Below are 272962 nucleotides of genomic sequence, written 5' to 3'. Positions count from 1 at the left end.
GTCAATTTCTACAAAAGACCTGTTGGAATTTTGCCTGAAATTGTATTGAATCTGTAGGTCAATTTGGGAATAATTGACATCTTAATAACACTCAGTCTTTCATCCCATGAATACAGTCTATTTCTGCATTTATTTTAAGTCATTCATTTCCCTCAGCAATGTCATAGTTTTCATTGTACAATCTTGCATATATTTTGTGAAATTTATCCCTCAGGATTTCATTTATAATGCTATTATGAATGACACTATTTTTATTCTTTTTTTTTAGTCAAGCTTCTGAGATGAGAGACACTATTTTTAAATTTCAGTTTCTAAGAGTTCATTGCTGGTATATAGAAATGCAATTTATATTAATTTAAATCTAATTTTACTAAAATTATTTTAATAAAATTTTGTTATTTTGTAAATTTTTGTAAATTGATTCCATCTTCTAATAGGGTGGGTACAACCAAGGGTGAACTTGAGAACTGGCTTCTATTTTTTGCCCCACCTAATCACAAGCTTTTTCTCAGGTGCCCTGGAAGCAGTTGAGGCAGAAAAGGCCCATGGATTATTTAGAAGAATTATGTTTAATTTCCAAATAGCAACCGGGCGTGGTGGCTCATGCCTGTCATCCCAGCACTTTGGGAGGCCAAGGTGGGTGGACCACAAGGTCAGGAGTTCGAGACGAGCCTGGCCAATATGGTGAAACCCCATCTCTACTAAAAATACAAAAAATTAGCAGAGCATGGTGACAGACACCTGTAATCCCAGCTACTCGGGAGGCTGAGACAGAAGAATCGCTTGAACCCAGGAGGCAGAGGTTGCAGTGAGCCCAGATCATGCCACTGCACTCCAGCCTGGGTGACAAAGCGAGACTCTGTCTCAAACAAACAAACAAACAAACAAACAAAAATAGCCTGGGTATGGTGGCTCACGCCTGTAATCCCAGCACTTTTGAGAGGCCTAGGCAAGTGAATCAGGAGGTTAGGAGTTCAAGACCTGCCTGGCCAAGATGGTGAAACCATCTCTACTAAAAATACAAACATTAGCTGAGTGTGGTGGCGGGTGCCTGTAATTCCACTACTCAGGAGGCTGAAGCAGAGAATTGCTTGAACCCGGGAGGTGGAGGTTGCAGTGAGCTGAGATCGCACCACTGCACTCCAGCCTGGTCAACAGAGCGAGAGTTGGTCTCAAAAAATAAACAGAAATTAAAAATAGAATTTTCTAGTTCTAATGTTTTACTAATATCAATAGATATTAGAATTTTCTAGTTTCTAATGTTTTACTAGTATCAATAGAATGTTTTACTAATATCTAGTTTAATTCTGTTGTGGTCAGAGAATATGCTCTGTATAATTTCAGTCCTTTTAATTATTTTGTGTATTAACTTTTTTTTTTTTTTTTTTTTTGAGACGGAGTCTTGCTCTGTCCCCCTGGCTGGAGTGCAGTGGTGTGATCTCAGCTCACTGCAAGCTCCGCCTCCAGATTCCCGCCATTCTCCTGCCTCAGCCTCCTAAGTAGCTGGGACTACAGGCGCCCGCAACCGCGCCCGGCTAATTTTTTGTATTTTTAGTAGAGACGGGGTTTCACCGTGGTCTCAATCTCCTGACCTTGTGATCCGCCCGCCTCGGCCTCCCAAAGTGCTGGGATTACAGGTGTGAGCCACCGCGCCCGGCCATGTATTAACTTCTTTATTACTGCATAACAAATTAATTACCCTGGAGCCTGGTGTGGTTTAAAACAACAGGCATTTATTATCTCACGGCTTCTGTGAGTCAGAAATTGGGGAGCATCTTAGTGCTGTGATTCTGGCTTAGGGTCTCTTATGAGGCTGTAATCAGGATGTCACCCAGGTCTGTAGGCTTGTCTGGAGCATCTACTTCCAGCCTCATTCAGATGCTGTTGGTAAGAGGTCCCCATCCCTCACTCTGTGGGCCTCGCCTTCACACCACTTGTGACATGGCAGTTGGCTGGTGTCCCGCAGAGTAAGTGCTCCTGCAAGATGGGGAGGATAGGGGAACACGATCTGTGATGTCTTTTATAATCCATCTTGGAAGGGGCATCATCACTTCCCACATTCTGTTGGTCACTTAGACCACCTCTGGTACCATGTGGGCAAGGACTACACCAGGGCATGACTACCAGGAGTTAGGGATTTGGGGGAGCCATCTCAGAGGCTGGCTATCATATTGAGACTTATTTTATTGCCCAGCATATGGTCTATCTTGACTTGAAAAGAAATTTTCATTTTGAATATATTTGTTTACTTAAGACAGAGTCTTACTCCATTGCCCAGGCTGGAGTGCAATGAAGCAATCTCAGCTCACTGCAACCTCTGCCTCCTGGGTTCAAGCAATTCTCATGCCTCAGCCTCCTAAGTAGCTGGGATTATTACAGGCATGCACCACCACGCCCAGCTATTTTTTTTTTTTTTTTTGTATTTTTAGTAAAGACAGGATTTTACCATGTTGGCCAAGCTGGTCTTGAACTCCTGACCTCAAGTGATCCACCCACCTCGGACTCCCCAAGTGCTGGGATTACAGGCATGAGCCACTGCACCTGGCCTATATTTTTAAAGATTTATTTATTTATTTTTATTTTATTTTTGAGACAGGGTCTCACTCTGTCACCCAGGCTGGAGTGGAGTGCAGTGGTGCAATCATGGCTCACTGCAGCCTTGACCTCCTGGACTCGAGAGATCCCTGGGCCTCAGCCTCCTGAGTAGCTGGGACTACAGGCGTGCACTACCATGCCCGGCTAAGTTTTTAAATTTTATTTTAGAGATAGAGTCTCATTATGCTGGTCACGCTGGTCTTGAACTCCCAGTCTCAAGCAATCCTTCCACCTCTACCTTCCAAAGTGCTGGGATTACAGGTGTGAGCCACTGCGCCACCCTCTTGCTCTTCTTTTCTTTTTTTTTTAATTGGGCAACACTTCATTCCATAAAATAGAATAAGTGTTTCCAGAATGTGTATTCTTTTGTTGTTGGGTATAATGTTTTGTAAGTGTAAAGGAGATCAAGGTAGTTGATAGTGTTATTCGAATCTCAATGGAGAGTGGCGATTTTGCCATCCAGGGGACATTTGGCAATATCTGGAGACACTTTTGGTTTTCACAACTAGGAGGGATGCCACTGACACCTATTAGGTGGTGTTATGGGTTGTGTCCTCCAAAAGGAAATGCGGAAGCCGGCCAGGCATGGTGGCTCATGCTTATAATCTCAGCACTTTGGGAAGCCGAGGCAGGAGAATTGCTTGAGGCTAGGATTTCAAGACCAGCCTGGGCAACAACAAGCAAGACCCCGATCTCTACAAAAAAATTTAAAAAGTTAGCCAGCCACAGTGATTTGTGCCTGTAGTCCCAGCTACTCAGGAGGCTGAGGCAGGAGGATGGCTTGAACCCAGGAGTTGGAGGCTGCAGTGAGCCATGATCGTGCCACTGCACTCAAGCCTGGGTGACAGAGTGAAACTGTGTGTCAAAAAAAAAAAAAAAAAAAGTTTGTAACCCTAACCCCCATCACCTGTGAAAGTGACCTTATTTGGAAACAGGGTCTTTATAGATATAATCAAGGTGAGTTCATAGGATGGGCCCTAATCCAATTTGATTGCTGTTCTTATAAGAAGCGGGAAATTTGGACACAGAGACACCTGAGGAGAAAACAGTCATTTGAGGACAGAGGTAGAGACTGGAGTTAGTCTGCACAAGCCAAGGATACCTGGGGCTCCCAGAAGCTGGAAGACGCATAGAAGGACCCTTCTCTAGAGGATTCGGAGACAGCGTGGTCCTGCCAACACTTTTATCTCAGACTTCTAGCCCAAAAACTGTGAAAGAATAAATTTCTGTTGTTTTGATCCACCCAGTTTGCAGTACTTTGATATGGCAGCCCTAGGTAACTCATACAGATAAAGACCAGGGATACTGCTAAACATTCATATATGCGTTTGTTTGTTTGTTTGTTTATTTCTTTATTTTTGTAGAGACGAGGTTTCACCATGTTGCCTAGGCTGGTCTCAAACTCCTGGACGCAAGCAATTCCCTCTCCTTGGCCTCGCAAAGTGCTAGGATTACAGGCGTGAGGCACCACACCTGGCCTGCTGCTAAACATTCCACAACGCACAAGACAGCCCCCCACAACAAAGACTGAGCTGGGACAAGTACAAATAAAATTAAAAACTTGTCAGGCACGGTGGCCCATGCCTGTAATCCCAGCACTTTGGGAGGCTGAGGTAGGCGGATCCCCTGAGGTCAGGAGTTCAAGAACAGCCTGGTCAACATGGTGAAACCCCGTCTCTACTAAAAATACAAAAATTAGCCGGGCATGGTGGCGCACCTATAGTCTCAGCTACTCAGGAAGCTGAGGCAGAAAAATCACTTGAACCCAGGAGGCAGAGGTTGCAGTGAGCCGAGATCACGCCACTGCACACCAGCCTGGGTGACAGAGTGAGACTCCATCTCAAATAAATAAATAAATAAATAAATAAATAAATAAATAAATAAAACTTAAATTATTTGGCCAAAAATGTCAGTAACACAGAGGCTGAACATCTTGTCTTATAATTTAGTGTTTGCCTACTTATCCTATCAGTAAATGAGTGTTGAAATCTAATCTAATTGTGGGTTTATTTTTTTCACCCATCAGTTGCTTCAATTTTTGCTTCATGTATTTTCAAACTGTTTTTAGGTGTTTACACATTTAGGATCGCTATATTTTGTTCATGAATAGACTCTTTTATCATTGTGAAATGCCGCTTTTTATCTCTGGTAACATTCCTTGTATTAAAGTCAGTTTGGCCAACGTCAGTATAACCTTCCCAACTTTCTTATTATTTTCACAAGGTCTATCTTATTTTTCTCCATCTTTTCACTTTTAGCCTACCTATGCCTTTGTATCTGAAGCTTAATTTTTGTAGTCATCATATCATGGTCTTGATTTTTTTCAGCTTGGTCATTTTTAGCCTTTTACTTGGCCTGTATAGACCATTTACATTTTTATAATCGCTTTATTGAAGAAAATTTACGTACCATACAATGAACTCATTTAGGTTAAAAATTCAGACTGGGCACCGTGGCTCATGGCTGTAATCCCAGCACTTTGAGAGGCCAAGGTGGGAGGATCGCTTGAGCCCAGGAGTTGGAAACCAACAGGGGCAATATAGCGAGACCTCATCTCTACAAGTAATAATACAAAAAAATTAGCCAGGCACAGTGGCGGGGCACCTGTAGTCCCAGCTACTCGGAAGGCTGAAGCAGGAGAATTGCTTGAGCCCAGGAGGGTGAGGCTGTAATGAGCCATGATCATTGTATTCATAGAGAGCACCACTGCACTCTAGCCTGGGCAACAAAGTGAAACTTCGTCTCAAAGAAAATAAATAAAGTACGAATTCAATGGCTTTGGTGTATTAATGGAGTTATGCAGCCATCACTGCAATCGACTTCAAAATATTTTCATTAACCCAAAAAGAAATCCACACTTCTTTATCATCACTCTCCAGTCCTCCCTATCTGCTTCCCCTACCCTAAGCAACCACTCATCTACTTTCTGTCTTTCTAGACTTGGACATTTATATACACAGAATGGTACAACATGTGGTCTTTTGTGACTGGCTTCTTTCGCTAAGCATAATGTCCTCAAGGTTCATCCCTATTAGAGCATGTATCAACACTCCATTGCTTTTCAGTTGTCAAATATTCCACTAAATAGATAATGCCATATTTTGTTGTTCCATTTCGGTTGATGGACACTTGGGTTGGTTCCACTTTTTGACTATTATGAACCATGCTGCCATGAACATTTGTGCACAGGTTTTTGTATGGGTGTGTATTTTCATTTCTCTTGGGGAAGTATTTGCTTTTTAATTGGGAAGGTTCCCTCATTTTTTTTTTTTTTTTTGTAATTTACTATGCTGACTATGTTTTGTTTCATTTTGTTTCATCTTCTGTAGTAATTTGTAATCAAGCCACCTTTTAGAATTTTCTAAGTTCTCTCTAGTGCTGTTAGTAAATAATATGTAAAATTACGTAATTTTACATATATATATAAGTTATATATCTAATTTCAGAATGCTTTTTATTTTAATAGAAAACATAAAGTAACTAACCAGCTCACACAACTTGAAAACCCAGAGGAACCACAGCCGGGTGCAGTGACTCACACCTGTAATCCCAGCATTTTGGGAGACTGAAGTGGGCAGATCACTTGAGGTCAGGAGTTTGAGACCAGCCTGACCAACATGGTGGAATCCCATCTCTACTAAACACACAAATTAGCTGGGCATGGTAGCATACACCTGTAGTCTCAGCTACTTGGGAGGTTAAGGCACGAGAATCACTTGAACCCAGGAGGCAGAGGTTGCAGCGAGATGAGATTGTGCCATTCCACTCCAGCCATGGTGACAGAGCAAGACTCCATCTAAGAAAACAAACAAACAAAAAAACCAAGGAGCCAGACTCCAGGCAACACTTGCACCGTGGCCCCACTCAGCCACCGTGCTAACAGCATCATCCTAAGGGAAGACCCAGCAGCTCCTGGGCTCCCTGCTCCCTCACATGCATTCCCCCTGAAGGTTTTTCATGTCATGGGCTCACCCTGAACCGATTACTGTGGAAAGGGCCTTCATGAAGTTACTCAGTGCTTTCCTTTCCCCAGGCCTTTGTTCAGATCCTCCTTGTCCCCCTAGAATGTCCTCTCCAGTCGGATCTGACAGATGGCACATTCCAGACATCACTTCTTCCATGAAGCCCTCCCTGCTCTATCCATTCACCACCTTCCTTCCTGATCTCTCTCAATGACCGAAGTTCTGTTTCTCTAAGTTTATTCCCTCCCTCTTGTGCTTTTCACAGTTCATCTTTATTATTATTATTATTTTTTAGATGAAGTTTTGCTCTTGTCGCCCAGGCTAGAGTGCAATGGCGCGATCTTGGCTCACTGCAACCTCCGCCTCCTGGGGTTCAAGTGATTCTCCTGCCTCAGTCTCCCAAGTAGCTGGGACTAAAGGCGTCTGCCACCATGCCTGGATAATTTTTGTATTTTTAACAGAGACAGGGTTTCACCATGTTGGCCAGGCTGATCTCAGACTCCTGACCTCAGGTGATCTGCCTGCGTTGGTCTACCAAATTGCTGGGATCACAAGCGTGTGCCACTATGCCCGGCCTTCATGGTCAGTCTTGTACCTTGGTTATTTCTGTGCATGTCCTGTATCAACCTGCAAATTCTCTAATATTCCTTTACGGCACTAATCCTTAGTACTTGGAAGCCTTCAGTGATTTTTGTTGAATGAATGAACGGTAGTTATCCATGCAGAGGTCAAAGATGAAGTCATCTGCAAAATGAAGCTGACTACATTATGGCTAAAGTCCCTTTCTGCTCTAAAATTTGATATATAAAATATGTTAAATGAGTCCTCCTAGTGAGAAAGGAAAGAGAGAATAGATAAGGTCTGCATATTAAGCCTCAGGCAACGTACTAGCTGGCCACAGGGCTTCATGTCTATAATCCCAGCACTTTTTTTCCTTTTTGAGACACAGTCTCACTCTGTCACCCAGGCTGGAGTGCAGTGACAGGATCTTGGCTCACTGCAATCTCTGCCTCCGGGGTTCAAGTGATTCTCCTGCCTCAGCCTCCCAAGTAGCTGGGACTACAGGCACATGCCACCACGACTAGCTAATTTTTGTATTTTTAGTAGAGACAAAGTTTCACCATATTGTCCAGGCTGGTCTCAAACTCCTGACCTCGTGATCCACCCACGTTGGCCTCCCAAAGTGCTGGAATTACAGGCGTGAGCCACCGCGCCGGGCCAAATCCCAGCACCCTGGGAGGCTGAGGCAGGCTGATTGCTTGAGCTCATGAGTTTGAGACCAGCCTGGGCAACAAAGTGAGACCCACTCCCCCGGCCTGTGCAAAAAATACAAAAATTAGCTGAGTGTGGTGGTGCGTGTCTGTGGTCCCAGCTACTTCGGAGGCTGAGATGAGAGGATGGTATGCCCCTGGGGGTTTTAGCCTGGGAGGTAGAGGTGGCAGTGAGCCTAGATCACGCCACTGCACTCTAGCCTGGGCAATAGACCCAGACCCTGACTCAAACCCCGTCCCCACCCCCGGCCCTCCCCCCGCCAAAAAAAACAAAACACAGAATCTGGAAGGAGGGAAAAAAAAGCAGAGACACAGGAGGAAAGCCAGAAAATGGTAATATCCAAGGAGGAAAAGTTCCAGAGGAAAGAACCCTCAATATACCTGAATTGAAAAGAAGCCCAGTGAGGGGGGGTGGGGGGGGGGAACAAACCCAGGAATTAGGTCCAATGGGATTTTAAAAGGGGAAGAATGTTTACGAGGTGCTTGAGAGAAGTTTCCAGAGAGTTCTGTGGAATTAAGCCAGACCTCAGGGGATTAGGACGGCCTGGCCAGTGAGGAAGTGGAGGTACTGTGAGAAATGGCCATTTCCATCTTGGTGCTGCCTTGGCCCTTTGAGAATATTAATGTACTGTAAACTGGGGACACTGGAAACTTTCTGTGGCCGCGTATAGACTTGGCACAAGTGGGTGTGAAATATAACACCCAGAGACAAGTGAACAAATAACCAGTCAGGATTAGCCTAAGCTACCCCACAGGATAGAACCTGGGAGTGCGGTGGTAAGTGACGGGTGCCAGGTAGCAGGGGAGGAGCCTTGTCTCTTAAAATTAAATAACGTCCACTACATCAGGCAAAGGTCATGGTCTTAGAGTAAAGATAAGACAAGATAATACCATAAAGCATGTAGTTGCATATTTCCAAACAGCAAACAGCCAATACACAAAAAATAAGAAATAATCACTTTTTACTCCTTATGGTATAATGTGAAAAAAAAAATAATCAGTTTTGCAACCTACGAAAGTGTGTAGTGAGTGAGATTCTGTGGTAAAGGGAAGTTCTTAGAATGAGTGTCACAATCTTTTCAAATCCAGTCATCCTAGAACAGGAAGAGCCAAAGTCCTATTTACCTAAAAACCAAAGTGCTCACGGTGAGAACAACTTTTAAAATGTCCCTTAAACTTCAGGGGAGGACTGAGATAAGAACTTAGCTTGCTATCAGAGACTCTTGATTCATTGTTGTTTGTTTGTTTTTGTTTGTTTGTTTGTTCATTTTGTTTTGAGACAGGATCTCGCTCTGCTGCCCAGGCTGGAGTGCAGTGGTGCGATCACAGCTCACTGCAGCCTCCACCTCTCAGACTCAAGTGATCCTCTCACCTCAGCTTCCAGAGTAGCTGGGACTACAGGTGTGCACCACTGCACCTGACTAATTATTTTATTTTTTTGTAGGGACAAGGTGTCACTATGTTGCCCAGACTGGTTTCAAACTCTTAGGCTCAAGATATCTGCCACCTCAGCCTTCCAAAGTGCTGGGATTATAGGTGTAAGTCACAGCGCCTGGCCCCTTTATTGTTGTATTAATATTTATCCCATAACTACTCCACACACGCTGTAAGTTCAGTTCTAGAAGCAGCAGCAGCGATATCACTAAAAAAAAAAAAAAAAAAAAAAAAAAAAAAAAAAATCTGACTTGATTTATTCTGATAAACATACCGTTCCTTTGAAATGTTACTGGAGTTTTCAACCATGACCTTTCTTTCTGGTTTTACTAGATTTTTCTTTCAAGTCTCCTCCTTCAAAGGTATCTATTCTCTCACTAGCTATCTGCAAATCAACCTCACAAGCATTTTTAAATGAGATTTTAAAGGGTTTTAAACACAAATGAGACAGGCACAAACTCCTTTTTGGGTCATAATTTATTCCACTAGAGGGCGACATTTGCTAAACTAAAAGGGATTCATGGCTGCAGGGATCAAGGCTGGACATCAAGATTGAACTGGAGCCCTGGATCTTGACTGTCTTCAGTGCACAGTGGAAACTGTAACACGCACAGGTATCTGGGCTCTGCCCCTGGACATTGTGAATCAGTCAGGGAAAGGGGTACAAGAAATTATTGGAAATAGGTTTTTTATTTCTTTTTTTTTTTTTTGAGATGCAGTCTCACTCTGTCGCCCAGGCTGCAGTGCAGTGGTGCAGTCTTGGCTCACTGCAACCTCTGCCTCCCGGGTTCAAGCGATTTTTCTGCCTCAGCCTCCCGAGCAGCTGGGACTACAGGCGCACACCGCCACGCCTGGCTAATTTTTGTATTTTTAGTTGAGACGGGGTTTCACCATGTTGCTCAGGCTGGTCTTGATCTCCTGACCTCGTGATCCACCCGCCTTGTCCTCCCAAAGTGCTGAGATTACAGGTGTGAGCCACCACGCCCAGCTTTTTATTTCTATTTTTTGGAGACAGGGTGTTGCTCTGTCGCCCAGGCTGGAGTGCCATGGCACGATCAAAGCTCACTGCAGCCTTGACCTCCCGGGCTCAAGCCATCCTCCCGCCTCAGCTTCCCAAGTCACTGGAACTACAGGTGTGAACCGCCATGCCTGACTAATTTTTTGTTTTTTTTTTTCTTTACAGAAACAGTGTCTCACTATGTTCCCCAGGCTGGTCTTGCTCTCAAGCAATCCTCCTGCCTCGGCCTTCCAAAGTGCTGGGATTACAGGCATGAGCCACCATGCCTGGCCTGGAAATCTATTATTTTTGTTTGTTTGTGTGTGTGTGGGGGGGGGGTTTTGTTTGTTTTGTTTTTGTTTTTGTTTTTGTTTGCTCTCCAAGTTTGGGAACCAGTGGTTTAAAGAGAAGTGAGGCCGGGCGCGGTGGCTCAAGCCTGTAATCCCAGCACTTTGGGAGGCCGAGACGGGCGGATCACGAGGTCAGGAGATCGAGACCATCCTGGCTAACACGGTGAAACCCCGTCTCTACTAAAAAATACAAAAAAAAACTAGCCGGGCGAGGTGGCGGGCGCCTGTAGTCCCGGCTACTCGGGAGGCTGAGGCAGGAGAATGGCGGGAACCGGGAGGCGGAGCTTGCAGTGAGCTGAGATCCGGCCACAGCACTCCAGCCTGGGTGACAGAGCGAGACTCCGTCTCAAAAAAAAAAAAAAAAAAAAAGAGAAGTGAAGTGAAAATAAGATTTTCTCCCACCTCCCCATAGTCAGGTCTTGCTGCAGTTCTTTGTTGAATCTGATGTATATATATTTTTTACACTGATGGAAAAGGGAGCTTATCTTTACACTAAGACCATGACCTTTGCTTTATTCAGTGGATGTTATTTAATGTGACTTGCAAAAAGGTCATTTACTGCCCATTTTCAGGTCTTTTATATGGGCAGGTCCACTTCAAAGGCACCCTACAAAATATTCCATTTCTGTTTGTGTTTATCAGTGCTGCCAGCTTTTACTTTATCATAAGCAAAAAGCTGCCTAAAGAAGTACTTGACTGTGGAGCAAGATTATGGGCAATGCCACCATAAATAAAACCAGTGCTTATCAGTCTGGATTGCCAATCAAGTGGAGAAGTGCATGAAGTATGTGGACGATGCATAAGAAATTCAGAGAACGGGGCTGCGTGCGGTGGCTCACGCCTGTAATCCCAGCACTTTAGGAGGCAGGGGCAGGCAGATCATGAGGTCAGGAGTTCGAGACCAGGCTGGCCAACATGGTGAAACCCTGTCTCTACTAAAAATACAAAAATTAGCCGGGCGTGGTGGTGGGCGCCTGTAATCCAGCTACTTGGGAGTCTCAGGCAGGAGAATCGCTTGAAACCGAAAGGGCAGAGGTTGCAGTGAGCCAAGATCATGCCACTGCACTCCAGCCTGGGCAAAAGAGTGAAATTCCATCTCAAAAAAAAAAGAAAAAAAAGAAAAAAAAAGAAAAAAGAAATTCAGAGAACATGTAACAGTGCAATTAAGCCCTGGGGATTTAGTCCAACTGAGTGTAAGATAAATAATACCTACCTGGCCAGGCTTCTTGGAACAGATTTTTTTTTTCTTTCTAAGATCTTTAAAACTGATTTATGAGTGAAATTGAGGTCAGCATTCCTCTTTGTGTTTCATCTGCTGATGTTACAGGGTCACAGTGACATTTTGAATTGTAAAAGGCCTGCCAGAGTTCCAGTACAGCGAATTTTTCCCTCGTAGACTTACTCTGAGAAAAAGCACCGGCGGGGGGATGTGAAAGTGACATTTTTCAGTCACGCTTCTCTTTTAAGTTAAGTATACAGGGTCTAACAGATGCTGTTGTCAGCTGGTAAACTGGACAGGTAATCATTAAAGAGGTCCTCCCAAGCCAGGTGTCATGGGGCACACCTGTAGTCCCAGCTACTGGGGAGGATCTCCTGGGGAGGAGTTCGAGAGCAGCCTGGGCAACATAGTGAGACCTCATCTCTAAAAATAAAAGATAAAAGGTCAAGAAATAAAGAGCTCCTCCCAGTTTCAGGGCTGTAGGCCTCTCTGGACACCCAGCTACACTGCTCAGGAGTGCTGGGTCTCTCAGTACATCTCTCTGCCAATCCCAAACCTCTGTTTGAACTTAGACATGCAGGTAACACTTTTCAAAATGTTTCTACTGTCTTCACAGTTGCCAAGATTCTTCCCACTCTTACAGAGATGCGTTGGAGTCTCCAGCATGCTGTAGGGATTAGTCCCTTCATTGTAATCCAGGCCTAGGGGGTTAGGAATGGGGAGCTCTATTTGCAGGATTTGGACTTATTATCATTTTGGTCTGTTTTAGTTGGATAAGACTGACCACAATGCACACAGACTGGACATTTGGCCAGTCCCCCACTACTATTGTGTTGTTTTGTCTAGAATTGCTTATTCTTTTCCTTCAAATTAGAAAAATCTTAGGCTCTCATATGAGCAAGTCAGGAAAAATTAGAGAATGTCATAGCCCTGTTTTCTTTTTCCCCTAGGATAAGTTAGATAACTTTCCTTGGGCTCCAAATCTCAGTTTACTCTCTTTCCTTGCAAAAGACGTGTCCTCCCTCCCCATGTCCCTCTCAGTGGAGGCCAGTGCCAGTGACCAAAAAGCTGCCGAGCTCTTTAACTCTAATTAGTAGTCCACACCCTCACACAGACCTTGCAGGAGGCCTCAACCCACCCACTCCCTCCAACGAGTTGTGACGCAGGCCATCTCAAACTTCACATCCACACGTGTCACATCAACGCACGTGACACAAGTGGCCGAATTGGTTTCCTCCTTATAATTTTTGGTGAGTGACTTGGCCGTGGTTCATTCCAAACGGAACTGATGGCTGTTGGATGTGACTTGAGGGGAATTCCTGAGGGCAAGGAAAAGGAAGAAAGAGGCCCTGGAGGAGACGAGGCACAGCTGGAGAACCCTAGGGCTGTGAACACTGCGACTGCCTGCCCCGCGGGGCAGCTGCGCCGTGTTTGCTGGAAGCCTCCGGTAGCTGCTGAAACCTTCGCTCCAGAGGTCGCCTCAGTAAACCTCGCCGATGAGTCCACCACGGCGGAAAGACGAAAAGGGGGCTTCTAGGCACCCTGGACCGCCCGTGTCCCGCCCTTTTCCCCGATGAAGTCTGACGCGGCAGGTCCCTTGGCAGGGTTAATGGGACCACCTGGTGGGGCAATGCCGGTCTTTCCCAGCCACAGACAAGCTTCGCGCCTCGATCACCCAGCGCCCCCAGACGCTGGATGCCGAGGCCTGGTCCTTCATAGCCGCCGCCGCCTCCTCAGGAGCAAAGCCAGCCAGATGCCAGCACCGCCTTCGGCCCCGCCCCGAGCCAGCCCCTCCCACACCCCCTCCCGGGACACGCCCCCGGCCCGCCCTCATCCCCGCCCCCATCTCCGCCCCAATCACGCCCCTGGGTTGGCCCCGCCCCGTCCCCGCCCCCAACCCCGCCCCGACCGGAAGAAGCCGAGGCACCCGGCGCTTATAGGGCCGGGAATGGGGGTGCCGCCGTCGCCTAGTCAGCTCTGCGTCCGCTGAGGCTAGGTCGCCGCCTCGCTGTCGTCGCGGCGCCCCCGCCCCGTCCTCTGTCCGTACCGCCCCCGGAGTCAGGGCCGAGTCCTCGCCATGCCGGCCCGGCGGCTGCTGCTGCTGCTGCTGACGCTGCTGCTGCCCGGCCTCGGGGTGAGTGACCCGGGAGCGTGGGGTGGAGGACAGCTCGCGACGGCCGGGTCGGGGCCGGGGCAGCGTCGCGCCGGCCGTCGGGGCTGGAGTCCGAGCTGGGAGCGTGGCGGCGGCCAGAGGCCCCGTGCGCCCCGCGGAGGGAGGCTCGGGCCGGGAGTAGGAGGCGGCGCCGGGCCGGGAGAGCTTCCCTGACTGGAGTCGCGGCCCCACCGAGGTGTCGGCCGCCCGAAGAGCCTCCCAAGCCAGCGCGGCTGTCACGGGCAGCGGCTCCCCGGACCCCGCAGGCTCGGGCGCAACTTCGTGGCGCCCTGGACGGCACCTGGGGGTCCCAGAGGGCCCCGGCCTGGGGAGGCCGCCCACCTGCGGGACCCTCCTTCTCGCGGGTGGGCGCCGGCGCTGCCTGGCGGGGGCCGCGGGAGGAGCCGAAAGGGCGCTGGGATCCAGGGGAAGGGTCTGTCCTGCGCTTCGAATCTGTGTTTGAACTTTTTAAAAATTCGAAAACTTTGGGGAACGAATGCAACAGGGAGTAAGGACTCTCACCCCAGAGCTGGCTTCTGCCACTTGCCCTGCCGGTTTCTTGGTACTGGGAGGCTCCAGGCTTCCTTCTGTGCACCGAGACTTCCTTGAGCAAGTGGAGCTGTGGGAAGTGCACTCTTGGAAGATCCCGCATGGGTTCGAGGTGAGGCTGCTTCAGAAGCTCAAATGAAAGACTGTCTCCTCGTGGGAGAGCACCTGGGGTCATCAGAAATGTCTTTTCATCTTTTTTCTGGAGGAGACGAATGATAGGGCCTGGTTTACATTCATTTAACTATTTATGACCTTCACTCAGCTGTGGATTTGGAGACATTTTGTGGGAGACTTGGCTTTTTTTTTTTTTTTTTTTTTTTTTCTGGTTGGAAGAACCTAAATTAGCGAGTGTTTTTCACAAAATGTATTGTTCAGGATGTGAGCATGGCAAATGTGTCCGTGTTTTGTTTAATGACCTCTTTAAACGTACTGTGTACTCTTTAATAGGGATATCATGTACCAAGTGTTCCAGTAGAACACTGACATGTGTGTGCCTGTGTGCCAGCCACTGCGTGAACTCTGGAGGTTTTGCATTTTAGGTAAATAACTGTCTGTACTCTTGGAGTAACAAGAATTTGGAAACAGACGAAGTAAATAAATAAGGTCACCTTTTTCAAATTGGGGTTTTTGTTTTTTTTAAATAAAGGAAAATTTGTAGACACTTTCTTTATAATAGAACTTGTGGAAGTTAAGTTTTTCTTTAAAATAAAAACCCCACTTCTACAACTAAGGTCAGGTTTTGAACCTGAGCATCTCACTTTGGATTGGTAACTACTGCCTGGCATCTGTTCACAAATGAGGGTGTAAGTAGAATGACCAAATGTTAGACATGGAATTCGATCATTTCATATCGTCAAGGGATAAGTGTATATGGTTTCCTTTGCCACATCTTTCCTTTTGCTACCTTTTCACTGGATTCTAGTGTTTGGTTATTGAATAACTTAGGCTAAAGAGCCAAAAATAACGATTTAGCTTTAGTTGGAACTATAGTTTCAGTTCGTGTAAATATTTCCAATTTGTATTTAGAAATCCAAACTTCTCAGAGTTCATGATAAAATATTCTAGACCCTTATGAAAAGGTTATAGTTTAGTGTAACTACTATTTAGGTGAAAGTTCAGGCCAGGCGTGTTGGCTCACGCCTGTAATCCCAGCACTTTGGAAGGCTGAGGTGGGTGGATCACTTGAGGTCAGGAGTTCGAGACCAGCCTGGCCAGCATGGTGAAACCTTGTCTCTACTAAAAATACAAAATAAATAAATAAGTAAAATGAAAATTAGCCAGGCTAATGCGTGGGTAGCACAGGCCAGTAATCCCAACTACTGGGGAGGCTAAGGTAGGAGAAGCACCCGCACCCGGGAGATGGAGGTTGCAGAGATCGAGCCACTGTGCTCCAGCCTGGGAGACAGAGCAAGACTGTCTCAAAAAAAAAAAAAAAAAGGTCAGAATTTCACTCCTAGAATTTTCTCCCGAGAGTTTTCATCCCCAAACATAGTAAGAATTATTATTTTAAAATTGTGAATGAAACTCATAGCAAAGTTTACAGTTAAACCAGGCAACAGTGATGTGCAGAATGCAGTGGGTATAAAATCAGACAAACCTGAGTTCTAACTGGTCACTTGCTAGCTGTGCCCTAGGCATATTCTTTTACTACTACATCTTCTTTTTCTTTCTTTTTTGATATGGAGTTTCTTCGCTCTTTTGCCCAGGCTGGAGTGCAATGGTGTGGTCTCGGCTCACTGCAACCTCCGCCTCCTGGGTTCAAGTGATTCTCCTGCCTCAGCCTCCCAAGTAGCTGAGATTACAGGTGCCTGCCACCGCACCCAGCTAATTTTTGTATTTTTAGTAGAGACGCGGTTTCACCCTGTTGGCCAGGCTGGTCTCGAACTCCTGACCTCAAGTGATCCACCCACCTTGGCCTTCCAAAGTGCTGGGATTACAGGCGTGAGCCACCGCGCCCGGCCGTGATTTTACTTCTTAGAGACTCCTTCCTGATAGGTGAAATTGGGACAGCTAACATGTAAAGAAGGCACCACCTTCACACGTGCTTAATAGATAATAAATGTAAATTCTCTTTACCCTCCAAAGATGCTTTTTACTGTACGTCATCATTTTTCGAATGTTATACTATGCCTCTGCAAGAAATAGTTTTTGATGTTTCTTTTTGATTGATGGAGTAACTGTTGCATTGGAGGCAATACTGTGATTTTCTTTCAGTGTGTGTCTATTTGAGCCAGACATTGACTCATTATGAGTTGAGACTTTAGGCTACCAGATCCAAAACGCAATAACATTGGCATTATTAAGCACTTGAGGCTGTCTTTTGTTAATCCAGAATGTGCTTATTTAGTCAGTGAGTTTCTCCTTTCTTCCTAGACCTATATCTGCTCCTAGAGTTGGTTAGTGTTACATCATCACTGTCAGCAGTCCTCATTTTATGGTGTTTAGGTGCCACATCTCTCAGTTATCAAAGAGATCAGTACAATGTGAGGCAAAGTACCTTTTTATAAAAAGCTATAATATATCAAATTTCTTTCATTTAGCCAATATTTTGGTTTTAGAGGGAGGTTTTTAAAAAGTCACCGAGAACTGAGGATCATATGTGTACAGAAACACTGTAATCTGATAGATGAGTCTTAACTAGCAATGTCTTTGCTTATCATTTATTCTGACAGTGATCACCTGCATTCATTATCCTAATAGGCGATATCAAGTGTTTATACTGAGGCCACAAGTAGAATGTTTCATTGAGTTTGTTATCAGGGCTGCTGATCATGAAATTAAGCTGTAGTTGTGCACATGTGTATTGTTTCATTAACTTGCCTGCCTACTCAGCCTTCTGCAGTAATGTAGCTTCTCAGAGCATGGGAGAAAAATGTATCTGAGAGAGAGTTCAACAATAGACCATGTTTCCGAGCATAAATCCAGTGAACCACATAAAAATTTCTTCGTGTCTGGATGGAATAGTGTCACTTGCATGGGTCTGAGGGTTTCATTTTTTGCCTGCCCCAGATTTGGACTCCATTTTTCAGGTGAAAGAATCCTTGGATAACTGTTTCATTTTCATAGGAAACCTCTTTTGTTTCGGGATCCAAAGTAATATGTAGGTTTTATAATCAAATGTTCTCCCTAAAGAGATGACATAGGGGAGAAAAGCCTAATGTACCATCTTAATGGATTCAGTTTTTATTATGCACAAACTCTGGGCTTGTAACCTAGGAATATGATTAGAGTGTGATGCTGGCTTAAAAAATAGGACTGGTGAATCACAGTTTGTGAATAATAAACATACTGGTTGGAAATATTTCCCAGAAGCAGGTTTTTTTTTTTCCATCTATCTTTACCTATATCCCATGTTTGGTTTCAGACTTCCCTGCCTTAGAGCAACACAGCTGGTTTTAGACAGTCTCTATATCACTATCTTATGATCTTTGCTCATGTACAAACATACAGCAAATACAACAGTATACAAACATGATGTGATCTATTTTTGTTCACTTTTTCCTCACAGAACGTCTTCTCTAACCCGATAGGAAATGTTCTGAGTACACCATCACATTTATCATTTTAGTAGCACCTCAGTAAACCATCATCCATGTGAAAAACATTGAGCTTGTCAGCCGGGCGTGGTGGCTTGCACCTGTAATCCCGGCACTTTAGGAGGCCAAGGCTGGCGAATCATTTGAGGTCAGGCGTTGGAGACCAGCCTGGCCAACATGGCAAAACTCCATCTCTACTAAAAATACAAAAATTAGCTGGGCACGGTGGCATGCACCTGTAATCCCAGCTACTCAGGAGGCCGAGGCAGGAGAATTGCTTGAACCTGGGAGGTAGAGGTTGCAGTGAGCTGAGATCGCACCACTGCACTGCAGCCTGGGCAACAGAGCAAGACTCTGTCTCAAAAAGAAAAAAAAACCTTGAGCTTCTGTGCTCAGCCATGGGTTGGGGACTGGGGTTGTAACTGATCAGGGTTGATGCGGTAATAAGCCGAGCTTTGCCTGCCAGTCATCTTGCTGTGGCCATAGGGATCATAAGGAAAGGGGTATTTTCATTTTTTCATTTTTTCAATTATTTTGAGTTTGGTGCTTTCTGTATGATAACAGGGTTAAGTTGTTTTTTTTTTTTTTTTTTTTTTTTTTGAGGCATTGTCTCAAAGTAATCATATTCATTGTAGAAAACTTAGAAAGGATAGATAAGCCTAAATTAAAAAATAAAAAACAAGCCTTCTATTATCTTATTTTCCAAATATTACGTCTATGTAGATTTTTAACAATTTTATTGAGATATAATTCACCTATCATCACAATTCACTCATTTAAAGTGTACAATTCAGTGGGTTTTAGTATATTCCCAGAATTCTGCAGTCATCACCACAGTCCATTTTAGAACATTTTCATCATCCCAGAAATAAATTTCATACCTATTAGCTGTTACACACCATTTCCCCCCAAACCTCCTAGTCCTTGGCAACCACAAATCTACTTTCTGTCTATAAATTTGCCTATTCTGGACATCTTTATATAATATATAAATGGAATCATACATTATGTGGTCATTTGTAACTGGCCTCTTTAACTTACCATCATGTTCTCAAGGTTCATCCATGTTGTATAGTAGCATGTGTCAGTACTTTGTTCCTTTTTATTGCTGAATAATATTCCATTATATGAATATACCACATTTTATTTATCCATTGTATTAGTCCATTTTCATGCTGCTGATAAAGACATACCCAAGACTGGGCAATTGACAAAAGAAATAGGTTTAATGGACTTACAGTCCCACGTGGCTGGGGAGGCCTCACAATCATGAAAGAAGGTAAGGAGGAGCAAGTCACATCTTACTGACATTGATGGCAGCAGGCAAAGAGAGAGCTTGTGCAGGGAGCCTCCCATTTTTATTTTTTTATTTTTTTTATTTTTATTTTTTTGAGACGGAGTCTCGCTCTGTCGCCCGGGCTGGAGTACAGTGGCCGGATCTCAGCTCACTGCAAGCTCTGCCTCCCGGGTTTACGCCATTCTCCTGCCTCAGCCTCCCAAGTAGCTGGGACTACAGGCGCCCGTCACCTCGCCCAGCTAGTTTTTTGTATTTTTTTAGTAGAGATGGGGTTTCACTGTGTTAGCCAGGATGGTCTTGATCTCCTGACCTCGTGATCCGCCCGTCTCGGCCTCCCAAAGTGTTGGGATTACAGGCTTGAGCCACCGCGCCCGGCCGAGCCTCCCATTTTTAATACCATCAAATCTCGCGAGACTTATTCACTATCACAAGAACAGCACGGGAAAGACCCACCCCCATGATTCAGTTATCTCCCACTGGCTGCCTCCAACAGCACATGGGAATAATGGGAGTTACAAAATGAGATTTGGGTGGGGACACAGAGCCAAACCATATCATCCATCCATTGAGGGACATTTAGATTGTTTCTGCTTTGGGACCATTAATAATTCTGCCATGAACATTCATGTACAAATTTTTGAGTGGGCATTTATTTTCACTCTTCTTGGGCATGTATCTAGGAATGAGATTGCTGGGTCATATGGTAACTTTTTGTTTAACCTTTCAAGGAACTGCCTGTTTTCCAAGGCAGCTGCACTGTTTCATATTCCCACCTGCAATGTGGGAGGGTTACAATGTGTCTTATTCCCTAACCGATGCTCGTTATTACCTATCTTTTTAATTTTAGCCATCCTGGTGGATGTGAAGTGGTAACTCATTATAACTTTGATTTGCATTTCTCTAATGACTAATCTACTAATATCTTGACATATGTTCTTTCAGATGCTTTTTCTGTGCACATATTTACAGGTAATACTTTTCTTCCCCACACTGGACATGTAGATCTATGTCAATACACTTAATTCTGCAACATTATTCTTAATTGACTGCATAGTGTTTCTCTGAATGGAATGGATGTACCATAATTTGACCACTCAATCATTTAGATATTGTGGCTGTTTTAATTTTATTTAAAAAAATTTTTTTCACTACACAGATGTTTTCATTTTCATTATAAAAATTGTAACAATGTAATGAACTTTCTCGTTGCTAAACGCTTGAATGAGTTTTAACTACTTAGTTATTTCCTTGAATTCAAGGAAATTCCTAGAATTGAAATTTGCTGATTGTATGTAGTATTTTAGAGTCCTCTCCCCCAGCCCCTAAGCAATATTGAATGTTTTAAAAACCACATAACTAACCTTAAATTGTTTTATGACAGGCAGTTTAAAATATGCCATTTTCTTTTATCAGTGGCCACTTTGTTTTAGGAGTGTGGACTTTAAGTTGGATAAAAACAGAATGTTTACATTTTGTTTATATTAAAGATGTAAATAAACCAGGGCAGTTCTCTGGATGACACCTTTGTACCTAAAAGCTGTTGAGAAAATGTTTTATTTGGATTTGTTAAATAACTCACTTGTGGGGTCCTTTGGTTTGCAGTGGTTTCAGATCAGCTTTCTAGCAGATGTGGCTCCCGTGAGCACCCTGAACTACCTGGGGATAATTCTCTGGTTTTGCCCGCCTCCTGCAGATAAGATTCTTTGTATGGTCAGTTGTGAGGCCATTTAAAATTTTTCCTCAAGACTGTTCGTAAATCAGTTATTGATTTCCTCAAGACTGTTCGTAAAACAGTTATTGATACATTGATTGTCCCTTTTGGAGGCAGCAGTTCTTAAAACATGTGGCTGTTCTTCTAGGAATATTAAAGTGCCACTTGATAATAAAGTAATAACTTTTGCTGAGATTATCTACCTGGAAAAAAAAATAAAAAAATAAAATGTAATATCTGTGGTGGTTTATTTTTTGTTTTGTTTTGCTTTTCCTACAAATGTACCTGAATTTATTCTTCCAAAACAATATGTCCCTTTCAAAATAATCACCCTTTGGCATGAGTTTGCATGTTATGGAAATCAGTCTTTAAAAAAGAATTTCCAGTTAAATTTAATAACTTGTCTAACCCATTTAATAATTCAACTTTAAAACAAAAAGGAACCTTTAAAAACAAATATTTACTCTTAAGCCAGTTATCCTTATACAAGTTAAAACATTCTCCAGTTCCTTCCAGTCTTTGCTTAATAGGACTTTTACATGATTCACACTGCACTTTTGATCAAAATAGTTATTAACCAGTTTGATCACACGATTTATTGAGGACATTTGGATTTGATTTTCAACTATTTATTAAAATGAAATCCATTCTAAAGTGAGCAGGATTTTTACCATTTAGGGGATTCAAAAGTATATTCTTTGAAGGGAATTTCCAAAGAATTCCAGAAATATTTTGAGCCCTAGAAGCATGTATAAATAGATGTGTAGCCTCCCAAGAAAACTGGAATCAGAGTGCATTAGACTGCTGGATGGGCTCTCGGCAATGTAGTCCAATGAGTCTCAATTTTTTCCCCCTCCAGCTGCACATAAGAAATATGATGCACATCCCTCAGTAACAGTATGAGCACATATACTAGGAGGGTGGTGTTTGGGGCACCCTCTCTCAGGCATTACCCTCCTCTCCCAAGCTGAAAAAAATTACTACCCTCCTCTGTGTCTTCCAGAACAGACAGATGGGAAAAGCCAACCAGCAAGGACTGGTGACCTGTCCAAGGTCATGTGTGAGTGGCAGAACCAAACCTTAAACTAGATCCTCCTACCTCCCTTTGAAGAGTGGCCCCTGCAGTGCTTATGTTCTGGTGTGTATGTTGGGACAAACCAGTCTGGCTGCCCTCAGTCATACCCTGAGGAGCTGACCAAGCTACGTGGCCATGAGAGAAGGATCTAGAGAAGGTCTAGGCCAGTAGGCTTTCTTGTAAGCTTCAGGAAAATACCCAGATAATGCTCTTTTTCCTCCATCAAGAATCATGGCCTTCTGTTGCAGTTGTGCGAAGATGCCGTTTTGAGATGGGCTGCCTTCACCTGAGAGTCTCCGTAAGGAAAATTGACCATTTTCAACTGTAGAGTCAAATCCAGCAATCATGGAAAGAGTAGGGATTAACAGCCTGCTAGATCGGGCATGGTGGCTCACGCCTGTAATCCCAGCACTTTCGGAAGCTGAGGCAGGCAGATCACAAGGTCAGGAGTTCAAGACCAGCCTGGCCAACATGGTGAAACCCCATCTCTACAAAAATACAAAAATTAGCCGGGCATTGTGGTGGGCACCTGTAATCCCAGCTACTTGTGAGGCTGAGGCAGAAGAATTGCTTGAACCTGGGAGGCGGAGGTTGCAGTGAGCCAAGATCCTGCCATTGCACTCCAGCCTGGGCGACAGAGCGAGACTCCATCTCAAAAAAAAAAAAAAATGCCTGCTAAGCCTAATTCACAGTTTAAGCTCATTTCTTTGCTTGGAGTCTAATAATATCCAAGCAGGTGCATGTTTTCAGTAACATCTCGCCTAGTCATATGTCTGAAAGAACAAAACTGAAAGTTCTTTCCTTAGAGGCTTTTAACCAAAGCCTCTCTTGTCTGGCTCAGTCACAGCCTTCACTAAGAAATCCTGAAACTTTTGCATTACCATGCTGGTTCTGGGTGTTTGCCTTTGCAGAGGCCCCACCTGCCAAGCAGTTCTGGCACCAGGGAGCAGGTCTGTGATGACAGGAGAGAGACAGTGGCCGTGACTGTGGCTCTTAAACCACAATGGAGGGATTCAAGTTAGCTTAGGTAGCTCTCAGAAGAGACTCATGAGGGAAGGAAGGAGCAAGGGGGCCAGGAAGGTGACCCTGTGAGTGTGTCTCACTTCCCTTGCTGGTTCATCCTAGAAGGCAGGGACCCTGGCTTGCTGATGGTTGTATCCTCTGTGGCATTTAACATGGCATGCTGGTTATAACCACTGTAGTGGGCACTCAGCAGATATTTATTGAATTCCTTTTTGAGACTGATTAAGACCAATAAAACAAGGGACTGTATTATCATCAATCAATTGGGTATGGATGGGGGTGGGAGGTGTTGCTTCAGCTGTGTTTTATATTCTTGAATGGGATTGCACCAGTTGTGTGTCTTTCTACAGAATTAGAGGAGCTTTCAGGATATTTGCTTGGGTGGACGTGACCCATGGTGTGTAGTGTTCTTTTGGTGGGCTCTTCTTATCAGTAGTGAGATTAATTTTTCCATTGCCAAACCCCATGAGGTAAATGGTTTGTGATTATTCCATGTCAGTTTCATTTTTCACTCAGCATGATGTTTCACTGTTAAAAAAATGAACCTTGGCCCAGAGTTGTCCTCTCATGTATTAAACATGACTTCCTTTGTTAGTAGACTAATTTATAATTATAATTCAAAACCATCCCATTCTCCAGTGGATCATTTCCCCCCTCTATGTCAGATGAGGGAATAATTGTTTGTCTGGACTGCAGGAGTGTCTGTCATGGAAACCGAATTTTTCTGTACATTCTCTGAACAAACAGTGCTGTCACCCCTAGAACCTGACATCATCATTGATCTCCAGTTGAGTCAGAGGAGTTTGTTGACCAAGGTAAATCAGATCTCTCTTCTCTTAAAGCAAATGGCCCATGACTCCTGAGAGGCCACTAGGAGTGAGAATCATCTGTACCGGGAGCCACAGTTGTGGCTAGGAATGTGTTATTTGAGGCAGTGCTTCCCAGCCATGACTCCGTCACCTGGGGAGCTTTTTAAAAACCCTGTGCTGAGGCCCCGTCCTAGGTGAATGAAATTGGAATCTCTGGGAGTTGGGGCCAGCATCTTTTCTTTTAAAAAAAAAAAAAAAAACTTTAAGGCCAGGTGCAGTGGCTCACACCTGTAATCCCAGCACTTTGGGAGGCCAAGACAGGAGGATCACTTGAAGTCAGGAGTTTGAGACCAGACTGGGCAACAATGAGAGACCCCATCTCTACCAAACAAACCAACAAAAAATGTTTTAAGGCCCAAGTGATTCAGATGTGCAGCCAGGATGAGGACTTCAAGTAATTTTTGTAGCTTAATCCTGGAAGGAACAAATGCATTCCGAAATTCCCAGTCATGTCACAGAGCACAGGACCAGACTAGAGACAGCATTCGGCTCATTTTACAGCGAGGTTAGGATTGATAGAGTCTGCTAGTTAGTGTTAGAACTAGAAGAAAAGTGCCGGCACGGTGGCTCATGCGTGTAATCCATGCACTTTGGGAGGCTGAGGCAGGCGATCATCTGAGGTCAGGAGTTAGAGATCAGCCTGTCCAACATGGTGAAACCCCGTCTCTACTAAAAAAAATACAAAAATTAGCCAGGCATGGTGGTGTGTGCCCATAGTCCCAACTACTTGGGAAGCTGAGGCAGGAGAATCACTTGAACCCAGGAGGCAGAGGTTGCAGTGAGCCAAGATCCCATCACTGCACTCTAGCCTGGGCAACAAGAGTGAAACTCTGTTTCAAAAAAAAAAAAAAGCTTAGAAAAAAAGGAACCTAATATTACATTTTCTTTACTGTACTATATCATTCAACTTTTAAAGAGCAGGTAATTTAAGACTAATGGATTTTTTTCTTTGAGTACAAACGGTTGAAATTGCTTTTATCAGCTTTAACTAATGGGCCTTATATTAAAACATATTTAGTTACTGAATTGTAAGATGTTTAAATGTTTATTTAAAGTTACCCGACTTATGCTTGTTTATTTATATATTTGTTTATTGCCTTTTCCATATATTACAAGGCTTAAGAAATCAAAACAATACTGTTTTCCAGGTTCCTTCACAGTACCCTGATGGGTAAAATCATCTTCATGGTTTTAAAAGAACCTTCTGTAACAAAAGTGAAGTAGCCAGTGGGAGTGAGGAGAAGGGATTTGTAGAAGGAGTGAGTTAGTTAAAGCACAAAAAGAAGCTTATGAACAAACAGGAAGTTTCCTATCAGGGTGGGAACGTATGTTTTGGAAGCAAATGGTGGGAGGGTGCAGGCTGTGACACTCCCTTCCCCTTTTCGTGTGAGAACTGGCTATTAGCCTCATTGCCTGAGTCAGGCAGAGTTCCCTGGAAGGGTTTTTATAGCAGGTGCCGAGTTGACAAGCCCAACTGTAGAACACAGGAGAGGACCAGTCAGTTGTCTCAGCCCATGGACCCATCTCAGTTGTTTCTCAGAGGATCCTTATTAGCTGGTTTAGAAACAGGACGACACTTGCTTCCAAGCATCACATTGAGTGGGCTGGACCAAATCCAAAGCTCTGCTGGAACCAGGTTGACAAATGTCAGTAGAATTGGGAGCCCGCTCTTTGAATACAACCTCGGAATGGGGCTTGGCACCTGGCCTGAAAGCGCTATGTGGACTCCAGCACCAGGGCTGTTTCCTAATTTAACTTAATGCTTAAAGGAAATCCCAAGTGGCAGACCAGTTCTGCACTCCTTGAGCAGATAGGCAGAGTTTATCATTTTACTGTTTTTAAATGTAATCACAGGGTCAGTATCTTGTTTCTATATGTGTTTCTGCTCCATGTGATGACATTGTATATATTCTTTCAATAAGGGAAGGTCCGGAGGTTCTGTACTAGCTAGCTGTGCAACTTTGGGCAAATGAGTTATTTCCCCCTCTGCTTCCTCATCTGTAAAACAAAGCAATGGAACCAGAAAATCTCTTTGGTGGGCCTGTTTCCAAATGTCTTCCCAAATTAGGATCACCATTTAGGTGAAAGCGACTAGTCCCCCAGCTGCCTCTTTTTCTGGTGCAGCCTCATACTCTCACCTGGGGAGGTAGAAGATTGGAGGGCTGCTTTGTTCTGAGCCTCCCAGCTTCCTAGCTCTTGAATGTAGTGAATTTCACCTGTTCATCTGTTCGTTTATTTATCAACTTTTTGAGTACATATTTTATGCCAAGCACTGTTCGAGATGCTTGGGACACATGAACAAAACAAAGACCCTCGCCCTAAAGGAACTTCTACCTAGTTGGTTGGGATAGACAATAGCATGGTAAATGCATTATATAGAATGTGGCAAGGTGATAAAGTTCTGCAGGCGTTGTAGGGGAAAAACAGAGCAGAGCACGGGAAATGGAGGCCTCCTAAGTTGCCACACGCTGTGGTGTGGTTTCATTGGCTATTGCTCACCTGTCTTGTATAGGGCCTAGGGCCTTCCCTGACCACTGTACTCTCCTAGACTAGATCCCTTCCTGCACTCCAAATAGCACCACCTCACTTAGTGTTGGGGTAATGTACAGGTTGGTACTCTCGTTTGTTTCTTGTCTAATCTTCTGGAGGACTGGTGTTGATAGTCCTCAGGTATGTCTGAAAATCCTGAGCAAATATGAGGGACTGAGTGTGAACATTGTTGACTTTACTTTCTTTTTCTTTTTTCTTTTGTTTTCTTTTTTTTTTTTTTTTTTTTGAGATAGAGTCTCGCTATGTCGCCCACACTGGAGTGCAGTGGCATGATTTTGGCTCACTGCAACCTCCGCCTCCCGAGTTCAAGCGATTTTCGTGCTTCAGCCTCCCGAGTAGCTGGGATTACAGCCATGTGCCAACACGCCCAGCTAATTTTTGTATTTTTAGTAGAGACAGGGTTCGCCATGTTGCCCAGGCGGGTCTCAAACTCCTGGCGTCGAGTGATCTGTCTGCTTTGGCCTCCCAAAGTGCTGGGATTACAGGCGTGAGCCACTGCGCCTGGCCACATTGTTGTTGTTGTTAATTTTTATTTTTTATTTTTTTTTTGAGATGGAGTCTCGCTCTGTTGCCCAGGCTGGAGTGTAGTGGTGCGATCTTGGCTCACTGCAAGCTCCGCCTCCCGGGTTCACACCATTCTCCTGCCTCAGCCTGGTGAGTAGCTGGGACTACAGGCACCCGCCACCTCGCCTGGCTAATTTTTTTTTTGTATTTTTAGTAGAGACGGGATTTCACTGTGTTAGCCAGGATGGTCTTGAATTCCTGACCTTGTGATCTACCCTCCTCAGCCTCCCAAAGTGCTGGTATTACAGGTGTGAGCCACCGTGCCTGGCCACACTGTTGATTTTTAAGGATGACATGATAAGACATTAAGTCCTTTCAGAGAAATCTCAGAAAGCCCCGACAACTCAGAGGGGTCAGAACCAGCCATTCTTTGATTTTTGTGATGGCTGTGCTCCCAGATACACAAATGGGTATGTGTGTGTATATTATTTTTTTTTACATTAAATAAGATTACATTGTTTTTGCCATTGTAGAAGTATTTGTAACATCTCCAGGTAAATTTAAATGCTGTAAGAAAGTTGTAAGAACAAATTTGGGGAATCTGTGACCTTTAAAGGTACTGCCTATTATGAGCAATCCAGTGACCTTATTCTAGAATTCTGTTAGGGTTCGTTTTCCACTTGCCATGAGCTGGTTTTGCAAAGAAGAAAACGGTTTCCTTTATATGTGGAGATTAAGAACAAGTTTATCTGTAGTTTTGGTGCTCAGCTAACTGGGAACCAAGCCACAGTTGCTTGTAAAACTGACCCTAAGTTATCTTGATCTTGATGGTTCAGTGCTTGGAAATCTCTGGGGCTTTCGGTGCCTGGTAAAAGTTCAATCACTTATCTGATTTGTGGTTGGGAGAAGAAAAGGCATTGCCCTTTCACTTTAGGAGATGGTTGGTTTTAGAGTCTACAATAGGTATATGTGCCTAGGAGTCAGCCACCTGGTCCCACGTAATATTAGTTGATTTTCGTGGTATTTCTTCTCCCTATCCTGAACCTTAAAATGACTCAGATTATTACTAATTTCTAATGTTGCAATATTTTGAGATAAGTGGAGACACTTAGATGTTGCAAGACCAGGATTGGAAATGACTATGTTCAAAGGCATCAGGACTTCTAAACTCTCAAATTCTTATGTGGATTTTGGGCATGTTTTGATTGGTTGGGGCTAGAAGAAGCTGCAGCAAAGCCTGAGGAGAGATGAGGGTCTGGTAAGTCATGGATCGTCATGCTTCAGAGCTGCAGCCACCATCCACACCTCAGGCTTCTTACTTTCTAAAATTGGAAACTCACGCCTAGAGAAATCTAATGACTTGCCCAGAGCTCAAACCAGAACATGCATCTGTGTGCCCACCTCATCTTCTGTCAGCTTCATTCACCCCAAAAGCATCTGTATGTTCCAGACTCATGAGGATACCTGAGGAACTTTTTTTTTTTTTTTTAAACCAAAGAGTTTTGAGAGGATAAAATAACAGGTTTTGGAGCTATATGGACACAGGCTAGGGCAAGGAGTAAGAAGACAGCCGAGCAGGGTAGAGTGGGCCCAGACTCTTGGAACTGCTCTGTGCAGGACCTGGGGATGATACCAAGTGAGCTTTTGGGAAGCTCGGCCATGGAACTTGCCGTCTTTTTTTCTGCATTACACGGCTCTCCTGCTAGACGGCAAACCCCTTGAAGGCAGGAGTTTTATAGACCTTGTGGTGGCATTGCCTTGTGTGTAACAGGACCCTTCTTTCTGTATATATGCAGGATAAGAGTCCAGCCTAGGGGCGGGGTTGGAATAAGTGAACTAGCACATAGGAGTTGAAATAGAAGAGTCAGCCAACAGGAAGAAGTATGAGGCAGGGAGTGCCTGGAAGAGATTGGCAAATCCTGAAGTCCTTGCCAGCCTACTTGAGTAATGTGAGACCATGAGCCAATTATTTACCTTGTCCTGTAAGTTTAGTACCCCCGAGATTTCTGCCTCTTATAATGAAAATAGTCCTGGCACTGACTGCAGGTACTGTGGAGATGGGGAGCCTGGAAGATTAAAAAGACAGGAAGGTACATGTTTAACTCAGCCCTTCAGAGGGAGCTTTCTGATTCCATGCGTGATGGCTAGCCAGAGAAATGGCTCTGCCTCAAATAAGGAGTCTCAGGAAGCAAGAAAACCTGCATCGGGGTTTATCCCGATGGCCACATTTCATCACAGCAACAGCCATATTTACTACACTCTCCTATGAAGTTCTGATGTGTTCTGCTAATATTCAGCTGTAAACCAGCTAGGCAACATCAGTCTAATGTTAGTATAAATGAAAACACTGGAGGAGACTCCCTGAGAGTGTGAACAGATTGTGGTTGGTGTATTACACACCTCACCTTAGGGGGAATGGGTTTTTTCCTTCCAGGTTGGCTTTACAACGATGTGAACAGCAACCTTCCTGTTCTTTCCTTCAGCTGCACAGATAACAAATAAGACATGTGAAAAAAGATTCTGACCCTTGAGGCCCACTCCGTATGAGTGCATGCTGGGACTTCTCCCCTAACCCCACTGTGTCCCATATCCCCTCTGCTTTCTCTGTCCAGCTACATTGGTCCACTGGGTCCTCAAACACAACAAATTCTCTGCAGTCTCAGAATTTTGCATAGGCTATTCCCTTTGCCCAGGAAATTCTTCTTTCCTTCTTCCGTTCCTATAGATCTTAACTCAAACATCACTTCTTCAGGAAAATCTCCTTTAACACTGTGCTTCCCCCACCATCACAAGACCAGATCCTCTTCTTCTGTTATGCTCTTGCAGTTTCCAGTATGTCCCTTTCATGGCACTTACTACAATTCGTCATTTAATGTTTGTGTCATTATCGATTCCTGGGGTCTCCTATTGGACTGTAAGCTCCATGAAGGCAGGAATCAGATCTCTTTTGTTGTGATTAGATCCTAGTGTCTCATACAGTTCTTAATGAATAATAATAACTGACACTTACATGATGCTGACTGTATATTAGGCCCGTTCTAAGAGCTTTACTTACGTTGACTCAACTCTCCTTGCAATCGTTTTTCTTTTTTGTTCTTAAGCATTTACCTTCTTATTAAAAGCTCATGGAATTATTCTAGGGACACAGAGGACTTTGTGGCATAGATTTAGGTAAAGGTCGCCGGGCGCGGTGGTTCATGGCTGTAACCCCAGCACTTTGGGAGGCCGAGACAGGCGGATCATGAGGTCAGGAGTTCAAGACCAGCTTGGCCAAGATGGTGAAACCCCATCTGTACTAAAAATACAAAAATTAGCCGGGTGGGGTGGTGGGCACCTGTAATCCCAGCTACTCAGGAGGCTGAGGCAGAGAATTGCTTGAACCCAGGAGGCAGAGGTTGCGGTGGGCCGAGATCGCACCACTGCACTCCAGCCTGGGTGACAGAATGAGACTCTGTCTCAAAAAAAAAAAAAAAAACAGTTAGCTCAGCATGGTGGCTCGTGCCTATAATCCCAGCTACTCCAGAGGCTAAGGCAGGAGAATTGCTGGAACCTGGGAGGCAGAGGTTGCAGTGAGCCGGGATCATGCCACTGCACTCCAGCCTGGGCAACAGAGCGAGACTCTGTCTCAATTAAAAAAAAAAAAAAAAAAAGCAAAAGATTTACATAAAGGTCAAAATGCTCTGGAAAAATAAAGTGTTAGATACCAGGGAGATTTGGCTGTAGCTGGAAATGTTTAACTCTGCAACTACTTGGAGCCACTAATTATGTATACTTGTTTTATTTCATAATTTGTAATGTTCCAGGATAGCAAAAGTAATTCGAATGACGGTTGAACTTAATAAAATGTTTTTAACCTCATCCTAAAATATCCACTGATCCATCTCATTCAGTGGCAATATGCAGTGGTTAAGGGAACATGAAAACAAACATCCACACAACTGCACAGTTTTCGTGAAAGTCTATCTCATTATTGGCGGGGGTAGCACATTTAACAGCTTAAACATATAGGTCACTGCATGATGCTGCACTGGTAGCTAGATAGCCAGGGAACCAACTAACCAATAACTGTTTAAATATTTAAAATACAGCTTTAGTTTAGATCATCTTTTGGATCACCTTCTTGGGAGAAAAGCCTGCTAGTCACAGTGGAAATATATTAAGGCCAGATCTTCTGATATCCATTCCCAGAGGTTTCTTTCAGCTAGATTAAGCCTCCACCTCCAGAGCACACCCAAGTTTGTGCTCTCCAGCACTCATGATCTCTTGTCTACCAGAGCAGATGGTGTGAGCCTCACACCAGGCCTCAGAGTCTGCGTGTAGCCCAATCCAATTAGACTAGAGTTGGTGACTTTTGCATTTACCGGTTTATTATCAAGGATACAGATGAAGAGACTCATAGGGCAAGGCGTGCAGGAAGGGGCATGGACAACTCATGCCCTTGGGGTATGCCCCACCCATCAGGAACCTCCATGTGTTCAGCTATCCAGAAGCTTTTCCCAACAACTTTTTAAAGTTAGTTAGCATTATCCCTATTTTATGGGTGAGAAACTCAAGGCCCAGAGAGGTAAGTGATTGCCTTAGGTGGTCTGGCTCCAGAATCTACCCTTTTAACAACCACATTATGCTGCTCAGGAACTACACTGAGCTTAACAAGTATCTATTGAATCGTTTAGTAGCAGCATCATAGGTGAGTTTCCAAATGATTGAAATACAATCCCATAACTTAAAATGTAGTAATGTTTACTGACAGTCTTCTCAGCAGTTACACTCTACTTCCTTCTTCTTCTTCTTTTTTTTTTTTTTTTTTTTTGAGACGGAGTCTCGCTCTGTCACCCAAACTGAAGTCCAGTAGTGCGATCTCAGCCCACGACACCGTCCATCTCCCGCTTCAAGTAATTCTCCTGCCTCACCCTCTCAAGGAGCTGGGATTACAAGGATGTGCCACCGTGCCCAGCTAATTTTTGAGTATTTAGTAGAGATAGGGTTTCACCATGTTGGCCAGGCTGGTCTTGAACTCCTGACCTCAAGTGATCTGCCCACTTTGGCCTCCCAAAGTGCTGGGATTATATATAGGCATGAGCTACTGCCCCTGGGCACTGCTTCCTTCTTGAACACCACAAACCAAACATATTTTAACTGTTCGTTAATTATTCCTGATTGTCTCCTAGCACCAGTTGTTACATTATTGCTGTCTGCCCATGAGGGTAAGAGATGAGAAGCAATGGAGGTTTGAGACAGAGTGGATAGTCAGGTGTTTGAGTTTTGTTTACTTCCTGATGATTTCTGTGGCTGCCACAAATTTTTTCTGTATTAAATAATCTCCCTTAATATTTGTATAACTCTTTTGAAATTCTCAATATTTATTTTGCTTTCTTAGTGTTTAGAGGGATGTTGTTATTCCTCAGTTTTTAAAAGAAAAAACAAATGTGGAAACTTCGCCACCTTGTCCCACAGTCCAGATGCCCATGTCCACTTCTGGGACCTAGAGAAGTTGTCAATAAGATTGGATGACGTGGCCCGGCACGGTGGCTCATGCCTGTAATCCCAGCACTTTGGGAGGCTAAGGTGGACAGATCACCTGAGGTCAGCAGTTTGAGACCAGCCTGGCTAACATGGTGAAACCCTGTTTCTACTAAAAATACAAAAAAATTAGCTGGACATGGTGGCGCGTGCCTATAATCCCGGCTGCTTGGGAGGCTGAGGCAGGAGAATCGCTTGAACCCGGAAAGTGAAAGTTGCTGTGAGCCGAGATCGCGCCATTGCACTCCAGCTTGGGCAACAAGAATGTCTCAAAAAAAAAAAAAAAAAGATTGGATGACTTCCAGGCTAGGCAGAACGCTGACCAGGGTGATGACTTCAGAAAGAGAGATTCCTGGGAAAACTGAGAATGACAGCAGAGAATGTCCTTTATAGGACCATTGTACATTCCACAATGTATACATGTATAGGACATTGATAGGACCATTAGCCATTCCACAATGTATACATATATCAGAACATCATGTTGTATACCATAAATATATATAAATTTTATATGTCAATGTAGAAAATAAAAAACTTTTAAAAAATATTTTGTAGTATGGTCCCTTGCCCATTCCTGCCTGGGACAGCCATTTTTCCCTTTTCACGAGGGAGTTCTTCCTTTGATGTCTGGAAAGTCCTCCTCTTTGAGCCCATAGGTTTGCTGTCTCCTCGTTGGTAATTTTTTCCTGCTTCTGTTTCCTGCCGACCACTTGATAAGCAGCAGAAAGCAGCGTTGTTCGCTCTTAGCCGGTTCCTCATGCTTTGCGCCTGTTTCTGCGTCCTGTTTTCAAACCTCAACTTGGAAGGTTTGGTTGTGCCAACACAGTCTTCCCAGCAGTTTCTTGTGCTTTCCAATCTCTATTTAAACGTGTGAGGATGCATAAAGATCGCCTGTCAGAGAAGCCTAGAAAATAGAAAACCTATGCTGAAATTACAGAAATCTGATATAATATTGACAAGAAAAAGTCAATTATCAGAATATGCTTTCTTTTGTGTGAGCATCTTATTTCTACCAAGTGAAGCAGTCATAGCTTACTGTGTGAGGCCCATCAGTTTATGGTTGGTCATTAAAATGGGCCTTACAGTTCAAAGGAGTTGTGCTGTGCTGATCAGTAATGCGCGTTTCTTTGGCACTGACATTAAAAGAATGTTGGCTTCATCACAGGAGTTGGCAGTGGCCACATTATCATCGTCTTCATCAAAGGACATTTTTTAAACCCATTAGAACTAGGCTGTTCAGGAGATCTATTATATAACATAGTGACTATAGTTAATAACAACATATTATATACTTGAAAATTGCTAAGAGAGTAGATTTTAAATGTTCTCACCACAAAAACATGATAAGTATGTGAGGTAATGGATATGTTAATTAGCTTGATGTAGCCATTCCACAACGTATACATATATCAGAACATCATGTTGTACACCATAAGTATATATAATTTTTATATGTCAATGTGAAAAATAAAAATTAACAAACTTTTTTTAAAAGACTGGTTTGGGTAAATGTGTATTGTAGGAATTTTTTTTATGGTGATTAAGGCTGTGACCTTTGACTTTTTTGTGTGTTATTCCCACCCACTTAGATGTACAGTGGGATCTCGGGAATTTTCATGCTGAACATTTTTTAAGGACCCCTCCCTGTATAATTTGCAGTGCCAGCTGGTATATTGGGTTTCTATAGAGACTCTAAAAATTACATTTTGGTCTCATCCAAAAGATCCAACCCTCATATCAAAGTGGAGTGCCGATCTTCATCTACCCTAGCAGGATTCAAAGGGGGAGCTTCAGGCCTGAAGTAATTTAGGCGTTGGCTCTCAGTGAACCATGATTTAAAGTAGTGAAATTACAGTGTGGCATAGTGGGCAAAAGGACTAGACGGGGAGGCGGAGGCCTTGGTTCCAGTCCAGTGTCTATGGTTAACTGTCTGTGGTGCCCTGGGCAAGTCACTTCACCTCTCTGAGCCTTGATTTCCTTTCCTGTGAAATGAGAGGGTTGGGTAAGGTAATCTCTTCGGTCCTTTTCATCTCAAAAATTGCACATCCCAGAAGCAGTAAACAGTCCCTACTGGTTGATCTGCGTTGTATGGAGCTGCATGGACTTAAAGGATTATCCAGCTAATTGGAGAGAGGAAGGTGGTATGGTGGCCTGGGCCAGTAGAGAAGTGTGTGATCCTCAAATCAACTTCAAACAGTGGGAATCCTGGCTGGCAGAAGTCAGTCAAGCCAGATATCTCAACTCAGGGCGTATTTCATAGTACTTCTAGCCTAAAGTTTGGCAACATCTGGCCAGTGTGGGTAGCAATTATGTCATAAATACAGTTGTTTGTAGGTAATTTTAATTTAACTATTTTTCCACTTTCTACTTGACTATGCTATCTACTCCTCTACTGTCCCCTGCAAGAAATTCCTAAATGTGAAGAGCAAAATTGATAGTTTCAGATTAGTTGCTATTACCAGGACTGAAAAACTTGGTATGTAATTAAATTCTTTTTTTTTTCCCCCTTGGAGTTTCTCCATGAGGACTTCTTTTTTTTTGATTTTTTTTGTTTTTGAGATGGAGTTTCCCTCTTGTCACCCAGGCTGGAGTGCAATGACGCAATCTCGATTCACTGCAACCTCTGCCTCCCGGGTTCAAGCAATTATTCTGCCTCAGCCTCCCAAGTAATTGAGATTACAGGTGCCTGCTACAACGCCCAGCTAATTTTTTGTATTTTTAGTAGACACGGGGTTTCACCATGTTGACCAGGCTGGTCGCGAACTCCTGATCTCAGGTGATCCACCCGTGTCTGCCTCCCAAAGTGCCGGGATTACAGGCGTGAGCCACTGTGCCCGGCCGGGACTTCTTAATAATAGGTTTAACTACACATGAGTAGACATACTCAAATGGATAAAATTTGACGTTTTGTAAGGCTGATGGTGCACATACAAATTTATAATCTGTTGGGCCTGTATTAGTTTAGTTTGTTTAGGATGTTTCTCCACTAAAGTAAATTAGCCCAATATGTTTCTTGGTTGTTGCTGTTTCCCTTTAGCAAAGACAACAAAATAGAGTAGCGACACCTGCATTCTAAAGCTCAGCCACTAAATGATCATGTAACCTGGGGTTTCAGTTTTCATGTCTGTAAAATGTGGGATTTGGCTTAGCTCCCCAGGGATCCTCAGGGACCTTAGGGATTTGATACCACCCTGAGAAAAAGGGCTTGTTTTCCTGACCATGGCAGGGAAAATGATTTCATGTAGCACCTTTCATGCCCAGATATATTTCTTCTTCCAATGATGGCAATATAAGTGGATGGCAGAGCGACCATGAACATAAACAGAACTGCAAATGGTTGAACTCAGACACTCAGCCCAGGGCCCCAAAACCAGTGTGGGGGGAACTATATTCATCTATTGTGAAATTAGCATACCTTTGCATTCAGGAATACCGTGGATTTATGACGTAATTTTTTTTTTTTTTAATCAGATCTATTAAAGGAGGATAGTAAACTGTAAAGGAGGATAGTAAACTGAAGAAGAGTCCTAACTGTCTTGGGTGGTGGTTAATTACACCATATGCCAGACTTGCCACAAACACTGAAAGTTTAACTCTCTCAGCTGCTTAGTTTGGAAACCACACAGTGCCGTTCAGTTAGGCCTTGGCCTTTAATGCATCCCAGCTAGACACTTGACTCCCATCCAAAGCAAATGTCATGGTTGCCTTTATTGACTTAATATCAGGAAACATAACAGCCGATAGACTGGTTAGAAGGAACTGTATGGTTGATGGATTATTGCTGACCTACACGCAGGTAAACGAAGTATAACAGAATTTGGAATGACTTAGTAGTGGACTGAAATCTTTAAAACAGTAAGACTTTTGTTTGTGTCTATGGCTGATGTTTTAATTCTGTTCTGAATGTCCTTCCATAGACAGGAGACTAAAAGTAGTGAAATTTCTGTTACTCACTGTTCAGGTGGCTGTATAGAAATCTTCATATTTGGGTATAAGTACTTTGCTGCTGTATGTGTAAATGAGATGAGGGTCAGGGAACAGGGTTTGATTTGAATAAAAATCTTTTGTGTAGGCTGGCCGCTCAAGTCTATAATCCCAGCACTTTGGGAGGTGAGGCGGGAAGATTGCTTGAGCCCAGGAGTTCAACACCAGCCTGGGCAACATACAAAAAAATGAAATAAAAAGCCAGGTATGGTGGTGCATGCCTGTAGTCCCAGCTACTTGGGAGGCTGAGGAGGGAGAATCGCTTGAGCCCAGGAGGTCGAGGCTGCAGTGAGCTGTGATTTGTGCTGCTGCACTCCAGTCTGGGTGACAGAGCAAGACCCTGTCTCAAACAAACAAAACAAAACAATTTTTTTTTAATCTGTCGTAATTAGGTCTTTACTTAACATAACTTCAAAGATAGTCAGTCCTTTGTGAGCTGAGAGTTGAGCCCCTCCTGATCATTGTGAGACTTTTACTCTGAGGGCTTGCTTTAATCACTGAGAGAGCTTTATGTTATGGGCCTTTGCACCTACTGGGCACTGATTTCAGCGTTCTACTGCTTTGGTGACTTTTCTTTTTGTCTTTTTGGCCATGATGGGACAGTCTCCTACCATGTGATAAAATAGTATTAGAAAGCGGTACTCTGCTGACTGCCTTTATAAAGCAGAGAATCACAAATGGCCAGGCTTTGAGTTTATAGTCTGAGATAGATAATATTGCTGCAAGTAGAAGAATTGTAGACACAGATGTCCTTGTTTTGAATATCCTTTAGTTCCTTTTCAAGGGTCTGTGTTGTAGAATACCATTTTGAGGTACTTCTTCCTGCTATATTGGTGTTACTGCACAGGTTGAGTGAGAGAGAGAGAGAGCTTGTGTGTGTGTGTAAGAAACCCTGTAGGACTGCTGTCCTGTTATGGCATGCCAGAAAGTGTCTCATTGGTATTTCTTAAAATCAGCTGATCCATCTTGTGGCTTTCAGCCGGTTATAGCCAGCAGAATAATCCAGTCTATTTGTCATTACTCATTATTAGCCCCTACTTTCTTATCCATCTAGACAGCACCCCTCACCACATCCACATGTGTGTACAGGCAACCTTATCTTGCCTTTTTTGATAGGTACTTTGGCATAGGCACATTGCCCTGTGTAGCATGCCCTTCCCACCTCCAAGCATGATTGCCAAGGTTAATAATTATAAGCTCTAATTCCTTAGCACATTCTAATCCACTTGAAATCATTATTCTACATTTAGCGACATGTACTTTTAATTGTTCTCAAGATTTCATATGTCCTAACTGGGCAGTAAAACAAAATTTCTTGGAAATCTTTGTTATATAATCCTTCTCTCACTTGCATACCTGTTTCAAGTCTTACCTTTAATACTGTAGTGTGTATTCATTAGCCAACTAAAAGGAACACTTACGCCAATTTATTGTTTTACCTCTGTGCCAACCATCCAGTAGATTTGAGTCCTGGCAAGGAACCCTGCACTGCAAAAGGCAGCCTGGCTGTTGTTGGCAGGTTGCAGGTTCCAAGAACTGAGGAACACATGGTATTGTATGATATTCTATTGTCCTTGCTCAAATTATGTAAGTATTTTTAGTTTGGAGGAATGGTTTTCTTTCTTTCTTCTTTTTTTTTTTGAGATGGAGTTTTGCTCTTGCCACCCAGGCTGGACTAGAGTGCAGTGGCGCAATCTCAGCTCACTGCAACCTTCACCTCCCGGGTTCAAGCGATTCTCCTGCCTCAGCCTCCCAAGTAGCTGGGATTACAGGCACCTGCCACCATGCCCAACTAATTTTTGTATTTTTAGTAGAGACAGGGTTTCATCACATTGGCCAGACTGGTCTTGAACTCCTGACCTCAGGTGATACGCCCACCTCAGCCTCCCAAAGTACTGGGATTACAAGTGTGAGCCACTGTGCCCGGCAGCTTTCTTAACCTTAAATAAATACAACTAATGTTGGGATTATGCAATATCACAGTAATCCAATGAACAGAGAGGACTATTAGCAAAACAAACAAAAACACCACACAGAAAAAAACCAGCCTCTGAACAAATTCTAGAGATTGGTGTGATATTCCTAAAAAAGTTTTTTTTTGTTATTAGCCAGATTATTGTATAAACTCTGTGGTCTGTTGGAGTGGAGGTGGGATGGGGAGAAGATTTGTAGAAAAGATTTTTATTTTAAGTCTTTTTTTTTTTTTAAATTATCAGGTAAGTCAGCCAGATAACTATTTATTTTATTTTATTTTATTTTATTTTATTTTATTTTAAGCTTATGCCTGTAATCTCAGCAACTCAGAAGGCTGAGGTGGGAAGATTACATGAGGTCAGGAGTTCAGGACTAGCCTGGTCAACGTAGTGAGACTCTCATCTCTACAAAACATTTAAAAATTGGCCAGGCTGGTGTCACACACCTGTAATTTCAGCTACTTGGAAGACTGAGGGGAAAGGATTGCTTGAGTCTAGGAGGTCAAGGCTGCAGTGAGCTCTGATCGCTCAACTGTGCTCCTACCTGGGTGACAAAGCAAGATCTTGTCTCAGAAAAAAGAAGAAAAAAGAGACAGGGATGTACAGTTGGGTTGGACTTGATCCATTTACATGCCATCTGAGAAGTGTGTGATTCTCTAGTTCACAATCGTAAGTTTTCTGTGTCTATGTGTGTGTGTTTGTGCGTACACGCCTTTTTTCTTTTTTTTTTTGCAGGGGTAAGATGCTCCAGTTTTGTTAATGACACAGAGATTTTAAACCTCGTTAAGTGTAGATCACTGGAAAACTGTGGGTATGGAACATGTGTGCATGACACTGTATCCTCCCACTGACTTAGAGGTGAAAAGTCTATGCCATTTTAATGATCTTATTTCTGACTCCTTTTTTTTTTTGAGACAGAGTCTCTCTCTGTCACCCAGGCTGGAGTGCAGTGGCGTTATCTTGGCTCACTGCAACCTCTGCCTCCTGGATTCAAGCGATTCTCCTGACTCGGTCTCCTGAGTGGCTGGGATTACAGATGTGCACCACCACGCCTAGCTAATTTTTGTATTTTTAGTAGAGATAGGGTTTCACTATGTTGGCCAGGCTGGTCTTGAACTCCTGACCTCAGGTGATCCACCTGCCTGGGCCTCCCAAAGTGCTGGGATTACAGGCATGAGCCACCACGCCTAGCCCTGACCCTTGTTATCAGGTTGTCAGTTAACCTGGGAATCAGTTCTTGAAATGTATGTCTGAAATTGACAAGCTGCGTTTCTTTGGCAAAAGCAGCATTTCTGAAACCCCTGATAAGGAACATTCGGCTTTCATATGTTCTGAACCTCAGAGGAGCTTGCAGGGTCTTCCGTGCTGTACTTATCATTGCAGGGGGCGACAGTGCAGTGGTAAGTGGAAACAAGCCAAAACTTCGGTGATAAGGCTGCTGAAATCAAGCCCTGGTGTTTTTTGTTTGTTTGTTTGTTTGTTTTGAGACAGGGTCTGGCTCTGTTGCTCAGGTTAGAGTGCAGTAGCACTGTCTTGGCTCACTGCAACCTTTGCCTCCTAGGCTCAAGCAGTCTTCCCTCCTTGGCCTCCTGAGTAGCTGGAACTGCATACACAAACCACCACACCTAGCAAATTATTTTTTTTTTTTGGTCAAGATGGGGTCTCCCTATATTGCACAGACTGGCCTGAAACTCCTGGGCTCAAGCAATCCTCCTGCCTGGGCCTCCCAAAGTATTGGAATTACAGGTATGAGCCACCATGTCCAGGAAGCTGTGGGTTTTTTGCTGGTTGTTCTCCAGCCACTGATGAGCTTGCCTCCCTGCCTGACCAGTCAGTCCCAAATGCTGGTTTAGAAACTGGCGGGTTTTTTGTTAGAGGCCATTTCATTTGTTTTTGTGCTGTTTGAATACCTATGTGCCCCGTGTCCATAATTCTCTTTACTGAAGACTTTTTCTAAATGAAGTTATTTCAGAAGGCATTTAAGAAAATATTTTTTTCTTACCTGAAATATATGTAAGTAGTTAATTAATGCAAGAGCATTAACAGCTGAATTCACAATATTAGGGAATGATTAAATTGTTGGTGATGTGCCTTTCAATCATCTTTGCATAAGCAGTTGATAGCCACTTCTACATCTTGTAGTAAATGCAGAGTGAGTGGTGGATTTTATGAATGGGGAAGCTGCTGGATTTTGTGTAACATTGCTCTTTTTTTTGGAGATGAGTCTAACTCTGTCACCCAGCCTGGAGTGCAGTGGCATGATCTTGTCTCACTGCAGCCTCCTGGGTTCAAGCGATTCTCCTGCCTCAGCCTCCCGAGTAGCTGGGATTACAGGCATCCGCCACCACGCCCAGCTAATTTTTGTATTTTTAGTAGAGACAGGGTTTCACCATGTTGGCCAGGCTGGTCTCAAACTCCTGACCTCAAGTGATCCGCCCAGCTCGGCCTCTCCAAGTGCTGGGATTACAGGCGTGAGTCACCACGTCCAGCCATAACATTGCTTTATAATCAGAACATTGAACATCAGGATCTAGTGCTGGTCTTGTGTTGGCTTTCATGAGAGGGAGACTCTTGTTACACTCTTAGCTGAGTACGGCTGCAGTGAGGACCCTTATACCACTGAAGCCTGCTAAGTGACACATGCTTGACAGAGTCTGATGTCTGTGAGGACCAATTAGCTAATGGATGTTTAGTTTTAGGATAGACTAGATGCCTGCCATTACCCTTCCCACCCTCCACAGTTACTATTGGTTACTTTCTACAAGTCACCATCAAAGCCAGGAGTATTTTTCCACTTTTTTTTTTAACCTCCCAACTACTAGTTTTAAAACTGAATCAAATTCCAAATAGTTGTTAACTTGACACAGATCTGCAGACTCGACATTTTCTTTCCATTTTCAGGCTCTCTGGAAACCAGTGCGTGTGCCATAGGGTATGTTGCTTGTAGAGAAAAGTGAGCACTGAGGACTGAAATGGCTGGGCAAAAACAAGGCGCAAGTTCATCTTTGTGAAGCAGCGTTTTTCATTGTTCAGGTACAAATAGTTCTCAGCTGTGCTCAGTATCACACAAGGCATCTGGAAACATGTTTAATTCATGTTAGCTATAGCAACTACATTTGAACTCAGGCATGTTTATGCTTTTAAAAATGCCAGAGGGCAAAAAGCCAGAAAATTTGTAATTTTTAGTTGCCTTATGAGAGAATAACACTGTTCCAAGTGGCTCCCAGGAGTTTTGATTTGGTACCATTGAGAGCCTTAAGAAGAGAGCAACCTGCCAGTTGTAATAGTTTGTGACATTTCTGTAGACATTGTGATTGACGGAATTCTCAGTTACCAAATTCAGCTTCTTTCTAAACCTTGTATTTTTGAGATTTTTCCAAGACTAAATTAGTCATGTGATTAGTGTTGTTGTTGTTTTTGTTTTTGAGACAGAGTCTTGCTCTGTCACCCAGACTGGAGTGCAATGGCGTGATCTTAGCTCACTGCAACCTCCGCCTCCCGGGTTCAGGCAATTCTCCTGCCTCAGCCTCCCAAGTAGCTGGGATTACAGGCATCTGCCACCAGGCCTGGCTAATGTTTTAGTATTTTTTTTTAGTACAGACAGGGTTTCACCATGTTGACCAGGCTGGTCTCAAACTCCTGACCTCAGGTGATCTGCCCACCTTGGCCTCCCAAAGTGCTGAGATTACAGGCATGAACTACCACTCCCGGCCGTGATTAGTGTTTTATTTTGATCCGTGAACCAACCGCAGACAGTTGCTCTTCCAGTGGCTTCCAAGATGCTCAGACAAGGCAGGTGGCTTTTGTTTCCACTAGTGCTCCCACTAGTAGCAAAGGAGCACTGATATCTTTTAGTAAATATTAACCCTTTTAAATATTAATACTGTGATAAGTATTAATATACTTGGGGCATTTAGTTCATTATGGTTGTACTGTTGGCTTTAATAACAGCAAACTCTTCTTATTCTTGGATGCATACAATCTTATTGGGAGACCCCTGTGTTTCTAAACTCTGATCCCTTGTTTGGTGGAGATTAATGATCAAAGGTGGTTGAGTTGCCTACTGTCCTGAGGTGGAAAGTGCTTCACATGGAACTAAGGCGCTTGCCGAAGCTGCTTTAAATTCAAGCTTCTCTGCTACCTGCTAGCTTGTCCATCTTCTTTCTACTTTGTGAAAAATTCACTACAGATTAGCAAATCATATTATTGGAAGTTTAAAAAATGAGAGAAGAAATATTGCTATAATTTTGCAGTGTTGTTTTCCCTTTCTCTCTCTCTCTCTTTTTTTTTTTTTTTTGGAGACAGAGCCTCACTGTATCCCCCAGGCTGGAGTACAGTGGCGTGATCTAGGCTCACTGCAACCTCCACCTCCTGGGTTCCAGTGATTCTTCTGCCTCAGCCTCTCGGGTAACTAGGATTATAGGCGCCCGCCACCACGCCTGGCTAATTTTTGTATTTTTAGTAGAGACGAAGTTTCACCATGTTGGCCAGGCTAGTCTCGAACCTCTGACCTCAAGTGATCTGCCTGCCTTGGCCTCCCACAGTGCTGGGATTACGGGCCTGGCCCTTTTTTTCCCTTTTTCTATCTGCATATTTCGTCATTGGGTGTGTGGTGGGGACTCTTTGGGTTGCAAGTGACAGAAACCTAATTCCAACAGGCTTAAGCAAAGAGGGGAATTTATTGTAAGGACTGAAGTGTCTCTGAGCACAAGGGCAAGAACTTAGCAAGGCCTGAGGAGCTGTGGAAACCAGGGTGGACTCTCCCAGTCTTTTCAGCCTTGTTTCTTCTCAGGCTGCTTTCTGTTTATGTGTCTTTCTCATTCAGCTTTTTCCATGTGGCAGAAAACACATTCACAGAGCTCTCTCAAGTCTTATTCCCACTTTATTCTTATTTATTTATTTATTTATTTATTCTTTGAGACAGAGTCTCACTCTGTCACCCAGGTTAGAGTGCAGTGGCGCAGCCTTGGCTCAGTGTAATCTCCCTGCAAACTCCACCTCCCAGGTTCAAGCAATTCTCCTACCTCAGCCTTCTGAATAGCTGGGACTACAGGCATATGCCGCCACGCCTGGCTAATTTTTATGTGTTTAGTAGAGATGGGTTTTCACCATGCTGGCCAGGCTAGTCTCGAACTCCTGGTCTCAGGTGATCTGCCTGCCTTGACTTCCCAAAATGTTGGGATTACAGGGGTGAGACACCATGCCCAGCCTTATTTCCATTTTAGCCACCCAGAGTTTAACTCATTTTTTGTGTGGCCCCAACAAGACCTGTTGTACAGAGTGGTTATTCCTGTGGGAACTTTGAGGGGTGGACGAGGGCTCAGCAGGGATTTCCACTTCTTGGCCCCAGGTATGCATAATTTGCCCTCTCACTTATTCATCCTCCAGACTAGCACACCTAACATAATCCAGCCATCCCACACCAAGCTGCACACCCATTCCCCCTCCTCAGTGGCAGACAGCCCCAATTCACTTAGCCAGTTTACTCATGAACTCCCGGTGACCTTGTCATAGGGCCACAGTTCTCCAGGCCCAGGTACCTTTGGTTCAGGTGGCTTATTACCATCTGGACCCTCTGGGCTGAAATAATTCTAACCACTCCCAAACAGTGACCTTTGCATCCCCGGCTAGGGCAGATACCACCCTTGAGGCTTCCGTTTTCCTAGCCGATTCATACTCTGAGATTAATTTCCTATTTCCAAAGGTAGAATTAAAAGCACTCTTCTTCCTCAGACTTGAGACTTTGCACAAAGTAGACTCGGTAGTTGGCAACACAGCTTGCTGGCTGTCCTGTCTCCCATTCCAGGGAGTGGGCCCTGGCCCTGGGCAAAGCGAAGAGGTAGCTTGTGCAAAGTTCTGGCAGCCGTTTCACTCCCTCCGCTGGTGGGTCTCCACCATGGAAAAGGAATACGGGAGCCCGGAGTATTTGTCCTGCCACCTCAGGCTGCCCCGGAGAGAGCCTGTGGGGCCGTCCCTTTGAAGGATTAATTAGGCATCCTGGCTCTTACTGAGAGTAGCCGGGCCTTCTGGGAACAGGCTCCCATGCACAAATAACCCCAATCCTTTTACATTTAATGCTCCATACTTCTGTGTTTCAAAAATAGCATTTGTGCCAGAATTCAAACTGTTGCAGTATAGGCAAGTTGCATTGGCCTGTGTTTTTTTCAATTGAAGACCCCGGGGGAAAAGCTAATTTGCAGGATAGTATAGTGACAAAGGGAGAGAAAAGCTCATTACAAGGGTGGGGTTGCTGAAGGGACCCCTACCTCAAAAGGGAAATCTTATCCAGGAAACTTTACCAGCTGTCACCTGCAAATGTGTCCATGTGTGTACATGTGTGCACACACCTGCTCCCATGGAAACCCTGTGGAATGAGGGTATAATTCCTAGCAAAGCCAGAGGACACGCAGGCCAAAAAAAAACTGTCCAGTATAATTGTAACCACAGTGGATATCAAATCTTGGATTCTATATTTACTTGATAATGTATATCAGCATTTTTCTATATTGTAGATTTTTCCAAGTGTTATTTTAGTGATAATTATTTCACTGAGCATATGTCTTCATTTATCTTAGCCGTTTAGATATTATTGGAAATTTGGTTCTTTCCAGTTTTTGTGTTTATAAATGGGATGTCATAAGTATCATTGTGCGCAGAACTTTTTCAGTCTCTGGAGTTATTTCTTTAGAGTATAGAAGTGGAATTACAGAATCAAAAACTATGAGCGCTTTTATATTTTCCAGAAAGATGATCCTAGTAATTTTCAGTGTTACTAGCGATGGATGAGAAATTTCACAGCCTTTGGCTATTTCCTTTCAAATGTTTTTTGTTTTGTTTTAAGTTTGCTGAGAAAAAAGTTACATTTTAATTTAAATTTTATTTTTATTCTAAGTGAGGACCACTTTGGGGTTATGCTTTTTATTCGTTTACTTTTATAACATGTCTTTATTGGAATCTTGGTGTTTTATTTTATAAATTCTTTGTATAATGAAAGCTGTTTTTCCTATTTTGCTTTAAGCATTTTCCCCTAATTCTTTGCTTTTTAAAATTTCATAGTGTGTGTATGCATGGGTGTTGGCATTCTTTTTTTATCATAACATCTTATGAGATGATCAGGTTTTAGAGAATAGAATAGACCCAAGAGAAGGAAGTCAGAAAGCTGAGCATACTTTGCCCCTTTATTTCAGCGGAGGCTGCCCATGGATTATTTCAGAATTCTTGTCCTTGTCATGTGAGGTCATGAGCCTGCCTGTCTGCAGGCAGGATCACTGCTTAGAATGAGGTGACCTGGGTTCTAGTCCTGAGTGAGTGGGAATTTAGGCTCTCCACCTTCCATTTCTTCATCTGTAAAATGGAGGGTTTTAGCAGGATAACCTTGGGGGTGGGGGTTCTGTGATTGTACATGCCCAAGGTGAAGAATCATATCAACATGAAGATTCTTCTACATCTCCTTGCAGATTTTTGGAAGTACCAGCACAGTGACGCTTCCTGAAACCTTGTTGTTTGTGTCAACGCTGGATGGAAGTTTACATGCTGTCAGCAAGAGGACAGGCTCAATCAAATGGACTTTAAAAGAAGGTAATTTGGATTTGGTCCTTGGGCGCCATGGACATTTGCTTAGCTGGTTCCACAGAAACATATTCGGAGAAAGAGAAAACATTACTCATTATCTAATAAAATAAATAAGAAATAAAGAAGAATGGGATCAAGAGAGGAAAAGGTGTTCTGCTCAAAGGATGTTCATAGCTTTGCTGTGGTTATCCACTAAGTGCATCAGTTAAAGAAGCACGTTTTATCTTCTTTTCTTTTTTGCTTCTGTTTAGACTTCATGTTAAAATGGCTCTAGGCTTTTCTATTAATAGCTCTGGCTGGTTGGTCTTTATGAAGACATGCTGCACTAAATTTGTTCTCATGATTAGAATCTTGTAATCATAATTACAAGAAGGTATCTTCTCAACACCTCAAATTACTCATTTGTTTTTATAGAGGCTGAAATAATAGAGGGCTGTAAGATTTGACATTCATCCAAGTTAACCATTTTATTGGGTTGTTATGGTGAAGGGAATAAAGACTGAGCTTGTTTCTTACTTAACATACCATGCGTCCATGTTATGATCTGATCTTACTGATGGTAACTAGCAGAGTCAAGCCCTATAGCTGGGAAATTGTATTTGATTTCCAAAGTAATTTTTCCAGATAAAGCCATGCAAATCCCAGGATTTGGGACTTTCAGAGTCACCTATATTATTTAATCTGTCTAGTAATAAATCTCATTTGGCCTGAGGTTCGGGTTTGAACAGCATCATTCTCTTTCGTCACTACTCTGTGACTCATTACTTTCATGAGCACAGCCAATGTTTTTCCTTCCTTAATAAAGTGTTCCAAAACAGTATGCTAGATGGAAAAATATTGGCATATGTCAGAAGGTCACACATTGTCTTGTGAATTCAGCAACAAACCTCGTTACCGTCCATAGATGATGGCAGCTGGGTTACCACAGGCCATCCTGCCCCACCTACATGGGTCCTGCTTGGATCAGCAGGGACTTAAAGCAGCCCAAAGACGAGCTCTCTCAGGAGCGTGTGACCACGGGAAGACTGTAGAGTGTTTTATGACAGCTTCCAAGAACGTCATCTGTACTGTATCTCCATCACATTTAAGCCTTTTAATGTTTTTTAAATGAAACAGAGTCCTTGAAACTTCAGGATTTCCTATTTTGTCCAAAGATGAAAATCAGCAAATCACACAAGAATTGAGAGAAACACTTTGGCTATGGAATGTTAGGGCATGTTTTTCAGTTTCATTGTTCCCAGGCAGAGCATCTTCACCCTGAGCCACTTCATTCTGCTTTGTTTTGCCCTGCACATAATGCTTGAAGTTGTTTTTTTCCAAGTCTTCGTTTCTGCAAGTAACGTCATCTATATCCAACAAAACTGTGTCCTGTTGCTTAGTCAAACATAAGTTAACCTGTTTTCTCCTCTAACTTAGAGCTGAAAGAATTTGACTCTTTTTTTTTCTCCTCTAACTTAGAGCTGAAAGAATTTGACTCTTTTTTTTTTTTTTTTTTTTTGAGTTGGAGTCTTGTGCTGTTGCCCAGCCTGGAGTGCAGTGGCACGATCTCGGCTCACTGCAAGTTCCGCCTCCCGGGTTCACGCCGTTCTCCTGCCTCAGCCTCTGGAGTAGCGGGGACTACAGGCGCCCGCCACCAGGCCCAGCTAATTTTTTTGTATTTTTAGTAGAGAAGGGGTTTCACCGCGTTAGCCAGGATGGTCTCGATCTCCTGACCTTGTGATCCGCCCGCCTCAGCCTCCCAAAGTGCTGGGATTACAGGCCTGAGCCACCGGGCCCGCCTGAATTTGACTTTTTTTAACTCAATTGAATGTGTATTTAGAGAACCTGGAATGTGAGAGATACTGTATTGCAGCAGTCCCCAACCTTTTTCACACCAAGGACCAGTTTCGTGGAAGAGAGTTTTTCCATGGACTGGGGGAGCGGGGGCAGGGAATGTTTGGGGATGACTCAAGTGCATTACATTTATTGCGCACTTTATTTCTGTTGTTATTACTGCATTGTAATGTAGAACGAAATAATTATACAACTCACCATAATGTAGAATCAGTAGGAGCCCTGAGCTTGTTTTCCTGCAACTAGACGGTCCCATCTGGGCATGATGGGAAACAGTGACAGATCATCAGGCATGAGATTCTCATAAGAAACATGCCACACGGATTGCTTGCATGCGTAGTACACAATAGGGTTCACACTCCTATGAAAATCTAACGCCACCAGTGATCTGACAGGGAGGTGGAGCTTAGGCAGTAATGCCAGTGACGAGGAGCAGCTATAAATACAGATGAAGCTTTGCTTGCTCACCCACTGCTCACCTCTTGCTGTGTGGCCCGGTTCCTAACAGGTCACGGACCCGTCCACAGACCAGTATGGGTCCACGGCCCGGGGGTTGGGGACCCCTGTTTTATAGGACACCAAAATGAAAAAGACAGACCTTGTCCTCAAGAACCCCATGGTCCAAACCCTTGGTGAAAATACAAGAACACAGGACTACAACACAGCCGAGTCCTGTAACCACTCATGAGAGGGACCAGTAATGTGCTGTGAGCCCACATCCATTTGGAGGACAGGAGGCTCTATGAAGTGGGGTGTCGGAGGTAAGCCCTGGTGGATGAATTGAGTTCAGTCGGGAGTGAGGCCTGGAGAAGAGCAAAGGAGGCAGCAGGTCTAGGGTGCAGAAGCTGGCCCCGTTTAGCAGGAGCTTAGCAACGTCTCCAGGTAGAGGGAGGGAGGGTTACAAGGGGACCTTGAGCCTTACGGGAGCACTTAGGCATTTGTATCTGACTGAACAGGAAATCAGGAGCTGTTAATGTGATTGAACAGGTGAGTGACTCAACAGGTGCTCGCTTTGGGATGAATCCAGCAGCTGTGTGTGGGATGACTAGAGACAGGAAGCAGACCTGGAAAGCGGGGAGGGATGGGAAGGGTGAGAGGCAAGCCAGAAATAGAATCAGTAGAATCCAGTGACTGATTAGGGAGGAGGAGTTACAAGACACTTAAAGGAAGAATTAGAGAAATCCAATTAAAGTCTAATAATTTATTTTCTTTTTTTTTTTGAGACAGAGTTTCCCTCTGTTGCCCAGGCTGGAGTGCAGTGGTGTGATCTTGGCTCACTGTAAGCTTTGCCTCTCAGGTTGAGTGATTCTTGTGCCTCCACCTCCTGACTAGCTGGGATTACAGGCATGCGCCACTATGCTTGGCTAATTTTTGTATTTTCAGTAGAGACAGAGTTTCACCATGTTGGTCAGGGTGGACTCAAACTCCTGGCCTCAAGTGATCTGCCTCCCAAAGTGCTGGGATTACAGATGTGAGCCACCGTGCCCAGCCTAATAATTTCCAGTAGTATTCATGATGATCTAAGTCTGTTTTTCTGAGAATAAACTGGCTTGTTTTAGTTCAGCCCTGGATACCAGTGGCCTTAACTTATATTTCTATACAAAGATTAAAGATAGTAATGTGTAGATACCCTGAGTTTTCAGTTTAATTTTAATCTTGTGGTTATAACTAAAGATTTCAACATCTTTCTAAATTGTTAAATATAGATAAATGATAAAGGTATCCAGATGCTACTCTAAGTCCTGAGGATACAGCAAGTGAGCAAAACACGCAAAAACCTTTTATCATAGAGCTTTCATTCTAGTGGGAAAACAGGAAATCAGTTACTTAGTAGTGACGAGAGGTTTGGAGAAAAAATGAAGTGGGGACATGGAATGGGCAGTGCCAGGTTGGGGTGGGAGTCTGCAGTTTTAAACAGGGAGGGCACCACTGAGGAGGTATCATTTGAACAAGAGCTCAAGGAGGCAAGGAAGTCTTGTAGACAGCAGGCATAGTGGGTCAAAGGCAGAGTGTCCTTAAAAAAAAGGGTAGGAGTATCCCTGGCATGGTAGAGGAGGAGCACAGAGTCGACGTAGTGGAAGGAGATCAACTCAGAGAGAGATGGGCCAGCCATACAGGGCAGGAGGGACCCAGCACTTCCTTTACTTAATATTTACTATAAAGATGCTTATTGAAACAAAATGTATAGTCAGTAAACTACATATACACAGTTTCAAAAAGAAATAAACATATTACCGAACAGGTAATCTAAAACAAATAATAGGAAAGTAATTTTTAATCACATAGATGTAACATGTAATTGCTCAGGCACACACTGACACTCCCCCCATGAGCAAATGCTGTGCCTGTTGATGCAGATGGAGACAAGGGCAGGACAGTTTACCACCATAGCCATGGCAACTGGATTTCCAAGATGGTGAACTGTTCTTGGTAGTGTTTCAAACAAAGGAAGTATAGCCTTACCTGCCTTACACAGTAGTTACATTAGGAGAAAATTCAGTATATTATGAAAAAGTACATTTGTGCTTATGTGTAAAACAGACTGTAGGCTCAGATAATTAGTAAAGGGTTTTGACCCGTGAGAATGTCTGGCAGGACATTAGAGTGGCATGCAGATGCAGGGCAATCCTTGGTTGTGCAGGACCACTAGCATCCCTGGTCCCCCACACTTAGTGCCTGTAAAGTCCCCTAGTCTCTGTGACCACCAGAAAATACCTTCGTCGATTTCCCAAGTGTTCCCTAGGGAGCTGTGCCCTCCCTATGGATACCACTGGTGTAGGGCCTAGCGGCTGGTGTGAGGACATTGGCTTTTTCTCAGCCATTGGAGGAACCTGAGGCAAGGAGTGACATGCCCTGTTGTTCTGGACTGAATATTTGTGTCATCCTTCCACTGCCATTCATAAGCTGAAGCCCTAGCCCTCGGTGTGATGGTACTTGGAGATGGGGCCTTTGGGAGATAATCATGAAGGTGGGGCCCTTAGGATGGATGAGTGTCCTTATGAGAAGGGAGAGACCAGAGCTTGTTCATTCTCTCTCCACCATGTGAGGACATGGTGAGAATGTGGCTGTCTGCAAGCCAAGAAGAGAGCCCTCGCCAGAAACCAATCTCAGGCTTCCAGCTTCCAGAACCATAAGAAATAAATGTCTGTTGTTCAAGCCCCCTAGTCTATGATATTTTGTTACAGTAGTCTGAGCCGAGTAAGGCACATGGCCTCCACTTTACAAGATCAACAAGTACTGTGTTGAAACTGAACAGATGGGGCCAGGAAGAAGCTGGGAGACGAGGCAGGGGTGTATTGCACTAGTCCACACAAGAGAGGATACTAGCCTGGGTCTGAGTCTCAAGGAGGGATTCAGAGTTGAATGGAATAAACTTACTGATGCAAACACGTACCTTTAACTTACTACGCTGGGGTTCTTCAGAATAGAGGCCTGCGACTTCATTCGGCTGTTTACTTTTTTCAGGAGCCAACAAACTGGACATTTTTTTTTTTTCTTTCTGTGTTGGTTTGGCAGGTGCTTTTGTTCCTCAGTCAAATGTGTTGTGGTTCCCAGAAATGGAGATTTCTTACACCATAGTGGCAAATTATACCTAACAGAGAAAATGCGTTTTATTTTCTGGAACTCATTTGGGTTGTGACGTTTTGCTTTAGGGGCCATCCTTCTAAGCAGTGATTTTGTAACTGTAGTCTGTCTTTCTCTAAAACCTCACCAGTGAATATAGTTGAATACATTTCATCTGTGTACTTTTAGACCAAATGCAAACTGAGAATGTTGCCATCACGTTTTGTTTTAGATTAGCTTGCTTTGGCCTGATGGAGTTGAGAGGACTTTCTTTAGTATTTCCAGGGCTGGTGTAGGGCTTCTTGAGCTCACCTTGAAATACTAGTTAATACTGATTTTTAACACTCAAATCCCCATCAAATTACAGGTTATTCTTTAGTAACCATGCTCCCTTATCTTCTGTCTCCTTTCCAATAATAGTAGGCATGAAGGGCTGGGTCAAATTAGAACCATTCTTTAATAATCATAAAAATCTGCTAAATATGCAGTATGACTCCTCTCCTAGCCAGCTGGGCCCAGACTCCTGAGATGTCCCTTGAGTGGACATTTAGATAAATGATAAAGCTATCCAGATACTACTCTAGGTTCTGAGTATACAGCAGGTGAACAGAACAGGACATAATACTGGAGATTTCTTTGGAGGGAAGAGTCAGAACAAAGTTATTTGAAATTTGAAGACAATTTGATTCTCACATGAGTGTCTCTTTCTAAACCTGTGCCTCTTGCCACAGTTCCTCCCTGTGCCGACAGAATCACGACCAAGCAGTCTAGAAACTAGAGAAAATAGAATGATGCTGTGCTACTTCCCCCTTGATGCCCAGTGGTCACCAAGCCCTGTCATGTAGACTGGGAAGGACCCTGCAAACCTGACTCCTCCTATCTGGCCCCATTGCTGGTGCCTTAGCCAGGCTCTTGGCATTCATTTCCTAGGTGAATGCAACAGCTTCCTGACCACCATCCATGCCCCTTCCCCACCTTAGCCCTCTCGTTCACTCATCATACTGCCCTCAGATGTACCCTCCAAAAAGACCAATTGGACCTAGCTGTACCCTGCCTGCTGAAATGCTCTTGGTGTTGTCTATAGTGGTGGCATTGCGCCTGTGCCAGTGTGTGTGGTGTGTTACCTGTGAATGATGAGGAAAGGACAAATAGGGAGCGTGAGCATCATCCATGATAGGTTGACCATTTCAACAGCTGGCCCTTCACCCCTGCTAGTTTGAGAAGTGCTGCTCCACAGGGTCAAGTCTAAGCTCCTTAGTGCATGTGCGAGGCCGTTCATGGTCTCTCACCGCCCCCTGCCCCAACTCCCTGGGCTCCCTCCCTTGCCCAGCAAGTGCCCTTCTTGCAGCCATGTAACTCCTTACCAGGCCTTGGAGAGCTCTGGCCTTTGCTCATGCTCCCTTTCCCCCAGCAGCCTGCAATGTTAGACAAGCTCCTGTTCATCTGTGAAGACCCCTTCCCAGATTGCCTCCCTGGCTTCTCAAGCAGGGTGAGCCACTTTTTTGTCTGGGTTCTGGAGGTGCTTTTCTGCACCCTCTGTTGTGGCACTTCTGGCTTGTGTTGTAAATTTTTGTTCTCATTTGCTTCCTAGTGGATTTCTACCTCCTTGCTGGGGCTTTGGGCAGCCAGGATGCTCAGTAAATGTCCGAGGCACTTGATGCTGTCTTGGGTCCCAGAACTCTTCTGCCTGGACGTCTTTTGGGAGTCCTGAGAAACAGATGGGACTTGACTGCCTTCTCAGGATGAATCATTTGTTGCTTGTATCATAGTCATGACAGTTTCCGGTTGTGGTTTCTAATCTTGAGTTTTGCATGGCTTTTGGTGGTTGGTTTTTCTGTCCTGCGCTTTAGGCAGTGTGTGTGTGACTCTGGAAGAGTTGGAGATCCGTCCTCAGAAGTGCAATGGAAACATAAGAATGGGAAATTGTGGAAAGTGATGATGTTTTGTTAACAGATCTAATCTGTTTTCTCTCAAGGACTTTTCTAGGCTTACAATATGCATCATCTACCTTTCTACCTCACTGCTTAAATATAAGAAAAGTGTTTGTTTCTTCTCCATTCTTGTGAAGGATTGAAAATTAAGTTTTATGAGAGGGACTGTGAGAGAAACCTGTTTTTGCTTTTGAGCATCTTGATAATGTGTTGGTTCTTTCTTTTTTTGTATTTTACTTTTAAACATAGAAAGTTTAAAACATACCCAAATGTAGAAGTATTATATAAAGAACCCCCATGTACTCATCACTCAGCTTCAACAGGGACTGGCTTGTAACTAGCCTTGTTCTCCTGCAGCCCCACTCACTTTCCTCCCTTATTTTTGGGACTTGCTTCAGAGTAATGCATTTCTCATTTCAGATGGCTCCTCTTAGCGGCTGCTACACACGTAGTAGTGTGGATCTCAGCTCTGATGAGTCATCTTTGCAGCATTGGTTGGTGTGTGTTGGAATATAGTTGTGATTGTTGAAGTACATGGATAAAGTGCCTTATTTTGTCTGTAACTTAGTTACCTGTCCCTTTGTTCACTTTTGAGCATCTTGTTCGATGGCACCCCATCACTCAGGAATGAATTCTGTGAAGTTATGGCATCCTGAGAGGCACTTGGACACAGGCTGTACTGTTGAATTGTCTTCAGTGCCTTCATGATTGATTATAACGTTCAGTGTGTTTTTTGGCCTGAGTTACTTCTGCCAAGGTGAAGATGAATGAGAACGCAGTAGAATTCAGCTGCCTTTAGTATGGGCAGTTTTCTGAATTACTTGGTCATTTCTACGTGATCATCTTTGTCAAATGTGACATTTAATGACTTATGGAGGTTACCTCCAAAGAAAACTTGTTACATCCTTTTCCGGTTCTGCTGAGATGAGAATTTGGGTAGCTTTTGATTAGATGTCTTAAAAAAAATACTTTCCTCATGACAGCTGAACTGTAAAGAATGTCTGAGACTTTCTATCTTACAATTTGGACCTAACAGCTTTAATGGGAGTTTATGGCTTAGGTTAATGAAGTGCTTTTTCTCTGGAGGGAAGGAATGAGCTGCCATTGGGGAGAAATACTCCCTAATTGGGCCACTTGAATGTATGAAACATATTTGGGAGACTGAAGGTTTGAGTTAAGGAAGGGTGAATGACTTTGTTTCTGCCAGTAATTTTTTTTTTTTAAATAAGAAAACAGTGTTAGAACCTGAAACACATTCTTGAGAAAATAGCTGTTGTTTACCTCATTCAGACTACGCCTTTCTAGTTTCACTGTTACCTGTCAGCCACGGTTAAAATCTCCATGTCACCTTTAACTCATTCCTTTCTCCCACTGCATTTATCTAGACAGGGCTCCGTTTTGCTGACACTCTTATCCCTCCCGTCTGTTTCTGACTCCGCTCTTCACTCGTCCCTCCTCCCCGACTCGTGTCTGTCTGTTGTAGCACCTTTGTGATTCCTTCTCCCCTTTTTCCTTCATTTTGTGCCTTGATGCCCGCCTATCTAACTAGCCTTCAGAGGCTTGTATAGGTTGAGTATCCCTTACCTGAAATGCTTGGGACCTGAAGTGTTTCTGATTTTGGATTTTTTCAGGTTTGGAATATTTGCATTATAATTACCAGTTGAACATCTCAAATCTGAAAATCTGAAATCCAAAATGTTCCAATGAGCATTTCCTTTGTGCATCACGTTGGCGCTCAGGCTTCAGATTTTGGAACATTTCAGATTTTGGATTTTCGGATTTGGGATGCTCACCCTGTGTCACTTTTCTCTTTTTTCTTTTTCTTTTTTTTTTTTTTTGAGACTGAGTCTCACTCTGTCACCCAGGCAGGAGTGCAGTGGTGCAATCTCGGCTCACTGAAAGCTCTGCCTCCCGGGTTCACGCCATTCTCCTGCCTCAGCCTCCTGAGTAGCTGGGATTACAGGCGCCCGCCACCACGCCCAGCTAATTTTTTGTATTTTTAGTAGAGATGAGGTTTCATCGTGTTAGCCAGGATGGTTTCGATCTCCTGACCTCATGATCCGCCTGCCTCAGCCTCCCAAAGTTCTGGGATTACGGGCGTGAGCCACCGCGCCCGGCCCACATTCTTCTTTTTCTTAGAGGCTTCCAGTTGGACTATTCCACATCACAAAGTTTTCAAGGCTTTCTTCCCCATGGTGTCACTACCTACAGTCCAGCCTCATTTGTGTTGTTCCTCAGGAGGAACATGTCACATTTGCTGAGCCTGCATCCTCTGTCCCGTGAACACAGTGACAGTTTTTCACTCATGTTTTCTTGTCATCCCTGTGCTCGGGGCCAGCTGCCTTTATGAGAGTTTTCTGCTCCAAGTATTCTGGTCCCCACCTAGGAAAGCCTGTGGTGCGTGCCCCATGTTCTAGCAGTTCGTTATGTATGGTTCTTGTATATTAGCTTTGTAACTCAAACCATAAGCTCCCTTCTTTATCCTGCATGGCACTTAACAGAGAACCCAGCTGAAGCAGATGTCTGACAATTGTTTCTGAGATGTGTTTGGCCCATCTCAACAGAAAGTTACTAGTAGCAGGATTGTCAGTCCTCTTCCTCCTGGGGTGGGGGGTAATGGGGGTGTGTGCGTGTAGAGGATTACACAGACTACAAAGCAGTTGAGACTTCATCTCTGCTCTTTGGGTCCTTAAATACCTTTCAAAGGGCCAACCCAGAATACTTAAAATCACTGCTAGGGGTACACTTAGAAGGGACTGGTTTGGGGACTTCCTAACTGTGTGGTGATATCTTAGCTGTATAGGAGAGAGAGCGGATTTCCAATGCTGTGTTATGGGGGTCAGAAAGGTGGTCAGATGGGGTCAGAAAGAACAAGGTGGAAGAGGGCGATAAAGCCAGAGGTCATCTAGATTCTACCGGAAAAGCAAAAGCAGTATGTTCCAGAAATATCCGTGCTCATCTGGGAGAGAGAAGAGAAGGATCTTACAAGGCTCCTTGAGCTCCAGTCAAGTGAGCAACCTGTTCTTGTGGCTTCTGTAATCAAAGGGATCTTATTTCTTCCTACATGGAAGGAAGTGTGCCCAGAGCTACCTCCAGAGAGAGGCCATCAATCTTGAAGTCTGGTTTGAAACAATTATTTAAATTTTGGTTGATTTCATCAAAGATATTTTTCTGTTCAGCTGACTTACCACCCCATGTTTTCCCCATTCCCTCATGAATTCTGCCAACCCTGCGTTTAGGGAAGCCTGGGATGGTCCTGATGGGGTCCTTCATGCTCTTAACATGGGTTTCCCTTCAGTCTCTGTGGCCCGTGCAACTGGAAGAGCAGGCTTTCCAGAATTATGCCACAGGTGAGAGCAGGAGGAACAGGCCATTCTCTCCAACCTATTGCAGATGTTTGCCTTAAATAGCTTCTGTTTTTAACTTCTTTTTTTCTTTTAACTTTTCATTTTATAAAAACTTTATACATACCCCAAATTAAGGAGAGTAGTATCATGAAACCATGTACCCAGCGCCCAGCTTCAGTAATGATCAGCACGTGGTAATCCCCGTCCCTCTCCCTTAAATACTTTTCAAAAGGGCCAACCCAGGACATTTGCAATCACTGCTAGAGGTGCACTTAAAAGGGACTGGTTTGGGGACTTTCTAACTGAGTTTCTAAATTGTGCGACTGGGTGGAAGTGGAACCCACCAGCCAATCTGGGGAATGTGAACCGAGGAGCAGGTCCTGGGGATATGGCCTTGGGTTGAGACAGCCATAGCAGTTGCAAGTGGGACTGGGTCAGGAGTCCAAGGGAGAACATCGTCAGATGCCATGTGGAGGATTTGCAAGTGTTGGTTTTGGTCACGGGAACTTGACAGTAGTAGTTCTGATCTTATTCTGAGAGTAGGGGCCAGAGGGCAGTGAGTGGAGGAAGGTAAGAAGGCAGGAAAGTGGAACAGAGGATTCGGAGCAGTGTAGTTTTCCTGCATGGCTCAGTCACCCAGCTTGGGTTATAGAGGCAAATTCCCTGTCTCTATCTACAAAGTCAGCTTCCTGGGGGAGGAACCTAGGAATCAACATTCTGAAAATTCCATAGGAAACTCTAATACATTGCTGGTGGAAATATAAAACAGTACTACCACTTTTGCAAACTGTTTGTCAGTTTCTTGCCAAATGTAAACAATATGATACAGCCAGTCCTCCTCCTTAAGTGTTTTAAGAAATGAAAATTGGGCGGGGCACAGTGGCTCACACCTGTAATCCCAGCACTCTGGGAGGCCAGGGCGGGTGAATCATGAGGTCACGAATTCAAGACGAGCCTGACCAATAGGTGAAACCCCGTCTCTATTAAAAATACAAAAATTAGCTGGGTGTGGTGGTGCACGCTGTAGTCCCAGCTACTCGGGAGGCTGAAGCAGGAGAATCACTTGAACCCAGGAGGTGGAGGTTGCGGTGAGCTGAGATTGTGCCACTGCACTCCAGCCTAGGCGACAGAGCTAGACTCCATCTCAAAAGAAAAAAAAAAAAAAAGAAAGAAAGAAAAAGAAAAGAAATGAAAATAGGTCCAAATAAAGACTCATACACAAATGTTCACAGCAGCTTTATTCACACCAGCCAAAAAAATAGAAGCAACTCAAATGTCCCTCAGCAGGTAAATAGGTAAACAGATTGTGGTAAATTCTTACAGTAGAATACTATTCAGCAATAAAAAGAGCGAACTATGATACACACAACAATATGGATGTATATCTAAGATATTATGTGAAATAAAGAGGCCAGGCACAAATGAGTATCTATGACGTGGTCATTTGTGAAATTTTAGAACAAACAAAATGAACTGGTGCTTATCTGGAGCAGGATTCGGGAGTGTTGAATCCAAAGGGATATGAAAAAATGTTTTAGGGTGATGGAAATGTTCTGTATCTTGATGGTAAAGAGAGTTACATTGGTGTGTGTGTTTTTCAAGATTCATTGAACTGTAAACTTAAAATGGATGCATTTTGGAGGAAAAGGAGAGTGTACAGAAGAGTGGGCAGAGCCAAGGGGTTTTTGTATTTACAGGCAAAGGAGGAGTTGAAGATCCTTGGAGACAGGATCTAGTGTGAGTGTGAAATACCTATGAGTGAGAAGACAAAAGCATTGTCCCTTTATAGAGATGTGAAAGGAAGGGTGGAGCTGAGCAAATGTAGAATGCAAAGGGTAGGAAGTTTCAGCGAGCTCACTCAGTTTCCCTTAATTTCCCCTATAACACAGAAGGCAGAGTCATTTGTGGAGAGACAGGGACCTTGAGGCAAGGAGTAGTTTGAAATACCAGCTACAGGGTGAGGGATCTCCTAGTGGCAGGGGCCTAGCTGGCCACACCATGGAGATAACGGTGTATGATGGTATCTCCACAAATGATCGCAGTATTTTCTACAGCCGTGCTCAGAAGCCTGGGTGGAGGAACAGGGACTGCTATGCAGATCCTGGGTTCAGGGTGAGTAGAGCTTATCTGCTGGATTATTAAAAGTGATCACCAATGGATTTCCAGGCTGGGCAAGAGTGGAAGTAGGAAAGAAACTGCTCTAGTTTGAATATTTGACCCTCCAAACCTCATGTTGAAATTTGATTCCCAGTGATGGAGGTGGAGCCTAATGGGAAGTGTTTGGGTCTTGGGGGTGGATCCCTCATGAATGCCTTGGCACTGTCCTCACTGTAGTGAGTGAGTCCTCACCCTGTTAGTTCCTGTGAGAGCTGCTTGTTAAAAAGAGCCTGGCACCTTCTCCCCTCTCTCTTGCTGCTTCTCTTGCCCTGCGATCTCTGTGCACGCCAGCTCCCCTTTGCCTTCTGCCACTAGTGGAAGCAGCCAGAAGCCTTCATCAGAGGCAGATGCTAGTGCCATGCTTCTTGCACAGCCTGCAGAACCGTGAGCCAAATAAACCTCTTTTCTTTATAAATTACCCAGCCTCAGGTATTCCTTTATAGGAACACAAACAGACTAAGACAGGAAATGACACTTAATTGCTCCATTCAACAAATACATTGGTTACCACCTGTGTGTCAGGTATTGTTTTAGATCCCTGGGAAGATGCAGATAACAAAAAAATAAATCCCAACCCTCAGTGGCCAGAGTCAGGCATTAAGTAAGCAATAAAATATACAGAACTACAGAGGTGGTAAGTGACATGGAGAAAAATTAAGCAGGGAAGAAGGGTAGGAAATCCTGGGCAGTAGGAGGTGATCATGGGAGACCTCTCTGAGATGCCAACAGTTGATCAAAGACCTAAGCAAAGGAACAGCCAGTGCAAAGGTCCCGAGGCAGGGTCAGGCCTGGCAGTGCTTGTTGAATACTTGGAGGCCGGCATGGCTGGAATGGAGTGTGTGGGAAATAGTGGGAGATTATTAGAGGGTGACAGGTTGAAAGGGAGGGACTGCTTGGGATTTACGAGCTGCTGTGTAAACACTGACCTTCACTGAGTGCGATGGGGAACCACTAAAGGATTTTGAGTGACAGAGAAGCTTAATCTGATTTATGCCTTTCAAAGGATCACTCTTCTCAGTGTCAAGGCATTGACTTACAGTCTTGACAAATATTTAATCCACATAGAGATGCCCCATGAGGTTAATGTTATCTCTATTTTTTTTTTTTCCTTATGATGAGGAAATTGAGGCTCCGCGAGCTTAAGTAACTTTGCCAAGGTCATTCAGCTGGTGATTGGCAGAGCCAGGATTTATACCTTCGTTTGTCTGATTCCAAAGACCACACAGATAAGGAGAGGAGGGAAGACAAAGGGTTCCAATGGTGTTGAAGGGAATGGAAACAGGACACAGAACTATGATTGGCATCGAAATAGACCACAGAGTTTGGCAACCGATAGCATGTGTTAGGGAGAAATAGATGTCAACAGTGTCGTCTGAGTCATGGCTATCTTCTAGGAGAATGGTGGTACTGTCAATAAAATACGGTAGTCAGGAGTAGAAGCCAGCCTGGGGCAAAAGACAGAGGGTGTGACTTGGGCAAGCAGAGGCTGAGGTGTTGGTGGGAAGTAGTGGATGTGTCCAGTTGATCCAGAGAGAGGACCCGGGAGGGAGGACCCAGGAGAGGGGAGCCTAGAACCCCACTGTGGTTAGGGTGGAAGTTTAAAGAGAGGCATGTGCTCTCTGAGTGAGAAGAAAGGCTGAAGGGAGAAGCTGGCAGTGTTCCTTCCTGTGTGGAGGAGGGAGTGGGGACAAAAATTCACTGCTTTTGGGGACAGAAATGTTTAAAACTTTACCCTTATGAACTTGGACAAAGGAAAGATGTGGACGTCTGTTTTGTCATTTGAGCTTAAAGAGGTGATTTAGATTAGCACAATAGCCTAGCAATGAGCATCTCCTGACCTCACCCAGGATGTCAGTTCCTGCAGGTATAAAGCTTGTGCCATTCCAGGCCTCAGCTGGACACACGATGGGGGCCGGGGAATGGAGTTGAGGCCAGTGACTGCTCCCAGGGGATCAGTGAGCAGGTTTGTTTCTTTCCCGTGTTAATCCTGGGAGACCAAACCTTTATTTCAGCTACATTTTCCCATATCTGTACCTTTACCAGATAACCTTACCTTTACCTTTACCTTACATAACAGCCACTTTTTATACTTGTGAAGTGACTCCCCCCAACTTTTTTTTTTCTGAAAGTAAAACAACTTGGTGACATTGGCTTTTATTCTTATCAGGCCCCATATAGATAGTGGCTTATTTTACAGCAGTATTTGTTTACATCCCTACAGCCAGGACAGTGTTTCTTTTCATATGGCTGAAAACTTTTTTTTTTAAAGCAAGAATCTTGCCTGATACCAGTTCTCATTATTAAATCAAAACCACTTTTTCATGTTGTTCTTTCATTGCACATTTTCAGATAATGCTCTTTGTTTTTATTTTTGCTGACTTTCCAAAGATTTTTCTCTTTAACCTTTTTTAATATGAAAAACTTTAAGCATATGTACAGAGAGTAGTAAAATAACACTCCAGGGTTCCCATTTATCATCTTTAACTGTTATCAACAGCTTGCCACTTTTTGTTTTATCTGTCCTCCCCACCCCCATGTAATTATTTTCTGTAGTATTTTAAAGCAAATCTTGAATTCAGATGATTCTTAAAGAAAAACATTTACAGAATTAGGTCATTGTTACATTTCAGAAGCCAAGCAGCAGTGTGTCTGTCTCTGTCAGAACTGTCGTAATAATTGCGTCTTTACCTGGCCTGCAGCTTTGAAGAGGCTTATTCCAGGTACTTATTTTACTGAGTGGATGGGAAATGCTAAGACAACCATGAGGTCCTCCTACTGGAGTTTATCTTCTCCTAAGCCTAGAAAAAAAAGATCACAGTTCTTAAACACCAATGTAGTTGTCCCAGGAATCTTCCCCTGTCTCCTGCCAACGTCCTGAATCTTAACTGGAACCTTCCTGGTACAGAGCACATCTTGGGACCTGAGGCCTCAGTGTCAGGTGACCAGTGGCTAAGCTATAGAAAACCTGGAAAATCTGCATCTGAAGACAAGTCTGTGAGACTGAGCAAACACTGTACAGCAAAGATCAGGTTATGAACAGGAATTTAAATCATATTGGTCTCCATGTCTTGTTTCTGGTGAATTGCTGGAATTTGGCTGCGTCCTCTTAATCTGCGTTTATCTGTGATACCTTTAAGTGGCTGAAACAAACAAAAAAGATGCCATTTACTGCCATGTTTTCTTCGGAATATGATATTCTTGCTCTTCTTGACTTGCGTGGCTTCAGGCCCGTGTTAAGGTAACTGGGTTATTGCACCTTGACTAGCTCGTTTGAGTAGGATGAGTGTGGTGTGCCTTTATTTCCTGTCTCTTGCATCAGTCTGTTTGTGAGAGTGTACCGAGAGGTGATTAATGGGGAAGATAAACATATGCTTACTGACTGAAAGTTCTTCCTGTTTCCTAAAGTGTTTTTGGTTTAGTGAATTGTTTGTTTGCTGCCCACAGACCACATATGGTGTGTGTACCTGTTATTGTGAACACCATATGCCTTTGTATAGGAGCTGGGCTTTTAAGCAAAGTCAACATGTGATAAGGCTTAAAAGATTTTCCTTCATCCAATAATTGGATGGATTGGACAGCTGTCTGTCACCATAAGCAGAGCCTCCAGAGTCTGGAATTCTGCATACAAAATCATATAAGAATACTTGCTGTTCTTGCCCCCAGAGCTTAAGTTGTGTATAGCAAGGCTGTGGGGTTTTGGTTGCTGGAAATACCTCATCGCTGTGAATCTCCTGCCTGCAGACGTATAGATCTCTCACTACACAGTGCTGCTGTGCCAGTGTTCATGCTCTCTCACTGCCACCACCATCTGCCCCTGGAATCAGGAGCTTCCTCATGCTTTGTGCCAAGGAAAATCTAGGGAGGGAAGAATTCTGCCATTAATTGCTGCAAATGTAAAATTGACTTAGAGAAAAAAACACATTCTCAATTTAAAAAGTAATGCCTGCTCTTGCAGAAATTTTAAGATATAGAAAAGGTTGGGGGGAGTTGCATTCCCAACAAGGATAATTTACAATTAGCATTTTTGATCTTTCCATCTAGTTAGGTACATTGAAGCCTTTCCCCATAGTTGCATTAATACTGTATGTACAATGTTATCCCTTCTCCTGAACATACTAGCGTAGGTTTGTTTATGTCTTAAAACTTTATTAGCTCTCTTAGAAGCCTTAATTTTTTGCCCAGGGGACATTCTGTAATTTAACCATATTATTGGGTAGGTCATTTGTAATGCTGCTACATACACATCTTTGAACAAAAAACCATTTTCTATACTTTATATTATCTTTAAATTAGATTTTATAGAAATGCAATGGGTGGGCCAAAGGGAATGAACACTTGGAGGCTCTAGGATTGCCGCTCCAAAGAGGTGTATCCATTTGCTATCCAATCGATGTCAGTTCTTAAACCAGTTTTACTTTTCCTAATGGGAATATATAGAGCTACTCCAGGCATCGGACAAGGTAATGATTTAGGTTTTAGAAGTCCTTGAGGTGTCAGATAGTGATGCTCTGACCCCTTGTCCACTGTGGGTGGTGGCTGGTTCTTCCTTCTGCATCCATCCCCCAAGTTATATGCAGGTTTCTTGAAAGCAGTTATGTTCTGGTCTCAGTTCTCTATCCAGCCTCGGTGACTATCCAGAGCTTACATTTGCATCACTGTGGATATGTTTTCTAAAAGATATGCATGATGATGCAAACATGCATATAACCTTCACGTACACTAGACCATGTAGGTTAACATGGGGGAGAAAGTTATTACCGGTACAACTTGACCTGGTCCTGGGAAGCCTCTGGGAATCTTGACATTTTGGGATGTTTCTGATGATGCCTTTGTTGTTCTTTTGCACAGATCCAGTCCTGCAGGTCCCAACGCATGTGGAAGAGTAAGTTTTCTGATTTGCTCAGTACTTCCCTTAAATTCAGTCTTCATTCAATCAGTGTTTATGAGGCCAATTGCTGGGAGTGCATATATGTGTAAGTTTGAGGAATAACAGTGAGTGACATATAAAGTCTTACAGGTGCTATGATGAAAGCCTGTATTGAGGAGGAGGTCGTCAGTTTCCTGGGGGAGAAGGGTAGTGGTTTTAAAAAGGCTTATTTGAGATGAAACTCAAGTTGAGCTTTGAGCTTAAACTTCCAAAGTCCTCAGGGGGACTGGACCTCTTCCTCTTTGCTGTGTCATATCATGGAGAAAAAAGGTGAATGTGACCTGCTACTGCAGAGCGTGTGTTGGAGTAAAAGATGGATAGCGCCTGTAAGAGCCTTAAATGATGGCGCAACCTAAGTAAAGGAACAATTCAGCCAAGAGTTTCTGAGGGACTGTAGTTATAGTTCAGTCTTTAGCAGATTAACTTGACAAAAGACCACTTCACATCTGCTTCGAGGGAAGCTACTGACGGAGAGACCTTGATCTGTCTCCTTGGCGGGTTCTCTCTGATGTCAAGCCATTAGAGTCTGCTTTTATTGCCTCCAGTTAAACAAAAAATATCTCTTGAAAACTAAAAGCAGATTTGTTCTACCTGTTTATGTACCATGCTATGCTATTAAATATTAATGGCTGAAGTTCTATATACAATTGATGTAGAAATTGAAAAGTGGACTTGCTGGGTCCTTTTCACATATTTTACCTTCATCCAGAGCGCTTTGACCAAATGATGATTTGTCTTCTGTGGTTTTGTATGATTTCTCCTTTCAGGCCGCTTTTCTCCAGTCGAGGATAGTGTTTACCACCATAGGGGTATTTTATTTATCTGTGGTTGAATTGAGAGAGAATAGTGGATGGAATTGTCTTATATACTCACTTATACACCCACACACAACTACCCCCCACTCTCTATTCCTCCATCATGGGTTCGCGTGGCTTTGATATGTTGTTCTGTGCCCTGGACTGTAATTTATCTTTGATATTTATTATTTAATCTCTAGGCCTGCCTTTCTCCCAGATCCTAATGATGGCAGCCTGTATACGCTTGGAAGCAAGAATAATGAAGGCCTGACGGTGAGTATATTTAGCTTCTTTTTGTACTCCAGGGGTTCTAGACCAGCAGTCCTTAAGTGTGTCTGCACAGTGTCTTACTGTGTCTCCCGCCCGGAGCTTTTAAAAACAACCCCTGGGGATTCTGATTCAAGTGATCTAGAGGGGAGCTTGGGCATCAGTCTTTTCAGAGAGCTTCCTAAATGAGCTTTTAAATGTGGTGCCAGAGTTCAGAAACACGGATGCAGACCAGCAGGTTTTCATGGCCCAGCCCATACACTGGGGGATATAGTGTTAGGAACAGGGTTTGCTCTAACTGGTGACCCTCACCTTAGGAGGGAGGGATATAGGGAAATGCTGTCTCCACCTGCCCCACCTTCCAATGACTCCTTAGGGGAGTCATGTGTTATTCCATCCTCATCTCCATTTGAGAATCTAAACCAGTGGTTTTCAGCCTTAGTTATACATTGTAATAACCTGGAATTCGAAAAAACAGCATTGGGACCTAGAACATAGAGCCCAATCCTAGAAGGTCCCGATTTAATTGATCTAAGTCATCAGGACTTTTTTTTTTTTTTTTTTGAGACGAGTCTCACTCTGTCGCCCAGGGTGGAGTGCAGTGGCACGATCTCAGCTCACTGGAAGCTCCGCCTCCCGGGTTCACACCATTCTCCTGCCTCAGCCTCCCGAGTAGCTGGGACTACAGGCACCCGCCACCTCGCCCGGCTAATTTTTGTATTTTTAGTAGAGACAGGGTTTCACTGTGTTAGCCAGGATGGTCTCGACCTCCTGACCTCATGATCCGCCTGCCTCGGCCTCCCAAAGTGCTGGGATTACGGGCGTGAGCTACCACTACCCAGCTTACAGTGTTTTTGCAATAAATGGTGTAGGTCAATTGGGATATCCATATAGGAATGAAAGTCTTGACTCCTACCCCCCACAACGCATATAAAATCAGTTCCAGATAGATCACACATCTAAATGTGAAATGCAAAATAATAAAGCTTTAAGAAAAAAAGTAATGGAACCATCTTCATGATCTCAGAGTGAGTAGAGATTTCTTAAATAGGATATTAAAGAACACTATAAATTTAGCAAAAAATCAATATATTGACTGTATTAAAATTAAGAACTTTTCCTTCTTAAGAGGTCACAAAGTATTTGTAGTATACACATCCAACAAAAGTTCATATTCAGAATACATGAAGAAATCCTATGGTACATTAAAAAAGACAGCCCAGTGGAAGAATGACAGAAGAGAATATCCAAATGGTCATAAACATATGAAAAGATGTTCCATTTTATTAGTCATTAGTAAATGCAAATTAAAGTCGCAGTGCCATACTGATACTCACCAGAATGGCCAAAACAAGGGAAGTAGAAAAAGAAAATGTGGTGGTGATATGGAGCAACCAGGATTCTCACCTACTGCTGGTGGAAGTGCAGTGTGGCACAAGTGGTTTGGCAAACTGTTTGGCAGTAAGTCCTAAAGTCCTTAGGACCCAGAAATGCCTTCCTAGGTTACAGACCCAATAGAAATGCACGTTTGTGGTTGGGCGAGGTGGCTCACACCTGTAATCCCAGCACTTTGGGAGGCCAAGGCGGGTGGATCACGTGGCCAGGGATTGAGACCACGGTGAAACCCCATCTCTACTAAAAATACAAAAAATTAGCCGGGCGAGGTGGCAGATGCCTGTAGTCCCAGCTACTCGGAAGGCTGAGGCAGGAGAATGGCGTGAACCCAGGAGGTGGAGCTTGCAGTGAGTTGAGATCGTGCCACTGCCCTCCAGCCTGGGCAACAGAGCGAGACTCCGTTTCAAAAAACAAAAGAGAAATGCACGTTTGTTCACCAATGGACACGTGCCCAAATGTACAGCAGCACCATTTATAATAAGCAGAGTGGCCAAATAACATCCACAGTGGAGTGGAAAAATCAACTCTAGAAGAGGCATGCCCAGTGATGAGGACCAACAACAGTCTGACGACACACACCACAGATGACTCGCAAGCGCCATGTTGAACAAAACAAGACAGACCAAAAAGGCCACACACTGCCGTTCACTTATATAAAGCCAAAAACAGGCAAAACGAGTCTCTGCTGTTTTGAAGTTAGGATAATAGTTACCCTGGAGAGTTATGGCTAGAAAGGGGGGCAAGAGAGAGTGGGGGGCTTCTGTTTCTTCACCTGGATACTGGTTCCGTGGGTATGTTCACTTTGTGAACATTGACTGAGCTGTGTGATGATGAGCGCTTTTCTGTTTGCATATTATGCATCAGTAGGAAGTTTTGAAAGCTTCCAAGTAATTCTCATGTGCAACCGAGGATGAGAACCACTTGTCTAGGCTGTAAGTGGATTGTGGGCTTTAACTTGGTTATTTTAAAATTATTTTGTGAATGCCTGTAACCAAAACAGAGGGGAGGAGGGCAAGCTTGTGCAGAGCTGTGTGTATTTCACCTTCAACACTACTCTCCGTCGGTTTCTCTCCACAGCTCTGTAGTCCTCATTTCTTAAGCAATTTGTTTGCCAGAAACTGGGCTGAGTGAGTTGTATAAGTTATCTCATTTGAATCTCTCAGCAGCCCTGTGGGTGATATCCCCATTTTAGAGGTGTGGAAACTGAGCCTGGAGAAGTGAAGGAATATGTCCAGGGCCGAGTCTTCTCGTGTTGGAGTTGGTTCTTAAAGAGGATGCCCTTCATCGCTCCCTTGTGCTCCTTCCTGGGTTGTGGTTTAGCAGCTCCACAAACAGTGTTTCCCAAGCTTGGGCCTTGAAGCAGAGACCACAGGACTCCAGGAGACTGGACAATCTGCAGTGCCTTTCTGATTCTCAGAAACATGTGGCAAAACCCAGTCATTGCAGCCTCTCTGAAGCATTTTTCCTCCTCTGAGGCTTGGTTTGAATGTTGGGATGATGGGAAAATCCAAGTTATTTAGTATGCAAAGCTCTGCTTATTAAAGCTAGAGAGAAATCTTTTCTTCCTTGGAGAAAAAGGTGACCATGCAGTAGAGGCATTTCTATAAAAGCAGGTATCTATAGAACAATTTCAGGAACACAGAATGTTCTAAAAATAAAGTATACTGAAACGAGCACTAACCAAAAGAGCTCGTCAGATGACAGCTGTAGACTCAGAAGAATCAGTTTTATGATGAAATGCAGTTGAAACATTTGGATTCCTTTGAGTTTCTTTTCCTGGCACCTATCTTAACTTCCTCTTTAAAACCAAAAGCCTCCATTTTTCTTGTTTTTCAATAGTGAATTTTTTACTGAAGAAAACATCAGAACTCTTTTCCACCTCAGACTCTTGTGTTGCCCCTGTAATGGCGACTTCTCCTTTCCCTCGAAGCTTGAGCTTGGCACCAAGGTTGCATCCCTTCAGCATCAATGTCGTGGCTCCCTCCCATGGGGCTCTACAAAGGACTGTCATTCTACTCAGTCTAGCCAGCTGTAGCTCTGTATTCCAAGCCAGGATAATTCTTTCTCCCACTCTTAGAATTTCAAAGAATATATAACTTTCCATATTTGTGTAAATATTTTCAGAAAAGGTTTGTGTCACCCCTGGGAAGCACCCTGGACAGGAGACCTTGAGGGGCATCGGCACATGGTGTCAAGTAAAGGAGTGGATGTTTATGGAGCTCAGGGACCTAGGAGCTTGTCAAAATAGACGTGGAAAATTAGCTGGCTGTAGTGGCAACATGCCTGTAATCCCAGCTACTTGGGAGGCTGAGGTGGGAGAATCACTTGAACTCAGGAGGCAGAGGTTGCTGTGAGCCAAGATGGCGCCACTGCACTCCAGCCTGGTCAACAGAGTGAGACCCTGTCTCAAAAAAATAAAAATGAAAACAAAGTAGATGTGGAAGCATAGGGTGCCCCCTTCTCCTTGGTATTCAGTTAGGAAAACTCCCATCTGCAAAGTGCTTCTCTCTTTTTAGCAGAATTAGGTAATAGAAACAGACTGCCTGGTAAAATTATAATAATTGCACAAGACTTGGTTAACTTTTTTCCCTTTTTTTTTTTTTTTTTTTTTGAAGAAACTTCCTTTTACCATCCCAGAATTGGTGCAGGCATCCCCGTGCCGAAGTTCAGATGGAATCCTCTACATGGGTAAGAGTTCCTGTCTCCAACCCTGAAACTTGTGTCTCTTTGATGTAAGTCCCGGAATCTGGGAAAGTGGCATGTGGAGAGAGAGGGCGCAGGCACCGCCTTGCCAACCCTTTCTTTCCTGGGTTGTGCTTCAGGTGCTGTTCTCCCCAGGATCAGCTGACCAATTAAGAAAAGGTTCCCCCAACTTGGGAGAAGAATTGACATCATTAATATGGTTACTCATTTAACAAGCTTTTAGTTGCTGTGTTGACTTAGTCCTGAGATTCCAAGATTGCAACATACCCAGTGGCAAATGGATGAAATTTAAAGTGAATACAATCATCTAAGCCAAGAAAGGAAAGCCAGGCTCTGCCTGTTAATTATAGGGCTTTCTTAGTATTTCCTGCTATCGGAATATTTGATAAAACAGCACTTAATAGCTTGCCTAGATAAACTGCCTTCATACCTATGGGGTCACAGCTTTCAAAGCATCAGATCACCTGCTTTTCTTTTACCGTGTTGCTGCCAAAATGTCAATAAAAAAGCATTTGCAACACAAAGGAGAGCTGTATTTATCTTGAAATCATAGTAGTAATAATAGCCCGTATTTATACAGCAGCTTTCTTTTTGAGGAACTGAAAGTGCTTATTGCCTATTCATGCCTCCAGAAGCTTTATGTGTATTTCTGGGTCTCAAGTGCAGGCCGGACTTTTAAGGTTTTGCTCAGGACACTGGGACGCTTGCTTCCTTCCACACCTTCAGAATGAGGAACTCCCAGCCTAGGAATTTGGAGGAAACAATCAGCACGGATTTTTCTCTCTGTGGGCCATGGCCTGGGAACATCTGACAATCTTCTGACCATCCATGTCACTGTGTCCTATCTGGTCTTTCAGCTTTTGCCAGCGATTCACTTATAGTCTGCTTAGGGTATTGTCTTCTCATCATCTTTGTGCTGTGCCCTCTTAAGCGAGTTCATTAAACATATTTAAGAGCATGGTAGTTGCCCAGTCTATCCATTAAAGTAATAGCTGAGTTATGTAAACTCTAGTGGTCCTTGAAGTAACCAGTTATGTCATGCCAGATGGAAAAGGTTCGTGGTCTTAGCTCTGTTCCCCTCTACCTTTAGATCACATTCATATTATGATTTTATCATTGAGAACAGAGTTGTGATCCACGGGTAAGTTGCACACATGTAGAGCAGGCATGTATGCAACATCTGTTAGAACTTTAGAAGTATAGCTTTAGCAAATTCTAGGCCAGGCACAGTGGCTTACAACTGTAATCCCAGTACTTTGAGAGGCTGAGGCAGGAGGTTTGCTTGAGGCCAGGAGTTTGAAACCAGCCTGGTCAACATAGTGAGACCCTGTCTTTACAGAAGAAACATTTTTTAAAAATTAGCCAGGTATAGCCCAGGAGCCTGGTGGCTCACACCTGTCATCCCAGCACTTTGGGAGGCTGAAGTGGGCAGATCACAAGGTCAGGAGATCAAGACCATCCTGGCCAACATGGTGAGACCCAGTCTCTACTAAAAATACAAAAACTAAGCTTCATGTGGTGGCGGGCGCATGTAGTCCCAGCTACTTGGGAGACTGAGGCAGAAGAATCGCTTGAACCCTGGAGGCAGAGTTACAGTGAGCCAAGATCGTGCCACTGCACTCCAACCTGGGTGACAGAGCAAGACTCCATCTCAAAAAATAAATAAATAAATAAAAATTAGCCAGGTGGCCGGGCGTGGTGGCTCACACCTGTAATCCCAGCCTGAGTCAGGCGAATCATGAAGTCAGGAGATCGAAACCATCCTGGCTAACACGTTGAAACCCTGTCTCTACTAAAAATACAGAAAATTAGCTGGGTGTGGTAGCACGTGCCTGTAGTCCCAGCTACTTGAGAGGTTGAGGCAGGAGAATCATTTGAACCTGGGAGACAGAGGTTGCAGTGAGCTGAGATCGCGCCACTGCACTCCAGCCTGGGCGACAGAGTGAGACTCCATCTCAGAAAAAAAAAAAGAGCCAGGCATAGTGGCACATGCCTGTAGTCTCAACTATGAGGAGGCTGAGGCAAAAGGATCACTTGAGTCCAGGAGTTCGAGGCTGCAGTGAGCCATGACCACACCTCTGTACTCTGTACTTGTGTGACAGAGCAAGATCCTGGTCTCAAAAAAAAAAAAAAAAATTTCAAAGGCTCTGTGACCTTCCTCAGCATCTCAATATTCTGCTTCTAAGAGTCTCCAAAATAGGAGACTTTTCCAATAAGTTAGGAAGATATGAATGACCACCAGAGATCATGCTTTACAAAACAGAAATATACACATCACAGTGACTGTGTTGACCTTCACACTGGAGGCCGGTGCTACTGACTCTCCATTGCTAGGATGCTGTTGGGTGTATACCATTGATACATATGCTTTGGATTTTCTTAATAGTGTTGTTTACCATGCTGTCTGCCTGTCATAATCAGCTGACCAAGATTAGGGGTATGGTCTGAGGCCAGGGAATAACTTACTGGCTGGGACCTGGGGCCGAGACAACTTTGACCTCCTTAGCATCAGATTGCAACCAACTCCACTGACCAGTCCCAGGTACTAGTTAATTATAGTTATAAACAGTAACTGTAGATCCTTCTCAGTGGGGGCTAGTTAGTAGGGATGTTGAGAAATGTGAATGATGGTTATTAGGGAGATAAACCCCTGGGCACATTTCTGTATTTCTATAGATCCCAGTCCATGGGAAAAGGGTTACCCTTCACAGGCAAGACTTTTCATATTTAAAGCCACTCATCAAAGCAATAAAATCTAACTTGAAAGTTTGGGGAACTTTTTGAAACTATAATTATGTTATTAGGTTTGGAGGAATTTGTATACCATGATTAGGTTATTAAATTATTATAAGACCTATGGGCCTAAGAAGTTTTATTGTCTCTGCATTACCATTTACATCATCACCTTAGAAATGATATCCTAAGAATTTCAGGTCTATCTCTCTCAATACAGAGCATCTTGGCTGCTAGTTTGGCAGTGATACTTTTTTCCATATGGTGTAAACGATGATGTGTTTTTGTGTCCTTTCAGGTAAAAAGCAGGACATCTGGTATGTTATTGACCTCCTGACTGGGGAGAAGCAGCAGACCTTGTCATCAGCCTTTGCAGATAGTCTCTGCCCATCAACCTCTCTTCTGTATCTTGGGCGAACAGGTAAGAAATGAACCTTTGTCTTCTACAACCTGCCTGTTTCCAGAAGGGATCGGAAGAAGCTCCCCAGCCTCTTTTCCTAGAAGGTGGCCAGAGCTTCCTTTTTCCAAACACAGGTCTGATCATGTCATTTTCCTTTATAAGACCCTTCAGTGTCCCCCACTGCTCAAGGGATACAGTCCAAACTGCACCACTGCCCAGAAAAACCCCTGTGATGCGACTGCCACCTCTCTCGCCTCATTTCGCTCATTTCAAAGTTTCCTAGCCGGGCGTGGTGGCTCACGCCTGTGATCCCAGTATTTTGGGAGGCTGAGGCAGGTGGATCAGCTGAGGTCAGGAGTTCGAGACCAGCCTGGCCAACATGGCAAAATGCTGTCTCTACTAAAAAAAATACAAAATTAGCCGGGTGTGGTGGCGGGTGCCTGTAATCCCAGCTACTCAGGAGGCTGAGGCAGGAGAATCACCTGAACCTGGGAGGCAGAGGTTGCAGTGAGCCAAGATCAAGCCACTGCACTCCAGTCTGGGCAACAAGAGTAAGACTCCGTCCCCCCACCCCCCCCCAAAAAAAGTTTCCCAATTAGGATGAACTGCCTGCAGCTCCCAGAATGGCAGTGCCATTTTTAAAGGCTTGTAGTGGTGTGGCCCTCTCCACCAGGTATGCCTGTTTTTGCCTATCTGGCAAATATCCTCTTTTCTTGCACAACTCTGCTCAAAAGTCACCTTCTCTGTGAAGCCTCTTCTCCAGCCTCTCGGCCTCCACCCTGCTCAGGAACACCTGGCTGTCCCGTTCTAGGGGCACACGTAGCAGTTAACAAGCCTGTTGTGACAGCCATCTCACCCCTTGTCATTGTCCCTTTACAGGCATGGCTTGCACCCTCTTTACCGCACCATTTTCTGTTTCCTCCTTTTTCAGCCTCTTTCTTCTTAACTCTTGGCACTGCATATTTATAAATTCTATGTGCCTACTTCCTGCCTCCCTCACTAGAATATCAGTTCCCTGAGGGTACGACTTTGTTTTGCTCACCTGCTGTCTCTCTACACCAGGCATATTGCCTGATGTGTAACAGGGGCTCAATGTTTGAGTGTATGAATGGGAGAGCCCCATTACTGCAGAGACCTGCCTTACTCATTATCATATGTGCAGCACCTCACACATGTCGGGGATGCCATGAAACTTGTTGAACGATACTTAAAGCTAAAAGAAGAAACAAAAAACATTTAGAAGGAAAAAATTATACCAAAAACCTAGGATGAATTCATTACAATTGAGCACTACATTTAGGTTTAAACTTTCAGACAGCCAAGGATTTGAAAAAAAGAGAACCTTCCTGAAAGTGTTGGGGAAAGCACTGCATTTCTAAAACTCAGTGAGACTAATCTTGGACCCTGCAGAAGCTGGCTGGGCTCTCCTGGGAATGGGTGGAAGGTCTTAGACTGTAAAAATCAGGTATTCCAGCTTCTAACTGTAGTGACTGCTTAGGATTTATGTGTTTACCTTTTCCATCAAGTAAATTCTTACAGTGGCCCCAGCTTCATCCAGATATAAAACTTGTGTCATTCTCAGGTGAAACTGTGGTGTTCAAAGGAGCTGGGATATGCATGAGGTGGAATGTGTGTGCATAGGTGTGTAAATCCATTGCCTCCATTGTCTATTGCTGCATGGCAAACCACCCCAACTTAATGCCTTAAAACAAGCATTTTATTGTTAATGATTCTGTAGGGAATTCAGGAAGGACTCAGCAAGGACCCATCATCTTTACTCCACATGCTTGGTTGGCCTCACTCATGTATCTGAGATTTCGGTTCACTTCCATGTGACCTTTCTCCATATAGATAGCCTGGACTCTTGACATGGCAGCCGGGCTCCCTCTTGAGTAAAAATGGGTATTACAGTGCCTCCTAAGGTCTGGGCTCAAAAGTTCTAGAACCTTCCTTCCACTGCAGTCTGTTCGTTAAAGCAAGTCTCAAGGCCAACTGAGAATCAAGGGTAGAGATACAGACTCGGCCTCTTGATGGGAAGAGTAACATGCATATTACAGAAATGGGAAGAATTGGTGGTAGTGACCTTTAGAGATGTTCTACCGCAGTCCTCCCTCAGGCTGTAGTAGTTTACAACCCTCCCACTCCCTCCAAAGACCCCCAAAATCCAATCCCAGCATCAGTCCCAAAATCTCATGTCCTGTGATCTGCATCAGGTCTGGAGGAGGATGATGTTCTTCAGGTGTAGCTCCTCTTGATTGGAGACCTGTGAATTAAAGAGACAGGGTCTTTCTCCCCTTCCCATCCCCCACCCAACATACAGTGGTGAGATGGAGACAGGATAGCTGCAATAAACATGTTCACTCAAAAAAGGGCAGGAAAGAGAAACACATATCACACATTGGACCTTAGTAATTCTGAAATCTAGCCAGGCACATGTTTTCAGGTTCCCCTCCTCCAGGGGTAGGGAATATTCCTTCATTAGGGCCCAGTTTTGCCCTCTGGGATTAGTTCCCTAATATAGTGCTCTCAGTGGCTCTTGGTTCTGCCCTCTGAGAAGTCCTTTCTTTTCCGTAACAAATGGCCAGTTTTGTATCTTTCTCAGTCTGTTCCTTGTCCATTGAAATTTAGGGATCTAGAAACCCTTTTTTTCAATTTGACTGTCTCTGATCCTTTTAGTTTATGCTAATACCACTCCTTTAAAAACTATGTGAGCTTCCCATGTGTCAAATTATAGTCTATTCCATTAGATAAAAACCATACCCACAAGTCTCTAGACTTTGGAATGTGAGTTTAGAACTCCTTTGATGCAGAGGGTGTATGAGGAGCCGCCTTAAACTCTTTTGGAGGTCTCAAAGAAGGATCTTACAGCTTAACCTTTGATTTTATTGATCTTTACCCTGAACCCATTTTTTGTTGCTGGCAGTACCCTGGATTTGATCTTTTCCCTAAAGTTATTTTTTATAATGAGAATCTTTTCCAGCAGTATTCAGTCCTGGACCCTTTATATTTCCTCTGTATTCTGATGAATAATTTCTTCCTCAGCTCATTTGTCTCACAGTATATCATAGACAGCTAAGAGAAACCAACATTCTCTGCTTTCTGTCTGGAAATCTCCTTAGTTGGATCCCTGAGTTGATTAGATATTTTTTCTGTCTTCCAAGTTACTGCAAGTAATAGTCATACTCATCATGGCACCCTCCACAAGCTGGGTCACCCCTTTTCCACTTTGAATAGCAGTGCCCCCTCTGCACTAGCAAGTCTCCACCAACCTTTTTGTCAGCCTCCCAGCCTCCACCTACCAGCTGGTCCCAAAGTCAATGCCACATGCTTTAGGTGTTTGTTATGGCGCCATCCTGCTTCAAGGTGCCAGTTTTTAACTATCAGCAATCCATTGCTATGTAATAAGGCACCCCAAACCTTAATGGCTAACAATAACAACCATTCTATTGCTCACGATTCTGTGAGCCATGAGTCCAAGGGCATAGCAGGGGTGGCTCGTCTCTGCTTCCACATGCTGTCAGCCAGGCTCACTCATGTGTCCGGGACTTCAGTTCTCCTCACATTGCCTTTCTGTATCAAAAGGGATAGTCTGGACTTTTTGGCCTACAGTTTAGGGAGGAATTGTTTGTAATTAGATAAGGACCATACCTCAGTATGTACTGTGGCCCCTCTGTGGTAATGGGCTGGCTGGTCTGTGTTCTTTAGAATACACCATCACCATGTACGACACCAAAACGCGAGAGCTCCGGTGGAATGCCACCTACTTTGACTACGCAGCCTCGCTGCCTGAGGACGACATGGACTACAGTAAGTGCTCTCTGCTGGATTTCACAAGCTTGAGCCAGTACTTTTGACCTATGTGGAAACAGTTGCTCCAGAAAGTAGGATTTTCTTTTAAGATACTGTTTGTCACCAGATTCTTTCTTTCCATGGACTTTTCATGGGCTTATCGTAAATACTTCCCACAGTCAATGTGCAGGGACCTTGGTGAAGTCTGAAGGGAAACCGAAGTAAAATGGTGACAAGCTTAGCCAGAGAGGAAGGAGGACACCCCTTGTTGAGTCTTTCTATGTCACAGAAGGAATTTACTGCAAGCCCATGGAAAGTAGAAGTAAAATCAGCATAGGACATTAGCAACCCTGTCAAGAAGGCCTCTCTGCAAATGTGACTCATCCCTAGTTATTTCTGCAGTTAACATTCACCTCGCTCAAATGAAAACTAAAAACCAATTCTGTCACCTTAACATTGGTGTCAAAGTTGGACTCTGCCTTTTCTGGTCAAGGACCTAGAATATTTTCGTTTTTCTCTGAGGACTCCTTTGTGAATCTCATGGGACAGTGTCAGTGGTTCAGGTCTGACTTTCAGGGTGTTTTTTTGTTTTTGGCGGGGGGTTTTTGAGGCAAGGTCTCCCTCTGTTGCCCAGGATGTGTGCAGGGGTGCAGTCATGGCTCACTGTAGCCTCAAACTCCTAGGCTCAAGCGATCTTCCCACCTCAGCCTCCTAAGTAGCTGGGACCACAGGCACGCACCACCACTCCCCTACCTCCCCTGGCTAATTTTTTTTTTTTTGTAGAGATGAGGGTCTAACTATGTTGCCCAGGCTTGTCTTGAACTCCTGGGCTCAAGTGATCTTCCCACCTCAGCCTCCCAAAGTCTTGGGCTTACAGACATGAGCCACCACAGCTGTCCCTGACTTTCAGTTTGATCGATGGGTTTCAAGTGACTGCTATGAAATGCCAGATTAATAGGCATCTCCATTGGCTCCTTTCTTCTCAATATTTACTCTCACTTATTGAATAGAATGGTAAAGCACATCACCAAATAAATTGCCTTTGGGAGAGTGATCCTATCCTGTGTTTGTAAGCCAGCCAGCTCCCAGTGTCTTGATATTATAGAGACTAAGTGAGTTCATTGGAAACAAGTGAAATTGCTCAGAGGAGATCTGAGAATATTCCAGAAGTCTTGTTTCCTCTGAGTGACTACAGCCTGCCACAAGAGTAGAGGATGTGGTTTCAAGATGGGGTGAGACTCAGCATGCTTTGTTTATTTGATCTGTACAGAGATGTCCCACTTTGTGTCCAATGGTGATGGGCTGGTGGTGACCGTGGACAGTGAATCTGGGGATGTCCTGTGGATCCAAAACTACGCCTCCCCTGTGGTGGCCTTTTATGTCTGGCAGCGGGAGGGTCTGAGGAAGGTGATGCACATCAATGTCGCCGTGGAGACCCTGCGCTATCTGACCTTCATGTCTGGGGAGGTGGGGCGCATCACCAAGTGGAAGTACCCGTTCCCCAAGGAGACAGAAGCCAAGAGCAAGCTGACGTGAGTTGGGAGCTCGGGGAAGGAGAGGGCGGCCATGGCCTTTGTGTTCTGGTGCTGTTGCAATGTAGCAGGCCCTGCATGGGAGGCCAAAGACAGGACGGTCTCTGAAGCCATGAGGAATATCCAGAGCCACGTCTGCTTCGTTCGGAAACCTCAGAATAGAAGAACTGAGGGGCACCCATTAAAGCTTCAGAATTCTTAAATATTACATAAAAATCATGAGTGGGAGGTGCCGGGCACCATGGCATACACCGGTAATTCCAGCTACTTGGGAGGCTGAGGTGGGAGGATTGTTTGAGCACAGGAGTTTGAGGCCTACCTGGGCAACGTGGCAAGACCCTCCCCCTGCCGCCACACACACACAAATACAGGTGGGGATAGGAAAGAGACTGCCAGTGGAAGTATAGTTTGCATCTATCTTACGTGGTAGGGATGCAAGAGATTTATTTTTTTAACTTTCTATATTTTCTAAATTTTTAGGTTATATTCATTTTAAAAATCAGAAAAAAATAGTTAACAGTGTGTGTCCAAGACTCAGCAGGCTTCTGTTCTCCATCCCTCTGTTATTAGCCTATCACTGAGTCACTTAAACTCACCAAGCCTCAGTTTCTTCATAGAGTTGTGTGGAAGATCAAATACGATAATGTGCCAGAGAGTATTTAGATTGTAAAACACCATTCAAATGTAAGATATTCGTTGAGAGAGGTTTAGATAATGTAGTGGATGACCGATCAGATGGGCTCTTGACAGTAAGCAGAAGGGCCAGGGGGTGTAGCTCTCCTCATTTTCCATCTCCCTGATGTCCCACATGGGGACAGACTATACAGCTGAGGAACCAGAAGTCTCACCGAGTCTTGAATTTCTTATGCATCCCTTTTGCTCTCAGCATCCAGAGTAGAGCACCATTTCTCAGGAGTTCTGTAGGACCTCCAGGATCCTTAGAAAGCAGGGGGCAGAATGGGGGTAGTTTTGGTGGTCACTGGAGTGAAAGTGTGTTGTACAGGGTCGTCTGAGGGGCCTCGGCAGTGGTGGTAAGCACTCAGTCTCCTGGATGGCCATTGGACGTAGTCCTTTCTGCAGGCATCATGGGCATCGTCTAGTCCAGCCCTGCAATTTTGCTGAGGCTTGCCATTAAGTGGCTTGTCCATGTTTCTGCAGTGAGTGACAGCTGGGACTAAAGTCCTGTGGCCCTGTTCCCAGGGCAGTGCCCCACCTTCACACCCCTACTGCTTTCCTCCACGTCTGGGGGGTTAATGTGGTCATCCCTGTAGGTGGTATTTGGGGTTATGATTCCTCCTTTCTGTGGGATCTGGAAATTAAATGACTCTGGAATGCATGTATCTGTTTTTCTCCTAGGCCCACTCTGTATGTTGGGAAATACTCTACCAGCCTCTATGCCTCTCCCTCAATGGTACACGAGGGAGTTGCTGTCGTGGTAAGTCCACTATGGAGGGCTCACAGCTGCCTAACTGCTTCTGTTCCATTTTAGCAAAGAATGACTTTGCTATGCACAAGCATACTGCGGGTTAAGAATGCAAAATACAAATCTTAAATTCTCAAAAACAGTTTCCACACATGCCACATTCTACTTGGAAAGAAAGATACATGACAGAAACAGCTTCTTAAAGCTGAGGAATCCCTGATTATTTCCTTTTGCTTTTGTGGTCAAATCTAAACTCCCCAGGCTGGTGTTCATGGCTCTCCTTAATCCAGTCCCACGATGCCGTTCCACCAACCTGTTAGTTTCTCTGTGTGAGTTACATGACCCAAGCAAGTGCACTTTCTCCCTGACTTCTACAAGCTTCCTGTTCATCTTTCCCCAGGGCATTTGTTCAGGCTGCTCCTCACCTCACGCTTCAAGTGCCCTTTCTTCATCCTTTTCCATACTCAAACCCTTTGCCTGCTTTTGCAATCTCTCCAAGCCTCCTTGGGCCTCACCAGCCTGCCTCGAACATTCTGTCTCTGAAAGTCCAAGGCATCATAATCCTAGCTGTTTGTCTTGATCCCTACAATGCTTGGACTGTGTGGTTGGCTCTCTTGTCTTCCCAGTGAGTTGGGCGACTGCTCCTGTGAGCAGACAGTGCCTGCCTCTGTTGTAGTTCCAGCAGCACCTGAGCCAGCACCGGGTGTGTGGGTGGACTTTATTCCACCCCGTTGGTTGCATCAGTTGTGACTAACAGATATCCATTCGTTCTCCTTCACTTATGTCTGCTTCTTGTAACAACGTCTTGGAGTTCTACACACACACTTCTTGTTCCCTAGTACCCAGACATAAGAATCTGAAAAGTCGTCCATAAAGACATCAGTGCAGCTTGTCACGTCCTGAGAGAGGAGCTTCTTTGCCCAGAGTTGGGCCTTTGTGTCCTTGTCCTTTGGGCTCTGTCCTGGACTGGCCCTGCACTAGAAATCACTCACCTTTCAGGACAGTGGCTGGGATGGTGTGCCACGGGACGTGCTCTCCCTTCAGGGCTCCTGACCCTCACTGCACCCTCTCCACAGCCCCGCGGCAGCACACTTCCTTTGCTGGAAGGGCCCCAGACTGATGGCGTCACCATTGGGGACAAGGGGGAGTGTGTGATCACGCCCAGCACAGAGCTCAAGTTTGACTCCGGACTCAAAAGCAAGAACAAGCTCAACTACTTGAGGAATTACTGGCTTCTGATAGGTAAGAGCGGGTCTCCCACAGTAGCCAGAGGTGACAGCATGCTGCCTCCTGGTGGTCAACCACCGGCCCTGGTAGTTACACTGTACTCAGCTCGGAAGGCCTTGTGCTCAGAGCCTTTCCCGGCTGGCCCCTGAGACCTTGGGACATTTTTACCCCCAAGGAAAATCAACAAGTTAACTGTGTTTCTGAGTCAGTTTTTGAAAACTGTTTAATGTTCCAAAACTCAGGTACTAAATCATGTAAACCTTGTGTGATTATCCGACATTAAGCCCTTCAGAATGCATTTCCTCATTCCTCACAGCCACCCTGTGTGAGGTAGGTACCCTTGTCATTTCCATTTTATAGTTAAGAAAACTGAGACTGTTTCTATGGAAGAATTAACTTGGGGTCCGTGTGGGCATGAGGGTGAGGGGTTTGAGAGGCAAGGGCTGAAGACCCAGGAGGGATGAATTCCCAGGATGGGTTGAGAGCAGCAGAGTCGGGCTGGTCATGGTTCTAGGGCAGTATCGTCCCAGGTGTGTGGGAAGGTCCCTTTTTTCCTCTCTCTCTTGTTTTTGCTGCCATCAGTAATGGCCAGGGGTTGAACTAGAGGCCCTGTCCCAAGAGAGATAAGAAGTTGACATGACACCCAAAGACAGCAAGTGTGACAAACGAAGGCAGAGATGAGAAGAGCTGTGTTCCTGGCGAGTGTGCCAAGTCATTAGAGCAGGAGGGAGTTTTCTTGAAATGCACCTGCCCTTCCTGTGCCCCACCCCCCACTGTTCTGCCACCTTCTAGCGCCAGTAGGGGCAGAGCAGGGCAGGAGGTCAGTCGGGTGCTGGAGCACCGAGAGGCCGATGCAGTTTCTTCTCTCTGTTCTCTTCCTCTCATGCTTGCTGCTGACAGGTACTAGGGGAGAAAGAGGTCAGGGCTGGGGCTCTGGAAAAGAGATGTGGGGCAGCCGGGAGCATGTGGGGACCAGGAAACAGTAGAATCTGCCAGGCAGTGAGGTGTAGGTGGGGATGTGTGTAACCAGGTGTTACGGGGGGAACCAGATATCCTTGAGCCTTGATCCCTTTCTTTATAGATTGTCAAGGTCCATTTCTTTTTTTATCCTGATTCCTTGTAGCCATTTTTATTTTATTTTTACCAAATAACAGGTAAAGGAGATGACAAAATAATAATATGTTTTTACTAACAGAAGTAATTGGAGGAGCATGTATGAATAGACCCATGGTGAGAAAAAAATAGCTAATGAGCAGAGGCCATTGCAATTACAAGGCTGCTCAGCATTACGGGCCAGTTAAGGGGCTCACAGACTGCCCACCAGTGATTAAGAAGATGTGTATATATGAGAATAAGGAAATGTGTATATATGAGAATACAGAAAATATGGGGGCAGAGAGTCTTCATGGTTAACTTGTAAAATGAGATCCCTTTAAAATGGAAAGGTTGTCCAAGTAAGAAAACTGCGAAAACAGCAAAGTATAAGGAATCTATTAAGTATAAGGATCCCACAATTCAAAAGCCTCTTTGGAGGAGCTCCAAAGCTCATCATCTTAAAATATGGCACTGAGACTATGGCAGTGTCTCCTGTTGACGAGGACCCTTCTGTGTCCAAATGTGTCCTTTCATTTTCTCTTTGTGGAAAACGTTAAAGATATTCCAGGTTGTCATTAATCTTGAAAATACAAGGATCCAATTAGCCTGAGAGGCATGGTCTGTGGGTTGCCCCAGAGCCATGGCCCTGACCTTGGGTGCTTTCGGCATCAGAGCTTAGTTAACTAGGCATATATAAGCCCGAGAGAGCCTGATTCAGTAGGTCTGGGGCAGGGCCTAGCCATCTGCTTTTTGCTCTAGAGTCTGGACCTAAGAGATAATGATAGATGAATACGTCAAGAAGACGAGGTAGTATTTGTACAAAATGTTTAGCGGTCTCATGAGTAAAGTTGTACAGTGGTTGATCCAGCATGTGCAGTGTGATATTAGTGAAGGTCCAGCTCCGGGAGAAGCCTGTTTACAAGAAGGTTGACAGGAGGACTAGGGGGATTCAGGCTAATGCCTTCCATAGCAGTCTCTTGGCAGGTGTCCTACCAGACAGGTAGGACTCTGAGCACTGAGTGGGTATTGTGGGAAGGGCAGAACACTGCTACACAGCGTGGCATGTGGAAGAACACCTCACTTTTCTTAGACCATAGGTCTCTTGTTAGTGAGCCTCAGAGTTACCCGCACACACTCACATTCAGATTCCTGGGCCCTACCAGCAAGTCTGATTCAGAGGTCTGAGGTGGGCAGACCACACATGGAGAAATCCTGCTCCCAAGCAAAGCATGTCTCAGAGCTCCTTGGTACACAAGAGAAAGTAGTGGTGGCTCAAAACAAAAGTAGGTTTCCCTTAAAGAACGATATTATGTTGTAGATAGAGAACTGACCTAAAGATGGGGAATCAAAGAGGAATTTTCCAGATCAAGAAATGTACATTGCTTAGACTAGTTCCTGTTTGTTGTCATCCTGGCATGTATGTCATGAAATCTTTGATAGGTTTAGGGGAACAATGGAAAGATCATAAGGTGAAAGAGATGTGAGAGTGAGATCTGCTCACAGCGAGAGAACAGAGAGGAAAGTCAGCCAAGCTGCCGGCAGCCTAATCTGAAAAAGTGACCTGGCTCTTTGGGGCAGTATGTAGACTCATTTTTAGAGATGAATGGATTATCAAGCCCTATCAAATCCCAGTTCCTTATTCTAGTCAGCTTTGTATCTCTTACAGTAATTGCACACAATAGATGCTCAATAAATGCGTAATGAATGCTCACTCAGTAGCCATGCAATAGTTGTGTAGTGAACAACGAATGAATGTGGAGCGAGCTATGGCCCCATCCATCTAGCAGGTGTGTCCTACTGCTCTCTTGCAAGTAATGTACCACTTTCCCGGATGGAAGCTCACATTTACATAATAGTAGGACTAGAACTCCACCTGAGCAATTTAAATACCAAGATGGGAATTCGGCAGCCATAGAAGAGTGACGTTATCGGGGAAAGCATTGAAAGGAGAACTCCTTGAACTTTTAATGAAGCCTCATAATACTTCACCTGTGGATTGGACCCATGCAGCCCCATGAGCCTTGTGTCTGGTGCATCCCAAATGTCCTGATCCCTGTCATGACAAGGACACTTCTTTGCTCCTCACTAGGAGACACGGAATACTGTATTCTGCCATCAAGTAGTAAAGGTCCTGCTTTGATGGAATTTTCTGGTAACTGCCACTCATTTTCTCTAACTCGCAGTCTTGCTGAGAGTTTGCACTGTGGGCCCCTCAGTGGGTAGCACCTGTTGCCTAAGTTTAGCATTGAGTGCCACCGCAGCTCGGGAAACTGTTCTCACTCAAGGTTTTGTTTCCTCTCATAGGCCACCATGAAACCCCACTGTCTGCATCTACCAAGATGCTGGAGAGATTTCCCAACAATCTGCCCAAACATCGGGAAAATGTGATTCCTGCTGATTCAGAGAAAAAGAGCTTTGAGGAAGTGAGTCGGGGTTGTTGGTGTTAGGTGTTGGGAGGGTGAGGCATTAGACTTTGACTTTGCCTTCTGATCATGCAGCCTTTTCTGGAAGGGAAGAGGAATGCACCAGAATCCAAAGCAAACAACATAAATAGTTAAGGGCTAGTGGAGAGGAATAGGAAGCAACTCGTGAAGGAAGGTGCAGGAAAGGTAGCAGGACCAAGCTGGGCCTGGACCTGGATGAATGGGTAGGATTTGGCCAAGTGGAGGGAACAAGGGGGCACAGGAGGGATGGTACAGCAAGGGCAAAGGCCTGGAGTGGGAAGAATGCTGGTGTGTCCAGCTCCCAGGCCAGACCCGAGGCTACTAAGCTGGGAGTAGTAGGAAATGGGCTCACACGGGTAAAAAGGAACCATGTTACAGGTCCTGGAACAAGCCCTGTGGAGGAGGAGCAAGCCCTATTGAAGGCTGGGTTGGGTGGCTCACATCTGTAATCCCAGTGCTTTGGGAGGCCAAGGCAGGAGGATTGCTTGAGCACAGGAGTTTGAGAGCAGCCTGGGCAACATAGCAAGACCCTACTGCTTAAAAAAAAAAAAATGTTGAAGAAGTGATGAGACCTGAAGTTTTATGAAGCAGACAGAGAGTGGCCTGAGACTATTTGCGCAGTGTTCCAGGGGCTCTCTTAGCACACCTTGGCCTAAAGCCAGAGGAGAGGGAGTAGAAAGGACTGCAGACCCGGAGCTGAAAGCATCAGTTGAGGAATTCAGCAGCCCCATAGAAGTCAACCTCATTCTCCTTCCTCTCTCTCATCTGCTGGCGCCCCCTGTTAGCTTTACCCAGTCAGAAACGACAGGGGGTTGGGGAGGCCATTGCTTTGGTCCATACAGGTCAGTGTTCTGGGGCACAGAGCCGGTGGAGGAGGTGGAAGGGTGGCTGTGCAGGAGAGAACTCAACATGGCCAGGGAAGGGGAAGAGGGGACGTCTGAGGCTTAGCGAGCTATTCAGGCTTGGCGGCTTCGGCAGCCCTGCCATGGAGGGCCCAGGAACAGAGACACACCTGGGCTACATGAGCAGGGTCAGAAGAAAAGAGAATGGCTGACTAATGCAGAGACCAAAAGCACAACAAATTCGGTTGAGATATCCAGAGACAAAGGAAATTGTGGACTTTCAAGATTCCAGGGCCCAGTATCTGTTTACCATCATCTATGGAGGTAGCCCAGTTGGAGAAATATGTTGATTCCTAAAACAGCAATCTCAAACAGCATTGTCCTATAATCTTATTAAAGTCCTGCATATTCATTATTGAACACTTAGAAAATAAACACATACAGAAGAAAATAAGACAGTGTCCTTAATTTTACACCCAGAGGTAGCCACAGGTCAGATCTTTACATTTAACCATCTAGTCTTGGATAACAGTCTTTGAAAAAGTAAGTATTAAAATACTCTGAGGTGCATCTGTATGGTGATGAGACATACAGATGTCCCTGGCCACATGCCCAGATGCCTCCTATACACTCTGCAGGCCACAAACCCCCCAAAATGTGGGAGGCACTGTGGGAGAGACGCGAACAAGAGGGGTACACCTGGAAGGGGAGAGAAGAACATTCTAGGCAGCCATCTGGGGGGAGGGGTGAAATGGTGTGAGTGTGCGGGAAATTTAGCATGTGGGAAATTCAGCACGTGCCATGGAGGCTGTGTTAGTTTTGTTGGGCAGATGATAACTGCATACCTGGAATACTAGATATTTGAGAATGAATCAATGCATTTTTCTAAATGCATGTTCCATGAAGTCTTGGAGATTCTGAGGAACTCTAGGGAAGCTCCATTTTTATCTGATTTAATTTTGGGCTTCTAAATTTTCTTTAACAAACACTTCTGATGCTTCTTAAAAACTTTGAAGAAATAGTGGACTACTGGAATAAATTATATTTTTGGGATTACACTGACGGTTTACAGGCAACACAAAACTGCTTTATTACTTTCTAGCCATGCGTCTCCATATACGTGTGAATTTCCTTTTAATGAGAAATGGTATTATTAAATCAAATACCAATTTTTCACCAGACTTCGCTACAGATGACTTCAGAATTTTCCCGGATACTGAACCTACCATCAAAGGAGGAAGTGTTTGCCTTTTTGAGGATTTTCAAAAAAAAAATATGTAGGGTCTGAAGACACCTGCCAAAAGTATTGCTCCAAAAACTATTTTTGAATAATGATAACCTCACTGCAAAGATGCATGGTCTCTCAAAGCAATTGCTTTGAAGGAGGCAACAATTATCTGCCTACATGATCTTTGGTGAGCTTAAAACAAATACAACACCCTGCAGTACAGTCATATCCTTGTAAACAGTGATTGCCTCTCTTGATTGCTGGCCTCATCTGTATCTGGCTACAAATTTTGCAGTGATGTCGCAACTCTCTCCCATGCAAGGTTATCAACCTGGTTGACCAGACTTCAGAAAACGCACCTACCACCGTGTCTCGGGATGTGGAGGAGAAGCCCGCCCATGCCCCCGCCCGGCCCGAGGCCCCCGTGGACTCCATGCTCAAGGACGTGGCCACCATCATCCTGAGCACCTTCCTGCTGATTGGCTGGGTGGCCTTCATCATCACCTACCCCCTGGTAAAGCTCAGCACTTCTCCTTTGCCCTCCACCTGTTTCTGGGGCTTCTCTGCCTGTCACCTCACGTCAGTGAGATCGAGACAAAAACAACCAGCACATTTCGTTCCCCATTTAAAAGTCAGTGTTTATCTTCAAAAACATAATTAAAGAGACACTAGCCTCCCAGAAAAGGACAATTTGGTACCTAAATCTTAGTGTTTTTCAAGAGCGAGCTGATGTATAAGCCTTGCTCAAAGATGATTTTGAGTAGTTATCTGTATTTTTAAAGAATAAGGATAATAGATGAAGACCTTTCCTCTCTTAAAAACTGCCATTAGAACGTCTGCTGGGGAGAACCAATCAAAGAAAAAAGAAGCTGCCCGTGAGATCAGCTTGTGTGAAAAAGGCAGCATGGCCATTCCGTTACTTCCTAGTTGGAAACGAGCAGGCTCCGTAGCGGAGCAGGCTGTGGCTGGGATGAAATATGTGAGGGGAGTGGTCCTTCAGCAGGTTGCTCAGAGCATGGAGATGCTGTTACCTGAGAGCTCAGGAAGCTAATGACCCGCCCAGGAATGGGAATGACAGACCCTTTACGGCACTCTCCATTGGCACGTCTGCACCTGATGGTTTCACTTTTCACCTCACTCAGTCCTATGAGGTCATTATTATTGACCTCATAGGTCAATAATGATTTTCTTTTGTCCACAAAGGAAGCAAGTAGATCCTGAGGAGCTAAGTAACTTTCCTTACGGGTACCCAGCTAAGTAGGCAGCATTTCCAGGACTCCATCCCGTGGCGGAGGGACGGAGAGATGACTCCCTGGTGGGTTGGTGGCTCACAGAAGTCCCTTCAGTCCACCTCCTGGACATGGGTAGGGATAATCACAGATGGCTACTACTTCAGGTAATTACAGAATGAATCCTCAGGTATTTGAGAGGCATGTGGCCACGGGGAAGGCAATGGGATGAAAGGGGGAAGCAGGACCTTAGCCAGGCTCACCATGTGTCAGCCCCACTGCCACCTCCTGGCAGTGTGTGTGCAGGGGAGCACAGCTTCCTCACCTGCCCCTCTGGACTACTGAGCATCTGTGCGCTAGCCTCTAGCCAACACACAGACATGGTAGATGGCAAACCTGGGGCTTGCCCCCACCCACCACTGGCTCAGCCATGCTACCTGTGCTTCCTGTTTGGTTTCACCTTTGCAACAACTCTCAGACTTTCATAAAAATCACAGAATTTTAGAACCGAATGAAACTGGCACAGCCCTCAGCCTAGGACACAGTCCTTCCCCTGGTGGCCATCCAGCCCCTCCTAGGGTTGGGGAGTGGGCTGTACGAGCAAGGATCTAACTAGTCGGCAGAAAGACCTCCAGTCGTCAAAGCGATTCTGCCTCCAGGTGCCTTCTCACTGGTCTCTTTGTGCCCTGTGGGGTCACATAAAGTACACATGCTCCCTCCACCACTGGGACCTGTCCCTTCCCAGCTGTTTGTTTCCCTGTGGGAACAGCTGCCCTTGTCTGGACATGGGTTTCTCTTCCCAGAGCATGCATCAGCAGCAGCAGCTCCAGCACCAGCAGTTCCAGAAGGAACTGGAGAAGATTCAGCTCCTGCAGCAGCAGCAGCAGCAGCTGCCCTTCCACCCACCTGGAGACACGGCTCAGGACGGCGAGCTTCTGGACACATCTGGCCCATACTCAGAGAGCTCGGGCACCAGCAGCCCCAACATGTCCCCCAGGGCCTCCAACCACTCGCTCTGCTCCGGCAGCTCTACCTCCAAGGCTGGCAGCAGCCCCTCCCTGGAGCAAGACGACGGAGGTAAAGCCAATTGCCATCTTGATGCTATTTCGTGTTTTGTTCGAGCACCTCCTGAGAAGTCCAAGGAGTCTCCATAAGATTGTAAAGTGCCATTCTCAGGGATGCATTGTGTTCTCCTCTAACTGGTACTCTGAGGGTCTCTGCAGGAAGGCTTCTGCCCCATCCCTTGGCATCTCCCCCTCAGAGGGCCTTCTGGGGACCACCCTGGCCATCCCCCTGTCTCTCCACAAGGGCTGGGTGTCGCGGCTAACCAGAGGTGAGCTGCCCATTGGGCTGGAGAGAGTTCCCAGGGCCAGCTGGTGGCCAAGTGTGAAAGTGTCACAGTTTATCTGCTTTCCTCTGTGGAAGTTGGCTCAAGCCAGTTGTCAGAGCCCCAATTCTGAGGGAATTGGCACAGAGCTGGTGCAGGGACCTCAGAGCCCTCTGTCCCGGGCAGTCTCCTCATTTTTACGTGTCCACCACCGCCTCCTGAGTGTTTCAGTGCGGATCTTTACAGTGGACTTTCGTGGTGGTTGTTAACCATTAAACCATTCTAACTATATCACAATAAATATGTATAAGTATATGAAACGCTATGGAGAATGCCTGCCTTCCAGAAGGTTTTAAGATATGCAATCACACAGTAAGGTAAAGGCAGAAACAGAATGCAGGGGCAGGGGGAAGAGGCAGCCCTGGGTGTACATGGGGAGTGGGCCCGGCAGGCTCTTCCTGAGCAGCAGTCTGGGGTGCAGTGCCTCTTAAATCCCATCTCTTAATCTGAGGTCAGGAAGCTTGCCACCACGTTAACCTCAAGGTTCTTTAGGTGATAATCAGTTTGAAACAATCTCTCTTTTTCCTGTTTTGTCCCAGATGAGGAAACCAGCATGGTGATAGTTGGGAAAATTTCCTTCTGTCCCAAGGACGTCCTGGGCCATGGAGCTGAGGGCACAATTGTGTACCGGTGAGTGGATTAGCCAGCCCCCTGCCCTCACCGCCTGGTGTCTAAGTTGTTGCCTGTCAGGTTGCGAGCCTGGTGCCAGGCTCAGAGCACAACAGGGTCAAAGCAGTGACCTAGGCACTTGGAGTCCCGCCTCCAGGGAGCTTGCACACTGAGAGAAGCAATGATTCCGGGGCCACCAGGCAGTCAGTCGGGGCCCTCTAGGCTGGGAAGCAGTAGTTGAATGCTGTGGACCCAGGTTCTCACCTCGTTTACACAGCCTGACTCGTGCTTACCAGACACGACTCCTGCTCCTCATCCCGCAGGGGCATGTTTGACAACCGTGATGTGGCCGTGAAGAGGATCCTCCCCGAGTGTTTTAGCTTCGCAGACCGTGAGGTCCAGCTGTTGCGAGAATCAGATGAGCACCCGAACGTGATCCGCTACTTCTGCACGGAGAAGGACCGGCAATTCCAGTACATTGCCATCGAGCTGTGTGCAGCCACCCTGCAAGAGGTGGATTGATTTTTTTTTATTATTTTGTTAACTTTATTAAAGTCATAGCACTTTGGGAGGCCAAGGTGAGCAGATCACTTGAGTTCAGGAGTTTGAGACCAGCCTGGACAACATGGTGAAACCCCATCTCTACAAAGAAACCAAAAATTAGCCAGGCCTAGTGCTGTGCTCCTATAGCCCCAGCTACTTGGGAGGCTGAGGTGGGAAGATTGCTTGAGCCTAGGAGATCGAGGCTGCAGTAAGCAGTGATTGTGCCACTGTACTCCAGCCTGGACAACAGAGTGAGAACCCATCAGAAAAAAAAAAAAAAAAAAAAGTTACAGTGAATTGTATTCATTTTAAATGTACAGCTTGATGAATTTTGACAAATGTCTATACCCATTTAACCACATACACAGTCAAAATGTGGAGCATTTTCATCCCTCTAGTTGTAACAGGGTGGTCCCCCTGCATGCCTGGGCAGTCTGCTTGCAGTTGGCATGTCTCTCCCTCTTTGCCTCCAGGAAACCTGGACAGTTGTTCTTCCCATCTTCAGTCATGGCTGGTGTGGGCTTGAAGGATGCCGGCTGGTAACTCTAGGCTTTAAGATCATCCAGCAAACTCCTTTTGTTCAGTTTCCAGGCTCACCTTGAAACTCTATCAGTATCATTTGGATTCCTTTGTAGGTTTACCTATATGAGGCAATGAACTTGAGTTTCTTGCCTTCTTATCTTTCTTATTGTAAATTAGTAGATTGGAGCTTTGCTCCTTGTTGGAAAATATAGATTTAGACAGAATGTTGTCAGTAAAACTTCCCGTTTCTTTCTTAAAATGGTATCAAAGAAAACAAGCTGAGGGGCCAAGTCCTGAGGACTGTGTGCCGTGACCTCGTTGTCATGTCTTTTGCAGTATGTGGAGCAGAAGGACTTTGCGCATCTCGGCCTGGAGCCCATCACCTTGCTGCAGCAGACCACCTCGGGCCTGGCCCACCTTCACTCCCTCAACATCGGTGAGAGGCCGCGCTTTACCAGGCCAACAGCCTGGGTAGGGGTAATCAGTGACCCAGGTGGGGCTAACCAGTAGCTTGGGTGGGCCTTGCTTCTGTTCAATCTCTTGGCTACATCGCCAGTAGCAAAGATGAGTGGTGTAAGAATTTGAGGAGGAATCTACATAGTTGAATACCAGAGCCAGGTGGTGGCAGGCATCCTGGGAGTCTGACGAGGACATACTCCCCATTGGAGGAGGAGGCCTGGGGTTGCTCCTGGTAAGCATTGGACTAATCTGGAGTTCTCTATTAGTTCACAGAGACCTAAAGCCCCACAACATTCTCATATCCATGCCCAATGCACATGGCAAGATCAAGGCCATGATCTCTGACTTTGGCCTGTGCAAGAAGCTGGCAGCGGGCAGGCACAGCTTCAGCCGCCGATCTGGGGTGCCTGGCACAGAAGGCTGGATCGCTCCAGAGATGCTGAGCGAAGACTGTAAGGAGAACCCTGTGAGTAATAGGCTATGGCCCTTTGAAAACTACAGAACCAGCCCATTGTATCTTCAGGAGTAGAACCTTTAAATTCCAGGTTCGGGGGCTGATGCCCGTGTAGCTGGAGAATGGCATTCCTTTCACCAAGGCTTCTGTATGAACTTTCTATGTCATCTCATGTTCAGATGATTAAAGGGGCAAATGTGGGCAATTATCTATTTTTTTCCCCTATTCTTCCAATTACTTGTTTTTTTGTTTGTTTGTTTTGTTGGTTGGTTTTTTGTTTGTTTTTTTGTTTGTTTTTGTTTACTTTTGTTTTGAGACAGAGTCTTACTCTGTCACCCAGGTTGGAGTGTAGTGGCGTGATCTCAGCTCACTGCAACCTCCACCTCCCAGGTTTGAGCGATTCTCCTGCCTCAGCCTCCTGAGTAGCTGGGATTACTGGTACCTGCCACCACACCCAGCTAAATCAATCACTTTTTAACCCCTTTTTAATTTTGGTAAACTGGGAAGTCAGGACTTGCACAGCGTGAGCAAACTTCAAGTTTTCATTATTTTTAAATTTTTTTGTTTTCTCAACTTATTTTGATAATTTTTAGACATAAAGAAAATTGAAAGAAAAAAAAATTTTAGAGGTGGAATCTCGCTATTTTGCCCAGGCTGGTCTTAAACTCCTGGGCTCAGGTTTAGCCTCCCAAAGTGCTGGGATTACAGACATGAGCCACAGCGTCTGGCTGAAAGAATGTTAACATGAATACCTGTGTACCTCCACCTAGATTCAACGTTTGTTAAAACTTTTGCCACGTTTGCTTTATCTTTGCCTATTACTGAACCATTTGAATATAAGTAGCAGGCATCCTGACCCTTCACCCCTGAAGACCTCAGCACGTGTCTCCTAAGGAATACATTGTGTTTCCAACCACAATACCATTATCCCACCTCAACAATTAATACTGTTTCTATCCATCATCTCATATTCAATCCATATTCAAATTTCCCCAATTAGTCCCCAAATGTCTTTTATAGAGCTGCGTATTTAGCTACCTACTGGGTTCGACACCTACTGGGTTTTGTATACCAGGATGGAATCAAGTGTCTTGCATTACATTTGATTCTGTCTCTTGGAATTTACACATCTTTCCACCTATATTTTGTTCCATGTTGAAGTTCCATTTTGAAGAGTCCAGGCAGTGGGTTATAAAATGCCCCATTCTGATTTATTTACTTGTTTCCTCATGACAACGTTGAACATTTCTCTGTATTCCTCGTATTTCCTGGAAACCAGAAGTCAGGTGTAGAGGCTTGATTAGGTTCAAGTTAAATGTTTTTGGCATGAGTAGATCACAGGTCTCTGCATCAGGAAGCATGTGATGGCAGATTGTATCTGTAAGATCGTATCTGTAAGATTGTTATCGCCTCCTCTTAGTGATGCTACAGCTGATCTCTCTATCATAAGGGTTCATTTCCTCCTCTGTTGTTAGTATTTGGGGTGATCCTTCAGCACAATGTGATATCCTGTTTACTGACAGTCACTCACGCAGTGGTTTAGCATGTGTTGATCACCCTTGCCTGAAGTACTCAGTTCAGTAGAAATTCTTCTGCGTTATTAGCTGACATTTTTCTGTAAAGCAGAGCTTTCTTTTCACTTTCTTCTCTCTCTCTCTCGTTTTTTTTTTTTTCTTGATCACTATGGGCTCAAGGATTTTGAAACTAATGTTATAATCCATTTTCATCCTTTTTTTGTTATTTACTTCTTTTGATACACAAATTGTTCCAAATTTGGTCAACCTGGAACCCCTTCAAGCTGGCTTCTGCATCCATTTGCTAGGAGTGCACTCACATTTGAGCACCTTATTCTAGCACAGGTCGCTGAGGCTCACCTTGGACACTGCCCGATGGAGACCTGGATGGGTCAGCCATCTTGAGTGGATTAGATATGGTCCTCTCTTACCCAGCTCACTGGGGACCAGCAGCTGGTCAGTTCATCAAAGAAGTCAGTTACAGCGAAGAATCATAAAAACACGTACACACGCCGTAACACTTAATTTTAACTTAAAGCAAGTAATATAAGCCCTTAAGTCACAGAAATCTTGTACTGTAGGCTAAGGTCTTTTCAGATTTGGGTCTGACTGACTGGAGTCCTCATTTTCCAGCTTGCATTAAGCACACTCCTGTGCCACTTCTGCATGGAGGCTTGGACACTTCAAACACTTCCTAAGCGATTTGAGAGCAGAAGCCTGGTTTTTAACGCTTCGTGACCCAGTCCCTTACGGTTGAGTCCACCACACCGAATGCCGCAACAGCTCTTGTAACCATTCCCTTTCCTTTGTGGAGTCTTTCTAAAGATTCAGCTTACCTCAAAATTCGTGGCACTCATGTTTGACAGCTTATGGAATATTCAAATTACAAGGACAAGTGGCAATAATAAGTTTGGGAAAGAACATAACTGGGGCCAGGGAGGTTGGAAAGATGCCTCTTCACGTCAGTGTTGACTATGCTGGGACAGCAGGTGGCACAGAGTGTAGGGGGCGTGGGAGACCCGGAGAGCTCTGGGAATCAGGGGCGAGCTCCAGCCGTGGTGGCCATGTTCCTCCCGTCCTGAATCCAGCGCCTTCCTAAGGGAAAATCTGGTGAGGTGGAATAAAGCATGGTAGGTTTGGAGATTGGAAGACCTGAATGCCATCCTGGTTTGTCACATCCAGCAGTGACCCTGAGCTTGTCATGCAACCTTTCTATCCACATTCTTATCTGGGGATGAAAGTATTTGCTCTGCTCACCTCACAATGTTGTTGTGAGGCTGAGAGTGCTGTGTTGTTCAAGGTGTGTCTCCTCCAGCATGGAAGGCGATGAACCCCTGGTTCCTCTCACTAGACCCTCACTTCACCTGGTGGAGAATCTCAGAGGCGGGGCCTAGTAACAGGGACCTGAGCTGTGCTCAGGAACCACCCTGGTGTTACACCCCAGGTAGCATGAGCTAAAAAACACAAACGTACATTTCCCTCAAAGGAAGCTCGTCTGTAGACACAGAATGGTTTCATGGCATAAGTGAGAGGCTTTCTCGGATTAACATCAAAAATGACCTCCTTGGTAACTTGTCAGATAGTTTGTTTCTGGGGCTGTTTTTGAATCATAAGCTGTTTTATTCACTTATTAGCAATTTTGCTACCTACTGTGTGCAGGCACCATTCTGGGCCCTGGGGGTACAGCAGGAAAGCAATGACGCAGAGACCCTGCCTGTGAGCACTTTCATGTTGGGGGTAAGGAATATATAACAGCCAGGAGAGCTTTTGATGGGCCAAGCACTGTCACAAGCAACCATTTTTGCATACTAACGCATCTCTCTTGACAACAACCCCATGAGGAGCATGCTGTCAGTGTCCGCATCTCACATGAGAGGGAACCAGGGGCTTCTAGGTGGCTCCAAGCCCAGCTTCTCCACTGTGACCTCTGACACCCGTGCAGTGCTGCAGGTTACCCCTCACTGCTCTGCGCAGTTCACGTATATCAGCTGATTCTCCCAGAACACCTTCCAGGTGGCGGAAGCAGCAGCAGTGCTCCTCCCTCCCTGGCTGTGAGTGAGGATGGAAACTCTGCTCCCACACCTCTCATGCCTCATGTCTCTTTTCAGACCTACACGGTGGACATCTTTTCTGCAGGCTGCGTCTTTTACTACGTGATCTCTGAGGGCAGCCACCCTTTTGGCAAGTCCCTGCAGCGGCAGGCCAACATCCTCCTGGGTGCCTGCAGCCTCGAGTGCTTGCACCCAGAGAAGCACGGTGAGCAGTCCAGGGGTCGGGGTTGGGAGCAGCTTCTCAGCTGCCTCAGGTGGCCCTGCGGAGCTGGGCTGTGCCACCTCTGTACTCACAGAGGCCCTGGCGCCCCAGCTGCTCACCCCACAGGCCTCAGGAACCTACAGACTTGTGCCGAATCTGGTAGAGGGTTGGTAGGGTTATCCCTGGGGCACCACCTTCTAAAGCTGAGACGCTCCAAGATTCCTCCAGGTCACCAACTACTTGTGTGACCTAGACAAAGCCCCCTTTGGAGACCTTCTTTTTCTACCTGGTGACATGAGGGTTAAATAATCTGTGGTCCCTTCCTGCACTGGCATTTGGGAAGACAAATTGTCTTCTCTCTTGTGAGGGCCAGTGGTCAGCAGGTGCGGTCCATGCTGGGCTGGGGACAGACAAGCTTTATCCTCACCCTGCTGGTCTCCTGGTGTGGGTGCAATAAGTCTTTCTTTCAGACTTCAGGTTTTCCTGGCTGGTAATTGGCCCATGACACTCCAATGCTGCCTTTTGAAAAAATTAAAACTAAATTATTGTTTTGTTTATGGTTGATTTTCCTTATTGTAGAAAACACAGATTAGCATAAAGGCCCATGTAGTCCCATTATACAGGGATAAATGATGGCTGTTAATATCTTTGCATATATGTTATTCTAGTCATTTATCTAGACGTGTATGCATATTTTATAAAGATAAGGTTAAATCCTGCATCCTGTTTTGCAACATGGACGTTTTTCAACGTCACCTTGAATGTCTGTCCACAACAATCTGTATTTAGCCACAGCTGCATTTTAACAGCTCATGGCCCAGCGTAGAGAGGCACAGTAATATATCCACTCGGGCCTCTGATGTTGGATGTTCACAGTCACTTCCTTCACAAACCATGCAGTGAGGACTCACCTCATTGGCTAAGGTTTTGTGTCTGTTCCTAATTATTTGATTGGAATAAATTCCTCTAAATAGAATCATAAATGAGAGGGTATGCACCTTTTTAAAGTTTTGGTATTTCCCTGTGACTTTGGACTGGTAATCGTGAGTTGCTTATTTTCCTCCTTTATAGAAGACGTCATTGCACGTGAATTGATAGAGAAGATGATTGCGATGGATCCTCAGAAACGCCCCTCAGCGAAGCACGTGCTGAAACACCCGTTCTTCTGGAGCCTAGAGAAGCAGCTCCAGTTCTTCCAGGTAGAGACGTTTGTTCTCTTTATCCAGAGTCTTCATTTAATGTTTTTCAGATTTTGAAAATATAGAAAAGGACAAAGAATAAAACAAATTGCCTATTACCCTAAAACTGAGAGATAATCATGGCTGATGTTTTAATGTTTTCTTCATATATAAAAGTATACTTGGGATCTAACCATATATACAGTTTCAGAACCTGCTTTTTTTTTTCAATTGTATCTTTCATGTTAAAGTTCTAAAATTCCAATGACCATAGTATTCTTTCATATGGATGTGCCATAATTGTTAAGTTTTAGATTATGGAATTTCCAAACATATAATACATAAATGTTTAAATGCTATAACAAGCACTCCTTTATTCATCCCTCAGGTTCAACAAGTATTAACCTTCACCCTCTCCCCTCCCCAGGTTATTTCAAAACAAATCTCAGGCATCATGTAATTTCATTCAAGTGTCTTAAGTTTATTTATTTATTTATTTATTTTTTGAGACAGCGTCTCACTCCGTTACCCAGGCTGGAGTACAGTGGTGCAATCTTGGCTCACTGCAACCTCTGCCTCCCAGGTTCAAGTGATTTTCCTGCCTCAGCTACCTGAGTAGCTGGGATTACAGATATGCACCACCAGGCCTGGCTAACTTTTTTTGTATTTTTAGTAGATATGGGATTTCACCATCTTGGCCAGTCTGGTCTCGAACTCCGGACCTCAGGTGATCTGCCCGCTTCAGCCTCCCAAAGTGCTGGGATTACAGGCATGAACCACCACACCCAGCCCAAGTGTCATAAATTTAAATGCCTTCTTATATTGTATTTGGTTCTATCATCTTTTACACAGTCTTTGCCCAGATCTCATTTTGCTTAAAATAGGTTCTGCAAAGTTAGAACTCCTTTGGCAATTTGACTATTTAAAAGCTTTGTGACAATGTCAGGTGACTTTTGAAGAGGTAATGTGTTTTTCAAAGTCTTCCATGTATGAATTGAACATAACTCACCTGATCGCCTCCTGCCCAGTGCGTGGCTCCGAAGAACAGGCTTGTGGGGCAGTACTTTTCCCCTTGGGTCCAGGCAGAGTACATTTTAGTGAGCACCATACTCAGAAGTGACCGTCATGCTCTCCGGGGGTTGGACTGGGGCCTTGGCCAGAGGGAAGCCCCCAGAATGTAAGCTCCTCGAGGGCAGGAGTGCTTGACTACTGCATTCACTACTGTGTCCCTGCCTCCTGGCCCAAGGTGGGGGCTCAGAAACCATTCAGATGGATCGGGCTGGGGAGAGTTCAATGCTGTCTTCCATGTTATAGCCTAAGGATTGGTCACTGTGTCCATGGACATGATGTGAAAATTCTCAAGTCCATATGTCTTCCAGGGACTTGTGAAAACCAGCCAGGTCATTTCGATCACAAAATACAGAACACGAATAAAACCCATGCAAAGGGACCTTCACCCACCATGGGACAGGATTTAAATGCTTAGTATCTCCAGGTATATGTCTGTCAAACACACCTGGCTTCCACCCAGGTCATTTAGCTGTAACAGCTTTGCAGCTCAGACACGTGTGTTCCCAGTGCACCCAAGCTGACAATCTGACCTCTCCACAGCTTTTCTCTGACAATTGTAAAGTAGGAATTCAGCCAGTCTGGCTTCGTCTTCATCATAGAAAAGGCTGCTCTGAGAAAACGGTCTCCTAAGGCTACTTAACATTGATGTAGGCAGGGCTCACCACTCCCTGTGTCCTCAGCTGTCGACCTGTCTTACTGATGGGACTTCAAGAGGCCTGTACTTGGGTGCTTCCTGACCCTCTCCTTATTTCCAAAGTCAAATGCAGAGCAAGGTTTGAATCCCAACAGAAGCCCCTGGAGCCCATACTCTTGCCACCAAGTTTCCTCTTTGAGAAGAAGACCCGGCTTCACTGGTCTTTTCTACTGTTGGAGGGAGGAGTGGCGACCCTCTACCAGTTATGGGCTTGAGCATACCATGTTTCAGTGAGTAGACAAAGCACAGGATGCACATCAAATCTGAGCTTTCCTTTTCTTTTTGGTTTTGGTTCGTTGGATATAGATTGCACTTGTGGCTTCATACACATGGCACGTGTGTGCACATGTGAAATTCAGGGTATGCGTTCATGGTCTATGTGCAGGTGTACTCTGTGAAGCTTCTCTGTCATGGAGAAGCTCTCTGTGGACCTGTCCTTCATGAGGAACAGACAGGGCACCTCACAGGGAAAGACACGGATGAGGGAGGCAGAGGGCAGGTTGCCTGCTGCCCAGCTCGGGGGCAGGCTGCAGTCTGGGCCTAGGGGCCGTCATCCCTTCATGGCTCATGTGCCAGTGACCGTCTGTTACTCAGAATCCCAATCGCACAGCTCTCAGTATCTCCGGCACTGTCCATCATCTGCTGCCCTTGTTTCTCTCACAGGACGTGAGCGACAGAATAGAAAAGGAATCCCTGGATGGCCCGATTGTGAAGCAGTTAGAGAGAGGCGGGAGAGCCGTGGTGAAGATGGACTGGCGGGAGAACATCACCGTCCCCCTCCAGACAGGTGAGCACACTGGCGGCGTGTGAGAGGGCATGTTGCAAAAGCCGCTGCCGCCTTTCCAAGAAGTAAACGTGGAAATGGACGCTCCAGGCTGTTCAGGCCCCAGATCCCACTTGTCGGGTTTGAGACTTTCTTGGGTGTGTCCCCTGTGGTTTGGTTACACTGATGTGTGTTTCGTTTTTGTTCCCTAGAGTGACAGGTGAGTGATGGTGTCATGCTCTAGGTGGTCATTTCCGATCTGGGTGCGATCACCAGGTGGGGTTCAGGGGGACACCGCCCTTGGCTTGGATGGGAGGATCTGCTCCTGTGACTGGGTGTGGAGTGACCTCACCTTTCAGTCCAACTCCGTAATCCCCAGAACCCGGGAATTGTTTTCTTTTAGAATGTATTAGTTTTAAATTTGATTACCCATTGCGTCCCTCAATGTTTTTCTAGACCTGCGTAAATTCAGGACCTATAAAGGTGGTTCTGTCAGAGATCTCCTCCGAGCCATGAGAAATAAGGTAAGCGGTGTGTAAATACTGGGGAGGAAGTTTATCCAGTAGACGGTTGGGGATGCTGCTCACGCTGACACGGACACCTTCCTCCTTTCATCCATTCTTGATAAATCTTCTATCCGTGCTGGCATTCTCATCTCTCAGGAGCTAGGCAGCTTCAGCTGGACTTGACAAACTGCAGGCTATTGCTTCTTTTATGCTGGTTTTCCCTTCAGGGACGCAGGTGCAGATGAAGCTCTGGGAAGCAGTGCTCTGCGGCCCGTGTCCCTCTTGGTCTCTGGTTACTGACTTTTGTGGGGCCTTCTCCCTGTCTGATGCAGCCACTGTGTGGGAACATGTATAAACATGCCTCGAATGCGGGGACCCCGCTGGGACAGACACTCCAGTCTCAGGCGACTTTACTCCTCCTGAGGTGACCAGGAGTGTCTCCAGGTCCTGACTGTCACAGAAGGCTTGAGCCCCCGCTGGACCGGCTGGGCCTTGCTCGCTTCGAGGCCTCCTCCTGAGTGAGGGAAGCAAGGGAGATGATGGGGCTGGATTATTGGATACATAAGCCTTTTTTCCTTTTCTTTACCAAAAACCAACCAACACTCATATTCTTTCTCTTCCTTGCATGATGAAAGGGTGTTTTGCCAACACTTCCCAAGCTTTCTAACCCCTTTCTAACCTCCCAAGCTTTCCAACTCTCTTTGCAGAAGCACCACTACCGGGAACTGCCTGCGGAGGTGCGGGAGACGCTGGGGTCCCTCCCTGACGACTTCGTGTGCTACTTCACGTCTCGCTTCCCCCACCTCCTCGCACACACCTACCAGGCCATGGAGCTGTGCAGCCACGAGAGACTCTTCCAGCCCTACTACTTCCACAGGCCCCCAGAGCCCCAGCCCCCAGTGACTCCAGACGCCCTCTGAGCAAGGGCGGCCCCTGTGTTCTGGTGGCCCCAGCTGTGACTGAGGGCCTGGTCACCACAATTAGAGCCTGACACCTCCCGGCTTTGCAGGGAGACCAGGCTTCCCAAACCAAGTGCCTTGAGCCGCCTGCTCTGCAGCCCACAGAGGACAGTGCTGACCCCAGGAAGTGGGAGAAGTGGCCCCTCGTGACCTACAGGGAGCTGGGAAGATGCTGGCCCTAAAAGCCTTACAGTCAGGATGTCTGCAAAGGAGAGCCTCAAAGACCGCGCGAGTAGCACCCCCAACCGTCTACTGGATAAACTTGCTTCAGACTTTTTTTTTTTTAATTCCTGCTTAATGTCAAGTCTGTGGGCCTTTCAGGAAGGGGGAGGAGGGAATCCTGCATTTTGCTTTCGTGCTGGGGCAGCTAGGCTGAGACGCACCAAGTGCAGCCTTCGCTGGAGACCGGACTTGAGTGGTGGGGGATGCTGACAAGGAGGATGGAGTTCAGAGGGTGTCGTCCTGCGGTATGAGATGCCTCATTGATCACAGATGTGCCCAGAGTAGCCCAGGTCACTGTTAACTAGTGTTTCTACAGAGGCAGGAGCCGTGAGCATGAGGCATGGCATTAGGGACCGGTCAGCTATGCATGCCAGCAGGTGGGGTCGTGTCTGCAGGTCTCAGAAATGAAGAGGCTGCTGTGTTCTGGAGGCAGTCGTGGCTCAGTGCCAGTGGCCAGAACGGTGGCCTTTGGTGGATGTGCCCTGGGCCATCTGGAGGTGGTGCTCAGGAGTGCTTGGGGCAAGAGGTAAAGATTCCCTGGCCTTCAAGGAGAGCAGCTAAGACCCAGACAGGGGCTAGCCTTCAGGACCGGAGGGAGGCTGCCGAATGGGACCCTCCTGGTCATCAGGAGAAAGCCCTGGGCCAGCGAGTAGTCAGTCAGCCTCCTTCGTCCCCAAGGCTGGTGGAACAAGAGGCTCATGGTGAGTCAGGGCCAGGGTGGGGCCAAGGCCAGGGTCACTGTGTGCTTCATGGGCCAGCTGTTTTGTTTTTCTTGGCAAATTTTAATAACTATATTTTAATTATACTGTAGAATGCTATGTCAGCATGAGTAAGCTAAACTTGAAGCTTACTTGTGAAGAATAAATAGATAGAATACATCTTCTATTTTTTTGTGGTACCAAAAATCACCATCCCCTCAAGAAAGAGTGTTCATGTATAGAACATTCTCTAATGCTGAAGAGTAAAACATTATAGCAACACTATGTAAATGTATTGAACAGTCTCTAGATTATGTTTGTGCCATACTGTTTTTTTCTAAACTTAACATAATTTTTAGCTTTAGTTTCCATCAAAACTTTTGTCTTTTCTCTCCCAAGAGCCTTAGAGGCTAAAATGCAATCAGCCTACCGTGTAAGGAGATGTTGTCCGTGTACTTTCTCCAGCCATTTGGGGGATCATTGCGGCTCAGGCCTGGTGAACTCAGAGACTCCATTCAGTATTAAGAATGGGATTGTTGAATTTTACTCACTCACAGAGAAATCACTGTTTCTTCATGTTGTAAGATGTTTTCTGTTTGTGTATTTGTATCATGATTACTCATCTAAAGCTCTTACTCTGCCTTTATAGAATTCAGTTCTCCTCCTTTCATCATAGCTAAAGGGACTTTTGTGCCTACTATTAACATGATCCTACATCCTTAAATCTCATTGATTACCTCACTTAGGCCTTGGAACCTTGGCCCTTGGTCGGTGTCCTTGGCGTCTTCTAAGCAAGGCTGTGCACTTTTCAGAAACGTGGCCAGACTGCGTTTCCTGCTGCTCGTTGCCGTGTGCCAAGTGGTCTGAGACTGCTCCCCACACGGCGGCAAGGCGCTTTACCTGTGGGCTTTGGCAGTAACCCAAGAGAGGATCAGAAGGTGGAGAAGCTGCCACGAGTGGTTTAGCAGGACTGCCACAGGGACTGCCCCCCACCTTGTTCTCAGCACAGATTTTCTCTTTGGGAGTACCCAGGTGATTTCTAGTGGCACAATTTTGTGTCATCTCCCTGCTTTAGCCCTACTTGCCTAGAGACAACTGTTTCAAATGCCTTTTCTGCTTATACTAGTTTCTAACCACCCAGATTTCTCAAAATCATTTATTCAGTGTATTTTATTTGAGCACTTACTGTATTGAGCTAGGCAGGATATAGGGTGCTGGAGATACAGCAATGAACAAGACAGGCAAAACTGCTTTCCTGAAACTTGTGATGAGAGACAACAATAAAAAAGTGTTGCTGCCACAAAGAAACCGAAGTGTGTGGGGAAGGGCACGTGTTTGCAGTTTCATCTCTTCTGTCCCAGAATCACAGGGATCTGGTCCAATCACCTCTGGTCTCTCCTCTTAGTCACCTTTAGGAGCCCAGGTTCCCGTCCATCCTCTGGGGGATTTGTTTGAAGAGATCCCGTGTGGGTACTTGTCATGAAAACACCTTGGGCATCATCTGGTGTATCCAGTTCTAGTCTCGAGAATTCTGGTTTCCCACTGTGCTCAGCGAGTGGAAAGTTCTTTTCAGGCCAGAACGGCTCTGCACCATCACGTGTCGTGTTGCATCCTAGCTGTTTGATCTGTAGTTCAGGTTATGGGACTTCTCCAATCCCGGAAGGCTGTTGAACTTTTTAGAAATACTGTACGCTATCTTCATCTTTAAGATGGAACTTGGTCACATCTGTTAGGAATCCAAAGGACACTATGACTTATTTAAATCTTGTCTTGAACCTTGTATTGAACCTCTGTTGGGCACATGTGCCAGAATTTCTCTTGTTGTTTCTCGAGTCTTTTTAATTTCAGTTTTTTTGTTTGTTTGAGACAGATTCTTGCTCTGTCGCCCAGGCTGGAGTTCAGTGGCACGATCTCTGCTCACTGCAACCTCCGCCTCCTGGGTTCAAGTGATTCTCCTGCCTCAGCCTCCCGAGTAGCTGTGATTACCAGTGCGTGCCACCATGCCCAGCTAATTTTTTGTATTTGTTTTAGTAGAGACAGGGTTTCACCGTGTTACCCAGGATAGTCTCGATCTCCTAACCTTGTGATCCGCCTGCCTCGGCCTCCCAAAGTGCTGGGATTACAGGCACGAGCCACCGTGCCCGGCCTAATTTCAGTTTTTGAAGTGTCCACAAGTCATGAGGCACCAAAGCATTTTCACTTGGGGAGCATTGGTATTCCCTGATTAGCCGCGAAGCAATCTAGCAGCTGAAGTGTGAACTCCTGGGTGCGCAGGTGTTCTGCCTCCCGCTGTGTTCTCGGTGCAGTGGTGCTCAGAGGCCCTTCCAAGGAGACATCACTCTGATCAGTTACAGATAGATGTTCTGGAAGATCTGCAGGTGAGAGATCCAGCAGTTTCTTCCCACCAACTCTAGAAGAAAGGGCCTTATCAGAGTTGGCCCTGAGCCTTTGGTAAGGTTTTGTGTGCATGTGATTCAGTTATCTTTGGCAATTCTTTCTCGCTGCAGTGAGAGAGATTAATTGGTTGCTGATCAAACCGCTCATGCAGATGGGGGGACCTTTGGATTGTACAACTTTCTCATCTTGGCTGCTTTCTTTTCAGGCAGTTGGACTATGGCCAGGTTTAGCTTTCCCAGAGCCGTTTCTTTCTCTATCCTTTCCTTGGATCCTTGTAGTGTGCCCATTGGATCCTCGGCCTTGTGATCCTCTGGGAAGGGGGGTCAGTTCCACTTTTGCAGCCTTCTGTGCTGGAAGAGAAGTCCAGCGTCCTGGAAGGAGCCTCTTTAAGTTCCCCGTTTCGCTTTCTCTCTCTGCTCTTTTAGTGTCTGAGATTGCCTTTCTTTGAATTTCCCAGCGTTTCTTTTCCTTGTTCCTTCCCTCACCATCCTGAAGTCATTTTGGTTGACTGTGTCCTGGCTTTGGCTTCTCCTGGCAGGAAGTCATCAGGCATCCTCTCCAGGTGAGCCGAAATTCCACCCTCCCAGGTTGGACACCATCTTTTAAACCCAATGGTCTACTCCCCTCCTCTACTTTGTTATCTTTATGAAACAGTGATTTCCCATGAGTAACCCTGGTTCTTTTTGTACCAGCGCTTAAATCCTTTCTGTAGACATTGGAAAACCACAAAGAACGTGACTGCAATGAGCCTCCCACTGGAGCAGCCTTAACCAACACTTTGGCCAAAGCCCCCACCTCCCCTGTGTGCTGTGTATGTGTTTGGTGGATACAGTATTCCTTTTCAGTGTCCCTAAAGCTGTGACGGGGAGTCCCCACTTACCTAGAAAGCATTACCAGTCACCTACTCTGCATTCTCAGATGCAAACCTTGTGTAGTGTTCTTTTTGCAATGACCTATTTATTTAACCTATTTATATTTATTTAATTTTTACTCTGAAATGTATCCAGTTACAATTGTACTTGCTTAAAGCACATCAGATTTGTTTACCCCTGACCATTTTAAAACTGGAAAAGTGATACTGTATCCTTCCATGGGACAGATGCTTTACAGTAGTGTCATTAAAGGGTGATTAATTTGGTCGGGGTAAAATGTTAATTTTTAGGTGATTTTTAAGAATTCTGTGCCATTGTGTCTTCTGTGTGGATGGTTAATTGTTTAATTGGTATGTGTTAATTGTGTGATACAGTCTTCTTTGTGGAACCCAAAATCCTCTTTTTAGCTTTATATTTTATAAACTGCCAGATTGTACAAGTTTTATGTGTATTTTTAAAGCTTGAAGACACATGAGGGTCATTATCTAAGTTAAACAGCCTATTTTTGTACCTCCTGTACAGTTTTATAATTCTGCTGATTGATGGCGGCATCTTATGTCGAGCCAACCACAATAAAGATAGTTTTAGATTTTGGAGTCAGTCTCATTTTCTTAAAGATTCAAATACCATTCTCAGACAGGCTGTGCTCACTGTCCTCTTGGGTGGCCGGGGCTGGACTATGAGTCCTTTGCAGCTGGCTCGGCTGGTGGGGCATGGGTGTCCTCATATCCACAGCAGGGTCCAGGGACTGGGACACCCTCCATGGTGGCTGTGTATCAGAAAAGCTTCTTTGAAACCTTGCAGGAAGTTCCCCAAAGTATTAATTTGGGCTGAATTCCAGGAAGGTGGCCAGCTGGGACAGACACGCCACGTGGTAAGAATTGGGCTTCAGAGCAGAGTTTGGGGTATGGGTACAGTAGGTAGGATACTGGACCAGGAAACCTAGGAGGGGAGAAATGCCATTGAGGCCAACAAGGGTGGGGAGTGCCCCAAAGAGCAGGTTAGCAGCATGTGGAATGAGCTCAGCTGACGTCTGCTTGGACTTTGCGATCCTCCCAACACACCTGCTCCTTCCCCTGCGCCCTCTCTATGGACAGGTGAGGCTCTACTTGCTCTTGCAGTGCCAGGCCGGGGGCAGCTTACAAGGGAGGACCCCAAGGGCCCACCCACCCCAGGACAGCTTAGCGGGGGCTGCACCCAGCTTGGCTCCTGCCCTCCACAAGCTCCACCTGCCACGACCCCATCCTGCTCCCCTCATGCCTCACAGGGCACCAGGAGCAACCCTGAGACCTCTGGACACACACCTCCTCTGAGATGCAGTCTCGGACACAGCCAACTCCAAGGGCGAATGAAGGGCGGCGAGGTGTCATTGTGTCACCGGTAGAGGGTTGTGACTGCAAGTTGCCCAGGTTCTTGGCGTTTTGAACAAATAATTGGACAAAATGCCCAGAAAAGCACAGAAAGAATGAAGCAACAAAAAAACGAAAGGGATTTATTGAAAGCAAAAGTACACTCCACAGTGTGGGCGCGGACCTGAGCAGCGGCTCCAGGGCCCGGATACAGAATCTTCTTGGGTCCAAATACCCCCTTAGAAGTTTCCCATTGGCCACTTCATGCTCACCTCAGGTAAATGAAGTGGTAACCTGCAATCAGTGGGTTGCAGACAGCAGCCAACCAGAGGCTTAAGTGAAGTTACTAAGGTCACACCCCTGTGCAAATATCTGATTGGTTGCCAAAATCAACCAATTAGGGATGAATTTACAAAGTTCTGTGCAAATGAAGACTCAGTGTGCAATCAGTTGATTGGTTGTGGACAGAAAAGATCAAAGGGAGTAGCCTCTGGTCCTTTTGTTACTTAGGTGTGGAAAGTTAGGGTTTTCCTTTAGATTTAGTTCTAGGAAGTCAGTATGAAATACCCTTAGGTTCCCTGCCTCCAGACCCTATTCTGCCTCAGTTGGCTGCCTTGTCTCACTTCATGCGGCAGCAGAGACAGCTCTTGGATTCTCACCAGGGCTGGGACTGAGTCTTGAAATGGTCCAGGCCTAGGAGGAGGGCAGGCCCGACCTGGGTGTACTTCTGGGGCCTGGGGACAATTGTCAAAGGTGGGGCATGGAGGTGGGGTCTGCAGCTTTGCATGCCAAGTCTGTACTGGACTGCAAAAATGTTCTTTTCCAGATGTTTGATCCATTTCATAAAATGTAGCTGGATAGGTGTGCACACATCTGTATTCCGTCAGTGTCCGTATTCATACTACCTGGGTATCTGTTCCAGTAGTCACTTCCATGCGTCACTCCCAGATCCTCGTGACAGCTACCTCACCTGTCTGCCTTTCCACAGCGGGCCAGGAATCCGTGCTGGAGCGTCCTGTGCTTTGGGGAAATCCCCGATGACCTTATTCCTCTCTCCGCAGACCAGTGTTTCCTTCGCGATTGAAAACATTTAAGACCTTTCACTTTAGCAAGAGACTGACCAGACCCTGTGCCAAGGTCAAAAATCAAATCATGAGCCCACCGATCTCCAGGCCAGTTGCTGTGGGCCGAGGGTCAGGGCTGATGAGAACATGGCAGCCCTGGAAGACCTACCCTTGAAGGCTGAGGGAGCTGAAAGGCTGAAGAAAGAGGTGGACAAATCCAGTTTTCTCAGAAACATTTAATAGGGACATAGAGATAGAAGCCATGTCTCAGGCAGCCATCAGATGAGAGGGTGGATCCCTGCACTGCTACCCTCCAGACTCAGGGCTTACATACCACTGGGGATTTGCCTAAGGACCAGGATTTAGGGTAAGTGTGCGTTTGCAATAACATCAACCTTTTTTGACCTAAGGGTAAGTACGTGAAAGTAGAAATCTTAGAAGTACTCCCAGAACTAGGGTTAATCGAGGTCAACATGTGGGATCAGCATCCAAGCTAGAGTAGCTTTAGCCCCCACAGTGGGGGTTGAGGGGCAGGACTGGCCAGACAGTAATTGAGTAGACTTGGCCTCTGAGAGGTTTGGCTGGTCAGTCCCGTAAGTGGCGACTGTTGTGTTCTTCCCTTTCCTCTCATCCCTATGCCTCTTGAAACTGCTCTTTCTCTTCCCAGCCCAGCTCCCCTACTGGTTAAAGTCACAGAGGTGGTCTTGGAGTTGCTTCCAGGTGACACAGAGCTGGAAAGAGTAATCACCACCAGGACTATGGCCCAGTGAAGTTTCTAGAGGATAAGCAGAAGCTGGAATGCTGAGCCAAGACGCGGAGGATGACAGGGAGGCCTGCTTCCATGTTAAAGAGAAAGTGATTGGGTGAGGGCGGGCTGGGGGAGCCTGTCACTGACCAACAGTGGCCAGGAGAGGCCTGGTGCTCCAGTCCCATGTCCCTACTGGACCTGATGTTTCCTAACGATGGGGCTGGAGACCGAGACGGGGCCATGAGAGGTGATGTGACAGTGGAGGAGAAGACGGTGACAGGGTCAGGGGTTGGAGGGATGTATGTTGATGGAAGAAAAGGCCATGGAACTGGAAAGGGCCAGGAAGCGGACTCTTTCCAAGACTCTGGGCTAAAGCAATCCTCCTGCTTCAGCCTCCTGAGCAGCTGGGACTATAGGTGAGTGCCACCATGCCCGGCTAATTAAAAAAATTTTTTTGTAGAGACGGGGGTCTCACTTACGTTGCCCAGGCTGGTCCTAAGCTCTGGAGCACAAGCGATCCTCCCATCTTGGCCTCCCAAAGTGCTGGAATTAGAGGCCTAAGCCACCTTGCCTGGCCAACATTTTCAAATACAGTATAAAAGAATTTAAAAAGATTACCACCCACAAACCCACAACAAAGGAATTACTGGCAGATAAATAGTAACAAAAAGGAATTCAGGAGAAGGTAGTGAGATACTAAGACCCATGATGGAAGTATAGAAGTTTGTTTATTTTAGAGATGATCTCACTGTGTCATCCAGGCTGGAGTACAGTGACCCAATCATAGCTCACTGCAGCCTCGAACTCCTGGGCTCAAGTGATCCTCCTGCCTCAGCCTCCCAAGTAGTTGGGATTACAGACGTATGCAACCCACCTGGCTAATTTTTTCACTTTTATTGTTTGTAGAGATAGGGTCTAAAACTCCTGGGCTCAAGTGATCCTCCCACCTTGTCTCCTGAAGGTCTGAGATTGGAGGCATGAGCCCCCGCGCCTAGTAAAATTATTTAAAATTAAGTATTTTCATTAATTTCTCTTTGAAACCTTCCCTCTCCCAAATTTGAGTCTAAAATTCCCAAATATGTAGGGGGAGGGGTGCTGAGGTTTGGCAGATGTCTGCAAAGGCTCTTGACCTGCTTGGTGGGAGGTTATAGATAATGGTCAACTCTAGACATGGTGAAACAATGAGCTTAAGTAGGCGGGTTCAGTGGGGGGTGACTGACTGCAGGACAGACAGAACCTTTCAAATTACTGGGGCCAGGTGAGGAATGGAACAACAAAATTCAACCCACTATGTGAAAGAGGAAAAACCTGGTAAGCAAGAAAAGTACAAATGTAGGCTAAAGGAGAACTTCAAATGACAGAAGTCAATGGCATAAACTCACCTGTCGAAGTGCAGCAATTCTCAGGCTGGACTCCTTTTAAATTTAAACTTCTAAAAGCGTTTGAATGAGTAATTTATGCTTAGGATTCAAAAGTCCAAAACAGGGCCGGGCGCGGTGGCTCACGCCTGTAATCCCAGCACTTTGGGAGACTGAGGCTGGGGGATCATGAGGTCAGGAGATCGAGACCATCCTGGCCAACACGGTGAAACCACGTCTCTACTAAAAATACAAAAAATTAGCTGGGCGTGATGACGGGCGCCTGTAGTCCCAGCTACTCGGGAGGCTGAGGCAGGAGAATGGTGTGAACCCATGAGGCGGAGCTTGCAGCCAGGTGAGATCGCGACACTGCACTCCAGCCTGAGCGACAGAGCAAGACTCCATCTCAAAAAAAAAAAAAAAAAGGTCCAAAACGATAAAAAGGTGAAATGCCTCCCTCTCCCCTCCCTGGCCGCTTCTGGTAAATCCACCACTGAAGTAGACTGTCTCCTTTGGATTCTAGAGTATCCTTACAGTCGTTGTTTAAGCAAATATGACTTCATATTCTTTCCTCTCATTTTTTATGCACATACTATGCACACCAGTCTGAATCTTGCTTTTTTTTTTTCTCTTTAGCAATATGCCATTTTAAAAGTTAAGGTATAAAGCTGGGTACGGTGGCACACACCTGTAGTCCCAGGTACTTGAGAGGATGAGGCAGGAGTGTCACTTGAGCCCAGAAGTTCAAGGCCAGCATGGGCAACATAGTGAAACCCTGTCTCTTAAAAATAAATGAAAGGTTAGGAGGCTGAGCTGGGAGGATTACTTGAGCCCAGGAGTTCAAGACCAGTCTGGACAACATGAAGAAACCCCGCCTCTACCGATAATAATAATAATAATAATAATACAGAAATTAGCCAGGCATGGTACGCACACCTGCAGTCCCAGCTCCTCAGGAAGCTGCAGTGGGAGGGTCACTTGAGCCTAGGTGAGCTGAGATTGCACCACTGCACTCCAGCCTGGGCAACAAAGACAGACCCTGTCTCCAAAAAAAAGGAAAGAAAAATTAAGATATAATTTACATATAGTAAAATGCATAGATCTTAAATGTGCAACTTGGTGATTTTTACATACATTATAAGAACCAGTATAACCACCTCCCAGATCTAGACATTGAGCATTTCCACCTCCCCAGAAGGTCCTCTTTTGCCCCGTTCAGTCCAAACACACTCTCCATTCCCCAGGGGGTAACCACCCCTCTGGCTTCCATCACCATAGATTAGATCCATCTCTTACTCTTCATAGAAATGGAAGCAGGCAATATGTTCTCTTTGTGTCTGACTTCTTTGACTCAATATTGTTTGAGATCATCCATGTCGTTGGGTATATTAGTTATTTGTTCTTTGTTGTGTAGCATTTCATTGTATGAATACGCCATACTTTACCTGTTGGTGGACATTTGAATTATCAGTTTTAGCTATTATGAATAAGGTTTTAGCTATTATGAATAAGGTAACTATGAACATTCTTATACATACTTCTTTTTTTTTGAGACAGAGTCTTGCTCTGTCACCCAGACTGGAGTACGGTGGCTCCATCTCAGCTCACTGCAACCTCCGCCTCCTAGGATTCAAGCGATTCTCCTGCCTAAACCTCCTAAGTACCTTGGATTACAGGTGCATGCCACCACGCCTGGCTAATTTTTTGTATTTTTAGTAGAGACGGGATTTCACCATGTTGGTCAGTCTGGTCTCAAACGCCTGGCCTGGTGATCTTCCTGCCTTGCCTCCCAAAGTGCTGGTATTACAGGTGTGAGCCACCATGCCCGGCCGTATATATCTTTTTATTGTATACCTTAACAATATTCTTGAAGATCCTTCCATATCAGCACATAGGTGCTAAAATTTTTTCATTGTCTAGTATTCCTTTGTATGAATATATAATAATTTACTCATCCATCCTTTAGTGATAGAGGTTTAGGTTGTTTTCAGTCTTTGGATATTACAAATGATGGGCCAATAGGCTGGGTCCAGTGGATCATGCCTGTAATCCTAGCACTTTGGGAGGCTGAGGCAGGTGGATCGTTTGAGCCCAGGAGTTTGAGACCAGCCAGGGCAACATGGCAAAACCTTGTCTCTACAAAAAATAAAAAAAGTAGCCAGGTTTGGTGGCAGGTGCCTATAGTCCCAACTACTCTGGAGGCTGAGGTGGGAGGATCACCTGAGTTCGGGAGGTCAAGGCTGTGGTGAGCCATGATCATGCCACTGCACTCCAGCCTGGGTGACAGAGTGAGACCCTGTCTCAAAAAAAAAGAAAGAAAGAAACAACGAAAACACACACACACAAAACACAGAAAGAGAGATGGGAAAACTCAACGCTGTAAAGATGTCATACATGACTTCAATAAAAATCTAAATAGGTTTCTTGTAGAACTGCATAAAGAACCAATGACTAGGAGAGCTCTGGAAAAGAATAATATTAGGGCATTATCCTTCCAAATGCTATAATATTATAACTAAGGCAGCGTGGACCGGACACAATGGTTCACACCTGTAATCCCAGCACTTTGGGAGGCCAAGGCGGATGGATTGCTTGAGCCCAGGAGTTCAAGACCAGCCTGGGCAACATAGGGAGACCTCGTCTCTACAAAAAAAATACAAAAATTAACCGGTGTGGTGGTTAAGGTGAAAGGATTACATGAGGTTGGGGAGGCCCAGGCTGCTGTGAACCATGATGGTACTACTGCATTCCAGCCTGGGCAACAGAGTGAGACCCTGTCTCAAAAAATATTTTAAAAAATAAATACATAGAAAAAGATATGTCAAGCAAATGTTAACAAAATGCTGGTTTAGCAATACCAATCAGATTCGATAGAACTCAGACAAGATCAGGCATGTTCAGAGTGCTATGGCTGTAGACAGAATTCAAAAAGAAAAGGATTGAATGGGACAGAAAAAGATATTTCAGTTTTATTTAAAAAAAAACTGAATAGAACATACCAGGCATGAACCCTTCCACATCTAACAACATAGCTTCAAAATATATAAGGCGGAAACTGAACTACAAGGAAAAATTTTCAACGATGGATATTTTAACCATCTTTGTCCCTTATCAAATAGACCCCCAAAAATTTAAGATGTGGAAGATTTGTACAGCACAATTAGCAAGACTGATGAAATAAATGGTAAAATCTTTTCATAGTCAGTAAGTGGGGTCCAGAAAAACAACTGTATGACTTGCGGAGCTGCCTTATTTTGAGGTTAACGAGAGGCCTTGGAGAGCCTGCACAGCTGGGGTTCCCCATCAGCCCAGGCCCGCTAGGTTTGGTGCCACCTGGTGGCAGTTGTCTCCTCCAGACTAAATCACTTACCTTTACAAGGTGGAACACGTTTTTATTTATATTTATTTGTATTTATATATTTTTTGAGACAAGGTCTTGCTCTGTTGCCCCCCTAGGCTGGAGTGCAGTGATGGGATCACAGCTTCCTACAGCCTCAACCTCCTGGGTTCAAGGTGATCCTCCCACCTCCGCCTCCTGAGCAGCTGGGACTACAGGCATGTGCCACCATGCCCAGCTAATTTTTAAATTCTTTTTCAGAGATGAGGTCTCATTCTGTTGACCAGGCTGGTCTCAAACTTCTGCGCTCAAGCAGTCTACCTGTGTCGGCCTCCCAAAATGCTGGAATTAGAGGCAGGAACCATTGCACCTGACCAGAATCTGGTGGTTTTTTTTTTTTTTTTTAAATCTTCTTTGTGCCTAGTTCAGATTGTCTTTCATGAATATGAATTGCTTTAAGAATAAAAAACTACATTTTTCTAAGCCCCTACCCTTCTTGTCTACAACATGAAGAAAGCAGTTTGAATGATCCCTAAGATTCCTCTAGCTACACAGGCCTACGGGTTGGCACCAAAAGAGCCTCCCAGCTCTTGACATTGGCTGCACCGACTCTCCTGGTTTAGAGCTGCATCTGCTCCAGGGCCCTCAAGCTTGTGGCCTGGGCTGAATCACCCTCTGCTCTGGGCCTGTCATCGCTTCCCAGGCCTTTCTCATCTCAGGAAAATTTCCTCCTGTGTTATCCTCTCCCTCTCTCAGCCCCAGGTCTCTAATTCACTCCTTACTTTTTTTTTTTTTTTTTTTTTTTTGAGACAGAGTCTCGCTCTGTCGCCCAGACTGGAGTGCAGTGGCATGATCTCTGCTCACTTCAACCTCCATCTCCTGGGTTCAAGTGATTCCCCTGCCTCAGCCTCCCTCGTAGCTGGGATTCCAGGCACCCGCCACAACCCCTGGCTAATTATTGTATTTTTAGTAGAGACAGGGTTTCACTACGTTGGCCAGGCTGGTCTTGAACTCCTAACAGGTGATCTGCCTACCTCGGCCTCCCAAAGTGCTGGGATTACAGGCCTGAGCCACTGCACCTGAGCATCCCCTACTATTGTAGAACAAATTACTCATCTCTTTGCTCATCATTTTCCTCCAGAAGATTTGGACTCACCAGTTGACTCATTTAGGGCAATTTCCCAAAGTTTATGCCTCCAAATATTAGTTCCAAGAGCTATTCAATTATTTAAAAGGGCTCAATCACCAAATCTAGGAGATGCTGGATTTTTAAAAGTTTCATATTTACTGCAAGACTTTTCAGAGGCCTTTAACATGACAACAACATATTCTCCAAGAGGAGATATAACACTTCTATCTCCAATTATTGCCTTTGATTTTAAAAAAATCGACAAAGGAAAGATGTTTGTTATGTCAAAGATAATGCTATATTCTCACCAAATCTTTTTGCATTTTCCTTTTTCTGGGTACTCAGGAAGACAACACTCCCAGCCACCACTGCAGTTAGGTTGGGGCCATGTGACTAATTCTGGCCAATGGGAGTGGAAGCGACGTGCGTTGCTTCTGAGCCACAGTCTTGAGGAGCAGAACACGCTCCCCGAGCACCTTCTCCCTTGGACGCAGTGATGGGCGATTGTGGAGGCCTCCCAGCTACTCGGGAGGATGAGGTGCGAGAATCGCTTAAACCCGGGCAGCAGAGGTTACAGTGAGCCAAGATCGCGCCACTGCGCACCAGTCTGGGCTACCGAACCAGACTCCGTCTCAAAAAAAAAAAAAAAAAGAAAAGAAAAAAAAGAAAAAGAAAAAAAAAGTGTGTGGCACCTCCTGCTCCTCTTGCACCTGCTTTCGCGGTGTGATGCATCTGCTCCCCCTTTGCCTTCTGCCATGATCGGGAGCTTCCTGAGGCCTTCCCAGAAGCAGATGCTGCTACGCTTCCTGTACAGCCTGCAGAACTGTGAGCCAAAGAAACGTCTTTCTTTATAAATTACCCAGTCTGAGGTATTCCTTTACAGCAATGCAAGAATGGCCCACCTCCTTCCTCCGGGGCTGCAGAGGGAAGAAACTGAGGGATAAAGAAGGATGATGGTGAAAAGAAAAACATTTTAAAACCACAGTTACTGCTTAGAACACTTGCTCCTCCCCTCCCACGGGTGAACCATGCCGGACTCTCGACGTGGCAGAGTAGGAAAATATTTATTTATTTATTAGATGGAGTTCTGCTCTGTGGCCCAGGCTGGAGTGCAATGGGGCGATCTCGGCTCACTGCATCCTCTGCCTCCTGGGTTCAAGTGATTCTTCTGCTTCAGCCTCCCGAGTAACTGGGACTACAGGCCTGTGCCACCATGCCCGGCTAATTTTTGCATTTTTAGTAGAGACGGGGTTTCACCATATTGGCCAGGCTGATCTCGAACTCCGGACCTTGTGATCTGCCTGCCTCGGCCTCTCAAAGTGCTGGGATTACAGGCGTGAGCCACCGCGCCCGGCCCAAATTGATTAAAAACAACAACAACAACAACAAAAAACAGGGCAGGGCGCGGTGGCTCAAGCCTGTAATCCCAGAACTTTGGGAGGCCGAGACGGGCGGATCACGAGGTCAGGAGATCAAGACCATCCTGGCTAACACGGTGAAACCCCGTCTCTACTAAAAAATACAAAAAAAAAAAAAACTAGCCGGGCGAGGTGGCAGGCGCCTGTAGTCCCAGCTACTCGGGAGGCTGAGGCAGGAGAATGGTGTAAACTCGGGCGGCGGAGCTTGCAGTGAGCTGAGATCCGGCCACTGCACTCCAGCTTGGGCGACAGAGCGAGACTCCGTCTCAAACAAAACAAAACAAAACAAAACAAAAAACAAAAACAAAAAAAACCTCATGTCTCTCTTGGATTTTGCCTCTGCTCGCTGCTCTGGCATCTTTCCTAAGGAAACCGTTTATTTTCCCACCTGAGTTCCTAGTAAAGCATCTCAGTTTTATTCTCGCGTTTGGAGAAAAGCTTAGAGCAAGAAAAATGGCAGCTGGCAGGTGCCTTCACGTCCAGGGTTTCCAGAGAGAAGACATCTCTCCTCCCCAGAGACCCTCCCACGCTCTCCCTCCCTCAAATTAGTGCATCTACATAGACCGCCCTCCTTATAAACAGTCTCTCAGGGGATCCTAGCCCATTGCAAATCTACATGTGATTGATTGCAGAATCCCAAGGAAAGCGCAGATTGCGGGGCGTCGTTTCTTTTAGGGGAGCTGCTCACTTTGGCCACTAGGTGGCGCGCGGTGCAGCCCCCTGCTCCTCCAGAGCCTGAGCGTTCAGCGTGTCTGCCGCCTCGGCCCCACTCCGCAGGGGGCGCTGATGAGATGAGGCTGAGGTCCAGGAAGACCGCAAGGGCTTGGTTTTGTAAACAACTCCATTCCTCACTCGCTGATGAGTTTTCTAAGTGATGCATATTCACAACTTTGTCCCATCCAAGGACCCAAGAATTAACACATTACATAATATGGACAGCCCCTCCTGTCCAACGGGCATGATTTTGGGGTCTGATATTCTGTGGATCTGTGCAATAGTCAACACACGTGCTGGGGTGTCCTTGGACACAGCCTACAAGGACACAGATAGGTGCACATCCAGGCACCAACTCACAATAACCACAAACTTTGTTGAGTGCTTCCGTGTACCAGGCCATCAGCCAGTGTTTTACAAATCATCACACTTTCCTCCCAGAAGCCCTCGGAGGGGGGATCTGAAGGGGGCGAGAGGGTCTCTCCAGTATGAAAGCTCAGATGTCGAGTCCCAGCTGCCCGGATTTGAATCTCGGCTCAGCCTCTAGCTGGGTGTGTGCCAGCTACTGCCCGCCAGCTACTCTACCATGTCTCAGTTTCTTCATCTGCAAGAGGGATTAAAACAGTATCGACTCATAGGCTTGTTATGAGGATGAAACGTGATGAACAGCGTGTGGCATATGTAGTAAGCACGTCACAAACGTTGGCTATTATTATTACCCCATTTTGCAGATAAGCAAACTGAAGATCAGAGAGGTTACACAACTTGCTCAAGGTCACACAGCCTTATCATTCCACTCTGCCAGACTGAGCTCATAGTCTCTGTTAGTCAGTCTATAGTCTGGTGATACCTCTAGTTTGTACTTGTGGTTTTGATGAGCTGGTTGCTATGTCAATTGAAAACACTTTCTTATTCTGCTAAAACAGTGTGGTCCTCATTTCTAAGAAGTTCCCAGGTGATGCTGGTGCCAGCAGCAGCAGCATCACCTGGGAACTTCTTAGAAATGCAAAAAAAAATCTCAGGCCTCCCTCCAGACCTACTACTCAGGTACTCTAGGGATGGGGCCCGGTGGACTGTTGCAGCAAGCCCCCCAGTGATCCTGACACACGTTCAAGTTTGAAAACCCTTGCTATAAAATATGTGTCTCATAAAACTAAGCTGCTAGCTTACATTCAATAAACATTTACCTAGCATGATCTTGGCAGTTCAAAGAGGAATGTGCCAGAAACCAAGCAAAGAAGAAAAAGAAATAAATGGAAATGGAAAGCGATCTACTCAGAAGCCACAAAGTTGAGGGAGGAGGTTTACAGAGTGGAGTTTGGCCCAAATGATGCCTGAGTAAGTATGTAAAGGGGTCTCAACTCTGGCTACACAGCAGAACAGCAGGACTGTGTGTGCAGCTCTCAAAGTGGGTACACAGGGTAATCTGCAAGTTCTGGATGGATCTAGCACCTGGATTGTTAAAAGTTGCATAGACCACCAGCGTTCATACTTTCTGCTTGTTTGTACAAAGTCACTCTTCTAGAGTAATTGTTGTAATATGGCTAGGCAAGGTGGCAGGTCTGATAAGATTTGAGGAAGTGATGGCTCTTAGTCGCTAATAAGAGGCTTTTGTGGAGTGGCATGTCACAACCAGGGAAGGCTCAGCTCTGTGGTCTTCGCCTGCCTCACTTGGGGGACCAGAAGGCAGCTTGTCCTGGAACTGCCTCATTCACAGAAGGCCCCAGTGAGTACGGAAACTGCACATTAAAGGGAGGAGTAAGGAAGATAAGATGGCGAATCCTCAAAAATTAAACAAGATTACCTTTTTATTTATTTCTTTATTTTTGTAGAAATAGGGTCTCACTTTGTCACCCAGGCTGGTCTTGAAGTCCTAGGCTCAAGCAGTTCTCCCATCTCAGCCTCCCAAAGTGCTAGATTTACAGGTGTGAGCCACCCACCCCAGCCAGAATTACCACTAAAAAAAAGAAAAAAGGTTAAGATGGTCAATTTTGTTGTGTATATTTTACCATTGTGATCCAGCATTTCCACTTCTGGGTACACACCCTAGAGAATTGAAAGCAGAGTGTTGAGCAGGTATTTGTACAACCCTGTTGATAGCAGCACTATTCACAATAGCCAAAGGTGGAAGCAACACAGGTGTCCATCAGTATACGAATTGGATGAACAGAATGCAGCACACATGCCCAATAGGATATTACTCAGCCTTCAAAAGGAAGGCAGTTCTGGCCAAGCATGGTGGTTCATGCCTGTAATCCTAGCACTTTGGGAGGCCTAGGCGGGTGGATCCTTTGAGGTCAGGAGTTCGAGACCAGCCTGGCCAACATAATAAAATATGATAAAACCTCGTCTCCACTAAAAATACAAAAAGTAGCCAGGCAGCCTGTGCCTGTAATCCCAGCTACTCAAGAGGCTGAGGCAAGGCCGGGCACAGTGACTCATGACTGTAATTCCAGCACTCTGGGAGGCCGAGGTGGGCGAATTGCCTGAGCTCAAGAGTTTGAGACCAGCCTAGGCAACATGGTGAAACCCCGTCCCTGCTAAAATACAAAAGAAATTAGCTGGGCTTGGTGGTGTGCACCTGTAGTCCCAGCTACTCGGGAGGCTGAGGCAGGAGAATTGCTTGAACTCAGGAGGCAGAGGTTGCAGTGAGCCGAGATCATAACACTGCACTCCAGCACTCCAACACTCCAGCCTGGGTGACAGAGCGAGGCTCCGTCTCTACAGAAACAAACAAACAAACAAACAAAAAATGCTCAGGCAGGAGAAGAGCTTGAACCTGGGAGGCAGAGGTTACAGTGAGCCAAGATCACACCACTGCACTCCAGCCTGGGCAACAGAGCGAAACTCTATCTCAAAAACAAAAGAAAGAAAAGAAAAAGAGAGCGCTCCAGAGATGGATGGTGGTGATGGTTGCAGAACAATGTGAATGTACTTAGCACCCCTAACTGTACACTTAAAAATAATTAAAATGGGCCTAGCACACTGGCTCATTCCCATCATTTGGGAGGCTGAGGTGGGAGGATCGCTTGAGCTCAAGAGTTTGAGACCAGGCTGGGCAACATAAGAAAGACTCTGTCTCTACAAAAACTACAGAAATTAGCCAAGCCTGGTGGCTGCACACGTAGTCCCAGTCACTTGGGAGGTTGAGGAGGGAGGGTCACTTGAGCTCAGGGGTCGGAGGCTGCCATGAACTGTGATTGTGCCACTGCACTCCAGCCTGGGGAACAAAAGCAAGACACTGTCTTAAAAACAACAACAAAATATTGGCTGGGCGTGGTGGCTCTTGCCTGTAATCCCAGAACTTTGGGAGGCCGAGGCAGGCAGATCACTTGAGGTCAGGAGTTCAACACCAGCCTGGCCAACATGGTGAAACCCCGTCTCTACTAAAAATACAAAAATTAGCCGGTCGTGGTGGCGGGTGCCTGTGGTCCCAGCTACTCCGCGGGCTGAGGCACAAGAACCACGTGAACTCAGGAGGCGGAGGTTGCAGTGAGTCGAGATCACACCACTGTACTCCAGCCTGGGTGACTGAGACTCAGTCAAAAAAAAAAAAAAATTAAAACGGTAAATTCTGTTGTGTACGTTTTACCACAATTAAAAACAAAAAGGCAGTGTGGAAGTGGAGCTAAATGAGGCTAGTTTAGGGTGGGAACCTGGGCACAGGAAGCACGTCACTTCTGGTCGGGGGGAGGGAGAAAACTGAATAACAAGTTGTGAACTGGGCAGCTGTGACACGTACATCTTGTCACCTTGTCACCAATTTCCTGCCCGGGATCCCAGAGCCACCCTTGTTGGAGCCCACAGGGGTAAGGTCGAGCTTCTCACTTTCCCTCCAGTGAAGCTTGGCGGCATGGGAAGAATTTTGGCAGTGTCGAGGTCTGAGTTTTAGTGCGTTCCCCTCTCTGGGCATCAGTTTCTCCCTGGTAAGTACAGGGGCTGGAGAATCCCCAGTGCTCCTGTGGCTCGACATGCCGTCCTCCGTGAAGCTCCTGCCCTGCCGGGTCTCCGAGCTCACGCACTTGCCCTGGCGCTCCTTTCCTGATTTGTCTCCGCTCTCTCCTTCCTGTGCTCTGCCATATTGTTGGCCGATGTAGAAATGTGGGGCTGCCTCCTTATTTAGGGGCCCTCGTGGGCTATGATCTGAACCATCTGAGCTGAAGCAGAGGGGAAGGGACAGTCCCTGTTCTCCACGGCAGGCGCAGTGGGTTCATAATGAATCTCAGTCGCTCACATCCTACCTGCCTCGGTTTGAGGGGGTCTTTCCTAACCCATGGCTCACATTCCCATGAAGCCTCTTCTTTCTAGGCATGTAGAAAGGTCCTTTTTCCCTTTTATTATTTTTTGTAAAATTTACTAGGTAACACATAAAAAGCATATGTAACATACATATCATCATACTGCTCAGTAATATACCAAACACCCCCGAAGCTGCCACTCACTCAGCACAAGGATAGAATATCACCAGACTGCAAACACCACTTATCTGCCTTTTTTTTTTTAATATTTTATTTTTTGAGACAGAGTTTTCATTCTTGTTGCCCAGGCTGCAGTGCAATGGCGCAATCTTAGCTCACCGCAACCTTCACCTGCTGGGTTCAAGCGATTCTCCTGTCTCGGCCTCCCAAGTAGCTGGGACTATAGGGGCGCGTGCCACCATGCCCAGCTAATTTTTGTATTTTTAGTATCGACAAGGTATCACCATGTTGGCCAGGATAGTCTCGATCTCTTGACCTTGTGATCCACCCGCCTCGGCCTCCCAAAATGCTGGGATTACAGGTGTCGGACACTGCGCCAGGCCACCACTTGTCCACTTTTATGCTACTTGCCTCCCACCCACAGCTATCCACCCTCTGGAATTTTGTGTTTATTGTTCTCTTGATTATTTTTAGGTGCTTTATTACATATGCATATCTATGTATTTATTTACTGAGATGGGGTCACACTATATTGTCCAGGCTGGAGTGCAGTGGCTATTCACAGGCATGATCATAGCACACTACCGCATCGAACTCCTGGGATCCAGTGATCTTCCCACCTCAGCCTCCTGATTAATTGGGACTATAGTCTTGAACTGCTGTGCCCAGCTACCCTATTTATTTTAATTTGATGAGATAGTTATATAGCATTACTGTGTACTAGGCACTGTTCTAAATGCTTTAAAATATTTACTTATTTTATTTGTTTAATCTGCACAAAAACCCTATGACGAAGGTACTATTATTGATTCCATTTTGCAGATGAGGAAATTGAGGCACAGAAAGATTAAGTGATCTGCTCAAGGTCACACAGATAGTAAGAAGTAAGGCCAGGCACATGTGGCTCACGCCTGTAATCCCAGCACTTTGGGAGGCCAAGGCGGGAGGATCACGAAGTCAAGAGATAGAGATAGAGACCATCCTAGCCAACACGGTGAAACCCCATCTCTACTAAAAATACAAAAATTAGCTGGATGTGGTGGCATGCGCCTCTAGTTTCAGCCATTCGGGAGGCTGAGGCAGGAGAATAACTTGAATCCGGGAGGTGGAAGTTGCAGTAAGCCAAGATCACGCCACTGCACTTTAGCCTGGGCGATAGGATGAAACCCCGTCTCAAAAAAATAAAAATAAAAATAAAAATAAAGAAGTAAACACAAGGACATGTCTGGTTCTTAGTGCGACAGTGTTTCTAGGGCATACATCTAAGAATGGAATTGTGAGTTACAGGGTATAAAGAATGTTGAGTTTATAAGATAATGCCTAATTATCTCCGAGAGCACCAGTATATGCTCTCGTCAGCAATTAGAAGGGTGCCTATTAACCTGTGGCCTCTCCAACAATTGGTCTTGTCAGATTTTTTAACTTTTGCCAATCTAATGCATATAAAATAATATCTGTCCCATTGTAATTTTAATTTTAATTTCCCTGGCTACTCTTGAGCTGAAGAATCTTTTCACTTCTTTAGACATGCCTCCTTTTCTTTGAAATGTTTCTTTGTGTCTTTTTTTTTTTTTTTTTGAGACAGAGTCTTGCTCTGTCACCCAGGCTGGAGTCCAGTGGCGCCATCTCGGCTCACTGCAAGCTCCATCTCCTGGGTTCACACCATTCTCCTGCCTCAGACTCCCGAGTAGCAGGGACTACAGGCGCCCGTCACCACGCCAGGCTAATTTTTTTGTATTTTTAGTAGTGACGGGGTTTCACAGTGTTAGCCAGGATAGTCTCAATCTCCTGACCTCATGCTTCACCCACCTCGGCCTCCCAAAGTGCTGGGGTCACAGGCGTGAGCTACCATGCCCGGCCTATTTATTTGTGTCCTAGTCAAAGTTACCAATTGTTGATTTTATTATTGACAATTTTGAGGTCTTGCCCCAAGGATATGGATATACTCTCCTATATTTTCTTATGAAGATTTTCTTTCACATATAAATCCTTAATCTAAATGGAATTGATTTCTATATTTGGTGTGAGATAGGGTTACATTTCGCCCCTTTTTTCTCCATATGGTTAATCAATTGATCCAGCATCATTTAATAGACCCTTCTTTTACCCAGTGATATTCTATGTTATCTTTGCATCAAAGTTTCAAACAAGCATAGGTGTATTTCTGGGCTCTTTATTCTGTTTCATCAGTTAATTTGCCTATACCTACACTAACACAATATTTTACAGAAAGTCCTAATATCTAGCAGAGCAAATCCCTCTCCTTATTCATTTCCTTTAGGAGTGTCTTGGTTCTTTTGTTCTTCCATATAAACCTTAAAATCAGCATTCAGTTTCCATGAGCAACCTTGTTGGGGTTAATTGGAATTGCACTGACCCTGTAGATCAGTTACAGAATAATTCACATCTTTATAATATTGAATTCCTATCCATGAACATGTGTTATCTCTCTCTCTATTTAGATTGTCTTTCATATTTTTCAATAAAGTATTGTAATTTTCTTACTATAGGTCTTGTAGTTCTAGGTTTTGTTAGTTTTGTTGCTCTACTTTTTTGACTGTTGTAAATGATGTATTTTTTAAATTATGTTTTTGTATGTTACTGATATACACAAGAACAACCAATTTTTGAATATTGATCTTTTAGCTAGTTGCCTTGCTAAAATCTCTAATTACTTTGAATCATTTGCCTGATGATTCTTTTGGATTTTCTACCTAGGTAGTCATACCGTATACAAATATTGATGGTTTTGGTTGCCTTTCCTTCCTTCCTTTCTTCCTTTTCTCCTTCCTTTCCTTTTACTGCAATGTATAAGACCTTTGGTACAATATTAAATAGAGGCAGAAATCATAGGCATCTTTGTCTCTTCCTGATTTTAAAGGAAATTCTCCTAAGATTTACTCATTAAAAACAATATGTAAGTTTGTGTAAGTTTTCTTTATCAGGTTAAGAACATTTCCTTCTAATTTGCTAAGAGCTTGTATCATAAAAGGGTGTTGAATGTTGTCAATTTTTTAAATCTGTTGATATTATCATATTTTTTCTTTTTAAATCTGTTAATGTAAGTTTTAGTTTGGGCTCCTTTTGCTCTAAAGCAAAATCCTTTGTTCCAAAGCACAGACTGGAGCAAGGACTTAGATTCAGATAGGTTATTTGAGAGGTGATTCCAGGAAGCAGGAAGTGAAGGAGCAGGGAAAACAGATAGGAAGGAAGGAAAAGCCCATTTAAAGGAGGGTGACTGATGTTGCAGCTGTAGGCGACGGAAGCTTGTTCTGCTGAGACCTCTGATAAAACTACAGGATGTCTCCAAGAGTTGCCCACTGGCAAGAAGGAGGCTAGAAAGTATATCCACTGGCTCCTGTTCCCCCATGGGGTGAGGATCACATTCTAGGGACCTTAACTCTCCCACACTCCTGGGAATCACTAGCTGGCAAGTAAATTGTTCCTAAAGCATCGAAGAAGACCCTGAGGCAAAAAGCAAAAAGAAGCTTGGTATAAGTTTGGGAGTAGGTGGAGGGGCACTGGCAGCTTAAAGGGAATCTAGGCTTGCACAAAATTATCCACTGTAGGGACAGCTGAAATCAGCAGAGGGCAGAAGTGGTATGACACAGAGCACCAAAGTCTACTATTACCAACATAATAAATAATGTTTATAGACATTTCGTCTGTTGTTAAACCATCCTTGCATACCTGAGACAAACCCAACTAGAACATGATGTCTTTTTTTTTTTTTTTTTACACTGCCAGATTTGATTTACCAGTATTTTTCTTGTAACTGTTGCATTTATAGTCATGAGTGGAACGGGCCTCTAATGTTGCTTTCTCTTCTTGCACTTGTCTTGTTTAGATATTAAGGTTACACTGGCCTCATGGAAAGGGTTAATGTTTTCATTTTTTCCATTCTCAGAAAGAGTTTTTATAAAATTAGAATTACTAATCAGGCACAGTGCTGTGTGCCTATAGTCACAGTTACTGGAGAGACTAAGGCAGGAAGATCTCTTGAGCCCAAGAGTTTGAGACTAGCCTGGGCAATACAGCAAAACTCCATTTCTAAAAAACTAAATAAATAATAATAATTTTTTTAAAAGAGTTACCCTTACTTGAACTTCTGCAAAAACCATCTAGACCTGGTATTTTCTTCATGGGAAGATCTTTAAATTGCTGATTCAAGTTTTTTTGTTTTATTTTATTTTTTTCTTGGAGACACGATCTCACTTTGTTACCTAGGCTAGAATACAGTGGCATAATCTCAGTTTACTGCAGCCTCAACCTCCCAGGCTCAAGCTATCGTCCTAACTCCACCTCCCAAGTAGTTGTGACTACAGATGTGTGCCACCACGCCAGGCTAATTTTTGTATTTTTTGTAGAGATGAGTTTTGTCATGTTGCCCAGGATGGTCTCAAACTCTTGGGCTCAAGGCATCTTCCCACCTCAGCCTTCCAAAATGCTGGGATTACCCGTGAGCCACCACACCCTGCCCTGATTCAATTTCTTTAATAGTTGTTAGAAGCATTTAGGCTTTTTATTTCTTCTTAAATAAGTTTGGTAAGTTATATTTTTCTGAGACTTGATCTACTTTGATTCCTATGTTGTAGCCTAACGTCTTTATAGTCTTCTTTATTTTTCATTGTGGTAAAATACACATAACATAAAATGTACCAAATAACCATTTTTAAGTGTACACATCAGCAATTAATGTTAAGTATGTTCTCATTGTTTTGCAGTCCATCTTCAGAACTTTTTCCATCTGGCAAAACCAAAACTAAACCCATTTAAAGGATTCTCATTTCCTCTCTTTCACAGCCCCTGGCGACTACTGTTTTACTTTCTGTTTCCATAAATCTGTATAGTTTTTTTTCTTCTCATGTTTATGTTTCCATTTACATTCCTAATTATGTTTACATGTGCCTTCTTTTTCTTTATATATCGATTTCACTGGAGACTTGCCTATCCTATTGAGTTTTGTAGGGAAAGGTTTTTTTAAAAAATTTTTTTATTTTAATAGAGAGATAATATCTCACTATGTTGCCCAGGCTGGTCTCAAGCCCCTGAGCTCAGGTGATCCACCCGCCTTGGCCTCCCAGAGTGCTGGGATTATAGGCATGAGTCACCACGCCTGGCCATCAGACTTTTCTTTCTTTCCTTCCTTTCTTCCTCTCTCTCTCTCTCTCTCTCTCTCTCTCTCTCTCTCTCGCTTTCTCTCTTGCTCTCTTTCTTTCTTTCTTGATGTGATCTTACCATGTTGCCCAGGCCTGTCTCAAATTCCTGGGCGGGGGCAATCCTCCTGCCTTGGCCTCCCAAAGTGCTGGGATTACAGGCATGAGTCACTGCATCTGGCCCAGAGTTATTTTGTAATACAAGCATTCAAGGCTATAGATTTCCCTCCAAGCACAACTTTTGCAGCCTCGCAGAAATTTTAACATGGTATTTTCATTATCATTCAATTTTAGGAATTTATAAATGTGTCATTATGATTTCTTCTTTGACTAATGCATTATTTAGAGTATGTTTTTAAACTGTCAAATACATAAGGGTTTTAAAACTCATCTTCTTGAAGAATTTGTATTCTCTACTTTATAGATGCAGTTCAAGCATTTACAACACTGATTTTTTTTTTTCTGTCTGCATCTTGTAATTAAGAGACATATGTTAAAATTTCCTGTTGTGATTGTGGTTTTACCTCTTTATAGTTCTTTCAAGCTAGGTGCTTAGAAATTTAGAACTATTGTAGCTTCCTGGTGAATTGACCCTTTATTCTAGGTACTCACTCTATCCCTAATATATGTTTTTGTCTTTAAATTCATCTTTGTCTGATATAAACATAGCTTCCCAAGCTTCCTTTTGATGTTTGCCTAGTATATCCTTTTCATCCTTTGACTTTCAACCAATTCCATATCCTTATGCATGAGGTATGTCTCTTGTAAACAACAAACAACATAGAGCTGAGCTTTGTGTTTTAGCGTTATTTTTTTCTTTTTTGAGATAGGAACTCACCTTATCACCCAGGCTGGAGTGCAGTGGCACGATCTTGGCTCACTGCAACCTCCACCTCCTGGGTTCAAGCAATCCTCCCACCTCAGCCTCCCAAGTAGCAGAGACTACAGACACACATCACCACACCTGGCTAATTTTTGTATTTGTATTTGTATTTTTTTATTTCTTGAGACAGAGTGAGACTCTGTTGCCCAGGCTGGAGTATAGTGGTGCGATCTCAACTCACTGCAATCTCCGCCTCCCATGTTCAGGCAATTCTTATGCCTCAGCCTCCTGAGTAGCTGAGACCACAGGCACATACCACCATGTCCAACTAATTTTTGTATTTTTAGTAGAGAGTGGTTTCACCATGTTGGCCACACTGGCCTCGAACACTTGACCTCAGGTAATCCACTCGCCCCAGCCTCCCAAAGTACTGGGATTATCAGCACAAGCCGCCACACTCAGCTTTCTTCTTAATTTTTTTAAGGGTTGTTTGGATTGTTTTTATACATTTTTAAGCCTCTCCAGTGGTTTAGAATTTATATACTTTATCTGTACTGGTTTTCCTTGAAATTTTACATGCTCTTTTAATATTTGACAAAAATTATAGAGTCACTATTCAGTATACATGAGGGGATCGATTTCAGAACCCTCCCAACAGATGCCAAAATTTGAGGATGCTCAAGTCCCTAATATAAAACTGCATAGAGTTTGCATATAACCTACACACATCCTCCTGTATACTTTAAACTATCTCTAGATTATTTAGAACACCTAAGACAGTGTTACACATCACTTCATTCACGTGGATTCAACAGTACTTGGTGTGCAGCAAACCCAAGTTTTGCTTTTTGTAAAATGTTGTGTAAACTTTTTAATACTTTTTTTTTTTGGCAGAGCCTTGCTCTGTCACCCGGGCTGGAGTGCAATGGTGTGATCTCGGCTCACCGCAACCTCTGCCTCCCTGGTTCAAGTGATTCACCTGCCTCAAGTAGCTGGAACTACAGGCATGTGCCACCACACCTGGCTAATTTTTATATTTTTAGTAGAGATGGGGTTTCACCATGCTGGCCAGGCTGGTCTTGAACTCCTGACCTCAGGTGATCTGCCCGCCTCAGCCTCCCAAAGTGCTGGAATTACAGCCGTGAGCCACTGCGCCCGGCCAATATTTTTTATTCTGGGCTGGTTAAATTCATAGATGTGAAACCCATGGATACGGAGGGTGATGGTATATATCTATATATACATGGTGTTGTGACATATGCATACATTGTGAAATGGCTAAGTCGAGCTAATCAACATATGAATTCTTTCACATAGTTACCACTGTGTGGTGAGAACACTTAAAAATCTACTCTCTTAACAATTTTTGGCCAGGCGTGGTGGCTCACGCCCGTAAAATACAAAAAAAAAAAAAAAAATATATATATATATATATATTAGCCGTATGCAGTGGTGCACGCCTGTAATCCCAGCTACTTGGGAGGCAGAGGCTGGAGAATCGCTTGAACCTGGGAGGCAGAGGTTGCAGTGAGCCGAGATTATGCCATTGCACTCCAGCCTGGGCAATAGAGCAAGAGTCCGTCTCAAAAAAAATAAATAAGCAAAGAGTAAAAGAAAAAAAGAAAAGGAAAGGAAACAATTTTCAACTTCACAATACAATGTTATTATAGTCACCATGTTGTATAATGGATCTCTTAAACTTTTTCCTCCAGTCTAACTGAAATTTTTAACTATTTGACCAATATCTCTCACAATCCCTCCCCTTCTCTCACTCCCTAGTAGCTGTCATTCTACTTTCTGATTCTATGAGTTTGATTTTTTAATTCAACCTGTAAGTAAGATCATAAAGTATTTGTCTTTCTTTTTTTTCTTTTTTAATTTTTATACTTCTTTTTCTTTTGAGACAGAATTTTGCTCTGTCGCTCAAGCTGGAGTGCAGTGGCACAATCTCAGCTCACAGCAACCTCCGCCTCTTGGGTTCAAGCGATTCTCCTGCCTCTGCTTCCTGATCAGCTGGGATTACAGACATGCACCACTAGGCCCTGCTAATTTTTACATATTTAGTAGAGATGGGGTTTCACCATGTTGTCCAGCCTGATTTCGAACTCCTAACCTCAAGTGATCCACCCACCTTGGCCTCCCAAAGTGCTAGGATTACAGGCATGAGCCACCTTGCCCAGTCAAAAATTTTTAAAATAATAGACACAGGGTCTCACTATGTTGCCCAGGCTGGTTTTGAACTCCTGGGCTCAATCAATCCTCCTGCCTCAACCTCCCAAAGTGCTGGGATTACAAGTGTGAGCCACTATACCCGGCCAGTATTTGTCTTTCTATGCCTGTCTTATTTCACTTACCATACTGTCCTCCAGGTTTGTTCATGTTGTCAAAAATGACAGGATTTCCTTCTTTTTAAGGCTGAATAGTATTCCACTGTGTATATGTATCAGATTTTCTTTATCCCTTCATCCACTGTTGGGCACTTAGTTTGATTCTGTATCTTGTCTATTGTGAATAATGCTGCAGTGAACATGGGAGTGCAGATACCTCTTTGACATGCTGGTTTCATTTCATTTGGATATATGGCCAGTAGCGGGATTGCTAGATCCTCTGTAGTTGTACTTTTAATTTTTTGAGGAGCCTCCATTCTATTTTCCATAATAGCTACACTAATTCACACTCTTCCTAACTGCATGTAAGCATTCCTTTTTCTCTACATTCTCATGAACACGTTTCTCTTTTTAAAAAGTATATATTTTTTCAAGACAGGGTCTCCCTATGTTGCCCAGGCTGGTCTCAAACTCCTGAGTTCAAGGGATCCTCCTGCCTCAGCCTCCCAAAGTATTAGGATTACAAACAGGAGCCATCATGCCCAGCTGTCATCAACACTTATCTCTTGTCTTTTTGAAAATAGCCATTCTAACAGGTGTGAAGTGATATCTCATTGTGGGTTTAATTTGCATTTCCTTGATAATTAGTGATGGTGGGCACTTCTTAATATACCTCTTGGCCATTTGTATGTCTTCTTTTTTTGAGACGGAGTCTCGCTCTGTCACCCAGGCTGAAGTGCAGTGGCGCGATCGGTTCACCGCAACCTCCGCCTCCCAGGTTCAAGCAATTCTCCTGCCTCCATCTCCCGAGTAGCTGGGACTACAGGTGCCCGAAACTACGCCCGTCTAACTTTTTGTATTTTTAGTAGAGACGAGGTTTCACCGTGTTAGCCAGGATGATCTCCATCTCCTGACTTCGTGATCCGCCTGCCTTGGACTCTCAAAGTGCTGGGATTATGGGTGCAAGCCACTGTGCCCGGCCCATTTGTATGTCTTCTTTTGAGAAATGTCTACTCAGGTCCTTTGCCCATTTTTGTTTATTTTTTTCACTTTTCTCTTTATTCTGACAACATTATATGGCATTATATAAAGTCCAAGAGACATTGGGCTGGTCTGTGCCCATTTTAAAATTGTGGGTTTTTTTTTCTTGCTATTGAGTTGAGTTTCTTATATATTTTGGATATTAGCCCCTTATTGCATGTATGATTTGCATATATTTTCTCCCATTCCTTATATAACTTAAAATGTGTCCTCCTCCTAAACATTCCAAGTTAGAATCTTAGAATGCTTTAACTCCAATCCTTCCTTATATATTCTTACCCAGTAGTTTTGAACTTCTAAAAACTTCTCAAAATAAACATTATAATTATTAATATTACCATTATTGTAAACAATATTTGTTTGGAGTTGTGTACTCATTTGCCATTTTATTTTCTTGCCCTTCTTTGCCTAGCAAACTGTTCTGTAATCATTTTTTCTTCTTGTTGAAGCACATTTTTAAATGTTCATTTAGGTATTTGGGGGGATAAATAAACCTTTTGTTTATCTGTTTTTGTTAACTTTGGTTCTTGAAAGATGGTTTTGCTGGGTACACAATTCTACATTAATAGTTTTTTTGTTTTTTTTTTCAAACAAGAGAGGCAAGTCATTGGATTAGGACCCAGTCACAGTTTAATCCTTCCAAAGCTCTGTGGGAGAGCTTTGTGGCTCTCCGGGCATCATGGCGGGCACCTGTAGTCCCAGCTACTCGGGAGACTGAGTCAGGAGAATCGCTTGAACCTGGGAGGTGGAGGTTGTGGTGAGCCAAGATCGTGCCACTGCACTTTCTAAACTGAGACTGTAATCTCCCCTCCCCTCAAAAATTCTCTCATGTTTTCCAGAACTATCTTAACTCCTCCCGTTTTATAGCCCCCTTCCTTGAGAAACTTAGGGATCCAGAGAGCAAAACAGGAGACATTTCATGGTGAAAACAATTTTCCAGGAAGGACCCCCAGTTTCTTCTCTCTTCTACATCATGGTTAGTTTCCTCTTATTCCTGTGTTACAGGACCAACAGGTGTGTATGGCCACTGCTGTGCAGCAACAGGCCAATTACACTGACACAGCAGGGTTTGCTGCAGAGAAAAAGGTTAATGATCCCAGGGTACCAGGTGAGGAGATTGGGAAGACCATCAAATCCATCTCCCCAAAGAGTTCTGGGCTGGGATTTTAGAGGAGATCGTGGAGGGCAAGAGGCCGGTAAACTGGGGTCAATGACTGGTCAAGGTAAGGGGATAAAATCATCGGAATATGGAAACTGCATTCTTTTGTGAGTCAGCTCCTCGTGGGGTCCTTCAGGCCAGCTGGCATCAATTGGGTCCCTCAGACTGGCTGGCACCAGTGGGGTCCTTCGGACCAGCTGGCATGAGTGCTTTCACTGGTATGCAGGCACTGAAAGAATATCTCAAAGAGAAAAGTTAACATTTTATAATGTTCAAGCTGTTACCTTTAGAGCAGTTAAGGGAACTCTAATCCTGTGACAGAGTCTGCATAATTCTGGGGCAATAGGCACTGAGCAACTATGAGGAAGCAGGTCAGAGAGCATGCTGACCTAATGATTAATGTTGAGTGTGCTGCAAGCTCTTTTCCTGTTCTGTCCCGGACATTTTGTAGGGCAAGCCTCACAGTAACTCTCTGTACACAAGGACCCATGTCCAGTCCTGACTCCCATGGTCAGATTTGAAGGGTCAGAACTTTCCACTGTGTTCAGCCTGGAAAGCTCTTTCACTTCTGCAACATGAGTCCTGAGTGAACACAGAGTCATCGCCTGGCACCTAACCCAGCCCACCACCCATCAGAGTCCACCCCTTACCCCCACAACCAGCACTTTCCCTGTTAACAACTCTAGATCACCTTCCATCTTGGGTTAAGGGCCCCTCCTACACTGAGTTGACTTTCCTTCCTTTCAACTTCTTCAGTTGTGGGGCATGAGCACGCACAGTTGCTGGCTCATGTGCGTCTAGTGTTAGGACTAGAAAGGGAAGGGTGTGTTCCTACCGGCTCTGGTTCAGAAAGTCCCAGGAAAATCTCTGCTCAGAGGCGGGCAGATCACGAGGTCAGGAGTTCAAGACCAGCCTGGCCAGCACAGTGAAACCCTGTCTCTACTAAAAATACAAAAATTAGCTGGGCGTGGTGGTGGGCACCTGTAATACCAGTTATTCAGGAGGCTGAGGCAGGAGAATCCCTTGAACTCAGGAGGCGGAGCTTGCAGTGAGCCAAGATCACGCCACTGCACTCCAGCCTGGGCGACAGAGCGAGACTCCGTCTCATAAAAAGAAAACCTCTGCTCAGGCCTAACTCAAAGTGCCCATCCTTGAGGAGTAAGGTACCATGATTGGCCTTATTTACATTATAAGGTCAGCCTTGTGGCCTTGGGGAGCAGAGACTTTAGCAGTAGCAGGAGGAAGAAGCTGGGCAAACAAAAACAATAAATGCTTAGGACCTAAAAATAGAAACAGCCTTTGCCCAAGCTTGTTTAGGACAAACTCTCTCATTCATTCACTAATCCATGCATGCAAGCATCCATCTACCAATTCAACAGTGATGAAGCACCTACTGTGTGCCAGGCAGTGTCCTACACTGGGTGGATATAGCAGTACATGAGATTCAGCTTCTGCCCTCATGGCTGATGGGCCAGTGAGGAGGCAGGGAGGTTGATGTGTTAATGGTTAGAAAGCAGTAAATATTTCTAACAAATAGATGGTCACATGCCCCGTGTGTCCCAGCCAAGCAAGGCCTGCCCAGGAAGGATGGGAGACATCACAGGAGGAGATGGGGGCTGGAAACTGGGACCTGTGCTTTCGGGGAGGATGTTGGACTGCAGAGGCCTTGCTTGAAGAGGGAATCAGGCTTGCCCTGCTGTGTGTGCCAGCAGGATTCCCAAGCACTGTCCCTTCCAGAAGCTGTTTGGAGCACTCCAGGTGTGGATCACCCCACCTTCCCCCAGTCCCTCACAGCGAGGAAGGCCCCAGAACCTTCCTCTGGCCTTCTGCTGTGTTGCTTTTCCCTCTTGAGGGTCTCCTGGGAACCTGGCTCCTAACAATCCTCTTCTTGCGCCTGCTAGGGCGGGTTTCAACAGTCACCATGGCAGGCTATCATTCATAGTGACTTCATTTTTTCTAGGTATGTGACCTTGAACAAGTCACTTAACCTTGCCGTGCCTCAGTTTTCCCATCTGTAAGATGGGGACAGTAACAGTACCTGCCTCACAGAGTTAGGGGATTAATTGGTTCATATTTATAGAATACTTGTGACAGTGCACGACTGAATGTTTACTATTATTATTATTATTGCTGGTAAGTAGTAAGTAAATGTTTACTAGTATTATTATTGCTGTTGTTATTGTTATTATTATTATTCTGACTCAGTGGAGGACACAGAGTCTCCACTACAGCAATGTCCCCATCCCCACCCTTTTGTCCCAGTCCCTGGAACCACCTCCTCAGCCCTTGGCTTGGGTTTCAGGAGTGTTTCCTGCTCTCAGGACTTTGCTGGCCTCACATGAAATCAGATTCCTCCAGGCTGGGGGTGAAGCTCCACCCTGTTCTCCTTTTCTTTGCTGGCCCCAGGCCCCGCCCCTTCCTCCCTGCATCATTCCCAAGTCCAGCGACCACGTCTGCGTCCAGGGACGTCCCTGGGTCCAGGCTAACAATGGCAGTGCTTGATGGTTGTGCACAGTAGTAACCGCCTTTGACCTCAGCGGTGAGGGAAGGCCAGGACTTCACCCTGCCCTCCCATCCCGGAATGGAGCTTGGCTGAAGCCCTGATGATTCTGGGGCACCCCTTTGGAAAGGCCCCATCGGGGGTTCCCCTGAGAAAGCAAGGAGACTTGTTCTTTCCCTGCCTGGTTGCAAAAGAGATCTTAGGCAGAACTGGGGGATGAGACTGTGTGGCGATCCCCCAGGAAGGTCCTCTCTTCCATTGAAATCCCTCCCTTATACCTGCTCACTGCTTCTGGGGATTCCTCCCTAGGAATAAACTGAAACACCTCAGGCCCCAATCCTCCCAGCCCAAGGCTCCCTCCTGGAGAGAGGGAAAGGGGAGGACATCAGGTAGGCCAGGAAATGGAGGCCATGGTTTGGGGGTGTGGCTGCCCCCAGACTGGACCTCATTCTCCGTCTGTGCCTGGGTTGCTGCAGACTACTATGGGATGCATTTCCTGAGGCTCTGGGCCTCAGGTTGGCCCTGAATCACCTGAGTCAAGATCAAGTCTAGGTTGAAAACTGAGTGGGGGCCAGGCGTGGTGGCTCATGCCTGGAATCCTAGCACTTTGGGAGGTCGAGGCAGGCGGATCACCTGAGGTCAGGAGTTCAAGACCAACCTGGCCAACATGGTGAAACCCGATCTCTACTAAAAATACAAAATTAGCTGGGCGTGGTGATGCGCTCCTGTAATGTCAGCTACTCTAGAGGCTGAGGCAGGAGAATTGCTTGAATCTGGGAGGCGCAGTTTGCAGTAAACCAAAAATCGTGCCACGGCACTACAGCCTGGGGGACAAGAGTGAGACTCCATCTCAAAAAAAAAAAAAAGAAAGAAAGAAAAAGAAGAGAGAAAACTGAGTGGGATATTAAGGTTTATGCAGACTTGCGCCAGGCATTTAGCAGGAGAAGCTCAAATTCCCGTCCAGGCTTCCTTAGAAAAGCCCAAGTCACTGTCCCCTTTTGCTATGGTGACTGCATTTCCTGGACAGGTCCTGCCTTTGGATGGTTGCCTCACAGGCGTGACTCCAACAATGCATCCCATGGGATTTGGGGTTCCCCAGATCTGGGGCTTGTAGGCCTGACTCCCCTGTGCACCCATCTCACACACACACACATGCGTGCACCCATTGCCTGCCCTGCCCCTTGCACAAGGAGCCAGCAGGGAGGACTGGGTTATGCCCTGCTTATCAGCGGCTTCCCAGCTTCCTCTGCCTGGATTCTTGGAGGCCTGGGGTCCTAGAACCAGCTGGTGCACGTGGCTTCCCAAAGATCTCTCAGATAATGAGAGGAAATGCAGTCATCAGTTTGCAGGAGGCTGGGGATTCTGGGCCGTGGTCAGACCTGCGCTCTGACCTGCGCCCTCCGTCTCCCTCCAGGCAGCCCTTCGCTGGTCCCTGCAAGCCCGTGGACACTGCCGGAGATGTCCTCTTTTGGTTTCGGGACCCTGACCGTGGCCCTCTTTGCCCTGGTCTGCTGTTCAGGTAAGCCGGGTTTCTAGGGTTCCTGATTTGGCACATGCCAGCCGAGAGGGTGGGGGTGCCCCGTTCCCTGTGGCTTCAGGTGGAAGAGAAGGCCCAAAAGTTACTAAGGTTGTTCGGTTTTTTTGTTTTGTTTTAAGACAGGGTCTCACTCTATCACCCAGGCTGGAGTACAGTGGCATGATCATGGCCCACTGCACCTCCCTGGGCTCATGTGATCCTTCCACCTCAGCCTCCTGAGTAGCAGGGATCACAGGTGATAGCCACCATGCCCAGCTAATTTTTGTATTTTTTGTAGAGACGGTGGGGGCTGGTCTCGAACTCCTGGACTCAAGTGATCCACCCGCCTTGGTCTCCCAAAGTGCTGGGATTACAGGCATGAGCCACCATGCCCAGCCTGCTGAGACTTTTTAAATTTTTTAATTTTTATTATAGACAGGTTCCTGCTCTGTTGCCCAGGCTGGAGTGCAGGGAGTGATCATAGCTCACTGCAGCCTCCAACTCCTGGGCTCAACAATCCTCCTGCCCTAGCCTTTGTACGTCTGGCCCCCTTCCCCTTGATCACTGCCCCTGAGTATCTGCAGGGCGTGGCATGCCCCTGCATGCCTTTGCCCAGGAGTCACCGTCTGGGTGAGGCCTTCATGGAGCACAATATTTAAAGTGGCCTCACCCTTAAAATGGCCTCACCCCCACTTTCTCGCGTTTTCCTTTCTCGGCACTTTCCTGCCATGTGACCGGCTGGGTGCTCTGCCTGTCACTGTTTAGTGGAGCTCTGCCAGGGCAGTGTTTGGTCTACTTTCATCACTGCTGTATCCCCAGAGCCTGCTGCTTTGGACATAGCAGGTGTTCAAAAAGTGTTCGTGGAAGAAAGGAAAGGAGGGAGGGCCACAGAGGGCCCTTTGTGGGAGGGCTTCGTGGGGGAGGGGACATTCGAGCTGACCTTAAAGAGTGAGTGGGATCCCGCTGCATGGAGATGGAGCACAGCCTGAGGAAGACTCCTCTGGAGCTGATGGGCAGATGGGCTGGAGGAAGGAGAGCCAGAGGCGGGGAGTCAGCTGGGGGGCTGGAGGAAGGAGAGCCAGAGGCGGGGAGTCAGCTGGGGGGCTGGAGGAAGGAGAGCCAGAGGCGGGGAGTCAGCTGGGGGGCTGGAGGAAGGAGAGCCAGAGGCGGGGAGTCAGCTGGGGGGCTGGAGGAAGGACAGCCAGAGGTGGGGAGTCAGCTGGGGGGCTGGAGGAAGGAGAGCCAGAGGCAGGGTGTCAGCTGGGGGGCTGGAGGAAGGAGAGCCAGAGGCGGGGAGTCAGCTGGGGGGCTGGAGGAAGGAGAGCCAGAGGCAGGGTGTCAGCTGGGGGGCTGGAGGAAGGACAGCCAGAGGCGGGGAGTCAGCTGGGGGGCTGGAGGAAGGACAGCCAGAGGTGGGGAGTCAGCTGGGGGGTGGCCTGCTGGTCTAGCCGGGACCATGACACCTGACAAGGGGAAAGTAGCAGCAGGGCCCCAGTGACCTTTCCTCTTCAGCCCCTGACCCAGGAGCCAGACTGCCTCAATGGACAGCTCCACTGGAGGGCGGGAGGCGGGGGGTGACACCACTGCCCAGTGTTTCTGGTCTTGCAGGATCTGATGAGAAGGCATTCGAGGTACATATGAGGCTAGAGAAGCTGATAGTAAAGCCCAAGGAGTCCTTCGAGGTCAACTGCAGCACCACCTGTAACCAGCCTGAAGTGGGTGGTCTGGAGACTTCTCTAAATAAGATTCTGCTGCTCGAACAGACTCAGTGGAAGCATTACTTGATCTCAAACATCTCCCATGACACGGTCCTCTGGTGCCACTTTACCTGCTCTGGGAAGCAGAAGTCAATGAGTTCCAACGTCAGCGTGTACCGTGAGTGGCTGTGCGGCGGGGCCCTGCTCTCCCCTGGGGCAGAGCCTGTGTCTACTGAATGCACACAGAGCCCCTCTGTGCCTGCTCCTGGACACTGTCATCGTGGGCCCTGCCTCCCTAAGCTCCTGGGGTAACAAGGGGTAGGACCAGGCCTGCTGGCATCTCAGACACAGACAACCCACGTTTTGAGTCTTGCTTAGGGGAGGACAATCTAACCAAGGGTTAGGCATGTCCAGAAGTCATTCCCAACATAGCCGAGTCACCAGCGCACCCCAAGTCCTATACCAAGTAGTGGGGTCACCACCCGGGGAGCTGGGCCCGTCCACCTCATGACAAGAAGGTTGAGGTGTTGCCCAGGGCTTTTATCTTCCCCTCAGGGCCCATGGCAAATGTGTGGCCATCACACTCCACCTGCACATGAGAAACCTTCCAGATGGGCCAGGATAGGACATCTTGGTGCTAAGGGTATCACCTGGGTCCATTCCATCACCAGCTTCAGTGAATCAATGAACAGAAAAACGTCTTAAATCCAACATATTTTCCCGGGGTGGGAGGTGGGGTGAGTGGAGGTGAAGTATTCTAGTTCAAAAGAGAATCCAGGGCACCCCCTCAGGTGGTTGCACACGTGAGGAATCGTGCTGGCCATGGCCCTGACCCTGGAGAACCTGGGCAGGTCTGGCTCTGGCCCCCACCTCCTAAGTGAGGAACTTCACAGCTCAGTTCCCCGAGTGACCAGTTCCAGTGAGCACGCCCACCTAAGTCTCTCTCAATGTGATCACCCGACTGTTTAATTTTTGAAATTTGTATTTCATTTCTGAAGGAGAGGAGACAGACCCAAACTTTTATATCTTTCCAGTTGGCCGTACAATTTCTGAACCTTGTCCTTGTAGATGCCTGGTCACCGGAAATCAACATGTCTGTAAAACTACCATGCAGTCCAGCCTCCATCCTCAACCGCCGCCCTCTTCCTCTCTGCACTGGAGCTGGCCAGGCCACCTCCTCCCCGACCATGGAACACCATGGTGACAGGAGATGGCCCTGGCCAGGGGGAGGCTGCTGGGGCTGCACTCCCATCCTGACCAGATCTCCCTCCTTTGTCCCCTGCAGAGCCTCCAAGGCAGGTCTTCCTCACACTGCAGCCCACTTGGGTGGCCGTGGGCAAGTCCTTCACCATCGAGTGCAGGGTGCCCGCCGTGGAGCCCCTGGACAGCCTCACCCTCAGCCTGCTCCGTGGCAGTGAGACTCTGCACAGTCAGACCTTCGGGAAGGCAGCCCCTGCCCTGCAGGAGGCCACAGCCACATTCAGCAGCATGGCTCACAGAGAGGACGGCCACCACAACTTCTCCTGCCTGGCTGTGCTGGACTTGATGTCTCGCGGTGGCGAAGTCTTCTGCACACACTCAGCCCCGAAGATGCTGGAGATCTATGGTGAGGGGGGCTCCATGGATGGAGTTGGGAGTGAGAAGCCACTTTCAGCCCCTTGGGGGAAGAAAAATCTCAAGCCCCACTTGGGAAGCAAACACCCAGGAGCCCACCCTTCACGCTGAGGCTTCCCTCTTACTCTCCCTCTTCCCTGAAGTTCTTTCCGCGTCCCCAGCTTGAACCTCAACTGGTCCAGAGGTTGGGAGAGGTCAACTAGTTCCTCAGCCACCATCAAGTCCCATGACCTTGACTGCTCTCCCTGGCCTTGGCTCCCCTCCACAATGAGAAGCTTGGCCTGATTGCCTCCCCTGAGGTACCCGGAGCTCTGCTGCTCAGTGACTCTGGACGGCCGGCACATTCCTTGTCCTCAGGGAGCTTGGCATGAAGTTCATTCAGCTCTGCCCAAGAAGGGGTTTGGCTGGGACCATGCCACCCTCCAGGCCATGGTGTCCAGCAGCTACACACTGGTCCCAGGGCTGCTGACAAGGGACATCTGCCCTCACAGCCTCACAGAAATTCAGCTGGTAGCCTGAGCCTGGGCCACCTTTTTTCCAGATAATTTTAATTTAGACACCATTCACCACACATGTCTACAGCCTGGGGTGACTGCAGGATGGATGAGTGGGCGGCGGGGGCTGGGGGGGCTGGGTCGGGGGTAGACTTCCACTTCCTTTTGGTCCCTGGTAACTGGGATCACAGGATGTCTAAGACCCTTGCCCCCTCCCTGCCCAGAGCCCGTGCCGGACAGCCAGATGGTCATCATCGTCACAGTGGTGTCAGTGTTGCTGTTCCTGTTCGTGACATCTGTCCTGCTCTGCTTCATCTTCAGCCAGCACTGGCGCCAGCGGCGGATGGGCACCTACGGGGTGCGAGCGGCTTGGAGGAGGCTACCCCAGGCCTTCCGGCCATAGCACGCATAAGTGGCATGGCCGCCGCCATGGTGGTCACTGGAACTCAGTGTGACTCCTCAGGGTTGAGGTCCAGCGCTGGCCGAAGGACTGTGACAGGCAGCAGGGACTCGGGACATTGCCTTTTCTAGCCCGAATACAAACACCTGGACTTAGCGCTGTGCCCACAGTGTCTCCTCCTGGGATAAGAACGGCCACGGAGGGGAGCCACCATGGGGGACCCCTCTCCCCAGATGCCTCCCTTCCCACCCTCTCCTTCACAGGGGCCTCCCAGCCCAGGCGCCAGGCCCCCATCTGGCCTGAGTAGCTCACTCCTACTGAGGGAGGGTGGGGGAACACACCCTGGCCCAGGGGGCAGAGGACACAGTGTTCCCACCTGGCCCCAGGAGACCTCAGGCCACTCCTGATCACAGCAGGACAAAGCTCTGACCTCTCCTTTCTGCCAACAGAGCTGCTTCCTGGGACGACGAGTGGGGGTCCCAGGGAACTGACTCTGCTCGGGGGCGCTGCCCAGCAAGGCCTCTCCCCCACCACTCTGGGCCCCTGCAGCCACCTCAAAGCGGCCTTCAAAGCTGTGGAAAGCAGAAGGAAGCCCCCACTCCCCTCTTGCTCCATTATTAGGCTGGAAGGAAACCTCATCATCCCAGAGAGAGGGGTGAGGGAGAGAGGGTGGGGGCTCTGTTCCCAGGCCTCCCCCTGCTCCAGGCAGGAAGCAGTGGGGCAGAGGCGGGCTGACGTGGCTTCAAGGGCCTGGGTGGTGCTCTAAGGAGCACTTACACCACAGCACAGATCCGACCCGTCCAGGGACTCATTGGGGTGGGGCAGGGACTGATTTCCCCAGGAGAAGAGGGCCTGGCTGAGGTTGAGGGAGTGAGAAGGACCGCCAGCCATGGGCACAGAGGAGCCGACAAGAGAGGTGCGGGAGGGGGCTCCGGGGCTGTATCCAGAGCACAAAGCTGGTGCAGGTCCCAGGGCCAGCGTCTGTCCTCATAGGAGGCTCTCGGCATCACAGTAGTCTGGGGAAGCAAGAACCTCATCTTGACTCCCTCCTGCCTCAGTGGACTCCAAAGAGGAAAAGGGAGGGGGCAGGCCAGTTGCCTGCAGCAGTGATGATAGGAAACCCCAAATCCCACCAGAGTGCACAGGGCGCTCCTGGCCTCCTGATTCACTCCCAGGCCTGGGCCCCACTGCCCACCACTCCAGCCCTACCTGAAGCCGGGGATACATTGGCGCCCACAGTCCCTGTGGCACTGGGGGGTGGGGGTGGAGGCACAGCTCTCCTGAGATGGGGGAGAGAAAAAGACCCCTATCAGAGGCCCAGAGGTGGCCTCTGGGGTTTCACCCACAAGTTATCTCCACCAACCACCCATCCCTGCACAGCTCTTCCAGCCCAGCCCCAGAGCAGAACCCTGGCAGCACCCAGCCTCACTTACGCCTCCCTTTCCCTAGAGGCAGGAGGACAGTGCTGAATCCTGGGTACATCCCGCAAGTGGGGCTGACAGGCGGGAGCGGGGAAGAAGGGGGCCGGCCAGGGCAGCAGGGTACCCGGGGAGGGCATCAAATAGGGCAAGTAGTGATGGTGAAGCACCAAAGGCCCTATCTCCTGCACGTCCATCTCCTCCTCTTCCTCCTCAGGCTCTTCCTGTGGAACCTCCAGGGAGACCTGGGGATTGTGCAAAACAGGGAGGGGAAATGAGAATCCACGATCAGGCTCTCCCCATCCTTACTCCTCCATTCCCCTACGTTATTTCCTCCAGATAGGCTTTGTAAGAATGGCTTGTGTAGGCCAGGCGCGGTGGCTTGCACCTGTAATCCCAGCACTTTGGGAGGCCAAGGTGGGCAGATAACAAGGTCAGGAGATTAAGACCATACTGGCTAACACGATGAAACCCCGTCTCTACTAAAAACACGAAAAAGTAGCCAGGTGTGGTGGCGGGCGCCTGTGGTCCCAGCTACTCGGGAGGCTGAAGAAGGAGAATCACTTGAACCCAGGAGGTGGAAGTTGCAGTGAGCCAAGTTCGTGCCACTGCACTCCAGCCTAGGTGACAGAGTGAGACTCCATCTCAAAAAAATAAAAAAAGAAAAGGATGGCTTGTGTTTATTGAGCATTTACTACATGCGGACAAGGCATTGTGGAAACATTTACTCCTGTAGCTCAAGGAGGTTGAGCAACTTGGCCACCCAGCTGATTCCAGGTGTGAACCCAGAGCTGGGTCCAAGAGTCCACTGAGCTGTCCCCAGCCTCACCCCCAGCCCCTGGACCCACCTATGTGCCATCACTGGGGACCCAGGGGTGAAGGGTAGCAGTAGCTCCTTAGGGTCTCACTCTATCTGGATTCCTTGAACCCCTCTCTGACTCCTCCAGGTTGACCAGCATTCTCTCTCCACCCAGTCCCTGCTTCTCCTGACCTCAGGATGCCCACTATTGGCTAAGGCTCAGCCTTAGAGCTATACGCACATGCATGCACATACACGCTTGCACACACACCCACTTGCACATGCACACACGATTGCACACACACGGACACACTCGCACACACATATGCATGCACACAGACACCCACTTGCACACACATGCGCCCATACACACATTTGCACACACACACTGCCGCACACGGTTTCCCCCATTCTGTCTCCTGACTCTGCCCCTGCCAGCCTGGATGAGGGACACAACCTTTGCCTCCTCCAAGGGTCAAAATCCTACCTGGCTTTCAAGGGCTGGTTCTAAGGTCCCCTGCACCTCCAAGGAGCCTGTCCCCATCCCCCAACCCTGTGTGCACTTGTGCTTTGTACCTCTCCACGTGCCATCACAGCCAACCTGGCCTTGTATCCCTAACCATTCATTTATTCATTCACTTGTTCAACAAATATCAGCTGAGCCCCTACACAGTGTCAGGCACCAGGCCAGACGCTCATGATGCATGGGGCAGGGTTACCAGGGTGCCTGCCTTCCTGGAGCCTGAAGTCCAGTGAGGAAGGCACTGCAGGGAAACATCCTTGAAAACAAGACCTGGGTGGTCTGGACTTTGGGGGCATCTCTTCCCCCCACCACCCACCTTTCATGGAGGCTGAAACAGGGCCTGATACATAACAGATGCCAAATAGCCCCAGCCAGAGAGACAGGCTGGCTTCCTGCTCCTCTGTCTCCCAGTTATTCCCGCACCACCCCCCCTCCCGCCAACAGGAACCCCAGGTGGATCCACATCCCTGGACCCACAGGTGAGCGACCCCACCCACACGCACCTGAGGGCACAGCGAGGCCGGCTTGGGCTGCAGCGCTCCAGCCACCAGGCGACTTAGCAGCAGCTGGTGCATCTGCGCGTTCTGCAGCATCATTAGTTCCAGCAGGTCTAGGAAGCAGGGTTCAGCAAGCCCACGCCGGGACTCCGGGTCCCCCTCCCCCTGACACCCCTGTGCTCAGGGGAGGGGGAAGAATGGGTGGGCGGATTGTGCTGGGGGGACTCCCAGAGGATGTGTGAGGCAGAAGGGGGTGAGTGGTGGTGATGGTGGTAATGGGGTGGGGGGACCCGGGAGTCTCACCTTCCTTCACGCGGCCTGGCTGCGGGGGCGCAGGTGGTACGGCCCACCAGAGGGGCTGCAGGACAGTGACCCAGGGCTGGGGGGTGTGCGCGGAGTCAGTCACGTGGGGTGGGGGGAATGGATGGGGACACGTCGCGAGCCCCAACCCCTCCTGGCCAGTGGACTCCCTAACGCCGCAGGGGCCGGGTTCTCCCCTCCCTGCCCCGCGGCCTCCCTGCTCCCTGCCACGCCTCTTCCTCTCGGTTTGGGGTTGTCTCTCCTCACCTCCCCACACTCGCTCCCCCGCTCCAGGGTCTAGCCCCTCCAAGGACCCCACCCACTCTGCCGTCCCCCAAGTTAAGGCAGGATCTGCTCCCGGGCTCAGCCCTCACCGTCGGAACTGCGCTCTGCGGTGGGGAGCGACCCCAGCTCCCGCCCGCCCCAGAGGCCATGGCTGGCGCGGGTTGCCTTGGCGACGCCGAGGACGCCAAGGTCTCCTCCCACGCATGCGCGGAGCCCGCCCGTGCTCCTGGGTCCTCCCCCTCCCTGCTCCCTCCTCTCTCCTCCTCCGCGGACTTGGGGTCCCCAGGAGCCCTCCCCTGCCACCAGGAGGCCGGTCTCCTCCCCGGCATGTCCACCTCCCGCCGCGCTGCTCCGGGCTCCCCTCCCCGCCCCTTGCTCGTCCCTAGAACTGCGCCTGGGTTAGTGCGGGCAAGGGGGCTGTGTTTGTTGAGTGAATAAGCGAGTGGTTAGGGAGGCTTGGTTTCGGGGTCCCAGAGCCCGATTGACTCATCTGAAAAGTTCAGGAGAAACAGAGACTTTTGTAGGAGCAGGCTGGGGGCCAGGGCAGGCGAGTGAGGAAGGCAGAGGGTCTGTTCCCTGTCACTCTGACAGAGAGAGGGGCTTCGTGATGACTCAGCACCGGCGTCCCAGTACTGCCTCCCATACTGGAAAAGTTACCAAAGCACGCATTCTTCTGACAGGAAGTTAGCAAGGTCTTCCTTGCTTAAGAACAGGTGAAAGGGGAGATCTATTTCTGCAGCTGTGACCATCCTAAGATAGGCCCCCGGCAGCAGTCAAGGAAAATCCAGACAGGAAGCTGGGCTTAGCACCCTGAGTAGCCCTTCCCCCACTCTCCATGTCAGCTCCCCTTCCTGCCAGTCCTGGAGTAAGAACCAGAAAGACCATTCCCGCCTCTTCCTTTGCTCCATAGTCACTGTCTCTAGGGGAGCGGGCCTGTGAGCATTGCTTTACTGTCCCCATGGGTCTTATGGCTTCAGTAGCCATCAACAAGCTGAAATCCAGGCACTGGGGTCACAGCCCCCCAGTGAGTAGAACACAGAGGTGCCTCTCTCCATCTCCACTCTCATTCCAGGTAGAAAGAGAACCAACCATTTTGCTCATCGTCAGCAAACCTTGACCAAGGAAGTGTCTGCATGTGCAATGTGCCATCTGAACCCTGGAGGCATAAGCAGTATGGTCATTGGTCCCAGCACTGTTGGGAAGTGAAAATGTATCCATGAAAAGAGAGCAGAAAGGCAAGACTACGCCCCAGGGATAATGAAAAAGAGAGGACCTGACCAGTGAGGGATGGAGTTCCAAGGAAGGCAGTCCTTGATGGGGCCAAGCAGAATGGAAAGACGGGTGCTATCAGGCTGGGGACAGAACCCAAGCCAAGACCCAGGTGTGTGAATGGACAGGACCTGAGATGACGCCGTGGGTCAAACTGTCTGACTGTGGAAGAGGAGCTGGGCAGAGAGCAGAGGTCCAGGGACAGGTCAGACTTGAATGCCAAGGTTTGGAATTTAGGCTTGGCCCTGTGGGTAATGGAGAGATATTGGTGGGTTTCAAGCAAGAGGGAGATACTGAGTGATGTGGCCAGTCCTGTTTCAGGAAGATTCTTCTTGTCTACCTTTGTTTATGTCAACCACATTTAGAAATAACAAATGTCTGATAGGGGGTCAGGTGCAGTGGCTTGTGCCTATAGTCCCAGCTACTCAGGAGGCTGAGGCAGGAGGATCGCTCGAGCCCAGGGATTCAAGGATGCTGTGAGCTATGATCACGTCTCTGCACTCCAGCCTGGGCAACAGGGTGAGACCCAGTTTCTAAAACAAAAAAACAAACAAATGTGTCATGGGGATGCATCCTCCCAATAGAATATTGTTCAACCATGGATAATGTGGGAATAGAATATTTCTGTTGATGTGGAAAGTTGTCCAAGAGAGTTGAGTCAAAAATATCAGTAAGCATAGTAAAATCTTATTTTTGTTTTAAAAATCATATGCATAAGGCCGTGCACGGTGGCTCACGCCTGTAATCCCAGCAGTTTGGGAGGCCAAGGCAGGCAGATCACTTGAGGTCAGGAGTTTGAGACCAGCCTGGCCAACATGTTGAAACCCTGTCTCTACTAAAAGTACAAATATTAGCCAGGCGTGGTGGCAGGTGCCTGCAATCCCAGATACCCAGGAGGCTGAGGTGAACCTGATCGCTTGAACCTGGGAGGTGGAGGTTGCGGTGAGCTGAGATCATGCCACTGCACTTTGGCCTGGGCTACAGAGACTCCATCTAAAAAAAAAAAAAAATTCATATGCATATACGTGTGTATGTATATATAGATCCAACTATGGAGCAGCTGTCAGAGCTGGCCTGTACCCCCAGCCGCCCCCAGAGTCTTCTGCAGAGGGTTCCTGCACTCACCTACAGCCCCTCCACCTGAGGACACGTGGCCATAGGTGAGACAGGCCAGACAGTGGCCCAGGAGCAGCCCACAAGCAATAATGGATGCGAGTTGATAGCTAAACTCGCAGCCTCCTGGCCTCAGTGCGGCAACTCTGAGGTGGTGTCTCCCACACAGCCTCTCAGTGATGCCCGTGGGCTTGTGCCCGGATGGCCCACAGTGACCCGCTCAGAAACGCACACTTTACTGCCTTTTCTCCTCTCCCTGTCCCTTCTCCACTCTCTCGTAGTGCTCACTGGGATCTCCTTCCAAGGAAACTACTGCTCCCCAAGCCTTGTGTCAGGGTCTGCTTTTGGGGGATCCCAGCAAAGACATCAGCCTCCTACTCACTCCACATCTGCCCCCAGGCTACTGAAAACTCTTGGAAAAGGGACTTAAGTAGCTCTATGATACATTTGCTTTCAGAGATGTGAAATACTAAAATAGACATTGAAGAAAATTAGTTTGGGTGTACAATGGTCAATAGGTTCAACTGAGGCAAGGCTGGAGGCAGGGGGCCTAGCAAAGAAGCTGCCACCCTTGTCCCTCTAAGGAAGCCTGCAGCAGGCTAGAGGTGGCCGTAGAAAACAGTCAGGAGGAGGTGATCATTCCAGTGCCTCAGAAGTAAAAGTGCATGTTGACCACTTGTATTTTGAAAAACAAGGCTGAGATCAAAACTCTCTGGCTTGTGGTATTGAGTTCGATTTCTTTGTCAAAAGAAACGGAAGCATTTGCCATGAAGAAAGGAAAGCCACACACTTATCTGCCTGAGCTATTTTGCTCATAGAAGGTCTCCCATCAGCGCAGCAGAATAGGAGGTGACTTACTTTCCTGCTATTTGCCTTGCCTACTATTATTTTCTTTGAGACGCTGAACACTCCACCTATTTCCTTTTTATTTTCTTCTCAATAGGAACTCTTGTTGGCCTCTTTGGATTTTTTTTTTCAGTGGCCCAAGACAATATGTACTATAAGTCCTCCCCATTGCCTTGGTAAATCTATTTCTGGGAATAAGCTAAACATAGGAAAAGATTTATACTCAAACACGTTCATCATAGTGTTATTTTTAAAGGTTAAAAATTGAACATTTGGCAGGACATGGTGGCTCACGCCTGTAATTCCAGCACTTTGGGAGGCCAAGGCAGGTGGGTCATTTGAGGTCAGGAGTTCAAGACCAGCCTAGCCAACATTATGAAACCCCGTCTCTACTAGAAATACAAAAATTAGCCAGGCATGGTGGCAGGCACTTATAATCACAGCTACTAGGGAGGTTAAGGCAGGAGAATTGCTTGAACCCGGGAGGTGGAGGTTGCACTGAGCTGAGATGACACCATTGCACCAGGTGACATAGTGAGACTCTGTCTCAAAAAAAAAAAAAAAGAAAAAGAAAAAGAAAAAATTGAACATTACCCAATGTCTAATAATAGGGGGATGGTTGAGTGAATTAAGACAGTTCACTCAAAATAAAATTGTGCCATTATTAGAAACCACGGAATTGTGAAAATAAGCTACCTCCACTTTCCCTCAGATGGAAATGGAGAGAAAAGAACCCTTTCTAAGAATTCAAGTGGAAATTTCAAAGCTATTTTTGGTACAGTTGAGGAAGCATTGTTCAGAGAGTGACCCCAGCAAATCATCCCTTTCCTCGGGTGCAGTTCCTAAAGAGACACAAATTGGAAGGAACTGCAATATGAAAATTGAAGGAAAGGAGCTAAGTATTGCTCTGCAGAATTATATTATTGAGTAGATATGCGGGAGAGAGGGAATCTCGAAAATTCAACAGTGGAGAAACCTCAATTTTCTGCCTAGCAGCTCTGGCTGCACTGTTTCTGCAAATTATGCTTATTCTGGTGAGATACGCAAGTGTGCTTTTGTCCAGCAGACACCTGCAGGTACTCTGAGGACTTATAAGCGAGCACATTGCACAGGTGGGATGCCCTGTGTTGGGGACCTGGCTTCGAGGTCCCACTCCATTGGAAATGCACTGAGGGGTGGAGTTCCAGAGCCTCCCCTCCCGGCCCCCTGGAGTCAGGGTGCCACCACCCATGGGGGAGCAACCTGATGCAGCTCCCGGGAAATCACCCCAACCCAACCACTCAGGGAGGAAGCTGAGTGAGCAGGCCGGGGGTGGGGGTAGGGGTGGAGTGGGGTGTGACCAGGCCAATTCCTGTGGGTCAGGTTCTGAGATGTGGTTCTGTTTCGCATAATTATTTTGTTTGTGGGTAACTGAAAATTTAAACTAGGTTAAGGGAAAAGGGTGGGCTTTTTTGGCTCATGTGACAGGACAGTAATGGAGTTGGTCTATAGTTTAACTGTTTCAGAGACTCAGTGTCTTCAGGGCCCTGTCTCCTCCTTCCTTCCCTCCTTCCCTCCCTCCCTCATTCCTTCTTTCCTTTCTTCCCTCCCTCCCTCCTTCCCTCCTCCCACCTTCCTTCCCTCCTCCCTTCTTTCCTTCCCTCCCTTCCTCTCCCTCCCTCCCCTTTTCTTTCCCTCCCTCCTTCCTTCCCTCTTTCCCTTCCCTCCTTCCTTCCTTCCCTCCTTCCCTCCCTCCCTCCTTCCCTCCTTCCTTCCTCCCTCATTCTCTCTCTCTTTCCTTCTTTCCTTCCTTTCCTCCCTCCTTCCTTCCTTCCTTCTTTCCCTCCTTCCTTCTTTCCTTCCTTCCCTACCTCCCTTCCCCTTCCTTCCTTCCTTCTTTCCTCCTTCCTTCCCCTCCTACATCTCTGCTTCTCTGTTTGATGTTCCTGTTCCCTCCTCCTACAGACAAGCTTCCTTCACAGGTGGGAGACACACTACGGCTCCTTCAGACACATTTAGAAACTCCCAAGACCAGAGAGATTGTCTTTCCTTTAATCTCAGTACACATAACTCCCAGGGAAGGACTGTGATTGGTTCAGCTTGAGTCATGTCCTCAGGTTTTGGATGAGCCACTATGGCCCAAAGGATTGGCCAGAGGTGGGTAACATGCCCCTCCCTGTGTTAGGGGAGGGGGTCATCCTTTAAGCAGCAACTCCGCAGAATCACATATTTGGATGGAGTAGGGGAGGAAGCCGCTCCCCAAAGGAAGGAGCCAAGAGAGGGAAACATTCGTTCCCCTTAGGTTGTGAAGAAAAAGCCATATTTAACATACAGCTTTTCTTGTTCAATCATTCCCATCCCTAGTCCAAAGACACTTTGTGCAAATTAGAAAAATTAGCCCCTTCCCCTAGGCGTTTTGCTGCCATCTTTCAGAACCTTATCATCTTAAGTTATGCTAATCTACAGTGCCTTCAAATGCGCTTGGTGTCCAGAATTGTGTAGTACGCAACCCATGCAACGGAATGTAGCAGCCCTGCCTGCTCATATGTGGTAATCCCCTTCAATTACTCTAATTGCTCTTTAAAAAAGGTCTTGCCAGGTAGTTTTGGGCAGTGGCGAGGCAGAAACCAAGGAGTAGAGCCATAAATGGGAATGACAGCAGCTCCCACCCCCTCTTCTCCCACGCCCACAGACAGGGAGCAGTGGCCCAGTGATCATCGGGGTGGTGACCAGCAGTCCCAGATGGTGACCAGCAGCAAAGTGACCCGAAGCCACAGCAGGGCTGGGGGTAATGAGAGGACCCCCGAGGAGCAGCTTCAGGGAGACAGCATGGGAAAGAAATGGGAAAAAATGTTTGCTTTTCCTCAGAACGCTAGAAGAAGCAGACCCTGGCGAAGAAGGGGGGAGGCTGGGCAGGCACTTGGCTTACATCAGCAATGAAACTCCAGTGAGTGGGGGTGAGTGTGGGTGTGGCTGTAGTTGTGAGTATATGGGCTCGTGCTGTGGTGTGTGTACACACAGATGGGCACTCAGGAAGAGTCTTGTGTCTGTGCGATGCGGCGTTTGTGTTGCTGGTGGCACAAGTGTGCCTCTGGGCGCATATAGAAGCTACGTGTGTGCACAAGCCCGCTGTGCAGGTGCAAGTGTGTTTGTGCATGTCTCTCCAGTGAGCAGAGCTGGAGAAAGAACCGAGTGCAGGTGCCCCTCCACTTACCATGGGCTCTGTCCCAATAAACCCATCGTGAAGCCGAAAAAATCCTAAATGGGCTGGGCGCAGAGGCTCATGCCTGTAATCCCAGCACTTTGGGAGGCCAAGGTGGGCAGATCACCTGAGGTCAGAAGTTTGAGACCACCCTGGCCAACATGGAGAAACTCCATCTCTACTAAAAATACAAAATTAGACGGGTGTGGTGGTGGGCACCTGTAACCCCAGCTACTTGGGAGGCTGAGGCAGGAGAATCACTTGAACCTGGGAGGCGGTAGTTGCAGTGAGCCAAGATCACACCATGGCACTCCAGCCTGGGCAAAAAGAGTGAAACTCCATTAAAAAAAAAAAAAAAAAAAAGGAAGAAAGAAAGAAGGAAAGAAAGAGAGAGAGAAAGAAATAAAAAATCCTAAATGGAACCATCACAAGTCAGAATTCTCTGCATAGAGAACACCAGTGCCACACCTAGGTTTAGAAAACAGCCCTGGGAGTGTGAGGCGACTCCGTGGGGACCACAGGCCACAGCCAGAGCAGGGCTGGGCAGAGATGCGCATCGGGCCTGGCAGGAACTTCCTGAACCACGGGCAGGCCTGGACCCCAGGAGGGGCTCAGCAAGGACTGAGGCTGTGTCCACAGGGTCTGGGCAGAGCTGCTGTGGGGACAGGGGAGAGCAGCCCCTCCCCAGGCCTCCCTATGCTTCCATCAAAGGCTGCTCTGACCTGGGCTCAGCTCACTCGGGGCCCAGGGAAGCCGCTGGACCTCTGAGCTGCTGGGAAAGATGGTGGCACAGGATTGCCAAGGCTGACGGATTTGGTAGAATGAGGGTTGGGCGACAGGATTCCCCAGGGGTTTCTCCAGCTGGCAGCCAGGGGGCACTTCACAGCGGCTCCACCAGGGGTCACCAGAGCCCCAGAGTGGAGGGATGAGGTGGGGTCCATCAACCTGGCCCCCAGCACAGCCCTCCCTCAGCCAGGGACAGATGTCCAGCCAGGGGGGTGGGCGTGGGGGTGGAGAAGGGACCTGGAGACATCTGTGTGGTCCAGCTAAACAGCTAGGGGCGGGGGTGTTCATGCACTTGTGTGTGTCCAGTGTGTGATGTGAGGGTACGGCTGTGGGTGTACAGATGGGCATATGCTTGTCGCACATCTGGTGACCATGCTAGTGGTACTTCTCCACGTGAATGGGAGCATGTCACATGCGTGAAATCCATAAACACGGGCATGACTGTGGGTGTGTGTGGAGGGGAGTGGGTGTGGGTGTGTGTGGCTGTAGGAGTGGGTGTGGGAGTGGGTGTGGCTGTGGCTGTAGTTGTGGGTGCGTGTATGTGTGCTTGTGCTGTGGTGTGTGTACACCCAGGCAGGCACTCAGTAAGAGTCTTGTGTCTGTGCGATATGGCATTTGAGTTGCTCGGGACACAAGTGTGCCAGTGGGCGCAACTAGAAGCCATGTGTATATGCACAAGACTGCTGCGTGGGTGCAAGTGTGTTTGTGCATGTGAGCTGGAAGCGTGTGTGTGAACGGGTATAACAGCAGAGGAAGCATCTGCGTGAACGTATGAAGGGTGATTTGCACATGACTGAGCCTGTGGGAGCACAGCTTTTGTGTGGGTGTGTCTGTGAGTGTGCACTCGAGTGACTGAGTGTGAGCCAGTGTGTACCTCAGGAGTGCTTCTGGGAATAAGTGTGGAGATTCGAGTGTGAGGTAAGCCTGTGTAAACTGTCCAGGTTGGGAGAGGAACCACTTATGTAGGCTCATACATGTGTCCCAGTGAGTGAGTGTGTGTGTGTCCGTGTGAATAGGTGCGTGTGCCCGGGAGTCTGTCACTCCTAGAGCAGTGAGGCTGGAGCCCAAGCGGTGAGGCCGGAGCCAAGCAGGCTGAGTCCAGAGCACACCCGGCGAGGGAAGTGTGACCGAGGCTCCCACCTGAAGATTGGCCCAGTCCTCAGGTTTCACTCATGACCCTGTGACATCAGCGGCAGCAGCTGTCCTCGCCGGCCCGGCCCCCCAGCCAAGTCCCCCAGAGTTCCAGCCCCAGCCTGAGGTGGGCACGGCGCTCTGGGCTTGTCAGCAACCGCTCTGCTCCCGTCCAATAGTGAGTACTGTGCCCCCACACCCGCTCCGGGCTGGGTACCCCAAGGGGCAGGCCACCCCCAGGGGGAGACCTCTCTGACCCGAACCCCAGCGTGGCTCTGAGGAAGTCACCACTTTGTTCTGGGTACTGCTGACCGCCTGCCCACACGGGGCTCTGCGGCCTGAGCCCCGCTCTGTCCCACAGCCCCTGCCGAAACTTCTGGTGCCTGGGCCCTCTCTCTGGCCCCAGACTTGCCTCTCTCTGTCCCGTCATCTGTTCCTTCTGCCCCTGCCTGGCAAACTGTCACTGCCCTCAGCAAGGTTCCTTGTTCTGGTCACAAACAGCCCACGGGCTAAGGCTTGGCTCTGGAGGGGCATGGGTGACCCAAGGGACACAGAACGGGGCTGCAGTTTCTTCAGGAGAGGAGAGCAAGGAGCTGAAACAGTGACTTTGCTTGGCCTGTTTGCATGGCTCAGAGGCAGGGCTGTGGGGGGAGGAGTGCGGCAGGAGGCCGGGGTGGGGGATGCCGGCGGCTCCTTTGCTCTGCTGAGAACAGGAATCTGCGAGATGCCAGCAGAGGACACATCCCAGGCTCTGCCCACGTCCCTGCCCCTCCCCCAGCCCACCCGGCGCAGCTGGGCTCTTTTCCTAGAGAAGTCGAGAGCACTGAGACCTGCCGGGAAGGCGAGGGGGACATGGGGACCGGATCCATAAAGCCCAGCTTGAGGGGAAGAATATGTGACCACAGCAAAAAGGGGACTCTGGGGGGCCAGAAGGGGTCTGGGGGGCTCTTAGGAGGAGACACAGGGCTGGAGAGTGGGGTCCGGGGATCGGGGCTGGCACGGAACACAGCCCCGTCCCTTCCTCCCTGCTGGGGTGGGCTGTGGCTGGTGGAGAAGGCAGAGTGGCCTGAGTGGAGTTGGGGGGACGTAGTTTGGAGGCAGGGAGGGCTTATTCTACCAGGACCCTCCAGATTCTTCCGGGCCATCCCCAAGTCCCCTCCCTGTGGCCAGTGGCCTCACTCTGTGTGGTGGTGGTATGGACAGCTATGGTCACTGTGCTAGCATTTGGAGCCACATCACCTGTGCGGGACCATGTAAATAGACCCAAGGACCTTGGAACTTGTGTCAGGCAGGGTGACCAAGAAAAGGTGAGCAGGGTAAGGGCCTGCCCAGCCCCCTGGCCACACGTGCCCTGCCCGCAGGCTCCTCAGCAGCCCTCCCCCTCTCCATTCCTGGTATCTCTCAAGGAATTGTGCTGGGATTTTAGGGGGCTTGGGGAAGGCAACGGAGGGTCCTTCGTAGGTGGCTCCCATCCCAGCCTGGCCCTGCTCGTCATTTCTGGTTGGAAACCTGCATGGGGTGCGAGCTCAGCCTCAGGGAGCTTCTCCTCAGCTCAAGACTGGCCTGAGTGTTGGTCAAGACCTGCTCTGCTGGCTTTTGTCACCAGGGTCTCTGCTATGACCCCAGGCCAGGTCCAGGGAAGCCCCGAGTTTGGTGCTGAAGGCACGGAACTCTTTGTCAGGTGTTGGGGTGGGTGTGACAAGGCGTCTGCCTTTTGGGGACAACTCTGGCTATCAGAAAGGAGGACAGATCTGATGATGGTGGGGGTGGGGACAGTGCATCTTCAGGGCGGGGCGGGGTTCTGAGAAGGCTCCTGGAGGAGGCATAACCAGAGAGGCAGGAAGGATTGGAACCTGCAGGGAAGGGTAGAAAGGCTCTCGCCAAACGGAAAATCTGGCCCTGAGGCCCCAGAGAGCAGCTTGGGAGAAGGGAGGGGACGCTGGAAGAGGGTGTCAAGGACCATGGAACAGGTTATACAAACCGTCAGGCCCTTGACTCCTGTCACTTCCCTGGGGCGCACAGCTCGCGAGTGGCCAGGGCTGTGCCCACAGAGGCCAAGGCCCCCACTCCCTGGGGAGGAAGCTGACTGGTGCAAGGCAGGGTGGGGGCAGAGGGCAGTGGGTCTCATGGGCAGCCCTACGGCTGGGGCAGGTGTGGGACTTCCAGCAGTTCTGGTGACTTCGGCAGGGGTCCCTAGCCCTGCTGTGGCAGGAACAGGCCAGGTCCCCCGTGGCTCCATTGGAAGGTGCTCGTTGGGGCTGGGGGATCCCAGGTTCCCTGCAGCACCCCTGCCCCCGTCTTTCATGCGTGCTGGCCCCCATTCTGCCTCATCAGCAACAGCTATTTTTATTCCCTGCAGTTTTCAGTCAACAGCCCTTGTTGGGGGGATGGGCTGCTGGAGAAGAGAGGGGGGCTCAAGGAGCCTAGGGACAGTAGGAGTGGTGGGGGAGACACAGTGCCCTGGCAGGGCCCTCTGCCAAGAGCCCTTGCATAAAAGGAAAGAGTGAAACTCTAATAGTTGCTGGCCCCTATCCTGTTTTTGAACTGGACTGTGAAACCAGGCACCCCCACCTAGCCTATAGGTGCTTGAAGGTCACAGTCCACCTCCTGATTAAGAGCCCGAGTTCCTTTCAATCCCAGTTTACTGTATAAATACCATCTGGTGAGTTACTTATCTCCCCTGTCCCTCAGTGTCCTCATCTGTCAAATGGGGGTGATAACAGGGTCAGGGTGAGAATTTAATATGCTCATGGACATGTGAGGTGCCTGGAACAGTGCTTGGCATGTAACCGGCTCTACATATGTGTTCACCAGTATTATTGTGGCTATTGCCAGTCTGTGACCCTGACATAAAATGTCTCGTCCCAGGGAAAAGAGAAGGAGGGAAGGAGTTACAAGAAGGATGGCTTTGTTCAGTTCTGGGCACCCTTCAGAGCTGGGGGTCAGGGGTGGACATTTTTTTCCCTATCTGGTCTCCCTTGGGTGACAGGCCTTTTTTTTTTTTTTTTTTTTAAATGGAGTCTCACTCTGTCGCCCAGGCTGGAGTGCAGTGGTGCAACCTCGGTTCACTGGAACCTCCACCTCCCAGACTCAAGTGACTGTCCTGTCTCAGCCTCCCAAGTAGCTGGGATTACAGGCGTCTGCCACCACGCCCAGCTACTTTTTTTTTTTTTTTTTTTTTGTATTTTTAGTAGAGATGAGGTTTCACCATGTTGACCAGGCTGGTCTCTAACTCCTGACCTCCAGTGATCCACCTGCCTTGGCCTCCCAAAGTGCTGGGATTACAGGCTTGAGCCACTGTGCCCAGCTGGGTGAGGGTCCTTCTATAAAGTGGACTGCAGAGCCCCTTCCATGAGGGCCTGTGGTTTGCAGATGTGGCCATGATGGCCATGATGCCAGAGCAACAGAGCAGGGTCCTTCCAGCCCACCTTTCAGTAAGCTCTGCCGTCAATGCTTAGCTTTTTTTGAGGTTGGCAAGTTCGCAATCAGTCTAGCTTTGGAGAAGGCTCTCCAAAGAGTAGCTGGGGAGGAAACATCCTGGGAGTACTTTCTGGGGTGGAGGACTTTCCCAGAGTGAGCGGCAGGGCGTAGCTCCTGAAGGGGTCGTGCTTGCAGTCGTGGGAGCAGGGGAGCCGGGTGTCAGCCTTTCCTTCCTCCAGGTTTCAGGCTGTTGCTGAAAAGCCTCTTCTCTAGTGCTGGTGACTGTGCCCCCAGCTCCCCTGTCTCAAGTCGGGAGGACTCAAAGGCCACCCTCCCCGGATGGCTGGGGACGGATGGAGGGAATGGGGAGCCAGGTTGCCTGGAGTTCTCCAGGCCCAGGATTCGGTGTGAGCAGGCCTCTTGGTGGCCTCTCCGTGGACCCACTGCTTTGAGGTAGCTCTATGCTCAGGGACGATGTGTCCAAGGGCAGGGGAAGTGGGCTTAGATGTGTGTGTACAGGATGTGCACATACCAGTTTGGGAGGCCGTCATGCTCAGGGGCTCCTTAAAAAGATCTGATGCCAGGCATGGTGGTACACACCTGTAGTCCCAGCTACCTGAGAGGCTGAGGCAGGAGGATCAACTGACCTCAGGAGTTTGAGCCCATCCTGGGCAATATAGTGAGACCCTATCTCTAGAAAATATTTTAAAAGAAAGATCCAAGCCAACAGAGGGCAGGAAGCCCTGAGCCTGAGTGGAACAAATTAGCCTCCCCACCCTTTTGAGCAGCTGGGAAATGACTCACAGAGGCAATGAGTGTGACTGTGTGTGTGTGTGTGTGTGTGTGTGTGTACACTGGCAAGGGCATGTGCCTGCATCCAAGTAGGCCATATGGGGGTCAGGGGATGTATGAGGGTCAATTGGTGCAAATTGACCTGTGTTTCTCTTCCCCCACTGACCCCTCCCACACACAGCTCCCAGCACAAAGCCTCAGGAATCCTGAGCATGACCCTACCAGGACCTACCAGATGCCAACCCCAGCCCACGCCTCTCAGGGGCTTGGCCCAAGGATCTGGCCTGCCCTTTGAAGGGGATAGATGGTTGAGGGTCAGGCTGGCCCAGGGAGCAAACTGAGTGGGACCTCAACCTGGGTGGGCCCCGTGCTGAGGGAGGGCAGCTATGCCTAGCCCAGTTCCCCAAAGGGCTGGAAGGAGGCCGAGTCTGTAGTAGCAGGCACAGGGGCTTGGCATGAGAGAGAGCTGCATTTGAGTCCTGACTCCACTGCTGGTTAGCTAGGATGATGAAAGCGAAGTCCCTAGGACAGTGCCTGGCACGTGATAAGCTCCAAATGAACATGTCCGTGATAACTTTTCATCTAGAAATATTTCTTAAGCCTCCACCTCGTGGACCTGTGCACGTCAGCACAACAGGTGACTGCATGGAGATTTGGGGGCCAGAGAAACCAGCCCCTCCCACACTAAGGAAAATCTTTCCCAAGCTGACTGAAACTCAGAATTCCACATCTTACAAATTCTTTTAACTTAAGGCTCAGACTTGGGAGGAGAAACCCACTCTGGAACCTTGTGTTTAGGGAGAAAAGCTTCTGGGGCCGACAGATGAGCCGGGAGAAGTTAGTGGGAAGCGGTCACAGTGCCTGAAACCCAAACAGCATGTTTGTGGGCTTTTATTTCATCAGACCTGAACCTGTTAGAAGCACTCTGGGTAGAGGAAAAGGGTCAGGTTTGGGAGAGGAGGAAGAAAGTTGGGGAAAAACAAACCAGTTGGCCGGGTGTGGTAGCGCATGCCTGTAATCCCAGCACTTTGAGAGGCTGAGGTAGGTGAATCACTTGAGTCTAGGAGTTCAAGACCAGCCTGGCCAACAAAAATTAGCCAGGCATGGTGGTGGGCACCTGTAATCCCAGCTACTTGGGAGGCTGAGACAGACAGAATTGCTTGAACCCGGGGGGCAGAGGTTGCAATGAGCTGAGATCGTGCCACTGCACTCCAGCCTGGGTGACAAAGTGAGACTTTGTCTCAAAAAAAAAAAAAAAAAAAAAGCAGAAACAAAACTAACCAGTGTTCTTGGAGAGCCTTTGGAAATTGTCAGGGAATGGGGCTGATCATGAAAGGAGGGCCTGCCCATACATCCTGAACAGGAAACCAACTGTGGCATACAGTAGGTGCGAAATAAACATGGCCACCACTGTTACTCTTACCCTTTGGGTAGAACAAGTTATCAGGCTGGTTGAATCAGGAGCTTAAAACAGAAAGGCTTGTTCTGACCTAGTGAGCCCCCATGGAAAATGCAATCAGCTTTGCCCATCTCTCACCCAGGAGCCCACCCCAACATCACCCCAGTTGGTTTCCGGAACTCTCTGGGTCCCTGAGTGTCTGGAGGTTTCTGCCCGAGGCTACTGGCTCCAGGCCTCCCTCCAAAGTCTCTCAGAGCAGATTTCCTCTGCAGAGTGTCAGGCCAGGAGGGGAGGGCCACCTGGGGTGACTTCCTCTAGGCCCCTGCCTGCCAAGGCACAGGCCACTCTTCCTCCTCTCCAGGACCTAAGTGCTGGCAGAGAAACAATACAGCTACCCCCTTCCCATCCCCACCCCCAACCTGCCCCAGCTGAGAAAAAGTTGTGACTTGAGACTTACAACCCGGGGGACACAGGGATGGATTTTTCACTCCTGGAGCTGGGCCATAGCAGGAACATAGGAATTTGGGAAGTGGGCCACCCGGATGCCCGGTGCTGTCTTTGGCCAGGACAAAGAAGTCTGGTCTGTTTTAGACTCCCAGGAAGTTCTAAGTCTGAGCCCCCACTGCAGGTGAAGCTTGGGGGTGAGGGGTCTCCACTGGCCGCAGATGGTACTTGATCATTTTGTTCCCAATCCATAGAGAAACAAAACAGTAGATCCTTGTGGGTAGCTAGCAGCTTTGCCAGAGATGAAGAGCATGCTTGGTTGGCAAGAGGGGAGATGGCTGGTGCCTGAGCAAGGCCAGCAAGCAACCTGCCACCTCTGCATCTGGAAGGATGTACTCTGGAGTTAACAGGGAAGGCAGTGAGGGGCAGATCACATTCATTCTCAATCTTCCAAGAGAGTACCTGTATTAGTCTGTTTTCACGCTGCTGATAAAGACAGTGCCCAGACTGGGCACTTTACAAAAGAAAGAGGTTTATTGGGCTTACAGCTCCTCATGCCTGGGGAAGCCTCATAATCATGGCAGAAGGCAGGGAGGAGCAAGTCGCATCTTACATGGATGGCAGCAGGTGAAGGGAGAGAGAGAGACCTTGTGCAGGGAAACTTTCCATTTTTAAAACCATCAAATTTTCATGAGACTTAATTCAGTATCATGAGAACAGCACAGGAAAGATCCACCCCCGTGATTCAATTATCTCTCACTGCGTCCCTCCTAACATGTGGGAATTATGGGAGCTACAACATGAGATTTGGGTAGGGATACAGAGTCCAACCATATTAGTACCTTACAGTGGCTTTTATATTCCAGGCTGGCAGGGGCATGGCTGAGACCACTTTGGGGATTTCAGGCTGATGCACTTCAGCTGGGTGGATTTCTGGATGTTTGAAGAACCCTCACCAAAAGCGTAGTTGTCCCATGAGGGAAGGTTCTAGAAGGATATAATGGGGATAGGGAGGGAGATCTGTCCTGAGCTTTGCCTGGCCAATAATTTGGGACAGGATCAGAGACACTCAGCTGTGAGGGATGGCCTTGAACTGAAGAAAAATCAAGATCCAGCTGACCTTCAGAGGACTGGAGGTGAAGAGGTACAATGAGCAAAGGGAACTTAAGTAGAGGAAGATGTAAAATCCTGCATCTGGATTTATATTAACCTTGTATCCTGCAACCCTGCTGTTATCATGATTAGTTCTACAAATTTTCGTGTTGATTCTGATTTTGTACTTAGACAATCACATCATTTGTGAACAAAGATAGTTTTATTTCTTCCTTCCCAGTCAGAATACCTTTTATTTCATTTTCTTGTCCTATTGCATTAGCTGGGACTTCCAGTCCGATGCTGGAAAGTTGTGGTGAGAGGGGACAGCCTTACCTTGATCGTGATCTAAGTGGGAAAGCTGTGAGTTTCTCACCATTGAGAGCAATGTTAGGCCAGGCATGGTGGCTCATGCCTGTAATCCCAGCGCTTTGGGAGGTGGGTGGATCACCTGAGGTCAGGAGGTCGAGACCAGCCTGACCAACATGGTGAAACGCAGTCTCTACTAAAAAAAATACAAAATTACCCAGGCATGGTGGTGCACACCTGTAATCCCAGATACTTAAGAGGCTGAGGCAGGAGAATTGCTTGAACCCAGGAGGCGGAGGTTGCAGCCGAGATTACTCCATTGCACTCCACCCTGGGCAACAAGAATGAAGCTCTGTCAAAAAACAAACAAACAAACAAAAAACAAAGCAATTTTAGTTGTAGGTTTCCTGGTAAACACTCTGTTAACTTCAGGAAGTTTCCCTCTACTTCTAGTTTGCTGAGACTTCATCATGAATGGGAGCTGCATTTTGTCAAATGCTTTTGCTGCATCTATTGATATGATTATGTGATCTTTCTTCTTTAGCCTGTTGATGTGATGGATTACATTAATTGATTTTTTTTTTTTTTTTTTTTTTTTGCAACAAGGTCTCACTCTGTCACTCAGGCTGGAGTGCAGTGGTGTGATCACGGCTCACTGTAGCCTTGACCTCCAGAGCTCAGGTGATCCTCCCACCTCAGCTTCCTGGTTAGCTGCAACTGTAGGTGGCCACCACTGCACACACCCAGCTAACTTTTTGTACTTTTTGTAGAGATGAGGTTTCACCATGTTGTCCAGGTTGTTCTCGAACTGTGCTCAAGCAATCTGCCCACCTTGGTCTCCCAAAGTGCTGGATTACAGGCATAAACCACCGCGTCCCGTCTGATTTTCAAATGTTGAACCTGCCTCGCATACCTGAGATAAATTCCACTTGATCGTGGTGTATAATTCTTTTCATACGTTGTTGGATTCAAGATACTACTATTTTGTGAGGTGCACATGGGTTTAAAAGAGAAAAATCCGTTGCACAGTGCATAAGAAGGGGAAGACCTAATTAGACCCCAGCTCATGAGGAAAAGACCTAGGAGTGACTGCAAACCCCAGCTTTGTTTGGGCTGTGGAAGAAGTGATGCCATCGCAGAATGAATAAAGGGTCTCCAGGCCAGGGAGAAAAGGCCTCTGTGATCAGACTATATCTGGAATTGGGTGTTCCGATCTGGCTGCACCACAGAGAGAGACAATGCAGGGCTGGACCCACTCCAGAGAAGAGCTGCCTCGCCCTCCAGCGTCCTCAGCCTCGGCTCCCTGCCCGAAGACAGCTGGCCCCAGCCTGGCTCTCAGACTCCCAACCCCTCCCCCCGCATCCCTGTCAGCTCACCACTTCCAGGCCCCCAGGATGGCCTGAATTTGCCCACCACTTCCGCCCAAACTTCCATTTCAACGGAGGTTCCATGGGACTTTTCACTTGTGAAACAGACTCCAGCCCTGGCTCCTGAGGAGCTGGGTTTGAGTCTTGGCTCAGCTTCTCATTTATCACTCGCTAAAATTATCTTATTTGCTTCCCTATTTACCGCCTGCCCCCTCCCTCTGGAATGCAAGCTCAGTGAGGACAGGGACTTTGCCACTGCCGCGGTCTGCCCTGGCACCCAGACCACAGCCCAGCACGCTGTAGCAGGTGTTCAGAAAATGTTTGTTGAATGAATAAATATGTGAGCTCTGGGTGGGTTCTGGTCCTCTCTGGGCCTTAGTTTCTCCATCTGCAAAATGAGGGAGTCGGACTTGTTGCTCTCAAGTCCTTGTGACTCCAACATTCTTTTTTTTCTTTTTTTGAAACAGGGTCTCACTCTGTTATCCAGGCTGGCATGCAGTGACACAGTCATAGCTCACTGCGGCTCAAGTGATCCTCCCGCTCCATCTCCCAAGTAGCTGAGACCACAGGCGCACACTACCAACCCCGGCTGATTTGTTTCATTTTTTAGTAGAGACAGGGTCTCACTTTGTTGCCGAGGCTGGTCTTGAACTCCTGAACTCAAGCAGTCCTCCTCCCTCGCCTTCCCAAAGAGCTGGGATTACAGACGTGAGCCACCATGGCCCACAGACTCCAACATTCTTAAATTCACTGGGAGGAGGTTGCCTGGAGCTCCCCCAGACCCTCAGCTGCCACATCTCAGGGGATAACTCGGGGGTGGAGGTGAGTGGAAGGACAGCAGGAGCTGTCATCTTGGCCCCATTACTTCTGCCTGTGGCCTAGGGAGACACATGGAGATGGCCAGCCCATCGCCTGACTTATCTCCTGGGGCTTTGTTGGTGCTTTGTCCCTGCCAGGAAGTCACCGTTCGTACATCCCAGACATCCTTCCATTCCTCCACTGCTGCCCGTTGAAACAACACAACTCATGCTCTCTATTCTAGACACACGGAAAGTGTGGACCAGAGGACCACACATGCTGCCAATGATGGCACCACCCCAGCCCACCTGCCCTGTGAGGGGCTCCCCGAGGCTACAGGTTGAAGTCCAGACCCTCAGGCCTGCAGCAAGCCCTGGCCCAGCTGCCATCTTCCCTGCCCCCAAGCCCCTAAACAGCTTCTGTGCTACACATGAGGGAGTTCCCTGCGTCCTGCCTGTCTTTGCTCTGGTTATTCTCGCCCCTTGGGATGTCCTTCCCCTCCACTTCCCTGTGTTCCTGACTCACTCATCCTTCGAGGCCCAACTGAAAAGCCGCATCTTTCCTCCCCCTACTTGGAAGTAATCCACTCAAACTCGCAAAACACAGTCAACTCCCCTCTTGAGGGCAGGCCTCACCATCTCCTTGTGTCTCAGCCGCCATGTGCCACGTCTACCTCCCCCAGGACTGTCAGCTGTGGCAGCTTTCTGTCCTACTCATGCCCAGCTCAGCTTCCAGCCCACAAACAGAATGAATAAATGGGTAGATGAATGACTGAATCAAAGAAACATATCAGAATCCATTGTATCCCTGGAAAGGTCTGTATCCAAGGCCCCATTCGCTCATTCATTCAACAGACACTTATTAAGTGCCTACTGTGTGCACAGTGTTGGGACTGGGCAGACACAGTCGCTGTTCTCTTGGTGTTTCAGCCTAGTGAGGGTGACAGACAAATACATAAGGCAAATAAGCAAGTGATTACAAATTATGATATATGATGTCAAGAAAAATACAGGGGTCTGTCACGGGGAGTGAAGGAGAAGGAAGGCCCCTTGGAAGAGGGGACGTTTGAGCTTAGCACAGAGGGATGAGAAGGAAAATCCACGTGAAAGGGGAGAGGGAAGAGGGATCTAGGGGGAGCAGGAGCTGGGTGGAGGCCAAGAGCAGGAGCCAGCGCAGTGGTCAAGGAGCTGGAAGGAGGCCAGTGAGACTGGAGGGGCAGATCAGGAGACAAAGGTGAGAGGTTCGATCACCAGGCCAAGGAGGCCACTATGGTAAGGTTAGGTTTACTCTAAGTGTAACAAGAAATTACTGGAGAATTTTATTTTATTATGTATATTTTATTTTATTTTAGTTTTTTGAGACAGAGTCTCACTCTGTCGCCCAGGCTGAAATGCAGTGGCATGATCTCAGCTCATTGCAACCTCCCTCTCCCAGGCTCAAACGATTCTCCTGCCTTAGCCTCCTGAGTACCTGGGATTACAGTTGCCCACCACCACGTCTGGCTAATTTTTGCATTTTAAGTAGACATGCGGTTTCACCATGTTGGTCAGGCTCGTCTTGAACTCCTGACCTCAGGTGATCCACCTGCCTCGGCCTCCCAAAGTGCTGGGATTACAGGCGTGAACCACTGCGCCCAGCCTGGAGAATTTTTTTTTTTTTTTTTTTTTTTTTTTTGAGACGGAGTCTCGCTCTGCCGCCCAGGCTGGAGTGCAGTGGCCGGATCTCAGCTCACTGCAAGCTCCGCCTCCCGGGTTCACGCCGTTCTCCTGCCTCAGCCTCCCGAGTAGTTGGGACTACAGGCGCCTGCCACCGCGCCCGGCTAGTTTTTTGTATTTTTTAGTAGAGACGGGGTTTCACCGTGTTAGCCAGGATGGTCTCGATCTCCTGACCTCGTGATCCGCCCGTCTCGGCCTCCCAAAGTGCTGGGATTACAGGCTTGAGCCACCGCGCCCGGCCAGCCTGGAGAATTTTAAAAGGAGAAACAGCATGACTAGTTTTTGTTTTTAAAAGATTCATGGCTATTTTAGGGGCCTGATTCGGAGGGCGTGTGTGCAAAAGCAGATAGCAGGAAACAGGCTATTGTAAGAGACTATTGTGGTATGGACCCAGGGAGATGGAAAAATGTCAAGTATAGGTGTATGTTGGAGATGATATTAATAGAACTTTGGACAGGCTGGGTGTGGAAGGTGAAGGAAAAGGAGAATTCAGGGAGACACCCTAATTTTTGATTTGAGCAGCCAATAGCAGTGATGCCATTTCCTGGGTGGAACAGTGGAAAATGCAAACGTCTGATTGCAGTTGGGAGGGTGTGAGCCATCCCAGTGGAGCCGTCCAGGGGCAGTTGAATATACCAGCCTGGACTTCAAGAGAGACGTCTATCACATTCCCATGACTATTATTTTATTCATGAACTTATTATTTTATAATTGATTTATTATTTTATTGTATTTATTGATTTTTAGAGACAGGGTCTTGCTCTGTCGCCCAGGCTGGAGTGCAGTAGCGCAATCACAGCTCACTGCAGACTCCACTTCCTTGGGTTCAAGTGATCCTCCTGCCTCAGCCTCCTGAATAGCTGGGACTGTAGGCACACACCATCACACCCAGTTAATTATTTTATTTTTCGTGGAGACAGGGTCTCACTTTGTGGCCCAGACTGGTCTCCAATTCCTAGGCTCAAACGATCCTCCCACCTTGGCCTCCCAAAGCACTGGGATCATAGGCGTGAGACACTGTGCCTGGCCCCACGACATTATTTATAGTCATAGGAATGATGCCACCCCGAACCAGCTTGAACCCTGAAAAACCTTAGAGACTGGGGAGAGAAATCAGGACAAGCAGAGGAAAGTGATACAGAGCAGCCAGGGATGTGGAAGGTAAACAGTGAGCAGCTTCCATGGAGGCTGCGAGAATCAAGTGCTTCCAGAAAGGGGCTGTGGCCAACTGGGCTGTATGGAGCTGAGGACAGAAGCGTGTTCACTGGACTTGGCAGCAGGGAGGGTGTTAGTGACTTGACAAAAGTAGTTTCAGTTGAGGGAAAGGGAAGCCAGGTTGGAATGGATTGGAGAGAGAATGAAAGGTAAGGAAGTCAAGACAGCTGGTGTAGACACTTTCTAAGAAGTTTTACTCTGAAGAGGAACAGGAAAATAGGGCAATAGATGCAGGGAGGTGTGGGGCCAGAAGGGGAGTTTTGTCACTACTGCCATTGTTTTTAAAGTGGGGAAACTAGAGTCTGTTCACAGATGGGGAGAAGTGGATGGGCCGTAGAGAGAGGACACCTGGAAAGATCTCTGAGAAGCAAGAGGGGCTGGGGTCCTGAGCCCCAGGAAAGCCTGATTCTTGCTTATTATTATTATTCTAACAAGATGGAGGAAGACGGGGTGGGATGGGGAGACGGTTCTGTGGATTTGACAGTGTGTGGTGGTTCTTCCTTCCCCAGGGAAGACCATCAGCTGGGAGGCACATGGGGAGGAATGTGGAGGTCTGAGGAAAGAGGAGAAGGCATGAAATAGTTCTTTTCAAAAAGTGGAAAAGTGAGCCTACCAGAAAAATCCACACTACAGGGCTGGCAGGATTGAGGACAAACCCAGAGTATGTGACCATGAATTTAAGATGAGCTCAACCTGGTCATACCATTTCCCCAGCCACATGTCTCCAGCTCAGGGATGACTTTGGAAAAACAGAGCTGGGGACATGCAGTTTAGGGGTTCCCCAGGACAGTGTGATAGAAGGAGAGAGATCACACCCTGGGAGTTGTGGAGGAGGGACCAGAATGGTGATCTTCTAAGTGAGGCTACATGAGGAGGGACGTGAAGTCAGAAGCAGTCTGATGGAGAGGGAGAAAGTGCAGGGTCAAAGAATTGAAGATGCCCAAAGATTATAGCAACCGGGCCCCTGAGCCAGGAGCTGAGGTGGCAGGGACAAGGGGAGAGCTTGAAGTGGTGATTTCAGAGGAGATATGGTTTCTGGTTATGATTTAGGTTCAGGGTATGTTTAAAGGAGAAAAGAGCTAAGGTGGAGTGCCTCTGTAATTCATTCACTTATTCATTTGATAAACTTTTATTGAGCTGGTGACACAAACAAGGGGAGAGTTCCCCCCGGCCAGGGTACCCAGGGAGGCCTTCCTGGAGGAGATGGTTTTTGTGTGGGTTGAGTCTAGAAAGATGAATGGAAGCTCTCCAGGGAGACAAAGAAGATGGGTGCTCTGGGAGGAGAGCAAACCACAAGCAAAGACATGGGGGTTAGGGCAGGAGGGTGGGAAATAGCTTGGCCCATTTGTGAAAATGGAGGTAGCATGGCCAGAGGATGGGGGAAGGGTAGGCGATGAGGTAGGGATCTGATCATGGAGGGCCTTGGGAGCCCTGGGTAGGGCTTAGGACTTACTCTTAAGCAGTGGAAAGCCATTAAATATTTAAGCAGGGGTGAAATTTGTGATTTTACAAATATTTATGGTAGCCTAGGGGAGAACCCAGTGGGAGGGGTTTTTTCAGTTGGTTTTTGAGACAGGGTCTCACTCTGTCACCCAGGCTAGAGGACCAGTGGCACCATCGTGGCTCACTGCAGCCTTGAACTCCTGAGCTTAAGGGATCCTCCTGCCTCTGTAGCTGGGACTACAGGAGCATGTCACTACTCAGGGAGGTTATTTGAACAGAGCAGGTGAGGGGTGGAGGGTGGAAAGGGCAGTGACACTGGAGAGGGAGCCTCAGTAGGGTGTGGAACTGGCCAGATCTACCACCAAGATGCTTTGGGCAACCACCAACCAAAGCCAGCTTTAACAAGTGGAACCAGTGAGGACATTCTTTCCCTCACATTACAAAACAGCCAGACCTCAGGGGTAATGGAGGCATAGGAGAAGAGGAAATTAGGAGGAAGTGAACATTTTGAAGGGCGCTGTGCAAAAAAAAAAAAAAAAACACAGGCTGCAGAACAGGCCCCAGAGAAGAAGCATCTTCCAGGGGCAGGGAAGGGGCAGGTCCCAGAGCAGAGCTGGGGAGAGTGGCCAGATGCGCAGGTGATGTCCTGCTCCCAAGAAGAAAGGTGGTGAGCAGTGTGGGAAGCTCAGGAGGGCCGGTGGGGAAGAAAACACTGGATCTGTCCCCTGGGGAGCTCTGGTGACTCAGGTGAGAGTCATTTCCTCGAGTGCTGGGGTTGGGAGCCAGACTATGTGTCTGTGGGCTTTTGTGGCCCTACTTGGGCTCCTGTAATGAAGAGAGTGAGCAGTATCAGGACAGGAGGATCGTCGCAGCAGGGACTGTGGACTGGGTGGGTGCACAGCAGCCCAGGGGTCTCTTCAAAGCCATCTGGCTGGTTGGCACCTTCTGCGTAGTGACAAGCAGCATGTAGGGGTGTATGTGGGGTGGGTGATGGGGAGGAAGGTGGCAAGGTATATGACAGAGCTGTGAGATGCAACTGGGAAGGTCTGCATGAGGGGTGGCTCCAGGCCGGGTGTGCGTGCGTGTGCCTGTGTGTGCAAGTGTGTATGCACGTACACGCCCATGCTCACAATGGGGGCCAATGAGCAGCTGAGGGCAGGGTTGGCAGGAATAAGCAGAGTCATCCCCGTGGAAACACGACTCCCTGGGTGCTGTAGGGAGCAGCTGGGAAGCCAGGCATGGGGGCGTGGCCAGCTCTGCCCAATGACTCTGGCCTCTCCCTGGCCGCCCTCCCCACCTGTTGATCAAGCCTGAGAAGTGCCTGTGCTGACCAGGACGGGAGCGCTGCTGCAGGGGTCAAGGTCCACTGGGAGAGGGCCACCCTCAGGTGTGGCTTTGGGAGTCTCTAGGGGTCTGTCCAGGTCTCTGTGGTGCAGGGGTGGCTCCAGGTCTGTCCATGTGGGTCTCGCGGTGGCTGTGTGCAGCTGGGCTGCAGGGGTCTCTCTGCAACTGCCTGCTGATGTGATCATTCCCCCAGGGCCATTTGCAATAAGTGATCCTCCTTCCCTTCTACAGGGAATAGGCTCTGGAGGGCTGGGCAGAAGGGGAGAGGGGCCAGGTGGGGCCCAGTCCACACAATGCTCACAGGCATCAAAGGCTCCTGGTGGGTGCCCCTTCCCCCCATCCAGTATGTGCATCCACCAGCCAAAAGCAGTCCCCAGGAGCTCTAGCCCTGCCCCCACCGTTGGAGTTGTCTATCTCCTTGTCCCTGTGACCTTCCCTGTATGTCCTTCTCTTCCATGTTAGCATCCGCAGCTCTCCAGACTCAGTGTTCCTCTCCCAGTTCCCCCTGCCTGCCCAGTGGGCTAGGTCCCCCAGGGCGGTGGGAGGGAACTGCTGGGAGACCTCTACCGGGCCCAAGGCCCTTCCTTCTTCCCTCTCCCAGCCCAACACCAAGTACTCCAAAGGTCAGAAAAGAGGAATCCACACCCACCCCCATCTTCCTTTACCCTTCCCTCCAGGCCAGGGATGGTAAATACAGGCAGAGGCACCACATTCTTCCTCCTTGCGCCCCGGCAGACATCACTAATCAATCACAGCAACCTTTTTGCACAGAGCCTGGCTGCCACCTTCATGGTCTCCACCTACATCTCCAGGTGGCCAATATCAGGATCCACATTGGCCCTCAGGATGAAGTTCCTGTGCCAGTCCCACTCTGGGCTAATCCCCCAACCAGGCCCCTCATCTTGGCCCATCCAGAGGTCAACTGAGCACAGTCAACTGTGATTCTCTCTCTGTCCCATTAGGCTGAAGCCACACAGTTCCTGGAGCTTGAGCCCAGGAGGCAGTCGAAGGCACGAGGGTGTTGGTCCCAAGTCCCAAGGCCACAAAGAATCTGGTTGGTTTGCCGTCGGTCCTGGGGGCGGCCCCTGCCACTGCTGGGGAAAGCGTGGTGTGGGGCCAGGGGTGATGCTCTGTGCCCAGCACCCGTGTAGCAGCAGCACCTGGGCCTTGCAGGTACATCTCCCAGTCCCGACAGAGCCTGCACGCCCACCTCCCCGGCTCAGCCACTGGGCAAGCAGGAGGTGAGGAGTGGACGGCCGGCCCAGGGAGGGGCGGCCGCCCAGCACTCCAGGGCTGCGCACTGCAGCTCCCCTGGCCACTCACCACCCTCCTGGTCTCTGAGCCCAGGATGCGAGGATGGCCAGACCATCTCTGTGCACCCTGGTGCCTCTGGGCCCTGATTGCTTGCGCCCCTTCACCCGGGAGTCCCTGGCAGCCATAGAACAGCGGGCGGTGGAGGAGGAAGCCCGGCTGCAGCGGAACAAGCAGATGGAGATCGAGGAGCCCGAACGGAAGCCACGAAGTGACTTGGAGGCTGGCAAGAACCTACCTATGATCTATGGGGACCCCCCACCGGAGGTCATCGGCATCCCCCTGGAGGACCTGGATCCCTACTACAGTGACAAGAAGGTCTGGGCTGGGAGGGCCCCCCCTCTGTCTGTCTGCTGTCCATCTGTCTGTCCCCAGGCCTCACAGCCTCTCTCCCCACCTTAGACCTTCATCGTACTCAACAAGGGCAAGGCCATCTTCCGCTTCTCCGCCACACCCGCTCTCTACCTGCTGAGCCCCTTCAGCCTGGTCAGGCGTGGGGCCATCAAGGTGCTCATCCACGCATATCCTGCCTGAGACGGGAGAGGCGGAAGGGGTTTGGGATGGGCAAGATGGGGTGCTCTGGCCCAGGAGACCCTCTGTCACCTCCCATCCTAGCTGCTTCCTCACTTTCCTTGACCCTGCCCCACGCTGTTCAGCATGTTCATCATGATCACCATCTTGACCAACTGCGTCTTCATGACCATGAGTGACCCGCCTCCCTGGTCCAAGAATGTGGAGTAAGTCTCCCTGCTCCCTGAGCTCCCCAGCCCTGGGACATAGCCCGTTTCAGGTGTCTACACCTCTGTGTGACGCTGCTCTTGTCTTTCAGGGAGACACACTGTCACTGTGACCCTCATCCACACCTTGAGCCCCCGGGGTGGCCACACTATCACTCGCTAGTGTCCTTAGCCACCTGAGTGGCATATTTTATTTCTGTGTCCCTCCCTTCTAGGGGTCTGTCGTTGCCACACTCACCCCTGCCCGGGTGACATGTCTGCCCTGGCCGGCCCTCTCCCCCGCAGGTACACCTTCACGGGGATCTACACCTTTGAGTCTCTCATCAAGATACTGGCCCGAGGCTTCTGTGTCGACGACTTCACATTCCTCCGGGACCCCTGGAACTGGCTGGACTTCAGCGTCATCATGATGGCGTGAGCAGGGGCCCCAGGACATCCTGAGGCTGGAGTGGGTGAGGGGACGGGGCCAGGCCTCAAAGAGGGCAGCTGCCTTGGGCTGAGGGCTGCAGGGGACATTGATCAGTTGTGCAGATAGGGAGCTGCACAATTCTAGAAACTGCCATTCTCAGGGTCTGGCTCAGAGCTTTCCTGATGGACTCCTGATAATCACATGAGGCAGCCCTGACCCACAGGCCCATGGGCCCTCAACCTGCTGGGCGAGCCAGGCTGTCTTTGCCATCCCCACTCCCCCAGAGCTCCTGCACTGTCTTTCCCAACTCTTGGGCTCCCAGAGGAGATTTGGGGTGTCTTCCCTGCCCCCCAGACCCTGTGGTACACCCAATTTCTTGGGAATCCTCATTCCAGGCCTGGAGAAGCCCTGATTTTTGTCCTACCACCCACCCCAGCCTCTGACAGTCCCCACACCCTTCCACCCCCTACCCAGGTACCTGACAGAGTTTGTGGACTTGGGCAACATCTCAGCCTTGAGGACCTTCCGGGTGCTGCGGGCCCTCAAAACCATCACGGTCATCCCAGGTACTGGGAAGGTGCAGGGACCCTCTGCCTGAGCCGAGAGACCCCCGTACCATGCGCAGGCCTGGAACCTGACTCAGTGTCACAACACTCCCAGGCTGGTGTTTTTGTAGAACTCACAGCAAAGCCAGGATACAGAGGGGCCCATGTGACCAGAGGGCAGAAGGAGTTCTACTTGGAAGGATAGGCATTTGAGAGGCAGCATGGCAAGGTTGTTAAGAGCACAGACTCAGCTGGGTACGGTGGCTCATGCCTGTAATCCCAGCACTTTGGGAGGCTGAGGCGGGTGGATCAACTAAGGTCAGGAGTTTGAGACCAGCCTGGCCAACAAAGCAAAACCCTGTCTCTACTAAAAATACAAAAATTAGCCTGGCATGGTGGTGTGCACCTGTAGTCCCATCTACTCAGGAGGCTGAGGCAGGAGGATCACTTGAACCTAGGGGACAGAGGTGGCAGTGAGCCAAAATCATGCCACTGCACTACAGCCTGGGCAACAGAGTGAGATTCCATCTCAAAAAAAAAAAAAAAAGAAAGAAATTAGCTGGGCCTGGTTATGCTCTCCTATAGTCCCAGCTACTTGGGAGGCTGAGGGGGGAGGATAGTTTGAGCCCAGGAGATTGAGGCTGCCATGAGCTGTAGTCTTGCCACTGCACTCCAGCCTGGGAAAAAGAACAAGACTCTGTCTCAAAAAAAAAAAAAAGCACAGATTCTGGAGCCTGACTGCCTGGTTTCAATTCTCACCTCTACTACTTCCTAACTTTAACTTTGGGCAAGTGCCTCACCCTGTCCATGTCTCAGTTTCCTTATCTGTAGAATATGGAGACTAATAGTACCACTCTTTAGATTGTTGTAAGGATTAAATGCCTTAATATCCGTAAGGCCCTCACAGCCCCTGACCCGTGGTTTGTGATATATATGCGTGTGCTCAATAAAATAAGCAGACCAAGCAGAGCAGAGAGAGACACAAAAGGACTCCATGAGGAAAGGTCAGAGCCCTGAGGGCTCAATTAGGAACACAGCAGGCACCTGCTGAGCAATAAGGCCAGGGCAATTCCAAAGTAATGCATCAAGAAGCATGTAATCAATAGAATCCGATCATTCAGACCCGCACAAAAGCATGTGGAGAAACTGGAGATTCTCTCCCAGTAAAGGAGAAAAAGAAAAAGGATAGAGATCAGGCTCTCAGAAGAGGGGAAACTGTTAAATCCTAATGTGAGAAAGTACCTGAGGCCAGGTGTGGTGGCCCACGCCTGTAATCCCAGCACTTTGGGAGGCCGAGACGGGTGAATCACTTGAGGTCAGGACTTTGAGACCAGCCTGGCCAACATGGTGAAACCCCGTCTCTACTAAAAATACAAAAATAAGCTGGGCATCGTGGCACGTGCCTGTAATCCCAGTTACCTGGGAGGTTGAGGCAGGAGAATTGCTTGAATCAAAGAGGCGGAGGTTGCAGTGACCCGAGATCACACCACTGCACTCCAGCCTGGGCAACAGAGCAAGACTCTATGTCAAAAAAAGAAAGAAAGAAAGAGAGAAAGAGAGAAAGAGAGAAAGAGAGAAAGGGAAGGAAGGGAAGGAAGGGAAGGAAGGGAAGGAAGGGAAGGAAGGGAAGGAAGGGAAAAAGAAAAAGAAAAGAAAGAAAGCATCTGAGCTCTCTTCTAGTCTAAGGCCCTCTGACTGCAGCCGAGGAAGGTGTCAGACCCACGAGAGGAAGCATTTCCAAAATTCCACACTGTACATTGGCCACTGAGCAAGACGGCGTTGCCTTTCCTCTGTGCCAGCTGCTGGCATCCTCGGGGCGCAGGAGAGCTTTTATAAGGAGGCTGCCAAGCATTTGTTTTCCATATCAGGATAAGAAAAGGAAATGAAGTCATATTAACGCAAGAGGCACTATGATTAGGCCCAAGGAAGAAGTTATGGCTCTTCCATAGGTGATGGGAATCTGCGCTGGGATTCTTTCAGCATCGTTTATGCCTTTGTCTGTCTAAAGAATATAATGATGTTTCAAGGTCAGTCTAGAGGTTCTGCTGTTCCTCGGATGTTACTAGGCATTTTAAGGAAAAGGGTTCTATGGTCAAATATGTTAAGGATACGTGAGATTAAAGTTTTTGTTTAATAGGCCGGGCGAGGTGGCTCATGCCTGTAATCCCAGCACTTTGGGAGGCTGAGGCAGGCTGATTACTTGAGGCCAGGACTTCGAGACCAGCCTGTCCAACATAGTGAAACCTCATCCCTACTAAAAATACAAAAAATCCAAAAAACGAACTGGGTGTGGTGGCACACACCTGTAATCCCAGCTACTTGGGAGGCTGAGGCAGGAGAATCACTTGAACCCAGGAGGCAGAGATTGCAGTGAGCCAAGATCGTGCCACTGCATTCCAGCCTGGGTAACAGAACGAGACTCTGTCTCTAACTAAATAAATAAACACAAATAAAGGTTTTGTTTATTTCTGCAGGACTTTTCAGAACCTTTGATAGGATCATCTACATAATGACTCTCCAAGAGCAGAATCTAGAGCGCAGCTTTTCCCAAACATTATCAACCCCCTGCTTTTTAAGGGTGCAGCATGGGAGATTAGTGTTCTGTTGAACACACTTTGAGAGCGTTAACCTAGTGACATGTATTAAGCTCCACTCTATGCCTTTGTTTGCTCTATAGGTCAGGCAACAGCCCATTAGGTCTTTATAGTTCCTTCTCCTAGTGGCTGAGCATCTGTGGCCATTTGAAGGCTCCAGATTGAGGATGTGATCAGAGAAGGGTGGGGTTAATTTCAGAAGGCTTCAGGGAAGTAGTGGTGCTCAGTAAGTCAAGCCTTGAAGATGGAGTAGGAAAAAGCTTGGTGGTGGAGGCTGGGGGGCTCTGTTATCACCCTGCACTGCCCCCTGCCATTATCCTTGCCCTCTCTGCGGTCAGGGCTAAAGACGATTGTGGGGGCCCTGATCCAGTCGGTGAAAAAGCTGTCAGATGTGATGATCCTCACTGTCTTCTGCCTGAGCGTCTTTGCGCTGGTGGGACTGCAGCTCTTCATGGGAAACCTGAGGCAGAAGTGTGTGCGCTGGCCCCCGCCGTTCAACGACACCAACACCACGTGGTACAGTAATGACACGTGGTACGGCAATGACACATGGTATGGCAATGAGATGTGGTATGGCAATGACTCATGGTATGCCAACGACACGTGGAACAGCCATGCAAGCTGGGCCACCAACGATACCTTTGACTGGGACGCCTACATCAATGATGAAGGTAAGAATGGAAGGTGGACAGGCAAAGGGGATCCTGTCCCAGTCCCTAGGGTACCCTCTGTTCCCACATTTTCTTTCTTTTTTTTTTTTTTGAGACAGAGTCTCACTCCGTCACCCAGGCTGGAGTGCAATGGCGCCATCTCAGCTCGCTGCAACCTCCACCTCCTGGCTTCAAGCGATTCTCCTGCCTCGGCCTCCCAAGTAGCTAGGATTACAGGCATGTGCCACCAAGCCCAGCTAATTTTTTAATTTTTAGTAAAGATAGGGTTATATCATGTTGGCTAGGCTGGTCTCGAACTCCTGACCTCGTGTGATCCTCCCACCTCAGCCTCCCAAAGTGCTGGGATTACAGACGTGAGCCACCGCACCCCACCCTGCCTTCACTTCTTAACGAGACAAATAGGCTGGCGAGGACCTGAGCTTAAATCCAGCACTTCGCAGCCTGTGTCACCTCTGACTAGTCACTTGATCTCCCTAGCCCTCTGAATCCTCACCTATAAAATCAAGATAACAATCCCTTCCTCAAAGGGTTAGTGCAACAACAAATGGCAAACTGTTTTAAAAACCCTAAAGTGCCAGGCATGGTGGTTCATGCCTGTAATCCCAGCACTTTGGGAGGGCGAGGCAGGCAGATCACCTGAGGTCAGGAGTTCCAGATCAGCCTGACCAACGTGGTGAAACTCCGTCTCTACCAAAAATACAAAAATTAGCTGGGCATAGTGCCTGTAATCCCAGCTACTCGGGAGGCTGAGGCAGGAGAATAGCTTGGAACCTGGCAGACGGAGGTTGCAGTGAACCGAGATCACGCCATTGCACTCCAGCCTGGGCAACAAGAGTGAAACTCGGTCTCAAAAAAAAAAAGAAGAAAGAAAAGAAAAAGAAAAATCCTGAAACTCTCACTATACAAAGCAAGTCTATAGTTCCTACTCCCTAACCTGTGCACCCCCTGTCCTCCTTCATCACACCACATGCTCACACCCTGGCAGGGTCACCGTCACATACCCACACACCCACATCCTATTCACATATGCATCTTCACAGGCACACATGCCAGAAACACACACTTTCTCACACAGCCACTGTTAGTCTACATAGTGCCTTCTTGCAAATTAGGAAAAGATACCCCTTCTCACCCTGGCACCTGGATTCCAGCCCCCACACACCCTTCACTCAGGTGCCCTGCAAAGGTACACAGTAGCCCCATGCACACACGTACACGTTCCCTGTCTGTGCTGCTGCTGCGTTCTGACTTTTCGCCCACACTGGGCACTGGGCTGACAGTGCTTGCAGCTGAGCTCCCTGCCAAGTCCCTACCCAGAGACCTTGGAACTTGGAGCTGTCCTTAAAGGATGGGGAAGAGGCAGCCAGGGAACATCCATTTGGTTTATGTGGTACACGCAGACCTGTCCACAGGTGTGCAATGGGCTCAGGTGCTCACACTGTGTCCATGTGGGTGACTTGCCTCCTCTGTGGCCTCTGACTCCCAAAGGGAACTTCTACTTCCTGGAGGGCTCCAGCGATGCCCTACTCTGTGGGAACAGCAGTGATGCTGGGTGAGTGATGCTAAGGGATGCAGAAAATGCGCCCCAGGGGTCTTGGAAGGTGGGAGCTGATTGAGACAAGGACCTGGGGTGGATGGGAGTGCAGGGAAACCTATGGGTATGGATGGAATACTTTTCTGTTTGGGGGACACAGGCAGAACTGACAGATTTTCTTTCCCTTGGGGCCCCCATCTGTCCCCAGCTGGAGTGCTCCTCCCACCCTAAACCTAGCCCCCTGTCCTATCCCTAGGCACTGCCCCGAGGGTTATGAGTGCATCAAGACCGGGCGGAACCCCAACTATGGCTACACCAGCTACGACACCTTCAGCTGGGCCTTCCTGGCTCTCTTCCGCCTCATGACACAGGACTATTGGGAGAACCTCTTCCAGCTGGTACAACTGCCCCAACTCTGCCTCCCAACCCTACAGCCACTCCCCCCCCATCCCTGCAGCCTCTTCAGTGCCTGATGGGGCCTACCGCAGGATGGCCAACCCCTCAACTGGGCCATCTCCTCATGGACTCCCACAGTGCCTTTATAGGAGCTTGCGCTCTCTGAAACTGGACACCTGCTCCGAGCCAAGCCATGGCTTTAATTTTTTCCACACCTTGGTTTTCAGAGACGAGGTCTGGGCCTAGCACAGGCACAAGCCCAGGAACCCTTAGGCCTCACAAGAATCAGTAGGGCAGCTTAGAAATTCAGTGCTGCCTGCCAGGCGCGGGGGCTCACGCCTGAATCCCAGCATTTGGGGAGGCGGAGGTGGATCACGAGGTCAGGAGTTCGAGACCAGCCTGGCCAACATAGTGAAACCCCCGTCTCTACTAAAAATACAAAAATGAGCTGAGTATGGTGGCACGCACCTATGGTCCCAGCTCCTCAGGAGGCTGAGCAGGGAGAATTGCTTGAACCCGGGAGGTGGAGGTGGCAGTGAGCTGAGACCATGCCACTGCACTCCAGCCTGGGTGACAGAGTGAGACTCCATCTCAAAAAAAAGAAAGAAAGAAATTCAGTGCTCCCCATATTTTATTTGGCTTCTGCTGTTTGCGGGGAAGGTAGGCTAAGTCTGGAAGGACAGTGCCTTCTGATGCCTGATAATGTTTCTAACATTGATGGTGTTGATAACAATAACAAAAATAATAACAGCTACTGGCCAGGTGCAGTGGCTCATGCCTGTAATCCTAGCACACTGGGAGGCTGAGGCAGGCAGATCACTTGAGGTCAGAAGTTTGAGACCAGCCTGGCCAACATGGCAAAACTCATCTCTACAAAAAATGCAAAATTAGCCGGGTTTGGTGGCAAACACTTGTAATTCCAGCTATGCAGGAGACTGAGGAAGGAGAATCACTTCAACCTGGGAGGTGGAGGTTGCAGTGAGCCGAGATCGCACCACTGCACTCCAGCCTGGGCAACAGAGCGAGACTATGTCTAAAAAAAAAAAATTGATTAAACAATAATAATAATAGCTATTATTTGTTGAGTTCTTACTAGGTGCCAGGCACTGTGGCAAAGCTAGAATTTAAGCTGACCCCAAACCCATGTTCACCAATTTTCTGTCCTGGCTGTCTGATATCAGGATGCCTGGCTTTTGTCCTCCTCCAAGCCAGAAGACCAAAAACCCCTGAGTCCCAAGTAGATATTTCGAAGTTCCCCAGAACATGGCTCAGCATGCCAGTGACAGCCATCAATTCTCCAGGCTCTGTGAGGGAGGGGCTCTGCTTACCCATCTGGGCAATGGATGTATGGAAAGGGGCAGTGGGTCAAAGGAGGTGGATGTCATAGGACCCCTCCACTCCCTCTCCCTCTGCTCCCAGACCCTTCGAGCAGCTGGCAAGACCTACATGATCTTCTTCGTGGTCATCATCTTCCTGGGCTCTTTCTACCTCATCAATCTGATCCTGGCCGTGGTAGCCATGGCGTATGCCGAGCAGAACGAGGCCACCCTGGCCGAGGATAAGGAGAAAGAGGAGGAGTTTCAGCAGATGCTCGAGAAGTTCAAAAAGCACCAGGAGGAGCTGGAGAAGGTCTGGACTCAGGGAAGGGAGATCGAGGACCCAGGGCTCTACCTTCCCTCAGCCGGGGCTGCCACTGGCTTCTCCCTGGGGGGCTGAGGGTGAGGGAGGGCACCGGGGTAGGGGTTTTGAGGCAGAAGAAGCAGAAGGCCCTGGGCTGGGAGTTTTGCTGGTGGCAGGGAGGTGGGGGGATCCAAGCAGTAGAAAAAGTATTTCTCTGCTCTGTGCCTCAGTTTCCCTGTCTATAACAAGGAATCTGGAGTAGCTAAACTTGAAATATTCTTCCAGCTCAAATATTTCTGGTTTTGTGTTGCTTTCTGGGTATTGGAAGAGTCCATACTGAGGGAGGGGTAGGTCCCGAGGAAGCCCCAGGGAGTGGCTGACCATTTTCTCATTCTGTCAACAAGTGGAGGGTTAGTAGGAGCATCAGAGTCAAGGGTCTTCAGGGCAGAGGGTCCTCAGTCACTTTGGTTCCTACCCTGTCACCCCCACCACCACGGAGGTTGGTCCCTCCCCCACCTGCACTAAGTTTGACATAGGCCAGGAAGAGGGGCTGCCACCCTGAAGGACTCTGGAAGAAGCTCTGAGGGTCGATTAGTCCATCCCTCTGGCTCAGAGCTGGACTTCCTGCCCGTCACTCTTGCTGGTCTACAGGCCAAGGCCGCCCAAGCTCTGGAAGGTGGGGAGGCAGATGGGGACCCAGCCCATGGCAAAGACTGCAATGGCAGCCTGGACGCATCGCCAGGGCAGAAGGGAGCCCCAAGGCAGAGCGGCAGCGGAGACAGCAGCATCTCTGATGCCATGGAAGGTGAGTGCCTTGTGCCCCCTGCCCACTTAGGTAGGGTGGAGCCTGGCTGGACTGGATTCAGGAGGACAGGGATGCCATGGAAAGTGAGTGCCCTGTGCCCCCTCTACCCATTCAGGCCCCTGAGGTCAGGGTGGGGCCTGCCTGGACCAGCTTCAGGACAGTAACTTAATATTGGCGTAGAAGAAACGGCTGTGATAAATATAGTCCTGTCTTAACCTGGCCCAGTTCTAGCTGCAAGGCCAGGCTGCTGTGGGAACTGGGGACTTCCGGGAGGGCCTTGGGGGCTGCCCAATGGGAAGCACAGGCTAATAATACTAACCAGAAGGCCCAATGTTCCGGAAATTGGACATCCTGCTCCTCAAGTGTTCTCTGGGTAAAAGTTAAAGGCCGAAAGTCAAATTCTGCCCAAGAAGAGTGATAGACTCCCCAGTCCCTGTGTCACTTGCCGAATCTCGGAAGAATAAGGATGTTGTGATGAGAGAGGGTGAATAGACACAACACAACAGATGGATGGATAGATGGACGGACAGACAGACGGATGGATGGATGGATGGATGGATGGATGGATGGATGGATGGATAGATGGATGGATGGTTGGATGGATGGATGGATGGATGGATGGATGGACGGATGGATGGGTGGGCGGATGGATGGATGGATGAGAGGGAGGGAAGTGAGGAGGCAGGAGGGAAGGAGGAAGCACAGGAAAGAGGGACAATAGAATAAAGGAATTCTGACGCAGAGAGATCTGGTTCCCTCCTCAGGTCAGCTTGCCTTGCGCCAGGGAGTTGGGGGCCTGCAAGATTTTGCAGATCTCTAGAGGTCACCATGTCACCTGACCTTGTATGACAGGTATCCAGGTGCCCATATGCCCTGCCAGAGGGTGCCCAGGGAATGCTGGGGGAGGAGGCCTCTCCACCCTGCCGTTCGCGGGACCACTGTGAGAAGTTTTGGGCCTTAGACACTGTTTGGGCACCTGCAGAAGCACAGGGTAGGGGTGGAGGTGCAGACTGAGGAGGCTTTGAGTGAGACTCAGTGTGCTAATTGCTGGGTGTGGGGGGAGATTCAGCCACCCTCCCCGGTATGAACCCAGGGTCTCCATGGGGCTGCCACCCACTCCAGTCCCTTTTCTTCTGTCTTTGAAATGGGAGGCACTGATTATATTTACCTGGAGGCACTGATTATATTTACCTGCCGTGATGAGTAAGTGAGATCATGCCTGGGCCAAGGACACTCCGCATGTGTCCCCACCGTGCCCCAGATTTCCACACAGCCAGACAGCCTGCCAACGCCAGGAGGAGGAGGAGCAGCTCGTCCCACGGTCCTTACAAAGCACTCATGGCTTTGGGGTGGCAAGAACAGGGGATGTTTCTTGAAGGACACTCTGGTGGGAAAGGATGGACCAGCTGGGGACACTTTGGAGGGGCCGGTATTACTGACAGTGCATCCCCAAGGGATCTGTCTGCACAGAGTGGCACCAGCCAGCAGCTCGTGGGGCTGGAACCCAAGCCCCTGCAGTGGCCTCCCACCTGCCCCTGGGAACTCAGATCCAGACAGATTAGGGCATCTCACAGGCCAGGCTCAGAGCCCTGGGCCTCTGGCAGCGGGTGGGCGTCCTGTCCCCCTCCCTGAGGGGTGGGGCTTTGTGGGGTGAGCCAAGAGGGCGGGGCTTGAGGCAGGGCATTGAAAGGCGGGGCTTGGGGAAAGGTTTGCTGAGCAGGTGGGCTTGTGAGTTACTGCACTATGGGGCGGGGCTTCGGGAGGAGGTGGGGCTTCCTCAGGAGTGGCGAATGTGGGCGGGGTTTAGAGGGGCCAGACAAGAGGATGCGCTGTGTGAGGCGGAGAAACTTGGAGTCGGGGGTGGGGCTTTGAGGAGGCGGGGCTTTGTGGGCGGAGCCGTGGGCGGAGTTTAGAGAGGTGTGTCCGGAGGGTGATGCAGTGAGTGATGGTGGAGCTTGAAGTAGGGGGCTGGGCTCTGAGGACGCGGGGGTTCCAGGGGTGGGGCTGTAGGCGGGGGTTAGAGGGCGGGGTCTGGAGGGTGCTCACTGAGGAGCTTGGAGCTCAGAGGGCGGGGCTTTGGGGTGAAGCCATGTGGGGCGGAGGTTACAGGGAGGTGACAGTAGGGGTGACACAAGAGGCGGTGGAACTTGGAATAGGCCTTGCTAGAGGGTTGAGATGTGGAGCGCTAAGGGGCGGGGCTTGGTAGGTGGAACCGGGGCACGGGAGGGGAGAATGCTCACTAGGTACCTGCTACCACCCCTCTCCCAGAACTGGAAGAGGCCCACCAGAAGTGCCCACCATGGTGGTACAAGTGCGCCCACAAAGTGCTCATATGGGACTGCTGCGCCCCGTGGATGAAGTTCAAGAACATCATCCACCTGATCGTCATGGACCCGTTCGTGGACCTGGGCATCACCATCTGCATCGTGCTCAACACCCTCTTCATGGCCATGGAACATTACCCCATGACGGAGCACTTTGACCACGTGCTCACTGTGGGCAACCTGGTAGGGAGGGGCGGGGGAGAGGAATCATTCATAGGCAGGATGGGAGGGGGTGGGGCCCAGTGGAGCTTTCTGGCTGTGTGGAAATATGGGGCATGGTGGAGGACACATACGAACAGCTGGGATGATTTTCCCAGCATATGGGGGGCATTAGTTAATGTGGGGGGGTACTTGGGGTGATCTGTGGCACACAGAACTGGGGTTTCAGGACATTTGGGGGCAGGGAGATGGGGGCGAGGCGCTGGGCTTCTTAAGGTTGGATTATGGGGGATCTGGGATCCAGACCATGCCCTGGAAGCAGGGGTAAGGAAATGGGAGTGTGGAGATAGGGTTGAAGGGGCTAGCTGACAAGTCTGTCCACTTCCAGAAGTTGTCATGGGCCTGAAAGGAGGCAAGGGATCTGGCAATGGGACCAGTGGGCTCCAGGGCCTACTCCCCCAGCCCTCACCTATTTCTCCAGCGTGGGGCCAGGCTTCTCCTCTCTCCAGCCCTTTCCTGCTCCACTATTGTTGACACCGCTGATCCACCCGCTTATCCAGGCCCATTAGGAGCATTATCACCTCATTGCCAGCCCCAGAGGAGCCTGACAAAGGGAAAAGCCGCCTCCTCCTCTAGCCCTGCCCCACCCTTCCCAATTCTCTTTGCAATTTTTCCGGGACGGCAAATGGGCGAGATGCTCCCCAACCCTGAAGGTTAAGGGAAGCCAGGGAGAGTAAGATTTGGGGTCTGGGACAGAACTGGGGCTGGGTGGGTGGCACAAGCATCAAACCCTGGGCTCCCCAGCCTTCAAGGCAGGCACCTCTGTCCCATAGAGGTGCCGAGGCAGCCGTGGCCAGGCCAGGCTGGAGGGGCAAGGGCATGCTCTGGACTCATGGCACAGCTGCTGGGATGTGCGTGATGGATCGGGTCCGCCTGCGTGCCCAGCCCCTGCCCACACTATGCTGCTGTCTTGGCACCTGCTGTGGCCAGGAACAGCCTCTGGGAGGGGCTCAGCATGTGCCTGGGCAGGCTGTGGACCCAGGGCAGCTGGTGCCCGGCAGGAGGGGAGCCGTGCCCAGGGAGCTTTCAGGGACTGTGCAATCCTCAGACCCCATGTCCAGGGTTGGCAGGGGCAGCTCTGGTCGTCTTCTCATTGATTTTGCTCCTTTTAGTCCCTGCCCTAGACCTTTGAGTCTGCCAAGATTTTCAGGATCCTGGGACTGGTCCCTGTGGACAGGCTGTAGGCATAGAGGCAGGATGCTGAACTGAGCACCTGAGGCTTGAGATGTGGCTCGTTCCCATGTGGGTGCTGTGATGCCAGCTAGCTGCCCAGCTAGCTGAGCCTCAACTGCTCATGCATGGAATGTGTGTGAGAATCCCTCCCAATGTTGTAGAGATCAGGATGCCAATGAGGTCACAAAGTGAACCACAGAGCGCCCTGCAAATGTTGAATATTATGACAAGGTTGGGACTCCAAATAGTGAATTGCCTTGCCCACTGTCACGAGGCCAGAAATGGATGGGAACGGGTTTCAGAGTTGTACCCACCTCAGCCCTATGGCTTGACCTTTGCCTCCATCACTCACTTATACACACATGGGCCATGCGTGCCACTCCTGCTCCTCTCAGGGCTCTGGACCCCTTCCCCTCAGCCCCTGCAGCCTCTGCCAGAAGGTGGGAGTTGGGTGGGAGACTCCCAGGGCCCTGGGCTCCCCGAGGCTCTGTGACAGGGCCTCATCCCACTCCCTAGGTCTTCACAGGCATCTTCACAGCAGAGATGGTTCTGAAGCTGATCGCAATGGACCCCTATGAGTATTTCCAGCAGGGCTGGAATATCTTCGACAGCATCATCGTCACCCTCAGCCTGGTAGAGCTAGGCCTGGCCAACGTACAGGGACTGTCTGTGCTCCGCTCCTTCCGTCTGGTACTCGAAAGCCCTGGGGCCAGGGGCTGGGATGGGGCTGGGCTGAGGAGACTAAGGAGGGTGGGCACAGGGATGGGAGGAGAAACCCCAGGAAGCCAGAGGGCTGAAAACGAGGTCCCCTCTGCCTTGTGCACACCTGTTACCTATCAGAAGCTTTCTTACCTGTAAAACAGGGAAAAGAAGAGCCCTGTCTTCTTTCGTAGGGCTGCTGGGGGGACCAAAGTGACCTCTGTCACATTGCCAGCCCCAGAGGAGCCTGACAAAGGGAAAAGCCACCTCCTCCTTCAGCCCTGCCCCACCCTTCCCAATTCCCTTTGCAATTTTTCCGGGACGACAAATGGGCAAGATGCTCCCCAACACTGTGTTTGATTCCTTAATGACCTTAAGCAGCAGTGGAGCAGGAACTCCAGCCCTATACTACAGACCTGAAAGCGGAGGTTCTGGAAGTTCATTAGGTGTAGGATTGGAACCTCTGAATTTGTCTTTCCACCACCCCATAAGGAGCACTATTATTCTTTTTAAAACTGTATCGGTTGGACATGGTGGCTCACGCCTAATCCCAACACTTTGGGAAGCCAAGGCGGGTGGATCACCTGAGGTCAGGAGTTCAAGACCAGCCTGGCCAACATGGTGAAACTCCATCTCTACTAAAAACACAAAAATTAGCTGGGCATGGTGGCGAGTGCCTGTAATTCCAGCCACTTAGGAGGCTGAGGCAGGAGAATTGCTTGAACCCGGGAGGCAGAGGTTGCAGCAAGCCGAGATCATGCCACAGCACTCCAGCCTAGGTGACAGATTGAGACTCTGTCTCAAAAAAAAAAAAAAAAAAACCTTTATCAAGTGACCTTTTCATGCATGCACAAAAGTGTAGAGAAAGTATAATGAACCTCCATGTACCTATGTACCCAGCTTCAACAACTGTCAGCATTCTATAATTCCTGTTGCATCTGTTCCCCAATTTTTATTGTGAAAGCAAATCCCAACATATAATTTCACTTGTAAATACTTTGGTCTGTGTTTTTTTTTAGACAGGGCCTCTCTGTCACCCAGGCTGGAGTGCAGTGGCACAATCACTGCTCACTGCAGCCTTGACCTCCCCAGGCTCAGGTGATTCTCCCACCTCAGCCTCCTGCATAGCTGGGACCACCACATGGTGGCTCAGACCACCACGCCTAGCTAATTTTTTGTATTTTTTGTAGGACAGAGTTTCGCCATGTTGCCCAGGCTGGTCTCCAACTCCTAGGCTCAAGTGATGCACCTTCTTCGGCCTCCCAAAGTGCTGGGATTACAGGTGTGAGCCACTGCTCCCGGCCATAGTCTGTATCTTTAACAGATAAGGACTTGTTTTTTTCTTTTCTTTTCTTTTCTTTTCTTTTTTTGAAATGGATTCTCGCTCTGTAGCCCAGGCTGGAGTGCAGTGGCACAATCTTCGCTCACTGCAACCTCTGCCTCCCAGGTTGAAGCGATTCTCCTGCCTCAGCCTCCTGAGTAACTGGGATTACAGGCACCCGCCACCACACCCAGCTAATTTTTTGTATTTTTAGTAGAAACAGGATTTCACCCTATTGGTCAAGCTGGTTTCCAACTCCTGAGCTCAAGTGATCCGCCCGCCTCGGCTTCCCAAAGTGCTGGGATTACAGGCGTGAGCCACTGAGCCCTGCCCGAACTTGTTTTCTTTTTAACGCATGAAGGGCCTGAGGTGGTAAAATGAGTGTTCCCATTTAACAGAAGGGCAAACTGAGAACTCAGATCGTGCAGGGGGCTGGAGATTCAAGCTACTCGACACTGTTCTTTCTCCTAAGGCTGGGGCTGCCTTGGGTGGTGGTCCCTGGGCTTCATTCACCCTTGCCCTCCCCTGCCCGGCAGCTGCGGGTCTTCAAGCTGGCCAAGTCATGGCCGACGCTGAACATGCTCATCAAGATCATTGGCAACTCTGTGGGGGCGCTAGGCAACCTGACGCTGGTGCTGGCCATCATCGTGTTCATCTTCGCCGTGGTGGGCATGCAGCTGTTTGGCAAGAGCTACAAGGATTGCGTGTGCAAGATCGCCTTGGACTGCAGCCTGCCTCGCTGGCACATGTATGATTTCTTCCACTCCTTCCTCATCGTCTTCCGCATCCTGTGCGGGGAGTGGATCGAGACCATGTGGGACTGCATGGAGGTGGCTGGCCAAGCCATGTGCCTCACCGTCTTCCTCATGGTCATGGTCATCGGCAACCTCGTGGTGAGTGAGGCTGGCTGGGTGGCCCCTGCCCTCGCCCGGGAAGCATACAAGACGTGCCTGATGTTTCACTGTTTTCTATCTCCCCAACACATCCTCTCCAAAATGGCAATTTTATGTGGTTTAACCCAGTAGTTCTCAAATTTTAACCTGTGTAAGAATCACCTAGGAGTTACTTAAAACATAGATCCCTGGCCCCACCCCCAGAGTGTCTGATTCAGCGGCTCTGGGCCTAGGCCTGGGGATCTGTATTTCTGACAAGCTCTGAGGTGATGCTGATCAGTGGATGCTGATGCTGGTTCTGGGACCATGCTGTGAGTAGCACTGTTGGAACCTAGTGTTTTAAGTAAAGCAACATGATAATGAGTCAGACAGATCCACATTCCAGTCCCAGCTCCTTTGCCATCATCTGTGTGACCTTGAGCTAATTGCTGCTTTCTAGTCGGGCTGGGTTCTCTAACTGTCAGATAGAAGAAAAACAACAGGGACTTCATAGGGTCACTGAAAAGATGATGCCATAGTGTGTACAAAGGCACAGTGTTGTGGGGGAACCTGGGCCTCCTGGCCTCCTCCCACCCTCTTGACCTCCTCTGCTCCAGGGCCTATGGTCCAGGCTCCAAAAAAGAGAATCAGGCTGGATGTGGTGGCTCATGCCCATAGCCCCAGCACTTTAGAAGGCCGAGGCCAGGAGTTCAAGACCAGCCTGGGCAACATAGCAAGACACCTCATCTCTGCAAAAAATGGAAAAATGAAAAAAATTAGCTAGGCATGGTGGCACACACCAAACTCAGCTACTTGGGAGGCTGAGGCAGGAAGATGGTTTGAGCCCTGGACTTCAAAACTGTAGTGAGCTATGATCCCACCACTGTACTCCAGCCTGGGAGGCAGAGCAAGACCCCATCTCTAGAAAACATAAAAGAAACAGGTGAAGATATTGGGAAAATGCAGATGGCATAAACTGCATCTCTTCTGCCGCTTGCTGTGGCTCAGGACTTGGCATGCGGGGCTGGTGCAGAGGAAGGGGCCAGGAGGTGACAGCCAGGGTGTAGGGCCATGGTCCAGCTGGCCAGCATTTCTGTGGCTAGGGACCCTGCAGGTGACCCTGACTCCTCCCATTCTTGGGGTGGCAGTGGAGGTCACTCCTGCCAGAGCCCTACAATACTGTGCCCAGCTGCCCCCTGCAGTGGCTGGTGCTTCCCTGGGCAACAGGGACTGGGAAGACGCCTGTCCCCATGTTCCCCAAAGACCTATGGAATCCCTGAGCTGCAGGGACAGCGCTTCTCGGATATCGCTGATCTCTGGCTAGGGGCAGCACTCAGAGGGGGAAGGGGGTGTCACCTTGGCTGCAGAATAAGACCATGCTGCAGCTACAGAAGAGAACCCAGGCCTCCTGTCCCTGAAAGGAGGGTCTTAGGGAGTGGGGAGAGAGAGGGAAGGTGCCTGGGCCCAACTTCGGGGCAAGATTGGGGATGGGGACAGCAGATCCTGAGTAGGAGTTTGTGGATGTAAGTCTAAGGACTTGGGGGTGACTGAGTCTTCAGGGGGTTGCTGTTTCTATGTGCGGAAACTCAAAAACGTTTTAAGCCCCCACTTTGCCACTCACTGACTGGGAAACCTTGAGCCCGTTATTTAACCCTTTGGGCCTTAGTTTTCCTATCTGGAAAATGGGGATGATAATGGGGATGACTCTTTCACTGGGTGGTTGCAAGGATTACGTGATGCATGCGCTTACAAGTGCTTACCAAAGTGCCTGGCCACGTGGTTGGGGGTGCAGGTGTTACATGCATGGAGCAGGGCAGTGCTGGTTTATGTTCCTGCCACCAGGATGATGCTCCCGTATTGGCAGTGGGGGCCTACTGTGTGTCAGTCCCTGCCAAAGGGATTTACCGGCATTGTGCCTAATTCTCTCAGCCACCCCATGAGACAGGAAATGTTATTTCCACGCCCTCGAGGAGGCACTGCCCAGAACCTCACAACTAGTGAGAAACAGAGCTGGTACTGGAACTGGGTCCGTATAACTCCAGTAACAATAACGTCAACAATAACAGTATCGTAATAATGATAACGTCAGCACCAGCTGAAGCATGGTGACAGCTGACATTTATTTAGCATTTACCTAGCATTCTGGGTGCTTCACGTGTATTCATTTCACCTCATCCTCACACCCACCTGTGAGGGCTGCGCTGGTTCATCTGTTTTATAGATGAGGAAACAGGCTCAGGGAGGTGAATCTGTTCCGTGTGTGGGACAGGAGCCCGCAGTCTGGCTGCAGAGTCTGGAACCAGTGCAGACCCTGCCTCTGTGTACCTGTCACCCCCATCACACAGACATGCACACACACACACACACACACACACACACAGACACACACACAGACACACACACACACACACACACACACACCCCACTGACATCCTTTCCCAACCCAGCTTTGTAGCCCTCTCAGTTTGCTCAGAGGGAGTGGAGCGGCCCAGGGAGGTGGCACTGTCAGCTCCTTGGGCACTGTCCCCTCCCACCACCTCCCTAGGCTTCAGAGAAGCAGGTGTCTGCCAGAGGCCACCAGGGCACCCTGCCAGAGAGTGTGAGGACCCGCACCCCCTGTGCCCATGGCACTTGGTCACTTCCTGTGGGTAACTGTGAAGAAGAAGAAGAAGTGACTAGGTCACCAGTAACTCAAAGCACAGAACCCCCAGGGAAATTGATGTCGGCCCCCTCCCCTCCTCCCTTCCCCCCTGCCTGAGGCGGCTATTTCTGTCTTGGGCAGGAGCCGTGTGCAAACCCTGCTGATCCAGAGAGCAGCTAATTCCCATCTCAGATGTGTTTCTGGCAACTGGATCCCTCCCCCCGAGAGAGGGAGAAGAAAGACTGCATTTTGGTGGGGGGAAAAGGCAGAAAAGCCTCTAGGGGACATGGCAGGGAGGAACGGAGCCGTGGAAGTTCCCCCAGCACGTTCTCTCAAAGAGGGTTTTCAGATATTTTTTAAAGAGAGTATATTAATATGATTAACAGACTATAATCAACGGAATGTAGTGAAGACAATGACGAGAAGACCTTGGAGGAAGCTGGTGAGAGCCTGGAGTGAGACCCGCCGAGGAGTCGGCCAAGGGTGGCGGATCCGCAAGTGCAGGCTCCCCAACTCCCCGCGCCCTCTCACTCCCCCAGGCCTCCCAAGGAAGAACCTGGCTATGCTTCTGGCTGACAGGAGCCAGGACCCTCACCCCAGACAGGATTCCCCTTCCTCCCACTGCCCAGGGCCAGGCAGACTGGTAGAAGGAAGGGTGACCACATTAAAGACCTTCATGGCTGCCATTCACCTTGTAGTCTAAGTGAATAATGCCTTCTAAAGTTATACAATGACTAGAAGCTTGGTTCTAGTCCTGGCTATGCTCTGTGTCCTAGGGCAAGCCATGCCACCTCTCTGGGACTCAGTTTACTCATCTATAAAATGCTGAGCTGGCCTCAGAGTTCACCACACTCTTCCCTACACCTTGTATAGCTTGCTTGCTTGTTTTTCTTTTCTTTTTTTTTTTTTCCCCCCGAGGCAGGGTCTCGCTTTGTCACCCAGGCTGGAGTGCAGTGGTGCAATCTGGGCTTACTGCAACCTCTGCCTCCCAGGTTCAAGTGATTCTCCTGTCTCAGCCTCCCAAGTAGCTGGGATTATAGGTGTGTGCCACCACACCCAGCTAATTTTTGTATTTTTAGTACATGGTTTCACCATGTTGGCCAGGCTGGGGCACCTTGTATAGCTTTCTATTATTTCAAACATAATAACAGCCAACATGTGTTGAGTGCCTACTGTGTGCTCTACCTGTATTGATGGGTTTTCTTGCTTGTTTTTTGTTTGTTTGTTTTTTGTTTTGTTTTGTTTTGAGACGGAGTCTCACTCTGTCCCCGAGGCTGGAGTGCAATGGCGTGATCTCGGCTCACTGCAACCTCCGCCTCCTGGGTTCAAGCGATTCTCCTACCTCACTCAGCCTCCCAAGTAGCTAGGACTACAGGCGCATGCCACCACACCCAGCTAATTGTTTATATTTTTAGTAGAGACGGGGTTTCACCATGTTAGCCAGGATGGTCTCGATCCCCTGACCTCATGATCTGCCCGCCCCAGCCTCCCAAAGTGCTGGGATTATAGGCGTGAGCTGCCGTGCCGGGGCTTGTATTGATCTTTTAATCCTCACAACAATGGAAGGAACACTGGCATAATCTCCTTTTTACAGATGAGGAAACTGAGGCACAGCACAGTGAAGCAATTTGCCTCAGAGCACACACCTAATAAACTGGGGTTCAGAGCCCTGCAATATGGTTCCAAAAGCTGTGCACTCCAGTCTCTGCTGCCACCCAAACCCACAGTATTGCATGTGTCTGATCCGCTCTCTGTCTCTGCTGGGCTGTGAGCTCCCTGAGGCCATTCATGCAGTGACAGGGGCTCAGGAAATGTCCATCCACTGGAAAATAAAGTGGGTGGGGGTGCTGGGGGGGAAGAGCAGTAGTCTCCTAAGTCTCTTTCCTTAGGGATATGGGACAAGAACCACAATAGATGGAGTCGGAAACCCCTAGAGGAGAAAAGAGGGTAAATGGTAGGTCACATGTCCCTTCCAGAGTAGCAGGGGCCAGGTTTCTGCACACCAGGAGCGCGGGGTCTATAGTCCCACTTAACAGAGGAGGAGAAGAAGGCACAAAAGATAAAGGTTCCCAGTAAGTCCTGGAAGCTCGGTGACTTGAGCCCAGTTCTTTGTTCTGCATCCTTCAGAAGTGGAGGTAAAGGACAGTCATGGGCCAGGCATGGTGGTGACGCCTCTAATCCCAGCACATTGGGAGGCTGAGGCAGGCGGATCCCCTGAGGTCAGGAATTTGAGACCAGCCTGGGTAACATGTTGAAACCCCATCTCTACAAAAAATACAAAGATTAGCCAGGCATGGTGGCACTTGAACTTGGGAGGCGGAGGTTGCAGTGAGCCGAGGTAACGCCACAGCACTCCAGCCTGGAGTCTGGAGGCAACAGAGGGAGACTCCTCCATCTCAAAAAAAAAAAAAAAAAAAAAAAGAACAGTCATGGAGAGAGTCCCTGTGCCCCTGCAGGCCTCCCTAAACCCTGCCTCTGCCCTGGGCAGCAGACTCCTCTCAGAAGCCCAAGACTCAGTTTCCCCAACTGCAGAAGGGATGATAATAAGCATCACCTCCACGGGCAGTTGTGAGCACCTCTTAGGTGGCATTTTAAATGCCCAACATGTGGTCGTTTGGATCTGTAGACCGAGGACCCCTGTGCTGGCTGAAGGTGGCACCCTCTGGGTCCCGGGGACTGATGTGAGGCTCCCCTTGACTCTATGCCCCAGGTCCTGAACCTGTTCCTGGCTCTGCTGCTGAGCTCCTTCAGCGCCGACAGTCTGGCAGCCTCGGATGAGGACGGTGAGATGAACAACCTGCAGATTGCCATCGGGCGCATCAAGTTGGGCATCAGCTTTGCCAAGGCCTTCCTCCTGGGGCTGCTGCATGGCAAGATCCTGAGCCCCAAGGACATCATGCTCAGCCTCGGGGAGCCTGTCGGGGCCGGGGAGGCTGGAGAGGCCGGGGAGACTGCCCCTGTGGATGAGAAGAAGGAGCCGCCCGAGGAGGACCTGAAGAAGGACAGTCACATCCTGAACCACATGAGCCTGGCTGATGACCCACCATCCAGCATCGAGCTGGACCACCTTAACTTCATCAACAACCCCTACCTGACCATACAGGTGCCCATCGCCTCTGAGGAGTCCGACCTGGAGATGCCCACCGAGGAGGAAACAGACACTTTCTCGGAGCCTGAGGATAGCAAGGTGAGCCAGGGCCGGGGCTCAGACAGACCCAGCTTCAAATTCTCCTGTGACCTGGAGCAAGTCCTAAGTCCTCTCTGAGCCTCCGTTTCTCCAGCTGTAAAATGGGGGTGGTGACCTATGGCATTGTTGTGAGCATTACGTGAGACGCTGTATGTAAAGCATGCAGTCAGTGCCCTGTGAGTGGCGGCTGTCACTATGGTTATTGGTGTGGTTTGATGATCAGCCCTGTCTGTCCGGAAACCCTGATTCTCTCGGTTCATGCCTGGACCAGAACAACACCTGGGTCCCTCTCACCAGCAGGTGGTGCCCTTGGACATGCTGCTCTTACCTGGGCACTGCAGCTCCAGGACCAGGACCAGGACCTGAGAGGCCTGTCTTACATGTTATCCTCTGGGCTTGAGGCCCCTTGCCCAGTCCTCACACTTACCCTCTATTTCTGTTTAGACCCCACCTGGGTCTGCTCCCAACTTCCCAGTGTGGGCCAAAGTGCCAGATCCAGGCAGGGGACTCAGGAGAGGAGCCGGGGCCAACGAGAGTTGGGGACAAGGAGGGCAGAAGCCTCGGGCAGGAACCCTGACCCCTCAACCATGCCGGGGGCATGCTGCTGTTCTCAGATGCCCCTCCCCACCCCCCACACTGTGAGGGCGAGGAAGGGAAAGGAACGTAGTGGTGGTCACCCCCAGCAGCTGGGGCTGAGGATGGGACCCTACCTGGGTCTTGAGCCCCCTCCCCCACTGTCCAGCTCTGGCAGGGAAAGGACTTGTATAGGCGCTAGGACGGGCACCCCTGCCCACCCCTACACCATCAGCCTGAGCCTAATGAACTTTGCCCGGAAAGTTTTTGACTCCTTATTCCCCCCAAATATGTGGCACGCTGGCTTACCAGGGGCCGAGTGCCTATGAGCTATAAATACCTAGGCAACTGTGGCACAGACCTCGGTATGAGGCACTCAGGTGGCAGGGGAGCTGGAGAGCACCAAAGTCCCAGGCTCCCCAGGGCCAGGGCCTGGGGACTTGTTCAAGGAGGGCGAGCACAGCTCCAAGGGGGATTTAGGGAGTTGGGTGCACATTCGGGGCAAGCAACTCAGTGGATGCCCTGGCTGACCTAACACTCTGTGCCTCAGTCTCCCTTTTTGTCAACTGAAAACAAGGACCCCCCCGCCACCACCATGGCGGTTTTCTGGTCACCACTCTGGATACAGAGCTGCCCCCCAAGTTGCCCTCTTCTTCCTTCTCTTCAGAAGCCCCACCCTCAGCCTTGAAGGGGTCCCCTGCAGGGTGGAGGCTGGGGCAGGGAAGCTGGCCTGGCCCAGCAGGAGGAGGTGGGAGGAGGCCTGGCCCGGCTGAAGCACCCGCCTCCCCCACTCCCGCTCCCAACACTGATCAGGTTCCCTTGGCATGGGATGGAGGCTTTGGCTGGGGAACATTTTCCACCCTTTCTGGATTCCTCAGCCAAACAGACCCTGGGGGTGGGAAAGCTCAGACGCTAGGGGCACCACACGCCCATGCTCTGAGGGCTGTGGCAGCCTGGCTCCATCCTGACCCCTTTTCATACCCCTGCCCCCTCAGAGCTACCTTCAGGCCCCCCACGCCTCCCAGACCCCCCACTCGGGCCAGGGTCCCCGCCTCCTCCCTCATCTGAGTCCTGCACATGCGTCCTCATGCCCTCACCATTCCTTTCCAGGCATCAGCCCCGCCCCACTCCTTATGTAAGTGCCATGCGGGCATGACCAGGGCCACCTATGTCCCCATGGGTCCTCGACCATCCAGGGCTGGATGAATGAATGAATGAATAAGTTTGCTCCTCCCTCTCTTCTTCCCTTCCCTTCTTGTCTTCCATCCTGCCCCATCTGGTGGGAGAATGAGGGGGTCTCTCAGGGACCCAGATGTCACATGACCCTGTGACCTCTGCAGAAGCCGCCGCAGCCCCTCTATGATGGGAACTCCTCCGTCTGCAGCACAGCTGACTACAAGCCCCCCGAGGAGGACCCTGAGGAGCAGGCAGAGGAGAACCCCGAGGGGGAGCAGCCTGAGGAGTGCTTCACTGAGGGTGAGGGCACCCCCCACCTCGTCTGGGTGTCTCCCCCAGGCCTGTAGCCCTTGCAAGGGGCAGGCTACACCAGGGCCAAAAGCACACGAACCTGGGGCTGCCTGGTCATCCCCGTGCCTCACGCGTCTAGGGGTGGTGGCAGTACATGCCCAGAGCTGTGGTGCAAGATCCATGCAGAGCCCTTGGTGCAGACCTAGCTTGGAGCGAACGTGCAAGAGTGCGGGTGTCAGCTCCTGAGATCCTCCCCTCCATCTTCAGGGAGCAAGGCCTTCAGGACATGGCACTGGAGAAATGTCGTTGTCCATAGAGCTTGCTGGGCTGTGCAGGGTGGAGACTGCCTGGGCGAGGTGGGGAGTGGGGCAGCTGAGAGCACCAGCACCAGGGCTGGGGGCCAGGAGGCCTTTCCTCTGCAAGCCGTTGTCACATGCTGGATCCGGCTGTGGAGGGAGGCCCTGAGCCCCCCATGTCAGCCAGATGGAGCTGGGTGAGGGAGGAGGTGGGGGCCCCGCGTCTGGGAGCTGGAGAGAGGCATCCTGGGACGCCGTGGGAGGGTGCTGACTGTGCACCCCAAAGCAACCTCAGGCCCATGATGTGGTGCCTGTCCCCGTCCCCCATCAGCCTGTGTGCAGCGCTGGCCCTGCCTCTACGTGGACATCTCTCAGGGCCGCGGGAAGAAGTGGTGGACTCTGCGCAGGGCCTGCTTCAAGATCGTCGAGCACAATTGGTTCGAGACCTTCATTGTCTTCATGATCCTGCTCAGCAGCGGGGCTCTGGTAGGCACCACCTGGGAGCACGGGGCAGGGGCAGGGGCCAGGCCCACAGCAGGTCCTCCAGGAGCTCCCCATCTCCACACACAGAAAGGACCATACCCTGGTCAGTCCCAAACCCTGAGAATCCTAAAGGAACTCGCTGTGCTTCCAGGATAGGTTACAGGATGTGCTGACTTTCTTAACACGGCAGAGGTCCTCCGTTGTTACTTGGGCGCTGACTTTTGTGCAATCTCTGCTGACGAGGAGGCGGGAGAACCCTGGGAATGAGGGGCGCAGGACCGAAGATGTGTCACTGTGGACCTGCCCAGCAGATGATTGCAATTTGCTGTTGTTGGGCTTGGGGAAGGAGGGCTGAGGGATTCTCCCCACTAGGAAATGCGCTTATCCCCACGATGGGTGGTGGGAGTCCAGGAGATGCGGACAGTCTGTCCCCTGGGCTGGGCCCCCACGGCAGACCCCTGGGAACCAGCAGCATCGAGCAGGGCAGGGGACCTGGCTGCCGCCCCAGCCTGCTGGACCCCAGCCACCCTCGTGGTGCTGGTGCCCCCAGGCCTTCGAGGACATCTACATCGAGCAGCGGCGAGTCATCCGCACCATCCTCGAATATGCTGACAAGGTCTTCACCTACATCTTCATCATGGAGATGCTGCTCAAATGGGTGGCCTACGGCTTTAAGGTGTACTTCACCAACGCCTGGTGCTGGCTCGACTTCCTCATCGTGGATGTGAGTCCCCCCACGCCGGCCCCGTAGCTACATCCAGAGGCTGTCAATGTGGCGGGGACCTCAGGAAACCCAGGCCCTGAAGGGCAGGACCTGCCCGAGGCCACCCCCAGAGTCAGACCCTCCATCAGCACTGCCCTTCTCAGACACAGCTGCCCAGGGAGGGGTTAGGGACTGGGAGGCCTTCCCTTCTCCTAGGGGAAGGAGGCCTTGTGGGAGGACAGCAGGCATGAGGGCTACTTACTATCCCTGCCAATAGGAGTGGAGGAGTTTCTTACTTCATACATTTTATGTATTTATTTTTAAGATGAGTTCTTGCTATGTTGCCCAGGCCAGTCTGAACTCCTGGGCTCAAGCAGTCCTCCCACCTTGGCCTCCCAAAGTGCTGGGATTACAGGCGTGAGCTGCCACACCCGACCAGGAATGGAGGATTTTCTTAGCCTCTTAGATGCGCTCACAGGCCTCTCGAAGGAGTCAGGTACCATCCCTCCTATTCAGTCATCCCCAGTTAGTTGATGACATCACTGAGGTGTCGCCAGGCTCCTACAGGTAGTGGGACAGGTGCCAGAGCTGCTCTTCCCACCAGACAGAACCACCCACTAGGGAGGGGATCTGAGGGAGACAGCCAGGAGCTGAGTCCAGGAAGACCCCTGTGGCCTGGGCTTGAGGGGAGGCTGGGGCCTTGCACACAGTGACCCCCCACCCCTCCCCTGCAGGTCTCCATCATCAGCTTGGTGGCCAACTGGCTGGGCTACTCGGAGCTGGGACCCATCAAATCCCTGCGGACACTGCGGGCCCTGCGTCCCCTGAGGGCACTGTCCCGATTCGAGGGCATGAGGGTGGGTGCTGAAGGGGCCTCTGGGGTGGGCTGGGGATGGGGGACCGGCCACCTTCAGTGCAGGGTGGAGAGTGCATGTCTATACTCCAACCACCGCCAGAGGGAGGTAGAGAGCTTGGACCAACGGTCCTGCCTGAGGCCAGGTCTGGCCCCCACTTCGCCTAGCTGTCCTCCCCGCAGCCCATCTTCTGCCTGCCCCATTCCCGCCCTCAGCCCCTGATCCAACCCGCCCTTAGCTTACCTCTGCCACTAGCTGGGGGGAGCAGAGACTGCAGAAGCACCCAGGACGGCCCCACGGCCAGGGAAGAGGAGGAAGGAAGGCAGGTTTATGTGGTGTTTATGGGTGGTTTATGAATGGGTTTATGGGTGGCCCTCCCCAGCCTCAGACTGAGCCATCCAGGGCTTTGAAACAAGGTGCCTGAACCCTGGCTCTGAGCCTCCCCCTCACCCCCCACTGATGAGCTTGGCGTCACGGTTGGGGCCATGCCCTTGAGCTTGGGGTCAGTTTGGGGAAGATCCACTCAGGCCCTGGAGAGCGGAAGTGACAGGTAAACACAGGGCTGGGGCAAGAAAAATGGGACTTCCCCAGGAAGAGAGGTCTGCCGGGAGCAAGACCTGCTCCAGCGGGACAAATTTCTGCAAATCCGGAAGCCATGGCGAGCCCACCCAAGCGTCCCCTTCCTGTCCCTGCAAGAGGCCAGCCGAATGCTGGGCCCTCTGACCTCCAGAGCCAGAGAGCCCTCCCGTTGAGGGGAAACAAGCTGCCTGTGGCCACGCAGCTTGTCGGTGCCCCAACCAGGAATAGAGCTCCCCTGGGCACACCGGGCTTGTGCCACCCACTCTGGAGGTCATGAAATAGCTCCTCCGTAAAAAGAGAGGGGTCTCAGATCCAGCCCAGTCTGCAGTGGTCGGGTGGGCTGCGTGACTAGGCTGGTGGGGACGGGGCTTCTGTCCCAGAGTTCCTGCTGCTTCAAAGGCCCTGGTGCCCTCTTTTCTGTGCCTGTGTCTGGGGCTCTGGAGCTGAAAACCCATGAGCAGGGGCTGGGTCACGTGAGCTGAGTTTCCTATGGGGGCTGAGCAAAGAGTGTTTGTCTCCTGCCTGGTGACCCGTGACCAGGCTGCTTCCAGAGAAACCCGGCACCCCTACTCCGGGCTGATGGCTCCAGCCAAGCAGAGAACCCTCTTGACCACCAGGCCTGCAGCTCCCTCCCCCTCCCCCTCACCACCCCCAACCTGCACACACACACAGCCCAGCAGGTCAGCCCTCCTCTAGGAAGCCCTCCCTAATTGACAATGCCCAGCTCTGCCTGGTCCCCTGGGTGGCATGGAGATTGGGAGCCCTCTCTCAGAGGCTGGGAGAGGCACTGGCAATGGCCCCCCTGGCCCCCAGGTGGTGGTGAACGCCCTCCTGGGCGCCATCCCCTCCATCATGAACGTGCTGCTCGTCTGCCTCATCTTCTGGCTGATCTTCAGCATCATGGGTGTTAACCTGTTTGCTGGCAAGTTCTACTACTGCATCAACACCACCACCTCTGAGAGGTTCGACATCTCCGAAGTCAACAACAAGTCTGAGTGCGAGAGCCTCATGCACACGGGCCAGGTCCGCTGGCTCAACGTCAAGGTCAACTACGACAACGTGGGCCTGGGCTACCTCTCCCTCCTGCAGGTGGTGAGTGTGACCCACCACCCCTGCCGGGAACCTGGATGGAGGTGCCCCCCACCCTGGTCCCTCTCATTGTACCCAACTCCAATGTCATTCCTTGTTAGGGGACTGCCCACCCTGCTTCCAATGCTGGGGGGCCCCCAGGCAGTGTCTAGACCCCTCTGGTCTTTATTTGATGCTTGCCCAGTGGGGCTCTGGCAGGTGGCCTCTGGCAGGGGAGGACCAGGTTGGGCGGGGGAGGGAAACTCATGGATGATGAAAGCAGGGCGCAGCCCCCCGGCTCACTCCCCAACCACACTCTCTCAGGCCACCTTCAAGGGTTGGATGGACATCATGTATGCAGCCGTGGACTCCCGGGAGGTGAGTCGGGGTCGCTGAGATGTGGCTGGTGAGTGAGCCAGGGAAGAGGACTCAGACAGGAGGGAGACACGGCAGCACATTCTGTCCCCGAGACCCGGCAGTCTGGGGGTGGATGGGTCCTGCCCTCAGGGCTGTAGGGGGCAGGGAGAAGCCAGCGTGCACACCCACGCCGTCCCACCCTGTGGCTTCCACAGAAGGAGGAGCAGCCGCAGTACGAGGTGAACCTCTACATGTACCTCTACTTTGTCATCTTCATCATCTTCGGCTCCTTCTTCACCCTCAACCTCTTCATTGGTGTCATCATTGACAACTTCAACCAGCAGAAGAAGAAGATGAGTATCAGCCCAGCCCCCCGGGCCCTCCCCATGCAGGACCTTCCTCCTCCCTCCCTTGTCCACTTTCTACTGTGCAAACCCACAAATGCTGCCTGAGCACCTACCAGGTTGCTGGTTCAGGAAGGTAGCTTGAGTCCCAGTCCCACCAGGCCGTCTTGAACAAGTGACTTGGCCTCCGTGAACCTTGGCTTCCTTATCTGTAAAATAAGGCTGCTGGGCCTTAATAAAATAAGACTGCTGGGCCAGGTGCAGTGGCTCACGCTTGTAATCCCAGCCCTTTGGGAGGCCGAGGTGGGCAGATCACAAGGTTAGGAGTTCAAGACCAGCCTGGCTAACGTGGTGAAACCGCATCTCTACTAAAAATACAAAAAAAAAAAAAAAGAAGAAGAAATTAGCTGGGCATGGTGGCAGGCACCTGTAATCCTATCTACTCAGGAGGTTGAGGCAGGAGAATCGCTTAAACCCAGGAGGTGGAGTTGCAGTGAGCCGAGATTGCACCACTGGCACTCCAGTCTGGACGATAGAGCTAGACTCCATCTCAAAAAAAAAAAAGAAAGAAAAAAAGAGGCTGCTACAACCTGCCCTGTAGGTTACTGTAGGGCTCAGCAAGATACTGATGAAAAGTAGCCAGAAACAGACTGCAAGACAGCATTGATCCCCACTCCCCTTCCCTCCCTTCTCCTCGGTCCCCCATTCTCCCCTTGTCCCTCCATCTCTGACCCTCTGCCTTCCTCCAGGCCGATCTACAGGGGCGGGGGCTGCCTTATAGGTGGTGCCTGAGGTGGGGGGTCCTGGAGGCAGGAAGGGGGACCCCACCCCAATCTGACAAGCCATATCCCACTATACTTTGGAGGGAAAGACATCTTTATGACGGAGGAACAGAAGAAATACTATAACGCCATGAAGAAGCTTGGCTCCAAGAAGCCTCAGAAACCAATTCCCCGGCCCCAGGTACCTCCCCTCTGGGCCCCCTGTCCTGTGTGTGGTGCCAGGCTCCTGCCTAGGGGACTGATGGGGATAAAAGATTTCCTGCCCTCCACCCACCAGGCTGTGTCCCTGGGTGAGGTTAGGCCCACCCCGGGGGCAGGGCACGTGGTCTCCCTGCAGGGAGAGATGCCTCTTTGCAGTGCCACAGACACACCATTTGCACAGAGGCTGTCCATGGAACTCCAGTGGCTGCTTTACCCTCACCTGACCCTGTGAAGCTCCTCAGTGCCCATCTACCTCCCACCTGGGACCCCAGTGGCCCCTGGGGCAAGGGCTCCCACAAGGGGAAGGAGGAGGATGTCCAGACACCCTCCCCAGGAGCAATGACTTTGGGAGAAAGGGGAGGAGCATCTGGAGGACCTTCAAGGGGGTCCCCAGGGGAGGAGGAGGGACCATTAACCCCGTAAAATGACCTGGTCCCAGACCTATCATGATCGGATAGGTCACCCTTCCTCCCCTGGCTGACTCTACCACAACTCCCAATACCTCCTCTCTCTCTCTCTCTCTCTCTCTGTCTCTGTCTCTGTCATCTCTGTCATGCTGTGGTGCCATCCTGTGTCTCCTGCCTGTCCATGTCCTGTCTGGGCCTGGCCACCCCGACTCCCCCACGTCCACTCCCACCCATGCTGCAGAACAAGATCCAGGGCATGGTGTATGACCTCGTGACGAAGCAGGCCTTCGACATCACCATCATGATCCTCATCTGCCTCAACATGGTCACCATGATGGTGGAGACAGACGACCAGAGCCAGCTCAAGGTGGACATCCTGTACAACATCAACATGATCTTCATCATCATCTTCACAGGGGAGTGCGTGCTCAAGATGCTCGCCCTGCGCCAGTACTACTTCACCGTCGGCTGGAACATCTTCGACTTCGTGGTCGTCATCCTGTCCATTGTGGGTGAGTGGGGCAGGCTGGGCCGGCAGGGCAGCACTGAGCTGAGGCACTCGGGAAGATCCATCCTCATGCGCACACACCTGCCCCTGCACCCTCACACGCTCACCCAGACACACGCCTGTGCGTGCCTGCCATTCACTCTCAGTGCTCAAAGGTACACGGGTGTGTGCACAGGCAGATCATCACCCATGCATACATGGATGCACCTCCGGACACAGGACTGACCAGAAGACGTACATTCCGGTGCCTACGTACTGAGCGAAAGTGTAAAAGATGGTTCCATGTCTGTGTGCACTGAGAAGTGCACGGTCATGCGAGTATTTATGATAGAAACTAGCTGCCATTTATTATCAACTGTGCTGTGCGCTTGATAGGCATTATCTCACCTGTGGTTCATAACAATGTCTTGATCAGGAACTGTTCCCATTTTACAGGTAAGGAAATTGAGGCACAAACAAGTGAAGTGGCATACCCAGAGTCACACAGCTGTTCTCTCTCCCTCTCTCTCTCTGTCTCTCTGTCTCTGTCTCTTTCACACACACACACAGACACACACACACACACACCAGTGGCATTTGCAAACAGACTTGGGAATGGACCTTACCCTCCCCCACTTCAGGGTATCCCACCTCCAGTTCCATCAAGACAAAGCTGCAGCTCCTGGCCCCAAGACCCGTGGGAGAGCCCAGCCTCACCTGTCAGTCATCTGGGCTGTGTTCTGAGACTTGAGCAGAGTACACCAGGACGAGCCCCCTGAGCCCCGCATGCTCCCCACACTCTGTGCTGGTTCCCCTCCCCATTGGCAGCATCCTCACTAGCTCCTCCCCTCAGGCCTTGCACTCTCCGACCTGATCCAGAAGTACTTCGTGTCACCCACACTGTTCCGTGTGATCCGCCTGGCGCGGATCGGGCGTGTCCTGCGACTGATCCGTGGGGCCAAGGGCATCCGGACGCTGCTGTTCGCCCTCATGATGTCGCTGCCTGCCCTCTTCAACATCGGCCTCCTCCTCTTCCTGGTCATGTTCATCTACTCCATCTTTGGCATGTCCAACTTTGCCTATGTCAAGAAGGAGTCGGGCATCGATGATATGTTCAACTTCGAGACCTTCGGCAACAGCATCATCTGCCTGTTTGAGATCACCACGTCGGCTGGCTGGGATGGGCTCCTCAACCCCATCCTCAACAGCGGGCCCCCAGACTGTGACCCCAACCTGGAGAACCCGGGCACCAGTGTCAAGGGTGACTGCGGCAACCCCTCCATCGGCATCTGCTTCTTCTGCAGCTACATCATCATCTCCTTCCTCATCGTGGTCAACATGTACATCGCCATCATCCTGGAGAACTTCAACGTGGCCACAGAGGAGAGCAGCGAGCCCCTTGGTGAGGATGACTTTGAGATGTTCTACGAGACATGGGAGAAGTTCGACCCGGATGCCACCCAGTTCATTGCCTACAGCCGCCTCTCGGACTTTGTGGACACCCTGCAGGAACCGCTGAGGATCGCCAAGCCCAACAAGATCAAGCTCATCACGCTGGACCTGCCCATGGTGCCGGGGGACAAGATCCACTGCCTGGACATCCTCTTTGCCCTGACCAAAGAGGTCCTGGGTGACTCTGGGGAAATGGACGCCCTCAAGCAGACCATGGAGGAGAAGTTCATGGCAGCCAACCCCTCCAAGGTGTCCTACGAGCCCATCACCACCACCCTCAAGAGGAAGCACGAGGAGGTGTGCGCCATCAAGATCCAGAGGGCCTACCGCCGGCACCTGCTACAGCGCTCCGTGAAGCAGGCATCCTACATGTACCGCCACAGCCACGACGGCAGCGGGGACAACGCCCCTGAGAAGGAGGGGCTGCTTGCCAACACCATGAGCAAGATGTATGGCCACGAGAACGGGAACAGCAGCTCGCAGAGCCCAGAGGAGAAGGGCGAGGCAGGGGATGCCATACCAACTATGGGGCTGATGCCCATCAGCCCCTCAGACACTGCCCAGCCTCCCACCTCTCCCCCGGGGCATATAGTGCGCCCAGGCGTCAAGGAGTCTCTTGTCTAGCAGGCAGCATCGAGGTGGCCCTCTGAGTCTCAGCACAGTCCCCAGAGCTCCCCCGTGGTGCCTGCATACAGAGTGAGGGAGGAGGGCTTTGGTTCTGGGACTGCGTCTGGCTCCCTGATGGGGGACAGGATTTGGCCACACTGGGGCTGACACCCAGGCCCGAGCGCCTGCATCTCCAGACCCGAGCGTCTGTGTCTCTAGACCATGGGAAATGGGCATTGCACTCAGGGGCTCCATGCTGGGCCTGAGGCCCCTGCCTCCATGATTTAACCTTCAAGTTGCTCTGACCTCCTCCTGGGCCCTGTCGCCCCTCCTTTTGGCCTGGGGGAGATCAGAACGTTGGAATTGCTCGCTGCCCCTCACTTGGGGAGGAGCTGGCCTGCGGTGGAGCCCTCAGTTGCTGCCCCATCACCAGAGTCTTAAGGGTCACTGGCCTCTCCCCAGGAAGTGGCTCAGACCCCTCAGCCCCAGCCCAGACAAAGATGTCTTAACCTCAGGGAGTGCAGACACCTAACCCCAGGGCACTGCCAGCCCGCCAGCTCTGACTCTGGGGTGCAACTTCGCCCACCAGGCCAGCTCAGGAATTCCCTGGACAAGGGAAATGTGACTGGTTCAGAAATAGCTCCTCAAGCCTCAAAACCTGATTGGCCACTGGATCCTGCTGCTTTGGGCTGGGATGGTGACTCCTGAAACCTTTTCCCAGGCCATATCCAGGTCCATAGCTCCCCTGGCTGGCCCCTAGGGGAAGAACAGAAGGAAGGATGCCACTTGGGAATTGTCCTTTTCTAGGAAGCACGGGTGAGACAGGCTGGGTCCTGCCAGCTGGATCGCTGCACATGGCCTGAGCATCCAGACCTGAGCGGGGGTCGGGGACCTGCTGCTCAGTAAGAAGATTCTTGCCCCTTCCCTCTCTCCCTGCCTCACTCCTCCGTGAGCACCACCAGGGCTCCAGGAGCCTCATCCAGCCTCAGAGATCCCCCTTCTCATCTCGCCAGGCCTGTCTCATTCTCTCTCCTCATTTTTCCCACCTCTCTCCTCAAAGTGATCCTAAGAATGTACAGTTTAGCTCAGGTTAGATATTTTGACCCTGGGGCGTGCAGCAGGAAAGGCCCGACTGGCTCAGGCTCAACCTTCCAACCTCCCGTGGCCTGAAAAAGCACTTCTTCTGCACTGCGGTTCTGGGCATGGCAGGGCCAGGCCTCTGCTGGCTGCTGGAGAACAGAGGCTGTGTCCAGAGGAGGAGGGGTGAGAGACCTGCTCAGGCGTCACTGGATTTATTCACTGTGTATGTACCTGTGGCTGTGTGTCTGCTTGTATGCTTGTAGGCCTGTGTGTATAGCCGTGTGTATGTTCAAGTGCGTGACTGTACATGTGTGTGTGAACCACTGTGTACTGGTGCCTGCATTATGCACGTGTGTCTGGGTATCTTTGTATATATGTGTGTCAGTGTGCCCTGGAGTGTTTCAAGGTCCATGGAGTATGGCTGGTGTGTCGTACTGTGCAGGCCTGTCCCTGGGAGTGTTCCCGTGTCTGGGAGAGTGGACCTGTGGATGAGTGTGAATGCGTATGGTAAGGTGTGTACTCAGGGCATTCTGTTGGCCTAAGTGCCTCTTCTTTTTCTTCTTGTTTCTCATGAAAAGTTTGATTAAAATTCAGGAAGCAGCAAAACCTTCAAAACAAGACATGTATGTGTGCTTGTGTGTGTGCACACGTGTGTGTGTGTGTGCGCACGCACAGGTGTGTGTGTGTGCACAGGTGTGTGTGTGTGTGTGTGTACAGGTGTGTGTGTGTGTGCGCGCGCGCACAGGTGTGTGTGTGTGTGTGTGTGTACAGGTGTGTGTGTGTGTGCGCGCGCGCACAGGTGTGTGTGTGTGTGTGTGTGTGTGTGCACATCTACATGCCATGCCTACGGGCCAGAGTTGTCTTTATTGTCCACCATGCTCTCTCACCTGCTCCCGGTCCTGCCTGAACAGCCCTCTCTCTCACTCCCGGTGAGCTCCTCTCCTTCCCTTCCTGTTTCTCATCGTCACACCCATGGCCTCAGCCCTGCTCCATGCCTCCTGCCTATGTCTCTCCTATGGAAGGAGGCCTCCACTCCTTCCATCTCTTCCTTCAGAAGTTTCGTCTAATGGGGACGGCCTCCCCTGCCCAGCACCCTGCCCCTCTGCCTTGCCCTCCTGGACCCTGGGCTGGCACAGCCCCTGGAGCCTCAGAAGTCTCTTTGATTGGATATTCTCCTCGGACTGTGTGCAGGTTGCAGAGGGAGAGTAGATGAGCCGGGTCTGGCCTCTCCCTGCCTGTGGCCCCTCCCCTACACACAGACGCCCATTCCTGCCCGGTCCAGTGGGGAACAGGTCCCACACCAGGCCAGCAGGTGGGCTCCTTTGTACAGTTCTTACAATAAACCCTCCCTGGTGCCTCTGGTGTGTGGTTTCTCCCTTCTGCGTGTCAGTGTGTGGATGTGGGTGGGGGCTGAGAGTAGTGAGAAGCAGAAAGGGTCCGCGGGGATTGGAGCCAAACGTGGAAGACAGGAGCTTCTCAGGGGGCCAGGCAGGATAAGGAGGCCCCAGCTCCCTGCTCTGGCCCAGTCCAGCTCTCTCCTGCCTCCTTACAAAAGCCACTTAGCTGGAATCCAAAAGACCAGATAGGATCAGGGGTCAAGACCCAGCTCCCACAACAGGCAGCACCACACTCCCTCTCTCCCACATTGGGACTCTGTGTCCCCAGCTCCTCCTCTCTGGAGGCCCCGTCACTTCTTTGTCCCTCTGAGAGGCCTCAAGGTGCCTGTGGGGCACACAGCACAGCCTCTCCCTCTCCCCAGAGGCACTGACCCCAGGACTGACTTCTGACCCCAGATAGCCCAGGGTCACATGGACCTGTGACTAAGAATATTCTTATGCAGCACGTTTAGCCCACAGCCCCCAGAGAGTGAAATATAATCTGGTATGTAATTTTCTTTTTCTTTCTTTCTTTTTTTTTGAGATAGGGTCTCACTCTGTCACCCAAACTGGAGTGCAGTGGTGCAATCATGGCTCACTGCAGCTTTGAACTCCAGGGCTCAAGCAATCCTCCCACCTCAGCCTCCTGACTGAGCCTGGGACTACAGGCACATGCCACCACATCTGGATGTTTTTTTACAGACATGGGGTCTTGCTATGTTGCCCAGGCTTGTCTCAACCTCCTAGCCTCAAGTGATCCTCCTGCCTCGGTCTCCCAAGGTGCTGGGATTACAGGCATGAGCCACTGCACCTAGCCTGTAATTTTATTTTCTGTAACAACTTCTGACTCCCAGGGCTGTATTCTTCCAGATAAGTAAGCACTTAATTCTTTTCAGGATTTCTGTACCCTCTCTTCCTGGGTCCTGAGGTAATATAGCACTGGTGTCGGGGATGAGGAGGGGCCCTCAGGCTGCCCGACTGTGTCCTTCCATTGTCTCTACGGCACTTTCCACCTTGCAGCTCTCTGTGCATGCAGTGGGGAGAGTCTCTACGGGGTTGTCTAAGTGCCCTCAGGGTGCTGTCTTCCCTCCCTGGAGTGGGAGCTTCTTCTCACTTGTTTTTTTAAATTTTTTTATGTCAATAGTTTTGGGGGATCAGGTAGTTTTTTTGGTTATCTGGATAATTAGTGGTGATTTCTGAGATTTTAGTGCACCTGTCACCTGAGCAGTGTACACTATACCCAATATGTAGTCTTTTATCTCACACCCCTCCCTCAGTGTTCCCCACTGAGTTCCCAAAGTCCATTATATCATTCTTGTGCCTTTGCATCCTTATAGCTTAGCTCCCACTTACAAGTGAGAACATACAATATCTGGTTTTCCATTCCTGAGTTACTTTACTTAGAATAATGGCCTACGGCTCCATCCAGGTTGTTGCAAAAAGATGTTATTTCGCTCCTTTTTATGGCTAAGTCATATTCCATAAAGAGGTGTATATATACCACATTTTCTTTACCCACTCACAAGCTGATGGGCACTCAGGTTGGTTCCGCATCTTCGCAATTGTGAATTGTGCACTAAAAGCATGCGTGTGCGTGTATCTTTTAGAAAATCAAAATCGTGTCAAGTATCTTCTCCAACCACAGTGGAATAAAACTAGAAATCCACTCAAAATTATACAAATATATGGAAATTCATCTGTTCTTGAATGATTTGGGGGTTACAATGAAATCAAGACGGAAATTTAAAAATTCTTCGAAATGACTGATAATAATGACACAACTTCTCAAAACCTCTGTGATACGGCAAAAGCGGTGGTAAGAGGAAAGTTCATAGCATTAAATGCCTACATCAAAAACTCTGAAAGGGCACAAATAGACAACATAAGGTCATGCCTCAAGGTACCAGAGAAACAAGAACAAATTAAACCCAAACCCAGCAGAAGAGAAGAAATGACAAAAATCAGAGCAGAACCAAATGAAATTGAAACAAACAACACAAAAGATCAATTAAAACAAAAAGTTGGGTCGGGCGCAGTGGCTCATGCCTGTAATCCCAGCACTTTTGAGAAGCCAAGGCGGGCAGATCATGAGGTCAGGAGTTCAAGACCATCCTGGCCAACATGGTGAAATCCTGTCTCTACTAAAAATACAAAAATTAGCTGGGTGCAGTGGCGCACGCCTGTAGTCCCAGCTACTTGGGAGGCTGAGGCAGAAGAATTACTTGAACCCGGGAAGCGGAGGTTGCAGTGAGCTGAGATCATGCCACTGCACTCCAGTCTGGGCAACAGAGCAAGACTCCGTCTCAGAAAAAAAAAAAGCTGGTTCTTTGGAAAGATAAAATTGATAGACCATTAGCAAGATTAACCAAGAAAAGAGAGAAGATCCAAATAAGCTCTATTAGAAATGAAACTGGAGATATTCTTTTCACTTTAAGTTCTTCCAGACCTCACCTGGAGCCCTCTCTGGCATCAGGGACAGGAAGATTTGCAGAGCGCAGGGTGCTCAAGCCCACACATCCCTTGAGCCTTGAATGGTGGAAGAAAAAAGGCCTCATGTTGGGTGAGAAACAGAGACAACATGGGACAACAGTGCACAGCTACCCGCCTTGCCAGGCATCCATGCCACTCCTCGCCCTCCTCAGGGCATGCTGTCAGCCACATTCACCGAGTACCTCAGATGCAGGATGGCCTTCAATGTGCACAGTTGCCCTTCGAAGAATGCACTGTTGGGGCCGGGTGCAGTGGCTCACGCTTATAATCCCAGCACTTTGAGAGGCTGAGGCAGGTGGATTGCTTGAGCTCAGGAGTTCGAGACCAGCCTGGGCAACATGATAAAACCTGTCTGTACAAAAAATACAAAGATTAGCCAGGTGTGGTGGCATGATCTGTAGTCCCAGCTACTCGGGAGGCTGAGGTGGGTGGATCACTTGAGCCCAGGAGGCGGAGGATGCCATGAATGGAGATTGCACCACTGCACTCCGGCCTGGGCGACAGAGCAAGATCTTGTCTCAGAAAAACCCCAGAAAACAACAGCAAAAAAAAAGCACTATTGGGCTTATTTCTATTTTACGAAAATGAGGAACCTTGGCTACTGAGAGGTTAAGAATGGGTGTTGCCTCATGGGTGCTGTTGGCATGTGGGGCAGGGACCTCTGCTTTGCCAGCCAATGCCCCTCCCACCCCTGGGCACCCACCGGTCATTGAGACCAGCACGATTGTCCTGAGGCATGTGCAGATGCTCCCTCCGTGGGGGCAGGCAGAGCCACTCCTAGTTGAGAACCACTGGTAACCTGAGGAGGTTTCCTGACTGCCACACTGCTGGATCAGGACTCAAACCCACGTCCTTCTTAGCAGGTCTCTTCCCAGTCACAGCAGCCCAGCAGACCCAGGACACCTGGGTTGGAGAAGGAGGCAGGGGTCTGAGCTCTTCTTTCTCTGAGGTTCTTCCCCTTCCCAGCATCCTAGGGTGGCTGGGGATCGCTGCCTTCTTGCTTCCCCACCCCCTGAGCCCCTTGTCCCTTCCCCTGACCCCGGCCCCCATTCCTTATTTTGATGTTGCCCTGGAAAGGGAGGTGTCGTCAGATGTCAGAATGTGAAGCCCGGGGCAGCCAAGGGCAGAGGCGGGGGTAGGCTTGCGAGGCCTCCTGTTCTGGGAAGAAAAGGGTATCATGAGCCCAAGATGGGGCTCAGGACTGTTGTCACCAGTGAGGGAACAGCACGGCTCAAAATGTGACAAATAACCCTGCAGGCGGTGGGGCCCCCGCTGCCTCCGCCCCTCCTGAAAACAGATCCCTGCCCGGCATGAATGGGAATGAAGCCCAAAGGCCACATCTGCATCCCTGTCCATGGGATGCGTGTGCGTCTTCCCTCCCTGGAGCCGGAGCTGCTTCTCACTTGTTTTTTAAAATTTTTTATTTCAATCGTTTTTGGGGTACAGGTAGTTTTTTTGGTTACCTGGATAAGTTATTTAGTGGTGATTTCTGAGATTTTAGTGCACCTGTCACCTGAGGATGGATGCCAACTGCCCCCCACCAACCTCTGTGCCCCCTACAGTCCCCTGGGCCCTAGGACCAGTTCCTGAGTAGGCCCCACACCACAGGACCCAGGCAACACACTTGTGTGAGCATACACATACACACCCCACAAACACATGTGCCCCAAGCCTTTCCCAGTTATACCCCTGACTTTGGGGAGACACTAGCTCCAAAGTTAACGAAGGACTCTGTCATCTGTCATCAGGGGCTCGGAAGTGTATTTCCTAAACCAAGAGACTCCCAGATTTTGCCTCACTCCCCCCGGTCAGTCTCTCTCCAACCACCCTCACTGGCATGGGGACCCATGGTCCCCAAGCTGACCTCAGGTGATGTTTATATTTCTGAGCTGTTTGTTCCATGAAGTGAACATCTGACACCTTTTCAGAGAAATGTTTTTTCATTTGGAACATCTGGAAACAAGCAAGAACATCTGGGACTGCCCGGAACGGGCTGTTCCTCGGATGAAACCTTAACCCTCCTGCCCCTGATTTCCGTGGCTCAGGTCCTGGCCTGCACCCCTCGAGAGTGGCCCCCACCTTGTCAGGTCCGAGGCCTAGGCCAAGATCTAAAGAGGGACCACCCAGACCCTCTGCCTTCCAACCACGGCATGGGAGGTGGGTCTGCTTCTCCCTAAATCCAGACTTGCCCCAGCACAAACTGCAAAATGGAGGGTCATGAGGAGAGTGAGATGTGGACAGAGGGCACCAACAATTTAGCATCTCTTCCTCTCCTGGGGGTCGAGGATGAGAGACAAAAAAGAAGCTGTCAGGAAACATGAAAATCAAAGAGGGCTCAGCTGCAGGGCTGAGGTCTGCAAGCATGCTGTGTCCAGTTGTGCAGGTTGTGCCCTGCACAAGGGCATCTCTGAAGGGGCTGCATTGGACCCAGGGGCAGGGACCCAAAGGTGAGCTTCTATCAGTTCCTAAGCACTGTGGCTCCATCCACACCCTGCAGACAGGCAGGATACAGCTGGAGGACCTGAGGGCTCCCCAACACCAGTTCCCGTTCCCTGCCCAAGACCCCCTGGACCTGTGACAATAATTCAATGAACTCAGAGTCCCACAGTTAAGAACTCCCTGAAGAAGCCCCCAATGGCTGCTTGGTGGATTTTCGCAAAGCTGTCTCCACCTACATCCATCCTCTTTGGCAGCCCCTACAGACTCTTTTGCAGCATGAGGAAGGGAGGCCTCTTGCCAAGGCCTGGACTGAATCTTCTCCCAGTGGCTGCCACAGTTGGCCTGCTCTTGCTCCAGAACCTCTGTGGCTCCCATCCTCCACAGGGTCAACTTCCAACATGGCTGCCTGCACTCCAGCCAAGAGGCTCTGCTCTGGGCCCCTCCAGGTGCCTGACCTGGGTCTGTGGCTGCCCTGTCCTTCCTCAGTGCTCCTCTTTCCGCTGGGTGAGGGATAGATCAGGGCAGAGGAGCTAAGCTCAGGTTCATTCATAGGACAGGTGCCTATTTCGCTCAGGGCCCGGGAATAAAGACTTGCCGGGCTCAGCCCTTCGGGGAGCTGGCAGACAGCAGAGGGGAGGCTGGCTGGCCCAGAGAATGACCACCGGTGGGGCAAGCACAGACAGAGGGGAGCACAGGCTGCCCCCAGAAGACTGAGAAGCCCCCAGAGGCATCCGCAGAGAACCCCAGCTGTGCTGTCCAAGCTGGGCGACCGCCAAACCTTAGCGGCCCAGCTGACAAGAGCCCGCCCTCCCCCAGGGTCCCCGGAGAGTTGGTGCCTCCCCCGGGTCCCAATTTGCATGGCAGGAAGGGGCCTGGTGAGGAAGAGGTGGGGAGGGGACAGGCTACAGCCGGTGCAGTTACACGTTTTCCTCCAAGGAGCCTCGGACGTTGTCACGGGTTTGAGGTCCGGGACGGAGCGGTGACCATGGCCAGGCTGGCGTTGTCTCCTGTGTCCAGCCACTGGCTGGTGGCGTTGCTGCTGCTGCTCTCAGGTACAACACCCAGGACGAGGCCTGTGGGGTTTGGTCTCGTCCCCAGCTGTCTGGGCCCTGCGGTTCAGCCTCCTGCTTGCTCCACCCTCCTCCTCTGTCTCTCTCCTTTCACCGCCTATCTCCCTCTCATGGCCCTGGAGCCTGGGTCTGTGGGTGTCAGCCGCACGTGGTGATGGGCTCAGGAGTCTGTGGCCCCAGTCCCTCTCCTGCCTGGAGGGCATCAGGCTGAGCTGGGCATGAGGAGCAAACCAGAGTTAGCAGCCAGGACGGTGGAAGCACTAGGCTCAGGAGGAAGAGAGGGTGAGGGCACTGCCTGGGGATCTGGAGGGGAGAGGCTGTCCCAACCCAACCCTGGAAGATGCGAGATCCAAATGTGGTCCCCTTCTCTGGGAGATGAAAGTGCCTCCGGGCTGTGACTTTCTTCCTGTCTCTCTTTAAAAAAAAAAAAAAATAGAGACAGGGTGTCCCTATGTTGCCCAGGCTGGTCTCAAACTCCTAGCCTCAAGTGATCCTCCTGTCTTGGCCTCTCAAAATGCTGAGATTTCCCTGTCCTTCCTGTCTCATTCAGATGCCTGCTCAAAGCCACCCTGAGGGTCAAAGGCAGAAAGGGGGCTGGGGGTGGGGCTTCCAGTACCCCCACCCCATGCCTGTCTCCCAAGTCCACGGGGCAGGAAGGACCGAGGGGTCTTGAAGCTGCTGTCATGGAAGGAGGAAGTAGCTCCGGGAACATAGAGGGCGCGCAGGGGTGGGGCAGCCCAGGCCAGAGGAGGCCCTGACCTGGCCCCGCCCACTTCCTCCCACCCAGCAGCTGAGCCAGTGCCAGCAGCCAAATCAGAGGACCTGTACCCGAATCCCAAAGGTCAGTAGCCTCACCTGCCGCTTCTGAGGGCAAGTTGTGTCTGACTATGTCCTGTGTCCAACTATGGTCCCTGTCCTGGAGGCGGCCCCGCTTCCCACCCTTGCTTGATCTCCCCATCCAGGATTCCCATCCCCAGGCCTCCTTAGGATCTCCTCTGAGCCCCACTCCCAGCCCACTGTCATCTTCATCAGACACATGCTCTCCAGCCTTGGCCACTGAAGGGCTGGGCTAAACTCTGGGTCACAACAGAGGAGCCTGCAGATTCCTCTAGGACTCAGGCCCGGGGCCTGTCTAGCTGGGGATCTGGCTGAGCCTCGGGTGAGCCCTCCAGGGCAGGGTCACTATGTGAGGGGCTCAGGGATTCCCAGGGAGTGCTCGCTAAGAGCAAGGCAGTCGAAGCTGGAAAGAGGGTTCTGGAACAAGAAGTGGTCCCAGTCCCTGCAGGAGGGAAGAGGAGGAGGATGGAGGGAAGTCAGCCAGGGAGGGGGTTGACTGAGGAAGGTCTCAGTTGACAGGCTAGGAATTTGGCCTTTATCCCCAGAGGAACGGGGGAGACTGAGGATTTCAGGCCAGTGCAGGGCAGCACAGTGAAGGGAGGGGCCAGGCCTGTGGGCCTCCAGGTCCTGGGGGTGTGGCCTGGGTCAGGCTGTTGTAATGGGCATGGGAAGGAATGGCAAGGTCCCAGAGCTCTTCTAAAGGAAAATCGAAGGGAAGGTGGGGCAGTCGGGAAGGGCCGGAGTCTGAGAGCTTGGCCGCGGCTTCTCACGTGGCCCTGCTTCCTAACTCCAACCTCGGCCTCCTGCCTGTCCCACACCCTGAGAAGCAAAGACTAAGCCCAGGGAGTCTGTGCCAGCCAGGGCGGGGGCCTGCTGCTGGAGCTGGCAGTCAGGAAGATGCCAAGCGGAATGCTGAGCCTGGCCTTGGCACCCACAGGTAGTGCTTGTTCTCGGATCTGGCAGAGCCCACGTTTCATAGCCAGGAAACGGGGCTTCACGGTGAAAATGCACTGCTACGTGACCAACAGCACCTTCAGCATCGTGAGCTGGCTCCGGAAGCGGGAGACGGACAAGGAGCCCCAACAGGTGAACCTGGAGCAGGGCCACATGCATCAGACCCAAAACAGCTCTGTCACCACCCTCATCATCCAAGACATCCGGTTTGAGGACAACGGCATCTACTTCTGTCAGCAGGAGTGCAGCAAGACCTCGGAGGTCTACCGGGGCTGCGGCACGGAGCTGCGAGTCATGGGTGTGTGCCAGGTGGCTGGGACGCTCCTGTAGCTGTCCACCCCCACCCCAGCCTGGCCTGCCTCTTGTGGAGATGGCCATAGCCCTAGAGCACTCAGGAGAGCCGCTGGGACCTGAAGGAGCTGCCCTTGCAGGCCTAAAAGGTGGACTGTGGTCCAGGCTCACAACCCCACCCCTGGTCCCCGCAGGGTTCAGCACCTTGGCACAGCTGAAGCAGAGGAACACGCTGAAGGATGGCATCATCATGATCCAGACGCTGCTGATCATCCTCTTCATCATCGTGCCCATCTTCCTGCTGCTGGACAAGGTGATCGGGGGCGGGGGAAGCCTTGGGGGACCGCAGAGGAGGCCACTGCATAGGCCAGGCATAGGCAGGGTCTCCATCTCCCCAGCTCTCGTTGTGGCCATCTTGGCCCAGTCTGTCCCCAGAGCCGGCCCACTGGCTCACCTATTCAATCATTCCTTCCTTCCTTCATTCATTCAGCTGTTCTTGCAGAATGCACCTCACTCCTGACCCCTTACCCTTCTCCCTGGCCCTCCCCAGCCTGGCCCAGCAGGGGATAGGGCTGGGGGAAGCTAACACTCTGATCACCATCCCTCTCTGCCCCCAGGATGACAGCAAGGCCGGCATGGAGGAAGATCACACCTACGAGGTAAGGAGCAGGGCAGGCCTAGCAGCTCTGAGTCCTCGGGGTCAGTGGCCACTATCTGCTGGTGTGGTTGGGGTGTGGCCCTGGCCTGAGCTCCACTTAATGTCTCCAGGGCCTGGACATTGACCAGACGGCCACCTACGAGGACATAGTGACGCTGCGGACAGGGGAAGTGAAGTGGTCTGTGGGTGAGCACCCAGGTCAGGAGTGAGAGCCAGGACCTCCCCACGGCCTGGGTGCAGGCTCCCCAGCCTCAGTGACTGCTTCGGAGCTGCCTGGCTCATGGCCCAACCCCTTTCCTGGACCCCCAGCCGGCCTCTGAAGCTGGCCCACCAGAGCTGCCGCTCATCTCCAGCCCCTGGTCCCCAGCTCTTGCCAAAGGGCCTGGAGTAGAAGGACAACAGGGCAGCAACTTGGAGGGAGTTCTTTGGGGATGGATGGGACCCAGCCTTCTGGGGGTGCTGTGAGGGGATCCATCCCCACGCACGGGATTGGGGAGGCAGAGACTGGTCCAGAACCCGCAAATGGACTCGGAGGCAAGGGCCTCCCAGCAGAGCCTGGGAAGGGCCGTGGACCCAGCGGGGCCCCAGAAGAGCCACGGGAACATCATTCCTCTCCCGCAACCGCTCCCACCCCAGGGAGGCCCTGGCCTCCAGTGCCTTCCCCCGTGGAATAAACAGTGTGTCCTGAGAAACCACACACAGGCTCGCGGCGTCTTATGGGTCTGGGGTGGATAGGAACATTTATGTGGGTACTTCTGTTGTTTGAATGTGGCACCTGTGAGCCCTTGAGGGTGTGGGAAAGGTGACTGCCACCCCTTCTCTCTGAAGACCCAGTTGGAGCCTGTGGTCACATCCCCCCTTTCTTCCCCCTGGAACAGGGCTGCATGCCAGGCCCTAGCTGGACCCAGAGCAGCTGGCCAGTGACTGGGCCTGTCCTTCCCCTCAGCAGGGACGCCCTCATCCCACACTCCATTCAGCCAAAAAGCAACAATTGAGTCCCGCTCTGCCTCCACCTACAGGAAGCCCTCCCAAAGCACCCGGGTCTCCATCCAAGCCCTGTTCAGACCAGCCTAGCAGCAGCGACTTAGCTACTGCCTTGTACTACTCACACTGGCCTTGGTTCTCCAGTCAAACTGGAAGCTCCCTGAGGGTAGAGGTTTCCCTGCCTCTACAATAACCCCACCCCCACCTCCCAGGAAGCCTAGGAAAGCTTGATGCAAAGCCATCAAGAGTGAGATCCTGAAGAGTAGAGCTTTGTATAGTGGAGCTTTGGGGTTCTTTGCCAGGAGACCCCTTCAGACTTTCACAGCATCGGAGGTCTGCTATGGCCCCAGGGTCCTCAACAATGGTCCCTAGGGCCCTCCAGCCCACCAGCTGTGGGAGGTACTGGGAACAGCTCCCAGCTGGGAGGCCAAGTGCAATCAAAGTGTGAGTGTGCAAAGCCTCCCTCCCAAGTCAGGCTGTGCTCCACTTCCTGTTGACCCTGGAGGGAATCCTTCGAGGCCTCTCTGCTATTCCTGCTCTGAATTCCGGCAAGGGAGCCCCTATGCTGTGGCAGCTGCCAGTTTAACTGGGGAATCAAGACCAGCACATGGGAACTAGTGAGAAAAGTGCCTATTTTCACCAAATTCCCTCTGGAATTCCAGGTGGGGCAGGTGGGTAAGGCCCCCACACCTGCGGTTTCAGGTAAATCTCTCCACCACCCTGCACCAGGCTGGGCCAAGCCAGGCGGCCCCTGCGTTTTCCTAGTCTCTGGGCTGCTGGAGGGAACCGGGTTGTTTTGGCATCAGCCTCTACTGAGCCGGAGCCCTTCCTTTCCTGCTGCTTTGCATAGTGGCACTAATTCCGTCCTCCTACCTCCACCAGGGACCTAGGCAGCCGGGTAGATGGTGGGAGGAGGCTTCACTTCTCCCCCAAGCAGGGTCTCCACCTGCTTGAGGCTGCCCTGGGTGGAGGAGGCTTTGGCTTTACCTAAAGACTTTTTAACACCTTTGAACAACTCAGTTTCCCTTAGACTTTGAAGTTCTTGTTTTATGTATGTATGTATTTATTTATTTATTGCTGACTTACTTATTTATTTATTTGTAGACGGAGTCTCACTCTGTTGCCTAGGCTGGAGTGCAGTGGTGCCATCTCGGCTCACTGCAACCTCCGTCTCCTGAGTTCAAGCAATTCTCTTGTCTCAGCCTCCCAAGTAGCTGGGATTACAGGTGTACACCACCATGCTCGGCTAATTTTTATATTTTTAGTAGAGACGGGATTTCACCATGTTGGCCAGGCTGGTCTAAAACTCCTGACCTCAAGTGATCCATCCGCCTCGGCCGCCCAAAGTGCTGGGATTACAGGCGTGAGCCACCGCACCCGGTCCGAAGTTCTTGTTAACAGAGAATCATTTGAGCATAGATTGGCCCCTCTACCAGACACCCCCAAAGGGCTTGACTTCATGGGTTATAATGTAGGAGCCCTCCCTGGTCTGTTTTTCTGTTTTAAGGGCTTACACTCTGGGGGATATCATGTCTGTCTTGTGGACCCCCAGAACTGACATAGGCAATGGAAACATAGCTGGGTACTGATGGTGGAGACAAGAAACATTTCAGGTTGCTTTATCTGCTAAATGGGAATCCTAAAGCCCATCCGAGGGCAAGAATTTGGACCAGACGTTTTGTAAAAAATTATCACAATAAAATTGAGGGCTTACAGGCACAGTGGCTCATGCTTGTAATCCCAGCACTTGGGGGGCCGAGGCGGGTGGATCACCTGAAGTCAGGAGTTCGAGACCAGCCTGGCCAACATGGTGAAACCCCGTCTCTACTAAAAGTACAAAAATTAGGCGGGCGTGGTGGTGGGCTTCTGTAATCCCAGCTATTTGGGAGGCTGAGGCAGGAGAATCACTCGAACTTGGGAGGCAGAGGTTGCAGTGAGCCGAGATTGTGCCATTGCACTCCAGCCTGGGTGACAAAAGCAAAACTCCATCTCAAGAAAAAAAAAAAAAAAATTGAGTTTGTTTCCTTTGGGTGTACAGAATTTTAGCAAATGTACAGATTTGTATCACAACCACCACAATCAGAACACAGAATATGAACCAAAAGCTTTTATTGGGCCCAACACATACGTATGGAGCCCCTCTTAAATGCAAGAAAACTGGATTGAACACCTCCATCTTCGTTTACACTCTGCCTGATGTACCTGCAAGAGGATCGCACTATCTGATTTTTACAAACAAGGAAATCAAGGCCCAGGGAAATTACCATAACTGGCCAAAATCACACATAGACCTTCTGGCTCCAAGTCCAGCCGTCTCCCCGCTACATCACGGCCGCCTCTCTTGAAGGGCATTGCAGCAATAAGACCCTGAACCAAAGGAGGAGGAAAAGGAGGGAATCCGGGGACAACTTTGGCTATCTTCAAATGTTTGTGTATTGAAGGGAGATTTGATTTTCCTGCGATTCACAAGGTTCGAGGCCCCAAAGGCCCCACTCCTTCTTGCCAGAGCCTAGTAGGAGACCTCTGAGCACCCTCAAGAAGAAGCCACTGTGCCATCCCTCCAGGACCCCAGCTCTGCAGCTGCCCCCTCTGCCTGCCCCCTCCCCAGAACACAGCTCCGAGGCCCCTGGTGGGCACATGCCCCACTGCCTACTGGGGGAATCCAGCCAGCTCCCCGGGGACCCTGGTTGAAGCACAGGCTGGTTCCTCCTCCATTCTAGCTTGACTTCCTGCCCTCTTGCTGCAGGTGCTGCTAGGGTTGGCGTGATCTGACCCGAGGTTTTGGGTGTTTTTCCAGCAGAATCAGAGGCAAGAGAAAAACAAAACAAAACGCAAAAAACTGTGGCTATTTGGGTGCTGTTTGGGTGACAAGAACAGTGAGTGTTCATCCCTTAGTAGGTGTCTGGCCTGGCTGAGGCTTCTCTGAGGGGCCTCTAAAGCCATCTCAGGGCGGGGTGCGGTGGCTCACGCCTGTAATCCTAGCACCGTGGGAGGCCGAGGCAGGTGGATCACATGGTGTCAGGAGTTCAAGACCAGCCTAGCCAACATGTTGAAACCCTGTCTCTACTAAAAACACAAAAATTAGGCCCAGTGTGGTGGCTCACGCCTGTAATCCCAGCATTTTGGGAGGCCGAGGCAGGCAGATCACCAGAAGTTGGGAGTTCAAGACCAGCCTGACCAACATAAAGAAACCCCATCTGTACTAAAAACACAAAATTAGCCAGGCATGGTGGCGAATGCCTGTAATCCTAGCTACTTGGGAGGCTGAGGCAGGAGAATCTCTTGAACCTGCCAGATATTGTGGTGAGCCGAGATCACGCCATTGCACTCCAGCCTGGGCAACAAGAGAGAAACGCCATCTCAAAAAAAAAAAAGCAAACAAACAAAAAACAAAAATCAACCAGGCGTGGTAGTGCATGCCTGTAATCCCAGCTACTGGGGAGGCTGAAGCAGGAGAATCACTTGAACCTAGGAAGGGGAGGTTACAGTGAGCCGAGATCCGAGATCATGCCACTGCATTCCAGACTAGGCAACAGAGTGAGACTCTGTCTTAACAACAACAACAACAACAAAAAGCCATCTCAGAACATGGTATTTGGGATCCCTGTCTGCTCTCTTTGGTTCACCTCAAGAAGTGGGTTCAGAGCCCACATCTGCAACATTCCTGGGTGTGTCTCAGGTCTACAAGCTGCTCCTGGTATGTCATCTTCCGGTCCTGCCATTGACTCAGCTGCAAACAACCACAAACCCTCCACTTGGGATACCCGCCTCTCCCACCCAAAAACCTTTACTTGGAAACAGGTGACTACGGAAGACAAAAATAATGAGCATTATCTCCTGACTTAAATCAGGGTGTAGTTTGTTAAAACACACTTAGACTGATCCTAATATAATTTTCAATTTTTTAAAAAAGGCATTCCACCTCCAGACCTAATACCACTTTCCCCACGTGGCAGGAGGGGAAGACAGAAGTTCATGTAAGTTGTGAGTCCGTATAGAACATTCCTGGGAACTTGGATGCTCTGCTTTTCACCTTTTGCATTTGATTTTGTTCATGTATGTATTGTCATACAATAAAGTTCCTGTCCGTGTTATTTTCTTTATTATTATTATTATTATTATGTTCTTTTTTTTTTTTTTGAGACAGAGTTTCATTCTTGTTGCACAGGCTGGAGTGCAATGGCACGATCCTGGCTCACTGCAACCTCCACCTCCTGGGTTCAAGCAATTTTCCTGCCTCAGCCTCTCAAGTAGCTGGGATTACAGGCATGCTCCACCATGCCTGACTAGTTTTGTATTTTTAGTAGAGACGGGGTTTTGCCATGTTGGTCAGGCTGGCCTCGAACTCCTGACCTCAGGTGATCCACACGCCTTGGCCTCCGAAAGTGCTGGGATTACAGGCATGAACCACTGCGCCTGGCCAGGTATATATGTATGTTGGTAATATAATGGTAAAATAGAAATTTCAAATTGGAAACATTCCCATGAGGTAAATAGAAATGGCGAAACCCCGTCTCTACTAAAAACACAAAACTAGTCAGGCATGGTGGAGCATACCTGTAATCCCAGCTACTTGGGAGGCTGAGGCAGGAGAATCACTTGAACCCAGGAAGTGGAGGTTGCAATGAACCAAGATGGTGCCATTGCACTCCAGCCTGGGCAATAAGAGTAAAATTCCTTAAAAAAAATATATATATATATAACAATTTTATATATACATTACATAATGTATATTTTTACCTTTATATATATACATTACATAATGGTAAAATATTATCTCTGCCCCAAGTAGATTGTTAGCACCGGAAGAGAAAGAATCATGTCTTTTATTTATCTAGATATGCCCATCTGCCTGGTACAATCTCTGGCACATGTTATAGGCAACAGCTACTTGTGGAATCGGTAAATGCACGAATAGAATGAGTGAATGAATGAATGGACGAAAGGCAGAAATCCAGCCTCAGGCCGGGCGCGGTGACTCACACCTATAATCCCAGCACTTTGGGAGGCCGAGGCGGGTGGATCACGAGATCAAGAGATCGAGACCATCCTGGCTAACACAGTGAAACCCCATCTCTACTAAAAATACAAAAAATTAGCTGGACATGGTGGCAGGCACCTGTACTACTACTTGGGAGGCTGAGGCAGGAGAATGACATGAACCCATGGGGGCAGAGCTTGCAGTGAGCCGAGATCGTGCCATTGCACTCCAGCCTGGGTGACAGAGCAAGACTCGTCTCAAAAAAAAAAAAAAAAAAAAAAAAAAAACAAAGAAAGAAAGAAATCAAAATCCAGCCTCAAAGAGCTTACAGTCTGGTAAGAGGAATAAAATGTCTGCAAATAGCCACAGGGCAGGTCAAAGGAAGGAGAGAGGCTATTTCCAGCTGAGGACACCCCATCAGGAAAGCACCCCAGACTTCCTACAACTACTAGACACATCTTGATGCTTTTCACTTCTCTATCAATGGATTGTCTCCCTGGAGAATCATCCCCAAAGTGAAATTACTTAGCACGTCCGGTTAGGTAGATCGTTATATACTTCTTGGTTGTTCAGAGATCATCAACCAGTGCAAACAATACCCCATCAACACACAACAGTGCCTGCCCCTCTCCTCCCCGAGCCTTCTGAGGCCCTTTCTCTGTGCCTGAACCCCCCCCCCCCGAGTGCCTGAACCCCCCGGCCATATCATGTGGCAAGCTTAAGGGTCCAACGAGATACAGGAAGTGAAACACGATGTACACTGAAACGTGCAATACAAATAGGCAGCATGATGTGCCTCGGTTCACTAAACCGAGCTACACTGGGTGGTTGTTTTCTACCACTTTCCTTAATGCCTATGGACACCTTATTCCGCAGCTGAAGTTCCTCGTGTTCAATTCCCCCCATCTTCATGGAACATCCTCTGTGCAGGGACTTGACCCCTGTCCTGCTAGCTTTGCACTGAGGCAAGCTCTGTCCATGCCTAGTAGTGCCACCATCTTTACTAGATGAGGTTTCTAAAGATCTTGGCATGGAAGGAAAGCCTGGGGGCCTTGGATAGGCATCACTTAGGAACTGGGAGAGCTCCAGGTAAACCATCTGATCTCTTTGAGCCTCAGTATCCTCACTCACATCCCTATGGCTCAGTAGAGTCCCAAGCACATGGTGGACACGCAGAAGTATTGATCATCTTCCTCACCTCCCCTAGGAGAGCCCTTGGGAATCCCCACATAATATTCCCTGAAGACCTTAATCCAATGAGCTGAGTAATTGACTCGGTACCGAACTCAGAGAAAGGACATTAGAAGCCAAAAGGAGGTAGAGTATGTCCCAGTACGATAAACAGCCTCTGATCTCAAAGAAGAAAGAACAGAGCTGCAGGTGGGAAGTGTGCGCCACAAATCACCAAAGTGGGAGTGGAAGGAGCACCCACTAGTCCCTCGGAGGCGATCCCTAAGACCCGGTGAGTATGGCTTCGAAAAATGTGATTGTCGTCAACCCCACAGTCTTGAACCTAACAGGAGATCTCAAAGCCTGAAAGACACCACTTTAGGATCAACAGCAGATCTGCAACTTTCCACAGCAGGTACACAGAACCCTAGAGTTAGTCAAGGTTGGACACAGGAAGGGCTTCCAAACACACAGAGAAATTCATTAATCCTAAATTATAAAGGGACTTTCTTTAAAAGAACCAAGATGATTCTGAGATCTATCCTGAGATTCTTTTTTTTCGATATGGAGTCTCACTCTGTCGCCCAGGCTGGAGTGCAGTGGCGCAATCTCGGCTCACGGCAACCTCTGCCTCCTGGGTTCAAGCAATTCTTGTGCCTAAGCCTCCCCAGAAGCTAGAATTACAGGGGCATGCCACCAGGCGTGGCTAATTTTTCTATTTTCAGTACAGACAGGGTTTCACCATGTTGACCACGCTGGTCTCAAACTCCTGACCTCAGGTGATCCACCTGTCTCGGCCTCCCAAACTGTTGGGATTACAGGCGTGAGCCACCAGGCCCAGCCTATCCTGAGCCTTTAGAGGCTGAAACCAGAGATGCGAAGCCCAGTGTCTCCCCACTGGCCATGCGGAGGCTGTTGTTGGGTAGTCTCTCAGCCTGCAGGAGCCAGGGATCTGGCCCCAAGTGATGCCCCAACAGTGGGCCATTTCCCAGTACTGTCAGGAAAATCCCAAGTCTAATTCAAAGTTGATTTTTTACTAGCAATGAATGATGGACAAGGTTTCCATTGCTCAAGGCCCTCGGAAGATCTAGACTAGAAATAAGGATCACTGACTTCTACCCACACCTGTGGGCCTCAGTTCTTCCCTCTGGTCCATGGTTACCATGGTAACCCTTTGTAAAGGTGTTTCCCCAGGGGTCCCTAGAGTCCTCTGAGTCACCGTAACTCTGAGGTCAACAGAAGTGGAGAGGTGAGAGGAGACACTCCCGTGCCCTGGCTGGTCCTACGTGTTCCTGGCTGTAACCTGTCTGGGGAGCCTCGCCACCCCCGTGTCCATCTACAGAGTTCTGGATTAGTCCCCAGTTCAGGCTCCTGCTATCCTCATTCCTAAGGGAGGCTGGAGACTTCTTCCATGGCTTAAAGTCCACATCTAAGTCCCCAGCACTAGCAAAAGGGCCCTGTCATGGGGTGCTCCCTGCCTCAATTGACATTGGAGGAACATGGGAGAAGCTAAAATAACTAAATAACTGAGTAGCATCATACTACCTGCTCTAGAGAAAAAAAATTTTTTTCTTTTTTTCTGAGATGGAGTTCTGCTCTGTTGCCCAGGCTGGAGTGCAGTGGCCGATCTCAGCTCACTGCAAGCTCCACCTACTGGGTTCAGGCCATTCTCCTGCCTCAGCCTCCTGAGTAACTGGGACTACAGGTGCCCGCCACCACACCCAGCTAATTTTTTTGTATTTTTAGTAGAGACGGGGTTTCACCATATTAGTCAGGATGGTCTTGAACTCCTGACTTCGTGATACACCGGCCTCGGCCTCCCAAAGTGCTGGGATTACAGGCCTGAGCCACCGCCTCCAGCCTGATAGGGCATCTTTTGGTGTGATGTGTTCGGCGTTCCAAAGCTAGGGAAGACACTCAAACCTTCAAGAGCTCTTCTAACTTTGAGATTCTCTGATGGTTTCAGGGCTAGGGGAGGAAGCGCTTGTGGTCCGTGTCTGTCCCCGAAATTTCTGCTTCTTGGCTTGTATCTCTGCTGCAGGTCCAAGGAGCTGGGGCAATACCCTGAGTCTGGGTTCTTTGTCCCCAGAGACCTGGGGGAGCGCCCCCCCACCCCCACCCCATCCCCCAAGGCTCAGGGAAAGGGGAGAGCAAAGTGGGGAGTTGGTTCCCTCTAGTGGTCAGTGTTAGCACTGCATCCAGTTGCCTCAGGCGGGCCCAGGAGGAGTCAACAAAAGTGGAATTCAGGACTGAATCGTTCCCAGAACCCCCACAATCTATTGCCTGTGCTTGGCCCCTTTTCACAGCACACACATTCTCTCTGCTGGGTGGAGGGGAAACATGTGGGGAGGAGGAAAGGGATAGGATAGAGAGTGGGATGGGGTCGGTAGGGGTCTCAAGGACTGGCTATCCTGACATCCTTCCCCGCGTTCAGGTTGGCCACCATGGCGTGCTGCCAGAGGACACCCACCTGCTCCTTAAGGAGAGGACAAGTTGGGTGGTATCTCTGGCCGACACTCTGTGCACAGCCCTCACAATGCTGGTGACGGTGAGAAGGGAAAGATGACAAGCCAGGGGGCATGATCCCAGCATGTGTGGGAGGAGCTTCTCAATTATCCATTAGCACAGGCACGTCAGTAGCCCCATGCATAAATGTACAGAGAAACAGGTGGGGTCACGCAGCGAGAGATAAGGGGCCAGGGTATAAAAAGGGCCCACAAGAGACCAGCTCCAGGATTCCAAGGCCCAACTCCCCGAACCACTCAGGGTCCTGTGGACAGCCCACCTAGCTGCAATGGCTGCAGGTAAGTGCCCCTAAAATCCCTTTCCGCATGATGTGTCCCGAGGGGAGAGGTGGCACCCTGTAGATGGGACGGCAGCACTAACCCTCAGGTTTGGGGCTTCTGAATGAGTATCGCCATCTAAGCCCAGATATTTGGTCAATCTCACAATGTTCCTGGTCCCTGGAGGGATAGAGAGAGAAAAACAAACAGCTCCTGGGGCAGGGAGAGCACTGGCCTCTTGCTCTCCAGCTCTGTCTGTTGCCCTTCGGTTTCTCCCCAGGCTCCCGGACATCCCTGCTCCTGGCTTTTGCCCTGCTCTGCCTGCCCTGGCTTCAAGAGGGCAGTGCCTTCCCAACCATTCCCTTATCCAGGCTTTTTGACAACGCTATGCTCCGCGCCCATCGCCTGCACCAGCTGGCCTTTGACACCTACCAGGAGTTTGTAAGCTCTTGGGGAATGGGAGCACATCACAGGTGGCAGGAAGGGGTGACTTCCCTCGCTGGAAAGTAAGGGGAGGAGACTAAGGAGCTCAGGTTGTTTTCTGAAGCGAAAAGGCAGGCAGATGAGCGTACGCTGAGTGAGGTTCCCAGAAAAGTAACAATGGGAGCTGGTCTCCAGCGTAGATCTTGGTGGGTGGTCCTTCTCCTAGGAAGAAGCCTATATCCCAAAGGAACAGAAGTATTCATTCCTGCAGAACCCCCAGACCTCCCTCTGCTTCTCAGAGTCTATTCCGACACCCTCCAACAGGGAGGAAACACAGCAGAAATCCGTGAGTGGATGCCTTCTCCCCAAGACGGGGATGGGGGAGGCCTGTGGTCAGAGCCCCCGGGCAGCACAGCCACTGCGTGTCCTTCCCCTGCAGAACCTAGAGCTGCTCCGCATCTCCCTGCTTCTCATCCAGTCGTGGCTGGAGCCCGTGCAGTTCCTCAGGAGTGTGTTTGCCAACAGCCTGGTGTATGGCACCTCGTACAGTGACGTCTATGACCTCTTAAAGGACCTAGAGGAAGGCATCCAAACACTGATGGGGGTGAGGGTGCTGCCAGGGGTCCCCAATCCTGGAACCCCACTGGCTTTGAGGGCTGGGGGAGAGAAACACTGCTGCCCTCTTTTTAGCAGTCAGGCCCTGACCCAAGAGAACTCACCTTAGTCTTCATTTCCCTGGTGAATCCTCCAGGTCTTTCTCTACACCCTGAAGGGGAGGGAGGAAAATGAATGAATGAGAGAGGGAGGGAACAGTGACCAAGCGCTCTCGGCCTCTCCTTCTCTTTCTTCACTTTGCAGAGGCTGGAAGATGGCAGCTCCCGGACTGGACAGATCTTCAAGCAGACCTACAGCAAGTTTGACACAAACTCACACAACAATGATGCACTGCTCAAGAACTACGGGCTGCTCTATTGCTTCAGGAAGGACATGGACAAGATCGAGACATTCCTGCGCATTGTGCAGTGCCGCTCTGTGGAGGGCAGCTGTGGCTTCTAGATGCCTGGGTGGCATCCTGTGACCCCTCCCAATTGCCAATCCTGGCCATGGAAGGTGCCACTCCAGTGCCCACCAGATGTGTCCTAATAAAATTAAGTTGCATCATTTTGTCTGACTAGGTGTCCTTCTATAATGTCATGGGGATGAGGGTGGTGATATGGAGCAAGCAGTAGGTTGGGAAGATGACCTGTAGGGCCTGCAGGGTCTATTGGGAACCAGGCTGGAGTGCAGTGACACCTCTTGGCTCACTGCAACCTCCGCCTGCTGGGTTCAGGCAATTCTCCTGCCTCAGTCTCCCGAGTTGTTGGAATTCCAGACATGCATGACCAGGCTCAGCTAATTTTTGTATTTTTGGAAGAGACAGAGTTTCACCATGTTGGCCAGGCTGGTCTCCAACTCCTGACCTCTGGTGATCCACCCACCTCGGCCTCCCAAATTGCTGGGATCACAGGCATGAGCCACGGCACCCTTCCTTGTCCTGTTATTTTAAAATAATTATACCAGCAGGAGGACGTCCAACACAACATGGGCGACCTGGCCATGCCCAGCCTAGTAGACATTTGACTTCTTTGCTTGGCACTGTCCTCTCATGTGCTGGGTCCACCTACTAGATGCTTGTTGAATTCCTGGGCCTGGGGTTGTGCCAGCTGCCTCGTCCCATCACCTTCTGGCTTATTCTCTCCCTCCATATCTTACCTATTTTCCTCATGGGACTGTTCTCTATTCGAAATTTCTATTTTTACTATTTTATATTTACTTTTTTGCTATTATCTCTGCGGCCAGTAGATTGTTAGCTCCAGAAGAGAAAGGATCATGTGTTTTGTTTATCTAGATATGCCCATCTGCCTGGTACAATCTCTGGTACATGTTATAGGCAACAACAACTTGTGGAATCAGTGAATGCATGAATAGAAGAATGAGTGAATGAATGAATGGACGAAAGGCAGAAATCCAGCCTCAAAGAGCTTACAGTCTGGTAAGAGGAACAAAATATCTGCAAATAGCCACAGGACAGGTCAAAGGAAGGAGAGGCTATTTCCAGCTGACGGCACCCCATCAGGAAAGCACCCCAGACTTCCTACAACTACTAGACACATCTTGATGCTTTTCACTTCTCTATCAATGGATTGTCTCCCTGGAGAATCATCCCCAAAGTGAAATTACTTAGCACGTCCGGTTAGGTAGATCGTTATGTACTTCTTGGTTGTTCAGAGATCATCAACCAGTGCAAACAATACCCCATCAACACACAACAGTACCTGCCCCTCTCCTCCCCAAGCCTTCTGAGGCCCTTTCTCCGTGCCTGAACCCCCCTCTGTGCCTGAACCCCCCGGCCATATCATGTGGCAAGCTTAAGGGTCCAACGAGATACAGGAAGTGAAACACGATGTACACTGAAACGTGCAATACAAATAGGCAGCATGATGTGCCTCGGTTCACTAAACCGAGCTACACTGGGTGGTTGTTTTCTACCACTTTCCTTAATGCCTATGGACACCTCATTCTGCTGCTGAATTCCTCGTGTTCAATTCCCCCCATCTTCATGGAACATCCTCTGTGCAGGGACTTGACCCCTGTCCTGCTAGCTTTGCACTGAGGCAAGCTCTGTCCATGCCTAGTAGTGCCACCATCATTACTAGATGAGGTTTCTAAAGATCTTGGCATGGAAAGAAAGCCTGGGGGCCTTGGATAGGCCTTGGATAGTGGGAGAACTCCAGGCAAGTCACCTGATCTCTTTGAGCCTCAGTATCCTCACTCACATCCCTATGGCTCAGTAGAGTCCCAAGCACATGGTGGACACGCAGAAGTATTGATCATCTTCCTCACCTCCCCTAGGAGAGCCCTTGGGAATCCCCACGTAATATTCCCTGAAGACCTTAATCCAATGAGCTGAGTAATTGACTCGGTACCAAACTCAGAGAAAGGATATTAGAAGCCAAAAGGAGGTAGAGTATGTCCCAGTACGATAAACAGCCTCTGATCTCAAAGAAGAAAGAACAGAGCTGCAGGTGGGAAGTGTGCGCCACAAATCACCAAAGTGGGAGTGGAAGGAGCACCCACCAGTCCCTTGGAGGCGATTCCTAAGACCCGGTGAGTATGGCTTCGAAAAATGTGATTGTCCTCAACCCCACAGTCTTGAACCTAACAGGAGGTCTCAAAGCCTGAAAGACACCACTTTAGGATCAACAGCAGATCTGCGACTTTCCACAGCAGGCACACAGAACCCTAAAGTTAGTCAAGGTTGGACATAGGAAGGGCTTCCAAACACACAGAGAAATTCATTAATCCTAAATTATAAAGGGAGGTTCTTTAAAAGAACCAAGATGCCTGTGAGATTATCCTGAGCTTTTGTTTTTGTTTTTGTTTTTGATACAGAGTCTCACTCTGTCTCCAAGGCTGGAGTGCAGTAGCGTGATCTCGGCTCCCTGCAACCTCCACCTCGCGGGTTCAAGCAATTCCCTGCCTCAGCCTCCTGAGTAGCTGGGATTGCAGGCACCTGCCACCATGCCCGGCTAATTTTTGTATTTTTAATACAGACGTGATTTCGCCATCTTGGCCCGGTTGGTCTTGAACTCCTGACCTCATGATCCACCCACCTTGGCCTCCCAAAGTGGAGGGATTACAGGTGTAAGCCACCATGCCCGGCCTATCCTGAGCCTTTTGAAGCTGAAACCAGTGGTGGGAAACCCAGCCTCTCCTGACTGACCATGAGGAGGCCCTTGTTCGGTAGTCTCTCAGCCTGCAGGAGCCAGGGATCTGGCCCCAAGTGATGCCCCAACAGTGGGCCACTTCCCGGGACTGTCAGGAAAATCCAAGTCTAATTCAATGTTGATTTTTTACTAGCAATGAATGATGGACAAGGTCTCCATTGCTCAAGGCCCTGGGAAAATGTAGACTAGAGAAAAGGATCACCGACTTCTACCCACACCTGGGGGGCTCAGCTCTTCCCTCTGGTCCATGGTTGCTGTGGTAATCCTTTGTAAAGTTGTTTCCCCAGGAGTCCCTGGAGTCCTCTGAGTCACCATAACTCTGTGGTAAAACAAACGGATAGATGAGAGGAGACACTCACCTGCCCTGGCTGCTCCCACGTGTTCCTGGCAGTAACCCGTCTAGGGAGCCTCACCAGCCCTGTGCCTATCTGCGGAGTTGTGCAGTGATCCCCAGTTAGGGCCCCTGCTAGGGCTCATTCCTAAGGGAGGCTGGAGACTTCTTCCATGGCCGAAAATCCACATCTAAGTCCCCAACACTGGCTAAAAGACCCTGTCATGGGGTGCCGTCTGTCCCAATTCACATTGGAGGAAGGATGGTGGGGGAGGCAGAAGCTACATGGAGATCAGGGACCCTCCTCCATTCCCACCTGGCTCCTCCTCTTTGCTGGTGCTGGAAGGAGAATGGGGAAAGTGGTGTCTCCACCCTCCCTGGGCCCCAGCTTTCTCAGAACTGGTATCATTGATGACACCCCTCTTGGACCCTCTTGCAGCCCTGCCTGGAGAACAGCCCACAGCCCAGGGCCCTCCCAGCAGATGATGAGTCTGGGCTGCTGGTCGGGTAATGCTTCGGGAATGACGGCAGAAAAAGGAGGTCTGTCTTCTGCTCTGAAAGAGGGGAGACGGCAGGGCCCCAGTATTCACATCCTGGGCCACAGGGCTGTGGGTTTTCAATGTTGGTTGCCAACACCACAGCCAACCACTTCTAGAAGCGTTTCCTTGCTTCCTTCCTTGTGTTTCTACAGCGTCAAGTGCTAGATGCTCTTAAACTCAGCGGGGGATGATTTCAGTGCCCGTGAGGATGTTCTTTCCTGCTCTCACCTCTGGGGGCATCTGATGCTTGTGACCTCCAGATGGTATTGAAATAGCCCCAACTCTGGGCACCAGGAGACAGGAGGCTCAGTCCTGGCCTTCTCTTCCTTCGCCTTGTCCTGCTGTGAGGTTTCTACAAGGCACCCCATGCCACTGGGCCATTCTCACCTGAGAATAGAGAAAGAACAATCTGCCCCTCATGGAAAGACAAAATGAGGCAAAAGGCCCCTTGTGTTGCGGGCAGAATCCCTGCACTCAGAGGGATTTAGAAGCTGAAATTACTGGGTTGGGAGCTGTGGCTTGCGCCAGTGATCTCAGTATTTTGGGAGGCCAGGGAGGGTGGATCACCTAAACTCAAGAGTTTGAGACCAGCCTGGCCAACATACTGAAACCCCGTCTTTACTAAAAGTACAAAGTGCCCGGCATAGTGGTGGGCGCCTGTAATCCCAGCTACTAGGGAGGCTGAGGAGGGAGAATCACTTGAACCCAGGAGGTGAAGGTTGCAATGAGGCAAGATCATGCCACTGCACTCCAGCCTGGGCAACAGAATGAGACTCCATCTCAAAGAAAATAAAATAAATAAAACTGAAATAAAAAAACTAAAATAACTAAATAACTGAGTAGCACCACACTACCTGCTCTGGAGAGAGGACTTTTTTTTTTTTTTTTTTATCCAGGGCATCTTTCCGCGTGACCTGTTCTGAGTTCCAAAGCTGGGGAAGAGTATCAAACCTTCAAGAGCTCTTAAAACTTTCAGATACTCTGATGATTTCTGGGCATAGACGAAGCGCTTGTGGTCCGTGTCTGTCCCCGGGATTTCTGTTTCTTGGTTTGTATCTCTGCTGCAGGTCCAAGGAGCTGGGGCAATACCTCGAGTCTGGGTTCTTCCTCCCCAGGGACCTGGGGGAGCCCCCAAGACTCAGGGAAAGGGGAGAGCAAAGTGTGGGGTTGGTTCCCTCTAGTGGTCAGTGTTAGCACTGCATCCAGCTGCCTCAGGCGGGCCCGGAAGGAATCAGCAAAAGTGCCATTGAAGACTGAATGGTGCCCAGAACCCCCACAATCTATTGCCTGCGCTTGGGCCCTTTTCCCAACACACACATTCTCTCTGCTGTGTGGAGGGGAAACATGGGGGACGGAGGAAAGGGATAGGATAGAGAGTGGGATGGGGTCTGTAGGGGTCTCAAGGACTGGCTATCCTGACATCCTTCCCCACGTTCAGGTTGGCCACCATGGCGTGCTGCCAGAGGACACCCACATGACCCTTAAAGAGAGGACAAGTTGGGTGGTATCGCTGGCTGACCCTCTGCACAACCCTCACAATATTGGTGACCGTGGGAAGGGAAAGATGACAACCCAGGGGGCATGATCCCAGCATGTGTGGGAGGAGTTTCTAAATTAGCCACTAGCACAGGCACGTCAGTGGCCCCATGCGTAAACGTACAGAGAAATAGGCGGGGTCAAGCAGCAAGAGATAAGGGGCCAGGGTATAAAAAGGGCCCACAAGAGACCAGCTCCAGGATCCCAAGGCCCAACTCCCCGAACCACTCAGGGTCCTGTGGACAGCCCACCTAGCTGCAATGGCTGCAGGTAAGCGCCCCTAAAATCCATTTCTGCACGATGTGTCCTGAAGGAAGAGGCTGAGCCCTGTAGATGGGACGGGGAAACTAACCCTCAGGTTTGGGGCTTCTGAATGTGAGTATCGCCATCTAAGCCCAGATATTTGGCCGATCTCACAATGTTCCTGGTCCCTGGAGGGATAGAGAGAGAAAAACAAACAGCTCCTGGGGCAGGGAGAGCACTGGCCTCTTGCTCTCTGGCTCCCTCCGTTGCCCTCCGGTTTCTCCCCAGGCTCCCGGACATCCCTGCTCCTGGTTTTTGCCCTCCTCTGCCTGCCTTGGCTTCAGGAGGCTGGTAGGGTCCCAAGCGTACCCTTATCCAGACTTTTTGACCATGCTATGATCCAAGCCCATCGCCTGCACCAACTGGCCTTTGACACCTACCAGGAGTTTGTAAGCTCTTGGGGAATGGGTGCATGTCAGGGGTGGCAAGAAGGGGTGACTTTCCCCCCCTGGGAAGTCATGGGAGGAGACTAAGGAGCTCAGGGTTGTTTTCTGAAGCGAAAATGCCGGCAGATGAGCATACACTGAGCAAGGTTCTCAGAGAAGTAACAATGGGAGCTGGTCTCCAGCATAGAGACCAGCAGTCCCTCTTGGTGGGGGGGGTCCTTCTAGGAAGAAGCCTATATCCCAAAGGAAAAGAAGCATTCGCTCATGGAGAACCCCCAGGCCTCCTTCTGCTTCGCAGACTCTATTCCCACACCCTCCAACTTGGAGGAAACGCAGCAGAAATCCGTGAGTGGATACCTTCTCCCCAAGGCAGGGATGGGGGAGGCCTGTGGTCAGAGCCCCCGGGCAGCACAGCCACTGCGTGTCCTTCCCCTGCAGAACCTAGAGCTGCTCCGCATCTCCCTGCTGCTCATCCAGTCGTGGCTGGAGCCCGTGCAGTTCCTCAGTAGTGTGTTTGCCAACAACCTGTTGCATCACACCTCGGACAGCGACGTCCATGACCTCCTAAAGGACCTAGAGGAAGGCATCGAAACGTTGATGTGGGTGAGGATGGCACCAGGGGTCCCAAATCCTGGAACCCCACTGGCTTCAAGGGCTGGGGGAGAGAAACACTGCTGCCCTCTTTTTAGCAGTCAGGCCCTGACCCAAGAGAACTCACCTTAGTCTTCATTTCCTCTCGTGAATCCTCCAGGTCTTTCTCTACACCCTGAAGGGGAGGGAGGAAAATGAATGAATGAGAGAGGGAGGGAGGGAACAGTGACCAAGCGCTCAGCCTCTCCTTCTCTTTCTTCACTTTGCAGAGGCTGGAAGATGGCATCCCCCGGACTGGGCACATCTTCAAGCAGACCTACAGCAAGTTTGACGCACACTCACAGAACGATGACTCACTGCTCAAGAACTACGGGCTGCTCCACTGCTTCAGGAAGGACATGGATATGGTCGAGACATTCCTGCGCATGGTGCAGTGCCGCACTGTGGAGGGCAGCTGTGGCTTCTAGGTGCCCATGTGGCATCCTGTGACCCCTCCCCAGTGCCTCTCCTGGCCCCGGAAGGTGCCACTCCAGTGCCCACCAGCCTTGTCCTAATAAAATTAAGTTGTATTATTTTGTCTGACTAGGTGTCCTTCTATAATATTATGGGGTGGAAGGTAGTGGTGTGAAGCAAGGGGCAGCTGGGGAAGACGACCTGTAGGGCCTACAGGGTCTATTGGGAACCAGGCCACTGAAATATAAGAGATTTGGTTGTTCCTGTGCCATAAGAAAGCTGACACATCACTGCAGTCTGTTACTCACTAAGGCCATTCCACCAGGTCAGTTGTCCCAGCTCACTGGTCATAGCTCAATGGTCATCCCAGAGATGACTTGAAGGCATTTCTTCCTCCCCCACCATCACGAGCAAAACCAAACCTGGCCCCCCAGGAGTGGGAAGAAATGAAAACAACATGGGTTATTAAGTGCAGAGGCAAAAACTTCCCAACAGGTGAGGAAACAATATAATAGAATTACTTGTGTGCAGAACAACTTTAAGATCAATATTCCTTAAGCCCAACTACTTTTATGAGAACAATGCAAAAATGAGTTGGAGACATACAGAACCAGAGCATTTGGGATCTCAATTAGGACAAGGAAAGTGGAAGAGAGATTTTATTTGGGGTTGCAAATGCAGTGACAACAGGTACCAGGAAGATAACAACGTAAGCAATGAGGGTTGGATGGAATAGGATAAATCCCAGATGACACTCGCTTTCCTTTGGTGGATGCAACACAGAGGGGTGAGAACTAGCACAATCTGCAGCACTTAAGCCCCTGCTGAGGTAGGACCCAGCCAGCCTGTCACCATCAGGACTGCAGGGACAGGGCTTCCAGACCTTCTGATTCTTTAAGACAGCTAGGACATCCAGACTTATACAAAAAATCTAACATTTAAACATTGGAAACACATATCGAAAATATAATAAGGGCAAAAATTAACCCAAACACACATGGTCTCCAAGCTGTCTGTGAGCAAGTTTGTTCTGAGAGATGCTGATTGGGGAATTTGGTGTAAGGGAAAGAATCAGAAAAATTTGGTTTTTATGTAATTTAGTGCTCTTGAGTAAATTACTTGACCAAGCTGAGATAATAATATATTGCTTTACTAGGATTATGAGAGGATTAAACACCATGACATTTTGACATATTATAGTACTCAAGAAATTGTAGTTATTTCTGCATTGAATTTTTGGATGTTTTGTGTTTTCTAATGGAGGGTCTAAATACCTGCTGTGAAATTATATTGTTTTCTTTGGCAATTAGGAAATAATAAACTTCTCAGATGTTTGTTATTTCCAAATAAGCACTAAAGAGCGTGGTTAGTTCTTTAAAGTTAAGAGTTTACTCTCCCAAGCACTTTGGCTAAGTGACTGGTGACCTATAAATCCATACTAAGAGGCTCACAGGAACTCTAATATCCAAAAATGATTTCACGAAGTCAGGAATTATTCTGCAATGCAAAAAATCAACCCCCTAATTAATCTTCTTTAGAAGTTCTGATTCTTATTGCTATAATAAATTTTCTTGATAACAAGATCCACTTGTGTTCATTTTTGGCTATTTTACAGTTAATAATTCAGTCTTTGGGAAGTGGTTGAAAGCTGAAATAATCAGAACTCTGGAGCTGCTGCATTTCTCAGTTCAGAAGTCATTCTTGCATCTTACGTCGTTCTTCTACTATCTGGCTTTAAACTCATGGCATTTTGGAGTTAGAAGGGCCTCATAAGTCAGTCTAGTTTCTTCTACTTTGGGAATCTTATCCTCCGGCATCCATTAAAGTCAATATTCCAAATACAAGTGTGTAGCACTAGAACCAAAGGAATCACTTTCACAAGGCTCCTCATTCTATTAAACCACTCTCACTGTAGAAAACTATTTCTTGTACGGAGCTGGAATCAATATTCCTGCAATGTCCTTCATTCGGCCTTAAAATTATTTAGAAATCTCACGGTCTTTAGAAGTCAATGGAATGAACACAATTATCATTATCTCTTGGCTTGCGTGTTTTTAAAGGAAAGGTGACCCATCTTTGTAAGTATTTGTTGACTGCACGTGACAGGGGAATGACAATGTCCAGCGCCTACCTGGGTGACTAAGAGGGTTCTAAAGTGGGGTGGTCGTAACATATAACTGAACTGCAGGGGGAGCAACACTCCAGAGAGTGTCCACCCAGATCCCCTCGGGTGTAGGTGAATCCACTCAACCACTGCTGGTTGAGAATTAGAAAGATACTACATGACTTTGCACATTTTCGAATATAAAAAGACCTTAAAGACCATCTACTTTAAACTCTTTTGATTTACCCACTGTTATTCTACTTTTCAGCTCATCAACTTGGTATGGACAGCAATTTCCGGTGCAAATTTGAGATGTCTAGGGTGTTTTCTAAACGATGCACACGTAAGACCTCACTCACTGAGATTCTGATGTAATTAGCCTGGAATCTGGTTCAGGCAAGAGTCGTTTGAAAACTTTCCCAGGTGATTCTAATGTGTAAACAAGGTTGATAACCACTGCGTTAGGGACCGCAGAGATGAGATCCTTGTGTCCACAGCTGTTGTATTGGTGGAACAGGGAAAAAGGAGAAAAAGGAGATGAGAGGCCTGGGCCAGTTGTGGTGCCACCTGCTCCGAATTCCAACCAGTCATCTCAAAAGTGTTTCTCAGGAGCCAGTCACAAAAAGACAAATACTGTCTGATACCAGTCATATGAGGTACTCAGAGCAGTCAAATTCATAGAGACAAAAAGTAGGATGGTGGCTGCCAGAGGCTGTGGGGAGGGAGGGAATAGGGAGGTATTTAATGAGCAAAGGGTTTAGACTGTGCAAGATGAAAAGGGTTCTGAAGATGGATGGTGGTGATGGTTGCATGACAATGTGAATGTACTTCGACGTGACTGAACTATATACGTAAAATGGTTAAGATGGAAATTTTTATATCTTCTCACAACTAAAGAATGTTAATAGTCTATTTTTGTTTTGGTTTTGGTTTTTATTTTTGAGACACAGGCTGGAGTGTGGTGATGTGAACTCGGTTCACTGCAACCTCCACCTCCTGGATTCAAATGATTCTCCTGCCTCAGCCTCCTGAGTAGCTGGTATTGTAAGTGTGCACCACCACACAGGAGTAAGTTTTATAGTTTTAGTAAAGACAGGGTTTCACCATGTTGGCCAGGCTGGTCTCAAACTCCTGGCCTCAGGGGATTCACCTGCCTTGGCCTCCCAAAGAGCTAGGACTACATGTGTGAGCCACCACGTTTTACCCTTAATGGTATTTTCTAACGAAAACTCTCCCTGAAGATAGCATTAGCAAGACTGGCACAAGGAGGAGTTCAGTAGGCAGAGCTCGAGTCATCCTTGACCCCTGGGATAATGTTTTCCTGACTCTGTCATTTTTCTGAATTTACCCTAACCTAAAATGACCACTTCTGAATTTCTTCCAAGAGCATTGTTGAAATACACATGGTGAGTTTTGTCCCTTTATACACAGTTGAGAGCAGAACTGACCCCTTCCCTTTTCTTCTGAATTATCAGGTCTGGGCTTCTAGGCCAAGACAAGCTGACACTTTGCCTGGCTGCTTCTTTAATTCAGAAGGCCCTGGAGTGCTGAGGCATGTGATGAGCACCGCTGGGATTAGGGTTACCAACTTGTCCTCATTTTCAGGAGACTTTCTCAATGTCAACACTGAAAGTCCCACGTTCCTTCCAAGAATCCCTCAGCTCAATGCAAACTCAGCTAATAGGACTGGTCACCCTACTAGTAGTCCTAAATCATAGAGGACCAAACTCGGGGGAAAGTAGGGGAAGGAGCAAGAAAAAGACTAGAAAAATCGGAAAGCTGTGCACGGTGTCTATGACTTTTGATGGCCCTCAAGGTCACCATGGATTTCTGATTCTTGCTTTGAGTTTATGTGATTATAATGATGTGCTTAATTCCCACCAGAATTATCAGTGTAATAATTAAAACCAACAAATGTGAACACCATGCTAATTTATTACAAGTATTATGTCATTTCTTTCTAATTATAATCTTCTAAGGTAAATACTATTATTAATCCTATGGTAAGAAGTCCCACTAAAGATATAACTTATGCTTTCTCAGGACTAGAGAGAAAGACACCAAAATGCCACCCTGACCATCCTTGAGAGGATAAACGGCCAGGCACGGTGGTTCATGCCTGTAATCTCAGCACTTTGGGAAGCCAAGGTGGGAGGAGGTCAGAAGTTCAAGACCAGCCTGGCCAACATGGTGTCACCCCATCTTTACTAAAAATGCAAAAATTAGCCAGGTGTGGTGGTGCACACCTGTATTCCCAGCTACTGAGGCATGAGAATCGCTCCAGCCCGGGAGGCAGAGTTGCACTCAGCCGATCATGCCACTGCACTGCAGCTGGGTGGCTGAGCAAGATTCTGTCTCAAAAATAATAATAAAGACGACAAACGTTTGGAGTATTAAAGGCCACTCTTCCTCTGGAGATAATCAAGGTAGCTGCAATTTAAGCGTGAGCCAATTGCTTTAATGTTCAGAAAGAATATGATCAAAACCATTTAGGGGGTGGGGCCTCCTCCTATAGACAATGAAGGCAGCTACCCTCAGAAGCTCTATTATACTGGAAGAGAGATGTGAGACCCTTCCTGCTTTAAGAATCAATGAAGCCGGGCATGGTGGCTCAGCCTGAAATCCCAGCACTTTGAGAGGTGGGCAGATCACCTGAGGTCAGGAGTTTGAGATCAGCCTGGCCAACATAATGACACCCTGTCTCTACTAATAACACAAAAATTAGCGGGACATGGTGGCACACACCTGTAATCCCAGCTACTCCAGAGGTGAGACAAGAAAATTGCTTGAAGCCAGGAGGCAGAAGTTGCAGTGAGCCGAGATCACGCCACTGAACTCCAGCCTGGGAGGCAGAGCGAGACTCCATCTCCAAAAAAAAAAAAGAAAGAAAGAAAGAATCAGTGAGAAGGGGCTGCCTGACCCCTGGTGGTGTGGATCCTTCGGGAAGGAAAGCAAACAGAGTTTCCAAGTCTACAAGGGTTCCAAGTAACCCAGCCTACTCTGAAGACCGTTGCGGGACAGCTCTTCCAAACTACTGAGCTCTAAGAACTGGAACCCTGGAAACCCAAGCAAGAGGACAAGCGCAGCTGGACTAGGCCCCGAAGAAGGAGATCATCCTCCCTCAGAGATCCACAGCAGCTGGGAACCCGGATCTGCAGACCCACTTGGTTTGATGGTATTGTGTGGGACCATCTGTCAACACTGACACCCTGTGGCAGTGACAAGCAAAGGCAACAGCCGGCTAAGTCTCCAGGCTCTCCCTGCTGGAACTAGAAAGTCCAAGTGGCCCCCTTCTTCCCTCCCTTTTTGGTTTTGTTTGTTTTGTTTTGTGTTTGTTTGTTTGTTTTTGTTTTCATTTTCTTCAAGACGGGAGTGTTGCTCGGTTGGCCAGGCTGAAGTGCAATGGCGCGATCTCGGCTCACTGCAACCTCCACGCCCCAGATTCAAGCGATTCTCCTGCCTCAGCCTCCCCAGTAGCTGGGATTACAGGTGCACACCACCACACCTGGCTCATTTTTCCCTTCCTTTTTAGATTTGCTGTGCTTCAAGACACTGAGGCCATGAGGCAGGGTTTGCAGATAAAGGATAACTACAGCCCTGATGCGGCTGATCCTGACACCGAAATGGCTGTGGATCCCCGGATGGGGCGGCTCTATACTCCTGTCTCTGAAACCTGCTTCTTAACTTATTTCCCCAAATGCTCGATTCAGGGAAGGTGGATGATTTATATCAGACTCACAGGATGAGAGAGCAGTAGCTCCACCTAGTGGAAACATCCAGGTTGAAAAGGTCATGTTGGGGGATGATGCTATTTTGCAAAGTCAAGATAATTCATGTCCCTCCAGGAAGCCTTCTTTGATCTGAGTTATGCTTTCTCTTAACAATCTGCTTTCCCAGTCATAGGAATTCATGCACAAATGTAATCTCCTACTTGTTTGTCTAAATAGCTTTCCTAATAAATTTGTGGAAGCCAGGGACAATGTTTTGTTCACCGCTGCATCCCCACTGCTTTGTATGTGGTGAAACCAAAGGGTTATTTTTATACTTAATCTATAACACCAGACTCAGAGGAGGTCTGAGAAGAATGGGAAAATGTTTTCTTTCTGGTGTCTGATGCCACGATTTTTTCTAGCTAGTATCTGCAATTTGGAAGGCTACGCACCTCTCTCTATCTGGAAGTCTGAACTTCAGTTTTTGTTTTTGTTTCATTTGTTTTGTTTTTGAGACAGGGTCTGGCTCTGTCACCCAGGCTGGAGTGCAGTGCATGATCTCAACTAGCTGCAACCCTGCACCTCCCGCGCTCAAGTGATCCTCCCACCTCAGACTCTCTGAGTCCGCAGATTCAAGTAGCTGGGACTACAGGCACGTGCCAGTATAGTACACTAAGTTTTGTATTTTTTGTAGAAATGGGGTTTCACCATGTTGTCCAGGATATTTGCCAACTCTGGGGCTCAAGTGATTCGCCTGCCTCAGCCTCTCAAAGACCTGGGATTACAGGTGTGAGCCACCTCCCCGGCCTGAATTTTAGTTTTGAAAGCAGGTCAAATAGGCTGCTGCCCTGAGCTAATGCACCCCCTGCCCTGGGCTGGTTGTTTATGCTATCAACACGGTGTTTTTTCCTTAGAAATTGTCCTTAAAGTTATAAAATGCAGCTGGGAGCGGTGGCTCACACCTGTAATCCCAGCACTTTAGAAGGCCGAGGTGCGTGGATCACGAGGTCAGGACTTCAAGACCAGCCTGGCCAAGATAGTGAAACGCTGTTTCTACTAAAAACACAAAAAATTAGCTGGGCATGATGGTGGGCACCTGTAATCCCAGCTACTCTGGAGGCTGAGGCAGAGAATTCCTTGAACCTGGGAGGTGGAGTTTGAAGTGAGCCGAAATTGCGCGACTGCACTCCAGCCTGGGCAACAGGGCGAGACTCCATCTAAAAAAAAAAGTTATAAAATGCAACTGTTTGACATAATAAGAGCTTTCAGCAATGACACAGAAGGGTAGAGAAATGCATTTGGATATCATAAAATCACTTTTATTTTTACCATAGCAACTTTCCAGTGAACATTTCTTGACTGATTTGGAAGAAAAGATCTGGTTTTATGATTCCTCATGCCTTCTCCGAGGGTGAATATACTCTTTTCCAAGGACAAGAAAGGAAGCTGAATCATAAAATCATATGAACGTTTGCACAAGAGGATTCCTCTTGAAGTTTCAGGGAAATTGTTTTCAGACAGATGAAAATATCCACTTGTTGATGAAAAGGGAGAGTAAACATTGGAACTGTAACCTAGACGCCCATATGGGTAAAAAAAAGAAAACTGGCAAATGTGAACTCACAGTTGATCTCTCTGTCAAAAGGAATTCAGAGATGTTTGGAGTGCTTAACCTATGACGCCAATTCCGTGGAAGAACTCTACCTTCTACTTCACAGACAGGACACTGGGCTAGATAGGATGCTTGTCCAGCCCAAAGTGGAATTTCTTACCATCTGTATACTCCCCCAAGACCCACAACAGATGGTTACTGAGTTGAAGCTTGCCACTGATCCTTAATGATGTCAACAAGCTCAGCTCTGGGAGCTGGCACTCCAGAAGCCCAGGTCAAGGGAGCAATGGAAAGTGGAGATGGGAACAGAGCTCTGACTCCTAGCCCCGTATTTGATACTTACTCCCTTCAAAGTCCTGTCCCTGGACTACAAATTGAGTTCCCAGTTAGAAATCAGAAAACCATGACATATGAGTTGCATTTCTAAGATGTGCCTGTCTTTAGCATGACGTTTAAGAGAAAAGGGCAGTGGGAACCATAAAGAAATGGCAGCCAGGCGTGGTGGTGTGCACCTGTAATCCCAGCTACTGGGGAGGCTGAGGCAGGAGAATCACCTGAACCTGGGAGGCTGAAGTTGCAGTGAGCCGAGACTGCATCATTGCACTCCAGCCTAGGTGACAACAGTGAGACTCCATCTCAAAAAGAGAAAAAAAAGGAGGGGAGAGAGATAGAGGGAAAGGTGAGCTTGTGGACGTACTGGACACACAGGACCTGGGACATGGGGGCCTGAAACACTGTTTTACAGACAGAAGAATACAAAGGGAAATGCAGCCTGCCATTCTGTTTCTTCCTTTCTCCTCTATCCCTTCTTCCCTCCCTGGGAAACCACAGTAGCAGAAGTCTCATTCCATCAAATAGCTGTCAATTATATGAGTTGTACTTTTCTCTTCCTCAACAGTAAACTGGCTTTTCTCCTCTTTGTCCTCCTCTTTCTGTCTAGAGAGCAATTTCCTCCCGTCCACTTTGCAGGGCCGATAGCTCAAATACAGTGCTATGGTGATGACACCCACTCCAAGGGCAACGGTAATAACGACAAAGAGGGCAGAGCTGATTCCTTCATCCAATCCTGTCCAAGCACAGAAGACAGAGTTAGGAAGGTCACAAAGTACGAGGATCACCCACCCCAGCCCACCAGGCCCACTTCTGAGTCTCATTCTTCCCAACCTAGTAGAATCTTTCTTATTTTCATCCTTGGATAAGAATCCCAAACCCCTGAGGGATTTCCATCCTCCGCCCGGCAGCAGAGCAGCAAAGTTTACCTTGAACAATGACAGCAATGTCTTTGCTGACAGAGCCCAGCTGGTTAGTGGCTGTGCAGCAGTAGGCTCTGGTGTGGTTCTGGGTTGCCTTCTGTGGCACTTCAAGGTCAAAGACCACCCCATTCCAGGTACACACCAAGGCTGGAGCTGGGTTTCCCTTTGGGACACAAGCAAGCCTGTGTTCCATCCCTTCCAGCCAGGTCTGTTTGCCAGAGCATCGGGATTCCTCTAACCATGGCTTGTCTGCAAAAACGGTTTCCCAAAGAGCTGAGTTCGGTGCACCACACTCCCTCACTACCTTCACACCCTGCTCCCTCTCCTCACCCAAATGTGGTCCCCTCCACCCAACAGCTTTCCTTACTAACGGAGCACTAGCAGATCTCTGCTTTGAGTCAACTCTTCTTTCCCATCTTCCCCATGGGCAGGGAGTCCCAGATGAAACCTAGGGTGTTCTTATGGATTCCGACTAAATGATAATGCTGCTCGAGCCATGGTGGCCCTGGGGCTCCTGCTTCCCATCTGTGCTTCTCAGTGGGTAAGGAGCTAGATAATGGTGACCTCAGAGATTAGGATTTTTCTACCTTTTTTTTCTTTTTTCTTTTTTTTTTGGAGACAAAGTCAGTCTCACTCTGTTGCCCCAGCTGGAGTGCAGAGGCATGATCTTGGCTCATGGCAACCTCTGCCTCTCGGGTTCAAGCAATTCTCATGCCGCAGCCTCTCCAATAGCTAGAATTACAGACGCACGTCACCATGAGCAGCTAATTTTTCTATTTTCAGTAGAGATGGGTTTCACCATGATGGCGATGCTGGTCTCAAACTCCTTACCTCAGGTGATCCACCTGTGTCGGCCTCCCAAACTGTTGGGATTACAGGCGTGAGCCACCACGCCCAGCCTATCCTGAGCCTTTTGAAGCAGACGCCAGAGATGCGAAGCCCAGTCTCTCCCGCCTGGCCATGTGGAGGCTCTTATTGGGTAGTCTCTCAGCCTGCAGGAGCCAGGGATCTGGCCCCAGGTGATGCCCCAACAGTGGGCCACTCCCCACGACTGTCAGGAAAATCCCAAGTCTAATTCAAAGTTGATTTTCTACTAGCAATGAATGATGGACATGGTCTCCATTGCTTAAGGCCCTGGGAAGATCTAGACTAGAGAAAAGGATCATCGACTTCTGCCCACACCTGTGGGCCTCAGTTCTTCCCTCTGGTCCATGGTTGCCATGGTAACGCTTTGTAAAGTTGTTTCCCCAGGGGTCCCTAGAGTCCTCTGAGTCACCATAACTCTGAGGTCAACAGAAGTGGAGAGAGGAGACACTCCCTGCCCTAGCTGGTCCCACGTGTTCCTGGCAGTAACCTGTCTCAGGAAACTCACCAGCCCTGTGCCCATCTACGGAGTTCTGGAGTGATCTCCAGTTAGGGCCCCTGCTGCCCTCATTCCTAAGGGAGGCTGGAGACTTCTTCCATGGCCAAAAACCCACATCTAAGTCCCCAGCACTAGCTAAAAGGCCCTGTCACGGGGTGCTATCTGTCCGTCCCAGTTCACATTGGTGGAAGGATGGTGGGGGAGGCAGAAGCTACATGGAGCTCAGGGACTCTCCTCCATTCCCACCTGGCTCCTCCTCTTTGCTGGTGCTGGAAGGAGCATGGGGAAAGTGGTGTCTCCACCCTCCCTTGTCCCCATCTTTCTCAGAGTTGGTATCATTGATGACACCCCTCTTGGATCCTCCCGCAGCCCTGCCTGGAGAACAGCCCACAGCCCAGGGCCCTCCCAGCAGATGATGAGTCTGGGCTGCTGGTCGGGTAATGCTTCGGGAATGAAGGCAGAAAAAGGAGGTCTGCCTTCTTCTCTGAAAGACGGGAGACGGCAGGGCCCCAGTATTCACATCCTGGGCCACAGGGCTGTGGGTTTTCATTGCTGGTTGCCAACACCACAGCCAACCACTTCTAGAAGTGTTTCCTTGTTTCCTTCCTTGTGTTTCTACAGCGTCAAGTGCTAGATGCTCTTAAACTCAGCGGGGGATGATTTCAGTGCCCGTGAGGATGTTCTTTCCTGCTCTCACCTCTGGAGGCATCTGATGCTTGTGACCTCCAGATGGTATTGAAATAGCACCAACCCTGGGCACCAGGAGACAGGAGGCTCAGTCCTGGCCTTCTCTGCCTTCGCCTTGTCCTGCTGTGAGGTTTCTACAAGGCACCCCATGCCACTGGGCCATTCTCACCTGGGAATAGAGAAAGAACAATTTGCCCCTTATGGAAAGACGAAATGAGGCAAAAGGCCCCTTATGTTGTGGGCAGAATCCCTGCACTCAGAGGGATTTAGAAGCTGAAATAACTGGGTTGGGAGCAGTGGCTCGCGCCATCTCACTATTTTGGGAGGCCAGGGAGGGTGGATCATCTAAACTCAAGAGTTCGAGACCAGCCTGGCCAACATACTGAAATCTCATCTCTACTAAAAAAGTACAAAACTTAGCCTGGCATAGTGGCGGGTGCCTGTAATCCCAGCTACTAGGGAGGCTGAGGAGGGAGAATCACTTGAACCCAGGAGGTGGAGGTTGCAGTGAGGCAAGATTGTGCTACTGCACTCCAGCCTGGGCAACAGAATGATACTCCATCTCAAAAATAAAAATAAAAATAAAATGAAGAAACTAAAATAACTAAATAACTGAGTAGCACCACACTACCTGCTCTGGAGAAAGGACTTTTTTTTTTAATCTGTTTTGAGATGGAGACTCGCTCTGTCACGCAGGCTGGAGTGCAGTGGCACCATCTTGGCTCACGGCAACCTCTGCCTCCTGGGTTCAAGTGAGTCTCCTGCCTCAGCCTCCCACTTTTACAGGCTTGTGCCACCACGCCCAGCTAATTTTTGTATTCTTAGGAGAGATGGAGTTTTGCCATGGTGGCCAGTCTGGTCTTGCACTCCTGACCTTAAGTGATCCACCCACCTCAGCCTCCCAAAGTGCTGGGATTACAGGCATGAGCCACCGTGCCCGGCCCGGAGAAAGGACTTTGAGTAACACAATGTGGGAAGAGCAAGGTTGTGGAGATCTGCTGCCCTGGCTGAGGTAGCTCATGCAATCAGTCTCTCTCAGCCTCAGTGTCTTGACCTGTGAAACGGGATGATAATAACACCTCCTTCACAAGACAAGTGGCAGGTCTGACGTGAGAATGCACAGGCAGGCCCTTGGCAACTGGATAAGCTCTATACAGCTCTGGAAAGGAGGGGGAGAAAAAAGAGGAGGGGCTTCCATGGCTGGAGAGGGCATCTTTCGGCCTGATGTGTTCTGAGTTCCAAAGCTGGGAAAGACACTCAAACCTTCCAGAGCTCTTCCAACTTTTCGATTCTCTGATGGTTTCAGGTCTAGGGGAGGAAGCGCTTGTGGTCCGTGTCTGTCCCCGGGATATCTGTTTCTTGGTTTGCATCTCTGCTGCAGGTCCAAGGAGCTGGGGCAATACCATGAGTCTGGGTTCTTCATCCCCAGGGACCTGGGGGAGCTCTCCCCCACCACCACCGCCCACCCGACTCAGGGAAAGGGGAGAGCAAAGTGTGGGGTTGGTTCCCTCTAGTGGTCAGTGTTAGCACTGCATCCAGTTGCCTCAGGCGGGCCCAGGAGGAGTCAGCAAAAGTGGAATTCAGGACTGAATCCTGCCCAGAACCCCCACAATCTATTGGCTGTGTTTGGTGCCTTTTCGCAACACACACATTATCTCTGCTGGGTGGAGGGGAGACATGTGAGGAGGAGGAAAGGGATAGGATAGAGAGTGGGATGGGGTCTGTAGGGGTCTCGAGGACTGGCTATCCTGACATCCTTCCCCGTGTTCAGGTTGGCCACCATGATGTGCTGCCAGAGGGCACCCACCTGCTCCTTAAAGAGAGGACAAGTTGGGTGGTATCTCTGGCCGACACTCTGTGCACAACTCTTACGATGCTGGTAACGGTGAGAAGGGAAAGATGACAAGCCAGGGGGCATGATCCCAGCATGTGTGGGAGGAGCTTCTAAATTAGCCATTAGCACAGGTACATCAGTGGCCCCATGTGTAAACGTACAGAGAAATAGGTGGGGTCAAGCAGCAAGAGATAAGGGGCCAGGGTATAAAAAGGGCCCACAAGAGACCAGCTCCAGGATCCCAAGGCCCGACTCCCCGAACCACTCAGGGTCCTGTGGACAGCCCACCTAGCTGCAATGGCTGCAGGTAAGCGCCCCTAAAATCCATTTCTGCACGATGTGTCCTGAGGGGAGAGGCGGAGCCCTGTAGATGGGACGGGGGCATCTCAGCCCAGATATTTGAACAATCTCAGAATGTTCCTGGTCCCTGGAGGGAGGGAGAAAAAAAAAACAGCTCCTGGAGCAGGGAGAGCACTGGCATCTTGCTCTCCATTCCCTCTGTTGCCCTCCGGTTTCTCCCCAGGCTCCTGGACATGCCTAATTCTGGCTATTGCCCTGCTCTGCCTACCTTGGCTTCAAGAGGGCAGTGCCTTCCCAACCATTCCCTTATCCTGGCTTTTTAACACCGCTGTGTTCCGCGCCCATCACCTGCACAAGCTGGCATTTGACACGTACCCGAAGTTTGTAAGCTCTTGGGGAATGGGTGCACATCAGGGGTGGCAAGAAGGGGTGACTTTCCCTGGCTGGGAAGTCCTGGGAGAGAATAAGGAGCTCAGGTTTGTTTCCTGAAGCAGAAATGCAGGCAGATGAGCGTACGCTGAGTGAGGTTCCCAGAAAAGTAACAACGGGAGCTGGTCTGCAGGGTAGACCTTGGTGGGTGGTCCTTCTCCTAGGAAGAAGCCTATATCCCAAAGGAACAGAAGTATTCATTCCTGCGCAACCCCCAGACCTCCCTCTGCTTCTCAGAGTCTATTCCGACACCCTCCAACAAGGAGGAAACACAGCAGAAATCCGTGAGTGGATGCCTTCTCCCCCAGGCGGGGATGGGGGAGGCCGGTGGTCAGAGCCCCCAGGCAGCACAGCAACCGCTGGTCCTTCCTCTGCAGAACCTAGAGCTGCTCCACATCTCCCTGCTGCTCATCCAGTCGTGGCTGGAGCCCGTGCAGTTCCTCAGGAGTGTGTTTGCCAACCACCTGGTGCATACCAACTCGAACTTCGACATCTATCTCTACCTAAAGAAACTAGAGGAAGGCATCCAAACGCTGATGGGGGTGAGGGTGACCCCAGGGGTTCCCAATCCTGGAACCCCACTGGCTTCGAGGGGTGAGGCAGAGAAACTGCTGCCCTCTTTTTAGCAGTCAGGCTCTGACCTAAGAGAACTCACCTTAGTCTTCATTTCCTCTCGTGAATCCTCCAGGCCTCTCTCTACACCCTGAAGGGGAGGGAGGAAAACGAATGAATGAGAGCGGGAGGGAGGCAACAGTGACCAAGCGCTCAGCCTCTCCTTCTCTTCCTTCACTTTGCAGAGGCTGGAAGACGGCAGCCCCCGGACTGGGCAGATCTTCAAGGAGACCTACAGCAAGTATGACACAAACTCGCACAACGATGACACACTGCTCAAGAACTACAGGCTGCTCTACTGCTTCAGGAAGGACATGAACAAGGTCGAGACATTCCTGCGCACCGTGCGGTGCCGCGCTGTGGAGGGCAGCTGTGGCTTCTAGATGCCTGGGTGGCATCCCTTGTGACCCCTCCCAATTGCCACTCCTGGCCATGGAAGGTGCCACTCCAGTGTCCAACAGCCTTGTCCTAATAAAATTAAGTTGCATCATTTTGTCTGACTAGGTGTCCTTCTATAATGTTATGGGGAGGAGGGTGGTGATATGGAGCAAGGGGCAGGTTGGGAAGACGACCTGTAGGGCCCACGGGGTCTATTGGGAACCAGGCTGAAGTGCACTGGCACGATCTTAGCTCACTGCAACCTCTGCCTCCTGGGTTCAAGCGATTCTCCTGCCTCAGTCTCCCGAATAGTTGGGATCCAGGCATGCGCGACCAGGCTCAGCTAATTTTTGTATTTTTGGTAGTGACGGGGTTTCACCATATTGGCCAAACTGGTCTCCAACTCCTGACCTCAGGTGATCTGCCCAACTTGGCCTCCCAAATTGCTGGGATTACAGGCATGAGCCATGGCACCCTTCCCTGTCCTGTCATTTTAAAATAATTATACCAGCAGGAGGACGTCAGGCACAGCATGGGCGACCTGGCCATGCCCAGCCCAGTGGACATTTGACTTCTCTGCTTAGCACTGTCCTCTCATGTGCTGGGTCCACTCAGTAGACGCTTGTTGAATTCCTGGGCCTAGAGCTGTGCCAGCTGCCTCGTCTTGTCACCTTCTGGCTTATTCCCTCCCTCCATATCTTACCTATTTACCTCATAGGAATGTTTCGAATTCCAAATTTCTATTTTACTGTTACATATTTACTTGTTTGCTATTATCTCTGCTGCCAGTAGATTGTTAGCTCCAGAAGAGAAAGGATCATGTGTTTTGTTTATCTAGATATGCCCATCTGCCTGGTACAATCTCTGGCAAATGTTATAGACAACAACTACTTGTGGAATCGGTGAATGAACGAATAGAAGAATGAGTGAAAGAATGAATAGACGAAAGGCAGAAATTCAGCCTCAGGCCGGGCACAGTGACTCACGCCTGTAATCCCAGTACTTTAGAAGGCCGAGGCGGGTGGATCACAAGGTCAGGAGTTCAAGACCATCCAGGCTAACACGGTGAAAACCCATCTCTAAAAATACAACATATTAACCGGGTGTGCTGGCGGACAGCCTATAGTCCCACCTACTCAGGAGGCTGAGGCAGGAGAATGGCGTGAACCTGGGGTGGGTAGAGCTTGCAGTGAGCTGAGATCGTGCCACTGCACCCCAGCCTGGGCAACAGAGCAAGACTCCATCTCAAAAAACAAAAAGAAAAGAAAAGAAAAGAAATCCAGCCTCAAAGAGCTTACAGTCTGGTAAGAGGAATAAAATGTCTGCAAATAGCCACAGGACAGGTCAAAGGAAGGAGAGGCTATTTCCAGCTGAGGACACCCCATCAGGAAAGCACCCCAGACTTCCTACAACTACTAGACACATCTCGATGTTTTTCACTTCTCTATCAATGGATTGTCTCCCTGGAGAATCATCCCCAAAGTGAAATTACTTAGCACGTCCGGTTAGGTAGATCGTTATGTACTTCTTGGTTGTTCAGAGATCATCAACCAGTGCAAACAATACCCCATCAACACACAACAGTGCCTGCCCCTCTCCTCCCCAAGCCTTCCAAGGCCCTTTCTCCGTGCCTGAACCCCCCGGCCATATCATGTGGCAAGCTTAAGGGTCCAACGAGATACAGGAAGTGAAACACGATGTACACTGAAACGTGCAATACAAATAGGCAGCATGATGTGCCTCGGTTCACTAAACCGAGCTACACTGGGTGGTTGTTTTCTACCACTTTCCTTAATGCCTATAGACACCTCATTCTGCTGCTGAATTCCTCATGTTCAATTCCCCCCATCTTCATGGAACATCCTCTGTGCAGGGACTTGACCCCTGTCCTGCTAGCTTTGCACTGAGGCAAGCTGTGTCCATGCCTAGTAGTGCCACCATCTTTACTAGATGAGGTTTCTAAAGATCTTGGCATGGAAGGAAAGCCTAGGGGCCTTGGATAGGCCTTGGATAGTGGGAGAGCTCCAGGCAAGCCACCTGATCTCTTTGAGCCTCAGTATCCTCACTCACATCCCTAGGGCTCAGTACAGTCCCAAGCACATGGTGGACACGCAGAAGTATTGATCATCTTCCTCACCTCCCCTAGGAGAGCCCTTGGGAATCCCCACATAATATTCCCTGAAGACCTTAATCCAATGAGCTGAGTAATTGACTCGGTACCAAACTCAGAAAAAGGACATTAGAAGCCAAAAGGAGGTAGAGTATGTCCCAGTACGATAAACAGCCTCTGATCTCAAGGAAGAAAGAACAGAGCTGCAGGTGGGAAGTGTGCGCCGCAAATCACCAAAGTGGGAGTGGAAGGAGCGCCCACCAGTCCCTCGGAGGCGATCCCTAAGACCCGGTGAGTATGGCTTCGAAAAATGTGATTGTCCTCAACCCCACAGTCTTGAACCTAACAGGAGATCTCAAAGCCTGAAAGACACCACTTTAGGATCAACAGCAGATCTGCGACTTTCCACAGCAGGCACACAGAACCCTAAAGTTAGTCAAGGTTGGACATAGGAAGGGCTTCCAAACACACAGAGAAATTCATTAATCCTAAATTATAAAGGGAGGTTCTTTAAAGGAACCAAGATGATTGTGAGATTATCCTGAGCTTTTTGTCTTGTTTTGTTTTGTTTTTGATACAGAGTCTCACTCTGTCACCAAGGCTGGAGTGCAGTGGCGTGATCTCAGCTCACTGCAACCTCCATGTTGCGGGTTCAAGCAATTCCCTGCCTCAGCCTCCTGAGTAGCTGGGATTGCAGGTGCCTGCCACCATGCCCGGCTAATTTTTGTTTGTTTAGTAGAGTCGGGATATCACCATCTTGGCCAGGATGGTCTTGAACTCCTGACCTCATGATCCACCCACCTCGGCCTCCCAAAGTGGAGGGATTACAGGTGTGAGCCACAGTGTCTGGCCTATCCTGAGCCTTTTGAGGCTGAAACCAGAGATGCGAAGCCCAGCCTCTCCCCACTGGCCATGCGGAGGCTCTTGTTGGGTAGTCTCTCAGCCTGCAGGAGCCAGGGATCTGGCCCCAAGTGATGCCCCAACAGTGGGCCACTTCCCGGGACTGTCAGGAAAATCTCAAGTCTAATTCAAAGTTGATTTTTTACTAGCAATGAATGATGGACGTGGTCTCCATTGCTCAAGGCCCTGGGAAGATCTAGACTACAGAAAAGGATCACCGACTTCTGCCCACACCTGTGGGCCTCAGTTCTTCCCTCTGGTCCATGGTTGCCATGGTAACCCTTTGTAAAGTTGTTTCCCCAGGGTTCCCTGGAGTCCTCTGAGTCACCATAACTCTGGGGTCAACAGAAGTGGAGAGGTGACAGGAGACACTCCCGTACCCTGGCTGCTCCCACGTGTTCCTGGCAGTAACCCGTCTAGGGAGCCTCACCAGCCCTGTGCCTATCTGCGGAGTTGTGCAGTGATCCCCAGTTAGGGCCCCTGCTAGGGCTCATTCCTAAGGGAGGCTGGAGACTTCTTCCATGGCCGAAAATCCACATCTAAGTCCCCAACACTGGCTAAAAGACCCTGTCATGGGGTGCCGTCTGTCCCAATTCACATTGGAGGAAGGATGGTGGGGGAGGCAGAAGCTAAGTGGAGCTCAGGGACCCTCCTCCATTTCCACCTGGCTCCTCCTCTTTGCTGGTGCTGGAAGGAGAATGGAGAAAGAGGTGTCTCCACCCTCCCTGGGCCCCAGCTTTCTCAGAACTGGTATCATTGATGACACCCCTCTTGGACCCTCCTGCAGCCCTGCCTGGAGAACAGCCCACAGCCCAGGGCCCTCCCAGCAGATGATGAGTCTGGGCTGCTGGTCGGGTAATGCTTCGGGAATGATGGCAGAAAAAGGAGGTCTGTCTTCTGCTCCGAAAGGGGGGAGATGGCAGGGCCCCAGCATTCACATCCTGGGCTACAGGGCTGTGGGTTTTCAATGTTGGTTGCCAACACCACAGCCAACCACTTCTAGAAGCGTTTCCTTGCTTCCTTGCTTCTGTTTCTATAGCGTCAAGTGCTAGATGCTCTTAAACTCAGCGGGGGATGATTTCAGTGCCCATGAGGATGTTCTTTCCTGCTCTCACCTCTGGGGGCATCTGATGCTTGTGACCTCCAGATGGTATTGAAATAGCCCCAACTCTGGGCACCAGGAGACAGGAGGCTCAGTCCTGGCCTTCTCTTCCTTCGCCTTGTCCTGCTGTGAGGTTTCTACAAGGCACCCCATGCCACTGGGCCATTCTCACCTGGGAATAGAGAAAGAACAAGCTGCCCCTTATGGAAAGACAAAATGAGGCAAAGAGCCCCTTGTGTTGGGGGCAGGATCCCTGCACTCAGAGGGATTTAGAAGCTGAAATTACTGGGTTGGGAGCGGTGGCTCATGCCAGTGATCTCAGTATTTTGGGAGGCCAGGGAGGGTGGATCACCTAAAATCAAGAGTTCGAGACCAGCCTGGCCAACATACTGAAACCCCCTCTCTATTAAAAAAGTACAAAACAGCCCGGCATAGTGGTGGGAGCCTGTAATCCCAGCTACTAGGGAGGCTGAGGAGGGAGAATCATTTCAACCCAGGGGTGGAGGTTGCAGTGAGGCAAGATCATGCCACTGCACTCCAGCCTGGGTGACAGAATGAGACTCCATCACAAAAAAGAAATAAAATAAAATAAAGAAACTAAAATAACTAAATAACTGAGTAGCACCACACTACCTGCTCTGGAGAAAGGACTTTTTTTTTTTTTTTTTATCCAGGGCATCTTTCGGCCTGATGTGTTCTGAGTTCCAAAGCTGGGGAAGAGACTCAAACCTTCAAGAGCTCTTACAACTTTTAGATTCTCTGATGGTTTCAGGGCATAGGACGAAGCGCTTGTGGTCCGTGTCTGTCCCCAGGATTTCTGTTTCTTGGTTTGTATCCCTGCTGCAGGTCCAAGGACCTGGGACAATACCTCAAGTGTAGATTCGTCCTCCCAGGGACCTGGGGGAGCCCCCGCCCCCGCCCCCGCCCCAAGGCTCAGGGAAAGAGGAGAGCAAAGTGTGTGGTTGGTACCCTCTAGTGGTCAGTATTAGCACTGCATCCAGCTGCCTCGGGCTGGCCCAGGAGGAGTCAGCAAAAGTGGAATTCAGGACTGAATCCTGCCCAGAACCCCTGCAATCTATTGCCTGTGCTTGCCGCCTTTTCCCAAAACACACATTCTCTCTGCTTGGTGGAGGGGAAACATGCGAGGAGGAGGAAAGGGATAGGATAGAGAGTGGGATGGGGTCGGTAGAGGTCTTAAGGACTGGCTATCATGACATCCTTCCCCGCGTTCAGGTTGGCCACCATGGCGTGCTGCCAGAGGGCACCCACCTGACCCTTAAAGAGAGGACAGGTTGGGTAGTATCTCTGGCTGACCCTCTGTGCACAACCCTCACAGTGTTGGTGACGGTGGGAAGGGAAACATGACAAGCCAGGGGGCATGATCCCAGCATGTGTGGGAGGAGTTTCTAAATTAGCCATTAGCACAGCCGCATCAGGGGTCCCATGAGTAAACGTACAGAGAAATAGGTAGGGTCAAGCAGCCAGAGATAAGGGGCCAGGGTATAAAAAGAGCCCACAGGAGACCAGCTCCAGGATCTCAAAGCCCGACTGCCCGAACCACTCAGAGTCCTGTGGACAGCTCGCCTAGCTGCAATGGCTGCAGGTAAGCGCCCCTAAAATCCCTTTCGACACGATGTGTCCCGAGGGGAGAGGTGGCGCCCTGTAGATGGGACAGGGGCACTAACCCTCAGGTTTGGGGCTTCTGAATGTGAGTATCGCCATCTAAGCCCAGATATTTAACCAATATCAGAATGTTCCTGGTCCCTGGAGGGATGGAGAGAGAAAAACAAACAGCTCCTGGGGCGGGGAGAGCATTGGCCTCTTGCTCTCTGGCTCCCTCCGTTGCCCTCCGGTTTCTCCCCAGGCTCCCGGACATCCCTGCTCCTGGTTTTTGCCCTCCTCTGCCTGCCTTGGCTTCAAGAGGCTGGTAGGGTCTCAAGCGTACCCTTATCCAGGCTTTTTGACAACATTATGATCCAAGCCCATCGCCTGCACCAACTGGCCTTTGACACCTACCAGGAGTTTGTAAGCTCTTGGGGAATGGGTGCGTGTCAGGGGTGGCAGAAAGGGGTGACTTTCCCCCGCCTGGGAAGTCATGGGAGGAGACTAAGGAGTTCACGGTTGTTTTCTGAAGCGAAAATGCCGGCAGATGAGCATACACTGAGCGAGGTTCTCAGAGAAGTAACAATGGGAGCTGGTCTCCAGCATAGAGACCAGCAGTCCCTCTTGGTGGGGGGGTCCTTCTCCTAGGAAAAAACCTACATCCCAAAGGAAAAGAAGCATTCGCTCATGGGGAACCCCCAGGCCTCCTTCTGCTTCTCAGAGTCTATTCCCACACCCTCCAACAGGGAGGAAACGCAGCAGAAATCCGTGAGTGGATACCTTCTCCCCAAGGTGGGGATAGGGGAGGCCTGTGGTCAGAGCCCCCGGGCAGCACAGCCACTGCGTGTCCTTCCCCTGCAGAACCTAGAGCTGCTCCGCATCTCCCTGCTTCTCATCCAGTCGTGGCTGGAGCCCGTGCAGTTACTCGGGAGTGTGTTTGCCAACAACCTGGTGTATGGCACCTTGGAGAGCGATGCCTATGACCTCCTAAAGAACCTAGAGGAAGGCATCCAAACGTTGATGCGGGTGAGGGTGGCGCCAGGGTTCCCCAATCCTGCAACCTCACTGGCTTCGAGGGCTGGGGGAGAGAAACACTGCTGCCCTCTTTTTAGCAGTCAGGCCCTGACCCAAGAGAACTCACCTTAGTCTTCATTTCCCCTGGTGAATCAATCCTCCAGGTCTTTCTCTACACCCTGAAGGGGAGGGAGGAAAATGAATGAATGAGAGAGGGAGGGAGGGAACAGTGACCAAGCGCTCAGCCTCTCCTTCTCTTCCTTCACTTTGCAGAGGCTGCAAGATGGCAGCCCCCGGACTGGGCAGATCTTCAAGCAGACCTACAGCACGTTTGACACAGACTCACAGAACGATGACTCACTGCTCAAGAACTACGAGCTGCTCCACTGCTTCAGGAAGGACATGGATATGGTCGAGACATTCCTGCGCATGGTGCAGTGCCGCACTGTGGAGGGCAGCTGTGGCTTCTAGGTGCCCGCGTGGCATCCTGTGACCCCTCCCCAGTGCCTGTCCTGGCCCCGGAAGGTGCCACTCCAGTGCCCACCAACCTTGTCCTAATAAAATTAAGTTGTATCATTTTGTCTGACTAGGTGTCCTTCTATAATATTATGGGGTGGAAGGTGGTGGTGTGAAGCAAGGGGCAGCTTGGGAAGACAACCTGTAGGGCCTGCAGGGTCTATTGGGAACCAGGCCACTGAAATATAAGAGATTTGGTTGTTCCTGTGCCATAAGAAAGCTGACACATCACTGCAGTCTGTTACTCACTAAGGCCATTCCATCAGGTCAGTGGTCCCAGCTCACTGGTCATAGCTCAATGGTCATCCCAGAGATGACTTGAAGGCATTTCTTCCTGTCCCACCATTACCATCAACACCAAACCTGGCCCCCCAGGAATGAGAAGAAATGAAAACAAGATGGGCTATTAAGTGCCGAGGCAAAAGCTTCCCAAAAGGTGAGGAAACAATATAATAGAATTACTTGTGTGCAGAACAACTTTAAGATCAATATTCCTTAAGCCCAACTACTCTTGGGAAATGAGAACAATGCAAAAATGAGTTTCAGACATACAGAACGAGAGCTTTTGGAATCAGAATTAGGGTGAGGGAAGTGGAAGAGAGATTTTATTTGGGGTTGCAAATGCAGTGACAACAGGTACCAGGAAGATATCAATGTAAGCAATGAGGGCTGGATGGAATAGGATAAATCCCAGATGACACTCGCTTTCCTTTGGTGGATGCAACACAGAGGGGTGAGAACCAGCACAATCTGCAGCACTCAAGCCCCTGCTGAGGTAGGACCCACCCAGCCTGTCACCATCAGGACTGCAGGGACAGGGCTTCCAGACCTTCTGATTCTTTGAGACAGCTAGGATATTCAGACCTTTACGTGAAATCTAACATTTAAACACTGGCAACACATATTGAACATATATTAAGAGCAAAAATTAACCCAAACACACATGGTCTCCAAGCTGTTTGTGAGCAAGTTTATTCTAAGAGATGCTGATTGGGGAACTTGGTGTAAGGGAAAGAATCAGAAAAATTTGGTTTTTACATAATTTAGTGCTCCTGAATAAATTACTTGACCAAGCTGAGATAATAATATATTGCTTTACTAGGATTATGAGAGGATTAAACACAGTGACATTTTTGATATATTATAGTACTCAAGAAATTGTAGTTATTTCTGCATTGAATTTTTGGATGTTTTGTGTTTTCTGATGGAGTGTCTAAATATCTGTTGTGAAATTATATTGTTTTCCTTGACAATTAGGAAATAATGAACATTTCAGATGTTTAGTGTTGAGAAGCACTAAAGAGCGGTGGTTAGTTCTTTAGAGTTAAGAGTTTACTCTGCCAAGCACTTTGGCTAAGTGACTGGTGACCTATAAATCGATACTAAGATGCTCACAGGAACTCTAGTATCCAAAAATGATTTCATGAAGTCAGGAATTATTCTGCAATGCAAATAATCAACCCCCTAATTAATCTTCTTTAGAAGTTCTGATTCTTATGTACTATAATGAATTTTCTTGATAATGAGACCCATTTGTGTTCATTTTTGGCTATTTTACAGTTAATAACTCAGTCCTTGGGGAGTGGCCGAAAGCTGAAATAAGAAGAACTCTGGAGCTGCTGCATTTCTCAGTTCAGAAGTCATTCCTACATCTTACGTAGTTCTTCTGCTATCTGGCTTTAAAATTATGGCATTTTGAAGTTAGAAGGGCCTCATAAGTCAGTCTAGTTTCTTCTACTTTGGGAATCTTATCCTCCGGCATCCATTATAGTCAGTATTCCAATTACGAGTGTGTAGCACTAGGACCAAGGGAATCACTTTTTCACAGTGCTCCTCATTCTATTAAACCACTCTCATTGCAGAAAACTATTTCTTGCACAAAGCTGGAATCAATATTCCTGCAGCGTCCTTCATTCGGCCTTAAAATTATTTAGAAATCTCACGGTCTTTAGAAGTCGATAGAGTGAGCACAATTTTAATTATCTCTTGGCTTGCGTGTTTTAAAAGGAAAGGTGACCCATCTTTGTAAGTATTTGTTGAATGCACGTGATAGGGGAATGACAATGTCCAGCGCCTACCTGGGTGACTAAGAGGGTTCTAAAGTGGGGTGGTCCTAACATAAAACTGAACTGCAGGGGGAGCCACACTCCAGAGAGTGTCCACCCAGCTCCCTTCCGGTATAGGAGAATGCACTCAACCACTGCTGGTTGAGAATTAGAAAGATACTACATGACTTTGCACATTTTCGAATATAAAAAGACCTTAAAGACCATCTACTTTAAACTCTTTTGATTTACCCACAGTTATTCTACTTTTCAGCTCATCAACTTGGTGTGGACAGCAATTTCCGCTGCAAATTTGAGATGCCTAGGGTGTTTTCTAAACGATGCATATGTAAGCCCTCAGTCCCTGAGATTCTGATATAATTAGCCTGGAATCTGGTACAGGCAAGAGTAGTTTGAAAACTTTCCCAGGTGATTCTAATGTGTAAACAAGGTTGAGAACCACTGTGTTAGGGACCGCAGAGATGAGAGCCTCATGTCCACAGGTGTATTGGTTTAACAGGGAAAAAGGAGAATAAGGAGATGAGACACCTGGGCCAGTTGTGGTGCCACCTGCTCTGAATTCCAACCAGTCATCTCAAAAGTGTTTCTCAGGAACCAGTCACAAAAAGACAAATACTGTCTGATACCAGTCATATGAGGTACTCAGAGCAGTCAAATTCATAGAGACAAAAAGTAGGATCGTGGCTGCCAGAGGCTGTGGGGAGGGAGGGAATAGGGAGCTATTCAATGAGCAAAGGGTTTAGACTGTGCAAGATGAAAAGGGTTCTGAAGATGGATGGTGGTGATGGTTGCATGACAATGTGAATGTACTTCATGTGACAGAACTGTACACATACAATGGTTAAGATGTACACGTAAAATGGTAAAATGCTTATATACTCTCACAACTAAATATGTTAAAAGTCCATTTTGGTTTTTGTTTTTGAAACAGAGGCTGGAGTGCGGTGGTGCGATCTCAGCCCACTGCAACCTCCACCTCCCGGGTTCAAATGGCTCTCATGCCTCAGCCTCCTGAGTAGCTGGGATTATAAGCGTGCACCACCACACACGGTTAATTTTTGTGTTTTTTGTAAAGACAGGATTTCGCCATGTTGGTCAGGCTGGTCTCAAACTCCTGGCCTCAGGGGATCCACCCGCCTTGGCCTCCCAAAGTGCTAGGATTATAGGCATGAGCCACCGCGCCTGACCCTTAATGGTATTTTATAATGAAAACTCTTCCTAAAGATAAGACTAGTGAGACTGGCACAAGGAGGAGTTCAGTAGGCAGAGCTCGAGTCATCCTTGACCCCTGGGATAATGTTTTCCTGACTCTGTCATTTTTTTGAATTTACCCTAACCTAAAATGACCACTTCTGAATTTCTTCCATGAGCGTTGTTGAAATACACATGGTGAGTTTTGTCCCTTTATACACAGTTGAGAGCAGAACTGACCCCTTCCCTTTTCTTCTGAATTATCAGGTCTGGGCTTCTAGGCCAAGACAAGCTGACACTTTGCCTGGCTGCTTCTTTAATTCAGAAGGCCCTGGAGTGCTGAGGCATGTGATGAGCACCGCTGGGATTAGGGTTACCAACTTGTCCTCATTTTCAGGAGACTTTCTCAATGTCAACACTGAAAGTCCCACGTTCCTTCCAAGAATCCCTCAGCTCAATGCAAACTCAGCTAATAGGACTGGTCACCCTACTAGTAGTCCTAAATCATAGAGGACCAAACTCGGGAGAAAGTAGGGGAAGGAGCAAGAAAAAGACTAGAAAAATCGGAAAGCTGTGCACGGTGTCTATGACTTTTGATGGCCCTCAAGGTCACCATGGATTTCTGATTCTTGCTTTGAGTTCACTGTGATTACAATGATGTGCTTAATTCCCACCAGAATTATCAGTGTAATAATTAAAACCAACAAATGTGAACACCATGCTAATTTATTACAAGTATTATGTCATTTCTTTCTAATTATAATCTTCTAAGGTAAATACTATTATTAATCCTATGGTAAGAAGTCCCACTAAAGATATAACTTATGCTTTCTCAGGACTAGAGAGAAAGACACCAAAATGCCACCCTGACCATCCTTGAGAGGATAAACGGCCAGGCACGGTGGTTCATGCCTGTAATCTCAGCACTTTGGGAAGCCAAGGTGGGAGGAGGTCAGAAGTTCAAGACCAGCCTGGCCAACATGGTGTCACCCCATCTTTACTAAAAATGCAAAAATTAGCCAGGTGTGGTGGTGCACACCTGTATTCCCAGCTACTGAGGCATGAGAATCGCTCCAGCCCGGGAGGCAGAGTTGCACTCAGCCGATCATGCCACTGCACTGCAGCTGGGTGGCTGAGCAAGATTCTGTCTCAAAAATAATAATAAAGACGACAAACGTTTGGAGTATTAAAGGCCACTCTTCCTCTGGAGATAATCAAGGTAGCTGCAATTTAAGCGTGAGCCACTTGCTTTAATGTTCAGAAAGAATATGATCAAAACCATTTAGGGGGTGGGGCCTCCTCCTATAGACAATGAAGGCAGCTACCCTCAGAAGCTCTATTATACTGGAAGAGAGATGTGAGACCCTTCCTGCTTTAAGAATCAATGAAGCCGGGCATGGTGGCTCAGCCTGAAATCCCAGCACTTTGAGAGGTGGGCAGATCACCTGAGGTCAGGAGTTTGAGATCAGCCTGGCCAACATAATGACACCCTGTCTCTACTAATAACACAAAAATTAGCGGGACATGGTGGCACACACCTGTAATCCCAGCTACTCCAGAGGTGAGACAAGAAAATTGCTTGAAGCCAGGAGGCAGAAGTTGCAGTGAGCCGAGATCACGCCACTGAACTCCAGCCTGGGAGTTCAGAGCGAGACTCCATCTCCAAAAAAAAAAAAAGAAAGAAAGAAAGAATCAGTGAGAAGGGGCTGCCTGACCCCTGGTGGTGTGGATCCTTCGGGAAGGAAAGCAAACAGAGTTTCCAAGTCTACAAGGGTTCCAAGTAACCCAGCCTACTCTGAAGACCGTTGCGGGACAGCTCTTCCAAACTACTGAGCTCTAAGAACTGGAACCCTGGAAACCCAAGCAAGAGGACAAGCGCAGCTGGACTAGGCCCTGAAGAAGGAGATCATCCTCCCTCAGAGATCCACAGCAGCTGGGAACCCGGATCTGCAGACCCACTTGGTTTGATGGTATTGTGTGGGACCATCTGTCAACACTGACACCCTGTGGCAGTGACAAGCAAAGGCAACAGCCGGCTAAGTCTCCAGGCTCTCCCTGCTGGAACTAGAAAGTCCAAGTGGCCCCCTTCTTCCCTCCCTTTTTGGTTTTGTTCGTTTTGTTTTGTGTTTGTTTGCTTGTTTTTGTTTTCATTTTCTTCAAGACGGGAGTGTTGCTCGGTTGGCCAGGCTGAAGTGCAATGGCGCGATCTCGGCTCACTGCAACCTCCACGCCCCAGATTCAAGCGATTCTCCTGCCTCAGCCTCCCCAGTAGCTGGGATTACAGGTGCACACCACCACACCTGGCTCATTTTTCCCTTCCTTTTTAGATTTGCTGTGCTTCAAGACACTGAGGCCATGAGGCAGGGTTTGCAGATAAAGGATAACTACAGCCCTGATGCGGCTGATCCTGACACCGAAATGGCTGTGGATCCCCGGATGGTGCAGCTCTATACTCCTGTCTCTGAAACCTGCTTCTTAACTTATTTCCCCAAATGCTCGATTCAGGGAAGGTGGATGATTTATATCAGACTCACAGGATGAGAGAGCAGTAGCTCCACCTAGTGGAAACATCCAGGTTGAAAAGGTCATGTTGGGGGATGATGCTATTTTGCAAAGTCAAGATAATTCATGTCCCTCCAGGAAGCCTTCTTTGATCTGAGTTATGCTTTCTCTTAACAATCTGCTTTCCCAGTCATAGGAATTCATGCACAAATGTAATCTCCTACTTGTTTGTCTAAATAGCTTTCCTAATAAATTTGTGGAAGCCAGGGACAATGTTTTGTTCACCGCTGCATCCCCACTGCTTTGTATGTGGTGAAACCAAAGGGTTATTTTTATACTTAATCTATAACACCAGACTCAGAGGAGGTCTGAGAAGAATGGGAAAATGTTTTCTTTCTGGTGTCTGATGCCACGATTTTTTCTAGCTAGTATCTGCAATTTGGAAGGCTACGCACCTCTCTCTATCTGGAAGTCTGAACTTCAGTTTTTGTTTTTGTTTCATTTGTTTTGTTTTTGAGACAGGGTCTGGCTCTGTCACCCAGGCTGGAGTGCAGTGCATGATCTCAACTAGCTGCAACCCTGCACCTCCCGCGCTCAAGTGATCCTCCCACCTCAGACTCTCTGAGTCCGCAGATTCAAGTAGCTGGGACTACAGGCACGTGCCAGTATAGTACACTAAGTTTTGTATTTTTTGTAGAAATGGGGTTTCACCATGTTGTCCAGGATATTTGCCAACTCTGGGGCTCAAGTGATTCGCCTGCCTCAGCCTCTCAAAGACCTGGGATTACAGGTGTGAGCCACCTCCCCGGCCTGAATTTTAGTTTTGAAAGCAGGTCAAATAGGCTGCTGCCCTGAGCTAATGCACCCCCTGCCCTGGGCTGGTTGTTTATGCTATCAACACGGTGTTTTTTCCTTAGAAATTGTCCTTAAAGTTATAAAATGCAGCTGGGAGCGGTGGCTCACACCTGTAATCCCAGCACTTTAGAAGGCCGAGGTGCGTGGATCACGAGGTCAGGACTTCAAGACCAGCCTGGCCAAGATAGTGAAACGCTGTTTCTACTAAAAACACAAAAAATTAGCTGGGCATGATGGTGGGCACCTGTAATCCCAGCTACTCTGGAGGCTGAGGCAGAGAATTCCTTGAACCTGGGAGGTGGAGTTTGAAGTGAGCCGAAATTGCGCGACTGCACTCCAGCCTGGGCAACAGGGCGAGACTCCATCTAAAAAAAAAAGTTATAAAATGCAACTGTTTGACATAATAAGAGCTTTCAGCAATGACACAGAAGGGTAGAGAAATGCATTTGGATATCATAAAATCACTTTTATTTTTACCATAGCAACTTTCCAGTGAACATTTCTTGACTGATTTGGAAGAAAAGATCTGGTTTTATGATTCCTCATGCCTTCTCCGAGGGTGAATATACTCTTTTCCAAGGACAAGAAAGGAAGCTGAATCATAAAATCATATGAACGTTTGCACAAGAGGATTCCTCTTGAAGTTTCAGGGAAATTGTTTTCAGACAGATGAAAATATCCACTTGTTGATGAAAAGGGAGAGTAAACATTGGAACTGTAACCTAGACGCCCATATGGGTAAAAAAAAGAAAACTGGCAAATGTGAACTCACAGTTGATCTCTCTGTCAAAAGGAATTCAGAGATGTTTGGAGTGCTTAACCTATGACGCCAATTCCGTGGAAGAACTCTACCTTCTACTTCACAGACAGGACACTGGGCTAGATAGGATGCTTGTCCAGCCCAAAGTGGAATTTCTTACCATCTGTATACTCCCCCAAGACCCACAACAGATGGTTACTGAGTTGAAGCTTGCCACTGATCCTTAATGATGTCAACAAGCTCAGCTCTGGGAGCTGGCACTCCAGAAGCCCAGGTCAAGGGAGCAATGGAAAGTGGAGATGGGAACAGAGCTCTGACTCCTAGCCCCGTATTTGATACTTACTCCCTTCAAAGTCCTGTCCCTGGACTACAAATTGAGTTCCCAGTTAGAAATCAGAAAACCATGACATATGAGTTGCATTTCTAAGATGTGCCTGTCTTTAGCATGACGTTTAAGAGAAAAGGGCAGTGGGAACCATAAAGAAATGGCAGCCAGGCGTGGTGGTGTGCACCTGTAATCCCAGCTACTGGGGAGGCTGAGGCAGGAGAATCACCTGAACCTGGGAGGCTGAAGTTGCAGTGAGCCGAGACTGCATCATTGCACTCCAGCCTAGGTGACAACAGTGAGACTCCATCTCAAAAAGAGAAAAAAAAGGAGGGGAGAGAGATAGAGGGAAAGGTGAGCTTGTGGACGTACTGGACACACAGGACCTGGGACATGGGGGCCTGAAACACTGTTTTACAGACAGAAGAATACAAAGGGAAATGCAGCCTGCCATTCTGTTTCTTCCTTTCTCCTCTATCCCTTCTTCCCTCCCTGGGAAACCACAGTAGCAGAAGTCTCATTCCATCAAATAGCTGTCAATTATATGAGTTGTACTTTTCTCTTCCTCAACAGTAAACTGGCTTTTCTCCTCTTTGTCCTCCTCTTTCTGTCTAGAGAGCAATTTCCTCCCGTCCACTTTGCAGGGCCGATAGCTCAAATACAGTGCTATGGTGATGACACCCACTCCAAGGGCAACGGTAATAACGACAAAGAGGGCAGAGCTGATTCCTTCATCCAATCCTGTCCAAGCACAGAAGACAGAGTTAGGAAGGTCACAAAGTACGAGGATCACCCACCCCAGCCCACCAGGCCCACTTCTGAGTCTCATTCTTCCCAACCTAGTAGAATCTTTCTTATTTTCATCCTTGGATAAGAATCCCAAACCCCTGAGGGATTTCCATCCTCCGCCCGGCAGCAGAGCAGCAAAGTTTACCTTGAACAATGACAGCAATGTCTTTGCTGACAGAGCCCAGCTGGTTAGTGGCTGTGCAGCAGTAGGCTCTGGTGTGGTTCTGGGTTGCCTTCTGTGGCACTTCAAGGTCAAAGACCACCCCATTCCAGGTACACACCAAGGCTGGAGCTGGGTTTCCCTTTGGGACACAAGCAAGCCTGTGTTCCATCCCTTCCAGCCAGGTCTGTTTGCCAGAGCATCGGGATTCCTCTAACCATGGCTTGTCTGCAAAAACGGTTTCCCAAAGAGCTGAGTTCGGTGCACCACACTCCCTCACTACCTTCACACCCTGCTCCCTCTCCTCACCCAAATGTGGTCCCCTCCACCCAACAGCTTTCCTTACTAACGGAGCACTAGCAGATCTCTGCTTTGAGTCAACTCTTCTTTCCCATCTTCCCCATGGGCAGGGAGTCCCAGATGAAACCTAGGGTGTTCTTATGGATTCCGACTAAATGATAATGCTGCTCGAGCCATGGTGGCCCTGGGGCTCCTGCTTCCCATCTGTGCTTCTCAGTGGGTAAGGAGCTAGATAATGGTGACCTCAGAGATTAGGATTTTTCTACCTTTTTTTTCTTTTTTCTTTTTTTTTTGGAGACAAAGTCAGTCTCACTCTGTTGCCCCAGCTGGAGTGCAGAGGCATGATCTTGGCTCATGGCAACCTCTGCCTCTCGGGTTCAAGCAATTCTCATGCCGCAGCCTCTCCAATAGCTAGAATTACAGACGCACGTCACCATGAGCAGCTAATTTTTCTATTTTCAGTAGAGATGGGTTTCACCATGATGGCGATGCTGGTCTCAAACTCCTTACCTCAGGTGATCCACCTGTGTCGGCCTCCCAAACTGTTGGGATTACAGGCGTGAGCCACCACGCCCAGCCTATCCTGAGCCTTTTGAAGCAGACGCCAGAGATGCGAAGCCCAGTCTCTCCCGCCTGGCCATGTGGAGGCTCTTATTGGGTAGTCTCTCAGCCTGCAGGAGCCAGGGATCTGGCCCCAGGTGATGCCCCAACAGTGGGCCACTCCCCACGACTGTCAGGAAAATCCCAAGTCTAATTCAAAGTTGATTTTCTACTAGCAATGAATGATGGACATGGTCTCCATTGCTTAAGGCCCTGGGAAGATCTAGACTAGAGAAAAGGATCATCGACTTCTGCCCACACCTGTGGGCCTCAGTTCTTCCCTCTGGTCCATGGTTGCCATGGTAACGCTTTGTAAAGTTGTTTCCCCAGGGGTCTCTAGAGTACTCTGAGTCACCATAACTCTGAGGTCAACAGAAGTGGAGAGAGGAGACACTCCCTGCCCTAGCTGGTCCCACGTGTTTCTGGCAGTAACCTGTCTCAGGAAACTCACCAGCCCTGTGCCCATCTACGGAGTTCTGGAGTGATCCCCAGTTAGGGCCCCTGCTGCCCTCATTCCTAAGGGAGGCTGGAGACTTCTTCCATGGCCAAAAACCCACATCTAAGTCCCCAGCACTAGCTAAAAGGCCCTGTCACGGGGTGCTATCTGTCCGTCCCAGTTCACATTGGAGGAAGGATGGTGGGGGAGGCAGAAGCTACGTGGAGCTCAGGGACCCTCCTCCATTCCCACCTGGCTCCTCCTCTTTGCTGGTGCTGGAAGGAGCATGGGGAAAGTGGTGTCTCCACCCTCCCTTGTCCCCATCTTTCTCAGAGTTGGTATCATTGATGACACCCCTCTTGGATCCTCCCGCAGCCCTGCCTGGAGAACAGCCCACAGCCCAGGGCCCTCCCAGCAGATGATGAGTCTGGGCTGCTGGTCGGGTAATGCTTCAGGAATGAAGGCAGAAAAAGGAGGTCTGTCTTCTTCTCTGAAAGACGGGAGATGGCAGGGCCCCAGTATTCACATCCTGGGCCACAGGGCTGTGGGTTTTCATTGCTGGTTGCCAACACCACAGCCAACCACTTCTAGAAGTGTTTCCTTGTTTCCTTCCTTGTGTTTCTACAGCGTCAAGTGCTAGATGCTCTTAAACTCAGCGGGGGATGATTTCAGTGCCCGTGAGGATGTTCTTTCCTGCTCTCACCTCTGGAGGCATCTGATGCTTGTGACCTCCAGATGGTATTGAAATAGCACCAACCCTGGGCACCAGGAGACAGGAGGCTCAGTCCTGGCCTTCTCTGCCTTCGCCTTGTCCTGCTGTGAGGTTTCTACAAGGCACCCCATGCCACTGGGCCATTCTCACCTGGGAATAGAGAAAGAACAATTTGCCCCTTATGGAAAGACGAAATGAGGCAAAAGGCCCCTTATGTTGTGGGCAGAATCCCTGCACTCAGAGGGATTTAGAAGCTGAAATAACTGGGTTGGGAGCAGTGGCTCGCGCCATCTCACTATTTTGGGAGGCCAGGGAGGGTGGATCATCTAAACTCAAGAGTTCGAGACCAGCCTGGCCAACATACTGAAATCTATCTCTACTAAAAAAGTACAAAACTTAGCCTGGCATAGTGGCGGGTGCCTGTAATCCCAGCTACTAGGGAGGCTGAGGAGGGAGAATCACTTGAACCCAGGAGGTGGAGGTTGCAGTGAGGCAAGATTGTGCTACTGCACTCCAGCCTGGGCAACAGAATGATACTCCATCTCAAAAATAAAAATAAAAATAAAATGAAGAAACTAAAATAACTAAATAACTGAGTAGCACCACACTACCTGCTCTGGAGAAAGGACTTTTTTTTTAAATCTGTTTTGAGATGGAGACTCGCTCTGTCACGCAGGCTGGAGTGCAGTGGCACCATCTTGGCTCACGGCAACCTCTGCCTCCTGGGTTCAAGTGAGTCTCCTGCCTCAGCCTCCCACTTTTACAGGCTTGTGCCACCACGCCCAGCTAATTTTTGTATTCTTAGGAGAGATGGAGTTTTGCCATGGTGGCCAGTCTGGTCTTGCACTCCTGACCTTAAGTGATCCACCCACCTCAGCCTCCCAAAGTGCTGGGATTACAGGCATGAGCCACCGTGCCCGGCCCGGAGAAAGGACTTTGAGTAACACAATGTGGGAAGAGCAAGGTTGTGGAGATCTGCTGCCCTGGCTGAGGTAGCTCATGCAATCAGTCTCTCTCAGCCTCAGTGTCTTGACCTGTGAAACGGGATGATAATAACACCTCCTTCACAAGACAAGTGGCAGGTCTGACGTGAGAATGCACAGGCAGGCCCTTGGCAACTGGATAAGCTCTATACAGCTCTGGAAAGGAGGGGGAGAAAAAAGAGGAGGGGCTTCCATGGCTGGAGAGGGCATCTTTCGGCCTGATGTGTTCTGAGTTCCAAAGCTGGGAAAGACACTCAAACCTTCCAGAGCTCTTCCAACTTTTCGATTCTCTGATGGTTTCAGGTCTAGGGGAGGAAGCGCTTGTGGTCCGTGTCTGTCCCCGGGATATCTGTTTCTTGGTTTGCATCTCTGCTGCAGGTCCAAGGAGCTGGGGCAATACCATGAGTCTGGCTTCTTCATCCCCAGGGACCTGGGGGAGCTCCCCCCCACCACCACCGCCCACCCGACTCAGGGAAAGGGGAGAGCAAAGTGTGGGGTTGGTTCCCTCTAGTGGTCAGTGTTAGCACTGCATCCAGTTGCCTCAGGCGGGCCCAGGAGGAGTCAGCAAAAGTGGAAATCAGGACTGAATCCTGCCCAGAACCCCCACAATCTATTGGCTGTGTTTGGTGCCTTTTCGCAACACACACATTATCTCTGCTGGGTGGAGGGGAGACATGTGAGGAGGAGGAAAGGGATAGGATAGAGAGTGGGATGGGGTCTGTAGGGGTCTCGAGGACTGGCTATCCTGACATCCTTCCCCGTGTTCAGGTTGGCCACCATGATGTGCTGCCAGAGGGCACCCACCTGCTCCTTAAAGAGAGGACAAGTTGGGTGGTATCTCTGGCCGACACTCTGTGCACAACTCTTACGATGCTGGTAACGGTGAGAAGGGAAAGATGACAAGCCAGGGGGCATGATCCCAGCATGTGTGGGAGGAGCTTCTAAATTAGCCATTAGCACAGGTACATCAGTGGCCCCATGCGTAAACGTACAGAGAAATAGGTGGGGTCAAGCAGCAAGAGATAAGGGGCCAGGGTATAAAAAGGGCCCACAAGAGACCAGCTCCAGGATCCCAAGGCCCGACTCCCTGAAACACTTAGAGTCCTGCGGACAGCTCACCTAGCTGCAATGGCTGCAGGTAAGCGCCCCTAAAATCCATTTCTGCACGATGTGTCCTGAGGGGAGAGGCGGAGCCCTGTAGATGGGACGGGGGCATCTCAGCCCAGATATTTGGCCAATCTCAGAATGTTCCTGGTCCCTGGAGGGAGGGAGAAAAAAAAACAGCTCCTGGAGCAGGGACAGCACTGGCATCTTGCTCTCCATTCCCTCTGTTGCCCTCCGGTTTCTCCCCAGGCTCCTGGACATGCCTAATTCTGGCTATTGCCCTGCTCTGCCTACCTTGGCTTCAAGAGGGCAGTGCCTTCCCAACCATTCCCTTATCCTGGCTTTTTAACAACGCTGTGTTCTGCGCCCATCACCTGCACAAGCTAGCATCTGACACGTACCAGAAGTTTGTAAGCTCTTGGGGAATGGGTGCACATCAGGGGTGGCAAGAAGGGGTGACTTTCCCTCGCTGGGAAGTCCTGGGAGAGAATAAGGAGCTCAGGGTTGTTTTCTGAAGCAGAAATGCAGGCAGATGAGCGTACGCTGAGTGAGGTTCCCAGAAAAGTAACAATGGGAGCTGGTCTGCAGGGTAGACCTTGGTGGGTGGTCCTTCTCCTAGGAAGAAGCCTATATCCCAAAGGAACAGAAGTATTCATTCCTGCGCAACCCCGAGACCTCCCTCTGCTTCTCAGAGTCTATTCCGACACCCTCCAACAAGGAGGAAACACAGCAGAAATCCGTGAGTGGATGCCTTCTCCCCCAGGCAGGGATGGGGGAGGCCTGTGGTCAGAGCCCCCGGGCAGCACAGCAACCGCTGGTCCTTCCTCTGCAGAACCTAGAGCTGCTCCACATCTCCCTGCTGCTCATCCAGTCGTGGCTGGAGCCCGTGCAGTTACTCAGGAGTGTGTTTACCAACAACCTGGTGTATGGCACCTCGAACTTCAACGTCTATCTCTACCTAAAGAACCTAGAGGAAGGCATCCAAACGCTGATGTGGGTGAGGGTGACCCCAGGGGTTCCCAATCCTGGAACCCCACTGGCTTCGAGGGGTGAGGGAGAGAAACTGCTGCCCTCTTTTTAGCAGTCAGGCTCTGACCTAAGAGAACTCACCTTAGTCTTCATTTCCTCTCGTGAATCCTCCAGGCCTCTCTCTACACCCTGAAGGGGAGGGAGGAAAACGAATGAATGAGAGCGGGAGGGAGGCAACAGTGACCAAGCGCTCAGCCTCTCCTTCTCTTTCTTCACTTTGCAGAGGCTGGAAGACGGCAGCCCCCGGACTGGGCAGATCTTCAAGCAGACCTACAGCAAGTTTGACACAAACTCGCACAACGATGACACACTGCTCAAGAACTACAGGCTGCTCTACTGCTTCAGGAAGGACATGAACAAGGTCGAGACATTCCTGTGCACCGTGCGGTGCCGCGCTGTGGAGGGCAGCTGTGGCTTCTAGATGCCTGGGTGGCATCCCTTGTGACCCCTCCCAATTGCCACTCCTGGCCATGGAAGGTGCCACTCCAGTGTCCAACAGCCTTGTCCTAATAAAATTAAGTTGCATCATTTTGTCTGACTAGGTGTCCTTCTATAATGTTATGGGGAGGAGGGTGGTGACATGGAGCAAGGGGCAGGTTGGGAAGACGACCTGTAGGGCCCACGGGGTCTATTGGGAACCAGGCTGAAGTGCACTGGCACGATCTTAGCTCACTGCAACCTCTGCCTCCTGGGTTCAAGCGATTCTCCTGCCTCAGTCTCCCGAATAGTTGGGATCCAGGCATGCGCGACCAGGCTCAGCTAATTTTTGTATTTTTGGTAGTGACGGGGTATCACCATATTGGCCAAACTGGTCTCCAACTCCTGACCTCAGGTGATCTGCCCAACTTGGCCTCCCAAATTGCTGGGATTACAGGCATGAGCCATGGCGCCCTTCCCTGTCCTGTCATTTTAAAATAATTATACCAGCAGGAGGACGTCCAGACACAGCATGGGCGACCTGGCCATGCCCAGCCCAGTGGACATTTGACTTCTCTGCTTAGCACTGTCCTCTCATGTGCTGGGTCCACTCAGTAGACGCTTGTTGAATTCCGGGGCCTAGAGCTGTGCCAGCTGCCTCGTCTTGTCACCTTCTGGCTTATTCCCTCCCTCCATATCTTACCTATTTACCTCATGGGAATGTTTCGAATTCCAAATTTCTATTTTACTGTTACATACTTACTTGTTTGCTATTATCTCTGCTGCCAGTAGATTGTTAGCTCCAGAAGAGAAAGGATCATGTGTTTTGTTTATCTAGATATGCCCATCTGCCTGGTACAATCTCTGGCAAATGTTATAGACAACAACTACTTGTGGAATCGGTGAATGAACGAATAGAAGAATGAGTGAAAGAATGAATAGACGAAAGGCAGAAATTCAGCCTCAGGCCGGGCACAGTGACTCACGCCTGTAATCCCAGTACTTTAGAAGGCCGAGGCGGGTGGATCACAAGGTCAGGAGTTCAAGACCATCCAGGCTAACACGGTGAAAACCCATCTCTAAAAATACAACATATTAACCGGGTGTGCTGGCGGACAGCCTATAGTCCCACCTACTCAGGAGGCTGAGGCAGGAGAATGGCGTGAACCTGGGGTGGGTAGAGCTTGCAGTGAGCTGAGATCGTGCCACTGCACCCCAGCCTGGGCAACAGAGCAAGACTCCATCTCAAAAAACAAAAAGAAAAGAAAAGAAAAGAAATCCAGCCTCAAAGAGCTTACAGTCTGGTAAGAGGAATAAAATGTCTGCAAATAGCCACAGGACAGGTCAAAGGAAGGAGAGGCTATTTCCAGCTGAGGACACCCCATCAGGAAAGCACCCCAGACTTCCTACAACTACTAGACACATCTCGATGTTTTTCACTTCTCTGTCAATGGATTGTCTCCCTGGAGAATCATCCCCAAAGTGAAATTACTTAGCACGTCCGGTTAGGTAGATCGTTATGTACTTCTTGGTTGTTCAGAGATCATCAACCAGTGCAAACAATACCCCATCAACACACAACAGTGCCTGCCCCTCTCCTCCCCAAGCCTTCCAAGGCCCTTTCTCCGTGCCTGAACCCCCCGGCCATATCATGTGGCAAGCTTAAGGGTCCAACGAGATACAGGAAGTGAAACACGATGTACACTGAAACGTGCAATACAAATAGGCAGCATGATGTGCCTCGGTTCACTAAACCGAGCTACACTGGGTGGTTGTTTTCTACCACTTTCCTTAATGCCTATAGACACCTCATTCTGCTGCTGAATTCCTCATGTTCAATTCCCCCCATCTTCATGGAACATCCTCTGTGCAGGGACTTGACCCCTGTCCTGCTAGCTTTGCACTGAGGCAAGCTCTGTCCATGCCTAGTAGTGCCACCATCTTTACTAGATGAGGTTTCTAAAGATCTTGGCATGGAAGGAAAGCCTGGGGGCCTTGGATAGGCCTTGGATAGTGGGAGAGCTCCAGGCAAGCCACCTGATCTCTTTGAGCCTCAGTATCCTCACTCACATCCCTATGGCTCAGTAGAGTCCCAAGCACATGGTGGACACGCAGAAGTATTGATCATCTTCCTCACCTCCCCTAGGAGAGCCCTTGGGAATCCCCACATAATATTCCCTGAAGACCTTAATCCAATGAGCTGAGTAATTGACTCGGTACCAAATTCAGAGAAAGGATATTAGAAGCCAAAAGGAGGTAGAGTATGTCCCAGTACGATAAACAGCCTCTGATCTCAAGGAAGAAAGAACAGAGCTGCAGGTGGGAAGTGTGCGCCGCAAATCACCAAAGTGGGAGTGGAAGGAGCGCCCACCAGTCCCTCGGAGGCGATCCCTAAGACCCGGTGAGTATGGCTTCGAAAAATGTGATTGTCCTCAACCCCACAGTCTTGAACCTAACAGGAGATCTCAAAGCCTGAAAGACACCACTTTAGGATCAACAGCAGATCTGCGACTTTCCACAGCAGGCACACAGAACCCTAAAGTTAGTCAAGGTTGGACATAGGAAGGGCTTCCAAACACACAGAGAAATTCATTAATCCTAAATTATAAAGGGAGGTTCTTTAAAGGAACCAAGATGATTGTGAGATTATCCTGAGCTTTTTGTCTTGTTTTGTTTTGTTTTTGATACAGAGTCTCACTCTGTCACCAAGGCTGGAGTGCAGTGGCGTGATCTCAGCTCACTGCAACCTCCATGTTGCGGGTTCAAGCAATTCCCTGCCTCAGCCTCCTGAGTAGCTGGGATTGCAGGTGCCTGCCACCATGCCCGGCTAATTTTTGTTTGTTTAGTAGAGTCGGGATATCACCATCTTGGCCAGGATGGTCTTGAACTCCTGACCTCATGATCCACCCACCTCGGCCTCCCAAAGTGGAGGGATTACAGGTGTGAGCCACAGTGTCTGGCCTATCCTGAGCCTTTTGAGGCTGAAACCAGAGATGCGAAGCCCAGCCTCTCCCCACTGGCCATGCGGAGGCTCTTGTTGGGTAGTCTCTCAGCCTGCAGGAGCCAGGGATCTGGCCCCAAGTGATGCCCCAACAGTGGGCCACTTCCCGGGACTGTCAGGAAAATCTCAAGTCTAATTCAAAGTTGATTTTTTACTAGCAATGAATGATGGACGTGGTCTCCATTGCTCAAGGCCCTGGGAAGATCTAGACTACAGAAAAGGATCACCGACTTCTGCCCACACCTGTGGGCCTCAGTTCTTCCCTCTGGTCCATGGTTGCCATGGTAACCCTTTGTAAAGTTGTTTCCCCAGGGTTCCCTGGAGTCCTCTGAGTCACCATAACTCTGGGGTCAACAGAAGTGGAGAGGTGACAGGAGACACTCCCGTACCCTGGCTGCTCCCACGTGTTCCTGGCAGTAACCCGTCTAGGGAGCCTCACCAGCCCTGTGCCTATCTGCGGAGTTGTGCAGTGATCCCTAGTTAGGGCCCCTGCTAGGGCTCATTCCTAAGGGAGGCTGGAGACTTCTTCCATGGCCGAAAATCCACATCTAAGTCCCCAACACTGGCTAAAAGACCCTGTCATGGGGCGCCGTCTGTCCCAATTCACATTGGAGGAAGGATGGTGGGGGAGGCAGAAGCTAAGTGGAGCTCAGGGACCCTCCTCCATTCCCACCTGGCTCCTCCTCTTTGCTGGTGCTGGAAGGAGAATGGAGAAAGAGGTGTCTCCACCCTCCCTGGGCCCCAGTTTTCTCAGAACTGGTATCATTGATGACACCCCTCTTGGACCCTCCTGCAGCCCTGCCTGGAGAACAGCCCACAGCCCAGGGCCCTCCCAGCAGATGATGAGTCTGGGCTGCTGGTCGGGTAATGCTTCGGGAATGACGGCAGAAAAAGGAGGTCTGTCTTCTGCTCCGAAAGGGGGGAGATGGCAGGGCCCCAGCATTCACATCCTGGGCTACAGGGCTGTGGGTTTTCAATGTTGGTTGCCAACACCACAGCCAACCACTTCTAGAAGCGTTTCCTTGCTTCCTTGCTTCTGTTTCTATAGCGTCAAGTGCTAGATGCTCTTAAACTCAGCGGGGGATGATTTCAGTGCCCGTGAGGATGTTCTTTCCTGCTCTCACCTCTGGGGGCATCTGATGCTTGTGACCTCCAGATGGTATTGAAATAGCCCCAACTCTGGGCACCAGGAGACAGGAGGCTCAGTCCTGGCCTTCTCTTCCTTCGCCTTGTCCTGCTGTGAGGTTTCTACAAGGCACCCCATGCCACTGGGCCATTCTCACCTGGGAATAGAGAAAGAACAAGCTGCCCCTTATGGAAAGACAAAATGAGGCAAAGAGCCCCTTGTGTTGGGGGCAGGATCCCTGCACTCAGAGGGATTTAGAAGCTGAAATTACTGGGTTGGGAGCGGTGGCTCATGCCAGTGATCTCAGTATTTTGGGAGGCCAGGGAGGGTGGATCACCTAAAATCAAGAGTTCGAGACCAGCCTGGCCAACATACTGAAACCCCCTCTCTATTAAAAAAGTACAAAACAGCCCGGCATAGTGGTGGGAGCCTGTAATCCCAGCTACTAGGGAGGCTGAGGAGGGAGAATCATTTCAACCCAGGGGTGGAGGTTGCAGTGAGGCAAGATCATGCCACTGCACTCCAGCCTGGGTGACAGAATGAGACTCCATCACAAAAAAGAAATAAAATAAAATAAAGAAACTAAAATAACTAAATAACTGAGTAGCACCACACTACCTGCTCTGGAGAAAGGACTTTTTTTTTTTTTTTTATCCAGGGCATCTTTCGGCCTGATGTGTTCTGAGTTCCAAAGCTGGGGAAGAGACTCAAACCTTCAAGAGCTCTTACAACTTTTAGATTCTCTGATGGTTTCAGGGCATAGGACGAAGCGCTTGTGGTCCGTGTCTGTCCCCAGGATTTCTGTTTCTTGGTTTGTATCCCTGCTGCAGGTCCAAGGACCTGGGACAATACCTCAAGTGTAGATTCGTCCTCCCAGGGACCTGGGGGAGCCCCCGCCCCCGCCCCCGCCCCAAGGCTCAGGGAAAGAGGAGAGGAAAGTGTGTGGTTGGTACCCTCTAGTGGTCAGTATTAGCACTGCATCCAGCTGCCTCGGGCTGGCCCAGGAGGAGTCAGCAAAAGTGGAATTCAGGACTGAATCCTGCCCAGAACCCCTGCAATCTATTGCCTGTGCTTGCCGCCTTTTCCCAAAACACACATTCTCTCTGCTTGGTGGAGGGGAAACATGCGAGGAGGAGGAAAGGGATAGGATAGAGAGTGGGATGGGGTCGGTAGAGGTCTTAAGGACTGGCTATCATGACATCCTTCCCCGCGTTCAGGTTGGCCACCATGGCGTGCTGCCAGAGGGCACCCACCTGACCCTTAAAGAGAGGACAGGTTGGGTAGTATCTCTGGCTGACCCTCTGTGCACAACCCTCACAGTGTTGGTGACGGTGGGAAGGGAAACATGACAAGCCAGGGGGCATGATCCCAGCATGTGTGGGAGGAGTTTCTAAATTAGCCATTAGCACAGCCGCATCAGGGGTCCCATGAGTAAACGTACAGAGAAATAGGTGGGGTCAAGCAGCCAGAGATAAGGGGCCAGGGTATAAAAAGAGCCCACAGGAGACCAGCTCCAGGATCTCAAAGCCCGACTGCCCGAACCACTCAGAGTCCTGTGGACAGCTCGCCTAGCTGCAATGGCTGCAGGTAAGCGCCCCTAAAATCCCTTTCGACACGATGTGTCCCGAGGGGAGAGGTGGCGCCCTGTAGATGGGACGGGGGCACTAACCCTCAGGTTTGGGGCTTCTGAATGTGAGTATCGCCATCTAAGCCCAGATATTTAACCAATATCAGAATGTTCCTGGTCCCTGGAGGGATGGAGAGAGAAAAACAAACAGCTCCTGGGGCGGGGAGAGCATTGGCCTCTTGCTCTCTGGCTCCCTCCGTTGCCCTCCGGTTTCTCCCCAGGCTCCCGGACATCCCTGCTCCTGGTTTTTGCTCTCCTCTGCCTGCCTTGGCTTCAAGAGGCTGGTAGGGTCCCAAGCGTACCCTTATCCAGGCTTTTTGACAACATTATGATGCAAGCCCATCGCCTGCACCAACTGGCCTTTGACACCTACCAGGAGTTTGTAAGCTCTTGGGGAATGGGTGCGTGTCAGGGGTGGCAGGAAGGGGTGACTTTCCCCCGCCTGGGAAGTCATGGGAGGAGACTAAGGAGTTCACGGTTGTTTTCTGAAGCGAAAATGCCGGCAGATGAGCATACACTGAGCAAGGTTCTCAGAGAAGTAACAATGGGAGCTGGTCTCCAGCATAGAGACCAGCAGTCCCTCTTGGTGGGGGGGTCCTTCTCCTAGGAAAAAACCTACATCCCAAAGGAAAAGAAGCATTCGCTCATGGGGAACCCCCAGGCCTCCTTCTGCTTCTCAGAGTCTATTCCCACACCCTCCAACAGGGAGGAAACGCAGCAGAAATCCGTGAGTGGATACCTTCTCCCCAAGGTGGGGATAGGGGAGGCCTGTGGTCAGAGCCCCCGGGCAGCACAGCCACTGCGTGTCCTTCCCCTGCAGAACCTAGAGCTGCTCCGCATCTCCCTGCTTCTCATCCAGTCGTGGCTGGAGCCCGTGCAGTTACTCGGGAGTGTGTTTGCCAACAACCTGGTGTATGGCACCTCGGAGAGCGATGCCTATGACCTCCTAAAGAACCTAGAGGAAGGCATCCAAACGTTGATGCGGGTGAGGGTGGCGCCAGGGTTCCCCAATCCTGCAACCTCACTGGCTTCGAGGGCTGGGGGAGAGAAACACTGCTGCCCTCTTTTTAGCAGTCAGGCCCTGACCCAAGAGAACTCACCTTAGTCTTCATTTCCCCTGGTGAATCAATCCTCCAGGTCTTTCTCTACACCCTGAAGGGGAGGGAGGAAAATGAATGAATGAGAGAGGGAGGGAGGGAACAGTGACCAAGCGCTCAGCCTCTCCTTCTCTTCCTTCACTTTGCAGAGGCTGCAAGATGGCAGCCCCCGGACTGGGCAGATCTTCAAGCAGACCTACAGCACGTTTGACACAGACTCACAGAACGATGACTCACTGCTCAAGAACTACGAGCTGCTCCACTGCTTCAGGAAGGACATGGATATGGTCGAGACATTCCTGCGCATGGTGCAGTGCCGCACTGTGGAGGGCAGCTGTGGCTTCTAGGTGCCCGCGTGGCATCCTGTGACCCCTCCCCAGTGCCTGTCCTGGCCCCGGAAGGTGCCACTCCAGTGCCCACCAACCTTGTCCTAATAAAATTAAGTTGTATCATTTTGTCTGACTAGGTGTCCTTCTATAATATTGCGGGGTGGAAGGTGGTGGTGTGAAGCAAGGGGCAGCTTGGGAAGACAACCTGTAGGGCCTGCAGGGTCTATTGGGAACCAGGCCACTGAAATATAAGAGATTTGGTTGTTCCTGTGCCATAAGAAAGCTGACACATCACTGCAGTCTGTTACTCACTAAGGCCATTCCACCAGGTCAGTGGTCCCAGCTCACTGGTCATAGCTCAATGGTCATCCCAGAGATGACTTGAAGGCATTTCTTCCTGTCCCACCATTACCATCAACACCAAACCTGGCCCCCCAGGAATGAGAAGAAATGAAAACAAGATGGGCTATTAAGTGCCGAGGCAAAAGCTTCCCAACAGGTGAGGAAACAATATAATAGAATTACTTGTGTGCAGAACAACTTTAAGATCAATATTCCTTAAGCCCAACTACTCTTGGGAAATGAGAACAATGCAAAAATGAGTTTCAGACATACAGAACGAGAGCTTTTGGAATCAGAATTAGGGTGAGGGAAGTGGAAGAGAGATTTTATTTGGGGTTGCAAATGCAGTGACAACAGGTACCAGGAAGATATCAATGTAAGCAATGAGGGCTGGATGGAATAGGATAAATCCCAGATGACACTCGCTTTCCTTTGGTGGATGCAACACAGAGGGGTGAGAACCAGCACAATCTGCAGCACTCAAGCCCCTGCTGAGGTAGGACCCACCCAGCCTGTCACCATCAGGACTGCAGGGACAGGGCTTCCAGACCTTCTGATTCTTTGAGACAGCTAGGATATTCAGACCTTTACGTGAAATCTAACATTTAAACACTGGCAACACATATTGAACATATATTAAGAGCAAAAATTAACCCAAACACACATGG

At 49.0% G+C, this 272962-nt stretch overlaps 10 protein-coding genes, 2 long non-coding RNA genes and 1 pseudogene across 34 annotated transcripts; 11 read left to right on the top strand and 2 right to left on the bottom strand.

Moving 5' to 3' along the window:
* Window positions 1-13704: 13704 nt before the first annotated feature.
* ERN1 (endoplasmic reticulum to nucleus signaling 1) lies at window positions 13705-104706 on the top strand. Of its 4 annotated transcripts, XM_077972436.1 has the most exons (23): window positions 13705-13962; window positions 41476-41607; window positions 46032-46152; window positions 63827-63860; window positions 64903-64975; window positions 68980-69052; window positions 72099-72221; window positions 75906-76007; window positions 77260-77521; window positions 78878-78956; window positions 80021-80186; window positions 83571-83689; window positions 86103-86294; window positions 87813-88086; window positions 88936-89026; window positions 89329-89518; window positions 90407-90506; window positions 90796-90995; window positions 94606-94753; window positions 95822-95949; window positions 98357-98480; window positions 98913-98980; window positions 99670-104706. In XM_077972436.1, exons 6-23 carry the CDS (start codon window positions 69049-69051, stop codon window positions 99880-99882), a joined length of 2583 nt encoding a protein of 860 aa, XP_077828562.1. In that variant the 5' UTR covers window positions 13705-13962; window positions 41476-41607; window positions 46032-46152; window positions 63827-63860; window positions 64903-64975; window positions 68980-69048; the 3' UTR covers window positions 99883-104706. The 4 variants fall into 4 exon arrangements, with proteins under 4 accessions (XP_077828562.1, XP_001109583.3, XP_077828563.1 ...); XM_001109583.5 differs by lacking the exon at window positions 41476-41607; XM_077972437.1 differs by lacking the exon at window positions 75906-76007.
* LOC144335875 (uncharacterized) lies at window positions 18698-22653 on the top strand. The gene is made up of 2 exons (XR_013407070.1): window positions 18698-19384; window positions 22145-22653. It is a non-coding gene; the product is annotated as an uncharacterized LOC144335875 (long non-coding RNA).
* A 14216-nt stretch (window positions 104707-118922) lies between the features above and the next one.
* ICAM2 (intercellular adhesion molecule 2) lies at window positions 118923-140457 on the top strand. 6 transcript variants are annotated; one of them, XM_077968465.1, is made up of 6 exons: window positions 118923-119036; window positions 132961-133040; window positions 134066-134170; window positions 135776-136042; window positions 137150-137470; window positions 138197-140457. In XM_077968465.1, exons 3-6 carry the CDS (start codon window positions 134110-134112, stop codon window positions 138373-138375), a joined length of 828 nt encoding a protein of 275 aa, XP_077824591.1. In that variant the 5' UTR covers window positions 118923-119036; window positions 132961-133040; window positions 134066-134109; the 3' UTR covers window positions 138376-140457.
* Window positions 118967-133535, bottom strand: LOC144335874 (uncharacterized). The gene is made up of 2 exons (XR_013407069.1): window positions 131215-133535; window positions 118967-119658 (listed from the first exon to the last, which is right to left on the bottom strand). It is a non-coding gene; the product is annotated as an uncharacterized LOC144335874 (long non-coding RNA).
* Window positions 136829-142357, bottom strand: PRR29 (proline rich 29). 4 transcript variants are annotated; one of them, XM_028836663.2, is made up of 6 exons: window positions 142284-142357; window positions 141913-141988; window positions 141616-141722; window positions 139806-140035; window positions 139582-139652; window positions 136829-139388 (listed from the first exon to the last, which is right to left on the bottom strand). In XM_028836663.2, exons 1-6 carry the CDS (start codon window positions 142341-142343, stop codon window positions 139360-139362), a joined length of 573 nt encoding a protein of 190 aa, XP_028692496.2. In that variant the 5' UTR covers window positions 142344-142357; the 3' UTR covers window positions 136829-139359. The 4 variants fall into 4 exon arrangements, with proteins under 4 accessions (XP_028692496.2, XP_077828560.1, XP_028692497.2 ...); XM_077972434.1 differs by having other exon boundaries at window positions 141913-141967; XM_028836664.2 differs by lacking the exon at window positions 139582-139652 and having other exon boundaries at window positions 139808-140035.
* Window positions 142358-149940: 7583 nt separating this feature from the next.
* Window positions 149941-202017, top strand: SCN4A (sodium voltage-gated channel alpha subunit 4). Its single transcript, XM_015120096.3, has 26 exons — window positions 149941-150307; window positions 150406-150698; window positions 166821-167487; window positions 167572-167690; window positions 167817-167906; window positions 168192-168320; window positions 168790-168881; window positions 171793-172125; window positions 173614-173677; window positions 173916-174057; window positions 175475-175684; window positions 176327-176480; window positions 178749-178987; window positions 180713-180886; window positions 182753-183109; window positions 188440-188916; window positions 190830-190965; window positions 191584-191738; window positions 192286-192459; window positions 193173-193295; window positions 194685-194963; window positions 195264-195317; window positions 195512-195649; window positions 196499-196603; window positions 197272-197542; window positions 198371-202017. Exons 3-26 carry the CDS (start codon window positions 167215-167217, stop codon window positions 199591-199593), a joined length of 5511 nt encoding a protein of 1836 aa, XP_014975582.1. The 5' UTR covers window positions 149941-150307; window positions 150406-150698; window positions 166821-167214; the 3' UTR covers window positions 199594-202017.
* A 5808-nt stretch (window positions 202018-207825) lies between these two features.
* Window positions 207826-211467, top strand: CD79B (CD79b molecule). Of its 4 annotated transcripts, none has more exons than XM_015120067.3 (6): window positions 207834-208012; window positions 208821-208871; window positions 209805-210119; window positions 210307-210425; window positions 210730-210771; window positions 210881-211467. In XM_015120067.3, exons 1-6 carry the CDS (start codon window positions 207946-207948, stop codon window positions 210977-210979), a joined length of 693 nt encoding a protein of 230 aa, XP_014975553.1. In that variant the 5' UTR covers window positions 207834-207945; the 3' UTR covers window positions 210980-211467.
* A 9088-nt stretch (window positions 211468-220555) lies between these two features.
* Window positions 220556-222275, top strand: GH1 (growth hormone 1). Of its 5 annotated transcripts, none has more exons than XM_015120066.3 (5): window positions 220556-220709; window positions 220969-221129; window positions 221383-221457; window positions 221551-221715; window positions 221970-222272. In XM_015120066.3, the coding sequence occupies exons 1-5, from the start codon at window positions 220700-220702 to the stop codon at window positions 222165-222167; spliced, it is 609 nt and encodes a 202-aa protein (XP_014975552.1). In that variant the 5' UTR covers window positions 220556-220699; the 3' UTR covers window positions 222168-222272.
* Window positions 222276-227431: 5156 nt separating this feature from the next.
* On the top strand, window positions 227432-229136 carry LOC735307 (chorionic somatomammotropin-1). Of its 2 annotated transcripts, NM_001042742.1 has the most exon segments (5): window positions 227506-227554; window positions 227816-227976; window positions 228199-228318; window positions 228412-228576; window positions 228834-229133. In NM_001042742.1, coding segments are annotated over 5 exon segments (654 nt in total). In that variant the 5' UTR covers window positions 227506-227544; the 3' UTR covers window positions 229032-229133.
* Window positions 229137-241836: 12700 nt separating this feature from the next.
* On the top strand, window positions 241837-243414 carry GHV (growth hormone variant). Of its 2 annotated transcripts, NM_001042739.1 has the most exons (5): window positions 241837-241887; window positions 242104-242264; window positions 242474-242593; window positions 242687-242851; window positions 243107-243414. In NM_001042739.1, the coding sequence occupies exons 1-5, from the start codon at window positions 241878-241880 to the stop codon at window positions 243302-243304; spliced, it is 654 nt and encodes a 217-aa protein (NP_001036204.1). In that variant the 5' UTR covers window positions 241837-241877; the 3' UTR covers window positions 243305-243414. The 2 variants fall into 2 exon arrangements, with proteins under 2 accessions (NP_001036204.1, XP_077824825.1); XM_077968699.1 differs by lacking the exon at window positions 242104-242264 and having other exon boundaries at window positions 241878-241887; window positions 242478-242593; window positions 243107-243411.
* Window positions 243415-248612: 5198 nt separating this feature from the next.
* LOC114673168 (somatotropin-like) lies at window positions 248613-250606 on the top strand. 2 transcript variants are annotated; one of them, XM_077972432.1, is made up of 5 exons: window positions 248617-249014; window positions 249276-249436; window positions 249662-249781; window positions 249875-250039; window positions 250301-250606. In XM_077972432.1, exons 1-5 carry the CDS (start codon window positions 249005-249007, stop codon window positions 250496-250498), a joined length of 654 nt encoding a protein of 217 aa, XP_077828558.1. In that variant the 5' UTR covers window positions 248617-249004; the 3' UTR covers window positions 250499-250606. The 2 variants fall into 2 exon arrangements, with proteins under 2 accessions (XP_077828557.1, XP_077828558.1); XM_077972431.1 differs by having other exon boundaries at window positions 248613-249014; window positions 249662-250039.
* Window positions 250607-259666: 9060 nt separating this feature from the next.
* Window positions 259667-264883, top strand: LOC114673170 (uncharacterized; annotated as a pseudogene).
* A 5480-nt stretch (window positions 264884-270363) lies between these two features.
* Window positions 270364-272075, top strand: LOC114673169 (somatotropin-like). Of its 2 annotated transcripts, XM_077969692.1 has the most exons (5): window positions 270364-270486; window positions 270748-270908; window positions 271134-271253; window positions 271347-271511; window positions 271773-272075. In XM_077969692.1, the coding sequence occupies exons 1-5, from the start codon at window positions 270477-270479 to the stop codon at window positions 271968-271970; spliced, it is 654 nt and encodes a 217-aa protein (XP_077825818.1). In that variant the 5' UTR covers window positions 270364-270476; the 3' UTR covers window positions 271971-272075. The 2 variants fall into 2 exon arrangements, with proteins under 2 accessions (XP_077825818.1, XP_077825817.1); XM_077969691.1 differs by having other exon boundaries at window positions 271134-271511.
* The last annotated feature ends 887 nt before the right edge of the window (window positions 272076-272962 follow it).

The sequence above is a fragment of the Macaca mulatta genome, chromosome 16 (assembly GCF_049350105.2).
Source record: "Macaca mulatta isolate MMU2019108-1 chromosome 16, T2T-MMU8v2.0, whole genome shotgun sequence".
NCBI lineage: Eukaryota > Metazoa > Chordata > Mammalia > Primates > Cercopithecidae > Macaca > Macaca mulatta.
This window is presented reverse-complemented; position numbering and strand designations above follow the sequence as displayed.

Excerpts from the sequence above, each read along its gene's own strand:
- ERN1 (XM_001109583.5), top strand. The coding sequence starts at position 13,906 with ATGCCGGCCCGGCGGCTGCTGCTGCTGCTGCTGACGCTGCTGCTGCCC. Across the intron at positions 89,027-89,328 it reads GAGGGCACAATTGTGTACCG|GGGCATGTTTGACAACCGTG; the intron begins GTGAGTGGATTA and ends CTCATCCCGCAG. Across the intron at positions 98,981-99,669 it reads TCCGAGCCATGAGAAATAAG|AAGCACCACTACCGGGAACT; the intron begins GTAAGCGGTGTG and ends CTCTCTTTGCAG.
- ICAM2 (XM_015120046.3), top strand. The coding sequence starts at position 134,110 with ATGTCCTCTTTTGGTTTCGGGACCCTGACCGTGGCCCTCTTTGCCCTG. Across the intron at positions 136,043-137,149 it reads TTCCAACGTCAGCGTGTACC|AGCCTCCAAGGCAGGTCTTC; the intron begins GTGAGTGGCTGT and ends TGTCCCCTGCAG. Across the intron at positions 137,471-138,196 it reads GAAGATGCTGGAGATCTATG|AGCCCGTGCCGGACAGCCAG; the intron begins GTGAGGGGGGCT and ends CTCCCTGCCCAG.
- PRR29 (XM_028836664.2), bottom strand. The coding sequence starts at position 142,343 with ATGGCCTCTGGGGCGGGCGGGAGCTGGGGTCGCTCCCCACCGCAGAGC. Across the intron at positions 141,723-141,912 it reads GCCAGGCCGCGTGAAGGAAG|ACCTGCTGGAACTAATGATG; the intron begins GTGAGACTCCCG and ends CCTGCTTCCTAG. Across the intron at positions 139,389-139,807 it reads CTGCCTCTAGGGAAAGGGAG|ACTACTGTGATGCCGAGAGC; the intron begins GCGTAAGTGAGG and ends TTGCTTCCCCAG.
- SCN4A (XM_015120096.3), top strand. The coding sequence starts at position 167,215 with ATGGCCAGACCATCTCTGTGCACCCTGGTGCCTCTGGGCCCTGATTGC. Across the intron at positions 172,126-173,613 it reads CGCCTACATCAATGATGAAG|GGAACTTCTACTTCCTGGAG; the intron begins GTAAGAATGGAA and ends TGACTCCCAAAG. Across the intron at positions 183,110-188,439 it reads TGGTCATCGGCAACCTCGTG|GTCCTGAACCTGTTCCTGGC; the intron begins GTGAGTGAGGCT and ends TCTATGCCCCAG.
- CD79B (XM_015120067.3), top strand. The coding sequence starts at position 207,946 with ATGGCCAGGCTGGCGTTGTCTCCTGTGTCCAGCCACTGGCTGGTGGCG. Across the intron at positions 210,120-210,306 it reads CACGGAGCTGCGAGTCATGG|GGTTCAGCACCTTGGCACAG; the intron begins GTGTGTGCCAGG and ends TGGTCCCCGCAG. Across the intron at positions 210,772-210,880 it reads AGGAAGATCACACCTACGAG|GGCCTGGACATTGACCAGAC; the intron begins GTAAGGAGCAGG and ends TAATGTCTCCAG.
- GH1 (XM_015120066.3), top strand. Across the intron at positions 221,458-221,550 it reads AGGAAACACAGCAGAAATCC|AACCTAGAGCTGCTCCGCAT; the intron begins GTGAGTGGATGC and ends CTTCCCCTGCAG. Across the intron at positions 221,716-221,969 it reads GCATCCAAACACTGATGGGG|AGGCTGGAAGATGGCAGCTC; the intron begins GTGAGGGTGCTG and ends TTCACTTTGCAG.
- LOC735307 (XM_028835785.2), top strand. Across the intron at positions 227,977-228,198 it reads TTGACACCTACCAGGAGTTT|GAAGAAGCCTATATCCCAAA; the intron begins GTAAGCTCTTGG and ends GGGTCCTTCTAG. Across the intron at positions 228,577-228,833 it reads GCATCGAAACGTTGATGTGG|AGGCTGGAAGATGGCATCCC; the intron begins GTGAGGATGGCA and ends TTCACTTTGCAG.
- GHV (NM_001042739.1), top strand. Across the intron at positions 242,265-242,473 it reads TTGACACGTACCCGAAGTTT|GAAGAAGCCTATATCCCAAA; the intron begins GTAAGCTCTTGG and ends TCCTTCTCCTAG. Across the intron at positions 242,852-243,106 it reads GCATCCAAACGCTGATGGGG|AGGCTGGAAGACGGCAGCCC; the intron begins GTGAGGGTGACC and ends TTCACTTTGCAG.
- LOC114673168 (XM_077972431.1), top strand. Across the intron at positions 249,437-249,661 it reads TTGACACCTACCAGGAGTTT|GAAAAAACCTACATCCCAAA; the intron begins GTAAGCTCTTGG and ends TCCTTCTCCTAG. Across the intron at positions 250,040-250,300 it reads GCATCCAAACGTTGATGCGG|AGGCTGCAAGATGGCAGCCC; the intron begins GTGAGGGTGGCG and ends TTCACTTTGCAG.
- LOC114673169 (XM_077969691.1), top strand. Across the intron at positions 270,909-271,133 it reads TTGACACCTACCAGGAGTTT|GAAAAAACCTACATCCCAAA; the intron begins GTAAGCTCTTGG and ends TCCTTCTCCTAG. Across the intron at positions 271,512-271,772 it reads GCATCCAAACGTTGATGCGG|AGGCTGCAAGATGGCAGCCC; the intron begins GTGAGGGTGGCG and ends TTCACTTTGCAG.